Here is a 288,358-nt window from a genome sequence, read left to right as displayed (position 1 = left end):
TGGGGTTGTGTATTTGGCATTCTGTCACCCAAGGAAGAGTGGAAGAACAGAACTGTGTGGGCCTCATCTTTACAACTTGATGCCAATATTCCAATCCACTGTTATGCAAGAAATAGTTGCATCCTATGAGCAAGACATAGTTATTGAGTGAGGGATTTTATAAAGCCTCACAACAATCACATGAAAAAAATTTTTTTTTTTTTTATCATTTTGAGCTTCCGCAATTACAAAGATATTAAATAACTTTTCCAAGTTTGGACAACTTTTAATTAGTTAGATCTAGGCTTATACAAGATCCCATACACCACCAAAATACTACTACAAGAGAGAGGTTAAACTCTCTTTCCTCACTTAGTAATGTGGAATTTGATGATCAAAAGTATTAAATGAGCCTTGAAATAGCCCGAACTATACAATGGTTTACAAAAGCAGCCAGTTCAGGTAGAACCTCTTTTTATCATGAGCAGCTCTTTCATGTTATGGGTTTATAGATTACTTTTCTGAAATATGGGTTATTTCCTCAGGATTCTCAATTTCTCTCCCTTTCCTCCACTCCATCGAATACACTAGTAATCTACCTCAAAATAGTGTGATCAACTGTTAAATCATGTGTTCAACTGTTTATTATTATGTCTAACGCTACTGCACTAAATCCAAGCTATAATTTTCTTTGATTTAGAATACTACTTTAAAATGTTCCTGATTAATCTTCATGATTCTTCCTTCCTGTCTCCACCTTTCATCCAGATTTCATTACCTAGCATCGGGAATGATATTTCTGCAATGTAAACCAGACCATAGAACTTTTCTGTTCAGAATCATCCAGTGGCCTACCATGGTCTTCAATGACTGTGTATAATCTGGCACAGATAAATTCTTGCACATCACATATCATACAATTGACTCTTTTCTTACTCTCCTCTACTCATACCAACATTTGAAAAAAAAAATAACATGCTAAATATGTTCTTGTCTCAGGGACTTCTCTCTTATTTTCCCTCTCTGTAGGCTTTTCTTTCCTCAGACATCCATGGGGTTCATCCCAGCTTTTGACATCTTTGCTTAAGTATCACCTCTTCAAGCAGCATCCTCTGGCCACCCTATCTTGATCACTATACTCATCTGCCTCATCCATCATCCCCATTTTCAACCTTTACCCTGCTTTATTTCTCTTCAGAGATGATCTCCACCCAAATCAAGCTATCTATATATTTGATTTTTTTGGTATCTACATATATATGTATTTATTATATTATTTTTATAATGCCCACTGGAATGTAATATCCCATGAGAAGAGTGACTACCCCTCTCTTACTTACTCCTGCACCCTCAGGTAAATAGTACCTGATTCAATGAAAGAAGACCCTTTTTTGGAGAGAACACTGAGCAGGATCTCTAGAATAAGGAAGCTTCTTTAGTGATCATACTCATGAGATTAAAGATGTAATTAATAGAAGAGAGATAGCTAAATAGAACATAATTAGGAACAGAATAAGATCTGATTTAATTTTGCAAATCATTAAGCTGGGGCCCCAAAAGATCCCAGTATCATATAGTTGGTCAACGGCAAGGCCAAAAGCAAAACTCAAGCTTAATGTTCTCTTAACTACTTTGCAAAATATAACTAGTCTAAGACATGAGAATGAAGATGAAAACTTCCTTGGGATACTCCCCTGGTAGAAGACAAGACTATTTTTAAACATTTTTAATGAGAATGTGGAGACTGGTTCTGAGCACTAGCAGAGAGGACAAATGTGTCTGTAATCAGGAGGGGTGATCCAGTCTCAGTCTACATTTGCCACCTCCCCAGTGACTCACTCTTGGGGCACTATCTCCCTCATCCCCAATAAAGTTGGTTCCACTCTATCCTTAAAATAGTCTTTCTATATTTTCAAATAAGATGTTTACCTCTGAATCAATCCTCTGTATCCTCTATCTGATTGGCTCAGGGGTGACCATTCAAAGTAACTGTCCAACCCCTAGTGTGATTAGTCTCTTCATTGCCATACTCTCCAGCTACCAGGAACAGATTTCTTATTCCTACATTATTGATTTGCTCCTGCAAGTTCCTGTTCAGGATGAGATGGTTTGTTCATATCAAGTATCTGAGAGTTCAGGAACAGGCTTCCTGGACGATAGTCAAACTTCTTACACTGCTCTTTATCTACCTGTAATAACAAACTACCACAATTTATAGAGTCACCCTAGCTTATGAGCTCTGGGCCAACGACTACTTTCCATATATAGATTCTCAATGTCTCCCCAGCATCTGTTCAGCCCTACTGAGGGTGACAGAGAACTGGCATCCAACCCATTCCTTCCTTCCTTTCCCCAGTCACATTTCCTAATCCATCTGGATTTCCATACTAAGTTCTCTGCCATATGCCTATGGACTGAGAAAAAATACTGTGAATTAAACATGTAACAATGCCAATCCCAATTCAAAGCCATACAAGTTAGTATTTATTGGGAGTGAAGTATGTGGCAAAGTGCCTAACTCTTTATTATTATTATTATCCTATTTTCTCCAGAAAAGCTTATGATGTAAATAAAATAATCATTCCCCATTTTCAGAGGAATAATAAACCTAGAAAGATTGAGTATGTGAATAAAACCCAGGAAAATGTATTTGAAATGAATTGTTCCTTTCAATGTCAAGATCTAGAAGCGAAAGCTGATCTGTAATGTCAAGAAAAACATCTGTAAAAGCATTAGAAATTTCCTGCTAACAACAATGGTATAATGATTACAGTTACAATAAATGGACGAGATGTTTTCTCTAATATCTTTTTCTTTATGACAAAATTTTTCTTGAGGAGATCATACATGAAAGACAGTTCACATCCTAAACCACATCTTCTAGACTTGCACTCTATAACGTGTGTTTACACCAGTTTGTAATCAAACTATACCAGTTGGTATTTTTTAAAATTGTGGATAAATAGTTTTGTTCTCTCTCCAACTGAGCCCAGATGCCTTCTCAGGATTCTTTCCAGATTCTTCCAGCCAACAGCTCCAGACATTGTCTCCCAAGACTCTCCCTGCTTCAAGAAACAGATGAACCACCAAGGCTGGGGGAGATGGTTTTTGAGTGAATCTCTGATACATGAAATATTTTTAAATTATAAAACATTTGTAACACCAGTTATTCCTTTGGAAAACCAGTTTCTCCACATACCCTTTGCTCACAGAGTGGCTAGTAGGACTAAATCACAGTCCCTGGTCAAGGCCTGTGTATAAATCATGATAGTATGTCACTAAAGGTAGACGTCATGGTTTAGATGTGGTGTCCCTTAAAAGTTCATGTGTGATAGACAATGCAAGAAAGTTTTGAGGAAATGATTGGGTTATAGCCTTAACCCATTCAGTGAATTAATCCCCTGATAGGGATTAATTGATGGTAGGCTACTGCTGGGGGAGGTGGGAATTGGGTGTAGCTTTGAGGTATATGTTTGTATCTGGCAAGTGGAGACCTCTCTCTGCCTCCTGATCATCATGTGAGCTGCTTCCCTCTGCTACACTCTTCCTCCATGATGTTTTACCTCACCTCAAACACCAGGGAATAGAGCTGGCCTCTTATAGACTAAAACCTCTAAAACCATCAGCCCTCAAATAAACATTTTCTCCTATCCAATTGTTCTCATCATTTCTTTTAGTTACAGTAGCAAAAATGCTAAGACAGAAATTTGTACCAGTAGTGAGGTTGTTGCTGTGATTAACCTGTGGTTCAAAACTTTTTGGAGCTTTTTGGAATTGGTGGAGGAATTTTGAGATGTATACCAGTGCAAGCTGGAAATGCTTTAGATTATTGTAGGTAAGGTTTAATGGCCAAATCTGGTGGGAGCTTAGAAGACCAGAGTGCCCATAGGACCATGGACAGTGAAGATTGGACTCAAAATGGTTCAGAAAATGAGGACTCTATTGGAATTTGTAGTGGAACCATTCTTCTTATGTTCTGGCTGAGAAGTTGTCTGCATTTTGCCTATGTGCCCTGAGAGTTTTTATGAAGCTGATTTTAAAAGCAATGGACTTTTTAATCTGGGCATAAGATTCTTGGTTGGCATCTGTTTTTGATCAGGGCTTGAAAAATGTTGTTCCAGGTCCTTCTAGCTTTTAGGGTCTGGATTGAAAATCTGCTGATATCCATATTGGTTTCCCCATGAATGTAATTTGATTCTTTTCTCTCGCAGCCTTTAAAATTCTGTTTTTATTTTGTATTTGAGGTATTTTCATTATAATGTGCCTTGGTGTGGGTCTATAGTAATTTTCTGTATTTGGAGTCCTATATGCCTCTTGTACTTGATTTTCCATTTCATTCTTCAGTTTTGGGAAATTTTCTGATATTATGTCATTGAATAGATTGTTCATTCCTTTGGTTTGTTTCTCTAAGCCTCCCTCAATCCTGATAATTCTTAAATTTGGCCTTTTCATGATATCCCATAATTCTTATAGATTCTGTTCATGATTTCTTACCATCTTCTCTGTTTGGTCGACTTTGTTTCCAAGGTTAAATATTTTTCCTTCAATATTTGAGGTTCTGTTTTCTAGGTGTTCTATCCTATTGGTTATGCTTCCTATGGAGTTTTTAATTTAGTTTACTGTTTCCTTCATTTCAAGGATTTCTGTTTTTTTTTCAATATCTCTAACTCTTTATTGAAATGATCTTTTGCTTCCTGTATTTGCTCTTTTAACCGTCGATTGGTGCCATCATTCAATGCTTGCATTTGCTCTTTCATCTCATCATTCAATGCCTGCATTTGGTCTCCTCATTTGCTTCCCTGATTGTTTTGATTATGTACATTCTGAACTCCCTCTCTGACATTTCTTCTGCCATGCTGTTATTGGATATTATTGCTATAACATCCTGGTTTGTTTGGGACACTTTCTTCCCTTGTTTTCTCATATTGTTCAGGTATCTACCCTTCTAGTGGTGAAACTTTGGGATATTGCAGATTTCCTCTATTGACTAATATTGTCTCTGTAGATTTTCAGTAACTCACTTCTTAGCCTTCAGTAGGCTGAAGTCTTGAAGGAATTGATAATGCAGTACTCCACTAGGAAGCTGCTCCTCTAGGGGTGGTGGCCTTCAGGTGAAGTATATTCCCTGTCAGTGGGCAGAGGTGCCTCCACTTGTTGACTAATGGTCAGCCAAAGGGGGACTAGATTGCAGACTGGGGCACGTCTGATTTGGGCCTGTGTCTCTGGTTCTACTGCCCTGGTGGGAAAGCCTTGCCCAGTGGGGAATACTTACCCGGTGGGAAAGTTTTGCTGGGCAGCTCTCCTCCGAGAAGTTCCCTTCAGTCCAGAACTACCACCTGGACTGGAAAGTCCTCTTCTGTGATGTTCCCAGGGGTCCTGACCTACTCCCTGGGTTGGGGAGCCTGACCCTGAGAGGGATTCCCTAGCTGAGCCGCCCTCCTCTGCTATGTTCCCTGAGGATGGGAGCTACTGCCTAGGCCTTGGACCCTCACTGTATGTCGAAGCTTCTTGCTGTGCGGCCCTCCTCTGCAATGCTCCCGGTTGACTGGGTTCTCAGCTCCAGCAGGGGAGTCTCACTGGGCCACTCTACTCCACGAAGTTCCCTGTGTTTTGGGACTACCGTCCCATCCGGGGAGCCCAACCAGTGGGAGAGACTCACCTGGTGGCTCTGAGTTGGTCCCGAGTCTTTCAATATCTCCTCGTCTTGACTCCTGGGTCTTGTCAAAGGTCCTCTAGCCTCCTATAGGTGTCTCAGGAAGGGAGCTGCCCTTCCAATGATGATGGCCATGCCCTCAGGAATAATTCAAAATGCCTGCACCAGCCTATTAAGAGCCTCTGGGTAGCTCCACGATGCAGGTGGCTGGCTCTCTGCCTGCTTACTGGATGATGGCGACAAACCTCTGCGTGGTAGTCGGGTGGGGTCGCTCAGTGATGGTGTCTGTCTTTCGCCTGGTGGTTGGGTGGGTTGGCTGCCCTCCACCTAGCTCCTCAAGGCAGGTGGGTTGGGTGCCTGCCTGGTACCTCCACGATGCAGGCGGCCTGACTCACCCACCAGCTCGCTCTGCGACTCTGACCAGGACTTCTTATTCTGGCAGAACTGGCTAGACAGCATAGCATTCAGGTGGTGGTATGGATATTGCCGATGACTTTGAGCCAAATTGATTGTGATAACCAGGAACAGAAAGCAGAATAGAAAGATTTGAAAAACTTGGACTTGAAAGTTGGGAGCAAAACTGGGGCTAAGGAAGTTGCAGTTTTTAAAACATTACTGCCACTAAAGAAATATTAAAGACTTTGCCCAGAAACAATAAGAAAGATGTCTTGAGACTATCTCAGGAGCTGGGAAGACCACACCCATCCCAAGCTCAAGGGAGTAAAAGTGAAAATTCTCTTAAGAGACTAGTGGGCCACAATTCTTGCACAAGGGGGCCTAGGAAGTTTTTCAACATGCTCAGCTACCCAGGCACTCAGAGGCTGCTGCAGTCAGGGTCCCTGACAAATTGGCTACTGCTTGAGATGGTGGCAGACCTTGGTGTCAACCATGTGGTGCTGGTTTTACAGGAATGCAGGATACTGAAGTTGGGGCATGGACACTTCCACCAAGATTTCAAAGGAAGGCCTAGGAGGCCAAGCGAGGTGCCACAAGGTTGAAGTCTCTGAGGGTACACTCTGAGAAGTCCATGTGTGAATATTTGAGGAGGAATTCAAAGGGAGACCCCCAAGATTAAGAAATGCCAGTAATGTGGGCCTTTTCCTAGGAAAGCTGCAGGAATTGAGCACAGACAATCCAACAGTAAAACCACTTGGGCTGCAACCAACAAGACAACAGGAGCAGAGCTACACAAACACTTTGGAGAAAGTATTATGATGCCATGTGACCCAGATGCTGGGCATGAATTTACGGGACTTGTTTGCCCAGCCAGATATTGGTCTTATTTTGGTCCTATCCCTTCTTTCTGTGCCCCTAATTTTGTGAATGGAAATGTTTACTCTGTACCATTATGTACAGACATACCTGTAAATTGCTGTTAATTTTACAGGCGCTCACAATGTGAAATTGTCTTGAGCCTCAGAGAGCCTTTGGTCTTGAACTTTGAGCAATCTCAGAACTGTTGAGATCATGGAGCTACTTGTGAATGGCCTAAACAATTTTTCACTGTCAGAAGAGTGTGAGCTTTGGGAGGCCAGGGGTGAAATGTTATGGTTTAGATGTGGCTCATGTGTGTGAGAGACAATGCAAGAAGGTTTGAAGGAAAAATGATTGGGTTATAGCCTTAATCCAATCAGTGAATTAATCCCCTAATAGGGATTAATTGATGATAACTGAAGTGGTAGGGTGTGGCTTGGAGAGGTGGGAATTAGGTGTCTTTGGGGTATATATTTGTATCTGGGAAGTGGAGACCTCTCTCTCTCTTTCTCTCTCTCTTTCTCTCTCTCTCTCTCTCCTTCCTGATCATCATATGAGCTGCTTCCCTCTGCCACACTCTTCCACCATGACGTTTTGCCTCACCTTGAGTCCTGAGGAATGGGGCCAACCTCTTATGGACTGAGAACTCTGAAACTGTGAGCCTCCAAATAAACTTTTCCTTCTACAATTATTCTGGTAAGGTCCTTTTAGTCACAGAAGCAAAAACGCTGACTAAAACAGTAGACAAAGTGTGGTGTTAGAGGATGAGCTCCTTCTGAGAGGCCTGTCTCAGCTAGTTTCTGAGACAAATTGCCCATAGTTAGAAGCTTTGGGGAAATACATACTTTAAATTGTAGAACCAGTAATCACATGTGATGGAATGAATTGTGTCTCCCTACCTTTCAAATTCCTGTGTTGAAATCTTTACTCCAGTACTCAGAATGTGACTTTATTTGGAGGTGACATCTTTGAGGAGATAATTAAGTCTAAATGATGTCAGTGCTGCTGACTTCTTGATTTTGGGCTTCCAACCTCCAGAACTGTGAGAATATAACATTCTTTGGTTCAATCCACTTGGTCTGTGGTAAATTTTTATGGTATCCCCAATGAATTAATGTATCAGGTAACTTTTATGAAACTAATCTCTGTATAATATTACCTTATGAAAGTTTAAAGAAGGAATTTCTAAAGCATTGCATTGGTGAACAATAAAGAGATTCCCTCTTCTAGTCTATAAATTTTGGAATGTGAGCAATCATTTAGAAAAGAAACTAATTCTATCTTTTCCTCAGTTCTTCAAGTGAATTGTTTCTGTTTGCATGAGAAATTCAATAGTTTTCCTTAAGCCCCAGAAAAAGGGGCCACAACCATCTCTGTGGAGAAAATTATGCAGGGCACCAGTCAGGAGACCTGTAGGAGGCAGTTGGTCTGAGAACACACAGTGACTAACTGAGTCCCATTTCTGAGGCACCATCACAAAGTGAAAGCAAGAAGTCACAAACACAATCCTATCCTTTTTTGGTCCATATAGGATGCAGTGCTTGCCTTATATGTATTAATTTTAAGAAAGAAACCTTGAAAGAGGAAATGGAAGATTCTTCTATTTTTTTGGAGTTCATTCCTTTTTTAGGATTCCTTTAAATATTTGGTTTTAAAGGATTCTTATAGCTTATTGAAGAGTTCATGCATAACTGTCTTCATTCATCCTTGATTGATATTGCTATAATAAAGATGTATTTTCTGACCATTGTGAATGTCAGAACATTGAAATTAGTTTAAACATTGGTAGTTTGTTTTCCTGCAACAATATAGTATGCAATGTAGAATGATGGACAATATAATATTTTCACATGTTTAGTTTTTTCTTTGCTTTAAAACAGAGCACTGAAAATCATACAATAACAGCAATTTTTTTTTCCTGGGCTTATTAAGCACCAAGTTAACTAGTGTTTGCATTCATCAATCTCAAAACTTTTTTTTACACCTAATTTGGTATCTATGTTGCAAAGTGGTTTTATTACTTCAAAAGAAAGAAAGTTTATTACTTCAAACTGTAAACATTATCATTTGTGATCATATACCTAAAATAGTGGGTAACTCTTTTACCACCTCAAGTCTCTGAAATGATAGTAAAGATGCTTCAAAATAACATATTCATAAAAGTACTGGAACAGGTAGACTGAGAAAGGAGTGAGGGATGGCCGATTGCACCAATGATTAACAGAACTCTAGATTATGTTAAAGGTGATGAAATTATATGGAATGAAGTACAGAGTATGCACAGAGGGGAAATGGCAAAGAAGGTGTAAGAATATCAAGAGGCACAGAAAGCCAAGAGGAGGGATGGAACATTGTTTTAAAGACTATCTGTTGAGGAGCAGCATAACACTTCCCCTTCTCCACCCACATCCCCCAGCCACAGTGGAGACATCTCCAGGATGCAGTCAGGGAGATATAGTTCAAGAATTTAAACAATCCACTTGAGATGATCTAGGGTTCCAGGAGAGGGATGGCATCCCAGAGTTAAACTCTATTGAAATTTCTCATACTCTTCACTTACACATAGAAGATACATTCTACCTATTACATGGGTAGGCTAGCTGCAAAGAGCAGATAGCCTGCCACCTCTTTCAGTAGAGGAGAGTCAAGGCTAGAAGTGTTTGCCAAAAATCCATACCTGCAAATGACATTCTACTTTGATTCTCACTTAGTAACAAGTGGATAACCAAACTTAGTAGACATTTGAGATAGTTCTAATTTCAAATATGCAATCATTTGTACTGGAGGACACAAAGTTAATTTAGAAAGGAGAAAGGAATTTAAAATTAACTCTAGTGTCCTTAGAATGAGGTGATATATTATATCCATGAAAACATTCAACATTCACTAAGTATCTGTTGTGTATGGCATGCTCTGTCTCATAGTTGATTTCATTTAACTTCCAACAACTATTATCTTTGGTCATTACATATGGGACAACTGAGAAAAAGACTATATGACTTGCCCAGGTTGGTGCCTAATTAGATGTAATGGTAAAATTTTTCAACAGAACTAATGAAAAAATAATAAGAAAAATAAACTAAGATAAAAGACAGGAGTCAGAAAACCATGACCTATATTGTACTTTTGTATGACCCTAAATAAAATAATTTATTTTCTTTTTTCTTTTTTTTTTTTTTTCATTTTTAAAGTCTTGGTACAAGAAGAAGAAGGAGAACAGGTGAAAAGGAGAGATAGGAGAGAAACTTTATGTAACATCTTCTCAAGCCTACGCTATATACTAACTAGTTTTCAAAAGAAAAATTTTGCTGGTACTTAAGACAGAGTATAAATACAGGAGGGGCATCAGCTAGGTTATAGAAAATTCAATAATAAGGAAGTGAAAAATGAAGAAGAGAATATAGTCAGCAAATTTATAATAAAAAAGAATTCCTAGAACTTAAAAGGATTCACTGAGGAGTCAGCAGGATGAATAAACACACATATGCATGTGTGTGTGTGCACATGCACACACACACACACACACACACATGCACGTGCCCCCACATCCCATACATTTAAATATATTATAGTAAACTATATAGATACCTATGATACAGAGACCATGTCAAATATTAAATAAAATAAAAGAAAAAAGAAAAGATGAAAGGAAGGAGGGAGAGAGGAAGGGAAGGAAGGAAGACCTAATAATATTGGCATCAGAGTTTTCATTAGCAGGACTGTATTAGAAGTTTTGAGGTAAACACTGTATTTCCATAGTGTGGAACATTGCTTGGCACATGGTAAGTGCAAAATAAATAGTTATAGTTATTGAAAGAATTAAATAAAAACTTTCGGGTTCATTAAGAATGGTATTGGAACACCTGCTCCAAATCTCACCTACATAAATATCTGCTGAATCTATGCTAACTCTTCACCTCTCTGTGACTGCCTGGTTAGGGAAAAGAATACTATAAATTATGATTCTCAAACTTCTTTTTCATTATTTCTTTTTTTTTTCAATTTTAATGAATATCTTAGAAACAAATATTTCTGAGAAATCTTATAATTTCAGTCTCTTTTCTAGGTGTTTTTCTTATCAATGAGATGTGTACAGATGGTTGGGTGAAACATGGTGAGATACAGAAAATTGTTTTTAATTTTAATCTTATTCAAGAGTCAGAATCACTGATCTGAATGTTCTGTACTTGTTTATTTCTGCAAAGAAATCCTCCACAATACTGCTTATCTAACTATCTATCAATAAAGAGGTCAGTGTTATAGTAAATTTGTCATATAAGCACTGTTTCAGTTATTTTTCATTTTGATTCATACCTCCTTAATGATAATCTTTTGAGTGAAGTACAATATTTGAATAATACAAGATTCCTTTATTAAAAATGAATCTAAATTAATTTTTATAATTTAAAATGATTTCTTTCTTTAAATGTTAGAAGAATAAAATATTAGTTTAATAAGATTTCTTCTCATTATTCAGGTTCAGAGAAGATATATAACTTGCCTCAGCTCACTCTGCCATTAAGTGTAACTGGGATTCTCAGTACCTTGAATGAACCATGGAGTAATTTACAGTAATTAAGCAATTATATGCCAGTTATCACCCTGAGATATATAAAAAGCACTTCTTTTTATTTTTGAAGAAAGCAATAAACATATCTTATTGAAAGTTATGACCATTTTTTTTTAACTTTGAGGTTTGCAATTTTCAATGAAAGTTGAGATTGCCAGGTTTCTTAGGCTGGGGCTCTCCAATGGACAACAGTCCAAGAGAAAAAAGGAAAAAAAAGTGTTTTATTTTAAAAGTTTGTATATGTGTGTGTGTGTGTGTGTGTGTGTGTGTGTGTGTGTGTGTGCAACCAAACTGCACTAGTAAAGACAATTTCAGAAACATATGGCAAGTCAGGGTGAAACTAAGATTAGAAACTGAGAGCTACTACCTGGCTTCACTTGTGATTCATTTGCAAACCAACACCCAGGAAGTGGGATTGGCATTTCTATCATTTCCCTTCTTCCAAAATGACACCAATTATAAAACGGCAATGACAAAATAGTCTTTCAAAGCCCAGTGAAATGTGAAGTTTGGCCAGATTGCTTTTTATGTGCTATTTTACTCTTGTCTATAATTCATTATGCTGTACTTACAGATCTACTGTTATAAGTTAAGTACTACTTTGATATTATGTTTGCATTTTCTTCTGTAAAATAAAATATTCTTTGGTAAGTCTACTAAATAAAACAGACTGTATTTATTCCAGGGTAATGACACCCTGGGTTAACTTTTACAATACCTAAAAGGTTTTTGGAGTGTCTGATGATGACAGGCTGAGTGCATTTGTTTTGTAGGCATGGTGCTGCATTGATATGGGTCCACCCGACTTTAAGAAATCAGAACGGTTTCAAACTCATTATGGTGTGGAGCAATTGACAACATTTTAAGGATGGAAAACTGATGGAGATTCAAAGTAGAGAAATATGTCTACAATAAATTAAATAAAACCCATTCAATACTACCCCCTACTACTCAAAATTTCAATTGTAACTTAAGTGCCATTCTGATTATTGGAAATATATTCACAACTTTTAATAGTATCAATCCTTCCAAATCATTATTAACATAATCAACATTAAGTCTTGAAACTATTAATTTACTCTGAGTTTCATCACAGGCATAATGAGCAAACCAACCATTAACTGCTGAATTTGAGTAGATCTTTAGGGACTTAGAAGCATTGTATAAATGATGCTTGGAATTAGCACTGTTAATTAGAAAAGAGGAAACTGTACTCTCAGTCTTCAGTTGAATGTTAGCACTAGCCCATCTGGAGGTGAGTTGACAAGCTTACAACATTAAATTATTTTTATTGGTAAACTATCTTGTGTGTGTAAAAATAATACTTTTATTTTTGGTTATCAAAAATTACTAGAAGCTTAATACCAAGAAACAAGGTATGATTAACTATGAATGAATTTTCATGCAGATGAAAAACTATAATAAAAACATACTGAGATTTTTCCTTTGATGGTGCATTCACATTCTTATAAAGTAAGCACATTAAGATTTTGCATAATATGGCTTTTATTATCCACAAGATAGTCACTGATTTTCATAATTTTCTTATATTTATGCTAGTGGAAACTTTCCAGCCGTTTTGCTGAAATTTGCATTATTCAGTTTTCAGACATGGTTATTTACTTTATTAGCTTTGCTCAGGATATTTTACTTAAACTGGGAGTTTATGATATCCAAATCTTTTTAGTTATATCAAAAGATTAAAGATTTATCACTTATTGAAACTGCACATAGTAGACTGATTTTAGTTTATACCTAACATAGATCTTTGACTCATTTCTTCAGTACTTATCTCTTAATATTTTCCCTACTATTTTAATACAATAGAGAATTTAAATGTTTTGATAAGTATTCTGAGATGTATTTTTACCTGTTTTATATTAAAACAACTTATTGAAGAAGAGAATGCGGACACATCCATTTATCAATTTATACATATTCTTCATGCATTGAAATACTTGCTGGTTGATTGCATGAACAAATCAATTACTGACTGACATAATTTATTATACTTCCATTTAAAACTAACATACTTTACCCTTTGATAATTTTAATGCCAAATTTATTCATATAAAATAATTCAGAAGAGATATTCATGACAAAAACTAATGCATGTTCAGTGACATGCATTTATAGAAAGCTGTGTATGAATCATAAGGTTACTATGTACATTTAATTTATCCTAAAATATTTACTAAGATTTCTATACAAGGATAATTATATTTTTCAGTCAGTTTCTTATGCCAAAACCTGATAAACAACTTAAAATCCTATATTTTAAAAAAAATTTAAAATCCTATGTTTACTTTAAAATTACAGTTTCCATTCCACTTCTAAGGAATTAGTTCTACCAATATTACTCTCTAAGACTTTAAATATTTCTCTTATTTATTCACCTTTACATGTCCCTTCTTTAGGACATCCTCTCTTCTTATCCAGAATATTAAAACATCTTGTGCATTCTTCTCCGTTTAATCAACCTATCACCTTTCAATATACCTGAATTCCATACTACTTTCTTTTCTGAATATATCTAACCTTTATTTGCTTGCCAACATTGTTCATTCACACTCTGATACCTACAAAATGATATCTTACTTCAATAACGTAGTAGGTAAGACTTTCGTATACTTGTTTCATTTATATCCTTTCTTCCATTATTCTCTGCTTCCAATAAAATAACTTGTAGTTACCTAAGTCTTCTGTGCAATTTCATACATCATCACTTTGACCCACTCTGTAGGATAACTTTTCCCATATGTACCTGTAAATCTATTGCTTATGCTTTGAAATTCTGCTCAAGTAAGATAGCACTTCTGGAATAGGGGAAAGAGGCCCTCCCAAAGGCAAAAATAAAAGCCCCCTAATATCCCAAACCAACCATTTCAGAACCTAACTAGCCAAAGGCATTTTAAAAAACTAAAAAATATTTACAGAAAAGAAACAACTAAATCTTGATACAAACTGTGGGATGTGTGGTGTTTAATCTGCACCTGCACACTTTTTTTAAAAGGGCTCTTGTGGTCAGAAGTTCCATGTTGAAGAATTTCTCAAGGAAATTTGTAAAAAAAAAAAAAATGTGGCAAATAATTGCAGAAAGTTCTTGTCTTATCTTGGGAATGCTGTGTTCCTGGTTGGGACAAGAAGGAAAAACTTAACATGGAGATCTAAGGAATTATGCAACTGTAGGAGGCTTTGCGAAGTTTCAACATATTGTTGGTCATCTGGAAGACTGTGTGCTTGTGCAGGGCTGTACTCATGTACCAGGCTATAAACACACTCAGGAAAAAATGAAATTATTTATACCTGATGGAACATGAGACACTTTACCAAAAGAAATTGAAAGTCAAAGTAGACAAGTAAATTGCCTAAACTTTGAATGTGTGTCACAACCCACACACAGTTTCCCTCAGCAAATGATTGAAGCTTCATTGCCTCATGATAGTTAAAGAAACTTTTTGCCCAATCACTGGATGACAATTAAGCTATACTTAAGAAACTGACAGTAAAATAATTGTAATAGTCATTAATTATAAAAATCAAGCAGAGATTTCAGCACTTGGAAATGATAGGGGAGATGGTTTCTATCCATTAATCTAGGTGAGTTACTAACAATCAAGCAAAACAATAATGGGGGATATTCAGAATCCAGAGTTGCTATAGTAATTCACCTAAAATTCTGGTATTTCCTTAATTTTATAAGACACTCAGAGAAAACAGAAACTGTGACCCATGTGAATAAAAAAGTAATCAATAGAAACCATCCTTGACTTCAATTGTTACAAATATGTTCACATAACAAAAGGAAATACATTTAAAGAGTTGAACTCATGGCACCGATGACTCACCAAATACACAATAAAGAAATATAAATTATGAAAATTGAAATTTTGAGGTTTCAAAAGAACATCTAAAGATAAAAATTTCCCTAGAAACACTCAAGTGCAGAGTTGAATTGGTAGAGAATCAGTGAATGTGATGATAGCCAATTAATGATTATGGAAAGAGAATAAAATGAATAATAAAGAAAAATGAACAGATCCTGAGTCACCTATGGACCATAAATATGCTAATATATACATAATAGAGATCACAAAGAGAGTGAAGTAAAAGTGATAAAAATATTTTCTGAAGAAACAATGATCAAATCATCACAATTTTAAAAAGTCTTAAAATACATGTCTAGAAGAAGAATCCAAGTAGAATAAACATAAAGAGACCCACATGTAGACCCATAAGATTCAAATCATAGGAGCTAAAGAGAAACATACTGAATGAAGCAGAAGGAAGATGACCTGTGACATACAAGGGACTCTCAGTAAGCATGACACTTGACTTCGCATCAGAATGAATGGGGGCCAGAAGGCCAGGGGATGATAAATTCAAAGTGCTGGGAAAATTGACAGCCCACCACAATAAAGGTATTCCCAGATAGACAAATATTGAACAAATTGACTTTTCTTTTTCTGGCAGAACTAACTTATAAGTTAGTTTGCACTGAAAAAGAATTGGCTCAAATCAACCTGAAGAAATAAAGGACTGGTACATACGTAAATAACTATTCATATAATATATCCTTTTCTTTGATTACTTGATTTAAAAGGCAATTGCAGAAGCAATATTTTTAGCACCTAATTTGGGAAATTAAAAGATTAAAATGTAATTTGTGGTATAATAATACAAAAGAGGCAGGAAAGTGAGCATAGTGGAACAAAGTTTCTATATACTAATTAAATTAGGTTCACATTAATCAAAAGTAGTTTGCTTTAAGTTAGCACACATTTGAAAATTTCCAGAGCAACACAAAGAAGTGTTAAGAAACCAAGAAAATAAGAAAAAACAATGGTGCATCTAAGTACATAAACAAATACTTTCCAATATCAAGAATGAAACAGACACAATACAATAATCCTGGGTGATTCAGAATACCTCTCTTACCACTAGATAGATCATCCAGACATAAAATAAGTAAAGATTTTTTAGATCTAAAAAAAAAAATACTACTAACCAATGGACTTAACAGGCATCCATAGAATATTTCATCCATCAACAATAAAATTAACCCTCTGAACAGCACATGGAACATTTTCTGAAATAGATCATATTTTAGATCATAAAGAAAATCTTAGAAAATACCAAAAAGTAGAGATAATTTCTTGTGTCCTCTCAGATCATAGTGGAATGAAATTAGATATCAATAATAAGGAAAAACAAACTACCTGGAGTGTAAATACTATACTTTTGAATGACAAATGGATAGCAGAAGAAATCAGGTGAGAAATTAAAAATAAATCTTCTTAACAAATGAGAATAATGATACAGAATATCAAAATCTCTGGGACAGCAAGAAGGCAGTTCTAAGATGGAAGTTTATAGCATTAAATTCATACATTAAAAAATTAGAAAGATATCAAACAAATAATCTAACATTACACCCCAAGACCCCAGAAAAGAAGAACAAACTAAAACCAAAACCATTAGATCAGAGGAAATAAATAAAATCAGAGCTGAAACCAAATTGAGAGTTAAAAAAAAAACAAGGATTAATGAAAGAGAGTTGGTTTTTTGAAAAGATAAAAGATGCTGCACTTGAGGAAGTCCAGTACACACAAGATTGATAAACTCTCAGACAAATTAACCAAAATAAGGAGAAAGAAGACTCAAATAAATGAAATCTGAGATGAAAAAGGAAATGTCACCATAGATAGTACTGAAATTCAGAGGATCATCAGAAACTGTTTTGAAAATTTATACTTCAATAAGTTAGAAAATATTGAAGCTATCGACAAATTCCTAGAGACATATTACCTACCTAAATTGAACCAGGAGGATATAAAAACCTAAATAAGTCAATATCAAGTAATAAAGTTGAAGAAGTCATCAAAAGTCTTCCAACAAAAAAAGAGTCCAGGACTAGACAGATTTTCAGATGAGTCTATGAAAAAGAACTAATACCAATTCTTTTCAAATTATTTCACGAAATAGAAAAGAAGGAAACACTGCCAAATTCATTCTATGAAACCAATATCACCTTGATACCAAAACCACACAAAGATACAGTAAGGAAAGAAAACTTCAGGACAATGAATATAGATGCAAAAATCCTTAATAAAATATTGGCAAACAGCATATAAAACACATGAAAAAGTGCACCATGGTCATGTGGGGGATGCAAGGCTGGTTCAATATACACAAATCAATAAAAGTAATTCACCACATACATAGAGTTGAGGAAAAGCATCATATGATTATCTCAGTAGATGCTGCACTTGAGGATGTCCAGTACATATTCATGTTTAAAACACAAGAGAAACTAGGAATATAAGAAACTTACCTCAACAATATAAAGGCTATATATGACAAACATAAGTCTAACATCATACTGAATGGAAAAAAAACCCCGATTTCCTCTAAAAATAGGAACAAGACAACAATGCCCACTCTCACCACTCTATTCAACATAGACCACACCTCTACCCACTTGTCCCCCCAAAAAAACCTCTAGTTTGAGCAATCAGGTAAGAGAATAAAATTAAAGAAATACAAATACGAAAAGAAGAGCTCAAATTATCCCTGTCTTCTGATAACATGATTTTATACTTAGAAGACACACACACACACACACACACACACACACACACACACACACACAAAAAAAAAAAACTCTACCAGAAGACTTCTAAAGTTGATAAACAAATTTAGTAAATAGCAGGATACAAGACCAACATACATAAATCAATCACTTGTCTATACTCCAATATTGAATCTGCTGAAAAAAATTAAGAAAACTATTCCATTCATGATAACCTCAAAATAAAAATTTTGGAAATACATCTAAAGAAGTCTGTGAAGAACCTCTACAATGAAAATTATAGAATGCTTAAGAAAAAAAATTGAACAAGAACTTAGAAGGTGGAAAGACCTCTTGGAAGGTAGAATTAATATCAAAATGGCCCTACTACCAAAATTGTTATACAGGTTGAATACAATCCCCATCAAAATACCAGTGACATTCCTCACAGAATTAGAAAAAGCAATTAAAAAATTCATTTGGAAAAATAAGAGACTCAAATGACCAATGCAATCTGAAGCAAAAATAATGATAGTAGAGACATCCCAATACCAGACCTCAAACTATACTACAGAGGTAGGTAATAAAAACTGCATGGTACTGGCACCACAACAGACACAAAGACAAATGGAATATAATGGAAAACACAGAAATAAACCCACATAAATACAGTTATATGATACTAGCAAAAGGTGCCAAAAACGTACATTGGAGAAAAGATAGTCTGTGCAACAAATGGCACTTGAAAACTGGAAATCCATACCAAAAAGAATGGAATTTAACCCCTTTGTCTCACCGTACTTCAAAGTCAACTCAAAGTGGATCAAAGACAAAGGTATTAGACCAGAAACCCTGCAACTGCTAGAAAAAAAATATAGGCCCAACAGTCCAGCATGTTGGCCCAGGAACTGACTTCCTTAACAAAAAGAAAGAAAATTAAAAAATCAATAAGTAAAATAGAATCAAATTAAAAAGCTTCCGTACAACAAAGGAAAAAAGAGCATGAAGAGAGCATCTAAAGATTGCAAAAAGATCTTTCTCACCTGCTCCTCAGATATAACATTAATATTCAGAATATACAAAGAACTCAAAAAGCAACACACAAAACACACACACACACACACACACACAATTAATAAATGGGCAGAAGAAGTAAAAAGACACTTCTCAAAAGAAGAAATAGAAATGGTCAACAAATATGTGAAAAAATGTTCAACATGTGTGGCAATAAGGGAAATGCAAATCCAAACTGCATTGAGATTGCATCTCACTCCAGTAAGAATGGCAATTATCAAGAATACAAATAATAACAAATATTGATGAAGACCTGGGGACAAAGGTACACTCATACATTGGTAGGACTGCAAATTAGAGCAATCCCTCTGGAAAGCAGTAAAGACATTCCTCAAAAAACTAGGAATGGAACCACTATATGATCTAGCTCTCCTATTCTCTATTACATATACAAAATATCTAAAATCAGCATACTGTAGGGATGCAGCCATGTCAACATTTACAGCAGTACAATTCATGCTAGCCAAGTTATGGAACCCATCTAGGTGCCTTTCAACAGATGAATGGATAAATAAAATATGGTATATATACACAATGGAATATTACTCTGTCAGAAAGAAGAATGAAGTTATGGCATTTGCTGATAAATAGAAGGTATTGGAGACTATCATAGAAAGTGAAATAAACCAGACTTAGAGAGTGAAAGGTCAAATGGTTTCTGTGATATGTGGAAGCTAATTCAAAATAAGGGGGAGAGGGAAAGGGGAATCTCATCAAAATAGAATAAAGATGTTGGATAGATGAAAGGGACTGGGGGGAGGGAAAAGGTACTAGAAAAAGGAAGAACAGTGGAATGAATCTAAACTAACTTTCCTATGTACATGTATGAATATATCACAGTGAGTTTACCATCAAGTACATTCATAAGATATTAACTACAAAACAAAACCAAAAAAAAAATTAAAAATAGATAGTGGAATGATCAGTAGAGGGAAGGGAACAGAGAAAGGGAGGAGGCAAAGGTAAAGGGAAGTAAGGGGAACTGAATTAGAGCAAATCATATTCCATACCTTTATAGTCATGTCAAAACAAATTCTACCATTATGCATAACTACAAAGAATCAAAATGTACTGCAAACAATAATAATAATAATAATAAAAACAATTAAGATGGCAACACTAAAAATGTGCATGCAACACAAAAGAAGATCATGAAGGAAAGACAGAAGGACAAAAATAATCCGGGACATAGAGAAACCAAACCATCTCATTAATCGTATTAAATATAAAATGGTTAAACACTGCAATCAACAGCAGAGATTACCAGACTAGATAAAAACAGGATCCGATATATGCTATCTAATAGGAGACATACTTTGGAATGAAAAAAACACACAAATTAAAAGAATGTACAAAATCACATGCTAATAATAACCATATGAGAACTACAGTAGTCACACTAAGAAAAGGCAAAATAGACGTTAATAAAATAGTTATTAAAATCATAAAATACAGTTTTTAAATGTCCTTGTCATTCACTCATTTATTAACTTATCTTAACAACATTTATTTGGTGCCTATTATTTGCCAGACATTATCCTAAGAATTGGGAATGCAATGAAACATAAGTAACTTTAGTGTCTAATATGATAAATCTTATAATTGAGAAACAGGATAACTACATTCAAAATTAGATTGTTACAAATGATAAATTTGCCAAAGTTTTCATGGAAGACTGTGAAAAGAACACAAAATAGAGGTAGACAAGAGGTAATTGAATATAAATTAAAACTTCTCAGGGGAAACTTAAATTTAAAGAATGAGAAAAGATTAGATAAATTGGGAAATTGCAAAGTGCAGGCAGGTTTGGGAAATGAGATACATTGAGGGCTTCTGGAAGAAACATGTATGACCTGTCCTAGGAGCTGAATTCATAGAACATGCTGATCTATATTTGAGGTGATAGGAATGTTGAAGAGGGGGATACAGAAGACCTATTCTTGACAGTTTTAAAGGATATGTCAAGGAATGTGGATTTTATTGTAATGGCAAAAGGAGACTTTGGAAATTTTAAGCAGAAAAATGATGTTAGATTTGCATGCTAAAGAATTGTCCTCATTGATTTTAGGGGTCATGTGAGAGATGTGAAAAATTAAAGATAATTATGAGGTTGGTGTGGGGAATTCAAGCAATGGTATGCAGGAACTGGCTCATACTGAACTGAAGGAGGAAATGGCTAAACTTAAAAATTTCAGTTCTGGCCACATGTGGAATTCAATGGGAGATGTCCTTAGGGAAGAAGTCAGAGATACGGATTCAGGGCTTGAAAAGAGAGCTGAGGAAGACAAAGTGAATGGATGCCAACTGAAGCTGAGGGAGTGAGTGAGACAACCAAGGAGGGCGCGTAAGGTGAAAGGAGAAGAGAGTTTCTAAAGAACAACAGCATTGAATGAATTATCACATAAAGAAATTAGAAAAGCTGTGGCCAGAAAACTAGAACAAAGACAATGAAGAAGTCAAGTCACAGAAACGAAAGTTTAAAGAAGGAGCAAGAACTTTATAATATGGCTGATCTAGCTACCACAATAAAGATATTTTAAGGCATGAATTGACATAATCAATCAATTAATTAATATAAACTTAGGTTTTTAAGGAGCATGCCCCTTTGTCCTCTCTTTGAAGTTTGCTTTTGGGATACCCTCCCTCAATGCTGATAAGCCATATAACTCCATTGTAGTAGAAAACGACTACTTTGATTACATGTATATACTAGCTTGTGACAGTACTTTTAGACTAGCTTGAAAAGTGTACATTGAGTACCTTGAACAATCTGTCTCATATATGTTGAAGACACTTTATTTATCTTAATTGAAAAACATTATATATGCATATACCTATCATGTACAATATGTGGTTTTGAAATGCATACATAAGGGAATGCCTAAATCAATCACATTAACAGGCATTACCTCATGTACTTATCACTTTTGGTAATGAGAAGACTTAAAATCTATTCTGTTAGCAGTTTGGGGGAATATAGTACATTGTTATTATGGTTATCATGTTGTATAATGAATTTCTGGAACTTTCCCCTATGTAGCTGAATTTTGGAATTCTGTGACCAACATCTCTCAACCACCTCTTCCAGTCCATGGTGACCACCATTCTCTCTACTTCTATAAATTCAACATTTTAGATTCCATATATAAGTGAGATCATAGAGTATTTGACTTCTGATGCCTGACTTATTTCACTTTATGTCCTCTAGGTTCACCCATGTTATCTCAAATGGTAGAATTTCCTTTCTTTGAGGGCTGAATAGTATTCCTTTGTGTTTATGTACCATATTTTATTTATTCTTCATCAGCAGACACTTAGGTTGAATTAATTTCTTGGCTATTGTGACTAATGCTGCAACAAACAGGAGTGTAGCTACCTCTTTGACATTGATTTAATTTCCTTTAGATATAAACTCAGTAATGGGATTGCTAGATCAAATGGTAGCTCTATTTTTAATGTTTTGAGAAGCATCCATACCATTTTCCTTAATGCTGTACTAATTTGTATTTTCCACCAAAACTGTGCAAAGCATTCTTTTTCTCCATATCCTTGCCAATACTCTTAATCTTTTTTTGATAACAGTCATCTTAATATGTGTGAGATAATATCTCTTTGTGGTTTTAATTTGTGTTTCTCTGATATTGGTAATTTTTCATGTACTTTGTAAACATATCTTCTTAGTATTTTTTTTTTAAATTGGTGTGTTATAATTGTTTGAAATAGTGGACTTTGTTGTTACATAATTGTGCATGCACATAACATGATTTGGTCAATTTCATTCCCCAGTAACTCCCTTTTCCTTCCCTTCTCCCTCCCCTCGTCCTCTTCCTCTGCTCTTCTGGTCTCCCTTCTATGGATATACATTCTTTTGACAAATGTCTATTCAGATATTTTGCTCAATTTTTCAAATGGGTTATGTGTTTTATACTATGGAATCATTTGAGTACTTTATATATTTTGGATATTAAATTCCCCTCAGGGACTTGGGTGCAGCTCAGTGGTACAGTATACCTAGCATGTGTGAGGGTCTGGATTTCATCCCCAGAACTGCAACATTTTTAAAATTAAGATTGTTATCAGATGCATGGTTTGCAAATATTTTCTCCCATACTGGTTGTCTGTTTACTCTGTTGATTGTTTCCTTCACTGGGCAGAAGTTTTTTAGTTTGATATAATTTCATTTGTTTCTTTGCCTTTGTTACCCATATTTTGGGGTCATATCTAAAAAATAATTTCTCAGAAAAATGTCATGAAGCATTCCTCCTGTATTTTTATGTCACATTTTTCACATTTTGACATCACAATTTACATCTTTTATATTGCATTTCCCTTAGCATAGTATTTTGCATTCTTATGATATTTGGTATTTTTTCTTATTCATTTTAATGTGGAAATAATTTTTACCCAACCACTACAGTAATAGAATATTGTGAATTTGACCACAGACTTATTTTTAACATAAAATTTCTTACTTTCATATGTTTTCATGTTACTCTTTCACATCCCTTTCTTTCAATATGAAGGATGCCCTTGAGCATTTCTTATAAGACAAGTCTGGTGATAATGAACACCTTCAGCTTTTGTTTGTCTGGGAAAGTCTTTATCTCTCCTTCATTTCTTAAACTCTGTTTTGTCGGATGTGGTATTCCTAGTTGGAAATCGTTTTCCTTTAGTAATTTGAATGTATTACACAACTCTCTCCTGGTCTGTAAGATCTCTGCCAAGAAATCTGCTCCTAGCCTTATTGAAAATCCTTTATATGTTTTTGCTTCTTTAATCATGCTGCTGTCAGGAACCTCTCTTTGTCCTTGATTTTTGACAGTTTGATTTTAATATATCTTGGTATAGTCTTGTTTGAATTTTATCTACTTGGATTTTTTGACCTTCCTGTACCCAGGCATTTATATTTTTCTCAAATTTGGAAAGTTTTCTACTATAATTACTTGAAATAAGCTCTTTACACTTTTGTCCTTCTTTTCACCTTACAAATTCCTATATACTGGACATTTGGTCTTTTGATGTTGTCCATAAACCCTGTAATCTTTCTTCATTCCTTTTTTCTTTTTTCTTCTCTGATTGTATATTTTCGAATATCAGTCATTAAGTTTTACAGATTGTTTATTCTACTTGATCGATTCTTTTGCTGATGCTTTTGCATTTCATTCAAAGCATTTTGTAGCACTAGAATTTATTTGTTTATTAAAGAAAATAATTTTAATCCTTCTGTTAATTTTCTAATTTTGGTCACTTATTCTTTCCTGGTTTAATTGAATTGTTTCTCTGTATTTTCTTAAAGTTCTCTGAACTTCCTTAGTATAATTATTTTGAATTTTTTGTGAGGCAGTTTGTATATCTCTATTCTTTAGAGTCAAGTAGTGGAAGATTATTGTGTCCTTTTGATGGTATTATGTATCCTCTGTTTTTTAATGTTTCATGTTCTTTTATTTTGACTTCTGCTCATAGGGAAAAATAAGGAAATATTTCCATCTGTGCACAGAAATTTTCTATGGGAAATCCCTTAAGCACTTGGCTAATTCACAAATACTGGGCAGTCTGTCTGATATGGTCCAAAAGTAGACCATACTTTTGATGGAATCATTGGGCAGACTGGCTTTGTGCTTTGTTTAGCCAGTGGTCAGGCATGGTACCCTGATCTTTGGGATTTGTTCTAAACCCTGGATCCTTAGGACAAACCTGTGGTTTGGGTCTTTAGGATGGGCTTGGAATCATAGGACCTGACCTTGTGATTGGATGGACATGGAATCTGAGTACATTGGGGCTTGACTGGCACTGGAATGGACCTGGTGTCTTGGTCCACTGGGATAGGCATGGAGCTTGAGTTCATGGGGGCTGATTTAGAGCCCGAGATTGCAGGTGTAGTCTGAAAGCCATACTCCATGGGGTTCAACCTGGCATTTGGGCTTACTAGAGAAGGCCTTTATCCTGGATCTAATGAACTAGGACTGGACCTTAGAGTTCTCTGAGTTCTATGATCATGGGGTCCAACCTGGTGCTGTGACCGGCTTGGAGACTGAGTTCACAAAATAGGTCTGAAGTTTAGGAGTGTTGGATCTGGCCTGATGTCTATAGCCAATGACATTGATTAGGAGTCTGGAGACTTAGAGATCAGTCCGGAACCTATGTTCACTGATGCTGGGCTAGGGACTGGATATGCAGGTGCAGGTCTAAAAATCAAACTGAGATCAATAGAGGAAAGGTGAGAGGAGAGAAGGGAGGGGGTGTGAGGAGAGAAGGGAGGGGGAAGTATTGGGGAGTGATACCAACCAAATTACATTGTTATATTCTGTGAACATACAACTGTGTATCAAAAATTTCCATCATTATATATATTGTACACCTTATATACAACTACGATGCACTACAGTAAAAATGTAGAAACAAACAAAGACTAGACCTGTGAGATATAGGCTGAATTCTGGGGCCTCAGAAGTCAGCCTGAGTCCTTGAAGTAAGAGATGGTACTGGAGCCTGGGTTTGTGTGGTCTAATCTAGTGCTAGGGTCTACTAGAACAGGTTTGACCCTAGGTCTGTTGGAGCATGGGGTAGAAGGGACTTGTCTGGGGACATACGGGAATTGCTTGGCATTGGGCAGGTTTGAAGCCTTTATGTATAAATACCTGCATCATGTTTGAGGCGAGGGGTGCCAGCTGAGCTCTGGAGCAGCATTGAAGATTGGGATCATAGGGCCTGTTTCCATACTGAGTGAGTCTGGATACTTCATCTGTAGGAACTGGTTTGAAGACTGGAGTCATGTGGTTATGAGGACTGGGAAGGTCTGGAAACTATCATTTGGTCTGATGACTGAAGCTGCAGGAGTTGATCTGGTGTCTGCTGATTTGGTCAGTTCAAAGCTCAAGGTCATTCTGGAAACAGGCAGTCTAGAGCCTGAGGTGTTGGGGCCAGCTTGGCACTGAGGGTAGTCTAGAACTTTTAGTCACTAAGGTCAGTCGAGTGGTGGGGCTGTCTTGAGACTGGTTATGACACACAGGCCTATAGTGGGGCAGACCTGGAGGCTGAACCTGAAGACACTGGCCTGGATCCTGGGGCTGTGGGAACCTGTCTGCCACCAGGAATTACCAAGGTCAGCCCAGTTTTGAGTTGCAGATGAAAGAGATTGCTGATATAATAATATTTAGATTTACTGAAGTTTATAGTTAGAAGAGTTGAAATCCTTCAATGACTTCCAGAGTAAGGGAGTTAGTACCCTCAGTGGTAAAGAAAGAAACAACTCCTACTTGTCTTATCCTTTTAAATATTGTTTCTTAAACATCTCTTTTATAATGCACTTATATGCTAGTATAGTAATACATGAATAAAATTCATAAGTTAAAAAAAATATTTGATATCACTTCCTTTTCCTATTCCACACAGAGTTTCTCTTTCCACATACTACATTGCCCAGGAATCCATAGGGGTAATATGGGCAATAAATAGTATAAAATTATCCTTCCCACACCCTTAAGATTATTTCTAATTTAGGGTCTATAATGTATAACATGGTTATCTCTCGGAAAGGTAACTTCTTGAGTGATAGTTGTTTGAATTCATGTTTCTTCTGCGTGGGGGACAAGCCCTGGAGGGTCCTAGTCTACCACCTTACTGATATTTGTGAAGATTTTTTGAATTTTTAATTTTCAAAAAATAGTTAAATTAAAATTGCCTAACAGTTACAGCTAATTTAATATTGTTTAAATACAGAAGATATCAGTAGTTCATGTGATATCAGAGTCACGACTTCATTTTATCAAGATAGAGAAGATATATTGAAATACTATTAGTGGTCTATACCTTTATAAACTTCAGAGGACCCAGGATAAGTATGTAAAATGCTGATGTTATTAGACTCAGGTTTTGATGCAGACTGCCATAGTGTTCCATTTTATCTCCCTTGGATATACCTCAAGTGGGTCATGTGTTCGTGTCTAGGAATTATGATCCCTTTGACTTGTGATTTCCTTTAAAGCATTTGGAAACAGTTGCTAGACAGCATTGAACTTCATCTGTGACTCATATTTTATAGACTGCCACAGGCTTTCTAGTAAACACTGTTCTGTGTTTCATGGTAGACAGGATTTGGGAACTAGAGAAGGGTGCAGAATCTGAGATGGTCCCTCCTAGCAATATTTTATTTTGTGTTTATGCTGCAAAGGGCAATAGGGTTTTCTGCAAGTTAGCAAAGGTCTTGCTGTCTTTGAAACTAACTATGGCTTCCCATATTTTCAGTTTCTAAAGTCATCACCATGCTTTCACTGCATTCAGTGATGTCCTCACATACTTTCTAAATCCAGCTTTTCAACAATTCTGGAGACAAACAGATTGCCATAGCCTTCTAATAGATCAGATGGAGTCTCAAAGAAGTTAGAAGACATACCTAGAAACAATGGCATCGGAGGTAAACATTTTGCTGTAAAGTTAGACACATATGAGTTTAAATCATAGCTTTGTTTTTCGCAGGCTGTATGGTCTATCAGCAGATTATTAACATCTACTTTCATTGTTTCATTGGAAAAGTGGAATAATTTATTTTATAAGTATGTAGTGAGAGCTAAAGGAGATAACACATGTGCCCAATGCCTGTAAATAATTACTATTTTCATCACTAAACTCAGATATTTTCCTACCCACAAAGTCTGATAGTTCTCAGTTCTTACAGACTTGTTTCTCTAAGAGTTTGCAGTGAGAATGTCCAGAGGAAAAATAAGATAATGATCATTTATTTATGCATGATTCAGCCTTTATTTTAGAGTTCTTAAAACTTAAATGCAATATGATATAATATTTCCAAAAACTAAATAAATAAATACTGATACCAGTAAAATTTAGGATATTTTAAGGACTATAGGTCAATAAATGGTTTTTTCTTAACATCTTGTTTTAAATATGAAATCCAAGGAATGCAGCCAGAGAAAACTTGACTTTTAATGACGGCTGTTTTGACCTCATAATCTTTGACTTTAAGACTTGCACAAAGCAGATGTCTTCAGAGAGTTTAAAATATTAATAAAGAACAGTTTATGTGTTATTGCCCATTAATAACGACTGACAATATAAGAGTAAGGGAGTATTTTTAAATGTATAGTGACAGTCTTATAAGATCAAATCCTCTGCTTAAAATATTCAAATACTTTCAAAGAGAGTACTGTTAATTAGTAATTAAAGCCAAATAAGCCAAGTGAGGAATGTATTAAGAATGTCTAATTAATGTTATTTTCCTTTGATAATGATGAAACTACATGGTTTCATTCTTTATTAAGTGATAACTGTTTTAACATGAATTTATTTTAACCAGACTTCGTGTCAAACTGCACAAAGAGGCAATAGAGATTCCAAAGATAACATCCAGAATAATGGATGTTATCTTAGAGTATTTACAAATAAAATTTATTATTATTTGTTTTGTGTTGCTATATATGATATGAAAGTCTAAATTAATGAGACTGATTTCCTTTGGAGTCATTATTTGAATTGATCTATATTTCTATTCACTGTGAATTATTGAACTAAAGATAATGTATAGAAAACTGTTTACAAAAGTAATAAAACAATATTAATAACTTCTTTGGGCACATATATATGTTTGTAAACAGCAAAAAAAAAAACAAGAAAGAAAAGAAAAAAAAGACATGGAAATACATATAATCTAATAGGATAAGTTACCTTTGGAAATTTGAAAGAGGGAAAGCAGGATTGGATTGGCAAAAGAGGATTCAAAGGTGACTTAGATGCATTAATGTTTTAAATTTAAAAAGAAAAATGCATTCCGGCATAATTATTATTACTGGTATATTATCATTAATTTTGAATATTAAATTTATTATGGGGTTTGTTGGGTATAACTAATGTGTCCCAACTGTTGCTTCCAGTTCATCCATATAGAAAAGGGGACTAAGGCAAGCACCTTTTATTACTTTTATTAAGGCACACACTATATTTGCAGGTGATTTCCTCCTCTTAAGACACTATTAGCTTCACTCTTTTCGGTCTTCATAACAGCCCTCGATAGGTTACAGTAGGAACTTATTACTTTAAACCATTGTACAGAGGTGGAGGCTTAGAGAAAGGTTATGGGACTTGCCAGCAAAAGCTTGGTCAATACTTTCTTTAAAACATATCTGTTAACTAATGATGTCCTAAAAATAAGGAATCCTATTAATCAAGGTAACTCAGGAATGGGTAATTACAACCAGGTAAAGTGCTTTCGAGAGAGCATTCAAAAAATTTTGTAACTTAATGGAAACTGAAAGGTTAAATATCTGTGAAAATTATCATTTTTTTCCTCATTCATTAATCCATAAAAATCAAGACAAAAAATTGTGTTGTCATTATACTTTAAATAAGTATATGGAATCAAATCAGAGTCACCTTTCAGACTGTCTTGTTTTTTTAAAGGGATGACATTTATTCCTTTTCAAATGTAGAGTAAAACCAGTTGGAAGAGAATGGTTTTAGCAATTAGAAAAAAATAAAGTATAAATCTGGGGTTTGGCCATTAAAATTTATTTACAAACAATGGGAGAAAAAAAAGACAAGAAGTTGTTTCACATTACAGACCTCCCTCCTGCCCCAAAGCCTAATACTTGCTTACCAAGTCAGAAAAACACAGTTGATTCACAAGCCATAGGTTTGAACTTGAGTAAGACACTTTTAAAAAAACCTAGACGGGGTAGTGTCCTCCCCAGCCCAGGTGCCACTAGGCACAGCACAAAAGAACTAAAAACTCAACAGGGGGAAGGCTGGACACTCTGCTTTTGGGAGTACAAGCACCCACTAGACTGTCTTATTTTAGAAAAAGAAGAGTAGACAACAAAGTAAAAGACTGATTTTAACAATAATGCTAGAAGTTCCTTAATTTCAGTCAGCAGTCAACCGCTTTGTGTTTTAATTGATTCTTTTAATAATTAAACAAGAAAGTTCTACTATCTTCATTCTTGTGTTTGGGAAAATAAGATGGAAAGGAGTTTAATAAGTTATCTAAAGCTTTGACCTTTAAACAATTTAAAGCATTATTTCTTCAAAAGCTCCTGCCTTTCCTGACCTTCTTAAAGACTTCACCCTCCCAGGCCTGTCCTATGACATCACCCAATTTATTTTTATTTTAGCATTTCTCATGGCCTACTCACCTATTGCCTATTTAACATCTGTCTTCCCATTTAGCAAATGTTCATATTTTGTAGTAGAAAAGAACCTTTTCTGTTTTGTTCACCTAGAAGAATGTTTGGTAAAAGAATTACATCCAATAACTACTTAATGAATATACAAACGTAGTATGACATTTCTGTTTGATATTTTACTCATACCTTTAGGGATAAAGAACTCTGCAAGTGTCCAATTATTTTCTCCAGTGTACTTATTTACCTTGACACATAATAGATCGCCTTTATCTTACTCATACACTGTACTGTTTCAAGCACATTCATGAACGATAACAATGGGGAAATATGTTCAATGTGAGGCACATTGAGTACTTGATGCATGTTTACAGAAATGGAAGTTATGATATTTGGAAATACAGTCTTAAAAATATTTTTGTATCTTTAGTAAGCAATCAGGATCCCTCAAAATGAGTGATTTAAAGCTAATTTGTGGAAATTTTTATCAATATTTAGAAAAGACTTCAGAAATCTGAAATACATTATGCATATTCTGTTTTACCAACTTGAAGATATCACAGTATTTGTGACTGAAACTAAAGTGTCAAGTAGTTAAAATTTCTTCTCATAATATTATTTTTTTATTCTTGCTTCAAAATTTGAATGGCTTTTGCACATCATTTCAAGGGAGAAGTAGTTTTCATTTATATTCCGAGAATAACAATTATCTGACTCAAACCTTTGTAAACTCTACCCTTATCTTTTTATAACAAAATATAATATCCCATAGCAATTTATGTCCCTTCCTTATAGTTACTGGGAAAAGTCTGTATTACAGAGAGAGTCCTGACTTTTGTTTTAAAACATGAAGTATCCCCTGTGCTATTGTCAGAATGCTGCAAAGTCAACAAACTGTAATTCAGCTGTGCAGGTTTTATGAGTCCTGGCAAGGTCTTAACTCATTGCGATACATCACAAACAACAGAAGCATCTACAAGAAGCATGTTGTGTTTTTGTTGTTGCTGGTATATCTTTTTGCTATTGGAGCTGTCTGGGATACTGGTTCCACACGATTCAGCTTCTTTTGGTATAGGTATACCTTAAAAATGTCAGAAAAAGTCTGTCTATTTTAACTTTCAGGAAGCACCAGAAGGTTGTCACACAAATTATCTATATATAAGAAAATATCAGCTGTGGGTAGCATTTTTAAGACATACCATAGATTTTACCTTACCCCAACAACACCAGTAAGAACTCAGGTGCCCATTGAGGAAATCTATGAACTTGTGGTGCTGCTAAAAATAGAAAAAATGTAGGACAGATTTAATTATAAAAGGACAATTTATTGGCACTTCCTGGATAGTTCACTAATTACTGAGGTGGCATGAAGTTACTAATTGAATATGACATTTCTATAAAATACTATTAAAAATATTGCAGTGCCTATTGCCAGGTGAATTGGGTATATGTTTCCTATTATGCCAAATGATAAATTTAAAGGTAATAAAAAAAATAACTGTGTGTCACCACATTCAAAATTCTCAGGGTAAAATCATTTCTCTGACAAAAATATAGCATTTTACTCATTCAACAATTCTCTATAATCTTAAATTTAGACTAATACCTTAATATGTACTCTAATGAAAATGCTTCCTGTGAGTGAATATGAAGAAAAATACATTTAATCTGAAGGACAACAAAGTGGCTGCCTGTTCAAATGGGCATTCTTTATTACCTACTAATTTGCTAATTGATATTATTAGAGCTATTCATTTGAGTCAGGATAATGGTGCCAGATGGCAGTTGTGAAAACACTCTGTTTTTTAAAGTACATTCCTATGGTCTTACATATGAATTAGAAGAGAGGGAGGAAAAAACAAAAACAAAAAACAAAACAGGTGGGGTTGTGTATTTGGCATTCTGTCACCCAAGGAAGAGTGGAAGAACAGAACTGTGTGGGCCTCATCTTTACAACTTGATGCCAATATTCCAATCCACTGTTATGCAAGAAATAGTTGCATCCTATGAGCAAGACATAGTTATTGAGTGAGGGATTTTATAAAGCCTCACAACAATCACATGAAAAAAATTTTTTTTTTTTTATCATTTTGAGCTTCCGCAATTACAAAGATATTAAATAACTTTTCCAAGTTTGGACAACTTTTAATTAGTTAGATCTAGGCTTATACAAGATCCCATACACCACCAAAATACTACTACAAGAGAGAGGTTAAACTCTCTTTCCTCACTTAGTAATGTGGAATTTGATGATCAAAAGTATTAAATGAGCCTTGAAATAGCCCGAACTATACAATGGTTTACAAAAGCAGCCAGTTCAGGTAGAACCTCTTTTTATCATGAGCAGCTCTTTCATGTTATGGGTTTATAGATTACTTTTCTGAAATATGGGTTATTTCCTCAGGATTCTCAATTTCTCTCCCTTTCCTCCACTCCATCGAATACACTAGTAATCTACCTCAAAATAGTGTGATCAACTGTTAAATCATGTGTTCAACTGTTTATTATTATGTCTAACGCTACTGCACTAAATCCAAGCTATAATTTTCTTTGATTTAGAATACTACTTTAAAATGTTCCTGATTAATCTTCATGATTCTTCCTTCCTGTCTCCACCTTTCATCCAGATTTCATCCTAGCATCGGGAATGATATTTCTGCAATGTAAACCAGACCATAGAACTTTTCTGTTCAGAATCATCCAGTGGCCTACCATGGTCTTCAATGACTGTGTATAATCTGGCACAGATAAATTCTTGCACATCACATATCATACAATTGACTCTTTTCTTACTCTCCTCTACTCATACCAACATTGAAAAAAAAATAACATGCTAAATATGTTCTTGTCTCAGGGACTTCTCTCTTATTTTCCCTCTCTGTAGGCTTTTCTTTCCTCAGACATCCATGGGGTTCATCCCAGCTTTTGACATCTTTGCTTAAGTATCACCTCTTCAAGCAGCATCCTCTGGCCACCCTATCTTGATCACTATACTCATCTGCCTCATCCATCATCCCCATTTTCAACCTTTACCCTGCTTTATTTCTCTTCAGAGATGATCTCCACCCAAATCAAGCTATCTATATATTTGATTTTTTGGTATCTACAATATATGTATTTATTATATTATTTTTATAATGCCCACTGGAATGTAATATCCCATGAGAAGAGTGACTACCCCTCTCTTACTTACTCCTGCACCCTCAGGTAAATAGTACCTGATTCAATGAAAGAAGACCCTTTTTTGGAGAGAACACTGAGCAGGATCTCTAGAATAAGGAAGCTTCTTTAGTGATCATACTCATGAGATTAAAGATGTAATTAATAGAAGAGAGATAGCTAAATAGAACATAATTAGGAACAGAATAAGATCTGATTTAATTTTGCAAATCATTAAACTGGGGCCCCAAAAGATCCCAGTATCATATAGTTGGTCAACGGCAAGGCCAAAAGCAAAACTCAAGCTTAATGTTCTCTTAACTACTTTGCAAAATATAACTAGTCTAAGACATGAGAATGAAGATGAAAACTTCCTTGGGATACTCCCCTGGTAGAAGACAAGACTATTTTTAAACATTTTTAATGAGAATGTGGAGACTGGTTCTGAGCACTAGCAGAGAGGACAAATGTGTCTGTAATCAGGAGGGGTGATCCAGTCTCAGTCTACATTTGCCACCTCCCCAGTGACTCACTCTTGGGGCACTATCTCCCTCATCCCCAATAAAGTTGGTTCCACTCTATCCTTAAAATAGTCTTTCTATATTTTCAAATAAGATGTTTACCTCTGAATCAATCCTCTGTATCCTCTATCTGATTGGCTCAGGGGTGACCATTCAAAGTAACTGTCCAACCCCTAGTGTGATTAGTCTCTTCATTGCATACTCTCCAGCTACCAGGAACAGATTCTTATTCCTACATTATTGATTTGCTCCTGCAAGTTCCTGTTCAGGATGAGATGGTTTGTTCATATCAAGTATCTGAGAGTTCAGGAACAGGCTTCCTGGACGATAGTCAAACTTCTTACACTGCTCTTTATCTACCTGTAATAACAAACTACCACAATTTATAGAGTCACCCTAGCTTATGAGCTCTGGGCCAACGACTACTTTCCATATATAGATTCTCAATGTCTCCCCAGCATCTGTTCAGCCCTACTGAGGGTGACAGAGAACTGGCATCCAACCCATTCCTTCCTTCCTTTCCCAGTCACATTTCCTAATCCATCTGGATTTCCATACTAAGTTCTCTGCCATATGCCTATGGACTGAGAAAAAATACTGTGAATTAACATGTACAATGCCAATCCCAATTCAAGCCATACAAGTTAGTATTTATTGGGAGTGAAGTATGTGGCAAAGTGCCTAACTCTTTATTAGTATTATTATCCTATTTTCTCCAGAAAAGCTTTATGATGTAAATAAAATAATCATTCCCCATTTCAGAGGAATAATAAACCTAGAAAGATTGAGTATGTGAATAAACCCAGGAAAATGTATTTGAAATGAATTGTTCCTTTCAATGTCAAGATCTAGAAGCGAAAGCTGATCTGTAATGTCAAGAAAAACATCTGTAAAAAGCATTAGAAATTTCCTGCTAACAACAATGTATAATGATTACAGTTACAATAAATGGACGAGATGTTTTCTCTAATATCTTTTCTTTATGACAAAATTTTTTCTTGAGGAGATCATACATGAAAGACAGTTCACATCCTAAACCACATCTTCTAGACTTGCACTCTATAACGTGTGTTTACACCAGTTTGTAATCAAACTATACCAGTTGGTATTTTTTAAAATTGTGGATAAATAGGTTTTGTTCTCTCTCCAACTGAGCCCAGATGCCTTCTCAGGATTCTTTCCAGATTCTTCCAGCCAACAGCTCCAGACATTGTCTCCCAAGACTCTCCCTGCTCAAGAAACAGATGAACCACCAAGGCTGGGGAGATGGTTTTGAGTGAATCTCTGATACATGAAATATTTTTAAATTATAAAACATTTGTAACACCAGTTATTCCTTGGAAAACCAGTTTCTCTCCACATACCCTTTGCTCACAGAGTGGCTAGTAGGACTAAATCACAGTCCCTGGTCAAGGCCTGTGTATAAATCATGATAGTATGTCACTAAAGGTAGACGTCATGGTTAGATGTGGTGTCCCTTAAAAGTCATGTGTGATAGACAATGCAAGAAAGTTTTGAGGAATGATTGGGTTATAGCCTTAACCCATTCAGTGAATTAATCCCTGATAGGGATTAATTGATGGTAGGCTACTGCTGGGGGAGGTGGGAATTGGGTGTAGCTTTGAGGTATATGTTTGTATCTGGCAGTGGAGACCTCTCTCTGCCTCCTGATCATCATGTGAGCTGCTTCCCTCTGCTACACTCTTCCTCCATGATGTTTACCTCACCTCAAACACCAGGGAATAGAGCTGGCCTCTTATAGGACTAAACCTCTAAAACCATCAGCCCTCAAATAAACATTTCTCCTATCCAATTGTTCTCATCATTTCTTTTAGTTACAGTAGCAAAAATGCTAAGACAGAAATTTGTACCAGTAGTGAGGTTGTTGCTGTGATTAACCTGTGGTTCAAAACTTTTTGGAGCTTTTTGGAATTGGTGGAGGAATTTTGAGATGTATACCAGTGCAAGCTGGAAATGCTTTAGATTATTGTAGGTAAGGTTTATGGCCAAATCTGGTGGGAGCTTAGAAGACCAGAGTGCCCATAGGACCATGGACAGTGAAGAGTGGACTCAAAATGGTTCAGAAAATGAGGACTCTATTGGAATTTGTAGTGGAACCATTCTTCTTATGTTCTGGCTGAGAAGTGTCTGCATTTTGCCTATGTGCCCTGAGAGTTTTTATGAAGCTGATTTTAAAAGCAATGGACTTTTTAATCTGGGCATAAGATTCTTGGTTGGCATCTGTTTTTGATCAGGGCTTGAAAAATGTTGTTCCAGGTCCTTCTAGCTTTTAGGTCTGGATTGAAAATCTGCTGATATCCATATTGGTTTCCCCATGAATGTAATTTGATTCTTTTCTCTCGCAGCCTTTAAAATTCTGTTTTTATTTTGTATTTGAGGTATTTTCATTATAATGTGCCTTGGTGTGGGTCTATAGTAATTTTCTGTATTTGGAGTCCTATATGCCTCTTGTACTTGATTTTCCATTTCATTCTTCAGTTTTGGGAAATTTTCTGATATTATGTCATTGAATAGATTGTTCATTCCTTTGGTTTGTTTCTCTAAGCCTCCCTCAATCCTGATAATTCTTAAATTTGGCCTTTTCATGATATCCCATAATCTTATAGATTCTGTTCATGATTTCTTACCATCTTCTCTGTTTGGTCGACTTTGTTCCAAGGTTAAATATTTTCCTTCAATATTTGAGGTTCTGTTTTCTAGGTGTTCTATCCTATTGGTTATGCTTCCTATGGAGTTTTTAATTTAGTTTACTGTTTCCTTCATTTCAAGGATTTCTGTTTTTTTTTCAATATCTCTAACTCTTTATTGAAATGATCTTTTGCTTCCTGTATTTGCTCTTTTAACCGTCGATTGGTGCCATCATTCAATGCTTGCATTTGCTCTTTCATCTCATCATTCAATGCCTGCATTTGGGTCCTCCTCATTTGCTTCCCTGATTGTTTTGATTATGTACATTCTGAACTCCCTCTCTGACATTTCTTCTGCCATGCTGTTATTGGATATTATTGCTATAACATCCTGGTTTGTTTGGGACACTTTCTTCCCTTGTTTTCTCATATTGTTCAGGTATCTACCCTTCTAGTGGTGAAACTTTGGGATATTGCAGATTTCCTCTATTGACTAATATTGTCTCTGTAGATTTTCAGTAACTCACTTCTTAGCCTTCAGTAGGCTGAAGTCTTGAAGGAATTGATAATGCAGTACTCCACTAGGAAGGCTGCTCCTCTAGGGGTGGTGGCCTTCAGGTGAAGTATATTCCCTGTCAGTGGGCAGAGGTGCCTCCACTTGTTGACTAATGGTCAGCCAAAGGGGGACTAGATTGCAGACTGGGGCACGTCTGATTTGGGCCTGTGTCTCTGGTTCTACTGCCCTGGTGGGAAAGCCTTGCCCAGTGGGGAATACTTACCCGGTGGGAAAGTTTTGCTGGGCAGCTCTCCTCCGAGAAGTTCCCTTCAGTCCAGAACTACCACCTGGACTGGAAAGTCCTCTTCTGTGATGTTCCCAGGGTCCTGACCTACTCCCTGGGTTGGGGAGCCTGACCCTGAGAGGGATTCCCTAGCTGAGCCGCCCTCCTCTGCTATGTTCCCTGAGGATGGGAGCTACTGCCTAGGCCTTGGACCCTCACTGTATGTCGAAGCTTCTTGCTGTGCGGCCCTCCTCTGCAATGCTCCCGGTTGACTGGGTTCTCAGCTCCAGCAGGGGAGTCTCACTGGGCCACTCTACTCCACGAAGTTCCCTGTGTTTTGGGACTACCGTCCCATCCGGGAGCCCAACCAGTGGGAGAGACTCACCTGGTGGCTCTGAGTTGGTCCCGAGTCTTTCAATATCTCCTCGTCTTGACTCCTGGGTCTTGTCAAAGGTCCTCTAGCCTCCTATAGGTGTCTCAGGAAGGGAGCTGCCCTTCCAATGATGATGGCCATGCCCTCAGGAATAATTCAAAATGCCTGCACCAGCCTATTAAGAGCCTCTGGGTAGCTCCACGATGCAGGTGGCTGGCTCTCTGCCTGCTTACTGGATGATGGCGACAAACCTCTGCGTGGTAGTCGGGTGGGGTCGCTCAGTGATGGTGTCTGTCTTTCGCCTGGTGGTTGGGTGGGTTGGCTGCCCTCCACCTAGCTCCTCAAGGCAGGTGGGTTGGGTGCCTGCCTGGTACCTCCACGATGCAGGCGCCTGACTCACCCACCAGCTCGCTCTGCGACTCTGACCAGGACTTCTTATTCTGGCAGAACTGGCTAGACAGCATAGCATTCAGGTGGTGGTATGGATATTGCCGATGACTTTGAGCCAAATTGATTGTGATAACCAGAACAGAAAGCAGAATAGAAAGATTTGAAAACTTGGACTTGAAAGTTGGGAGCAAAACTGGGGCTAAGGAAAGTTGCAGTTTTTAAAACATTACTGCCACTAAAGAAATATTAAAGACTTTGCCCAGAAACAATAAGAAAGATGTCTTGAGACTATCTCAGGAGCTGGGAAGACCACACCCATCCAAGCTCAAGGGAGTAAAAGTGAAAATTCTCTTAAGAGACTAGTGGGCCACAATTCTTGCACAAGGGGGCCTAGGAAGTTTTTCAACATGCTCAGCTACCCAGGCACTCAGAGGCTGCTGCAGTCAGGGTCCCTGACAAATTGGCTACTGCTTGAGATGGTGGCAGACCTTGGTGTCAAACCATGTGGTGCTGGTTTTACAGGAATGCAGGATACTGAAGTTGGGGGCATGGACACTTCCACCAGATTTCAAAGGAAGGCCTAGGAGGCCAAGCGAGGTGCCACAAGGTTGAAGTCTCTGAGGGTACACTCTGAGAAGTCCATGTGTGAATATTTGAGGAGGAATTCAAAGGGAGACCCCCAAGATTAAGAAATGCCAGTAATGTGGGCCTTTTCCTAGGAAGCTGCCAGGAATTGAGCACAGACAATCCAACAGTAAAACCACTTGGGCTGCAACCAACAAGACAACAGGAGCAGAGCTACACAAACACTTTGGAGAAAGTATTATGATGCCATGTGACCCAGATGCTGGGCATGAATTTACGGGACTTGTTTGCCCAGCCAGATATTGGTCTTATTTTGGTCCTATCCCTTCTTTCTGTGCCCCTAATTTTGTGAATGGAAATGTTTACTCTGTACCATTATGTACAGACATACCTGTAAATTGCTGTTAATTTTACAGGCGCTCACAATGTGAAATTGTCTGAGCCTCAGAGAGCCTTTGGTCTTGAACTTTGAGCAATCTCAGAACTGTTGAGATCATGGAGCTACTTGTGAATGGCCTAAACAATTTTTCACTGTCAGAAGAGTGTGAGCTTTGGGAGGCCAGGGTGAAATGTTATGGTTTAGATGTGGCTCATGTGTGTGAGAGACAATGCAAGAAGGTTTGAAGGAAAAATGATTGGGTTATAGCCTTAATCCAATCAGTGAATTAATCCCCTAATAGGGATTAATTGATGATAACTGAAGTGGTAGGGTGTGGCTTGGAGAGGTGGGAATTAGGTGTCTTTGGGTATATATTTGTATCTGGGAAGTGGAGACCTCTCTCTCTCTTTCTCTCTCTCTTCTCTCTCTCTCTCTCTCCTTCCTGATCATCATATGAGCTGCTTCCCTCTGCCACACTCTTCCACCATGACGTTTTGCCTCACCTTGAGTCCTGAGGAATGGGGCCAACCTCTTATGGACTGAGAACTCTGAAACTGTGAGCCTCCAAATAAACTTTTCCTTCTACAATTATTCTGGTAAGGTCCTTTTAGTCACAGAAGCAAAAACGCTGACTAAAACAGTAGACAAAGTGTGGTGTTAGAGGATGAGCTCCTTCTGAGAGGCCTGTCTCAGCTAGTTTCTGAGACAAATTGCCCATAGTTAGAAGCTTTGGGGAAATACATACTTTAAATTGTAGAACCAGTAATCACATGTGATGGAATGAATTGTGTCTCCTACCTTTCAAATTCCTGTGTTGAAATCTTTACTCCAGTACTCAGAATGTGACTTATTTGGAGGTGACATCTTTGAGGAGATAATTAAGTCTAAATGATGTCAGTGCTGCTGACTTCTTGATTTTGGGCTTCCAACCTCCAGAACTGTGAGAATATAACATTCTTTGGTTCAATCCACTTGGTCTGTGGTAAATTTTTATGGTATCCCCAATGAATTAATGTATCAGGTAACTTTTATGAAACTAATCTCTGTATAATATTACCTTATGAAAGTTTAAAGAAGGAATTTCTAAAGCATTGCATTGGTGAACAATAAAGAGATCCCTCTTCTAGTCTATAAATTTTGGAATGTGAGCAATCATTTAGAAAAGAAACTAATTCTATCTTTTCCTCAGTTCTTCAAGTGAATTGTTTCTGTTTGCATGAGAAATTCAATAGTTTTCCTTAAGCCCCAGAAAAAGGGGCCACAACCATCTCTGTGGAGAAAATTATGCAGGGCACCAGTCAGGAGACCTGTAGGAGGCAGTTGGTCTGAGAACACACAGTGACTAACTGAGTCCCATTTCTGAGGCACCATCACAAAGTGAAAGCAAGAAGTCACAAACACAATCCTATCCTTTTTTGGTCCATATAGGATGCAGTGCTTGCCTTATATGTATTAATTTTAAGAAAGAAACCTTGAAAGAGGAAATGGAAGATTCTTCTATTTTTTTGGAGTTCATTCCTTTTTTAGGATTCCTTTAAATATTTGGTTTTAAAGGATTCTTATAGCTTATTGAAGAGTTCATGCATAACTGTCTTCATTCATCCTTGATTGATATTGCTATAATAAAGATGTATTTTCTGACCATTGTGAATGTCAGAACATTGAAATTAGTTTAAACATTGGTAGTTTGTTTTCCTGCAACAATATAGTATGCAATGTAGAATGATGGACAATATAATATTTTCACATGTTTAGTTTTTTCTTTGCTTTAAAACAGAGCACTGAAAATCATACAATAACAGCAATTTTTTTTTCCTGGGCTTATTAAGCACCAAGTTAACTAGTGTTTGCATTCATCAATCTCAAAACTTTTTTTTACACCTAATTTGGTATCTATGTTGCAAAGTGGTTTTATTACTTCAAAAGAAAGAAAGTTTATTACTTCAAACTGTAAACATTATCATTTGTGATCATATACCTAAAATAGTGGGTAACTCTTTTACCACCTCAAGTCTCTGAAATGATAGTAAAGATGCTTCAAAATAACATATTCATAAAAGTACTGGAACAGGTAGACTGAGAAAGGAGTGAGGGATGGCCGATTGCACCAATGATTAACAGAACTCTAGATTATGTTAAAGGTGATGAAATTATATGGAATGAAGTACAGAGTATGCACAGAGGGGAAATGGCAAAGAAGGTGTAAGAATATCAAGAGGCACAGAAAGCCAAGAGGAGGGATGGAACATTGTTTTAAAGACTATCTGTTGAGGAGCAGCATAACACTTCCCCTTCTCCACCCACATCCCCCAGCCACAGTGGAGACATCTCCAGGATGCAGTCAGGGAGATATAGTTCAAGAATTTAAACATCCACTTGAGATGATCTAGGGTTCCAGGAGAGGGATGGCAATCCAGAGTTAAACTCTATTGAAAATTTCTCATACTCTTCACTTACACATAGAAGATACATTCTACCTATTACATGGGTAGGCTAGCTGCAAAGAGCAGATAGCCTGCCACCCTCTTTCAGTAGAGGAGAGTCAAGGCTAGAAGTGTTTGCCAAAAAATCCATACCTGCAAATGACATTCTACTTTGATTCTCACTTAGTAACAAGTGGATAACCAAACTTAGTAGACATTTGAGATAGTTCTAATTTCAAATATGCAATCATTTGTACTGGAGGACACAAAGTTAATTTAGAAAGGAGAAAGGAATTTAAAATTAACTCTAGTGTCCTTAGAATGAGGTGATATATTATATCCATGAAAACATTCAACATTCACTAAGTATCTGTTGTGTATGGCATGCTCTGTCTCATAGTTGATTTCATTTAACTTCCAACAACTATTATCTTTGGTCCATTACATATGGGACAACTGAGAAAAACAGACTATATGACTTGCCCAGGTTGGTGCCTAATTAGATGTAATGGTAAAATTTTTCAACAGAACTAATGAAAAAATAATAAGAAAAATAAACTAAGATAAAAGACAGGAGTCAGAAAACCATGACCTATATTGTACTTTTGTATGACCCTAAATAAAATAATTTATTTTCTTTTTTCTTTTTTTTTTTTTCATTTTTAAAGTCTTGGTACAGAAGAAGAAGGAGAACAGGTGAAAAGGAGAGATAGGAGAGAAACTTTATGTAACATCTTCTCAAGCCTACGCTATATACTAACTAGTTTTCAAAAGAAAAATTTTGCTGGTACTTAAGACAGAGTATAAATACAGGAGGGGCATCAGCTAGGTTATAGAAAATTCAATAATAAGGAAGTGAAAAATGAAGAAGAGAATATAGTCAGCAAATTTATAATAAAAAAGAATTCCTAGAACTTAAAAGGATTCACTGAGGAGTCAGCAGGATGAATAAACACACATATGCATGTGTGTGTGTGCACATGCACACACACACACACACACACACATGCACGTGCCCCCACATCCCATACATTTAAATATATTATAGTAAACTATATAGATACCTATGATACAGAGACCATGTCAAATATTAAATAAATAAAAGAAAAAAAGAAAAGATGAAAGGAAGGAGGGAGAGAGGAAGGGAAGGAAGGAAGACCTAATAATATTGGCATCAGAGTTTTCATTAGCAGGACTGTATTAGAAGTTTTGAGGTAAACACTGTATTTCCATAGTGTGGAACATTGCTTGGCACATGGTAAGTGCAAAATAAATAGTTATAGTTATTGAAAGAATTAAATAAAAACTTTCGGGTTCATTAAGAATGGTATTGGAACACCTGCTCCAAATCTCACCTACATAAATATCTGCTGAATCTATGCTAACTCTTCACCTCTCTGTGACTGCCTGGTTAGGGAAAAGAATACTATAAATTATGATTCTCAAACTTCTTTTCATTATTCTTTTTTTTTTAATTTTAATGAATATCTTAGAAACAAATATTTCTGAGAAATCTTATAATTTCAGTCTCTTTTCTAGGTGTTTTTCTTATCAATGAGATGTGTACAGATGGTTGGGTGAAACATGGTGAGATACAGAAAATTGTTTTTAATTTTAATCTTATTCAAGAGTCAGAATCACTGATCTGAATGTTCTGTACTTGTTTATTTCTGCAAAGAAATCCTCCACAATACTGCTTATCTAACTATCTATCAATAAAGAGGTCAGTGTTATAGTAAATTTGTCATATAAGCACTGTTTCAGTTATTTTTCATTTTGATTCATACCTCCTTAATGATAATCTTTTGAGTGAAGTACAATATTTGAATAATACAAGATTCCTTTATTAAAAATGAATCTAAATTAATTTTTATAATTTAAAATGATTTCTTTCTTTAAATGTTAGAAGAATAAAATATTAGTTTAATAAGATTTCTTCTCATTATTCAGGTTCAGAGAAGATATATAACTTGCCTCAGCTCACTCTGCCATTAAGTGTAACTGGGATTCTCAGTACCTTGAATGAACCATGGAGTAATTTACAGTAATTAAGCAATTATATGCCAGTTATCACCCTGAGATATATAAAAAGCACTTCTTTTTATTTTTGAAGAAAGCAATAAACATATCTTATTGAAAGTTATGACCATTTTTTTTTAACTTTGAGGTTTGCAATTTTCAATGAAAGTTGAGATTGCCAGGTTTCTTAGGCTGGGGCTCTCCAATGGACAACAGTCCAAGAGAAAAAGGAAAAAAAAGTGTTTTATTTTAAAAGTTTGTATATGTGTGTGTGTGTGTGTGTGTGTGTGTGTGTGTGTGTGTGCAACCAAACTGCACTAGTAAAGACAATTTCAGAAACATATGGCAAGTCAGGGTGAAACTAAGATTAGAAACTGAGAGCTACTACCTGGCTTCACTTGTGATTCATTTGCAAACCAACACCCAGGAAGTGGGATTGGCATTTCTATCATTTCCCTTCTTCCAAATGACACCAATTATAAAACGGCAATGACAAAATAGTCTTTCAAAGCCCAGTGAAATGTGAAGTTTGGCCAGATTGCTTTTATGTGCTATTTTACTCTTGTCTATAATTCATTATGCTGTACTTACAGATCTACTGTTATAAGTTAAGTACTACTTTGATATTATGTTTGCATTTTCTTCTGTAAAATAAAATATTCTTTGGTAAGTCTACTAAATAAAACAGACTGTATTTATTCCAGGGTAATGACAGCCCTGGGTTAACTTTTACAATACCTAAAAGGTTTTTGGAGTGTCTGATGATGACAGGCTGAGTGCATTTGTTTTGTAGGCATGGTGCTGCATTGATATGGGTCCACCCGACTTTAAGAAATCAGAACGGTTTCAAACTCATTATGGTGTGGAGCAATTGACAACATTTTAAGGATGGAAAACTGATGGAGATTCAAAGTAGAGAAATATGTCTACAATAAATTAAATAAAACCCATTCAATACTACTACCCCCTACTACTCAAAATTTCAATTGTAACTTAAGTGCCATTCTGATTATTGGAAATATATTCACAACTTTAATAGTATCAATCCTTCCAAAATCATTATTAACATAATCAACATTAAGTCTTGAAACTATTAATTTACTCTGAGTTTCATCACAGGCATAAGAGCAAACCAACCATTAACTGCTGAATTTGAGTAGATCTTTAGGGACTTAGAAGCATTGTATAAATGATGCTTGGAATTAGCACTGTTAATTAGAAAAGAGGAAACTGTACTCTCAGTCTTCAGTTGAATGTTAGCACTAGCCCATCTGGAGGTGAGTTGACAAGCTTACAACATTAAATTATTTTTATTGGTAAACTATCTTGTGTGTTGTAAAAATAATACTTTTATTTTTGGTTATCAAAATTACTAGAAGCTTAATACCAAGAAACAAGGTATGATTAACTATGAATGAATTTTCATGCAGATGAAAAACTATAATAAAAACATACTGAGATTTTTCCTTTGATGGTGCATTCACATTCTTATAAAGTAAGCACATTAAGATTTTGCATAATATGGCTTTTATTATCCACAAGATAGTCACTGATTTTCATAATTTTCTTATATTTATGCTAGTGGAAACTTTCCAGCCGTTTTGCTGAAATTTGCATTATTCAGTTTTCAGACATGGTTATTTACTTTATTAGCTTTGCTCAGGATATTTTACTTAAACTGGGAGTTTATGATATCCAAATCTTTTTAGTTATATCAAAAGATTAAAGATTTATCACTTATTGAAACTGCACATAGTAGACTGATTTTAGTTTATACCTAACATAGATCTTTGACTCATTTCTTCAGTACTTATCTCTTAATATTTTCCCTACTATTTAATACAATAGAGAATTTAAATGTTTGATAAGTATTCTGAGATGTATTTTACCTGTTTTATATTAAAACAACTTATTGAAGAAGAGAATGCGGACACATCCATTTATCAATTTATACATATTCTTCATGCATTGAAATACTTGCTGGTTGATTGCATGAACAAATCAATTACTGACTGACATAATTTATTATACTTCCATTTAAAACTAACATACTTTACCCTTTGATAATTTTAATGCCAAATTTATTCATATAAAATAATTCAGAAGAGATATTCATGACAAAAACTAATGCATGTTCAGTGACATGCATTTATAGAAAGCTGTGTATGAATCATAAGGTTACTATGTACATTTAATTTATCCTAAAATATTTACTAAGATTTCTATACAAGGATAATTATATTTTTCAGTCAGTTTCTTATGCCAAAACCTGATAAACAACTTAAAATCCTATATTTTAAAAAAAATTTAAAATCCTATGTTTACTTTAAAATTACAGTTTCCATTCCACTTCTAAGGAATTAGTTCTACCAATATTACTCTCTAAGACTTTAAATATTTCTCTTATTTATTCACCTTTACATGTCCCTTCTTTAGGACATCCTCTCTTCTTATCCAGAATATTAAAACATCTTGTGCATTCTTCTCCGTTTAATCAACCTATCACCTTTCAATATACCTGAATTCCATACTACTTTCTTTTCTGAATATATCTAACCTTTATTTGCTTGCCAACATTGTTCATTCACACTCTGATACCTACAAAATGATATCTTACTTCAATAACGTAGTAGGTAAGACTTTCGTATACTTGTTTCATTTATATCCTTTCTTCCATTATTCTCTGCTTCCAATAAAATAACTTGTAGTTACCTAAGTCTTCTGTGCAATTTCATACATCATCACTTTGACCCACTCTGTAGGATAACTTTTCCCATATGTACCTGTAAATCTATTGCTTATGCTTTGAAATTCTGCTCAAGTAAGATAGCACTTCTGGAATAGGGGAAAGAGGCCCTCCCAAAGGCAAAAATAAAAGCCCCCTAATATCCCAAACCAACCATTTCAGAACCTAACTAGCCAAAGGCATTTTAAAAAAACTAAAAAATATTTACAGAAAAGAAACAACTAAATCTTGATACAAACTGTGGGATGTGTGGTGTTTAATCTGCACCTGCACACTTTTTTTAAAAGGGCTCTTGTGGTCAGAAGTTCCATGTTGAAGAATTTCTCAAGGAAATTTGTAAAAAAAAAAAAATGTGGCAAATAATGCAGAAAGTTCTTGTCTTATCTTGGGAATGCTGTGTTCCTGGTTGGGACAAGAAGGAAAAACTTAACATGGAGATCTAAGGAATTATGCAACTGTAGGAGGCTTTGCGAAGTTTCAACATATTGTTGGTCATCTGGAAGACTGTGTGCTTGTGCAGGGCTGTACTCATGTACCAGGCTATAAACACACTCAGGAAAAAATGAAATTATTTATACCTGATGGAACATGAGACACTTTACCAAAAGAAATTGAAAGTCAAAGTAGACAAGTAAATTGCCTAACTTTGAATGTGTGTCACAACCCACACACAGTTTCCCTCAGCAAATGATTGAAGCTTCATTGCCTCATGATAGTTAAAGAAACTTTTTGCCCAATCACTGGATGACAATTAAGCTATACTTAAGAAACTGACAGTAAAATAATTGTAATAGTCATTAATTATAAAAATCAAGCAGAGATTTCAGCACTTGGAAATGATAGGGGAGATGGTTTCTATCCATTAATCTAGGTGAGTTACTAACAATCAAGCAAAACAATAATGGGGGATATTCAGAATCCAGAGTTGCTATAGTAATTCACCTAAAATTCTGGTATTTCCTTAATTTTATAAGACACTCAGAGAAAACAGAAACTGTGACCCATGTGAATAAAAAGTAATCAATAGAAACCATCCTTGACTTCAATTGTTACAAATATGTTCACATAACAAAAGGAAATACATTTAAAGAGTTGAACTCATGGCACCGATGACTCACCAAATACACAATAAAGAAATATAAATTATGAAAATTGAAATTTTGAGGTTTCAAAAGAACATCTAAAGATAAAAATTTCCCTAGAAACACTCAAGTGCAGAGTTGAATTGGTAGAGAATCAGTGAATGTGATGATAGCCAATTAATGATTATGGAAAGAGAATAAAATGAATAATAAAGAAAAATGAACAGATCCTGAGTCACCTATGGACCATAAATATGCTAATATATACATAATAGAGATCACAAAGAGAGTGAAGTAAAAGTGATAAAAATATTTTCTGAAGAAACAATGATCAAATCATCACAATTTTAAAAAGTCTTAAAATACATGTCTAGAAGAAGAATCCAAGTAGAATAAACATAAAGAGACCCACATGTAGACCCATAAGATTCAAATCATAGGAGCTAAAGAGAAAACATACTGAATGAAGCAGAAGGAAGATGACCTGTGACATACAAGGGACTCTCAGTAAGCATGACACTTGACTTCGCATCAGAATGAATGGGGGCCAGAAGGCCAGGGGATGATAAATTCAAAGTGCTGGGAAAATTGACAGCCCACCACAATAAAGGTATTCCCAGATAGACAAATATTGAACAAATTGACTTTTCTTTTTCTGGCAGAACTAACTTATAAGTTAGTTTGCACTGAAAAAGAATTGGCTCAAATCAACCTGAAGAAATAAAGGACTGGTACATACGTAAATAACTATTCATATAATATATCCTTTTCTTTGATTACTTGATTTAAAAGGCAATTGCAGAAGCAATATTTTTAGCACCTAATTTGGGAAATTAAAAGATTAAAATGTAATTTGTGGTATAATAATACAAAAGAGGCAGGAAAGTGAGCATAGTGGAACAAAGTTTCTATATACTAATTAAATTAGGTTCACATTAATCAAAAGTAGTTTGCTTTAAGTTAGCACACATTTGAAAATTTCCAGAGCAACACAAAGAAGTGTTAAGAAACCAAGAAAATAAGAAAAAACAATGGTGCATCTAAGTACATAAACAAATACTTTCCAATATCAAGAATGAAACAGACACAATACAATAATCCTGGGTGATTCAGAATACCTCTCTTACCACTAGATAGATCATCCAGACATAAAATAAGTAAAGATTTTTTAGATCTAAAAAAAAAAATACTACTAACCAATGGACTTAACAGGCATCCATAGAATATTTCATCCATCAACAATAAAATTAACCCTCTGAACAGCACATGGAACATTTTCTGAAATAGATCATATTTTAGATCATAAAGAAAATCTTAGAAAATACCAAAAAGTAGAGATAATTTCTTGTGTCCTCTCAGATCATAGTGGAATGAAATTAGATATCAATAATAAGGAAAAACAAACTACCTGGAGTGTAAATACTATACTTTTGAATGACAAATGGATAGCAGAAGAAATCAGGTGAGAAATTAAAAATAAATCTTCTTAACAAATGAGAATAATGATACAGAATATCAAAATCTCTGGGACAGCAAGAAGGCAGTTCTAAGATGGAAGTTTATAGCATTAAATTCATACATTAAAAAATTAGAAAGATATCAAACAAATAATCTAACATTACACCCCAAGACCCCAGAAAAGAAGAACAAACTAAAACCAAAACCATTAGATCAGAGGAAATAAATAAAATCAGAGCTGAAACCAAATTGAGAGTTAAAAAAAAACAAGGATTAATGAAAGAGAGTTGGTTTTTTGAAAAGATAAAAGATGCTGCACTTGAGGAAGTCCAGTACACACAAGATTGATAAACTCTCAGACAAATTAACCAAAATAAGGAGAAAGAAGACTCAAATAAATGAAATCTGAGATGAAAAAGGAAATGTCACCATAGATAGTACTGAAATTCAGAGGATCATCAGAAACTGTTTTGAAAATTTATACTTCAATAAGTTAGAAAATATTGAAGCTATCGACAAATTCCTAGAGACATATTACCTACCTAAATTGAACCAGGAGGATATAAAACCTAAATAAGTCAATATCAAGTAATAAAGTTGAAGAAGTCATCAAAAGTCTTCCAACAAAAAAAGAGTCCAGGACTAGACAGATTTTCAGATGAGTCTATGAAAAAGAACTAATACCAATTCTTTTCAAATTATTTCACGAAATAGAAAAGAAGGAAACACTGCCAAATTCATTCTATGAAACCAATATCACCTTGATACCAAAACCACACAAAGATACAGTAAGGAAAGAAAACTTCAGGACAATGAATATAGATGCAAAAATCCTTAATAAAATATTGGCAAACAGCATATAAAACACATGAAAAAGTGCACCATGGTCATGTGGGGGATGCAAGGCTGGTTCAATATACACAAATCAATAAAAGTAATTCACCACATACATAGAGTTGAGGAAAAGCATCATATGATTATCTCAGTAGATGCTGCACTTGAGGATGTCCAGTACATATTCATGTTTAAAACACAAGAGAAACTAGGAATATAAGAAACTTACCTCAACAATATAAAGGCTATATATGACAAACATAAGTCTAACATCATACTGAATGGAAAAAAAACCCCGATTTCCTCTAAAAATAGGAACAAGACAACAATGCCCACTCTCACCACTCTATTCAACATAGACCACACCTCTACCCACTTGTCCCCCCAAAAAAACCTCTAGTTTGAGCAATCAGGTAAGAGAATAAAATTAAAGAAATACAAATACGAAAAGAAGAGCTCAAATTATCCCTGTCTTCTGATAACATGATTTTATACTTAGAAGACACACACACACACACACACACACACACACACACACACACAAAAAAAAAAAAAACTCTACCAGAAGACTTCTAAAGTTGATAAACAAATTTAGTAAATAGCAGGATACAAGACCAACATACATAAATCAATCACTTGTCTATACTCCAATATTGAATCTGCTGAAAAAAATTAAGAAAACTATTCCATTCATGATAACCTCAAAATAAAAATTTTGGAAATACATCTAAAGAAGTCTGTGAAGGACCTCTACAATGAAAATTATAGAATGCTTAAGAAAAAAAATTGAACAAGAACTTAGAAGGTGGAAAGACCTCTTGGAAGGTAGAATTAATATCAAAATGGCCCTACTACCAAAATTGTTATACAGGTTGAATACAATCCCCATCAAAATACCAGTGACATTCCTCACAGAATTAGAAAAAGCAATTAAAAAATTCATTTGGAAAAATAAGAGACTCAAATGACCAATGCAATCTGAAGCAAAAATAATGATAGTAGAGACATCCCAATACCAGACCTCAAACTATACTACAGAGGTAGGTAATAAAAACTGCATGGTACTGGCACCACAACAGACACAAAGACAAATGGAATATAATGGAAAACACAGAAATAAACCCACATAAATACAGTTATATGATACTAGCAAAAGGTGCCAAAACGTACATTGGAGAAAAGATAGTCTGTGCAACAAATGGCACTTGAAAACTGGAAATCCATACCAAAAAGAATGGAATTTAACCCCTTTGTCTCACCGTACTTCAAAGTCAACTCAAAGTGGATCAAAGACAAAGGTATTAGACCAGAAACCCTGCAACTGCTAGAAAAAAAATATAGGCCCAACAGTCCAGCATGTTGGCCCAGGAACTGACTTCCTTAACAAAAAGAAAGAAAATTAAAAAATCAATAAGTAAAATAGAATCAAATTAAAAAGCTTCCGTACAACAAAGGAAAAAAGAGCATGAAGAGAGCATCTAAAGATTGCAAAAAGATCTTTCTCACCTGCTCCTCAGATATAACATTAATATTCAGAATATACAAAGAACTCAAAAAACAACACACAAAACACACACACACACACACACACACACACACACACACAATTAATAAATGGGTAGAAGAAGTAAAAAGACACTTCTCAAAAGAAGAAATAGAAATGGTCAACAAATATGTGAAAAAATGTTCAACATGTGTGGCAATAAGGGAAATGCAAATCCAAACTGCATTGAGATTGCATCTCACTCCAGTAAGAATGGCAATTATCAAGAATACAAATAATAACAAATATTGATGAAGACCTGGGGACAAAGGTACACTCATACATTGGTAGGACTGCAAATTAGAGCAATCCCTCTGGAAAGCAGTAAAGACATTCCTCAAAAAACTAGGAATGGAACCACTATATGATCTAGCTCTCCTATTCTCTATTACATATACAAAATATCTAAAATCAGCATACTGTAGGGATGCAGCCATGTCAACATTTACAGCAGTACAATTCATGCTAGCCAAGTTATGGAACCCATCCAGGTGCCTTTCAACAGATGAATGGATAAATAAAATATAGTATATATACACAATGGAATATTACTCTGTCAGAAAGAAGAATGAAGTTATGGCATTTGCTGATAAATAGAAGGTATTGGAGACTATCATAGAAAGTGAAATAAACCAGACGTAGAGAGTGAAAGGTCAAATGGTTTCTGTGATATGTGGAAGCTAATTCAAAATAAGGGGAGAGGGAAAGGGGAATCTCATCAAAACAGAATAAAGATGTTGGATAGATGAAAGGGACTGGGGGGAGGGAAAAGGTACTAGAAAAAGGAAGAACAGTGGAATGAATCTAAACTAACTTTCCTATGTACATGTATGAATATATCACAGTGAGTTTACCATCAAGTACATTCATAAGATATTAACTACAAAACAAAACCAAAAAAAAAATTAAAAATAGATAGTGGAATGATCAGTAGAGGGAAGGGAACAGAGAAAGGGAGGAGGGAAAGGTAGAGGGAAGTAAGGGGAACTGAATTAGAGCAAATCATATTCCATACCTTTATAGTCATGTCAAAACAAATTCTACCATTATGCATAACTACAAAGAATCAAAATGTACTGCAAACAATAATAATAATAATAATAAAAACAATTAAGATGGTAACACTAAAAATGTGCATGCAACACAAAAGAAGATCATGAAGGAAAGACAGAAGGACAAAAATAATCCGGGACATAGAGAAACCAAACCATCTCATTAATCGTATTAAATATAAAATGGTTAAACACTGCAATCAACAGCAGAGATTACCAGACTAGATAAAAACAGGATCCGATATATGCTATCTAATAGGAGACATACTTTGGAATGAAAAAAACACACAAATTAAAAGAATGTACAAAATCACATGCTAATAATAACCATATGAGAACTACAGTAGTCACACTAAGAAAAGGCAAAATAGACGTTAATAAAATAGTTATTAAAATCATAAAATACAGTTTTTAAATGTCCTTGTCATTCACTCATTTATTAACTTATCTTAACAACATTTATTTGGTGCCTATTATTTGCCAGACATTATCCTAAGAATTGGGAATGCAATGAAACATAAGTAACTTTAGTGTCTAATATGATAAATCTTATAATTGAGAAACAGGATAACTACATTCAAAATTAGATTGTTACAAATGATAAATTTGCCAAAGTTTTCATGGAAGACTGTGAAAAGAACACAAAATAGAGGTAGACAAGAGGTAATTGAATATAAATTAAAACTTCTCAGGGGAAACTTAAATTTAAAGAATGAGAAAAGATTAGATAAATTGGGAAATTGCAAAGTGCAGGCAGGTTTGGGAAATGAGATACATTGAGGGCTTCTGGAAGAAACATGTATGACCTGTCCTAGGAGCTGAATTCATAGAACATGCTGATCTATATTTGAGGTGATAGGAATGTTGAAGAGGGGGATACAGAAGACCTATTCTTGACAGTTTTAAAGGATATGTCAAGGAATGTGGATTTTATTGTAATGGCAAAAGGAGACTTTGGAAATTTTAAGCAGAAAAATGATGTTAGATTTGCATGCTAAAGAATTGTCCTCATTGATTTTAGGGGTCATGTGAGAGATGTGAAAAATCAAAGATAATTATGAGGTTGGTGTGGGGAATTCAAGCAATGGTATGCAGGAACTGGCTCATACTGAACTGAAGGAGGAAATGGCTAAACTTAAAAATTTCAGTTCTGGCCACATGTGGAATTCAATGGGAGATGTCCTTAGGGAAGAAGTCAGAGATACGGATTCAGGGCTTGAAAAAGAGAGCTGAGGAAGACAAAGTGAATGGATGCCAACTGAAGCTGAGGGAGTGAGTGAGACAACCAAGGAGGGCGCGTAAGGTGAAAGGAGAAGAGAGTTTCTAAAGAACAACAGCATTGAATGAATTATCACATAAAGAAATTAGAAAAGCTGTGGCCAGAAAACTAGAACAAAGACAATGAAGAAGTCAAGTCACAGAAACGAAAGTTTAAAGAAGGAGCAAGAACTTTATAATATGGCTGATCTAGCTACCACAATAAAGATATTTTAAGGCATGAATTGACATAATCAATCAATTAATTAATATAAACTTAGGTTTTTAAGGAGCATGCCCCTTTGTCCTCTCTTTGAAGTTTGCTTTTGGGATACCCTCCCTCAATGCTGATAAGCCATATAACTCCATTGTAGTAGAAAACGACTACTTTGATTACATGTATATACTAGCTTGTGACAGTACTTTTAGACTAGCTTGAAAAGTGTACATTGAGTACCTTGAACAATCTGTCTCATATATGTTGAAGACACTTTATTTATCTTAATTGAAAAACATTATATATGCATATACCTATCATGTACAATATGTGGTTTTGAAATGCATACATAAGGGAATGCCTAAATCAATCACATTAACAGGCATTACCTCATGTACTTATCACTTTTGGTAATGAGAAGACTTAAAATCTATTCTGTTAGCAGTTTGGGGGAATATAGTACATTGTTATTATGGTTATCATGTTGTATAATGAATTTCTGGAACTTTCCCCTATGTAGCTGAATTTTGGAATTCTGTGACCAACATCTCTCAACCACCTCTTCCAGTCCATGGTGACCACCATTCTCTCTACTTCTATAAATTCAACATTTTAGATTCCATATATAAGTGAGATCATAGAGTATTTGCCTTCTGATGCCTGACTTATTTCACTTTATGTCCTCTAGGTTCACCCATGTTATCTCAAATGGTAGAATTTCCTTTCTTTGAGGGCTGAATAGTATTCCTTTGTGTTTATGTACCATATTTTATTTATTCTTCATCAGCAGACACTTAGGTTGAATTAATTTCTTGGCTATTGTGACTAATGCTGCAACAAACAGGAGTGTAGCTACCTCTTTGACATTGATTTAATTTCCTTTAGATATAAACTCAGTAATGGGATTGCTAGATCAAATGGTAGCTCTATTTTTAATGTTTTGAGAAGCATCCATACCATTTTCCTTAATGCTGTACTAATTTGTATTTTCCACCAAAACTGTGCAAAGCATTCTTTTTCTCCATATCCTTGCCAATACTCTTAATCTTTTTTTGATAACAGTCATCTTAATATGTGTGAGATAATATCTCTTTGTGGTTTTAATTTGTGTTTCTCTGATATTGGTAATTTTTCATGTACTTTGTAAACATATCTTCTTAGTATTTTTTTTTTAAATTGGTGTGTTATAATTGTTTGAAATAGTGGACTTTGTTGTTACATAATTGTGCATGCACATAACATGATTTGGTCAATTTCATTCCCCAGTAACTCCCTTTTCCTTCCCTTCTCCCTCCCCTCGTCCTCTTCCTCTGCTCTTCTGGTCTCCCTTCTATGGATATACATTCTTTTGACAAATGTCTATTCAGATATTTTGCTCAATTTTTCAAATGGGTTATGTGTTTTATACTATGGAATCATTTGAGTACTTTATATATTTTGGATATTAAATTCCCCTCAGGGACTTGGGTGCAGCTCAGTGGTACAGTATACCTAGCATGTGTGAGGGTCTGGATTTCATCCCCAGAACTGCAACATTTTTAAAATTAAGATTGTTATCAGATGCATGGTTTGCAAATATTTTCTCCCATACTGGTTGTCTGTTTACTCTGTTGATTGTTTCCTTCACTGGGCAGAAGTTTTTTAGTTTGATATAATTTCATTTGTTTCTTTGCCTTTGTTACCCATATTTTGGGGTCATATCTAAAAAATAATTTCTCAGAAAAATGTCATGAAGCATTCCTCCTGTATTTTTATGTCACATTTTTCACATTTTGACATCACAATTTACATCTTTTATATTGCATTTCCCTTAGCGTAGTATTTTGCATTCTTATGATATTTGGTATTTTTTCTTATTCATTTTAATGTGGAAATAATTTTTACCCAACCACTACAGTAATAGAATATTGTGAATTTGACCACAGACTTATTTTTAACATAAAATTTCTTACTTTCATATGTTTTCATGTTACTCTTTCACATCCCTTTCTTTCAATATGAAGGATGCCCTTGAGCATTTCTTATAAGACAAGTCTGGTGATAATGAACACCTTCAGCTTTTGTTTGTCTGGGAAAGTCTTTATCTCTCCTTCATTTCTTAAACTCTGTTTTGTCGGATGTGGTATTCCTAGTTGGAAATCGTTTTCCTTTAGTAATTTGAATGTATTACACAACTCTCTCCTGGTCTGTAAGATCTCTGCCAAGAAATCTGCTCCTAGCTTTATTGAAAATCCTTTATATGTTTTTGCTTCTTTAATCATGCTGCTGTCAGGAACCTCTCTTTGTCCTTGATTTTTGACAGTTTGATTTTAATATATCTTGGTATAGTCTTGTTTGAATTTTATCTACTTGGATTTTTTGACCTTCCTGTACCCAGGCATTTATATTTTTCTCAAATTTGGAAAGTTTTCTACTATAATTACTTGAAATAAGCTCTTTACACTTTTGTCCTTCTTTTCACCTTACAAATTCCTATATACTGGACATTTGGTCTTTTGATGTTGTCCATAAACCCTGTAATCTTTCTTCATTCCTTTTTTCTTTTTTCTTCTCTGATTGTATATTTTCGAATATCAGTCATTAAGTTTTACAGATTGTTTATTCTACTTGATCGATTCTTTTGCTGATGCTTTTGCATTTCATTCAAAGCATTTTGTAGCACTAGAATTTATTTGTTTATTAAAGAAAATAATTTTAATCCTTCTGTTAATTTTCTAATTTTGGTCACTTATTCTTTCCTGGTTTCATTGAATTGTTTCTCTGTATTTTCTTAAAGTTCTCTGAACTTCCTTAGTATAATTATTTTGAATTTTTTGTGAGGCAGTTTGTATATCTCTATTCTTTAGAGTCAAGTAGTGGAAGATTATTGTGTCCTTTTGATGGTATTATGTATCCTCTGTTTTTTAATGTTTCATGTTCTTTTATTTTGACTTCTGCTCATAGGGAAAAATAAGGAAATATTTCCATCTGTGCACAGAAATTTTCTATGGGAAATCCCTTAAGCACTTGGCTAATTCACAAATACTGGGCAGTCTGTCTGATATGGTCCAAAAGTAGACCATACTTTTGATGGAATCATTGGGCAGACTGGCTTTGTGCTTTGTTTAGCCAGTGGTCAGGCATGGTACCCTGATCTTTGGGATTTGTTCTAAACCCTGGATCCTTAGGACAAACCTGTGGTTTGGGTCTTTAGGATGGGCTTGGAATCATAGGACCTGACCTTGTGATTGGATGGACATGGAATCTGAGTACATTGGGGCTTGACTGGCACTGGAATGGACCTGGTGTCTTGGTCCACTGGGATAGGCATGGAGCTTGAGTTCATGGGGGCTGATTTAGAGCCCGAGATTGCAGGTGTAGTCTGAAAGCCATACTCCATGGGGTTCAACTTGGCATTTGGGCTTACTAGAGAAGGCTTTTATCCTGGATCTAATGAACTAGGACTGGACCTTAGAGTTCTCTGAGTTCTATGATCATGGGGTCCAACCTGGTGCTGTGACCGGCTTGGAGACTGAGTTCACAAAATAGGTCTGAAGTTTAGGAGTGTTGGATCTGGCCTGATGTCTATAGCCAATGACATTGATTAGGAGTCTGGAGACTTAGAGATCAGTCCGGAACCTATGTTCACTGATGCTGGGCTAGGGACTGGATATGCAGGTGCAGGTCTAAAAATCAAACTGAGATCAATAGAGGAAAGGTGAGAGGAGAGAAGGGAGGGGGTGTGAGGAGAGAAGGGAGGGGGAAGTATTGGGGAGTGATACCAACCAAATTACATTGTTATATTCTGTGAACATACAACTGTGTATCAAAAATTTCCATCATTATATATATTGTACACCTTATATACAACTACGATGCACTACAGTAAAAATGTAGAAACAAACAAAGACTAGACCTGTGAGATATAGGCTGAATTCTGGGGCCTCAGAAGTCAGCCTGAGTCCTTGAAGTAAGAGATGGTACTGGAGCCTGGGTTTGTGTGGTCTAATCTAGTGCTAGGGTCTACTAGAACAGGTTTGACCCTAGGTCTGTTGGAGCATGGGGTAGAAGGGACTTGTCTGGGGACATACGGGAATTGCTTGGCATTGGGCAGGTTTGAAGCCTTTATGTATAAATACCTGCATCATGTTTGAGGCGAGGGGTGCCAGCTGAGCTCTGGAGCAGCATTGAAGATTGGGATCATAGGGCCTGTTTCCATACTGAGTGAGTCTGGATACTTCATCTGTAGGAACTGGTTTGAAGACTGGAGTCATGTGGTTATGAGGACTGGGAAGGTCTGGAAACTATCATTTGGTCTGATGACTGAAGCTGCAGGAGTTGATCTGGTGTCTGCTGATTTGGTCAGTTCAAAGCTCAAGGTCATTCTGGAAACAGGCAGTCTAGAGCCTGAGGTGTTGGGGCCAGCTTGGCACTGAGGGTAGTCTAGAACTTTTAGTCACTAAGGTCAGTCGAGTGGTGGGGCTGTCTTGAGACTGGTTATGACACACAGGCCTATAGTGGGGCAGACCTGGAGGCTGAACCTGAAGACACTGGCCTGGATCCTGGGGCTGTGGGAACCTGTCTGCCACCAGGAATTACCAAGGTCAGCCCAGTTTTGAGTTGCAGATGAAAGAGATTGCTGATATAATAATATTTAGATTTACTGAAGTTTATAGTTAGAAGAGTTGAAATCCTTCAATGACTTCCAGAGTAAGGGAGTTAGTACCCCTCAGTGTAAAGAAAGAAACAACTCCTACTTGTCTTATCCTTTTAAATATTGTTTCTTAAACATCTCTTTTATAATGCACTTATATGCTAGTATAGTAATACATGAATAAAATTCATAAGTTAAAAAAAATATTTGATATCACTTCCTTTTCCTATTCCACACAGAGTTTCTCTTTCCACATACTACATTGCCCAGGAATCCATAGGGGTAATATGGGCAATAAATAGTATAAAATTATCCTTCCCACACCCTTAAGATTATTTCTAATTTAGGGTCTATAATGTATAAGATGGTTATCTCTCGGAAAGGTAACTTCTTGAGTGGATAGTTGTTTGAATTCATGTTTCTGCGTGGGGACAAGCCCTGGAGGGTCCTAGTCTACCACCTTACTGATATTTGTGAAGATTTTTTGAATTTTTAATTTTCAAAAAATAGTTAAATTAAAATTGCCTAACAGTTACAGCTAATTTAATATTGTTTAAATACAGAAGATATCAGTAGTTCATGTGATATCAGAGTCACAACTTCATTTTATCAAGATAGAGAAGATATATTGAAATACTATTAGTGGTCTATACCTTTATAAACTTCAGAGGACCCAGGATAAGTATGTAAAATGCTGATGTTATTAGACTCAGGTTTTGATGCAGACTGCCATAGTGTTCCATTTTATCTCCCTTGGATATACCTCAAGTGGGTCATGTGTTCGTGTCTAGGAATTATGATCCCTTTGACTTGTGATTTCCTTTAAAGCATTTGGAAACAGTTGCTAGACAGCATTGAACTTCATCTGTGACTCATATTTTATAGACTGCCACAGGCTTTCTAGTAAACACTGTTCTGTGTTTCATGGTAGACAGGATTTGGGAACTAGAGAAGGGTGCAGAATCTGAGATGGTCCCTCCTAGCAATATTTTATTTTGTGTTTATGCTGCAAAGGGCAATAGGGTTTTCTGCAAGTTAGCAAAGGTCTTGCTGTCTTTGAAACTAACTATGGCTTCCCCATATTTTCAGTTTCTAAAGTCATCACCATGCTTTCACTGCATTCAGTGAATGTCCTCACATACTTTCTAAATCCAGCTTTTCAACAATTCTGGAGACAAACAGATTGCCATAGCCTTCTAATAGATCAGATGGAGTCTCAAAGAAGTTAGAAGACATACCTAGAAACAATGGCATCGGAGGTAAACATTTTGCTGTAAAGTTAGACACATATGAGTTTAAATCATAGCTTTGTTTTTCGCAGGCTGTATGGTCTATCAGCAGATTATTAACATCTACTTTCATTGTTTCATTGGAAAAGTGGAATAATTTATTTTATAAGTATGTAGTGAGAGCTAAAGGAGATAACACATGTGCCCAATGCCTGTAAATAATTACTATTTTCATCACTAAACTCAGATATTTTCCTACCCACAAAGTCTGATAGTTCTCAGTTCTTACAGACTTGTTTCTCTAAGAGTTTGCAGTGAGAATGTCCAGAGGAAAAATAAGATAATGATCATTTATTTATGCATGATTCAGCCTTTATTTTAGAGTTCTTAAAACTTAAATGCAATATGATATAATATTTCCAAAAACTAAATAAATAAATACTGATACCAGTAAAATTTAGGATATTTTAAGGACTATAGGTCAATAAATGTGTTTTTTCTTAACATCTTGTTTTAAATATGAAATCCAAGGAATGCAGCCAGAGAAAACTTGACTTTTTAATGACGGCTGTTTTGACCTCATAATCTTTGACTTTAAGACTTGCAACAAAGCAGATGTCTTCAGAGAGTTTAAAATATTAATAAAGAACAGTTTATGTGTTATTGCCCATTAATAACGACTGACAATATAAGAGTAAGGGAGTATTTTTAAATGTATAGTGACAGTCTTATAAGATCAAATCCTCTGCTTAAAATATTCAAAATACTTTCAAAGAGAGTACTGTTAATTAGTAATTAAGCCAAATAAGCCAAGTGAGGAATGTATTAAGAATGTCTAATTAATTTTATTTTCCTTTGATAATGATGAAACTACATGGTTTCATTCTTTATTAAGTGATACTGTTTTAACATGAATTTATTTTAACCAGACTTCGTGTCAAACTGCACAAAGAGGCAATAGAGATTCCAAAGATAACATCCAGAATAATGGATGTTATCTTTAGAGTATTTACAAATAAAATTTATTATTATTTGTTTTGTGTTGCTATATATGATATGAAAGTCTAAATTAATGAGACTGATTTCCTTTTGGAGTCATTATTTGAATTGATCTATATTTCTATTCACTGTGAATTATTGAACTAAAAGATAATGTATAGAAAATGTTTACAAAATTAATAAAACAATATTAATAACTTTCTTTGGGCACATATATATGTTTGTAAACAGCAAAAAAAAAAAAGAAAGAAAAGAAAAAAAAAGACATGGAAATACATATAATCTAATAGGATAAGTTACCTTTTGGAAATTTGAAAGAGGGAAAGCAGGATTGGATTGGCAAAAGAGGATTCAAAGGTGACTTTAGATGCATTAATGTTTTAAATTTAAAAAGAAAAATGCATTCCGGCATAATTATTATTACTGGTATATTATCATTAATTTTGAATATTAAATTTATTATGGGGTTTGTTGGGTATAACTAATGTGTCCCAACTGTTGCTTCCAGTTCATCCATATAGAAAAGGGACTAAGGCAAGCACCTTTTATTACTTTTATTAAGGCACACACTATATTTGCAGGTGATTTCCTCCTCTTAAGACACTATTAGCTTCACTCTTTTCGGTCTTCATAACAGCCCTCGATAGGTTACAGTAGGAACTTATTACTTTAACCATTGTACAGAGGTGGAGGCTTAGAGAAAGGTTATGGGACTTGCCAGCAAAAGCTTGGTCAATACTTTCTTTAAAACAATATCTGTTAACTAATGATGTCCTAAAAATAAGGAATCCTATTAATCAAGGTAACTCAGGAATGGGTAAATTACAACCAGTAAAGTGCTTTCGAGAGAGCATTCAAAAAAATTTTGTAACTTAATGGAAACTGAAAGGTTAAATATCTGTGAAAATTATCATTTTTTTCCTCATTCATTAATCCATAAAAATCAAGACAAAAATATTGTGTTGTCATTATACTTTAAATAGAGTATATGGAATCAAATTCAGAGTCACCTTTCAGACTGTCTTTTTTTTTTAAAGGGATGACATTTATTCCTTTTCCAAATGTTAGAGTAAAACCAGTTGGAAGAGAATGGTTTTAGCAATTAGAAAAAAATAAAGTATAAATCTGGGGTTTGGCCATTAAAATTTATTTACAACAATGGGAGAAAAAAAAGACAAGAAGTTGTTTCACATTACAGACCTCCCTCCTGCCCCAAAGCCTAATACTTGCTTACCAAGTCAGAAAATACACAGTTGATTCACAAGCCAGAGGTTTGAACTTGAGTAAGACACTTTTAAAAACCTAGACGGGGGTAGTGTCCTCCCCAGCCCAGGTGCCACTAGGCACAGCACAAAAAACTAAAAACTCAACAGGGGGAAGGCTGGACACTCTGCTTTTGGGAGTACAAGCACCCCACTAGACTGTCTTTATTTTAGAAAAGAAGAGTAGACAACAAAAGTAAAAGACTGATTTTAACAATAATGCTAGAAGTTCCTTAATTTCAGTCAGCAGTCAACCTCTTTGTGTTTTAATTGATTCTTTTAATAATTAAACAAGAAAGTTCTACTATCTTCATTCTTGTGTTTGGGAAAATAAGATGGAAAGGAGTTTAATAAGTTATCTAAAGCTTTGACCTTTAAACAATTTAAAGCATTATTTCTTCAAAAGCTCCTGCCTTTCCTGACCTTCTTAAAGACTTCACCCTCCCAGGCCTGTCCTATGACATCACCCAATTTATTTTTATTTTAGCATTTCTCATGGCCTACTCACCTATTGCCTATTTAACATCTGTCTTCCCATTTAGCAAATGTTCATATTTTGTAGTAGAAAAGAACCTTTTCTGTTTTGTTCACCTAGAAGAATGTTTGGTAAAAGAATTACATCCAATAACTACTTAATGAATATACAAACGTAGTATGACATTTCTGTTTGATATTTTACTCATACCTTTAGGGATAAAGAACTCTGCAAGTGTCCAATTATTTTCTCCAGTGTACTTATTTACCTTGACACATAATAGATCGCCTTTATCTTACTCATACACTGTACTGTTTCAAGCACATTCATGAACGATAACAATGGGGAAATATGTTCAATGTGAGGCACATTGAGTACTTGATGCATGTTTACAGAAATGGAAGTTATGATATTTGGAAATACAGTCTTAAAAATATTTTTGTATTCTTTAGTAAGCAATCAGGATCCCTCAAAATGAGTGATTTAAAGCTAATTTGTGGAAATTTTTATCAATATTTAGAAAAGACTTCAGAAATCTGAAATACATTATGCTATATTCTGTTTTACCAACTTGAAGATATCACAGTATTTGTGACTGAAACATAAAGTGTCAAGTAGTTAAAATTTCTTCTCATAATATTATTTTTTTATTCTTGCTTCAAAATTTGAATGGCTTTTGCACATCATTTCAAGGGAGAAGTAGTTTTCATTTATATTCCGAGAATAACAATTATCTGACTCAAACCTTTGTAAACTCTACCCTTATCTTTTTTATAACAAAATATAATATCCCATAGCAATTTATGTCCCTTCCTTATAGTTACTGGGAAAAGTCTGTATTACAGAGAGAGTCCTGACTTTTGTTTTAAAACATGAAGTATCCCCTGTGCTATTGTCAGAATGCTGCAAAGTCAACAAACTGTAATTCAGCTGTGCAGGTTTTATGAGTCCTGGCAAGGTCTTAAATCATTGCGATACATCACAAACAACAGAAGCATCTACAAGAAGCATGTTGTGTTTTTTGTTGTTGCTGGTATATCTTTTTGCTATTGAGCTGTCTGGGATACTGGTTCCACACGATTCAGCTTCTTTTGGTATAGGTATACCTTAAAAATGTCAGAAAAAGTCTGTCTATTTTAACTTTCAGGAAGCACAGAAGGTTGTCACACAAATTATCTAATATATACAGAAAATATCAGCTGTGGTAGCATTTTTTAAGACATACCATAGATTTTACCTTACCCCAAACAACACCAGTAAGAACTCAGGTGCCCATTGAGGAAATCTATGAACTTGTGTGCTGCTAAAAATAGAAAAATGTAGGACAGATTTAATTATAAAAGGACAATTATTTGACCCCTTTGGGTGCTCCAGGGCTTTGCAACTAAAAGAGATCTTGAGAATTATTGTTATAGATATCAAAATTTGTGACTTGTTTAAAAGTTGGGCTACTCTCGATATTTTATTAAAAATATCTGCATGTTATATGAAAATTGTGTGTGTGCTAAAAGGTAAGAAACAGAGCATTACTCGTTATTGTTGCAGAGTTGTAAGTAACTGGCCTTCTTGACCCAAAGATACCCTGTGGCTGGGGAGCCTGTAATTTGGATCTTGCCACAATAAGAAACCATATCCTGAAATGCTATCCATTAGGGCTGGGCCTGAGATTCCCTTCCCCAACTGAGTCACTAGACAGCTGGGTATAGGGAGAATTAAAGGGAGACTCTGCCACAAAAACCACTGATCCTGGAAAGTTCTTTTTTCCTGTGGGCCTGAGACTCTTCTGGTCCACCCAGATGCTGGCAGTCTGTAGCACCACTACTGGCCTGGAAGGAGCAATGAGACAGTACTTGTCATGAACTGGATGCTTCCTCTCCCACCTAAAGGCACCAGCTGACCCAGACTGGGGAAGTTCTTTCTTATCATGAAGCAACAGGAGGGACCAATGAGAAGCCCATTGGAATAAGATCAAGCAAGAAGACCAAAATAGCAATCTAAAGACTCTGAAATTAGCTTACCATTAGAAAGCAGACCATAAAGATAGGCCAAGACCTATGTATTACAGGTAAATAGAGTAACTGCCTTCTTAACAATCAAACAAAAAATTTCAGAAGTCCTGACATATTAGCCTAAAAGTCCAGTATTAAAATAAATTCCTATTATACTAAGACCCCAGTATAATTATGGCTTACATGGGGAGAGACAATCAGACACTGACATTAGGACACTGAAATTATTTGAAAAGTGTTTTCAAGTAAATGTCACAAAATTATCCAATAAATAATTTAAAATACTCATTATTGAAATGAAAAAAATGGAAAATATCCATAAACTAGAAGTTCTAATAAATAACCCATGAAAATGATAAAAGTGAAAAATATAATAATATACATTAAGAAAAAGTTGCTAGATAGGCTTAATAGCAATAGTTGAATGACAGAAGAGAAAATAAGTAAACATGAGAAAAAAATCAAAAGTATTTAAGTTGAACCAAAACATAAATGGTCCTTGGGACAGTAACTAAAGGTCTAATATAGCATTAGAAAACTATGAATAAAAGGAGGGAATGAATAAAAGGAGGGAAGGGCTAAAAGGGTATTTAAAGAAACAATGATGACTTCCCACATTTTGCTAAAAGGTACAGACCCACAGATTCAATAAGCTGATAACACCCAAACAGAATGAGCCCCACAAATCAACTCCAAGACAGTCACAATGAAACATCTAAAAACTAAAGCCAAAGGAAGAAAGTCTTAAGAGCAGTCAAAGTGACACATTACCTCCAGGGAACACCAATTCAAAAGATAGTAGCCTCTTATCTGAAATCACAGAAGCTGGAAAGAAGTGGCACAGTGTTTTCCAAGTGCTGGGAAAAAAGGGTTCACTGCAATCTCTACGTGGAGCAAATGGAATGAACGGGAAATAAACATATACCAATAATTTATTTGACTGAAAATGGTCTAAATATTACCAAAAAAAAAAGAGCAGAGGAGGAACAAACAATAAAACTATCATGCACTTCTAATAAACTTAGTTCACATTCAATAACAAAGGTTGAAAGAAAATGGATTTAAAAATAGAACATGAGATATTCATTTTAAAAATATCAGTGGTGGCTATATTAATATCTGATGAGATAGACTTTTAAAATTTTTTTATTTCACTTTTGTTTTACTGGGGATTGAACTCAGGGGCACTCTATCATTGAACTGCATCCCCAGGTCATTTTAGTTTCTCTATATCACAAGTACTAGGATAATAGGTATGCATCATCATGCCCAGCTAAAAGTCGACTTCTGATTAAAGAAAATTACTTCAGATAGAGGGGTATTGTAAAATAATATAAAAATATGTCATACAAGAGGGGTGGGAGGGGTGGGGGGAAGGGAAAAAATAACAGAATGAATCAAACAACATTACTCTATGTAAATTTATGATTACACAAATGGTATGCCTTTACTCCATGTACAAACAGAGAAACAACATGTATCCCATTTGTTTACAATAAAAAAAAATATGTCATACAGGTAAAAAAAGTCTAAAATGTGTACAAAATGAACAACTGAGTCTCTAAATGCATGAAACAAACTGGTAACAACAAAAGTGGACAATTCTGAATTCAGAAAGTCCAACATCTCTCGTTCCAAACTGACAGAACTACTGTCCAGAAAATTAGCAGCGAGTACAGGTAATCTGAACAAAACAACAACCAACAAGATTTGCTTCATTTAATAAGCACTTATCCAACAGAACACATATGTTTTTCTTTTTTCTCCTTTTCATTTTCATTGGTTCTTTTTAGTTACACAGGCCAATAGAATCCATTTTGATATTATAATCACAAAAGCATGGAATATACTTGTTCTAATTTAGTTCCCAGGAACTTTTCTTCTCCTCCCTGCCACCTAACTCTTCTCCCTTCCCTCTACTCCACTTAATCTTTCTTCCATTTACGCAGTTAAATTTTAAATTAATTTCTTGTGTATGTTCATGATCTGAGATTTACTGTAGCATATTCATATATGTACATAGGAAAGTTCTGTCAGATTCATTCCACTATCTTTTCTTTTCCTATTTCCCCTCCCTTCCTTATATTTCCCCTTTGTCTATTCCACTGAACTTCTATTCTCTATTTCTTAATTTTATCCCCTCGCCTTTATTGTGGATTAACTTCCACATATCAGAGAAAACATTAATCCTTTGGTTTTTTTGGGATTGGTTTATTTCACTTAGCATCCATCCATTTACCAGTAAATGTCATAGAGCCATTCTTCTTTATGGCTGAGTAGTACTCCATCATGTATATATATATACCACATTTTCTTTATTAATTCATTTGTCAAAATGCATGTAGGTTGGCTCAAATAGATAATTTTTTCAAACACTTGTAAATTACCAAGTTAGGCCTATTCTTGACTATTAAAAAATTCTGAATATTTAAAAAGAATTGGCAGGAAGAGGAGTGTAGCTTGTAAGGTAGAGTGCTTAAGGTTCTGAGTTCTAATCCCATCACTGGAGGGGAAAAAAAAAACCAATTGACATAATTTAGAGCATATTTTCTTGTCATACTGAAGAAATCCAATAAAAATCTAATCACATAAAGACAAAGAGAGATCTCTACACCTGTGGAAATTAAGCAAAATACTTGTAATAATCATGAATCACAGAGGAAGCATCAAAAGAAATAAAAAATATGTAGAATTAATGAAAGAGAAAAGTCATCTATCAAAATATTCAGGCTCCAACTAAAGCAGAGTTGAGAAGAACATGTGTGGCATATATAAATTTCTTGCTTACATTAGGAAAAAGGAGAGATCTCAAATCAGTGATCTATGTTCCTAGCTCAAGGGAATCAGAACGAACAACACAAGCATAGGGAAAGGAAACCTAAAGATAACAAGTGCCTCTAAAATTGAAAATTAGAGCCATAGGTAAAATCAATGAAATGAAGAACTGATTCTTAAAAAAAAATTAGCACAATATTGTGGAATGCCATTGAAAAAATATGTTAATATATTGCATACATGTGCAAATGTGTAACAACAAATTCTACCATTGTATATATATAATGCACCAAAAAAATATGGAAAAGAATAAAATTGATGGACCTCTGGCAAGACTACAAAAATTAAGAAAATGATATAAGTTATTAATACCTGGGTAGACACAGGACTATCACTAAGAATTTCACTATGATTAAAACAGATAATAAGGGAATACTATAAATAATTCTACATGTATAAATTCAACAACTTAGACTAAATGAACCAATTACTCTCAAATCACAACCACCCAAATTACACCAGTATGAGATAGATGACCTAAAACATAAATGAAATATCCACTTGGGAAAGCATTTCTATTTCTTATAAAAAAAAAAGGAAAACATGTAAGTATCATGTAACTCAATAATCATACAGAGAGGCATTTACCCCAGATAAATTAAACCTTATATTCATACAAAATCCTATGATTAGATGTACATAGCAATTTTATGTGCAAGAGTCAAAAATGGGGATGCGTTCAGATGTCCTTCATCATTGTTAAACAAAGTGTTGTATATACAAACTATGGGATTCTCAGAAACAAAAAGGAGCAAACTATTAATACACACAAAAATTTGGATGCATCTCCAGAGGATTGGACTGAGTGAAAACACCAAATCTCAAAAGGTTTCATACTACATTAACCCACTCATATTATTATGTGTAAGACAGACTTTTAGGAATGAGGACCAAATTACTAGTTGTCAGGTAATGTTTCAAAGGTGAGGGGGACTGAAGGAAGGGAGGTGGTACATTTATAAAAGGGCAGCACAACATGTTCTTTTGGTGGTAGGAATATTTGAATATTTATTGTGTTGTTATCCTGACTCTTGTGCATCCAATGATTGAAATTAGGTGGCGAAATTCGATAAAATTTAATAGAAGTAAGAAACAATATAACTTACTAAAAATACAACTAATATATTTAGTGAAACCCAAATTATTTTTTTCATGTGCTAAACACATCTTCAGTGTTGCAAAGTGCATGGTAGAAAGTTTAATTTAGGCAAGTCCACTAAATTGCATTTAGTTTCCAAATGTTGCATTTAGTTTATTAAACCTTCAGAAGGCAGTGAGAATATATGGTGATTTGTTGTGAGACAATGAGTATTGATTGTCTTTACCAAATAAATAGAATTATTTTCTCATTCAAACAATTGTTTTGAATGTACCAGTAAGATTTTTTATTTCCAATGTGGAAGAAAATAGGCACACTAAAATTTCCTTGAGAGTCTAACCTTAGTCACTTGCTAACCTCTCAAGGTTATTCTTTTTCTTGTCAACAACTGGTTATTGACCCCTGATGCATACACAAGGAAAGCTCTGAAATCACATTTGGGTCAACTAATCTATTTTTTTTAAAGCCATGAAATCAAGAGCCTTAATCACATTAGTGATGCCTGACCATTCTGTTTCAATTCCAAGGCTGTCTAGTGAAACTAATGAACTGTCTTGGTGGCTCCAAAGCAGAGCCAGGGTCTCACAGGCCAGTTGTGAATTACGAGCACATTTCCTTTTATTGCCCATAAATCTTTTCCAGTTTTATATTCACAGTGGCTTAAAACACCTAAATTCACATCAGTGACTATGCAGCAGTACTCTGAATGTTTGGGATTAATAGTGGAGTTAAGTATATCCCCTATATTTAAAAAATGCATTTTCAGTGTAGTCCAACCTTAATTACAGTAAATCAGACCTTATTCGCTGACAAGGTTGATAAATGTCAGTGCTTTTTTTTCCAGTATGTGTCATAATAACTCTGCACACTGCATCATGAAATAGTGTTCGGGAGAGAAATGGACCTGGAGTTAAATACTATAACATCAGGTTTGAAAGGTAATATTGGTTTTGACATGAAACCAATGCATGACTGGAGCAGAGTAACTAAGATCTGGGCCAAGGGATGGGTGTGGAGAAGTTGATTTGGACGTTACGTGCATGGAAGTTATGGATGAGAGTTTGATTTCAAATGGAATTTCTCAGGGAGGTGATAAAAAAGTTTGTTTTGATATAGGGTGGGGGGAATGTCTATAAAAAGATATAAAAGAAGGAGAAACAAGCTGAAGGTCAGTAGACCTTGTGTCATAACGGAAAGAAAGGCAACAGACATGGATGTAAACGTAGATAACCAGGCGACAGTGCTGAGGGTCTTTTTCCAAGCAGTCATTTAATATGAGACAGAAATAGGAGGTGTGGACAAGGGGAGGCAGTGTTGAATTAAATGAAGGCAGGTATAAAAAGCGGAATGGCGGAAAACCATTTCTGAAGATTTAAGGGAAACCCCACAAAGGTGCTGCAAGGAGTGGAAACTTGCTTATGATCCAACCTACTGAGTGGAGAGGCAGATGGAATGAAAACCAGCTGTAATATCACATGTCCCTGAAGAGTGGCAGTGCCCAATAGAATTTGCTGGGTCTCTTGTATGTCTTTATGGAGACATTTGACTAGCTAAGGAATCTCTCACTCAATAATCTTAAAATTTCTTTTCCATAATCCTCTACCTTAAGCCACACACTGGATTCTTAGAAACATTTTGACAATTTAGTTGTCATTCATAAATTCTGGATAGTGAATATTTGACTGTCACAAGGAGGAACCCTTCTGATGCGAATTTGTCCTGTGGTAATCCCAGGAAGAAGAGGACCAGGCCAGTATAATGCAGAGGGGGTATAAGACCTGGAGTCCTACTAGAGCCCAAGTCCTCAGATTTCTCTGAAAATACAATAATATTATATTGTAACTATGATCATTATGTGATATACCAATAATAATAATAGTCCTTAATTTATGTTGAACTTGTGTTCTATGCCAGGCATATCATAGCATTTTATTTTATCCATTTTACTCTTAGCACTAACCCTATGATTTAGGCATTATTTCTCCCAGTTCACACCTGTGTGCTCTGGAGCTCAGAGAGATTAAGATATTCTCAACAGTTAGAAGAGTTGTGACTCTCATCTTTCCTGCCCAGTGCCACAGATAAACATTTTTAGATGTTTGTAATATGACTATATGTACTTATACCAGGATTAAAGACTGTCTTTATGATTATTTATTTTAGCATGGAAATATTTTTAAATGTGGGGTAATAATAAAATCGTTACCCTGTAGTTTAAGCAAATGTCTTACCTATTGATCCAATATAGTGTGAAAACTTGGGGCATTTGTAAGTGGACAATTTGCTTAAAATGTTTGGTGAGAGGGAAGAAAGGAGATAGGAAAATGGAAGCAGTTTTCTCCCTCTTCGCCTTTTTGTTTAATAGTGTCCCTGACTGGTGGTCTTTAAGATTAACTTGTTGCAACAAAATACTAGAATAAATACTGTTTCATAAAAAAAAAAAAAAAAAAAAGATTTGCACCACAGCCTCAACCTTGAGATTTTCCCAATAATATAAATATCAGTGTCCAAATCATTAGTTGTTTGCTTAATAAACTCCTAATAGTAATGATAATAACAAGAATCCTATTTTGTGTTGAAAATTTATCACATACCAGGGATTCTAATATGTATTTTTTCTTTTTTCAACCATTCTAATCCTTCAACCAATATTATGACAATACTGGCAAATATGTCCTGAAAGCATTAATCCTTCATATATTAGTGCCACAAGAAACAATATTAGCACTGCCTCTGAACTGAATTTGGAACTTTTAGAGAATGAAACTAATAGGAAGTAGTGAGTGGCAATGAGGACCTTAACTCAAAACAAGTTTGAGATTGAGACCATGGGTTAAAAGTAGCTAAGTCTTATCCAGATGTAGGACATCAATTACCTTATGTTTCCAAAATGGGTTCTAATAATTTCAATTCTATGCCGTAAGATTTCAGGTTAAATACTACAGGCACTTGAACATGGGAAGGAAGGGAGAAATAAGTCAGAACAATGCAAGTCTTTGAATAGTGGCTAGACCATTGGTTCAGTTTAGAAGCATTAAGGAGCCCGTACCATGATCATTGATGCACTTGGGGGAATAGCTATATGTCATGGTTACTACCCAGGAAGGTCAGCAATCTAATGGCCACTGACATCACACAGAGAATTGATTTCAGTATAAAATGTAAGCTTCAGAATAAGTGTACTTAATCTAGACAGAGAGAAAAGATTTCCTGAAAGAGGCATGATGCTTAAACTGAGACTTCAAACACAAGAAAGCATTCACTCATGAAGAAAACTAAGTTTTCATCTCTAGCAATACGGCAGACTAAACATTGCCCTTTCAAATGAAACAACTAAAATTTCTTTGATAAGATATTTAAGGCATATTTTCAAATGCATTGCTGACCTGATATGCAAGCAATAATTATGTAGATCTTATAAACAAAAGGAAAGGAAAAATACTGCTAGTCCTTCATATTAAAGTAGTTCTCTCCAATGAGGGCTTTGTGCTATTTTCCTGAGACTTTGAGCTTCTGGGGATTTAAGGTAAAGCAGAATGCATACTGATAATGGAGAGTCTTGTGAAAACCTTCATGGAAATTTAGGACCCCAAGGGGCTATAATATTAGTGTGACTGAATAAGAAATAAATTTTCTACTCTGAAGGAAATTGTAAACAAGACTGACCTGAGTAGACTGGAGTGAGTGAGAATTTTTAAAACCAGTCAACTCCTGGTTTATGTCTGAATTCATAATAGTTGTTTGTTCTAAAAAATAGTAAGCATATAATTTAATTTAAATTGGTCCCTGGTTGATAGGGCCTCATATCAATTGATGTAATCAACTACAGCTATTTTCCACAGACACATTTCCAATGAGAACATGCAGCTAATGACAAAATGTCACATAGCAACATTGAAACAAGATCCCAAGAATAAGACCCAGAAGAAATACCAGAAAATGCAATGAAATACACATATATTACAGACATTGGAATTATCAAGCAAGGAATATAATATGATTATGTTAAGAACATTCAATGATATGAAGGGCATCAGATAAACAAAACCAAGGAATATAATATGCAAGAATAACAAAATACAGTAAAATAACATTTGTAGAAATATTATAGGTAGTACACACACATGCATAATGTACTGTACATCTAATTGAGTGTTAAAAGTCAAGGATAAATCAAACAACTGTTTAATCCAGAACTGGAAGATGGAAAAAATTTTTAAAAATTACTCAAAATGTGTAGAAATGAAGACAGAAAAGAGTATTTAAAAGTCAGGGAAAATAAAGTGAGAAGTTGCAACACATATCTCTTTGGAGATCCTGAATGAATTGAATGTCAATGATGAGAAACAATACTGTGAGAAGTGAGTTAAAACAATCATCCCAAACCTGTGTAGCCTTCTAAGCTCAAGTGATTAATGAAAAGAAATGCAACCTAGACATGTAACCGTGAAAGTGTGCAGCACAATGGAAGAAGAGATTGTCTTAAAAGAAATCACCACCCCAGCTACCACAATTTGATGAACACCTCTTAATGGCATGAAAACTAGAATAGTGAAATATCTTTCAAACTTCAGGGGAAAATAACCGGAAAGAGCACATCACCAGCAAGCACACACATGATGGTGTTCTAAAGCAGAACTCGAGGGAGATCTCTGCTCTAGCCCCAGAGGGAAGATTTGTGGTTGATGCCAAGTGAAAACTGAACAGAAATATTGGCAAATGTGGGTCAGATTTAAAAATCATTGTATAAAACAGTAATAAAATACCTATATTTGTAATATGGAAAAGACTAAATTTAAAATGCCAAACCACAAAATCATATTACAGTGGGTGAAGTGTGGTCTTAGTTAAAATGTTTTATGATTCTTTTGTTGGAGAGGATATTGATAATCTTTAGACTTTAAGTTAAGAATGCATTTTAAATGGGAACTCAAGAAACTCTGGATGTCTATTAGCAATTTTTTAAATTGTTGAATATACATTGGTCCTATGACTGGGGAATTCCACTTAGGTATTTATCTAAAAGAAATGGAAATCTCTGTTCAAAAATATAGCTTTGAACAAGAATATCCATAGTAATTGTCTTCATAATAATCCTACACTGGATATAGCCCAGGTGACCATCAATAGGAGAATGTATTTTAATGAAACAAAACCCCAAGTCAAACTTTAGAATATATTCATGCAATTTAAAGTAAAAAAATAGTTGATATACACATTATGGGTGCATTTAAAAAACATCATGCTGAGTGAGAGAAGTCAAATACAAAAAAGTAGTATAATATTTGATTTATGTGAAGTTCTTTAACAGATAAAACTAATCTGTGCTGCTAGAAATCAGATGAATGGCTGCTTCATGGAGTTGGGGTGTGGATTGACAGAAGGGGCAGAAGAGATCTTTTTGGGTTGATGGAAACGTTCTATACATTGATGGAGTATATAAATGTAGGTACATTTCAAAATGCTTAACCAGGCACATAAGATCTGTGCTATTCAATATTTGTAACTATACCTTGATAAAAAAAATTCCTAGACCAGACATCTTACTACCATTTAAAGGAGGCAAAGAATGAGAAAATATACAAATGCTATGCTTGCCAAATAAGACAAGAACCTAGCAAAAAAAGAAAATGAAGTTTGAAAAGAGGGAAAGGTAGAACGCACAAAACAATAGGCATAAACTTACACTTAATGTATGTAGTCTAAAGTATCTAATAACAAAGCAGATTGTTACTCTAAATATACTCATAAAATGTAACTACATGGTTTTCATCTACATATGAACATATAAGTAAAGAACAAGTTGAAAATCAAAGAATAGAAAAAGATATATTAGGCAAAAAAGCAATTTAAAGGAAGATGATATGAATATATTAATATATGACAAAATGAACCATAAGGCAAAAAGCAATATCAGAAATAAAGTAGGGCTAGGTCAAATAATGAAAAGCTCAGCAGAGCAGATATGTATAAAATTCTAAATGGTGTTGCTCTCATTACAGTCACACAGTTTCAATGCATATAAAGAAAAGAAACCTTGACAATGGCATCATTATGGAGGAAGATTTCAGAAGACTGTCTTGCAGTTCACAGATAAATCATACAATGTATTATTAAAGGCAGAAGAACTTTAAACATGATATGAGTCCATGTACTTTGGATCTAAGTCGTATATTGAACTCAATAATTAGAAAATACATACTCTTCTAAAATGAATACAGATAAAAAAATTTGGTCACATTTTTAAACTTAAATTTATTCTAAAATTTTCCAGAGAATTGAAATGATGCAAACTTCTTTCTCTGCCTAAAATATGATGAAGCTAAAATTCATAGATAGTAAAATATAACTAAGAATATTTAGCATATATGCTATATGTGTGTACTCATATAATTGTACATAGAGGTACCATTAAGTTAAACCCAGTTCTTCTATATAACTAAAATAATATTAAATGCTGAGAAGTTACAGAAAGACAATTTTAAGGAAGTCGTGGAGTTTGAAGAAAAATTAAAAATTGAAATTAGATAACATTTTAAAATTAGAAGTTAAGTACTGTGTGGTATACGTCCAAGAAATATGAATCTTGTGCTGACCCACTGAAGGATTTTTATATATAGAAGTTTGGGAGACCTATCAAGCCACAGAGTGGAGAATGTATTAAGGTTATTTGGAAACACAATTAGAAAAAAAATGTGATGAAGGCTTGACAAGTTATAAAAGAAAGAAATGAGGTTTGGACAGAAAGGTTTGCAGAAAAAGTGGGCAATGATCAATGTTCAGATGAGAATCGTGGAAAGAATCTCAGGATTCCTCTGAGGATTCTGACTTTAATGTTCATGAGATGCAGATGAAGCCAAGTTTTTATTGAGTGTGTAATACAGTAGACAGGACAGGTTTGAGAGTAGAGAAAAGAGAATGGATTCTAATTAGAAGAGTTAACTTATTAATTAAAGGGCGTGAGAGCTCAAAGCTCAGGGTAAAAACACACTCTTGTGAATATTGTGAAACGTGATTAAGAGTGAGGGACATAAGGATTGGCAGCCCTGTCTGAAGCAGCAGACACAGCAGGGAGAGGGCATCTTATTGCTGACACATTGCCTGAGCTGTGGTGAGACCACTGCCAACCCTCTGGGAAGCAAGTGCAGTGAGGAGGAGCTGATGGTAGTCTTCTCTTAAAATAAGTCTGACCAGATGAGAAGAAGAGAAAAGAGGCAATTGGAGCTTTCACTGAGAATTGGGAGGTCTTTTAAAAAGTGTTTTTATTTGTGCACTATAGTTATACAGAATAGTTTGGTTTGCTTTGACATAGTCACACATGCATGGAATATAATTTTATCCATTCCAGTACCCAGTCATTTCTTTTCTCCCTTCCACTACTCTCCTTCCTGTACTCAGTTGGACTTCTGTCTAGTTTTTAATTTGTGCTTTATAAGTGTACATAAAGGTGGAATTCACTGTAGTAGACTCATATATGTACTCAGCATAATTTGGTCAAATTCATTCTGTGGTTCCTCTCTTTACTTGCTGTTCCTCCCTCTCCCTTAATCCCCTTCCTCTGATCTCCTGATCTGCCTCTATATTCTTAGGATCCCTCTTCACTTTTACTTTCTTATTTTGCTCCTGTTTTTGCATGAGAAAAAACATTTAACCTTACTTTCTAAGTCTGGCTTATTTCATTTAGGATAATGTTCTTCAGTTCCATACATTTACCAGCAAATGCCATAATTTCATTCCATTTTATGACTAAAATTTCTTTGTGTATACGTACCACATTTTCCTTACTTATTTACCCAAAAGTCCTTAGTGATGAGAATAATTTTAAGAATGGGACAATGGGACAGCATTGTGTGTGTGTATATATATATTTTTTTTTTTACACATTTTTATGTATTGATAGCTTGCCTATGTAGTCTGAGATATAACAGTTAATACAGAGGATCATGCTGAAGATGAAATAGAAAGGAAGAACTTTTACTAAAAAAAAAGATTGCAGAGAAGAATAGACGAAATCAAAGGCACTGATGAAGCACTGACCTCAAATATGACAGTTTAATTTCAACCTCTGTGACTAAAAACCACAGAGGATATAGACAATAATATCTATATTATGGATACAGATTCAGATAATTTTCTCTGTGGAGAGCTGAAACTTGAGAGCAGTTCATACATAAATCCCATTTCTTGTTACAAAAATTTTTACTTTTATCAAAAAATGATGTGTTTATCTGATTCCAGTGTCCTTTTTTAGTACGTGAATTTTCCCAAAAGAGAAAAATTATTGCAGAGTGGCAGTAATAGAGAATGAAGCTAGTCTCTATTACAGAAACTTATTGGCTTATTAGATAAAATAGTTTTAGGAGTTAGATTAAATTTCAGTCCTATTTTTGAAAATATGGGTGGAGACCTTATATTTCTATTCTTCTAAGTAGTCTGCTGCAAAAATTTTTAAGATATATACCTTTGCCAGGGAAAATATGAAGCAGATTAATCTCACTCAAAGCTTTCCATTTGCTTTGTAATCTTTGTAGTCTTCAAAATCTTTTTACTTTATATTTAAATACATTGCCACTGGTGATGTACACACTAGAAAATTTGTGTTCATTTGCTGTGGGCACACCTATAACATTTTTAGTAATAGCAGTTTTGGGTGGAAGAAAACCTTTCTCTTGTACAATGGATAGAGGGAGAGAGGTATAATATGTTGTTTTTACATAAACAGAGACCAAATAAAAATCATTCTTTGTCCTAGCAACAGAACTTCATTTAATTTGTATTTCTGTTGCTTTTGGACACTTTCCTTCACCACTTTAGGAATTTTAAAAGACAAGAAGCTTTTTGTCATTTCAAGCTATAGTTCACTCCTGAATTCCCATGAAAGTGTCTTTTAATTGCCAAAGCCAGCCCTTAGTATACATGTGTGCAGAAATATACACATCTTTGTGGGAAGAAAGTGTTGGGGTGGTTAAAAGTAATTGTGTCAATATTTTTAAAAAATGAGTTGTCAACAAAAGCCTAATATCCCCCTTTATCTGCTTGTGTCTAGAAATGATAAATACCTTTGCCAAGTTCAATTTTAAAATGAATATTGTCCTGTACCTGCTGCTATACCAAGATAAGCTCAGAATTCTTTTTAATCAATTAGGTTATTATATTTAGAGAAATTTCGTCATGCATTCACATGAAGAAACCAAATGGAGACTAGGTGTAAATGCAGAACCATGAACATCAACTTAAGGATAGACAAGAATATTTTCTCAGAAGTAGCAGAAAATGAGAACAAGATTAGATATTACTGATGTGTTATGGAAGATGCACAGTCTCTTTCTAAGTGTGTTGAGAAATCCTTTGATTAGTCACTGATCATTTGAAGGCCACTTTAAATACTTCATCTCATTCAATTTTTGAAATAATTTGATGTGGTAGGAATTATTCTGATACTACACATAAGAACACTGAAGTTTAGAATTGAAAGGACCTGCCCGAATTCACACGTCAGAGCACAGCTTTGAGAGAATCATTATATGCATTGCATGCCTTAACTTTTTATGCTCAACTTCCACCCATCTCTGATTTTGAATCAGGATCATAATGAGAATTAGTCACTTTCAGAGTGAAGTAACTTGTAGGAAATGAAGAAGAAACAGCAGAAACTTTACTCACGTGAGAGGATTAGCGTGGACTATGGAGAGGAACTGAATGGGATTGTCAGTCAGCTTTTAGTGATAGTGTTGTCATGACTTAAGGACTGTATTTCCTTAACAAAAGCTACTCTTGCCAGCAGAGATAATTTCAGAATCCCAGGGTCATGAAGATTGCTGATGGTTCTTACAAAATAGCTTGACTCAAAATCTACATCAGTTGATGTGAGGATAACCAGCAGAGATCAGAAATGATTAGGGAAAAACCAGCAGGTGCTTTCTGATTGGAGCTAGGTGAAGATGCAGGAGAAAAGGACTATTTCCTACCACAAGAATCAACCCATAGAAGTGTTGATTCTCTTACGTTAATAGAAGAATGTGTGAAAAATAATATGTTGTTCAGTTTGATTTGGAATTTTTACTATTTATAATGAATATGTAGAAAATGGGTAAAATATTCATTTAAATAAATGTGTGATCCAAATTTTTCATTTTCTTTGCCGTTTTCTCCCATGTATTCTGAATAGTTCAAGTGTCTATCATATAAGCGCAAAAGTTAGACGGTAACACTGATATGATTTATTTTTAATGGCTTCAGAGTTCCTAAGGCCCACATCTCATAGGCTTCCTATTACCTTGAATGAAATTTCACGGTTTTTATGAAAAAAATGCAGTTTGGTGTTTCTGAAGTGCATTTCTCCATAGACTTATTTTTCCACCATATTTATTAATTTTCTTGTTATCTTGTATCACTGACTCTAACAAAGCAATAGTCTACTAAAAATATTGACTCAGAAACCTGATTTTCAGAGAATGTGTCTACAAATGTATATCAATGAAGAGATGCTCTTTAAAATGTTTTATAAAAATATTATTAAATTATATAGTATATAAATCATGGAAGTAATTAGTCATATGAGTTGTGTTTACATAAGTGTACAATTACTTTAAAACATTTAAAATATTTTGGCTTTGTATTATGTTACATAAACTGCATGAGCACAAGTACTATGTGGAACTTGAATTCTTACTGAGTTCTTGATAATGGGCTAAGATCTTCAGAGTATTATCTCATTTCATCATTATAACAACCCTAGGAGATTGAGCTGTATTATCCTTATTTTACAAATGAAGAAGCTGGAACTTAGAATGTTCTGAAACATTCTCCCAAGGTCATACAGTTATAAATGGAAATGCTGTATCTCTGTGTAGTGAAATGATTTCAGTAATAATGAGCTCAGAGGAGATCATAAACTTATATGTTAAAGCTAAGAGTAGATTCCTAGCAAAATATTAGAAAGACTATCTTTGCATCTTTGAGTTAGGGAAAGAGTTCTTAGATTAAACACAGAAAACATTAATCATAAAAGAAAGATGTAATATATAGTATGTAATGTAATATATGTTATGTAATTTATATCATAATATGCCATGTATTATATAATACTATATAATACATGGTATATTATGATTATTTTACATATATATGATTGCATATTGTATATATGATTATAAATTAAGTAATATATCATACTATGCCATGTATTTTATACACACACACACACATATATACATACATATATATTCAATTTATTCTGAATAATACCATAAAGAAAATGAAAAGTCACAGACTGGTACAAACTGTGAACCCTGTGTATTGGAAAGGATTTATACATAGGCTATGTAAAGAACACTCAGATCTATATTTTTAAAAATTCAACAAATATTTTGAATATGTGATTAATATGCCATATTCAATTTTATCTTCCAATAGTCGAAAATAATATTTAGGAAATTAATTTATATGACGTACAATTGACCAACATAAATGATAAAAATATCAATAAAATCAATAAACTGCCTCAGTAAGTAGGTCTTCTGTAGCAAAACATGCATTATTGTTATGGAAAAATAAATAAGACTGATTGAAAATTATCCAATAATCTAAATAGATGGAGAGATGGATCATATTTATGGGATTTCTGTATCTTTATGTAATTGAATTTTCTAATATTTTTTATGCATTCAGACAGTACCAAGCCAATTCCAATAGAGATATGTGTGTGTGTGTTGAGGGGGTGTGACTTGATAATCTGGATCTAAAATTCTTATTGAAAAAGGATTAAAATTAGCTAATAAAATTGTAAAAAAATTACAGTTTAGAAAACCTGCTACCAAATACTCTTTTTACAAATGCAACAAAAAAGAATATGGATGAACAAATAGGACATAAGACGGCCCATACATAGAATGATGGAACCATTCATTGATCACTGGAGAAAAATAAGGTTATTCAAAAAATCATGTTGGAGGATTCACTATCCATGTGGAAAAAGTTATTTGGTTCTCTTTGTCACAACACACACACTATATACACATGTCAAACCCAAATGAAAATATAGAGATTTCACTTTCTTCTGATAGGTCTCAATTTATACTTGTAACACACCTTTCACTGTTAGATGTTTCAAGATTTGGACGTGAGGGCTGGGGAGATAGCTCAGTCGGTAGAGTGCCTCCCTTGTAAGCACAAGGCCCTGGGTTTGATCCCCAGCACTGCAAAAAAAAAAAAAAAAAAAAAAAAAAAAAAAAAAAAAAAATAATACAAATAATAAATGCTGGAGAGAATGTGGAGAAAAAGGAACACTTTACACCTTTAGTGGGACTATAAATCGTACAACCTCTATGGAAATTAATATGGAGTCTCCTCAAAAGACTAGGTATGCATGGAGCCACCATATAATCCAGCTATACCACTTCTGCGTATTTACCCTGAAAAATTAAAGCCATCTGACTATAGTGATCTATGCATACCCATGTTTATAGCAGCACAATTCACAATAGTCAAACTATGGAACTAACATTGGTGTTCATCTATGAATGAATGAGTAAAGATAATGTGATATATATATATATACACACACACACACACACACATACATACGCACAATGGCATTTTATTCAGTCATAAAGAAAAATAAAACTATGGCATCTGTAAAACAAAGGATGGGACTAGAGACCATCATGTTAAGTGAAATAAGTCAAACTCAGAAGGTTAAATGTCGTGTGTTTCCTCTCATATGTAGAAGTTAGAAAGGAAAAAGGGAAAAAGAATGACAAAGGTGGGGGCTGATGTCCTAAAAGTCAAAGGGAGCTCAGTAGAGGAAAGAGACTAAGAGGGTAGGAGGTGGTTGTGGAACACTGCTTGGGAGCCAAATTGGCCAAATTATGTTCTTATATTGTGTGCATTTATGAATATGTAACAAAAAATCCCACCCATGTTTACAAACATAATGCAACAATAAAATAATTTAAAAATTTAAAAAAGTAAATAGCAGAAGGACCAGGTAATCATATAATTCCAGTTATACGAACAGTTCAGAATAGGGAGATTTATAGAGATACTGGTGTATTAGTGGTTGCTTAGGGCTGGGGGAGAGAAGGGGGTATTGGGGAGTTATAGCTAATGGTGTAGCATTTGCATGGGGTTCTAAAGTTGAGTGTGGTGATGGATAGATGTGCAACACTGGATATACTAAAAGTCATTGAATTGTGTCCTCTAAGTAGGGGAGTTGTAAGGTACATAAATTAAACTCAAAGAAGCTGTCACAAAACACTAGACTGTAGTGATGCTTATAGTCACATAAATTTGCTAAATAAATATTTGAATTGAAAAAAAAAGGAAATAGCAGAAGAGTAGAGTAGAAGATCAGAAGAGTAGAAGGAAGGGAAAAGGGAAATACTGGGAACTGAATTAGAGCAAATTGTATTTCATGCTTTTTAAATTGTGTCGAAATGAATTCTAATCTTACTTTTTTATATTCCATGCTTTTCAAATTGTGTCAAAATGAATTCTAGTCTTATTTTAACCAAAAATAGACAATAAAAAACTGTAAAAAGAAAAATCCAGAGACATATTTATTTTCTCAGGACTGGCAAAAAATTTCTTAAATGAGAACTAAAGAACCCCACACCACCTACATTGGAAAAAGTGGTTAGCAAATTACAATTTGGATTTCTAGAAAAACACAGAGGTAGAATTTGATTTCTAATAAAAGTGTTTTGAGATTTAGGAATAAAGACAATATTCAGAGAATTTGAAAGAAGAATACATAGGAGACTTTTAGAAGAGCAGAAGGCCGTACATAAGTATTGTGAGAGCCTAGTCCCAGACTTAGACAATCTCCAACCTTTTAAATTTTCTTTTTTTTATCTCCAAAGGGTTAAAGTGTTTTTCTAGATTTATTGATTGGCATACAAAACTCTGCACATAACTGATATATACAATTGAGTGAGTTTTGACATATACATTCATTTGCATCACAGTTTCCACAGTCTAATTAATAAATCTAAGACCTCCAAAATATTCCTCAGGTCTCTTTGTTATTGTTGTGTTTTGTGATAAGAAAAATTAATATGACACGTGCCCTTTTAAATGTTTAATTGCACAATACCTTGCTATTAACTATAGGTACGATGTTGTTTAGAAGATTTCTAGAACTCACTTTGTATGACTGTAACTTTAGATGCATTGAAAAACAACTCACTGAATCCCTTCCCACTACCATCCTGTGATAATGAACCTCCTACTGTCTAATTCTTTGACCTTTGCCTACTTTATATACCTCCTAGAAGAGGAATCATGCAGAGTTTGTCCTTTCTGTGATTTATTTCACTTAGCCTAATGCCTTCCAGGACCACCTATTTTGTTACAAATGGTCAAATTTTCTCTTTTATTTAAGGTATAGTAATATTCAATTGTATGCAAAAGCCACAATTACTTTCTGGATACTGGGGTAAATAGGAATTTGTGTTAATGGACTTTTAGATTGTTTTCACATCTCAACTAGTGTGAAAAATCTTAAGAGAAACTGAGAGTGCAGATGTTGCCTTGATTTCCTGATTCCAGTTGTTTTGAGTATGTACTCAGAAATGCCATTACTAGATCACATTGTAGTTTCATTTTCAATGTTTGGAAAAGCTTTTATATTGTTGTTCACAGCAGCTGCACCGTTTTTCTACTATCAATATATAACCTTACTAACGCTTAACAGTTGTCATGTTTTTAAAAATAATAGCCATCCTAACAGGTGTGTAGTGATTTATGATTGTGGTTTTAATTTGAATTTCCCTGATGGTTATTGATGTTGAACATCTTTTCATATACATGTTGGTCATTTATATGCCTTTGGAAAAGTATCTATTCAGTCCATTTTTTTAGGCAGTTTATTAGTTTTTTGGTTGTTTGCTTTTGTTTTTGCTATTCAGCTCTAGGAATAATTGGTATATTTTGGAAATTTACCCCTTGTCCTACGTATGATTTGCCCATATTCTCTCACATTCTGTAGGTTACTTTTTCAATCGATTGTTTATTTTGCTGTTCAGAAACTTTTTAGTTCGATGAAGAACCACTTTTCAAATTTTTGCTTTTGTTGTCTGTGTTCTTTGTGTCACATCCTGAGACTAATGCCAGGAAGCTATTTCTCTATGCTTTCATCTAGGTTTTTTTTTTTTTTTTTCTGTTTGTTTTATATCTTACATTCAAGTGTTTAAACCATTTTGAATTGACTTTTTTGCTATCATTGGTGAAAGATAAGGGTTCAATTTCATCCTTTTGCATGTGGATATACAGTTTCTCCAAGACCACTTATTGAAGATATTATCCCTTATCTGACCTGTATTTTTAGCAACTTGGTGAATATCAATTAACTGTATATGCATAGGTTTATTTCTGTGCTGCTCTCTAGTCTGTCCTGTTTTTCTGTACATTTGCTTCATGTCAGTGCAGTACTGCTTTTATCACTGTATTTTGTGATATACTGGGAAATCAGGAAGTGTGTTGCCTTCAGTTTTGTTTTTCTTTCTCAAGGTTACTTTGGTTATTTGAAGTCTTTTCTGTTCCATGTAAGTTTTGGGTTTTTTTTTTTTTTTTTTCTATTTTAGTGGGAAAAAATCTTTGAGAATTTTATATGTATTGCATTGAATTGGTGAATCACTTTGAAGTGGATGAATTCTTAGAAATAGGCAACCTACCAAAATGGAATGAAGAAGAAATAGAAAGCTCAGACAGACCAATAGTAAGGGCATGAATCTGTAATCAAAAACTTACCCCCAAAAGAAGCCTCAACACTACCTTACTTCACAGGTGAATGTCACCAAATGTTTTTAAAATAATTAATATCAATCCTTCTTAAACTCTTCCAAAAAATAGAAGAAGAAATAAAGTCATTTTGTTTTATGCATTTTATGAGTTTAATATTATTTCGATACCAAAGCCAGACAAAGACCTGAAAAAGAAAAAAAGAGCCAACATTCCTTAAAGACATGATAAAAAAATGTTCAATAAAATATTATCAAAGACAATTAAACAGTACATTAAAAAAATTATACACCATAATGAAAACAATTTATCCCTGGGATGCAAAGATGTTTCAACCTTTGCAAATCAATGTGATACAACATATCAGTGTAATGAAGTGCAAAAATCACATGACTATCTTCTAGGTGCAGAAAAAGATTCAACATCCTTTCATGATAAAAAACTCTCAGCAAATTCAGTTTAGAATGAACTTGCATGAGCACAGAAAGAATATATATGAAAAGTCCACCATTAACAACACACTAAGAAGCCAAAAGCTCTTCCTTTATAATCTGAAATAAAACAAGGTGCCCACCCTCACCATATCTGATCAATAAAGTGCTGGAAATTCTAGTCAGACCCATTAGAGAAGAAGAAGAAATAGATACATTCAAGTCAAAAAAGAAAAAGTAAAATTATGTCTGTTTGTAGATGACATGATCTTATCTCTAGAAAACTATAGACTCCACAAAATGTTATCAGATATAACAAACAAATTTAACAAATATGCAACCTAAAAATTAAATATACAAAAATCAGTTGTTTTTCTACACCACCAATGAACTATGTAATAAGGAAATAATGAAATAAATCTCATTTCTAATTACACCAAAAAGAAGAAAATACTCAGCAATTAACCTGAGGAAATGAAAGACTTCTACAATGAAAACTGTAAAAAACTGAAAAAAAAGATATAAATGAATAATAAGACATTTTGTGTTCATTTATTGGTAGAATTTAATATTGTTAAAATGTCCACACTTCCCAAAGTTAGCCACAGATTCAGTGCAATCTCTTGAATTTCTAAGCATGGGTGAGGTGCTTGCTGGAAGGAGGTGAACCCTTGAGAGATGAGGACTCATAGGGATGACAGCCCCTGATGGAGGGGGTATATTATGGTTTGAATGTGTGCCCCAGGAAAGCAGATGTTGAAAACTTAATTCTCAGTGCATTAGTGTTGGGAGATGGGTATTAATCATAAATGCTTGTATCATGAGTGCTCTACTATTAATGTAATAATGCCAGTTATAAAAGTTCATGTGGCTGTGAGTTCTACCTCTTGCTTGCTCTCTTGGACATGCTCTCTGGCTCTTCCTTCTGCAATGGGAAAATGTAGCAAAATGTAGCACTTGCCAGATGTGGATCCCTCTATCTGGGACTTGCCAGTCTTCTAAACCATAAAAAAATAAATCTGTGTTCATTACAAGATGCTCAATCTTAGGTATTCCACTAAGGAACACAAAATCGACTAAGACAGGGTATATTTTAATTTTGCCTACAGAAATCTTCCATAGCCGCAACCCAGAAATATAAAACAATCACTTCAATAATTTATTTGTGATGTGTCAGATCAAATTGTCTATTTCCCAAAACTTCATGTTGGTTTTATATATGATCTTCACTGAGTAGGATTTTAAGTGAGATATTTGATCAGGATAATCTGTCATGGGATATAACACCATGTCACTATGCATGAGCTCTTTCTCAGTTAAAACTTATGTCCTTATTATTCAGAGGTTAAACATCCAGTTTTATCCAGCAGTAAAATATAGTATTAGACTCAGGAATAAAATTACTATCATTAACTAATTGAGAAATTCAGTATGTTGTAGAGTATCTCTCTTTTTGGAACTTCACTTTTCTTAACATTTTATTCTTTCATTCATTCAGCAAACTATGAGCATCTTCAGTGGGACAAGTAGTTGACTGTGTACCATAAGGCCAAAGATCAATAAGACCCAGCTACTTGTCCCTGAATTCCATATGCTAAGAAGACAGAAAGAAGACCAAGTATAGCACATATTCAAAAGTATAAATTCGAAGTACAGCCTGAGAAAATATGATGTTTAAGGATCAAGAAAAGTAAGGGAGGGGGAGGGGAGAGGCAGAGAGAGAGAGAGAGAGAGAGAGAGAGAGAGAGAGAGAGAGAGAGAGAATAACTATAAAGTGATTAGAAAATAAGTAGTGAATTAAAAGAAAGTCACAGCTCAAACTATCATCACCTTACAACAATCCCATGAAATAAAAGCAGCATTATTCATCAGCAAAATACATTATAAGAGATGTTTCTAGGAGTGGAAAAGAGATGCATTTAAAATGGCCAACCAAGGTGAGGATGTGGGGAAAAGGTACACTCATACATTGCTGGTGGGGTTGCAAATTAGTGCGGCCACTCTGGAAAGCAGTAAGGAGATTCCTCAGAAAGCTTGGAATGGAACCACCATTTGACCCAGCTATCCCACTCCTTGGCCTATACCCAAAGGACTTAAAATCAGCATACTACAGAGATACAGCCACATCAATGTTCATTGCTGCTCAATTCACCATAGCCAGATTGTGGAACCAACCTAGATGTCCTTCAATTGATGAATGGATAAAGAAACTGTGGCATATATCTATATCTATATCTATATCTATATCTATATCTATATATATATAAATATATATATATATACACAATGGAATATTACTCCACCATAAAGAATGATAAAATTATGGCATTTGCAGGCAAATGGATGAAATTGGAGAATATGATGCTAAGTGAGATAAGCCAATCTCAGAAAACCAAAGGACGAATGATCTCGCTGGTAAGAGGATGGTGACTTATGAAGGGGGGTGGGAGGGTTAGTGTTAGGGTTAGGGTTAGGTTTAGGGTTAGGGTTAAGGAGGGTGGCAAGAATGGAGGAAGGAAGGACTGTATAGAGGGAAAAGAGGGGTGGGAGGGGTGGGGGGGAAGGAAAAAATAATAGAATGAGTCAAACAACATTACCCTATGTAAATTTATGATTACACAAATGGTATACCTTTAATCCATGTACAAACAGAGAAACAGCATGTATCACATTTGTTTACAATTTAAAAAAAAGAAAAAAAAAATAAAATGGCCAACAAAGAAGAGTATTTGAAATTTACCTGATAACAATAAAATGATTTGTAAATGAACTCTAGTAAATTCCTTTCTTAAAGTAAAGTGCTATAATTTCTTTTGGCCAGAGTTTGTGGTTTGGTATGTGCTTCTGGATAATTTGTGATTATTTTCTCACATCCTTACCATATCCACACTTGCTTGTTCAACAAAAGATTTGAAGAAAATCAGTTTTTTTTTTTTTATTCTGAATTTACACTAAGGTAGAACAGAGGGTTTTGAGACCTACACTCAAGTGAGTCCTAAATGGATTTTATGTTGATGACTTCAAATTTACAGACAAAATGCAAATTCTTAAGCAGGAGGAAATACAGCCCAAATATTCTTCCTTATATTTGATTTGAAAACAAGAGCAATACCGTTTCACTGCAATGCAAACTTTGATTAGAAGATACAATTTACCTTACAGACTATCTTCTTATTTCTAGCATTCCTTTTTTCCAGCATCCCCATGATTGCCTTTTTAGCCCTAAGCAGTGTTTATTACATGGTCCAAATCTGTCATTGCTGTTTAACTCAATAGTATAAAAATCTTTAACTAAAGAACTTTCCACATCATCAGCCACAGTGGTGTTTGTTCTATTCTTTTATTGTTAAAAAAGAAAGATGGGTAGTAGAAAACATAAAGTTTTGGGGGAAATTGCTTTTATTTCCATCTACTATATAATAATTATGATTTATAATTAAAACATAAAATCATCTAGAACTTAATCTTTTAAGAAATTGACAAAAGCAATACTGATTTACATAGCATGCAACTCACAAATCTCTTCTCAAAATAAACTCATTTTTAAAAATAAATCACAAAGCCTAGTTAAGAGTGCTACCATGCACAGAAGTAGCAATTAAGGTTTAAAGCATGAAAAGCTAAAATGCCACGTTTCCAAAACTTGTACTATAAAGGACCATATGCAAAACTGCATTTTCTTGCTTTTCCTCTTCATGTGAATTTATCTAGTGGTAAGAAGAAAAAAAAAATAGTACAAAATGATCCCAACCAGAACTTCTGATTTGCATTAATGAATGCAGTTATGAACTCTTAGAACATGACATGCACTATAAAGTGTTAGACTGAGTTTTTAATGCTTCCCTGAAGAACATCATAATTACCATAATGCCAGCCATATAAGTATCTGTTACTTCAAATTTAATATTATAAAAAGGCATATTTGCAAATAGAAATTTCTAAGCTGGGGAATTATTTATTTATATACCTACCTCTATATTCTCATACATCATTTTCTAAATCTACATATATTTTTTGAATTTTCTCAATTACTCTTTTAAAAGTCTGAAATGGTAAAAAGTTTAAATAATATTTTAAATATCTGTATTTCCTAGCATACATTTTAAATAAGTTTCCAAAAAATTTATAATGTACATATCCATTTTATATTCCAGAGAATTTAGAATGTCCATACCATGTTATTTTTGATTAGGTATGGTACAGTCCTAGTCCTGGGCATAGAACGATTACTATTTTATCTACGTGCACAAGTGAAGTTTATAATTAAATGAGATCATCTTTCCTTTCATTGTAGAATAGGACCTATTTCATATCCCCTTTCACTGGTGTTTATGATTTTTGTACTCAAGATTTTATCATCTCTGCCATATACTGTTACCTGTTAGTTTTATGCTTTGCAGGTCCAAAGGGACTAATGTATATCTAAAGGTCATCAGTCTGTTTAGCCCCAAGTGGGTTGCCGGAGGAATTTTTGAGCCCACTTTACACATGACTGGTAAATGCATTAATTTTTTTATTCTGAAATTGCTTTAGCACCATGCCACTTTTCTCTCCTCATGATAAAAATAATGTGCATTTGTGTTGTGAATTTAATGTATGTCAGATCCTATGTTAAATGCTCCTGTGCATTTTCCTCAATTAGTACTTATAATAATATTGAAGGAAGGTGTTACAATTATAGAAGGGAGATTGAGAGGGCTTAAGACACTTGTTGAAATCTAACTAATTAATGAAAGACACAGATTTTGAAAAAAAAATGCTTTTTTTTAAACTTTCAAAGTGATTTTATTTTAATACATCAATATTAAAGAATAGAAATTTCTTTTTGATCACTGTTAACCATTTAAGCCACATGGAAGTTCAATAAAGAGCAGATCTGTAAAACACATACAAGGGAGATCATTTCTAATATGACAATAATATTTTCCCAATTCTGTTTATCCTTTTTATTAGTTTTGTTATTGCTTTTGTTTTTTCTTTATCTGATTTTTAAAGATGAAATAGAAGAGAGGATGGAATCAGCAAAAGAACAATCTATTTACACTTACATCTATAAAATCTTCTATTTAAATTTTAACACAATCCATAGTTGAATGATGCCAATTTTTATTTCTGCAACTTGAACCTCTGTTTTTACTTGAGATTTGTATATCCAACTCCCTTTTTAACATCTCGGCTTAGCATATCCAACACCAAATTCTTGGTTTTATTCCTAAAGTATTTTCCGTGTTTTCATATAATATTCCATTGCAGGTATTTTATTTCAGTTTTTCAGAAGAAACCCTTTGAAGGTCTTCCCAGACAGTCAGCAGAGCACAGTGACTCAGAATCCTGCAGCAGAGTCAGACTGTCTGGATTGTAATCCAGACAAAATATGCATTCTATAGTCTATGATCTGAACCATGTACTTCCTTGCAAGTTGGTCCTGCCAAGGTGTTGCTAGTAATTACAGGTTAGGCATATAAGCTGGAATATATTGATGATCCTTGCATCTTTTTCCTCATGCACAGTACTCCTATAAAAAATATAATCCAATTTTTGCACATTAAGGTGGTGAAAATTTTATGTTTTCCCTCACATATAACCCTGATTGGAAGTCTCTTTACATAAAAAAATTCTCCTTAACTTTCTCTTTCTAGTCACACCTAGTACTTGTTTCATTGACTCAGGAATGACCACTTTTCTTCTGGGAGTTAACAATCAACTTCCGTTTTTTTTTAAATTATTACTTGTTTATAAATCTTTATTTATCTTTATGTAGTGCTGAGAATAGAACCCAGTGCCTCACACAAGCTAGGCAAGTGCTCTCCCACTGAGCCACAATCCCAGCCCCAGCAATAAACTTCTTTTGGAAGAGATTAATTTTACTGATTTCCCAATATAGGATCAATTTTGAAATGGGTACATAGTTTATTCCCTAGATTTTCCAGTTAATATAAAGAAATAAATATGAAAATCTGAATACAAGAACAAATGCTTTGTGAATTGAAATTCACTCTTGATCTACATCTATGGAATCCAGGTATATTTTAAGTTTATTGAACATGGATTTGACAATGAGTTTGAATTTAATAAAAGTATGATTTCTAATAGCTCTCCAATTTGAACCTTCCCTTTTCACTTATAGGACTTGGTTAAGCATGAAAAGATCTGCAAGTCAAGCATTTGTGTACCTCAGTGGGAAAGCCATATCCACTGTAAGAGAAGAACATTTTATTTGGATTTTCAGTTGCCTAAAAATTCAAGATGATAACAATATCAGATTTTTCTATAACAATTAATAGATCCCAAATCCATGGATATATTCAAATTCAGAACAATAGATACTTGGAAAAATTTACCTCATAATTGGTGTTATTATTTACCCACATTCCCACACTAAATATGCATACATTTTATTTTTACTTTTCATTTTTATTTATTATATATAGTTGCATATTTCTTAAACTTGTACAGGTGAGACCAAATAACTCACTTTTTCCTGTTCCCCTATATGTTTTCTTGTGAGAAGCAACTAACTATGAAGTTGTTTTGATAAGTTAAAATCCAATATGAGCAAAGCCACGGAATTACCCTGAGAAATCAGTCTTTCTGAGCTGATGAAGTTGGACTCTGACTCTCTGTCCTTGGAAGGTCTAATGACTGGTTAAATAACTGAGAGTTCTTTAAAGTCATCATTGTGTTATAGTGGCATGCGCCTAATATCACTTTAATGCATACACATTTTCAAAAAATTCCTAAGAAACATTTAAAAGGAAAGCATGACTGGCTCAACACTGATCCACTTGGATGACTTAGCAGAGAATGTAAAAGAGAGAAGCCATTTAGTCTCAAGTGTGCAATCTTATGGTACTTGGAGAATGTAGCTACCCATAGAACTTGTATGAAGAGTCTTTAAAAAAATAAAATGTTGACTTGTGAAGAGCTAAGCAGTGTACATATAACAAAACCAAATTGTCTCTTTTATATCTATAAAGTTGGCAAATCCTATCCTACATGATATTAAATATTTTGAATTTTTTAAAATATTTCATCTTTATAAAATAGATCACATGGAAAACTCAATCTCAAGAAAAAATTGTGTTTAACATATCCAGATGATGATTTTTAGTATGACTGAACAGACCAAAGTCTGATTAATTCATTTTTCAAGCCTTCAGGTCTCTAGTTGCTGATAACTGATCAAATCACTACTTCATTAACACAACTAAATTAGTATAATTATCAAATTAATTGTTTCTATACTATCAAAGTCTAGGTATTTAGATCTCTTTAGCAGTATGATTTGCAAAGACATTTCTGATTAAATACACATATAACTACTTAATGTTTGATTTTTGATAAACCTTTGCATATTGGGGAATACCAATGAGATTGTATTTTAAATTTGATTTTGGGCTAATACGAATTTTATGATTATTCCTGAATGTTGAGAAGCAATTGCCCTTTTAAGCTAAAACCAATAAAGCATCATAATACCTGACCTCAAATTATGCTATAGAGGACTAGTAACAAAACCGGCATAGTATTGGGATAAAAATCAGATTCATATACTACTGGTAAAGAATAGAAGACTTGGAGAAAAACCCACACAGGTAAAGTCATCTGATTCTTGATAAAGATGCCAAAAACACATTGGAAAAAAAGACAGAATTTTTAACAAATGGTGCTTGGAAAACTGGTTACCATATGTAGAAGAATAGACTAGACCCTTATATCTACCCTGTGAAAAAGTGATCTCAAAATGGAAGAAAGACCTAGGAATTAGACACAAAATCATGCAACTCCTGAGAGAAAACATTTTCTCCTAGGAGAAAACACTCCAACATATAGGCACAGAGAATGACTTTCCAAAAGGATCTATAATGTTCAGGACATAATGTCAAGAATTAATAAATGCAATGGCATCAAATGTAGAAGATTCTTCACTGCAACAAAAACAATAATGTGACTACATAACCTACAGAAGTGGGGGAAATCTTGATAGATGCCCTTCTGATAGAGGATTAATATTCAGATTATATAAAGAACTTAAAAAACCCTTAATACCCCAAAACTAAAATAACTCAATTAATAAATGGGCAAGTGATCTAAACAGACACTTGTCAAAAGAAGAAATTCAAAAGGCCAACAAATATGTGAAGATTGTTCTACAGCATTAACAATTAGGGAAATGCAAATCAAAACTACACTGAGATTTCATGTCACTCCAGTTAAAATGGTAACCATCAAGAATATAAAAAAAGGAAAAGAAAGTTGTGGTGAGGACAGGGATCGCCTGAAAAATCAAAGGAAGATTAGTAAATTAGAGGAAAGGGACCAAGGGGAATGAGGAGAGGAGGGGTAGGGGAAGAGGTAGGGAATGATATTAATTGAATTATATTATTATATTGTGTGCATGAATTAACATGTAACAATAAATTTCACCATTATGTACAGCCATAATGAACTCATAAAAATATGTGAAGAAATAATTGCCTTGACAATAGTGCTTATTCATTATGTACAAGAAAGATTATCTGTGAGGAAAACAATGACATTCACAATAGCATGAAAACTTGGGAATAAATCTAATCAAGGAGATGAAAGAACAATGAAGTGAAAATTATGGAACGCTGAGGGAAGAAAGTTGAGAAGAACTTAATAAATGGAAAGTCTTATTCTGTTATTGGATAGGCAGAATTAATATTGTCAAAATGACCACATTATCAAAAGTGATCCACACATTCAATGCAATCCCCATCAAAATACAGAAATAGAAAAAGCAGTCCTAAAATTCAGACAGAAGAATAAGAGATTCAGATTAACCAAAGCAATATGAGTAAGAAAATTGATCCTAGAAGCATCACAATACTGAGCCTTAAATTATACTACACAGACATAATAACAAGAACAATATAGGTTTGGCATCAAAGCAGACATGAAGACCACTGGAACAGAATAGAAGACAAAGAGACAAATCCATACAATCATCTGGTCCTTGGCAAAGGTACCAAAAACATATGTTGGAAAAAAGGTATCTTTTAACAAAAGGTACCAGGAAAACTAGATGATCATGTGTGGAAGAATGAAACTAGATCCCTGTCTCTTACACAAAATCACAAAAAATGCACAAAAATCAACTCAAAGTGAATCAAAGACCTAGAAATTAGACCAGAAACACTACAACTGCTAGGTGAGAACAGTGTCAACACTCCAACATATTGGCACAGGTACCAACTTCCTTAATAAAGTTCCTAAAACTCAAGAAATAAAACCAAGACCTAGTATGTGAGATAGTATTGAATTAACCTTTGCACAGCAAAGGAAACAATGAAAGGTGAGAAGAGTCTACAAAATGGAAGAAAATCTTTGCCAGTTATTCTTCCAACAGGGAAATAATATCCAAAGTATATACAGAACTAAAAAAAAATAAAAAATACCACCAACAAAACAAATAGTCCAATAAGTAAGTAGATAAGTGATCTAAACAGACATTTCTCAAAATAAGAAATACGAATGGCCAAAAAATATTTTGTATTCAAGGAAATGGAAATCAAACCTATGCTGAGATTTCATTTCATTCCAATTAGAATGGTAATCATCAAGAAAATAAAAATAAGTGCTCTTGAAGATGTGGGAAAATGGTACACATATATATTATACATTGTTGATGAGACTGCCAAATAAGACAACCATCTTGGAATGCATTTTTGACATTTATCAAAAGGCTAGGAATGGAATCATCATATGACCTCGCTATTCCCACTCCTTGGTATTTATCCCAAAGTACTGAAATCAGCATGCTATAATGATACAGGCATACCCATGATTATAACAGCATAATTTCCAATAAGCATGCTAGGAATCAGCCTAGTGTCTCTTAACAGGTGAATGGATAAACAAAACGTGGTATATATGCACAATGGAGCTTTAGTCAGCATAAAGAATAATGAAATAATGTCACTTGCTGGCAAATGATAGAACTTGAGAACATCATGTTAAGTGAAACAAACCAGACTCAGAAAATCAAGGAACAAATGTTTTCTCTTATTTACTGAAGCTAGAGAGAAAAATAAATGACAAAAGAAAGGTAATATAATAAAAATAAAAAGGAGAATAGTGGAGTAGAGGAAAGAGATCCAAATGAAGGGAGGAGGAGTGTGTAAGGAGAGTATGTGTGGAATACATTTGACCTACTTATGCCATATGCATGTATGAAAGCATCCAGATGAAATCCACTTTTATGTGAATTTATAAGGTACCAATTAAAAAAAAACAATAACTAAGTAGAATAAAGATCAGTAGACTGGGGGAGAAAGGAGGGAGGGAAGGGGATTGAGAATGAGAGAATTATGCTTTAAGTATTTATGATTATATCAAAAAAGACCCCTTCTCTTATGTGTAACTGTAATGCCCAAACAAAACAAAACAAAAAATCTGTGAGATTATTTAAGGAGTACTAGCACAATACTGTCATGATTTTTATTATTACCTTTATTGTTATTTAGGACTGCTCTTCCTCACCTATTTAGGAAGACCACAACAGTAATATTATTGCTTTCTGTTAAATAAGTGTACTTCAATATTTAGTCATTTCTCTATGTTGTGTAAGTGTCAATAGCACAAAGCTTGGCTCCTTGGTGTGAGTGTGAGCTCTCCGGGTGTGGAGAAAGACCTCAGACTTTTTTCACAACTAAGTGTAGAATATGATCATAGATTCTAGGAAAAGAAAAATGTCGACAAATATATAGAAAGGATTTTGGAGATGAATAGATTTAATTTGTTCATCTAGTTAACATTTCATGTGACCATTATTATTGTCTTAGACATATAATTCTAGGCAAACCACAAAGGTCATGACAGTGAATACTACATTCTTCCTCTATTATAGTGCTTACCTGCAATCTAACAAGCAGACAAATAATGATAATACATATATTTCAAATGGAAAAATGAATACACATAGAAGGACTAGGGTAAAAATAAATAGTTTCTTGGCAAGGTTCAGGCATGATTTATTACAAGATCATCTGATGTCAATATGAATAAATTGAAATTAATAAATAACATTCTTCATTTTTTAAGGAAAAGTGTTATTTCCCAAGTAGTGTTCTGGTTATTTCTTCGGTCTTTTTAGAGTTCACAAAATGAAAGGCTGCTGATGTTTCTATGTGTTATTTCCTTATGATCCAGAAGCTTCTATCAGTAGGGGTTGACTTGATTGCATTTCCTTCTACCCCACGGAGAGGGGTAAACTTTTACTGGTGACATTGTGCTCTGTTATGTGTAACAAAACTCCTTGAAAGATTGTCTGTACTCCATTTTTCCTCCTCCCTCACTCTTGAAACCACTTGAATGAGGCTTTCGTCTCCATTCCTCTACAGAAACTGCTATTGTCAAAGTAAAAAATAACCTGCACATTGCTTAATACAAAAGTCCATTCCCATCCTCAGTGTATTGATCAGCACATTCTTCATCACTGTTTTCTCCTTCAAACATTTATTTTACTTGGCATTCAGGTCACCAATCTCTGTTCCCCTCTTACACAAGTGACAATTTCATTGCAAAACTCATTTCCTAATTTAGCTAGACCTCTAATATCTGAACTGAGTGTTCCAGGAATCAGACTTCTACTCCTGTGGTCAAATTCTTGGTGTTCTTATCAAGACATGAATTTAAATAGTGCTTTTATACTGATGATGCCCAAATTTATACCCTCTGTTCCTGTGGCACATGGAAAATAGTGTTTCCTTCTCTAGATGCAATTTCTTTATCTACAGTCAAAAAAAAAAAAAAAAATCCAGACTTGATCATGTGATTTATTTTGGCCAATGTAATGGTTAGAAATGTTTGTTGACGATATTTAGAAGAAGTAAGTATTGTGGCCAGTGTGAGATTCATTATGTTGTCTTTTGCTGTTGTGGAATTGGTAGTTTTAACCATAGCTTCTTTATCAGTCTAGGTCTCAGAGATGAGGCAACTTGGAGGAGAGCCTTAGCAGGCCCAAAGTAGCTAGTTAGTATGAGTGTGAATTAAAGTGTGTTCCCTGCAAGCCACTGGGATCTGGGAGTTATTTGTTTTGGCTGTCTACTGAAGTAGTTTGAAAAGAACAAACCTTTTTATCCAAGTCTCCTGTACCTGCTCTACTGAATATGCAATGTTTGATATGTTCCAAATACACTCCTCATAATTTCACTCCGAAGTGTTCCCTCCTGCAGTCTTTTTTATCTACCAAATGAAAATTTCATTACTGCTATTGATCAGTTCTGTATTTATCTTTTCTCATAGTCCCACATCAATCTATGAGCAAGTTTTTTAAACTTCAAAACATAACAGTATTTATATCCATATATATTAGCAGGTTTTGTGAATTTCAAAATATGCTATATTTGTATCTATAAATATGTGACTTCTTTTCCTCCAATACACTCAGCCTCTTCCCTCAAATCAATAAAAGCAATAACTTCTAACTGATCTCTCTACATCTACATTGGTCCTTTATATTCTATTCCTTATATTGCAGCCTGAATGACCATCTCATTCTTTAGCTCAAAAACCTCCAGTGGGAGGTGGGTTGTTGCTCGGTGGCAGATTGCTTGCCTAGAATGTGTGAAGCACTGGTTTGATCCTCAGCACCACAAAAAATAAATAAATAAAACAAAGGTATTGTGTCCATCTACAACTAAAAAAAAATTTTAAAATTTAAAAAATCCACAGTGGCTGTCCACTTCATTTATAACAAAATTAGAGATTCTTACCTTTGCCTAGCGAACCTTTATAATCTACCCCTTGACTTCATATCTCCCATTTTCTAATCTCCCTCATTCTGCTTCATGGATCTCCATGCATTTCTTCAAATGTATCAAGCATTGTCTTTCCTCAGGATTTGCACTGATGTTCCCTGTGTCTAGAAGGCTTTTCCATTGATACCATGAGGATTCTCTGTCTCACTGTCTTCAGGCATTCTTCTGAAATATCACTTAATTCACGGGGCCATCCTCATCTACCTTATATAAATAACAACTCTAACCTCCCCAGGCCTTTCCCACATTTCTCAATCACCTTTACTTAATTTAATCTTTTTCTCCAAATTACTTAACATATCACATACGTATTTGTTAATTTCTGTCATCCAGCTCCATGATTGCTGGAATTTGATCATTTCATTTCATTTCATTTGTGCAGTTGTAGCCAGATCTTGCACACAGATCACAGTGTAGCACACTGTGTGTACTCAGTAAAATGTGTAATCAATGATGTGTAAGGGATATAAAAGAAAGCTACAAGGTCCTGACTGTCTTATGCAATTCTTTTGAGGTCTTGGACAATTTACTAAATTCTGTGTCCTAGATTTTTTTTTTTTACCTACAAAGTGAGAATAATTAAGCCTATCTCATATAGATTGTACAAGAATTTTAATAGGGAAAATATAGGTATAGCACTTAGAGAATGTCTGGCACAAAGTTAGTGATCAAAAATATTAACAACAGCATAACAGGAGAGGTATGACTTAGTTGATAAACTGGGAGCATAGATACATCAGAAACACACAGTTTTAAAAGCCTGTTCAGCCATTTCAAATTAGGTCTACTTGCATAAGCATCACCCTCTCCACTTCAAAGTTCTTTTCTCTAAGTTGATGGTAATAAAAGAGCTTAAAGAATTGGAGCTAATATTTACATAATATCCATACCATGGTTTATCCACAATACATCTAAAAGGAGCTACCACTGTAATGACAGTGATTTTTTGTGATTAATTTGAGCCAGATTCAGAAAGTCAAGGACTGTATTTCTCTCATATGTGGAAGCTAAAGAGAAAAATAGGAAGATAAAGGGAACTCATGAAAACAGAAATGAGACCAGCAGGGTAGAGAAAGGGGGTGGGGGAGGGGAAGCGGAGGGCAAGTAGAGGTACAGGGGAACAAAGTTGACCAATGCATATATAATTATGGCACAATTCCACTATTATGCAGAATTATTAAGCACCCATAACATTTTTAAAAAGATCAATTTGTCCTTTGACTAATCTATAACGTACTTATTTTTTCAGCTTTTCCAAATAAAGAAATTAAGTATGGAAATATGCACCAGCAAAACTGGCTAATCGGTAGAGAATCAATGATTTGAACCCAATCCTGAGCTCTACTCTTTATGACTCTTGCTAGTTAATAAGTACAAATATTCATCTTCATAGAAGTTAAGCTCTATCTGGCAGGGAGGTGGTATTAAATCTTCCTCATGGCGAATTTGGAATTATTGCACCATGAATAGTATTAAGAGTGGGACTTCATATCAAATAGGAAACAATGAAGGAATTTTTGAAGAAGAAAATAGTTTTGGTTGTAAATTGGCATGATAAGTAAGACTCCGAAGGATTCCTGTGTGCTTTAACCAGTTGCACTTTGAGCTGTCATTCCTGAGTCTTCATCTCATCCCTCTCTCCAAGGAGATTGTCTTCCCAGGCTTCTTTTGTTACTTCTAGAAGCACAGCTGTTCTTCAGGGTTGATACTGTTATATAACTCTTCCACACAAAAGACTGACAATGCTTTTCTGAACAGATTCAATAAACCTGAAGAGAGGAGCAATTTGCTTTATTTCTAGAGCTCATGAAATGTTTAATATCTGACCTCAAAATGTATTTTCTCATAAACAGGTAAAGAAGGGTAAGAGCATTGGGGCTATCTTTTATGTTTTATATTACCTCATTAACTTATTTCTAGAAAATTATTTAAGACAAATAATATCATCCCTACTTTGTAGATGACAGAATTAATATTTAGAGAGAAAAAGTAACATGTTCAAAGTTTTCAGCTTTTGTGGGATCTTGGATCCAGGGGTGTCATCCTCTCAACAGTCTTTCTTTCCATATCACATCTTAATCCTACTCAACAATCAAAGGAGGTCAGAGAAGTACAACAAAAAATTGAGTAAAGCCTTCAATTTTCAGCTCTGAAATTTTGGCTGCCATTTTAATTCAACTATTTAAAATCTATGTTAGCTCTAAAACCTGAAACTTTGTTGAAAAAGAAAAAAAAACATTATATATATCATCATTTTGGAAAATACATGGGGAAAATATGAACAATTTAAGAAGAATTAAAAAGCAGTATAATTTATAGACAGCTATACATTTATTTATACTCATGTACACTTGCATTGTATATATGATATACTTAAGTCTCTAAATCTATGTCCATATATATATACATAGATATACACACACATATATGCACAGCCATATCAGTTAACTCATTGATCAACCTATTGATCTATTTCTATTAGCTGAGTCCTCCAATGGATCACTATACTTTTCTTTCTATGTTGAAATAAATTACCATGTACTTGTCAATATATCTTCAGGAGATAGATGTTGTGATCCAAATATGCTGAATTACTTTTCCTAAAGTTTAGAATCCTTTATACTGGGCAGGACTAGAGGTAAAATGATGCTCAAAAAAGGCATCAGAAAACTAGCTACATACAATCTTGTAGTTGCAGGTGGCAATTATTGTTGCTATCTTTCCTAATAATACTTGAAAAAATGTTTTGAGAGTGGTTTCCTGAGCTCTTTGGGTAAGGGATTTGTCTAACCATTGAAAAAGAGATGATGAAGGAAAGGAGATACCAAGCTAGGAAGAGAGAAAGGATACAGAAGTCTATCTCAGCAGTGAAACTGAGCAGTCTATACTTTTGCTATGTAGGAAACAATGAAGCCATATTTGATGTGGGTACTTTGATCTCTTTTTCTTCTGAGGGTTTCAGAGAGAAATCTCTCCTAACTACAGAGACATACCATGGTATCAAGTTGGTGCAAAAGACATTTGTCAGGTTGCTCACAGCAATGTGAATCTGCTTGTTATCCTCACTGTTGATTTAAATCCTTTTCCAAAAGAGCAACCTCATCCTTTCCTGCCAGGAGCAAGACTGGCCTTTCTGCCACTGTTATCTCCTAGTATGACTAAAAAGTCACATACATGAAATGCTGTTTTGATCCTGATAGATGTTTTCTGTTTTAACTCAATCTTTACACTTCTGTTCCTATTTTTTTCCCCATTATGTGTTAAAATACTAAGTGTGCCCCAGTCCACATCAGGTCACATTCTTTTTAAAGATTCTTCTTGGTAACCTTGTGCTTGATTTTATGTAACATACTGACAGATTTTTCAAAGAAATAAGTTAAGTGAAATGCTGGCTTAGGATAGTTTGAAGCAGGCCCAAAGTCTAGAGCAAATCACACTGTGTATAAGTAAAGTAAGAATAAAAAGCATCCTTTTTTTTTTTTCTTTTTCCTTTCTCTCTTCTGTAATGCTATATGAAATGTGGTTCTGATCAAGTCACTTTTCCACTCTTTTTAATAGAGGCCGCACATTTCCTACTAAGTAAAGAAGAAGTACAATGTCCTATGAGCCAATGACATGTTAGGGACTTTACAACTTATTTAATCCTCAAGTACCTGCTATTCCATTTTACCAATAGAATGGAGGTAGTAATTTGAGCTATAAGTACATGAGCTACAAGCTTGGTATACATGGCTTTCAAAGAATCAATGTTATATTCTTCTGTGACTTCATAAACTCCATAAGTTCCAGCTGAAATAATCCACTATCATTCCTAAATTTTTTTCACAGCATCAGGCTTTCTCTTATGTGGCTCTTCTCTAGAACTCCTCCAAGCAGTTCATTTCAGATCAATTACTTTTATTCACATTCAGATCCCAAATCTAGCATTCCTTTGTCTAAGAAGCTTCCTTTAATCCCTCTGCCATCCTCATCCTGTGTGCCAAGCATATTCTGATCTCTTTCTCTGAATAGCCATCAAGATGTATACCAAATTCTTAAGCACACTTTCTGCTTGTTCCATCTTTTGACCTGTGCATATTGACTTCTTTCTATAAGAACCTAAGATCCTGTGAAAATTGCATTTTTAATTGTATTCCAACCCAACCATTATTAAAATGATTTATAGGACAAGGGATCTAGCATACACATTTAAAAAATGTGACTATTAAAAAGGCAAAAATTTACTCTATACTGATTTTCAATATAATTCATATCTCTATGCTTTGAGTATTTATTTATATTACTTAACATGGATTAGCTCATAAAGCAGTGGAGTGGAACTTCAGTGTTAAAAAAGAGCAAAGAAATAAATGATGAAGGCAAAGGGCAAACAGGGGAGATAAAATAGGGCATTTTGAGCATAGAGTGATATTACAGAAACATTACTGTACAGTCTTATTAATATGTATCCTATGCATAGAGGAAAAGTAATGGAGCGATTTTCAAAACGTTAGCAGAAACACTTGGAAAAAGTGAAATATTTGCACTACAATTACAAGTGAATATCTACATATATCGTCTCATGTAGATGTATGATACAAGACTAGTTTCAACTTTTTATACATGAAAAAGTGAGGCCAAGATAAGGTATTTATCTGCTTACTATCACAGGACATCTAAAAGACAAAGCCAGGATGAAAAATCTGCCTCATTTGCTTCAATTGTCATGCTACAGAGTGTGGTTTCATGGGTTCCTGTGTACCTGGGAGGAAAAGCAAATGTCAGGGGAGTCCATTTGATTTGCACCAACCAACCACCGCTCTGGTTTGTACATTGGCTGCCTTCAGCACACCTTTGCCTTTCTGTCCCCCCGGACAGTGCTCCCTTGCTTCCTTGAACACCTCTGCAAGACCCGTCACACCAAGTTCACATCCAGCTATTGAGGAGCAGAAATATGCTTCCCAAGCAGGTTTTATCTTTAAGAAAAAGAGAACACATGGTTAGACCTATGGTAAACATATACACATTTGATTAATCAATTAAAGATGATAACTTAAGAAATGATACAATAAATATTAGCAATGGCTAAGTCATTTCATAAAATAGGGGGAATTCCTGGGATAGTTTAGCATAGGAAATATGTACAATGCATACAAAACAAGACACACTTAAGGTTATTCAGTCACTGTCTTGGATGAAGAATAGGCACATTATTTAATACACACTACATGTTCAATTCTACATGAGTGTCTCCTCTTTGACTTGAGGTGTTTAAAAAAAAATGTTTGGAAGACTGACAAATTGCTAAAAGTTGTCATATCGTCACAAGACACAGTTTAAGTATAACATGTACTCAGCAAGGTGAACTTGCATGTGTGTTGCTTAGATTCCAAAACAAGAGAGATGCTGTCTCCCTTTGCTCATGGGATGAATTACTGCAGTCTTTTACTTGTTCAGATTTTAAAGGGACCATGCAAATATCTTGTAAGAAATTAACTTCCATTTACCCTATTGCTCATATTTGGAAGTTTGGGTAGCACAGTTCATGCTATGAAAGACAAGATTCTATTGTTGCTATCTCTCTGGTTATTAAATAGATATTTCTGCAAAAAAAAAACACTTTGAAATTAGTGTGAAGACTGGGGCAAGATAAATGTCAGAGAAAATGTCAGTTTAGAAAAAAAGGTGAGATCTTATATCTTACATGTGAGAAGAGTTGATTATCAGGTTATTGTTTGTTTATGGTACTAATTATGGTCAATGGCATTTTTAACATTTGTCTGTCCACACTAACAAGCTAAATTCACTCATTAAACATGCATATTTGTTTTTATTTCCCATCTCAGTCTGTTTTTTCTTTTATATAGCTGCTATATTTTAAGGTATTGATAGAAGGGATGCTGCAAAACCAACAAATAGACTTGGCTCATTCCTTGGTTAAAAATACATGAGACATGTTACTGCACACAAATTTGTGCATTCAAACAATATTCAAGCACTTGTTATTTAAAAATAATGGTCATAAATGGTGAGGACCCCAAATCCTTATTTTATCAAATTTCAAATGCCATCTATTTCAACATGCTACACTATTTTAATTATGATTTAAAAGAAATAGATGTTACTGCCATTGATTCTAAGATACATCATGATTTCAAGGATGTGATACTGTGAAAAAATGTTTATTTTAAATTCAATGAAAATTTATATATCCTTGTTCCCTAAGGGGATGAATTCTGTGTATAGTTAATGGGACATCTCTCTGAAAGGGACCTTTGAAAATTTTTAAAAGAGATAATAATGAGATGAAAATAGTGTTAAATGTAAGGAGATTAGATATGGCTAATTTTGGAGCAATTAATACTATTGAAGTGTAGTCAGTTAAAATCAGAGGCATACTTTCAAGAAACCTGGTCTGGGGACAATGTAAGAAAAAAATTGAAGATATAGAACTTCAGAGTCAGAAATTTAAAGGGAACCCACAGAAATGAAGTAACTAGGTCCATATCATAGGTAAAACCAAAAAACTAAACAGACACTTTCCTATGAATAAATTAATAAATAAATTAATAGATACAGCTAAATGAAAAAGGAAATGAAATTAGAACTTCCTAGTACATAAGTATTTGTAGCTAAAATGTGGAGTTTGAATAACAGGGAGTTAGCCAATATACAACTTGTGACTATGTAGAGGGTTGAGAGTGAGAAAGAGATTTGGTTTTAGATGTTGCATTCAAGGTGTGGTTGGGGCTACTGATAGAGCTCAGGGTTATTTTGGAAATGTATAGTACAGCCCAGTGGAAAAGTCAAGGCTTATGTTACAAATTTAAGAATCAGAAGATCATGAACTTAAACTACCTATCTACTCTCCCCAAGGAAAATGCATTGTTCATCCCACATTTTGGCCACATATGAACCAGACACTTGAAGTCACCATCTTTTTTTTTTACTTGATTAGTTCTCGCTTTCTCTCTCATTAGTTTTCTTTCTCTTTCTCTCTGTCATATATATGTATATATACATATATAGAGACACACACACACACATATATATATATAGATAATATTATTTTATGAAGCAAAAAAGAAAAGAGATATATTTAGTTCTCAGATCTGAATGTTCACGTACAAAGTACTGGAATAGGCTTGACTCTGTTGAGGATCTCATGGTGACTGCATTACATGGTGGAAGCAAGTGCAAGAGAACGTTGCAAGAAGAACAGATCAGATAGAAAAAACAGGAAGCCAGAGTGTGATTCAGATTCCTTCTTGTAACAGTTTCTTCACAAATTTATAAATATATATATATACATATATATGTATATATATATATTGAAGTATCAACTTTGGGAAATAAACTGCTAAACCATGACAGGTGTGTCTCCAGGTTGTTAATATTTTAATATGCCAAGTTGATATATGCAATATGCAATACTATACAGGGAACTAGAATCACTAAAATTCTACCTATACAATATATATATGTTTTGTTCTATCTATCGATCAATCCATCTAACTATCTACTTATGTGTTTATTTATATAAATTGACACTGTAGTGCTAGGGAGGTATCTTAATGCTAGAGTGCTTGCTTAGTATGTTGAAGGCCTTGGGTATAATCCCCAACATGACAAACAAACAATAAATTGACACCGTGCTTCATACAAATTTTGTGATTCATTTTTAAAATTTAATCCTTTCAGTAATATTATTGATGTTTGAGTTTAGAAGAAATTTATAAGAACAATATTATTTTATTTATTTATGTTTTCTATGGTACTGGCCATTAAACCCAGGACTTGCTCATGCTGAACACATGTTTTATCACATGCCATTATAACAACTATTTTCAAAGTGTTATTTGAAATATTTCAATACTTTCATATATTAAACTTTTGTATCAATGACTCAAAGTTTCAATTTTAAATTTAAAAGGTCATAAATTTTCTCTTAATGGTTTATTGATATGTTTATCAGCCCTTGCATTAATAAAAACATATCTCAATCTGAGGATATTTTGTGGTTGTGCTATTACTATATGCACATGATTGTGTGTGCATGTTTGGGTGTGTGTGTGATTCTGGGTTTTGAACACAGGGCCTTGCAAATGCTTGGTAATTTTTCTTCCACTAAGCTGTATCCACAGTCCCATGCTTTTTAAAAATTGTTTTCTATAATGAATCAAAATATCAAAATGTACCCAAGTAAAAGTTTTGTTTGTTTGTTTACTATTTATATTGCCTGACACCATAAGTATATACAAACTGTAAGCTGAAGATTTTCTTTTGGCTTGCACAATTTGCCTAAGTTATACTAGACACAGAATAGCCTTAAAAATAATAATGGATTGTTTTTTGAACTATTATTTCTGTTTTCTTATACAGAAATTTCAATTACTTGAGGCTATATAATAAAATAAAATTCAGAAGTAATGTCCCATAGCTGATGCTTTCTTACATTTTTGAGAACAGGTAGAAATTTTTTATTTTCTGTATTTCTCAAAGTCAATTGCTTCTTTTAGTCTTTAGGCAATATTTCCTTTCTTCTGAGCTATGGCATTTCCTTATCATTGCACATTTATAACAATACAAAACATATTGAGTTGATTTTTAACCATTCCACTAAACTTTCACGTGCTTTTAGAATTTCCCTTGCACATTTAAAACTGGAGAGCAATATAATGTGCTCAATTCCTTGTTCTGCCTCAAAGTCCTAGTTGGCATTTATCTAACTGCTTTTTCCTGAGCTAAATGCTTCTTTTCTTCTACATGCCCCCACCCCCACACAAAGTTTCTAATTATGAACAGAACTCTGCAATGCCACCTGTGGTCTTCTGAGTTATGTGCTTTGCATGAAAATCATAAGTACTACATGTAATGTGAAAAAGACTTTATATTTCCTATTATGTCTTTTCTTTCAAATTATAACCATTCAATAGATTTGGAAAGACAGGTAATGAGGGTGGTAGGTTGAGGAGGAGGGAAGTTTTGCAGTAATGTTAGATGTTCTTCTGGATTTTCTAATTGAAATAGAATTCTGTCCTTCAATCCAAGGCTATAGAATGGGGCAGGCAGGTCTCTCTGTCAGTATTCTTTTGTGTCACTAAAAGGAGCGTTTACTTTAGGATTTAGTTTCTTAATCTGTCTCTACATTATTGGAGAGTAAGTCCAAATTTTTATAAATGTTTAATTATTTTCATTACCGTTATACTCTTTTGTCTTTTTCATGTTTCTTTTGGGAGAAACTAATTGAAGAAAGTTTGCTTGGTATCATCTATACTTGAATTTCTACCCTATGTGGAACAAGCAATATGAGCCAAGTCAGAAATGTGATATAAGAAAGTTGTTTTTCTGGGAAATGGCTAGATCCCTGGAGTTATACAAATTTATTTTGGGTTGTTAAATGGGGAGCTATTTTTTTTTTTTACCAGAAATTTGGCATTTTGACATGTATTTAATGAACATTCATCTAGCCACAAGGAATAGATTAATTCAATGAGACTGATATTTAGATAGTATATTGCTATGGTTCAAGCTAGAGGAGATTCAGGGCAGTTTTAGACTGAGACATATAGCATAAATGGTTTAAGAAGGAAAATTATAAAATGGTCCGATGTCTGAATCAGTCTGCTTATTACTAATTCACTACAACGCCTCTTAATATCCATGTGATTTTGGTTAGGAATATCATTTTATATCGCTGTGCCTTAGACATCTCAGAATTGGAGATGCTTATCAGATGTTCATAATTTCATCATTATTATTATTATTCACATATTAGTGTCTTTTCAGAAATTAGATCACATCCAAAAGGAATTTCAAAAGTAGAGTGACCTACCTGAATACTGAAAGTTCTACTCAAAGAGTGTGGTAAGCATATCTTTATATCTTGCCTGCCTAGCTGACGAGGTGTGGTGGGAATTGTTCCTTAAACTGGTGTAGTGTGCTCAGGACTCAATTTAGTCCTCCACAAATCTGAAAATAATTTTAAGTATTTTCACCCGATTTCTGGTCTGATTAAATAAAATGGGATTTGAGATAGATACATTGACTGTTTTCTTTACCACTCTTAAATACTTTGTCTATTTTAAATGTATTTGACTTTACTTGTAAACTTTATTTTTCCTGATTTTTTTTTTTAATTTGAGCGTTTTGATATTTCTGTTAAGCTCATGAAAATGTTTCCACTGTGTGTTCTCATTGATTTATGAAGGTGAGAAGACTAAGATAGTATTAGTATAGTACATATTTGTGGAGAGCCGTGATTTGAATCATGGTCTGACTCTCTCTTGGCTGCATTTGCATTGGGAACTGTCTGTGCAAAGATGTAGGTCAAGATGGTCTAGATGATATGGTGCCCTGACAGAGGGCTACAGGTGAAGGCATGTAGCTCTATCAGTGGGAACTTTGAGTTCAGTCACCAACTCCCAGGAATAGAGAATTCTGAGCAAAACAAGGTGACCCTAACTTCTCACCGGTCCTGCATTCTTCGGATTGCCTCCTTTGCTAAAACCTTACCATAAATAACCTTTTGATGAAATCTGTATAATAAATGTGCTGAGCTACATCTGGGTCATTCATTCCTCATCAGGGGATGATGAACCATCTGGCCCCACCTTTTTCTCTCTCTGTGTCTATTTGTCTTTTCTTCATCCCCCATAGGCCCTCTGGTTTCTGAATTAATGGTCATCTTGGACAAGGCACATATTAGTTTATTTGTAATAAGCAAATAAAGGTATGCAAATGAATGTGGTTGTCTTATTAGAGGCATCTGGTAAGTTTTTTTTTCTGTTAAAATTAAATGTCTTCTTGCGAAAACAGCCAAAACATAATCTTGGAATTTCTTTCAATATTTTATTAGTGGGAGAAAGAGCAGTAAATGGTACTGATTAGAGATGTCAACGGTTTCTTTTATTTGTTCGAATTGTCATACCTTATTCCAGCAATTACAGATATTTATTCATTTCAACGCATTAAAAGAACTGCTTCTTTCAATTTAAAACGAAAGCATCTAATTCGTTGCTATAAGAAATAAAGCTGTTAATGCAAAAATATCTGCATGTCAAGAGTCTTCAGAGTAGAGGGCAGATCTGTGAAAGGTACAATAACTTTCAGGGAAGAGACTTGCAGGCAGCTGATACTAACAATATTAATATTAAAAGAGCCAACATTAATTAACTGGTCATCATTAGGTATTATTTTCTTCATTTTACAAAGGAAAATATTCAAAGTCTAGCCCAGTCCTTAAAGACAGCAAATGGAGTATTTGAACTGAAACTTTTAAAATTCAGATTGAAGCACAAAACACTACACAATACTTCTTGACTACAAAAGGGACTCCATGAAAGTGACAGAATATGGAAATAGATTATCACCTCTGTGGACAAAAGACATTCAAAAGATGCCAAAGTAGGGAAAACAACCATCTTAACCAGAAGACAGTAGGAACAAAAATTAAAATGCTATTTTATATCAATAAAATACTGATTCTGAGATTAGAATAGTAATAGTTTATCTTATGAGCAAAAGTGACCACAACCAATGGCAATTGTTTAACCAATTTGTAAAAAGTAAACGTTATGAGCCCTAATTTCAATGCAATGATATTTACCAATTGTCAAAACTGATGACGAGAGAATATATATATGTACATATATACATATACGTATATAAAATATATACCAGATATAGTATATTTCTACTAGCTCGAAAATTTAGTATCTTTTTTTCACTTTATCATCTCCAATAATTTCTCTCCACTGGCAACCACATATGCTATATCTCTGTACAGATTTTCTTTTATGTAGCATTTTATATAAATAGAATTATAGTATTTTAGTTCTTTGTTTCTGACTCCTTTCACTTGTCATACAGTTTTGAATATTTGTGTCATTGTATGCATCAGTAATTTGTTTCTTTTTATTGCTGAATAATATTTCATGATAAAATATGCCTTAATTTAGTCAATCACAAGTTCATAGACATTCAAGAAGTTTTCACAACTTGGCTATTATTAATAAAGTTGCTTTGAATTTTTGGGGGGGACACATACCAGGGATTGCACTCAGGGGTACTCAACCACTGAGCCACATCCCCAGCTCTACTTTGTATTTTATTTAGAGATAGGGTCTTACTGAATTGTTTAGCACCTCGCTTTTGCTGAGTCTGGCTATGAACTTGCAGTCCTCCTGCCTCAGCCTACAGAGCTACTGGAATTACAGGTGTATACCACTGAACCCAGTTGCTTTGAATATTTGGGTACATGTTTTCTGTGAACATAGATTTTTATTTTATTATAAAAACATATAGGAGTGAAATTATTAGTGACATGGGAAATTCTATTAAGCTTTATAAGAAATTGCCAAATATCTTACCAAGAGGATACATACCAAGCAGTGATATATGAGTTTCTCTAACATTTGTAGATGTATGAAAATTAAATTTTGCCATATTAGGTATGTAGGAATTTCTCATTGTGACTTCAATTTTATTTTCCTAAGCATTAATGACATTGAGCATATTTTGCACCCTTAGTTGTCATTTGTAGATTTTTTTATTAACATATTTTTGAGACATGATTTATATACCATAAAAGGTAGTCATTGAAATCATATAATTCAGTAGATTTGGATTTTTTATACAGTTGTATAGTTATTACCATAATCTAATTTTACAACATTGTCATCATCCTCAATGATTAGGCAAAGACTAATCCACTTTTTGTCTCTCTACATTTGTCTATTTTGGACATTTCATATGAATGGAATGGTATATGTAATCTTTTCTACTCAGCTTAATGCTTTTTATATTCATTGATGTTGTAGTATATATCAGCACTTCATTTCTAAAATTCAAATATTCTGCTTGTTTTGCTGAAATTAGCCTTTGTTTACACTGTTGAGTTTTAAGATTTTATAATGTATTCTGAATACAAGTCCTTTATCAGCTATATATTTGCAAATATTTCCTCAAAGTATATGTCACACATTTTTATTATCTTAATGGTGAGTTTTGGATAAAAGTTGTTTTAAATTTTGGTGAAATGCAATTTATCACTTTTCCTTTGATGTTTTCTCCTTCCTATGTTTAAGAAACCATCCTTAAGCCAAGTTCACAAGTATTTTCTTTATTTTCTGTGAGAAGGCTTATACTTTATTTAATATATTTAGAACTACTGTCTATTATGAATTTTTTTATATGACATGAGATATGGCTCAAGGTTTATTTTCTGTTGCACATGCATATCCAAGTGTAACATAAACAATGAAAAAGAAAAACACTACTAATACCTAAGTGCTTTGCATTTTTATTTGCTAAGGTAAATGATATCTGTTTTTTAATTTTATTTTATTTCTTCATTGGTTAAATACAGAGACATTTTAATTTTGTATATGGACCTTATATGTTGTACCACTGTTAAAACTCCTTTCTTTATGGTTTTATGTTTATGTTTGGATATTTTTCATAAATAATCATGTAATCTGTAATTAAAAAACATTTTTTCTCTGATTTGTATTTTCTTTTAATTTCCTTTGCTTGCCTTATTGCATTGACTCTATCTTCTATTTCATTTTGAAATGAAGACAGTATGTGTGGACAAAATGTTTTCAGTCTTTGGGGGAAAGCATTCATTATTTAAATATAATTATCTCATTAGCTGGAGGTTTTCCACAGATGCCTTGTATTAGGTGGAATTCTCTTCTACTTCTAGTTTTCTAAAAGCTTGTTTCTCTTGATCTTATTAATTATGAATGAAGGCATTTTTTGTGAGATATTTCCTTACATCTGTTGAGATACTAACATGTTTTGTTTTCTTAATGTATTAATATGTGAATGCACAGCTAACTTTTCAAATGTTCAATCAATGATGTGTCACACTTGGCAATGATTCTTATTTTTTATATATTGAAAGATTCCATTTTCCAAAATTTGTTAAGAACGTTTGCATATACATAACTGAAGACTATTGGTCACCTATTTTATTTCTGTGTAATGCTTTTGTTTAGATTTTGCATCAGGATATGTCCAACTTCATAAGATTAAATAGAAAGACCACGTTCTGAATAATTTATGTGAAATGAATCTCATTTGTTCTATAAATGCGTGTTTGAATTTACAGTGAATTCATCTCAGCCTGAAGTTTTCACTGGGGCCATATTTTAAACCTACCTTCAATTTGTCTTAAAAATAAAAGAATATTCTGATTATGTTTTTCTTTTATGTAAGCATTGGAAGTTTGTGTCTTGCAAATAATTATTTTTGGTGTCATATAAAATTGTTCTTAAAAAGTTCATGTGTCTTTTCATCTTTTTTTTTACTTATTTTATTTTTACAGACTGCATTTTGATTCATTGTACACAAATGGGTTACATCTCTTCATTTCTATGGTTGTGCACAAGGTAGATTCATACCTTTCGTGTAATCATACATGTACATAGGGTGATGATGTCTCTCTCATTCCACCATTTTTATACCCCTTCCCTCTCATTTCCTTCTACATAATTTAAAGTTCCCCCATTCTTCTATCCCACCCCACCCCCATTATGTATCATTCTCCACTTATCAGGGAAAACATTCAGCGTTTGTTTTTGGGGGATTGTCTTATTTCACTTAGAATGATATTCTCCAATTCCTTCCATTTACCTGCAAATGCCATAATATTCTTCTTTTTATGGTTGAATAATATTCCATTATGTAAATATACCACAGTTTCTTTATCCATTTATCTTTTGAAGAGCATCTAGGTTGGTTCCACAATCTAGCTATTGTGAACTAAGCCGCGATAAACATTGATGTGGCTGTGTTACTGTAGCATGCTGATTTTGAGTCCTTTGGGTTTAAACTGAGGAGTGGGATAACTGGGTCAAAAGGTGAGTCCACTCCAAGTTTTCTGAGGAATCTCCAAACTGCTTTCCAGAGTGGCTGCACCAATTTGCAACACCACCAGCAATGTAAAAGTGTGACTTTTCCCCCACAACCACGCCAACAACTATTATTTTGTTCTTTTTTTTTATTGTAAACAAATCAGCGAGATCATTCGTCCTTTGGTTTTCTGAGATTGGCTTATCTCACTTAGCATGATATTCTCCAATTTCATCCATTTGCCTGCAAATGCCATAATTTTATCATTCTTTATGGCAGAGTAATATTCCATTGTATATATATACCACAGTTTCTTTATCCATTCATCAATTGAAGGACATCTAGGTTGGTTCCACAATCTGGCTATGGTGAATTGAGCAGCTATGAACATTGATGTGGCTGTATCTCTGTAGTATGTTGATTTTAAGTCCTTTGGGTATAGGCCAAGGAGTGGGATAGCTGGGTCAAATGGTGGTTGCATTCCAAGCTTTCTAAGAAATCTCCATACTGCTTTCCAGAGTGGCTGCACTAATTTGCAACCCCACCAGCAATGTATGAGTGTACCTTTTTCCCCACATCCTCACCAACACCTATTGTTGCTTGTGTTCTTGATAATTGCCATTCTAATTGGGATGAGATAGAATCTTACGGTAGTTTTTATTTGCATTTCTCTTATTACTAGAGATGTTGAACATTTTTTCATATATCGGTTTATTGCTTACACATCTTCTGTGACGTGTCTGTTCATTTCCTTAGCCCATTTGTTGATTGGGTTATTTGTATTCTTGGTGTAGAGTTTTTTGAGTTCTTTATATATTCTGGAAATTAGCGCTCTATCTGAAGTATGAGTGGCAAAGATATTCTCCCACTCTGTAGGCTCTCTCTTCCCATTGCTGATAGTTTCCTTTGCTGAGAGAAAGCTATTTAGTTTGAATCTATCCCAGTTATTGATTCTTGCTTTTATTTTGTGTGCTATGGGAGTCCTGTTAAGGAAGTCTGATCCTAAGCCAACAAGTTGAAGATTTGGACCTACTTTTTCTTCTATAAGATGCAGGGTCTCTGGTCTGATTCCGAGGTCCTTGATCCATTTTGAGTTGAGTTTTGTGCAGGGTGAGAGATATGGGTTTAATTTCATTCTGTTGCATATGGTTTTCCAGTTTTCCCAGCACCATTTGTTGAAGAGGCTATCTTTTCTCCATTGCATATTTTTGGTGCCTTTGTCGAGTATGAGAACATTGTATTCATTTGGGTTTGTGTCCACGCCCTCTATTCTGTACCATTGATCTACCTGTCTATTTTGGTACCAATACCATGCCATTTTTGTTACTATTGCTTTGTACTAGAGTTGAAGATCTGGTATTGCTATACCCCCTGCTTCGCTCTTGCTGCTGAGGATTGCTTTAGCTATTCTGGGTTTCTTATTCTTCCAGATGAATTTCATAATTGCTTGCTCTATTTCTGTAAGGTACATCATTGGGATTTTAATTGGAATTGCATTGAATTTGTATAGCACTTTAGGTAGTATGGCCATTTTGACAATATTAATTCTGCCTATCCAAGAACAGGGGAGATCTTTCCATTTTCTAAGGTTTTCTTTAATTTCTTTCTTTAGTGTTCTGTAGTTCTCATTGTAGAGGTCTTTCACCTCTTTTGTGAGATTAATTCCCAAGTATTTTATTTTTTTCAGTGCTATTGTGAATGGAGTAGTTTTCCTAACTTCTCTTTCTGAAGATTCATCACTTATGTATAAGAATGCATTGGATTTATGAGCATTGATTTTCTAAGCTGCAACTTTACTGAATTCACTTATGAGTTCTAAAAGTTTTCTGGTGGAATTTCCAGGTTCCTGTAAATATATAATCATGTCATCAGCTAACAGGGATAGTTTGAGTTCTTCTTTTCCTATTTGGATCCCTTTAATTTCTTTGGTTTGTCTAATTGATCTGGCTACAGTCTTAAGAATGATGTTGAATAGAAGTGGTGAAAGAGGGAAACCATGCCTTGTTCCAGATTTTAGGGGGAATGCTTTCAGTTTTTCACCATTTAGAATGATATTGGCCATGGGCTTAGCGTAGATGACCTTTACAATGTTAAGGAATGTTTGCACTTCCCCAAGTTTTCCTAGTGTTTTGAGCATGAAGGGATGCTGCATTTTATCAAATGTTTTTCTACATCTATCGAAATAATCATGTGATTCTTAACTTTAAGACTGTTGATATGGTGAATGACATTTATTGATTTCCGGATGTTGAACCAACCTTATATCCCTGGGATAAAACCCACTTGATCGTGGTGCACTATCTTTTTAATATTTTTTTGTATGCGATTTGCTAAAATTTTGTTGAGAATTTTTGCCTCGATGTTCATTAAGGGTATTGCTCTGAAATTTTCTTTCCTCTATGTGTCTCTGTCTGGTTTAGGTATCAGGGTGATATAGGCTTCATAGAATGAGTTTGGGAGAGTTAACTCCTCTTCTATTTCATGGACTACTTTGAGGAGTATGGGAATGAGCTCTTCTTTAAAGGTTATGTAGAACTCTGCTGAGAACCCATCTGGTACCAGACTTTCCTTTGTTGGTAGGCTTTTGATGACCTCTTCTATTTCATTGATTGAAATTGATTTATTTAAGTTGTGTATATCATCCTCATTCAGTTTAGGTAATTCATACGTCTCTAGAAACTTGTTGATGTCTTCGAGGTTTTCTGTTTTGTTGGAGTATAGATTTTAAAAATAGCTTCTAATTATGTTTTGTATTTCACTCGTTTCTGTTGTGATATTTCCTTATTCATTCCGAATTTTAGTAATTTGAGTTTTCTCTTTGTTAGTGTGGCTAAGAGTTTATCAATTTTGTTTATTTTTTCAAAGAACCAACTATTTATTTTGTTAATTTTTCCATTTGTTTCTTTTGTTTCAATTTCTTTGATTTTGGCTCTGATTTTAACTATTTCCTGTCTTCTATTACTTTTGGTGTTGGTCTCTCTTCTTTTTCTAGGGCTTTGAACTGTAGTGTTAAGTCATTTATTTGTTGATTTCTACTTCTTTTGTTGAATGTGCCCCATGAAATAAATCTTCCTCTCAGTACTGCTTTCATAGTGTCCCAGAGATTTTAATATGATGTGTTTTTGTTCTGGTTTACTTCTAAGAATTTTTTAATTTTCCTCCTGATGTCTTCTGTTATCCATTCATCATACAATAACCTATTGTTTAATCTCTAGGTGTTGGAATAGTTTCTGTTTTTTACTCTTTCATTTATTTCTAATTTCAATCCATTATGATCTGATAGAATACAAGGTAGTATCTCTATCTTCTTGCATTTGCTAACAGTAGCTTTGTGGCATAAAATATGGTCTATTTTAGAGAAGGATCCATGTGCTGCTGAGAAGAAAGTGTATTTGTTCTTTGTTGGATGGTATATTCTATATAAGTCAGTTAAGTCTAAATTGTTGATTGTGTTATTGAGATCTATGGTTTCTTTATTCAATTTTTGTTTGGATCATCTATCCAATGGTGAGACAGGTGTGTTAAAATAACCTAGTATTATTGTGTTGTGGTCTATTTGATTTCTGGAATTGAGAAGGATTTGTTTGACGTACATGGATGAGCCACTGTTTGGGGCATAGATATTAATGATGTTATGTCTTGCTGATTTATGCTTCCCTTAAGCAGTATGTAATGTCCTTCTTTATCCCTTCTGACTAGTTTTGGCTTGAAATCCACATTATCTGAAATGAGGATGGATACTCCAGCTTTTTTGCTGTGTCCATGTGCATGGTATGTTTTTTCCCATCCTTTCAACTCTAGTCTATGGGTATCTCTTTCTATGAGATGAGTCTCTTGCAGGCAGCATATTGTTGGATTTTTCTTTTTAATCCAATCTGCCAGTCTATGTCTTTTGATTGATGAGTTCAGGCCATTAACATTCAGGGTTATCATTGTGATATGATTTGTAATTCCCAGTTGTTTAACTCATTTTTGTTTTTTGACACGATTTGGTTTCTCCTTTATTTGGCTATTCCTTCAGGCTAGTTCCTCCCGTTGATGATTTGCATCATTGTTTTTCATTTCTTCCTCATGGAATATGAGAATGTTCTGTAATGCCGGCTTTCTTTTTGTAAATTCCTTTAGCGTTTGTTTATCATGGAAGGATCTTATTTCGTCATCAAATCTGAAAGTAAGTTTTGCGGGGTATAAAATTCTTGGTTGGCATCCATTTTCTTTCAGTTCTTGGTAAATGTTGTTTCAGGCCCCTCTAGCTTTTAGGGTCTGGATTGAAAAATCTGCTAATATTCTTATTGGTTTCCCCCTGAATGTAATTTGATTCTTTTCTCTTGCGACCTTTAAAATTTTGTCTTTATTTTGTATGTTAGGTATTTTCATAATCATGTGCCTTGGTGTGGGTCTGTTGTCATTTTGTATATTTGGAGTCCTATAAGCCTCTTGTACTTGGTTTTCCATTTCATTCTTCAGATTTGGGAAATTTCCTGATATTATTTCATTGAATAGATTATTCATTCCTTTGGTTTCTTTCTCTAAGCCTTCCTCAATCCCAAAAAGTCTCAAATTTGTCCTTTTCATGATATCCCATAATTCATGTAGATTCTGTTCATGATTTCTTACCATGTTCTCTGTTTGGTCAACTTTGTTTTCAAGATTAAATATTTTGTCTTCAATGTCTGAGGTTCTGTCTTCCAGGTGTTCTATCCTATTGGTTATGCTTTCTATGGAGTTTTTAACTTGGTTCATTGTTTCCTTCATTTCAAGGATTTATGTTTGTTTTTTTTTCAGTATGTCTAACTCTTTATTGAAATGATCTTTGACTTCCAGTATTTGCTCTTTTAACTGTTGATTGGTGTGATCATTTAATGCCTGCATTTGCTCTTTCATCTCCTCCTTCAATGCCTGCATTTGCTCTTTCATCTCCTCGTTTGCTTCCCTGATTGTTTTAATTATGTACTTTCTGAACTCCCTTTCGGACATTTCTTTTGCTGTGCTGTCATTGGGTTTTATTGATATAGTATCTAGGTTTGTTTGGGACATTTTCTTCCCTTGTTTTCTCATATTGGTCAGATATCAATGGGACTCTGAGATATTGCAGATTTCCTCTATTGGCTTATAGTTTCCCTGTAGATTTCCAATATATCACCTCCCAGCCTTCAGTAGCCTGAAGTCTTGGAAGAACTTGATAATTCAGTGCTTCCAGAGAAAGCTGCCCCTAGCTCGCTACTGGTTCCAGGGCTTGGAGCTGGCTCTGTGCGGAAAGGCTCTCACTGGGTGGCCTGCTCTGAGAAGCTGGCCGTGGAAGGAGCCTGCCTCTGGAGGGAGCAGGGCTGCTTGGGGAAGTCCCTGGCTGCCGTGCTTTTGTCCCTGAATCTGCCTGTGGGCCTGGGCCCACCGTTGGGTCTGGGACTTGGAGCTGGCTCTGTGCGGAAAGGCTGCGAGATGGTGGCCTTGGATGGAGCCTGCCGCCAGAGGGAGCAGGGCTGCTTGGAGAAGTCTCTGGCTGCCCTGCCCTGGTCCCAGAAGCTGCCTGCCAGCTGGAGCTCACTGCTGGGTCTGGGACTTGGAGCTGGTTCTGTGCAGAAAGGCTTTCACTGGGCAGTCTGCTCCGAGAAGCTGGCTGTGGAAGGAGCCTGCCGTCAGAGGGAGCAGCACTGCCTGGGGAAGACTCTAGCTGCCCTGCCCTGCTCTGAGAAGCCACCCCTATCCGGCCTGCCACCTGGGCCGAGCTTCACCTGGTGGGGGAGACTCACCCCACGGCTCTATGTTAGTCCGAGTCTCTCAATGCCTCCCCTTCTTGAATCCTGGATTCTGGAGTGACAGGAGATGCAGTCACCCTCTAGTCCGCCATCTTGGATCCTCTCTTTTTTGTTCTTGATAATAGTCATTCTAATTGAAGTAAGATGAAATCTTAGAGTTGTTTTAATTTGCATTTCCCTAATTACTAGAGATGTTGAATACCTTTTCATATATATATTAATCACCTGTACATCTTCTTCTGCAAACTGTCTGTCCAGTTCCTTGGCCCATTTATTGATTGGGTTCTCTGTATGTTTGGTGTAAAGTTTTGTAAGTTCTTTATAAGTTTTGGAGATAAGTGCTCTATCTGAAGTGCATGTGGAAAAGATGTTCTCCCACTCTGTATGTTCTCTTTTCACATTATTGATTTTATCCTTTGCTGAGAAAAAGCTTTTTAGTTTGAGTCCATTCCATTTATTGATTCTTGTTTTGATTGCTTTTGCTTTGAAAGTCTTGTTAAGGAAGTCTGATCCTAAGCCAAGATGATGAAGATTTGGGCCTACTTTCTATTTGGTGCAGGGTCTCTGGTCTAATTCCTAAGTCCTTGATACATTTTGAGTTGAGTTTTGTGCAGGGTGAGAGTTAGAGATTTAAGTTCATTTTAATATATATGGATTTCCAGTTTTCCCAGCACCATTTGTTGAAAAGGCTATCTATTCTGCATTGTATGTTTCCGGTTCCTTTGTCTAGTATGAGGTAACTGTATTTATGTGGATTCTTCTGTGTCTCCTATTCTGTACCATTGGTCTGTGTGTCTATTTTGGTGCCAATACCATGCCGTTTTTGTTACTATTGGTCTATAGTATAGTTTAAAGTCTGGTATTGTGATACCTCCTGCTTCACTTCTCCTGCTCAGGATTGTTTTGACTATTTAAGGTCATTTGTTCTTCTAAATCAAGTTCATGATTGCTTTCTCTATTTCCTTGAGGAATGTCATTGGGATTTTAATTGGAATTGCATTAAATCTGTATAGCACTTTTGGTATTATGGCCATTTTGACAATATCAATTCTGCCTATCCAAGAACATGGGAGATCTTTCCATCTTCTAAGGTTCTCTTCAATTTCTTTCTTTAGTGTTCCATAGTTTTCATTGTAGAGGCCTTTCCCCTCTTTTTAGTAGATTGCTTCCCAAATATTTTTTTGAGACTATTGTTAATAGAGTGGTTTTACTAATTTTTCTTTCAAAGGATTCATCACTTATGAATAGAAATATACTAGAGTTATGCATATTGACTTTATATCCTTCTACTTTGCTGAATACATTTATTAGTTCTAGTGTTTTTCTACTGAAGCATTTAGGAGACTCTAAATATAGAATCATATCATCAGCAAATAGTGTCAACTTGAATTCTTCTTTACCATTCTTATCTCTTTAATTTCTTTGGTCTGTCTAAATGCTCTGGCTAGTGTTTCAAGGACAATGTTGAATTGAAGTGGTGAAAGAGGGCATCCCTGCCTTTTCCAGTTTTTATAGGGAATGCTTTTAGTTTTTCTCCAAATACAATGACGTTGGCCATGACTTTGCATAGATAGCCTTTACAATGTTGAGGTATGTTCAATATCCCTATTTTCTTTAGTGTTTGAAGCATGAAAGGTGCTGTATTTTATCAAATGCTTTCTCAGCTTCTATTGAAATAATCATATGATTCTTACCTGGAAGTGATGAATTACATTTCTTGATTTCTAGATGTTGAACCAAACTTGCTTCCCTGGGATAAAACCAACTTGATCATGTTGCACTATTTTTTAAACATGTTTTTTGTATGTGAATTTCCAGAATTTTCTTAAGGATTTTTCCATCTATGTTCAACAAGGATACTGGTCTAGAGTTTTCTTTCCTTGATGAATCTCTGTTTTTTTTTTTCTCATTGGATCTATTTATTTATTTATTTTTATTGTAAACAGATGGGGTACATCTTGTTACTCTGTAAATGAAGTAGAGGCATACCATTTGAGTAATCAACATTTACATAGGGTAATGGTGTTTGATTCATTCTTTTATTTTCCTTCCCCACACCTACCACCCCTCTTTTCCCTCTATACAGTCCCTCCTTCCTCCCTTCTTGCCCCCATTCCACCCCCCCCACTATGTTTCATTATCTGCTTATCAGTGAGATCTTCTTCCTTTGGTTTTTTGAGATTGGCTTATCTCACTTAGTATGATATTCTCCAATTTCATCCATTTGCCTGCAAATGCCATAATTTTACTCTTCTTTATGGCTGAGTAATATTCCATTGTGTGTGTATATATATATATATATATATATATATCACAGTTTCTTTATCAATTCATCAATTGAAGGGCATCTAGATTGGTTCCACAATCTGGCTATTGTGAATTGAGCAGCTATGAACATTGATGTGGCTGCATCTCTGTATTATGCTAATTTTAAGTCCTTTGGACTTAAAGGAGTGGGATAGCTGGGTCAAATGGTAGTTCCATTCCAAGTTTTCTAATAAATGTCCATACTGCTTTCCAGAGTGGCTGCACTAATTTGCAACCCCACCAGCAATGTATGGGTGTACCTTTCTCCCCACATCCTTGCCAACACCTGTTGTTGCTTGTATTCTTGAAAATCGCCATTCTAATTGGGGTGAGATGGAATCTTAGGGTAGTTTTGATTTGCATTCCTCTTATTACTAGAGATGTTGAACATTTTTTCATACATTTGTTGATTGATTGCACATCTTCTGTGAAGTGTCTGTTCATTTTCTTAGCCCATTTGTTGATTGGATTATTTGTATTCTTGTAGAGTTTTTTTGAGTTCTTTATAGATTCTGGAAATTAGTGCTCTATCTGAAGTATGAGTGGCAAAGGTATTCTCCCACTTTATAGACTCTCTCTTCACATTGCTGATAGTTTCCTTGGCTGAGAGAAAACTTTTTAGTTTGAATCTATCCCAGTTATTGATTCTTGCTTTTATTTCTTGTGCTATTGGAATCCTGTTAAGGAAGTCTGGTCCTAAGCTGACATGTTGAAGATTTGGACCTACCCTTTCTTCTATAAGATGAAGGGTCCCTGGTCTGATTCTAAGGTCCTCGATCCATTTTGAGTCGAGTTTTGTGCAGGGTGAGAAGTAGGGGTTTCATTTCATTCTGTTACATATAGTTTTCCAGTTTTCCCAGCACCATTTGTTGAAGAGGCTATCTTTTCTCCATTGCATATTTTTGGCACCTTTGTCGAATATGAAATTAAGTAAGAATTGTTTGAGGTACATGGATGAGTCACTGTTTGGGGCATAGGTATTTATGATTGTTATGTCTTGCTGATTTATGCTTCCCTTAAGCAGTATGTAATGTCCTTCTTTATCCCTTCTGACTAACTTTGGCTCAAAGTCCACATTATCTGATATGAAGAAGGATACTCCAGCTGTTTTGCTGAGTCCATGTGCATGGTATGTTTTTCCCCATCCTTTTACCTTTAGTCTGTGGGTATCTCTTTCTATGAGATGAGTCTCTTGCAGGCAGCATATTGTTGGATCTTTCTTTTTAATCCAATCTGCCAGTCTGTGTCTTTTAATTGATGAGTTCAGGCCATCATCAGATACATTCAGATATATTATTCATCATTAACATTCATCATAATATCATCATTAACATTCAGATATATTATTGGGATATGATTTGCATTCCTGGTCATTTGACTCATTTTTGTTTTTTGACACGACTTGGTTTCTCCTTTATTTGGCTATTCTTTTAGGGTAGTTCATCCTTTTGCTGATTTGCATCATTGTTTTTCATCTCTTCCTCATGGAATATTTTGCTGAGTATGTTCTGTAATGCCAGCTTTGTTTTTGTAAATTCTTTTAGCTTTTGTTTATCATGGAAGGATTTTATTTCATCGTCAAATCTGAAGGTAAGTTTTTCTGGGCATAAGATTCTTGGTTGGCACCCATTTTCTTTGAGGGCTTGCAAAATGTTGTTCCAGGCCCATCTAGCTTTTATGGTCTGGATTGAAAAATCTGCTGATATCCATATTGGTTTCCCCCAAATGTAATTTGTTTCTTTTCTCTTGCAGCTTTTAAAATTCTGTCTTTATTTTGTATGTTTGTTATTTTCATTATAATATGCCTTGGTGTGGGTCTGTTGTAATTTTGTACATTTGGAGTCCTACAAGCCTCTTGTACTTGATTTTCCATTTCATTCTTCCGATTTGGGAAATTTTCTGTTATTATTTTATTGAATTGATTGTTCACTTTTTTGGTTCGTATTTCTGTGCCTTCCTCAATCCCAATAATTCTCAAATTTGGCCTTTTCATGATATCCCATAATTCTTGTAGAGTCTGTTCATGATTTCTTACCATCTTTTCTGTTTGGTCAACTTTGTTTTCAAGATTTTGCCTTCAAGGTCTGTCTTCCAGGTGTTCTATCTTATTGGTTATGCTTTCTATGGAGTTTTAAATTTGGTTTATTGTTTCCTTCATTTCAAGGATTTCTGTCTTTTTTTTTCAGTATGTCTAACTATTGAAATGATCTTTTGCTTCCTGTATTTGCTCTTTTAACTGTCGATTGGTGCGATCATTTAATGCCTGCATTTGCTCTTTCATCTCATCGTTTGCTTCTCTGATCATTTTAATTATGTACATTCTGAACTCCCTTCTGACATTTCTTTTGCCATGCTGTTATTGGATTTTATTGATGTAGCATCTAGGTTTTTTGGGGGAATTTTCTTCCCTTGTTTTCTCATATTTGTCAGCTATCAGTGGAATGCTGAGATACTGCAGATTTCCTCTATTGGCTTATAGTGTGCTTGTAGATTTCCGATGTGTCACCTGCTAGCCTTCAGTAGCCTGAAGTCTTGGAGGAACTTGATAATGCAGTGCTCCAAAAGAAAGCTGCTCCTTTGGGGGTGGTAGCCTTCAGGTGGGGTATATTCCCTTCTGGTGGGCAGAGGTGCATCCACTTGTTGACTGATGGTCAGCTAAAGGGGAACTAGACTGAGGGCTGAGGCATGGCTGGTCTGGGCCTGTGTCTCCGGTTCTACTGCCCTGGTGGGAAAGCCTCTCTCAGTGGAGAAAACTCACCCGGTGAGGACGTCTCACTGGTCAGCTCCCCTCCTAGAAGTTCCCCTCGATCCAGAACTACTACCTGGACTGGGCAGCCCTCCTCTGCAATGTTCCCAGGGGCCTGGAACTACCTCCATGGCCACAGAGCCTCACCCTGTGCCAAAGTGTTTCGCTGGGCAGCCCCTCCTCCAAGAAGCTGCCCCTGGTCCTGGGACCTTTGCTTCACCCCTAAACGTCTCTCTGTGGGGCTCCTCCTCTGAGAAGCCAAGTAGGGTCCTGGGGCCTTCGCTCCATGTCCAAGTGTCTCACTGAGTGGCTCCTCCTTCAAGAAGCTGCTGACAGTCTGGGGCTTTTGCTCTGTGCCCAAGAGTCTTCTCTGTGTGGTTTTGGTATCAGAGTGCTATTAGCTTATAGAATGAGTTTGGAATGGTTCCCTCCTTTTCTATTCCCTGAATACTTTGAGGAGGACTGGTATTATTTCTTCTTTAAAGGTCTTGTGGAATTTGACTGAGAATCCATCTGGTCCTGGGCTTTTCTTGGTTGGTAAGCTTTTGATGGCTTCTTACTTTTTGGTGCTTCAAATTGATCTCTTTAAATTGTGTAAGCCTTCCTGATTCAGTTTGGGAGGATCATATGTCTCTAAAAATGTGTCAACATCTTTGGTGTTTTCTATTTTGTTTGAGTATATTTACAAAGTTGCTTCTGGTTATGTTATGTATTTCAATGGTGTCTGTCATGATCCTTTTTCATCACAAACCTTCTTAATTTTAAGTATCAGATAAATCAAAGCACACTAATAGTGGATTACTTTAACACACTGCTCTCACTACTGGATAGATTCCCCCCAGCCAAAACTCAATAAGGAAACTATAGAACTGAATAATACAATCAATGATATAGACTTTTTTTTTTTTTTTTGGTTCCTGAAGGACAGCCCCAAATCTGTCTGATTGCTTTTTTTTTTTTAATTTTTAATTTTAATTAAAAATCATAAATTTACATAGGGCAATGTTGTTTGATTCATTTTGTTATTTTTTCCCCTTCCCCCCTCCCCTCCCACCCCTCTTTTCCCTCTATACATTCCTTTCTTCCTCATTCTTACCACCCTCCTTATCCCTAACCCTAAACCTAACCCTAACCCTAACACTAACCCCTCCTACCCCCCACCCCCGTATGTCCTCATCCGCTTATCAGCGAGATCATTCCTCCTTTAGTTTTTTAAGATTGGCTTATCTCACTTAGCATGATACCCTCCAATTTCATCCATTTGCCTGCGAATGCCATAATTTTGTCATTCCTCATGGTGGAGTAATATTCCATTGTATATATATGCCACAGTTTCTTTATCCATTCATCAACTGAAGGGCATCTGGATTGGTTCCACAATCTGGCTATAGTGAATTGAGTAGCTATGAACATTGATGTGGCTGTATCTCTATACTATGCTGATTTTAAGTCCTTTGGGTATAGGCCAAGGAGTGGGATAGCTGGGTCAAATGGTGATTCCATTCCAAGCTTTCTGAGGAATCTCCATACTGCTTTCCAGAGCGGCTGCACTAGTTTGCAACCCCACCAGCAATGTATGAGTGTACCTTTTTCCCCACATCCTCGCCAACACCTATTGTTGCTTATGTTCTTGATAATCGCCATTCTAATTGGGGTGAGATGAAATCTTAGGATAGTTTTGATTTGCATTTCTCTTATTACTAGAGATGTTGAACATTTTTTCATATATCTGTTGATTGCTTGTACATCTTCTTCTGTGAAGTGTCTGTTCATTTCCTTAGCCCATTTGTTGATTGGATTATTTGTATTCTTGGTGTAGAGTTTTTTGAGTTCTTTATAGATTCGGGATATTAGCGCTCTATCTGAAGTATGATTGGCAAAGATATTCTCCCACTCTGTAGGCTCTCTCTTCACATTACTGATTGTTTCCATTGCTGAGAGAAAGCTTTTTAGTTTGAATCTATCCCAGTTGTTGATTCTTGCTTTCATTTCTTGGGCTATGGGAGTCCTGTTAAGGAAGTCTGTTCCTAAGCCAACAAGTTGAAGGTTTGGGCCTACTTTTTCTTCTATAAGATGCAGGGTCTCTGGTCTGATTCCGAGGTCCTTTATCCATTTTGAGTTGAGTTTTGTGCAGGGTGAGAGATAAGGGTTTAATTTCATTCTGTTGCATATGGTTTTCCAGTTTTCCCAGCACCATTTGTTGAAGAGGCTATCTTTTCTCCATTGCACATTGATGGCCCCTATGTCTAGTATGAGAAAATTGTATTTATTTGGGTTTGTGTCCGTGTCCTCTATTCTGTACCATTGATCTACCTGTCTATTTTGGTACCAATACCATGCCATTTTTGTTACTATTGCTTTGTACTAGAGTTGAAGATCTGGTATTGCGATACCACCTGCTTCGCTCTTTCTACTGAGGATTGCTTTAGCTATTCTGGGTTTCTTTTTCTTCCAGATGAATTTCATAATTGCTTGCTCTATTTCTGTAAGGTACATCATTGGGATTTTAATTGGAATTGCATTGAATCTATATAGCACTTTTGGTAGTATGGCCATTTTGACAATATTAATTCTGCCTATCCATGAACATGGGAGATCTTTCCATCTTCTGAGGTTTTCTTTAATTTTCTTCTTTAGTGTTCTGTAGTTCTCATTGTAGAGGTCTTTCAACTCTTTTGTGAGATTGATTCCCAAGTATTTTATTTTTTTTTGATGCTATTGTGAATGGGGTAGTTTTCCTAATTGCTCTTTCTGAAGATTCATCACTTATGTATAAAAATGCATTGGATTTATGAACATTGATCTTGTAACCTGCTACTTTACTGAATTCACTTATGAGTTCTAAAAGTTTTCTGGTGGAATTTCCAGGTTCCTGTAAATATATAATCATGTCATCAGCGAACAGGGATAGTTTGAGTTCCTCTTTTCCAATTCATATCCCTTTAATTTCTTTGGTTTGTCTAATTGCTCTGGTTAGAGTCTCAAGAACAATGTTGAATAGAAGTGGTGAAAGAGGGCATCTCTGCCTTGTTCCAGTTTTTAGGGGGAATGCTTTCAGTTTTTCACCATTTAGAATGATATTAGCCATGGGCTTAGCATAGATGGCCTTCACAATGTTAAGGAATGATCCCACTACCCCAATTTTCTCTAGTGTTTTGAGCATGAAGGGATGCTGTATTTTATCGAATGCTTTTTCTGCATCTATTGAAATAATCATGTGATTCTTAACTTTTAGTCTGTTGATATGGTGAATGACATTTATTCATTTCCAGATGTTGAACCAACCTTGCATCCCTGGGATAAAACCCACTTGATCGTGGTGCGCTATCTTTTTAATATATTTTTGTATGCGATTTGCTAAAATTTTGTTGAGAATTTTTGCGTCGATGTTCATTAAGGGTATTGGTCTGAAATTTTCTTTCCTCGATGTATCTCTGTCTGGTTTAGGTATCAGGGTGATATAGGCTTCATAGAATGAGTTTGGGAGGGTTCCCTCCTCTTCTATTTTATGGAATACTTTGAGAAGTATTGGAATGAGCTCTTCTTTAAAGGTTTTGTAGAACTCGGCTGAGAACCCATCTGGTCCCGGAATTTTCTGTGTTGGTAGGCTTTTGATGATCTCTTCTATTTCATTGCTTGAAATTGATTTATTTAAGTTGTGTATGTCTTCCTCGTTCAGTTTAGGTAATTCATATGTCTCTAGAAACTTGTTGATGTCTTCGAGGTTTTCTGTTTTGTTGGAGTATAGATTTTAAAAATAGCTTCTAATTATGTTTTGTATTTCACTCGTGTCTGTTGTGATATTTCCTTGTTCATTCCAAATTTTAGTAATTTGAGTTTTCTCCCTTTTTCTCTTTGTTAGCGTGGCTAAGGGTTTATCAATTTTGTTTATTTTTTCAAAGAACCAATTATTTATTTTGTTAATTTTTCCGATTGTTTCTTTTGTTTCAATTTCGTTGATTTCAGCTCTGATTTTAACTATTTCCTGTCTTCTACTACTTTTGGTGTTGGTCTGCTCTTCTTTTTCTAGGGCTTTGAGCTGTAGTGTTAAGTCGTTTATTTGTTGATTTCTACTTCTTTTGTTGAATGCGCCCCATGAAATAAATCTTCCTCTCAGTACTGCTTTCATAGTGTCCCAGAGATTTTGATATGATGTGTCTTTGTTCTCATTTACTTCTAAGAATTTTTTAATTTCCCTCCTGATGTCTTTTGTTATCCATTCATCGTATAATAGTGTATTATTTAATCTCCAAGTATTGGAGAAGTTTCTGTTTTCTATTCTGTCATTTATTTCTAATTTCAGTCCATTATGATCTGATAGAATACAAGGTAGTATCTCTATCTTATTGTATTTGCTAACAGTAGCTTTGTGGCATAAAACATGGTCTATTTTAGAGAAGGATCCATGTGCTGCTGAGAAGAAAGTGTATTTGTTCTTTGTTGGATGGTATATTCTATATAAGTTGGTTAAGTCTAAATTGTTGATTGTGTTATTGAGATCTATGGTTTCTTTATTCAATTTTTGTTTGGACGATCTATCCAGCGGTGAGAGAGGTATGTTTAAATCGCCTGGTATTATTGTTTTGTGGTCTATTTGATTTCTGGATTTGAGAAGGATTAGTTTGACATACATGGATGAGCCAATATTCGGGGCATAGATATTTATGATTGTTAAGTCTTGCTGATTTATGCTTCCCTTAAGCAGTATGTAATGTCCTTCTTTATCCCTTCTGACTAGTTTTGGCTTGAAATCCACATTATCTGAAATGAGGATGGATACTCCAGCTTTTTTGCTGTGTCCATGTGCATGGTATGTTTTTTCCCATCCTTTCACCTTCAGTCTATGGGTATCTCTTTCTATGAGATGGGTCTCTTGCAGGCAGCATATTGTTGGATTTTTCTTTTTAATCCAATCTGCCAGTCTATGTCTTTTGATTGATGAGTTCAGACCGTTAACATTCAGGGTTATTATTGTGATATGATTTGTATTCCTAGTCATTGGACTCATTTTTGTTTTTTGACATGATTTGGTTTCTCCTTTATTTGGCTATTCCTTTAGGCTAGTTCCTCCCGTTGCTGATTTACATCGTTGTTTTTCATCTCTTCCTCATGGAATATTTTGCTGAGAATGTTCTGTAATGCCGGCTTTCTTTTAGCAAATTCCTTTAGCTTTTGTTTATTGTGGAAGGATTTTATCTCATCGTCAAATTTGAAAGTAAGTTTTGCTGAATATAAAATTCTTGGTTGGCATCCATTTTCTTTCAGGGCTTGGTAAATGTTGTTCCAGGCCCTTCTAGCTTTTAGGGTCTGGACTGAAAAATCTGCTGATATTCTTATTGGTTTCCCCCTGAATGTAATCTGATTCTTTTCTCTCGTGACCTTTAAAATTCTGTCTTTATTTTGAATGTTAGGTATTTTCATAATAATGTGTCTTGGTGTAGGTGTGTTGTAATTTTGCATATTTGGAGTCCTATAAGCCTCTTGTACTTGGTTTTCCATTTCATTCTTGAGATTTGGGAAATTTTCTGATATTATTTCATTGAATAGATTGTTCATTCCTTTGGTTTGTTTCTCTAAGCCTTCCTGAATCCCAATTATTCTTAAATTTGGCCTCTTCATGATATCCCATAATTCTTGTAGCTTCTGTTCATGATTTCTTACCATCTTCTCTGTTTGGTCAACCTTGTTTTCAAGATTAAATATTTTGTCTTCAATATCTGAAGTTCTGTCTTCCAGGTGATCTATCCTATTGTTTATGCTTTCTATGGCGTTTTTAACTTGGTTTATTGTTTCCTTCTTTTCAAGGATTTCCGTTTGTTTTTTTTTCAGTATCTCTAACTCTTTATTGAAATGCTCTTTTGCCTCCGTTATTTGCTCTTTTAACTGTTGATTAGTGCGTTCATTTAATGCCTGCATTTGTTCTTTCATCTCCTCGTTTGCTTCCCTGATTGTTTTAATTATGTACATTCTGAACTCCCTTTCGGACATTTTTTCTGCTGTGCTGTCATTGGACTTTATTGATATAGTATCTAGGTTTGTTTGGGACATTTTCTTCCCTTGTTTTCTCATATTGGTCAGATGTCAATGGGACTCTGTGATATTGTAGATTTCCTCTATTGGCTTATAGTGACCCTGTAGATTTCCAGTATATCACCTACCAGCCTTCAGTAGCCAGAAGTCTTGGATTAATTTGATAATACAGTGCTTCCGAAGAACACTGCCCCTAGCCTGCTACCGGTTCCAGGGAGTGAGACCTGGAGAGGTCTCTTGTTGCACAGCCCTGGTTCCAGAGGCTGGTTGTAGGTTGGAGGTCTCCACTGGCTTGGGGACTTGTGGCTGGCTCTGTGTAGACAGGCTCTCACTGGGTGATTTGCCCCGAGAAGCTAGCCTAGAGAGGCTCTTCCCACTGGAGGGGGGCTGGGCTGCTTGGGGAAGTCCCTGGCGCCCTGTGCTGGTCACTGAAGCAACCTGCGGGCGGGCTGTAGCTGTCAGTAGGGCAGGTTGGAGCTGGCTGGGGAGGGCCGGAGCTGGCCGCGCTGCTTCTGTGCAGAAGGGCTCTCACTGGGGGGCCTGTTCCGAGAGGCTGGAGGATATGTCCCTGTGGGCGGAACCCACCGCCAGACTGCACCGAGCTGCCTGGGGGAGACGCTATCTGCCCTGTCCCACTCTAATAAGCCACTAGAATCGGGCCTGCCGCCCAGCTGAGCTTCGCTGGGTGGGGGAGACTTACCCCGTGGTTCTATTTTAGTCCGAGACTCTCAATGCCTCCCCTTCTTGAATCCTGGGTTCTGGGGCAACTGGAGATGCAGTCACCCTCTAGTCCGCCATCTTGGATCACCCCGTGGAAAAAGCCTGCAGCTGGCGGGGGACAATGCTGCCTGGAGAGGTCTCTGGCTGCCCAGTCCTGGTCCCAGAAGCTGCTTGCGTGTGGAATATCTCCACTAGCTTGGGAACTTGTGGCTGGCTCTGCGTGGAGAGGCTCTCACTGGGCGGTCTGCCCTGGGAAGCTAGCCTAAAGAGGCACTTCCCGCCGGAGGGGGCTGGGCTGCTTCAATGATATAGACTTAATAGACATATACAGAGTATTTTGTCCATCATCAAGCGAATATACATTCTTCTCAGAAGCTCATGTATCCCTCTCCAAAATAGACCATATGCTATGCCACAATGAAACCATTAGTAAATACAAAAAAATAGAGATACTACCTTGAATTATATCAGACCACAATGGAATGTAATTAGAAATGAATGATAAAATAAAAAAATAAATACTACTCCTACACTTGGAGACTAAACAATATGATATTGAATGATGCAATGAAAACAGAAGATACCAGGGAAGACATAAAAAAATTCTTAGAAGTAAACTAGAACAATGATGCAACATATCAAAAATTCTGGGACACTCTGAAAGCAGTACTAAGAAGAAAGTTCACTGTATTGAGCTCATACATTAAAACAATAAAAATTCAATAAATAAAAAACTCAACAAATAATAAACTCAACATCTCAAAGCTCTAGAAAAAGGACGTATCAACACCAAAAGTAGTGTAAGACAGGAAATAATTAAAATCAGAGTTGAAATCAATGAAACTGAAACAAGAGAAACAGTTCAAAAAATTGATAAAACAAAAAGTCCTTTGAAAGAGTAAAGAAAATTGATAAACCCTTAGCAAATGATTTGTTAATTCATCTTTATCATGAATTTATTGGCATAAATGATTTATAATATTGCATATTAACTTTTGATGCTTTGGGGACATGTATCAATGTTGTAGTGTCTTCAATTCATGTCTCCTCTCTATTCCAGTTAATATGATTAAACTTTATAAATGTTAATTACCTTTGCAAAGAACCAGTTTATGGTTTCAATGATTTTCTGTGTTTCTACTAATATTTCATCATTTGGGGTTTATTATTTCCTTCTTTCTGCTTACTTAGGGCTTAATTTTATTTTATTTTTCTAGTTTCTTAACATAGGCAATAAGACCATCAATATGAGAATTTTCTTCTTTTCTAATATAAGCATTTAAAAGTATAATTTAATCTGTAAGCACTGCTCACTACATACAACAGGTGTCAATATGTCATGTTTTGACTTTCATGTGATTTACAACATTTTTTAGTTTTGATTGTAACTTCTTTCTTTAATCTGTGGAATATTTAAAATATGTTGACTATTTTTCATATATTTATGTATTTTTTAAATTTCATATTTTAAATTTCTTGTATAATTTCTTTTCAACAGGAAATGTACTATGTGTAGGTTGTATCCACTTCAATTTTTGAGACACATTTTGTGGTTAAAAGTATAATAAAAATAAACAAATGAATAAATAAAAATACAACCCTAAATGATCATCATTGGAATTCAGAGAAAATGGATCATTCACACATTATTGTTGCATGTAAACTATTACAGCCTCTCTGGAAAATAGTTTTGGTACTTTCCTATAAATAAAAACCATGTTCTACCATAGAACTCTCCACAAAATATGTTCTGTCTTGGAAAATATTGCATATTACTTTAAAGGAATGTAATTTAATGTAGTTTTTGAAGGTAGTATTCTATAATGATATGCATGTTGTTTGACAGCATTATTCAGGTATTCTATATCTTTGTTGATTCTTCAAATGTTTGTTTAAAGATTATTAAGAGAAAAGTATTGAAATCTCCAATGATAATTATAGCCATGAAACATTCATAGGATTTTGTAATATCCTTCCTTAACATTCCACAACCTACAATATTATATTCTATATAATATATTCAAATGTTGTTTTAACACTTCATATGTAACACAGGCATCTTACCATAGTGTATTTACCATTCTACATTACATATGGGCATAAAACTTTGCTTCTGCCATGTAAGAATCTTTAAAATACACTGCCCTTACATTTGTATTAACTGATAGCCAAGTTAAGAGATGTTTAAAACAAGTTTGTATTTGTGCTTTTATTTACCATTTTCAGCACTCCTAATTTCTTTGTGCAAAAGCAAATTTCCTGTCATCATTTTTCTCCTTTCAAAAAAACTTGCTTTTCCAAAATTTCAGTGCAGATTTGTTGATGATAAACTCAATGCCATGTATCAGGATTTGTGTATATTGTGCTTCATTTTTGAAATCAACTTCACATTAAATTTTAAATAAGTTTAGCAAAAAGACATATTTAAAATACATCATGTCCTGATCATAAATCTCAGTATGTATATTTATCTAATAATATATGTTTGTAGATTTTTAAAATATACATCTCTTATCTCCTGTCAGGTTTATTCTTATGTCTGTTATGTTTATGCAACTGCTATGAATGCATTTATTTTTAAAACTGTCCTTTAACAGGTTATTGTTGGTTCTAAGAGAGCTAACTTTTTAACATTTTTCATTTGACTATGTTTCTCTTAGGATACAAGTAAGTCAAAATTTCACCCATTGATATGTGTTGATAGGAATAGGAAAGTTGAATCTTTTTGAAACAAACCTGTGCATTGATGGGACAAAATCTTCCATTTCTGATTGGCATGAATCTTAGATATCTGAGACACGATATAACAGAGAAATTGCTCTGATTTGTGTCTTAAAGTATGCTTGTATTCCCAAATATTCCTTTATTCAATTGTATGGATTATTTTAACAAGGTGTTTTAGAATTTGCCAAATTCTTTCCCAGAAGATATTTTCTTCTCCTCAGTCTTCATGGATATTTCAGTGAAAATTTCCATCAAGATAATTTTAGTGCTTTTTTGTCGTTAAAGTATTTTTGTTTAAGCATCATTGAGCCAAAAAAAAAAATTAACACTAGTGTGTTCATTCAAGTCACATTTTTAGGCGTTGTACATTTTATTGTGTGTAACATCTGTGCTGAACTTTCAAATGTTCATAGATTTTCATTAGCATGACTTTATGGCTTAGTTTTCCAGAGAGCACTTCTCTAAGCACTCATCTAAAGAAATTTCCACAGTTATTGCACCACCTAGTTTAGCTTTCATTATTACATTTATTCTTTTTAAACTAATCTTGTACATTATGTGTCTGCTCATATTTACGTCTTCCCTGACTAGAATATAGTCTCCATCTAAAGAAGATCTTGTGTGTCTTACTCAGTTTTCTACTGTTAGTGCCTAAAATAGTATCTGGCATATTAGTAGGCATTCAATAAATGGTTTTGGATGAAAAAGCTTATAACGAGTGAGCTTAATATCAATGTTGTATGTTCAATTATGAAACATAGAAAATACATTAATTGTTCCAGGAATGTAAGGGTGGAGGGAATGTACTAAAAGACTTACACAGAAATCTCTTTGAGCTGGAACATGGAGAATAGTAGTGACTTACGAAGTGAAAATGAGTGGGAATGGTGGTTATTTCAGGTCGGGTTCCCTGGAAAGGAAAAGATTCAGGTATGTATAATTTATTAAAGGGGTGCTCCTTGGGGGAAAAAAAACCTATAAATGAGTAAAGGAAGCAGAATAGGAAAGGGAAAGGGGTTCTTCAGGGATGTGGTCCCATGTGAAGTCTAGCTCTGCGAGCTCTGGAGTATAAAATAACCAGGAGGCTCTTATTAGCCAAGACAATTCTCTGGAGAAAGTCCCAGGTGAGAGGCATGAATTGCAGTTCTAACAGCAGCTGAGGACATCTGTACCAACTGGAAAAGGGATTCAGAGTGGATGTACCAGGCACCTACTACAGTATACCTGTTGAAGGATTACCAGCAGAGGCATAGAGATACAAAAATTTAGGTTATGTTAGAAAAGAGGCAATAATCAAATATGATAATATGTGAATTTGCAATACAGTCTGAGGTAAACAAAAATTGAAAGTATACCTTGTCCTTGAATGCCTTTCCCTAGTTAGCAATTAATTCATTTCCCCTAAAATATTACTACGATGGATAATTACTCAAATATGTAACCCTGCAAGTTATCACATGCATTAAATAGTTAACTATATAAAAATTCAAAACATATAAAAATACATAATAAAACAATATTTGTATAAAACTGTTTTCATTCCTGGTCTATTTTGGAAACATTGACCATTTGTGCAGAGTTTTAGGTATTTTATATAGCACAGCAGTTTCTCTTTTCTGTTTCCATTCTAATTGAATGATTTTCAATAGCTTCTCCAAAGGCAGAAATCTTTTGAGTGTCACCAAACATGTCTCTGATCATAACAAATGCTACTCCAAGTTAAAATGGAATAATTTTAAAATTATAATTGAAACGTTTCCATAAGGTACCTTTTTTAAAATTAAAATGCCTCTCATATCCTCAGACTTGAAGATATTAAATTTTGAGATTTGAAAATTACTTTATAACAATAAAATCCAAAAAATAAAATAAAATCTTAATATTTATAGAATATGTTTTCAGAAATTGCTCTGGTCTACTTCTTAGGATAGGTTGAGGCAAAATGGTAGGTCTTCATATAAAGGGAAGAAACAAAATTTCATTTTTTTTTAAACAAGAGTAAATGAACATTCTTGAGCCAGGCCTTCTTCAAAGAAATTGTCTGCCTTATGAGTCCACCAGATTTCAGAACAAAGATAAACTGTTATTGTGTCATTGCTAAAGACATTGCTATCTGATTAGACTGAATGCAGAGACAATGGTTTCTCATTCAAGAAACCATTATCTCTTAATACATTTTATTTTAAATCCAAATTCTCTTTGTAAGATTATACTTATCTTTGGTGGGCCTAATATCTACACTGTTTTCATTAAATAGGAATTTAAAATTGAAGCAGTGGAGATGAAAAGATGTGAAATCCTGATTATACTTCCAAATCTAAAACTGTTTAGATTTTCGGTTCTACATGTGTAAAGCAGTGTCTGATATCCATGAAAGTAGACCAGAGACCAGAAAGGGTCATCTAACAAGGGATTCAACCATAAGGATCTTCATTCTTTCTTTCTTTCTCTTAGTCTTATACTAAAAACTTTATCATTAGGCTCTATTTAGGCAAAGATTCTTAATCACCAGTAAAGTGTAGCATGATTAACTGCACAAACTATGAAGGCTGACTGTCCACATCACAGCTCTGCCACTTACTGGCTGATCCACATCACAGCTCTGTCACTTACTGACTGTGAGATGTTGGGAAAGTTACTTATGGGTTGAACACTGCCACTCCTGGCTCTTAAAATAGAGCAAATAGTTGAACTACTCTTGAGTGTCCTGTGTGTGTGTGTGTGTGTGTGTGTGTGTGTGTGTGTGTCTATGAGTCTGTCTGTGCATGTGTTCTTAATAATTAAATGAATGAAGATTTGTGAAGTACAAAAGGGAAATTTCTTACACCAGAATTGTAATTGACCCATCTCCAACTACTGGAATTGTAATTTCCATTTCATTGATTGTCTATATTTGTCATTGTTAAATGTGTTAGATCCTAAGTAGATGCTCAGCAAATATTTAATAAAGGAATGGAGAAGCAAACTTCCCAAGCCCACTTGTTTTTGATCTATGTGAACTGATCAGATTATTTTTCACTCACAAATGATTTCACAGTAGCATGAGATTTTATAGCCATGGTCAATTCACAACTTCTTGATGGTGCTTGAATGGGAAGGAAATGATTAGCAGATCTGCAATTCATTTTTTCCATTTCTGTGGAGGAGGGTATACTGCTATCCCAAGGAAGGAAGAAAGGAATTAAAGAAGGCAGCAGAGAAAGAGGGAGGGGACAGAGGTGGAAGAGATGTGAGGAGGGAGAGGAACACTTTCTCTGTCAGACTGAACCCATGTCTTGGCTTCCTGTCCCTATATCTCTTTATTCTCACACTCTGTAGACTGTCAGTCAACTTGCAGGAAGCTTGCTCGCTGATCCTTGCTTTGCCAATAGACCTGGTTAAACATTCCTGAAAGGACCCTTGACATTATGTCCACTCTGCTCACTTAGATAGCTTTTAAATCAATGGAGTGTTATTCAAACCAAAATCTCTACCGTTAGCCCCAGCAATTACCTCATTAAGTATGGGTTATGGTGAGCCAAAATATTAATTTACAGATATCTGTCTTTATCTTTTGATATCCCTTTTGCTTCTCAGGTAATATCTGAGGCCTGTTGTTTCACCCTGAGAAGGCTAAGAGTTTTTCACTTGGGCAGATCTGGAACCAATATTAAAAATACTGTGTTTCTTTGTTGAACATGCTTTCACATTACCCCATGTGTGATTGGCTTGTTCATCTATTAGAACATAAGATTACAGCCTGGAAACATGGAAGATAGTTTTGCTGACTTTGCTTTAGAGGTTTGTTTAAAAAAAAAAATAGCAAAGGAAAAAGAAATTAACATATAGAAGATTTTGTGGCCAAATCACCAGGCAATATAAAAGTTGACTTGACTGTTTTCAGTTACTTCCTAGACTTATCTCTTCTGAAAACCTGACAGTTTAAGAGTATTGGTTGGGTCATGATCGAATTTAAATATGCTTGTTTTGCTGTAAAAAAATCCCACTATCAAATAACACTTTATGTAATTTCAACTCAAGGTATTTCTAACAAACGTAGCTTCATAGAATTCCTTGAATACGGGAATAGGTATGTCTTAATGCCTCTTCTTGTAAAGTAGTCCTGAAATTGGATTGATAGTGTAAGTGTTCCATTGAACTCTCCATCAGTCTAAACTCAAGAACTACAGGAAAACATGGCCAAAGAAAGAAAACAACCTTCCTGGACTGAACAACAGAAAGATTCATTAAATATAGCCTAACTACAGTGAATTGCTTCTTCCCATGCTAAGAGAAAGAATGCAGCAGAGAGCAGGGAATATGCCTCATCCTCAAACCTCGGCAAGTGGTTAATATTTTAATACCCCTCCATGCCAGGAAACTAGAAACAGATATGTCAAACCTAATTTACTCCTGAATTATGATTAGACAGGGACATATTTTGTTACATTAGTAGGAAAAAAAATCCAACTATGGATTTGGAATGATTAAAAACCAGATCAAAAAGAGTCCCCACTGTATTTCCCTGGTATTAATAGAGCAGATTTCCTCATAAATCTCCCATGCTTCTATTTGGCTTCTGTAGACAGGATACATCCCCTGGTTTTCATCTCAATGAAGGTATAATTTGTCTCATTTCCACCTCTGTGGGAGAATTGCTGATGGTTGTCTAGATTATCTAACACATCTACTTAAGAATGATAGCCCAAATTTTCATTTGACACTTAAATTGCCTCTATGTAAAGGAATCAGTGGGAAATTTTTAATTGCCCATAATGTAAATTTGATCTTTGAGCACTCTGAAGTTTTACATAAATTACTGAAGACTAAAACATCGATAACTAAGATTTCAATGTAAAGGAAATCCTCAAAACGTGATAAGCAGGTATGCATCACAGATGAAAAATTTGTACATAAAAATGGAAAGCAAAGTGTTTAATCAATCCAAGAATGTTCTTATTGTGAAAAAGAAGCAACTGGATAATCTTTATTTCCCTGCAGCCTATGAATTGTTGTACTTAATGAGAACTCTCTCACATATACACACATGCATGCCATTTCATAAACTGGAGCAGAACTGATTTTCACTTACAAGTTCTCTCCTAGAAAGCCCCGAGATTTGGAGGTGAATTCCTATAGGTTAATGTGAAAGCAATTTGCAGTGACATTGAAGAACTCTCCAAGGAGAAAATAAAATAAACACACATAGGTAAACATATAGGAAGACAATTGTGTGATATTGTACATTGTACTCATTCTATCAATTATTTACACAGAATTTAGTTTTTTTTCCATAGGTGAAAGTCAAACACAGTAAAATATGTTTTCTGAAATACTTTAAATGTTTTATTAGCCATCTTATTTCACTTTCACTGTAATTATTTATAACTCTTTTTGCATTAAATATCACAAATGTATCATTAATGCACAGTACCTGAGATGCTCAGGATACCATTATCTCATAAATAAAATGCTGTGGGCTATATAGATTGTATTGTACAGTAATAAATTTCATGATAACATAAGAAAAAAAAGACAAACACCAACACTAATTTGAATTCGCAAAAATTATCTCTATAGTTGACTTAGTTTGTCAGCTTGAACATCACCTTTAACTTGATGTTGGAGGGAAATGATTGACTGTCTAAAAGCACAGTAGGCAGAATCTGAGATGGTTCAAATGTGGGCATGTCATAATTAATGATTGATTTCATAATGCATGAAAATGTGCAGTTTTACACGATCTTAATATCTCTTGCTGTTTTGATTAACCAAACATGAGTAAAACATAAGGGGCTTAAAGTCACATTGCTTGCATCAATTCTAAGACTTCATTGCCTTCTTTTTTGTCTGCTGGTGAGTTTGAAAAAGTCCTAGTCTAGAAATTCAGGCACTCTAGATTGCATTTCTTTCTTTCCTTCCCTCCTTCCTCTCCCCTCCTTTTCCCTCTTCTCTCCTCCCCTCTCCTCCCCTTCCCTTCCCTTCTCTTCTCTTCCCTTCCTTTCTTTTTCAAATCTAGAATCTGGAATGGAGCATTAGAAGAAAATGATGTTAAAACACTAACATTTAATTTTGTATATTTCTCTATGTTCCTTTGCATGATAATATTTAAATTATTAAGTTAAAACAATTATGAACACATCAAGTGCTACCAATTATGTTTCATACTGACACTTTCAGACTTGAGGAAAAATGGATGAACATATGTAGATAGGTTAGAGATTTAACTTTTTTTTTTTTTTTTTTTGGTACCAGGAATTGAACTCAGGGGCACTTGACCACTGAGTCTCACCCCCAGCTTTATTTTGTATTTTATTTAGAGACAGGGTCTCACTGAGTTGCTTGGTGTCTCTTGTTTTTACTGAGACTGGCTTTGGTCTCAAGATCCTCCTGCCTCAGCCTCCTGAGCCACTGGCATTATAGGCATGCACCACCACACCCAGTAGAAATTTAACTTTTATTTTAATATTTAATATATTTGTATCTATATAATCATACAATTGACCTTATGATAGTAGATAGAATTGACTTTAAAATAACTTTATGCTTATGTTTAGTAGACAGTGTATTTTTGCCTCATAAATGATTTTTCCTTTGTCTTACAGATTTGAGAATCAGATATTCTTTCTGGCCTCTCTGACAGTTTGTAATATGTGCCCTAATGCAAGACTACTGCAGACTCACTTCCATACAATTGCCTTTCACAGTCTTCACCTCATCTACTTCAACACCAAATAACTCACATGGTGATGTGATTCATGATTTCATTATTCTTTGATATTGCAACCTCCAAAGGGAGAATCTTATTCTTTTTATATTAATATCCAATTATTTTCAAATACATCTTGTCTATAAGAATTGAAAATATGAAATGATTGTTATGCTTAGTGTGTAGGTCAGATTTAAAGTGAGAATTTTTTCTTCTCCCAAATTTGTTACACCCATCCTTAGAAAAGTCACCATTGAGACCATATGAATGATGTCAATGCCAACAAACTAGTTCGTTACTATTGGTTATTGGCCTGCAGAAAACAGTATTAGCTTTTTAAATGTACTGTTATCAGCCAACCACTCTTTTTTAGGAAAAGATGAAGTAGTGACACTATTTAATATAGGATGAATAAGTTAATGAAAACAAAGATTTTACAATTAATATTTACAGAGGAATTTATTAATGTTGGAATTCTAAAGAATGCTTAGACTTATTGAACTGGTGTTCTATTTTTAGCAGGTGTGTGATGATGTTAAGCTCTAGTAAGTGTCCTCTGAGGGTAGTTACTAAGTGAAAAGTGGGAAGTGTTTATAATACTCTACACTGACTTCTGGAAGGCAGTTTTGTCTTCAGAAAGCGTATATAAGGCACACTCCTGATTTACTCATCTGCTTTGTTGAGCCTTAAATCTGCATGGAATGCATGATCAGTGTTCTGAATGTCTGCTGACAGATTCCTATAAGAAAAGGAAAGTCACTCAGCAGGCTGTCTGAACTCTCACACTGTATTAACATTGTCATGCCGTATTTCCTTCCCAGCCCATCAGGGTGATATTTAAAGTTGTCCTTTTCTGCTCCCATATATTCACACTCTGTATTTGAAAGTTCCCCTGAGTATAGGAAGCTGCATTGCAGGCAAAAGTATGAGGGAGCTGTGCCTACATTTGAAATATGGTCTTTGGATGGTGTCTTATGGTGAGAGATTGAATGCTATGTACCTTGTAGTACTACTTAAAACTTAAAAGTTAAGAATTATGCTTGATCTATTAAACAAATCACAGGTTATTTTTCTATAAAAATCCATTTAAAGAAATGGGAAAAAAGTTGTTTTAAAATGAAATCAAAGTTCTTGACAACTGCCTAAATTGGACTTACCCATTTTTCCTGGAAGAAGCGAATTATAAATGAACACTGCTTTATACAAAACCACTTTGCGTGTTGTAAGGTATGAATTCTTTGAGATTATTAGATATATGACATACTAGAAACTTGAAAAATGCAAACCAAATAGATTCAGTAAGGGGTGGATTATTTCTCATGAAATTTCACAATTTATTGTTTCTATTAGGAGAGATTATGACTTTTTTCATATTATAATTATTTATATGCATACCACTGGACTCTAAATGATAGAAGGAAGAATCTATTCCCATTTTGGTTCAGATTCTATAGCAGCTAGTGGAACTCATCAGAGCTTCATAAAGAATGGGGGCAAATGTTGATAATATTGGTAGTTCAGATGACTAGTATTACATTGTGTATATATATATATATATAATTGTGTATTGTATATACATTGTATTATATATTGAATTATATTGTATAATATATATATTATTGTATTATATTGTATAATATATATATATATTTATATATTCTAAAGCAATGGTCTTTGAATTCTTTTGAAAACCTAATTTGGTGAGGTGGTTGTTACATCTTGTTTCTTAAACATCTCTCAGAGGTTCATATAAGAGCTTTTGGTCAGCCTTTGATGCTATGGGGAAGTGGTAGAACCTCCAGAATGTGGGTTGGTGGAAGGAATGTAGGTCATGTTCCCCTGGAACCTTTTTCTTTGCTTCATTGTGAGGTGAGCAAGTTTGCTCCACCACACATGCTTTGCCATGATGTTCTGCTCATTACTGGCCCCAAAACAACAGAGTCGACTGACCATGGAGTGAAACCTCTAAAACCATGAGTCAAAATAAACTTTTTCTTCCTTTAAGTTATTTATTCCAGGTATTTTGTCACAGAAACAGAAAAACTGAAAAACTCAGGTGCATATTTTCAGGAATTACACACACTATACAAACAATAAAGAATTTTTCTTCTTTCTATGAATATTTAAGCTATTACAGATTCCTTTTCTTGATTTTTATTAATTCTGTTTTTATGAGTTTTGACAAATGTCTATATCTAATTGACACTACAATCTAGACATGAAATACATTTCATCTCTCCAAAACTGTTCATTTTAAGTTAATTGTACTCCTCTCTAAACATTAGATTTGCTGCTATGATGGGGTTAGTTTTACCTGTCCTGAACTTTGCATAAATTGATTATACAGTATATTATTTGCATCTAGCTTCTTTTGCTCAATACGTTTTTGAGAGTCAGCTGTGTTGTTTCCTGTGTCTGTTGTTTGTTCCTTTTTTATTTCTTATTAGTATTCTATTATATAAATTTGCCATGCTTTGTTCATCCAGTCACCTGTTAATGGAGAGTGTGTTTATTTGCAATTCTTGATTATTAGGAAAAAGGCTTCTGTGGGCATTCTTGTGCAAGTCATTTCATGGATACATGCTTTCATTTCTCTTGGGTGAGTGCAGGAGAGAGATATTAATGGGTCCTATGGAAAGTGGATATTTAACTACAAAGTAACTACATATGTGCATTTCAACTAAGGATGCATTAGAGTTCCAGTTACTGTGCATCTTTCCCTGTCCTCAGCATTCTCATTGGTTTTTAAATTTAAGAATTTCAATTTTTATCTTTTAAGTTACCTTTACATTTCAACTAAATTGTTGAATTCATTGGTATAAAATCTTTATAATATCCCTTATCATTTTAATATTCAAAATATTTATAATGATGTTATCTCATTCCTGTTGTTGAGAGTTTATTCCTTTTATCATTTTTTCTTATCAGTCTGGTAAGTGGTGTTTCAATTTTATTTTACTTTTTGTTAATGAACTAGTTTGGGGTTCACTTACGTAGTTGTTTTCTAATTCATTACTTTCCACTCTATTTTTTTATTATTATTTTTCTTCCCTCTACTTTGTTTGGATTTCATTTGCTCTTATGTTGCTGGCTGTTTAAGGTGGAAATTGAGGTCATTAACTGAAGACCTGTCTCCTAATATAGATTTTTAGTACTGTAATTATCCCCTTAATCACTACTGCAGTACTAAATGCCTGGTATCTTCATGATGTGTTTTATAGATAACCTTCATCTTTAACTGGACCAGAGTTCCAAAAGTTTTGGTACTATTTCACTTCTGTGCTCTCTTCCTTGAAAGCTTTGGGTCATCTCATTCAAGGACTCAGCACACTCCCTCACTTGGATTTCTGTCACTCTTTCCCATCAGTGTATCTCCCTACTCTCTAATAACTTTCTGTTTACTGCTGTTTCAACTGCTCTGAACTCTTTGCCTCCAGAATTTCACTTGACTTCCATGCTCTGCTTGATCTCCATCTCACTAGACTATATTCTGGAGACAATTCCAAGGCAAAGTACTGAAATATTCCCAGGACTCACATCTGGAAACTTCTTTCTTCCAAGAATTACTGTCTTGTGTTGATCACATATAATGATGAAAAACAATTACCTTACACATTTTTCTAAGTTTATGTAAAGGGAGAAGAAGATAGAGAATGAAAACTAATATCTTTAGTTAGTGACATCTAATCACCTCAGGCAGACTACCATCTTAGAATGCCTAAACTTTCTGATTCTGCGTGAAAAAGTTCTGCCAAATTTGAATTTTGTATTAATTTTGCCAGTTCATCAGGAAAATATCTTTATTAACTTCTGGTTATGTTTTCTTTTGTTTTCTTTCTTTCTTTCTTTCTTTCTTTCTTTCTTTCTTTCTTTCTTCTTTTTTTTCGTATTGGAGATTAAATCTAGGGGTGCTTAACCATGTGCCACGTCCCCAATCCTTTTTTATATTTTATTAGTGACAGGGTCTCACTGAGTTGCTTAGGGCCTCACTAAGTTGCTGAGGTTGGCTTTGAACTCATGATCTTCCTGTCTCAGCCTCCCAAGTTGCTAGGATTACAAGTGTGTACTACCATGTGTGGCTCATGTTTTCATTTTTGAGACCAAATTTTTTGGGTGGGTACCAGAGATTGAATCCAGGGGCACTTACCCATTGAGCCACATCCCCAGTCTTTTTTTTATGCTTTATTTAGAGACAGAGTCTCACTGAGCTGCTTTTTAGAACTTGCTAAATTGCTGAGGCTGGCTTTGAACTCTTGATCCTCCTGCCCCAGCATCTGTAGTTGATGGGATTACAGTCATGTGCCACCATGTCCAGTCCTGGGACCAACTTTTTCTTATGTTTAATTTCCTATGCATTATAAGTTTAGCCCTTTGGAAAATGCAATGTGTCAATAAAATCTCATTGACAAATTGGCATAATTACTTATACAATTCCAAGAAATTATTTCAGAAAAAATCATTCCATTACTCTTTTTTATAATCTTCCTCTTCTGTTTTAAATGTGAAACCTCATGATCATTTTCATATGTGTTCGACAAATGCAAGTGGTAGACTTGATTGTTTATTTTTCCAGTATTAGGAATTCAACCTAGTGCCTCATGCATGGTAGGCAAGCACTCTGCCATTGAAATGGAGTCCCATCCTGTAGGATTGATTACAAAGTCAAACAGAAAAGAAGAAAAGAAAAAGAAACTATACTCTACCTCCATAAAGACAAAACAATGCTCCAATTTCCTTACAAGAACAGAATAAAATGGAAACGGTATTTGTAGTTGAAAGAAAAACAGTGGGAATTGAGGGTCAAATCAAATGAAAGTTGAGGATAATCTATGTTAAGAGAGCTAGTGTAATTAAATTGGGAGTAGAGGCTATAAAATGAGTCTAAAGGTATAGATTAAGCAATTTAGAAAGAAGATCGTAGCCTGTGATATGAGATTACTAATGAAAACAAAATCAATATTTATTTAGGATCAATGCTACTTCAGATCAAGTACAAAGAACTACGAAAAGAACGAGTTTTACTTAACTTGGCTTCTATAGGTAATAAAGATAAACCATGTGTAGTTCCTCAAAATAATTAAGGCCTGGTGTGCTTAATTTTATGATCATATAATTTTTAAAAAGTAGATGGAACTTCACTAGGAACATACCTCTGGGATAGTAAAGGACATGCATTTGAATCCTAGTTCTTGCATTTATCCTTAGTGCTACCTTAGGAAAATTTCTTTTTAAGCTTTAATGTCTGGAGCAGGGGATGGGTTACTGGAGTATACAGATTTGTGTTAAAATTAGATGAGACAATTTACATATTGTTGACATGGCATCTGGCACATAAAAATCATCAGAATATATTATTATTATAGGAATACATTATTATTATTTATAATTAATATCATTATCATTAGTATTGCTTAGCAAGAACTCTCTCTTTATAGTTGGTTACTTCTGTGATCGTTTAACAAGATAAAGGTACCTAGTGATACAGAGTTAAGCTGGCTCCCCAGTGGGTGACCCAGAAAAAACCTAACCCCTATAGTGGGAAAGATGGGGAACTAGACAGGAGAGGTGAGAAACCTGTGGCACTGACAGTAAATAGGAAACCTTGAGCACTGAACAAGGCCAGAGCAGTAATACAATATCATTGCTGTATTCATCTTTATAAAGGTCAGTTACATTTTGCTTAAGTTTCAGATAGGTAAATTTAAAAGTAATTATGCCATACTTCTCTTGGTGTGAATACAGAATGTCATATTTGAAAAGATTATGAAAGAATAGCTTATAACTCAAGTGTAAAAAGCACTTTATAAAAACACATCAGTAAGATAGTCAATACATTTCTGAAATTAAAATCAAATCGAAGCCTGAATAAAAAGATGCAGCACTTTTGGAAAGCAAATTGGCACTGTGTACAATGAGCCTTAAACTCCGTGCCATGTGACTTATTAAGACTATTTCTGGGAAGTCATTGTAAAAAAGTAATCCAATATCTGTGGGAATCCATATGCACTAATGTTTTTATCTCAGTATTACTTGTAACATGAAGCTTCCAATTCTTAAATATGCAGCAATAAGAAAGTGAACAATAAATTATTTATAAAACATTTAACATCATTAAAACATGTAGTAATATAGAAATAAAACTTTTATATAATAATTCAAAATGTACTGTTTTAAAGAGTTTTAACAATTTGAAATGAATATAAAATCAGGAAACACTAACATGTTAGCATATAGTACGTTGCAAAAGTAGAGTGATCAAAAGAATTTTTTTCTATTATAATTGTTTTGTCTAAAATTTTAAAATAATAGACTAATTCCCCTTTGAAAAATACATATTTTCTCTTATGAAAAAACAAATGACTTAATTTTTAAAATAAGGAAACATACATAAGCTTTAAGTACATCGTGAAGTCTGGCTTAGGTGAATTCATAAAATTTATATTCTAAACTGATGCTTATTTCTCCTACAATCTTATTGTATCTTGCTTTACAGATGAACTTTCAGCTTCAGCACATCTCATGAAACTCATCTTCTCTGTCTTTTTAGTCCATCTTTTAAGTGCTGAAATTATTTTCCTATTGATTCAGTTTCCCTATAGGTTACACTCATACCTTTGAGGTCTAATCCCTCTTTCATCTGGCAGTCTTCCAAGCACAAAGACACTAATCATGCATAAACAAATAAACAACAACATACACAGATTATTCCTCCCCTCTCAGTATTTTGGTCACATTATCTTATTGCATTAGCAATTTTTCTTTAGTCTTTCTTTAAGTGTATCACACAGATTTGAACACATTTCTGTAGTTTTCATCTCATTATCCTAGAGAGGAAAGAGGCCATCATCTTTTTTCCTTTTCATTAATGAAGCTTGGAACCCAGTTAGATCCTTTTGACTCCTTAGAGGAGCATTATTACAGGGGAATGGTTTAAAAACAGAGAATACCTTTGAGTTTTAAATTTGATCATAACTGACTTTGTAACAAAAAAATCAAAATCATTTCTGTGCTTCCCACCCTCTCAGATTTCAGGGAATCAATAAGACTACCAAAAACACCTTGCAAAACACGCACCCACTCAATGAGGTGTTAGTGAATCAATACGAGCTAAGAAAAATTATTTTATGGGAGCAGCAATTTATACTCTATTAAATTTAACTACTTAATCGTACTGTGCAGTACATTTTAAATATGTCTTGACAGAAAGGGAATCAGCTTCAAGGTTTTTCTTTGCTTTGCCTTTATATATTTCTTATGGCTAAATGTATGAAAATACCCAGAACACACTTTTTGTTCTTGACTCAAGATATATTATTTATTGATTAAGACATATGATGTTTTCCAACCTATTCCATACTTCCTTAGATGCTCCCTTGAGTTATAGTTGGCTTAAATTGATTTAAGTGAGTACTTCAAGAACTGACTCTTTTCAATTCTCTTTAATATCTCATTGGTGACTTTTTCTTGGGTGGAATCTCTAAGATGAATATACCACCTGCACTGTATAACTATCCTCAGCACACATCAATAATTTAAAACAATATACTATGCTTACTGAAGTCAAGTTTTCTAAGAATTCTTTTTTTTTTTAATTAAGCCACTTTCATTTTAGAGACAAGTCACCATTGTATTCTTTGGTTTAAAACTTGTTTTTATCCATAGAATTGCTTTTCTACATTAAAGATAAATCTGCAAGTATGTGCTATATTTCTTTTACATCCTTGTACATCATACTCTCAGCTGAGCTATTAGGTATGCAAAAAGACAATGTGACACAGTGACCTGTGTCTTTTCAGAGTTTATCAATAGGTAGTGGGGCTATAGAACTGTGAGGGGCTCAGAACCACAACTTCAAACTATAGACTAAAATTGAACAATTAATGCTTGAATTCTCTATCTAGAGCTTTAAATATAGGGTGCTTAAGAAAATAAGTGAGATTAAAAGACATTTTTGAGAGGAAGCATATTATATTGTAAAAAACAAAATATATTATTCAACATTTGAAGCACTCACTCTGCAGTGGGCAGGTACATTGCATAAACAGATTAGATACTGACCTGTTGTCTCTCTCAGTCGTAAACAATAGGTTACATTTACACATCCTGAGATAATACCACTGTCCAGAGGTTGTTAACTGAAAAACACTGTAGGGCATTTTGCCCCAGTACTTTGTTCTGTTGCTCAAATTTGTATGATTACATGAGAATGCAGTCCATTTTTAGGCGATGATGGAACATTTGGCTAGGAGCAAGTTTATTTATGTCTCAGTTCTTTTGGTCTTGGACAAAGGCTTCTCCCTTGTTAAACACATTTGACATAATAGATTTTACTGTGATTAAAAATTAATTATAGGTTGGAACACTTAGTACTTTCTGAAAATTAGGATAATCTTCAATAATATTACCTACCACACAGGCACTCACACACACCGCATTGTATTTCTTGAACTTATGAACCGAAATTATAAATTTTAACTCACTTATTTCTGTCTCTCAAGATAGAGTATAATGTAAAGTGTACTCTATTTGTTTTTCTGTTGAAGCCAGTGTCAAGTTTGGTGCCTGGATTGTTGTAGGTACTCTGTTATTGATCAGCATTAAAACAATGACATAATGTACAAATGTGTATTTATTGATTAAATGATTAAATAACGGCATGTGTAACTGTGTGAAAAAATTAGCAATGGTGATAGTAGAACTCTTACCTTCACTTAATAACATGGGAAGAAAAAATAGGACTATTTAAAAATTGAAATAGGAAATTATGAAGAAAGCATCAGTTTCATTAAGTCTAGATTTCCTAGTATGTTTATATCATTGATTAAGGTTGTAACTTTTAAAATGACCATTGTTTTTCCAGCATTGATTTCCTAACAGTGAATATGAAATAGCAGCAGAAAATATGAAAGGAAATGTCTTTAAGAATAGGAGATGTGATTTCAATGAAAACTAACATGTCAAAGATGAAGAAAATGGTTATAATTTATACAGAAGTAGTATTAGAAATTATTTGATCATCTACATTCACTGTGTAAACCAAAAATAGAATTCTTTGATGTTCATATGAATACATTTAATAGAGAATACTTGAAGTTTCTCACAGTTTTCTTGGCTGTTGTGCCCAGTGACAGACTCTTCAACAGGCCTTCTCCTAGTGGATTCAGTCTTCAATCTGGATTTCTGTTTAGAATTTACTTTTGGGGTTTCCATTTCAAGCTACTGCTAGGTACATATGTGAATATAATTATATATATATGTACACACACACACACACACACACACATATATACACACACAGATATAAATATGTATTAATCATTTATGTATTCTATACTCCCCCAAGTCCCATGTTGACCTGCAAAAATGTGTCAGAATCATATTAATATTTCCATATGCCACCTTAATTTTAGGAGTTGATTCAATAATACTTTCATTTAACAAATATGTAATGAGTACCTTCTGTGGGAAAGGTGCTTTAAATCCTACTTGCTTATCACTTAACAAAGATACAGATCTTAGATCTAATGGAACTTATGTTCTTCAGAGTAACATGCAATAGCAAATATAGGCAGTAAATATCACAGTTCAGTAGAGCTGATAAGAGATAATAAGAGATAACAGGAAAGAAAAAGGAAACCAACTTATGGGGGATCAGGAGCATAGAAAGGTAGTATCAACAATGATTTTAAATAGTTTGTCAGAGCAGGGAATATTAAGAAGACAGGATGTGAGTATGGGTATAAAGAAACTGCAGATTTAGCCTTGCAATAAATTGCAATATATGTAAGCTCTCTTGGAGACTGAAGTGTCTAAGGCAGAGGGACCAGTAAGGAGAAAATTATGATTGTACATTTTAATGAGCACAAGGTAGTGGATTATTCAGAAACATTTTATATTAGGGGTACTTAATGGGATATAGCTTAAGAATTTGGAATTCAAGTAGAGCTGTTTTTAGAAAAATTTGGAACAACGTATTTTCTTTTCTCCATCTGACCACCCTGTTTGAGGCATCCCTTTACATTTTGGGGTAGTTTTTGTTTCTGTTTTTGTTGTTGTTGTTGTTTGTTTTAATCCAAAAATAAAAAGATGTCAGGTAAATATTTTCCTAGTTTTCCTTTGGGTAAAGTTCAGATCTGTGATCAAGGCTTTACAGATGAAATCTATCTACACAAATTTTTTAAAAGACTGAAAATAAGTAAGTAAATAAATATAAAAAGCTAATAAGTGAAGAACCACGATGGTATAGACTCTTGTGTTTTAGGGGACAGTCAAATGCCCCTACATGTTTTTAGAGGCAGAAACACAAACAATTAATGATGGTGGAACAGTGGCCACTCTCTGTATCTGGTGGTGTTTTTATAAGGACCATTTATGAGGCACAATAGGGAGAGTTGCTCTTGGCTCTTACCCTCAATGCCAAACTCTACAGCACTTCCAAAGGCTCTATGTTTAACAAAATGATCCTATAAAATAGTGATGACATGCCATAGACATGTTAAATATTTGTGGAGGAACCTATGGGCAATGATAAAATTCTTTTAATTACTTAGAACTTAAATTGATTAAATACTTGGGCTTACATAGTTTTCACTAAGTTAACCTTTAATTATATAATGAGAATTGAAAATGAAAATTATTCCTACTAAGTTTCCATCTCACAAGCAACAAATGCAATGCTGACCTGTCCATTAGAAGGATATTACATTCAGAAAATTAGCAAATTAAATGAAAATATCAGTCTCATCTTTCTAGATTGGGAGAGTATTTCTACTCAACCATCTTCTGGTTCAAATCAATTATATGAAATTATATAGGATTAACATGACAGTATATTTAGTATTCGATCCCATTTTGGAAACAGAACAAGAAAATGTAGTTACTAGCTTTTAAGTACTAACTTAAAATGCAACATATTTTGCTATTATTACAGATTGTTTGAATTAGTTTCATAATCAGCTTTGCCAATCAAGTTATTATGACTGAAATCATTTAGTGCTTAATTAAAAGAGCACAAAATATACTTAGTAACAAAATATTTTATATATGATTATGAACAAACCTAAGTAAATAAAAAGATGAATAGTATTCAATAAAGATAAATGCATAGAAAACACCATATTAGTGTGATTATTTATCAGTTCTGTGATCAAGTCCTGTGCCTCAGCTATGCTAGGCATGTTCTCTACCATAGAGATACATCTCCGACCCAATTCAACATTTATAAAAGAACCAGATTATGGATCCCACATGTAGTCACACATAATGGTATACATTGTTGAATCTCTAACAGGATATTGTATACTGAAAAAAATAATAATTTGTGTTTACTAAATATTGTTTTAAAATTTGATGTATAAAGAACAAATACACATGTGGGATGAAAGTAAATTAATAATAGGAATAATTCCTATGTGGGATGGAGAATTTAAACTGATATTATTGATCATTTGAATAATGAATATAAAGAATGAATGACTTTTTAAAAAAATAATTAGAAAAGATCTGATTTCTGGGATGGCAGCACATACCTATAAACCCTCTTGACAGGAAATGTACAAAGCTGTAAGAATAAAAAAAAATAAAGAAATCTTTAAAGTACTGGAAATCGTCCCAGAGTAAACATCAGTCTGCAGCCCCGCCCCACTCAGACGTGACACACTTTCTTCTTGCCTTCTCTTTAGTTCTTCTCCTCCTACCTCCACATTTTTATATAGCCTATGATCTGGGTGGAATGGAGCAAGAAAACAGGACTTCCTCTCCCCTCAGTTGTTAAGTAAGTGACATGCTATCTTACCAGGTGGGACAGCTTGCCAACATTTCTCACCATCTCAGCTCCAAGTTTCAGAGGCTGAATAGCCAGCATTTGAAGTTTGGGAGTCAGGGGCCTCTTTTCTTCATTCAGCCCCCATAGTGGAGATTCCACTCTAGTTTTGGCAGGTCAAGACTATATCAGCTCTTCTCCAGCTGGCTCGTAGGTTGGAAAACCTTCAAATGCTTTTGCCAGGAAGAGAGGCAGATCATAAAAACAGAGAGCTCAGAAGGTATTCCTAATGGAACTGACTTAATTTGAAACTGACAGTGGGGAAGTTCAAGCTGAAAGTTGCTCAAAAATGAAGATTTTGGTAGTAAGCAATTAAGGGCAATAAGGTAAAATGTAGGCCAGTAACTTTACAAGAGTACCAAGTAATGAGGCAGCTAATGAGACAGCTACTGTAGTGAGAACAGACCTCAAACACACCTCAAACACTAGCTCTGCAAATGGGGCCTGGATTTAAATGGATCAGACTGTGGGACCAATTTATACTTCAGGGCCTCATTGAAAACAGTAGAATAATCAGCCGGCAATCAGTGAAGATGAATAGCTTAGTGTGATACCAGCAGAGGCAGGCAGGTTAACAGAGCAGGAAGAGAGAGTCAAATAGAATCCTGCTACAAATATTGTCTTTCCAATGAGATCATCCATATCATCTGCTTTTACACATTGGCCCTGCTATTGCTTTATAGAACTACATGAATAAAAACAAAAACAAAAACAAAGACTATTCTCTTCAAACCTTGTTTGAATAGCATTTTCATGTTATAGATTCAATGAAGTTCCCCTAAATTCATAAGTTGAATCCCTGACTCTCAATGTCAGTATCTTTGGGTATAGGGCCTTTGAGGACCTAGGAAGCTAGTTAAGTCTCTGAAGATTAAATGAAGTCAGAAGGCCCTAATCCAACAGGATTGATATCCTTATACACAAATAAAGAGGCTCTAGGAGAGTATGTGCATAGAAATAAGGTGAAGGCACAGCAAGAAGGTGGCTGCTTATGAACCAAGGGGATGTGCTTTACCAGAAATTAACCAGCTAATACTTTGAGCTCAGATGACTGACTTTCAGGACTGTGAGAAAATAGATTCCTGTTTCTTAAACCCACCCAATCTGTAGTATTTTGTTACTGCAGTCCTAGCTGACTAACATTTTATTCCTCCCACTTTGGCTATGAATTTTAAATAGTTCCTTAAATTGCATGAGTTTAAAATTTTGTCCACTTGTTTATATAGAATCTCAAATATAATGGTGCTCAAAAGAAAGCAGGTACATATCACTATTATTATGTGCTATCTTCTCAATTAATTCTCCAGCTCAAACACCCAGTTTACCAAATTCTCCTTTCAACTTCTTTATGTCAGCCTTCTGTGTATGCCATTCATGAGTTCCTAATTTCTCCTGTCATTTTTTTTTGTAATTTCTAGAAATTATTTTATGCTTGAAACACTCATACCCATATTCTTTAATTTCTTTTTCACAATGATGGTAACTTCATATATTACTTTCAACATACTAAATATAATTATGTTTCATGTTGTATATGATTATTCCGAAAGGCATTATATTTGTGAATTTGATTCTGTGATCCGAATGTTTGTATATTCATGTGAGTTGATATTTTTTGGAGTTATCTGTGCAAAATTATTTGAATTTTATATGTGGTTATGTTTCTCCAGGGAGGTTTTTTTGTTCATCTCTGCCATGTGCTACCTGCATTGGCAACACATAATCATTTGGAACTTAATATTGGTCTTTGATTTCTCTGGTCAAAATAAGTAGTATAAATTCTTGACTGAACTCATTCCACATTTGAGAAAATTTTTAGTTAAGAATTATCAGGTGAGATTATTTTATCTTTTTAATCAAAAGAGGAATACAAGTAATAGCTTTCTTTCTTTTTTGGAGTCCAATATCCCCTCTCCAAGGATGTCACATATTAGAAGTCCTGGTTTTCTGTGGAAATCTTCAACTTCAATGGATGTACAAATATTTGATAAGCTTCTTAAAACTCATCCTCTGAGTCAAAAGGTATGTGAGATTCTTGAAGAGTGAATGGTGGCTTTAACACTTCATACTCTGGATTTATGCTTTTTTGATTATTTCTTTCCCTTGGTGATCCTTCACATGTGGGAAATTTAAGCATTTAAGAATAGTTTTGAAAATATATTTTATCCATAACTCAGTAATTAGAACAAAGAGAAATTCCTTAAACTTCTATCACCTAGAGTGCTCCAATAGCATGCCAGGGGTCTTTTTAGGTTGAAATTATGCTTATGTTAAAGTTGGTCTACCCTGTTCCATATATTTTCTAACTTTATTTAACAAAAACATGTGGTTGCTTAATTATTCCTATTAAAGTTAATACTGTTGAGCCTATCCAAGTAGATGGTAAAGATAATTTTTTTCTTAGCTGCAAGTACTGGAACAATTATGTGTTTTTACTCATTATATGACTACAGTAGACCATGAATATATCCAATCTCTTGGATCCAAATTCACATGAATCATACCAATGGTCTCAGGTTGACAAACATTCTAAAATGGAGCTGAAATTAATTCTGTATTCTGGAGTTGTTATTTTGGGGAGAACATTTTTTTAAAAACACTGCCTTTCCAAGGCTATTGGATTAGACATCATCATTTAATTGACAGCGAATTTTCTTAAGAATTTTTTTAATCATTTGGAATGCTGTTATTGCCTAATTAAAAACATAGAATTAAAATCTAATCTATAGTGAAATCACAAGTTTACATTTTAGATTCACCTTCACTCTAAAACAGGAAATTATCAAAAATATTTTGAAAATTCTTGAACCACTCAAATACCTGTTAGACATCACTACAGAAGACATACAAAATAGGAAACTCCCATTAAGAAAGATCTAGAGTCATTGAAATGCTGATCTCTAGGAAGGGAAAGGAAGAGGTATCTGGTTATTAAATCTTCAAGGGAAATTGAAACTGGATCACTTCATAAACTGTAGAATGCTCAGAACACAAGCTACGAAAACCAATCAGGCTACAATCTTTATTGAAAGGAGACAAGATTAATCTGAGATAACAAAGTAACCAGGACTTAGACTGAAACATCAATGCACTTGAACTGCCAATATGTGAGCTTCTGCTGAACTACAGTTGCAGGGGTCAGGGATAAGTCATCTAAATCCATCAGTCTGAGAAGAATGAGGGAAAGATACAATAAAAGGGGAGAAAATGGAAACCAAAGTTCTCTCTAAAGTGTCTTCTTTTAATTCCAAAACAGTGCAAGTATTAAAAAAATGAAAAATTTAAGAAACCCCACTCACAAAACAAACAGGATTTTGTTATTTTAGATCTTCACATAATTAGGAAATCCACTGTAAATGGAAAAGTGACTTTAAAAAGCATAAAGAATGCAGTCAGGGATGAGGGGAAGAATACCATTCATAAAATTGAATAACATGTTATAAATACAAAGAGGGAAACAATGAACATGTGGAGATTAATATAATGATAGAAAAAGCTAAATAATATTAAAATAAGGGAAAAGTAAAGGTGCGATAAATTTTGGAATTTGCTCTGAGGAAAAAAAAATTATTTTAAGACTAAATTCTTGGAATCATCCATAATTTATCACACTGCAACATGGAGATTGACAAGATGCATAAATCCAAAACATTGAATTGAATATATAAAGATAATGTATTAACTGACAGACACAAAATAAAACTATAAGGAAGCATGGTAGAGACAAAAGTCTTTCAAAATGACAGAACTTTCCTAAAACAAGGAACAAAAAGAATCCTCATAGAAGGAGTAAACCTAAAATTGACAAAAAGAGAAAGTAAAACTGTACACAATACTTTGTGAAAATAGAGTAAAACCATGGGATATTAAATAAACAAAACGTTAAAACAACTAACCTAAAAATGACAAATTATTCACAATGCAATGTTAATTCTTAATAGTAGTAGTATCTCACTGGCTATAGTAATAGACTAAAAACTTATGATATAGTAATATATGTTTCAGCTCCTAGTTCCCAACACAAAGCTCCTAAAACCCTTGTAATTTCCTGAGTAATAGGGGAGATGGGGGCATCTTTTAAAAATAATAATTAGATCTCCTTTGAAGATCCTTGGAATCTTCAGAGGAATGAATTCTCTTTGGTCGCTAATGAGATGACTGATAGCTGGAGTACCTAGAAAGTTCAAGAATGAGTATTTGTCACAAGAAAGATTAAGGCATGGATTCTATAATCATGTAAATTTATGCCACTTTCCTCAGCCTCCAGGTAGGAGAGAAGGGCTGGAGACTGAGTTAAGCAGCAATGGCTAGTGAATTGATCACTGCTACATAATGAAGCCTCCATAAAAACCCTAAACCAAAGGGTTAGAGGATTTCCAGGGTGGTGGACACATCCATGCCAGGAAGGTGGCTCACCCCAACTTCATAGGAACAGAAGCTCCTGTATTAAGGATTCTTCTGGACTGCACTCTATCTATGTAACTCTTGATCTTGCTGTTTGTCTATATCCTTTATAATTTCTTTGTAATAAACCAGTAAAAGTAAAGAAAGTATTTACCTGTGTTCTTCAAGCTATTATAGCAAGTGATGGAATCTGAGGAGGCAGTTATGGGAAACCAACCGAGATAAAATGTAAGTAACCTAGGGACCCACCACTTGCAATTGGCATCTAAAGTAGGGACAATCTCACAGGACTGAGCCCTTAACATGAGAGTCTATACCAAATAAATAAAACTATAAACAAAGAGTCAACATTAGCTAATTATGCCATGTAAGTTATAGATATAAATAAAAGTAAAGTTCTGATTTTATCTTGTATGATACAAATACTGAGGAATTTTAGACTTAAAGTATAAATTCAGTGAGCTTAGTATATTCAAAAAAATGTGTACAAACAACCACAAACTCCAGAATATTTTCATCATCCTGGAGAAATCCAGTACCCATTAGCAGGTGCTTGACATTTATTCTGCATATAAAACTCTAACAGATAAATGATTTGCATTGTTTCCAATTCCATAAATGTGTTTTGACTTTCCTGATGCCCTTTGAGTGTACATAATTTTTTAATTTGGATGAAGTCCAATTTATTGATCATTCTTTTACTTTTACATGCTTTTGTGTTATATCTGACAATTCATCATCAAATTCAAGATGGTGAAATTTTACTTCCTGTTTTCTTTTAATATTTTTATTGTTCATTTAATTTGTGGATTTGTTTACAGACAGTTTTTGTATTTGATGTAGGAGATACACCTTGCTCCTCTGCATATAGAAATTCAGTTGTTACAGCATTATGTGTTGAAGAGACTGTACACTCCCTCTTTGCATGGACTAATTGCCCTTGTTGAAAATAAATTGTCCATAAATGCTAAGGTTTACTTCTGGGCTCCATTGGATTCCCTTAGGCTGTAGATCTATCACTACACCCCTTTTGGTTATTACAGCTTTGTAGTGAGCTTTAAAATAATGATCTTTTTTTTTTTTTTTTTTCCTTTTTCAAATTGTTTTGACTATTAGGGCCCCTTGCAATTCCATATGAGTTTGAAGATCAGTTTTTTTTCAACTTTATGCAAAGTAGGCTTTTGTAATGTCCATGGAGAAGTTGTATTTGCTGGAGTGCCAGATTGATGGCAACATCTTACTGGGCTGGGGGAAGTTTCTTCTGGACGCTGTAGACCAGCATCCTCTATATGGTGCTGTTTCTCCCTTAGATTATTTTAGGCAATAGTAACATCTTAACAATCTTAAGAATTCCTTAAGATATCCCATCAACAAGGGGTATCTTAATATCAATTTACATAAATGAATAAAATAATAAAATCCATTTTTTATCTTTCTATAATTGTTATTACTGTTATTATTTTTGAGTGCTGAGGATCAAGCCCAAGCCCTTGTGTGTGCCAAGCAAACACTTCTACTGAGCTACACGCCCAGCCCTTTCCTTTATTTCTATTATCAATTATTTATGGTTTTGAGAGTTTTTCCTTCCAGCTCCTTGGTTAATTTTTTTTTCCTTTGAGTTGTATTATTTTAGATCCTTTTGTAAATGGAATTACTAACCTGATTTCCTTTTGAGGTTGCTCATTGTAGTTGTATAGAATCAAAGCTAAATTTTGTGCATTAATCGTAGGTCCTGCAGCATTGTTAAATACATTTATAGATCTAGATGCTTTATTGTGGATTCTTTAGGATTTTCTTAACTAGAGTAATGTTGCCTGCTAATAAAGGTAGTTTTCTTTCTAACTTCTTAATTTAGTCATCTTTTATTTTGTTTCTTGTGTAATTGCTCTGGCTAGAATTTCGGTAAAATAATGAAGAGCTGAAGTGAAAGCAGACATCTTGTGTTTTTCCTAGTGTTAGAAAACTTTCAGTCTTTCATCATTGAGTGTAATAACTGTGTGAGTAAAGAGGCTGCCTTGCATTCAGAGACTGGTTCATTCTAGTCGCTTTTATTTTAAAAACCCTCCTCTAAGGATGTCACTCCTCAGTGAGAGTTCACATGGAATGCAGGTATCTTCATGTTTTCTTTGCCCATTCATAGAAGTGAGAGTTCTATCCTCTTTTCCAAGTTTCCTTGTCTAATTTTTCAATCATGTCCATCCCAAATCCCTGACCCATCAACCACAACATTGCCTGCAGCCCATGAATTGACATAAACTTTCACATCTGGCCATTTCTCCTTCCAAACAAAATGAACAATTACTACAGGAATTTGTTTTCTGTATGTGTAAAGAGTTTATTTCCATTAAGACCTAGAGGTCTTAATTATAGTATTATAGTAGTTTGTGGCTAGTTGATTCTTTTGTAATGACACACTTTAACTCCCTTCTCATTTCCTTTCATGTACTTTTTAAGCTTTGTGGTTACTGCTAGAGTTATATTTAGCATTCTAAATTTCTAAAATTTGTTTCAAATTGATATAAACTTCAGTGTTATTCAAAAATTCTGCTCCTTTGTACCTATTCCTCATTATATTGTCACAAATTATATCTTCATGTATTATGTGTCCAATAACATAGATTTATAAATATTTCTAGGTATGTATTGTTTAAATCCCATGGGAAATAAAAAGTGACATTATAAATCAAAAATGCAATTATAGTTGCTTTTGTGTTGGGTCATGTATTTACCCATCCTGGAGATATTTATTTAGTCATAAAAGTTTGAGTTATAGCCTATTGTCTTTTTATTTTGTTGTGTAGGATTTTTTTAGTGATTGTTGTAAGTCATGTCTAGTGGTAATGAGTACTGTCATGTTTTCTTTACCTGGGTACTGTGGTTTGAATGTCACCCAGAATTCATGTGTGAAAACTTAATCCCCCCAAATTCTAGGCTAATGATAATTGGTTGTGGGATCTTTCTGAGGTGATTGTGTCATGAGGGCATGGATTAATGGTATTATCTATAATAAAATTGAAATTTTTAGAGCATGATTTCTGTCTCACCATGTTATGCCCTGGACCAATTCAGAAAACTTCAGAGGATCCCCTCCAGCAAGAAAGTCCTCATCAAATGCAGCTATTAGACTTTGGACTTGCCAGCCTCAGAATCATAAGAAACAAGCTTTTATTTTTTACAGATTTTCCAGTCTCTCGTATTATAAAAACAGGAAATGGACCAAGACTTTAGGAATGTCTGAATTTATACTTCTTTTTGGAAAGATAGTTTTAATGGACATGGAATGATTGTTTGATGGTTTTTGTTTCTGAACTTTGAATATGTCATTCTTTTGCCTCCTGACATCCACGATTTCTAACAAGAAATTCACTGTTGACCACACTATGGATCCCTTGTGCATGATTATTTATTTCGCTTTTGCTGCTTTCTCACTCTTTGCCTTGGGTCCCTTACAGTTTTATTATAATTTGTCTTTCTTGTTGGTCCCCCTTGAGTTTTCTATTTGGAATTTATTGAACTTCTTAGATTTATAAATTCATGTCTTTAATAAACATTGAGATATTTTCAGCTGATATTTTCTCTTCTACTGTTTTTCAATAATATATATTTGATGTCTTGAGAATATTCCATAAATCCCTTGAGCTCTACCAACTTTTTTTCCATTTTTTCTTTCTGCTCTTCAGATTTAATAACTTGAATTGTCATTTCTACAATTTTGCAAATTTTTTCTTCTTATTCAAATCTGCTGGTGAATCACTTAGTGAATTTTTTCATAAAAGTTATTGCATTGTTCAGTTTCAGAATTTCTATTTTGTTTTATTAAAATTATTTCTCAGTTGATATTTTCACTTTTATGTATTACTTTCCTTATTTCTTTTAGTTCTTTGTCCATGTTTCCTTTAGCTTTTTGACATTATTTAAGATTATCATTTTAAAGACTTTGACTACAAAGTCTGAGGTCTGAACTTCATCAGAGAAGATATTTGTCAATTCAGTTTTTACTTTGGCCATGCTCTCCTGTTTCTTAGTATGTCTTGTGATTTTATTATTGTTGTTGTTGACAACTGGAAACACGAATATTTTAATATGGCAATTCTTTTTTTTTTTATATACAGTATTGGATTTCCTCAAAAAAATTAAAAGTAAAATCACCTTATGATCTAGCAGTCTGACATCTGGGCATATCCCCAAAAGAACATGAAAGAAGGTCTTGAGTTAGTTGCATACTCATGCTCATGCAACAATATTCACATTATTTAAGAGGTGGAAGAAACCCAAGTGTCCCTCAACAGGTGAATGGATAGAGAAAATCTGTTATGTATATACAGTAGAATATTATTTAGTCTTTATAAAGAAGGAACTGTTGACAATTGCTGCAACATGATAGAGGACATCATGCTTACTGGAATAAATTAGTCACAAAGAGAGAAGTACTGCAGCATTCCACCAATATGAGGTATCCGAAGAAGTCAAGCTCTTAGAAACAGAAAGTGGAATCTTGATTACAGGGGGAAGAAAAAAGAAAGAAATTAAAAAATGGGTAATGGCAATTCTATATCACATTCTACTATTTGGATATTTTGTTTGTTTGTATTTTTTAAATTATTTTTTAAATTATTGAAGCCTATGTTTATCTACTCTTTAATGGTTTTCTCAAACTATTTATTTTAAAATTTGTATTTCTTTTTAGGTGTGAATATTTAGGTGGAAGTTTGTGTCCAGCTAGTGTTTAGACAGTAATTTCCTTGAACTCCAAAGACCACAAACAAAAAAGAAAGAGAAAGAGAAAGGTAGATTTCTGCTTGTCTTCATGGATGGTCTCAGTGTCAGGACACTCATTTGATGCTTTTCCAGAGTCTGGGCATGAACCTAGGTGAAAGCTGAGGGTCTTCTCCAGTTTTTGCTTAGCTCCCTTCTTGCCTTGGATGCAAACATGTCGTTTCAAGTCTCCATTGACATTGTCTATGGGGTATTAATTTGGCTCTGAGAGTTTTCAAACAATGCCCATTTTCTAGCCTGAGTCCTGAGTAAGGCAAAATAGTTAAACTTTGTAAATACTACACACATATTTATTTTATGAATAAATTCCCCTTGCCTCTGTCATTGCTATACCTCCAACAAATAAAATGATATGATAAAACCAATATCTTTACACACCAAAACTATGTATTTTCCCAGACCTTCAAGCAGAAATCCATAGAGGAGGGAAGTAAATATGGCAAGAGAAAAGAGAGAATTAATTATTTAGGAAAAAATGAAGGCTAATGTGATTTCGTCTCATTATAAAAGGAAAATAAATGCTTTTTTAACTAAAAAAAATATATTAGGATGGCATTGTGAATAAAAAATGAATAATCAAAATGGATAGGAATGCTTTATGCTGTGAAGATGACATTTCTTCCTATGTTAACTTATAGATTCAAAGCTATTCCATTCAAAATCCCAACAGGGTTCTCTGGGGAAATTGATAGGCTGAAAAGAAATTTATGTGAAAGATGGAAGAAGAAAAAATAGCCCAGGATTTTGAAACAGGAGGAGATGGGGAAGAAAGAGAACTGACTTGCTGTACGTAAATACCAAGATTTGCTCTGAAATGAGAAATGGTTTGTTTATTGACTTGTTTTGCAAATCGGTTGTAGAGAAAACTAAGTTTTGGTAAACTTGCCAAGGATCACTCTACTGTGAGGTATTTGCAGATTACTGCTGCTTCTTGCTCGGGTTGCTTCAAGTGGCTCGCCGCCGCTTCTTGCTCTTTCGGCCCGACCAGCGGGACAAAAGACATGTACTCTTCAGAAGTTCATGAAGCAGCTTCCGTTTATTCAGATAACATCCTCAATATATAAGCAGTCTCATGCATAAGCAATTGTAACCAGATATGTCCATCCAATCCTGTTAAAGGTCAAGTGATCACTAGCTCAAGCATACATGTAAAGTATATTTGTCCACATGCTAGGCGTCTGAACTGATTATCATACAGCCAATTGTAAACACTTCCTGCCTTTCTCCAGGCATAATCAGGACACCGTTTGCTCTCTGCCAGTAGCCATCTTTAGATGCACGTGGTGTAACCCTGGGCCCCGGGTCTCGCCTGCCACAGTATTAATCTGTGAGTTTGCTGTTTTGGAGCTCGGATTTGAAGACTATGAGCTAGAGCCAGAAGTGGGAAGGAAGCACGAACCCGGAAAGAAGGTGCTCCTCGTTGAACTCCAGCTGATTCCTCTAGCTGTGAGGTCTCTGGGTAATAGCTCAACTTCTCTGAATCTCAATATCTTAATCTGTAAAATTCAGTTAAATAAAAATTATAATTTTTTAAAAAATGAATAACCAAAGGAAGTGCTATTATTTTCAAGAGAAGATGTGAAGAATTAAGTCAAGAGAAATAAATGTTTCAGTTGATTCCCTACAGGCCACCTGACAGCTGTTTAATAGTTTCTGTTCATTCATTCAATGATATGTGTCAAAAATAGCAATAGTAAGTCCAAGCATGATCACTTTTCTAATTCCTCAGCAACCCAAAAGCCACTGACTAGATGCATATAAATGCATGCTGAATGTTTTCTGCCTAGGAACTCTTCTCCAATACACAGAGGAGTGTGCAAACATTGTCTTTGCTTTCGGCACAGCATGAAACCATTATGAAAGTTTCCATCCAAAGTAAAAGTGACACTGAAAAAGACTTGACACAGGTATATGATACCTTGTGTAAACTGTCGTCTGCAGGACAATTGAACATTATGGTTTTATAAAACACTATGTGGAAGTCTTTGATAATTTTTCAGTTGACTCCCTAGTCCCTACTTACTAGGATGTTTGAAACTAAGTGGAATATTTGTTTATTTTCTTGAGTCCGTTATACCAAAAAAAGTTTTCACAGTGTCAGTTCTAATCACATTCAGTGGTCTTACTCCTAAAGCTAATTTAATCTCCATCTTTCTCTGTATTATTTAGGGACTGTACAAAGTCCATATAGTGTTTTAATTTCCAAGTGAAATGTACACTAGAAAATGAAATGAAAGTGAATAATATTGGATTAATTAAACAAGATCATGAAACAACAGCTTCCCTCATACTGGAAATATTAGAGCCATGGTGATTAGTTCTCAAAGATGTTTTTGTTGATACTCTTCCCTAAGTAGAAATCTAGACTAGTTGGCAGTTAACATCTGATAGCACCATTTAATGCAGCCCACTAGAGATGTCACTTGATTTTTATGCTCAAGTTTTGGATCCTTTCCCTGATTATAATTATCTTTACATATTCTAGAAGCATTCAGTAAGATTACTTAAACATTTGTTAAGCACACTTTAGGTTCCTATGTCACTATGACAAGTGACACTGTGTCACTAACTCAATACCATTGATATGGTTCTTTGGTCAGTACAAAATGAAGGAATAAAGGGAAAAAGATGAGTGCAGTAAGAGTGTGACTGAGGTTTGTCAGGCAACTTACTGAAATGTGTTCTTCAATGGTTAAAGCAGAGATCTTAGGACGAAGGAGACGTTTGAACCGTGCCAGAAGATGTCAGATGTAATGTAAGCACCTTTAGAGGAGTGCTTGAAATCATGGGTTCAAGTTGCCTGAGGGAAGTACCTGTTGCATGATATTAGCAACATGGTGATTTCAGATATTTTGATCCATATCACTAGCTAATAGGTCCATTAGTAAGAAGGGGCACACGGGAAGATTTCTTCAGAACATCAGAGGGGCACAATCCTTTCATATATGGTTCCTATAACTTCCTTCATGTGAAAAGCTTCCAAACACATTTCTAAGCACACCTAGATTGTGTCTTGGGCTGAAAGACAGCAAGATTGGGGGGAGCATACTTGGTATGAAATGGTAAATAGCTGGGTGTGGTGGCACAGGCCTATAGTCCCAGCTACTGGGAGACTGAGGTGGGATGGTTGCTTGAGCCCAGGAGGTACAGACCAGCTTAGGCAACACAGTGAGGTCCTGTCTTGAAGAAGGAGAAGAAGAAGGAGGAGGAGGAGGAGGAGGAGGAGGACAGAGTGAGGGTAAGAAGAAGGAGAAACATTATATAAGGCACACCAGTCTTTTACAAAATAAACTTTTTCAATCATTCTCTAATTCAAGAATTTCTTGAAGATTTGTAAGTATTTGTGTGTAAAATGAATAACATGTTCTTTATAGTTATACTTGACAGTAGAGTATATTTTAACCTGTTTATACAAACATGGAGTACATCTGTAATGATTAATTTGAATTGTCAACTTGATTGGATCAAGAGATGCCTATGATTAAGAGGTTTCTGGATGTCTCAATGAAGGTGTGTCTAGGAATGTGGGATAGTGAACTGTGGTGGAGACTCTCCCTAAGTGTGGGCAGCACTGCCCAATAGGATGGTGGTTTGGATGGAATAAAAGTTGGAAGAGCAAGGAAGCAGATGCAGAGGTAAGCTCAACTCTTTTTGAATGGGTTCTTGATTGCTGCTTCAATTGTCTGAGGATATCTGACTCTCACTTCTTCATTCTTCCAAAGAGGACTCTGCCAGAGATTTTCCAGGTAGTTTCCAGAAGCCTTGTCTCAGACTAGGGTAGCACTGTTGATCCTTCTTTTTCTGGGACTTTTGCCTCTTGGATTGTGCATCTGCTGGTTCTTCCAGCTCTCCAGCTGCAGACAGCCATTGTGGACTACCCAGTTTCTGCTCATGTAAGCCAATCTAATAAATCCCCTTTTTATAATCATACTTCCTATTGATTCTGTTCTTCTAGAGAACCCTAATGCAACATCTCATTCTAATTAGGATCCCAGGCTTGTGGTTGTACCTGATGTGGAGATTCACTGTGATATGCTCATACATGTACATAGGAAAGTTATGTCAGATTCATTCTACTTTCTATTTTCTTTACTATTCCCTTTGTTTTGTTTTGTTTTGTTTTGTTTTGTTTTGTTTTGTTTTGTTTTTGGTACTAGGGATTGAACCCAGGGACACTTAACCACTGAGTCACATCCCTAGCCCTTTTAAAATATTTTATTTAGAGATAGGACCTCATGAAGTTGCTTAGGGCCTTGCTAAATTGTTAGGCTGATTTTGAATTCTCCATCTTCCTGCCTCAGTCTCCCAGGCCACAGGGATTACAGAAGTGCACATCATGCCTGGCTATCTTTCCTATCCCTGTCCCCCTCCATTCCCTTCATTTCCCTTTGTCTAATCCACTGAACTTCTATTTTTCCCTCCCCATCTTCCTTGTTGTATGTTAGCATTCACATATCAGAGAGAATTTTTGACCCTTGGTTTTTTGGGGTTGGCTTATTTTGCTTAACATAATAGTCTTCAAATCCATCCATTTACTGGCAAAAGTCATATAGTCATACTTTTTTTTATGGATGAGTAATAGTCTATTATGTATATATATACCACATTTTCTTTATCCATTCATCTGTTGAAGGACACCTATGTTGGCTCCATAGTTTAGCAATTGTGCATTGAGCTGCTATAAACATTGATGTGGTTAGATTACTGTAGTATGCTGATTTTAAGTCCTTTGGGTATAGACCAAGGAATGAGATAACTGGGTCAAATGGTAGGTGCATTCCAAGTTTTCTAAGGAATCTTCATACTGCTTTCCATAGAGGTTGCACCAATTTGCAGTCCCAGTAGCAATGTATAAGTGAAACTTTTCCCCCACATCCTCCACAACATTTATTGTTATTTGTTTTATTGATAATTATCATTTTGACTGGATTGAGATGGAATCTCAGTGGAGTTTTAATTTGCATTTCTCTAATTTCTAGAGTTGTTGAACATTTTTTTTTCATATATTTGTTGACAATACGTACTTCTTTTGTAAAGTCCCTGTTTATAAAGTTATTTGCCCATTTATTGATTATGTTAATTGTTCATTTGTTGTTAAGTTTTTTTGAGTTCTTTATATATCCAGGAGATTAATGCTCTATCTGAGGTGCAGGTGGCAAAGATTTTTCTCCCACTTGCACTGTAGAAAAGGTAGTCTCTTCAACAAATGGTGCTGGGAAAATTGGTAATTCATATGTAACGGAATGAAATTTAACCCCTATTTCTCATTCTACACAAACCTCAATTCAAAGTGGATCAAAGACATACAAATTAGACCAGAAACCCCACACATAAGAGAAGAAAATGTAGGCCCAACACTCCATCATGTCAGCTTAGGAACTGACTTCCTCAACAATGCTTCTAAAGCACAAGAAGTAAAATCAAGAATCAATAACTGGGATGGTTCCAAACTAAGATGCTTCTTCACAACAAAGGAAACAATTAAAATCATGAAGAGAAAGCTTACAGAATGGGAGGAAATCTCTGCCACCTGTGCTTCAGATAGAGCATTAAATTCTAGGATATATAAAAAACTTGGAAAAGTTAGCAAAGGAGTACAGTTTTGTGCATGGTTTCTCTTCAATGTTTCAGATTTTCTAAGCAGGAAAATTCCTAATAAGAAGGTCTTTATTCACTCTCTTGAACTATGTGAATTGTCTATTTCATGTCTTCGGTCTCAAATTAAACTTCCTGGTGATTACATTGCTAATGGGAGATAATTGTGATTTGGAACCTGATTATAATATTTTGTTTTGCTGATTCACAAAATTTATTTCCTTGGTGACCTATGTATACGGGGATCCCTGACAGATATGCTGCTTTGTGGAAGAGAACTCTGAAAGGTGTGAACAATAGTTCTGGCAGCATGGCCCTCTTATCTTATCTTACTTTATCCTGTGCTTTTACAACAACCAGGGCCTTTCAGGTGGGCATATTGGATGCTGAGGAACAGAATATGTTGTCTTTGTTCCACTGACTTACCTGAGGTCCTCCAATATTACTTCCAATTTTTAAGTGGGATTATCACCCCCAGATTCTCTTTTAAAATTTGTCATTGATTGTGTTCATCTTTGGAAATAAAAGAACAAATAACAGTATTTTGAACTTATACTCTTATGCTTCCCTTTATTTAATGTGTGTGTGTGTGTGTGTGTGTGTGTGTATGTGTGTCAGTCTCAACCATTATTCAAGAAAATGTGAGATAGCATCATTATTTAACTGAATTTCAAACAAATCCTAATAAGAATACATGTGGTGGCTTCTAATTTATATAATTGCACACTACAATTATTCAACTTTTACTGTATAATTACTCCCTCTGTGAATAGAGAAGAAAAACTTTAAAATGTTCATGTCTCTAATGAATATTAAATATTATGCTCTGATGGTTCAAAATGAGTCCTCTCATAATAGCTTTGTTTTCTCCATAGGCAGATGTTACTGTCACCTAGGTATAATTTACAACAACAGATTGTGGTGAAGTCCAAAGTTCATTTCTCTATTATTTTACAATGAAGTATAACATTGGCTTATATTCATATCGCTAAAGAATTTATTTTCCCCAAAGCTGATGAGATTTTATCTTATCACATTTAGATATAAAAATACTGCTTCACAAATAAAAGGCAGTGTACTCAAATATGCATTTAATGCAGGAATTTCTGATCTAAATAATATAAATGGAATCAAGTTTTTACTATAGTCCTTCCAAATTACCTGCTAACTCTAATGATTACAATATTTTATTTTATTTTTATTTTCATCCAGACTAAAAAATTTCCAATTTATCAAATAGATTCTTTTATGATGACTTTGGTAGTGGTGAAGAAGTAAACATCTCTTCCAAACCTTAAAGTGCTTTCGACAATACAAGTGAAACAAACAAAAATATTATCTAATTTGGTTAAATAAGGTAAAAATGGAGAAAATAATTTTAGTCTTTATAATGTTATTCAGTAAAAAATAAATTTTTAAAGAATAATTTTAGATTTACAGAAATATATTTGAATTTTACACCATTCCTATGACCCCACATCTAGACTCCTCCATTATTAATATCTTGTATTTGTATGGTACATGTGTCACAATTAATGAATCATTATTGATAAGTTATTACTAACTAAAGTCCACATTCATTCAGTTTTCTTTAGTGCAGTAGGCAGATTAATGGTCCCTACATCTGTCTCTTCAATATATGACAAAATGCATAGACTGATGGCTTAAAGCTGAGAAATGCATCTTATCATGCTGAAGGGTGCTAGCTGAGAACACACTTTGGTGAGAACTCACTTCCTGGCTTTGGATGGCCACCTTGCTGATCCTACCATGGACTTTACTTGCTGTATGAACATGAGTACATATATTGAGAAAACAAGAGTGATCTCAATGTTGTAAGTTTTCTTTTAAGGTTACTATTCTGTTGGGCACGGTGATACATAACTCTAATTCCACTGATTTAGTAAGCTGAGGCAGGAGGATCAAAAGTTAGAGGCCAACTTCAGCAACTTAGTGAGGCCCTAAGCAATTTAACAAGAACCTGTCTCAAAATTAAACTATTAATAATAATAATAAAATAAATAAAAGAAATGGCAGGAGGTATAGTTCAGTGGTAAAGTACCCCTGGGTACAAGCTCCACTATTTGTGCCTCCCCCCACACACACACACAAAATGAATCTCATTGTATCAGGTACCCACCTTTATGACCTCATTTAAATTTAAGTACTTCCCCAGAGTTCTCATCTTCAAACAACACTAGAAATTGGGATTTCAACATACAAATTTTATTTTGGTGGGGCAAAACCATTCAGTACATAATAGCTTCCAAAGAATTCTACACATTAATATCTTGAATCTATAATCATGCTAAATTATTTGGCAAAGGGAATTCAGATTACAGAAGGAAATGAGATTGCTAATCAGCTGACCTTAAAATAGAGCACGGTGGTGCATGCCTATAATACTAGCGAGTCAGGAGGCTGAGGCAAGAGGATTGCAAGTTCAAAGTCAGCCTCAGTAAAAGCAATGCACTAAGCAACCCTGTCTCTAAATAAAATACAAAATAGGATTGGGGATGTGGCTCAGAGGATGATTGACCCTGAGTTCAATGCCTGGTTACCCACTCCCTCAAATGGAAAGGGTCCTCTGAATTCTTAGTGAAACAAATTAATCATGAGGTCTATTAAATATGTAGAAGTTAGTGATGCAGTATGAGAACTCAACCCACTGCTGCTGGCTTTGAAAATAAAAAGAGGATCACAAATCATGGGGAGTTGGTCATCTCTAAAACCTAGAAAGGGCAAAGAAAGGGATTTGCTCTAAGCATCTTCAGAAAAGAATGCGACCCTGCCACCATCTTAATTTCAGCTCAGTGAGACCCATTTTGGATTTTTGAACAATAGAATTATAAGAAAATAAATGTGTGTTATTTTAAGACATGAAAACAGCTTATTACAGCTACCAAAGAAAATTCACAAACTTAATTTTTAACTCTAAAGTTCTGTTTTACTGTTCAAGAATATATCACTTTTAGCAGTCACAACTCTCAGCCTTTATGCCTTTCATATTTTTTCACAAAGTCAGATTTTTTCCCCTCATTTTCCTTTGTAGGGCTTCTTCCCAAAATTCATCTCACATGTAGAATCCCATCTTGGTGGCTGCTCTGTGGAGGACAAGAACTAACCCAGGCACCCACCCCACACTACACCATCCTCCCATGACTGTCACAACACAGCCAATGTCTACCTGATGGAAGTCCCCTGTGTCTCAGAGTGGCGCAACTGATGCTCTAGATTCAAGCTGAGGCCACATACTTACCCCTTTTCCTGCTGTCATATCGTCTTCATTCTCTTCCTTAGGAGAGCACTCTCCCAATAAGCTGCACACACTTAAAACCCTGTCACTGATGCCACATCAAAGGAATCTTACCTAAGGTGAGCTCCAGCTCCCTTTGAGCAGATAACATGCTCTCTGTTTTCAAAAATCATAGACTCCTATACAAGATAAAAAGATCAGATCATTTTAAGATATAAAATGATGAACTCGAGCCCATTTGTATAGTCGACTGTACTTCTTGGTGGCAGTCTTCTAGAAAGCGAAGTTTGCTATTTCTAAACTTTGGTATTACCAACTGTTGGGTAAGGAAATTTTTTAACTTGCAAAGGAGAGACGGACAATGATGGGGCTATTGAATTTGTTAATCCAAATCATTACGGTGGTCCTACATAGATGCAGACTTAGTGCAGAACTCAACATAATCCAGAGGAAAACTCGGTAGACCTAATCAAAAACAGTATAATGGGAACTGTCTGGGAAAAGAAGAACCAATACTATTAAAGAAAGATTATGATAGAGAATAATGTCAGATAGTGGACTAGGATATTACTCTCAGAGAAGCATAAAAAATAACTACAGATTGAGTTACTGGTTTCCGGAGCTCTTATTAAGCTTTCTTTATTTTATTTAAAGATCTACAGCAGTTGAGTTAATGTCTAATTTTCAAGAAAACAAGCAAACAAAAAACATATATGTGTTTAAAATGGTAGGAAATTTTGTGGTACTTTTACTCACCCTACCTGGCACGGAGCAGCTGTGGATATGAAGAGGTCTTATTCCAAGTGCTCTTCCTCTTGCCAGAAAGGGCAGAGTAGAACTTATGTATGACATTCTGTTTCCTCTATGGACTGCCTGAGGGACTGATTTTTGTCTTTCTGACTTGGAGCTTAGATGGGAAATGATAGCATACTTTGGATCTCAGATTGGCAAAACTCTAGAAAGCCTTGGGAGACACTGTCCACAAAGACTGCAGGGAACTGTGTGTACCTGGGGAAAAGAGTTCAAGAGCAGAATAAAATAGAACATTGAAGACCCTGAGTAGAAGCTGGGTGGTACTCTGGGAAATTAAGATGCTAAAAACAGCTATGTGTATAAGAGCATTAAAAAAAATAAACAAATAATAAACAATATTAAAAGCCTGCACAGGCCCAAACAGGACACATGGCCAAAAACACCTGGTAAGGCCTAAGCCTTTGTTCTGAACTGATATCAAGACTTAGAGGCCCAGTAATCATCGAAGCTCTCCACTCCAGTCTGCAAACACTGGCAAGATGGTTGCTTTTTCAAATGCCTGGGGAAACATCATCTATTCCAGGTAATGAAATAAATATCCTGAAACTGTCCCTGAAGAAATATACATATCAGATATCCTAGATAACAACTTTAAAGTAGCTATCTTTCACTCCCTTAGCACAGCAATTAAACAACAAGGAGAAACTAGTACTTGTTGGTAGAATGTGGAGAATGTGCACTGCTAATGAGGATGCAAAATAATGAAAAGGGATGGGGCTAAAGGATAGTGCAGATAACCAATGACTGGGTGAGAAAGATGGGGCTGATTCAAAGGAAAATAAAATGCTAGTGCTCCATAGCACTTGCCCTTCCCTCACTGTTGCCAAGGTCACCTGCTCCAGAGAAGTACTTAACTACTCCCAGCAAGGAGCAGTTAAGGCTACCCACTGGACCATCTCGTCCTGCTTCTTTGATCACCAGGTAGGCAGGGTGGGAGGAGGGGATGTGAGAAGAAAGGAAACCTAAAATCTATAAAAGGGGCAAGACATTGCCATTCTCTCAGGGCATTAGATCTAGACTCCCTCTTCTCTGGACAACTCTCTCTCTCTCTCTCTTTCTCTCTCTTTCTCTCTCTCTCTCTCTCTCTCTCTCTCTCTCTCTCTCTCTCTCTCTCTCTTTCTCTCTCTCTCTTTCTCTCTCTCTCTCTCTCTCACTCTTTGTTTTATCTTTAAATAAAACATTTTGCTCTTGCCTCCCTGTTTCTCTGGTGTTCAACCTTCAACACCAGGTGAATGAGGACCCCATCCTGATTTTCAAGACCGGTTTCAAAATCATTATAAAAAAACAACATAAGCGTTCCTCAAAAAATTAATAGAATTACCATACAATCTAGAGCTTCTACTTCTGGATACAGGCACAAAAGAATCTTACAGAATTTTATGGGTCATGTTATTCATAATAGCCAAGAGGTGGAATCTACACAAGTATCCACTGATAGAAAAACTAAATACAATATAAACAGCAGAATATTGTTCAGTCTAAAGAAGAGAGGATATTCTGACATATTTTAACATGGAGCACATTATGCTAACTGAAGTAAGACAGTGATGAAATTGAAACACTGTATGACTACTCTTATAGAAGAACTCTAGAGTAGTAAAATTCATAAAAATTGCAGAAGGTTTGTTGCCAGGGGTTGGGATGAAGAAGGAATGGGGAATTAGTGTTTGATTGGTACAGAACTTTTTTGAAGAAGATAACAAGGTTATGGAGATGAATGGTAGTGTCATTGCACAAGGTGAGTGTACTTAATACCACTGAATTACATGTTCAAACATTGTTAAAATTATAAATACTATGTTAGGTGTATGTTATCAAAATGAAAAATTGAAAAGTAAAGGCAGCGCAATGCAGCATACAGAGAGCAGAGTGGAAGGAAAGAGATGTTTTAGGGGAAAAGATGGCAGAAGAAAAAAGAAACAGCACACTGAAAAAGAATGCCAAATAAAAAAAAAGAGAAATTCATGCAGAAGTTGAAGTGTCAGTAATTGTTAAATACTGTTAGGATATGCAAACATCCAGAAGAGAATGAGAAGGAAGACAACAGATACCACTGCCCTTAAAATTGACCAGGCCAAGAAGTACACACACAATCTCTGTACATGAGAAGAGAGGGACACTGAGAGATGAGATTTCAGAAGCTTAGTGTGCTACAATATGCAAATTTAGTGATATTTTAGAATTCAGTTAATTTATCCATTGATATGTACTAAGTCCTGGTATTAGATATCATCAAGTTACCCAAAGAGGCATTCAGTGTCAACCACTGAGTTACAATGGCGTCAAAGGCCTCCTTTCCTGTTGCTCTTGCAAAAAAAGAAAAAAGAAAAACAAAATCCCTTTCTAATGTGTCTTTAACTTAACAGTCATACTTTAGTAGTATTTCTTAATGGTCAAAACTCTTTTGACAGCTTTTTCTGAATCTATAATTAATGAAAATGATCATTGAAGATTAAGGTTTATAATCCTATTCCATTTGAAAGATAGGCAAAACTAAAGATTTATTATAAACTAATTCTTATGATGATATGGAAGCTTCATATTTAGCCTATGTTCACATTCTAGTATCTGATCATAAATTAATAATGGATGATGACATATTTGTGAGGCAAAAACAGTTTTAAAAGTTTTCCAGGAATACAAAAATCTACTGATTAAATTCATTTTGAATTAATGGTGGATATAATTATGTTTTCATTTTAATTGTTAAGTCTTCAATACAACTAATGCTGATTACTCACTCTAGATGGGATTGTGCCAGACACTATGGGAGAAATAAAGATAAATGAGAGGTAATTCCTCTAATGAAAGGACATGCAATATATTGAGGTGACAGATGTTCAGGTTTTTGAAGCATTATAACAGAATCAAAGAAAATAGTTATTGATGACAGGGAAGAGAGAAATTAATTCTAATAGTATATGAAGTCCCCTTTCTGTCTTTGGGTGAGTTCAATTTTTTCTCTTAATTAATTTCTATTCTTCTTTTAATATCCTATAACTCAGCTGAGATATAAACTTACATATCATGTGGGGAGTGTAGTGCTGATCTTTGCTGTTGACACACTGAACACTCAGCAGAAATAAGTATGTGTGTATATATGTATGTATGAATTTATGTATATATTCTTAACATGTTTTATCTGATGATAAAATGAATAATGAAGGTAAACAATGTTTGATACATAAATATTCATATCAAAATATCAAAAACATAATCATATTGGTAGTCCTCATTCTGTAGTTAGTCACATGACAGTAGCTATTTTTATAATCATCTTCCCCACAACACATTTCATATCCTCTAACACTGAGCAGGCCCCTCAGTTGTGATTCTTTACCTGGTAAAGTGACCCAAACCTTTATTTCTGAAGGTCCTGAATCAGTAACAATCATGCCTGAATTATTTAGATTTGTTTCATTTTGTGTTATTTAGTTTTTCATTGACCTTAGTCACAGAAAATGACATAACAGAGATATGTTAAAAGATCTCCTACATTTCAACATATTCTTTCTTACTCCTATTGTATAATATAAAGAACTTAATTTTAATTTAATAAGACCAATTATCCCTGCTTAGTTTGATGGCTTAGTGGCGGGAGGAGCTCAAAGTTATTGGGTGACAGTATCAACTTCCAGAAGAAGCAAAATTTTTGCTCAAGGATCAATAGTAGTAATATGAAAACGTATTATTCAATATTCCACACTTCAATTCTTAGATTTTGGAATCCTGGCTATGGAAGTAACAATTCAGAACCTATATCAGATCCTTGAATCAGGGTGTCTGTCATGTGTCTGTCATCATATCTGAGTCTTCAAATGGCTGTTTCACAGTTCTGTGGTACAGGTGCTTCAAGATGATGAGAGTCATGATAAGACCAGTAAATTCTCTGACCATGGTTCAACTTAATTTGCTGTGAAATAAGTTCCTTGATCAGCAGTAACACTGTGTGTAATACAATGCCAATGGATAAAGAATTTTGTAATTTCCAAGATTTTATTTTTATAGAGGCACTGGAGTTCAGTAATCCAAATATACATCCAGAGTAGAAGTCTTTTCCTGTAAGAATGAAGCACTCTTCCTGTTTGATGGAAATAGACTAGATAATCAACTTGCTACTAGGCAACTGGCTGTCCCAACTTGGGAGTGGTGCCATTATAGAAGCTCAGTACTTAATCTATGCTATTATCATATTGGGCACTCAATAGAAGTTGTAGTGAGCTCAGCTGGCATGTTTGGTGAAAGTTCCTGATGTTGAGCCCATGCATATGTTTTTATTCCTGTGGCCATGGTCACTTTGCTTTGATAAGCCAATTAAACAGTGACAGAGTTGGCTGAAGAAAGAGACTGAGTGATCCACCTTATTTTTATAGTACTGTTCTACCAAGGTCACCTTTTAGTTGAGTATTTTCATGAAATGTAACTATCATCACATCCTTTGCCCATTCAAAGATATCTATTTATAGACTTTTCCAGAGTCCTTGTCATCAATTTTCTAATCTTATTTTTCCAAGTCTTTGATCAGCTAGTCAAATTTTTAAGAGCTCATGAATTAATGCAGTTCTCCAAACCTGGTTATCTGTCCTTCCAAGCAAAATGAGCAAACAGGTGTGCTTCTAGAAGTTCTACCACTGAGAAGATTTCTCTTTTTTATGGTTTTTGAGAGCCATTTAAGAATAGGGTTGTAGTCTCAGAGCCACCCAAATTTGAGTAGTGACTGCTTCTAAAACAGGATCATCTGTAAACTAAGACCATGTTTCTTCTTCTTATAAATGGTTATAGGGAACTCCTCAATAGCCACTAAGTGCAAACAGAAAGGGACAAACAACGAAAGACCAGGAGAGACGCCATGGTCACCTGAGCCATTTCCTGATGGAACTTACATCTGCCTTCAGGGCCTTCTTGACCTTGTACCATATATACTATTTCTATTTGATGATGAACATGGCTAACCATTTCTAATTTTATGGCTTGGTAATCCACACAACACTCAATTTTTCAAAGATAACTCAGAATATATGATAACTGAGAAAGAATACAATTGATTGAAGCAGTATATGCCCCCTCAAAAGAAATAAAGCATGGCATACTGAGTTTAAGGAAAGGATTTAGTTCTATATTAAGGCAAAGGTACTTTTTTACTTGATAACTAGAGAGAATATCCTCAGTGTAGGCTTATATTATTCAGTTTTGGAACAAGAAAGATGAGGGAATTTCACTTTGTCAGTTTCTATTTTTTTCAATGAATTTGAAGCCTATTCATGTCAAAAATTAAAAAAAAAATGTTCTTCTTAAAGTTATGAACTCAGATGTACAACTTCACCAATAAACCAGTACTGTCTCCCTGTTCTGGTAATGGGGAATATTTTGTTGATTTCAGGGAAGCCTATCTTTGCCTCTGTTATAACTTGGACCAGATTATAATGTAACACTTTTCTCTTTTTCCTTGTATACATGACATCTATTGAGGCAAAAACTATGATTTTGTTTTTTTGTTTGTTTCCAGCACTTCCCATAATGTAGCACAGTTGTTCTTGTTTGCTGAATGACCAAATTAATAGAAAATATAGATCAAGCATTATGCAGGGTATTAAGGATTATGACACACTAAATTCACAACATCCATAGGCTCTTTAACTCTGTCTTCAGATAATTGACACTTGTTTATTTGATCAGAGAATTATTCTGTGAATTTTGAAAAATCATGCAGCTTTCTGAAAAGACCAGATATCAGCAAAAATTGGTCTACTTCTTAATGTCCTTTATAAAATTAACATGCATGTCTAATAAACAAAAAAAGTAAAGATTTAGTAGGCAGAAAGAATAATCTGGGTATCTAAAACTAATCAGCTTTAAACTAACAAACATCATCATGTCTTGTATCCCCTTAATTAATCTTTTGTTGTTTTAATCCACAAATTTGCTTTAGTAAGCTTTTACTGAAATTCCTAGAATTGAGATTCTATTTCCATTTCTGTAGGATTCATTAAAGGAAAACACTTTTTATATACTCTTCACTATGGATGTTGGCAATGTTGAAATGGAAATCTCATTTTTATAATTTGTTGTGACATGGGTAGTAATGAGATGCTAATTCATATATTGGTCTATTTTTATTTATGCTTTGGGAACCATCTCATGTAAAGTATTTATATACACATTAATTCCAAAGTATTTTCCTTGAAATTTCACATAAATGTTTTTGTCCACAGAAGCAAAATGTTTTAAAATTTATTATATGTGGAATAAAATGCCAATCAACTGATTATTTAATCTGATATATAGCCTGAGAAAAATTAATTTTACATACATACATATATTTTTCAACACAGATTTATTTTACACTTATATTAAAAAGTTCACATATGAAAATAAGCTATATAATTTTGAAAATTATGCATAATTATATGTGCTCAAAATTTAATATTTAAAGGTAGTAAACATTGTTAACTGATCTCATTAAACCGGTTTTAAATGTATTGCTGAGAACTAAAAGTGGTCACATGCTGTTAATTCTTTTGTGGCATACTGAGTATTTTATGGTATTGTTGAGAACATATTTATATCTTTATTCTTACACAAGTTCACTTTCAAGTATATAATACTAGAGTTAATAATAGTTCTTTAGTTCTTTTCTTTATTCCTTTTTTTTTTTGGTACCCAGGTGTGCTTTGCCACTGAGCTCTATCCCCAGCCCTTTTTACTTTAAGACAGGGCCTCATTAAGTTGCTGAGGTTGGCTTTGAACTTGCAGTTCCTTCTGCCTCAGTCTTCCAAGTCTCTGGGATTACAGGCATGTGCCTGCAAAATTGTTCATTTTAAAATATGGATTTATAGGAACAGTATAAAATAATTATTTTAATATCTTTAGCATATAACCTCAACTCGGAGTTCCATAAAGATCAAGAAAAGAAAAAAATGGACAGAAACTCAATTCATTATCAATTAGATAAATATATTTTTTAAACGGGTGTTTCTTAGAAAATAATACATATCAATATAATAATAATTTGTATATCAATACCCTACCATAGATTAGCCTTCATGAAATGTCAAACCGTGACAGTAATAGTAAATTTCACATAATTCACTTAGGATAGAAAAACATACATCATGCATTAGCACTGTGCCTGGGGAAAGCAAGAAGTCATTGTAAGTTAGCCACTTCATTATCCACCCAGGAAAGGGAAGCTCTATGGTGGCCATCGTTCCTCCTGTTATCATACATAGGGCACATGAATAGTTAGCAGACTTTTTTTCTCTTTTTGTGTTGTAGATGCTATATGTCTGGAAAGGTGCTATGGTTAGAAATTTTCTAGCTGTGGGTGAAGAAAATTCATTTAGAAAATAATTCGCTAGTCAAATTGCCATGCTTGGTAGTTTTTGTGATCATGGCTATACATGGTAGATAATGAAGTGATTTCTGACTGTATAGAAAATTGAACAACTTACAATTGGAATGAATATTCTGAAATCTTCATCTTTTAAGCATTGTAGTAAGCACAATTCTCAGGTATAAGCAGAGATAATTGATCTTTGTGATTCTTATATAATTTCCTTCTTTTTAGGTTCAGGTAGGAATCATCAAATCAGGTCATCCTTTTTAAAAAAGGGTGTAGAGATCAGAGACTGAAGATATCAGAGAGTTTCGAAGTGTAAGAGAGCAGCTTATGGAGGAGCTATGAATTGAGCACCTGGGAGCAGTCTCTGAGAGCTAAGCATAGTCCTGGCCCACAAAGCAAGAATATGGGAACCTCAGTCATCCAACCACAGGAAATTGAATTTTCCAACAATTTAAAGAAAATGAAAGAGGAATTTCCTTTTAATTGGGTTTCCAGATAAGAATGTACTCAATCAGTCAGCATCATGATTTCAATATTATGACTTAGTAGAAGCCACAGGTAAATCATGGATTCTTTATCCATGGAAACTATGAGATAATAAATTTGCGTTGTTTTAGGCTAACTTTTTAAAATTTGTTATCCAACTATATAAAACAAATACTAGGACGTGGGAGTGATTCTTTCAATTTGCCATATAATCTCAGGATATCTAGTATCTCTTAGTGTTTTCAACAGCTTTTCACTGATGTGACTAAAAGATTCAACGAGAATAACTTTAGAGAAGGAAAGGTGTTTTTTGAGGGCTCACGGTTTCAGAGGCCTTAGTCCATAGAAGGCAGGGTCTATTCCTCAGGGCTTGAGTGAGGCAGAACACCATGGGGGGAGAGGATGGTAGAGGGAAGCAGGTCACATCTTGATCAGAAAGTGGAGTGAGAGGGAGGGGGGGAGAGAGAGAGAGAGAGAGGGAGAGAGGGAGAGAGAGAGAGAGAGAGAGAGAGAGAGAGAGAGAGAGAGAGAGAGAGACCAACTCCACTCTCCAGATACAAAATATGTACCCCATAGCCACACCCCCAATAAACTACTTCTTCCTGTCACACCCCACCTGCCTCCAGTAACCACTCCACTCCATCAGGGCTTAGTTTACTGATTAGATTAAGGTTACAGCCCAATCTTTTCTCCTCCAAACCTTCTTGTATGATCTCACCCATGAGCTTTTGGGACACATCTCATCTAAACCATAAAAGTTAGGCAATCCCATCTGCACAAAGGGGAAGAAGACATTGTATTTTATCATTGTATTTTATTAAACAGTGAATTCAGTGAGTCTGGTATAAAATGACATGGTGGAAAATATGTGATAAAAGAGTGATGGGGGAGATTTGGGAAGCCTGCACATTCTCAGACTACTTTCCCAGGATTAGATAGCAAGGAAGAGGGGCCCATTCTAAGACGAGATCAAGGAAAGGTGTTTACTCTTGATCGATATTTAGTCAGACAGCAATTGTGAACTGAATACAACCAATAGCTTTGCTTTTGTCTCAAAATCTGGAATGCATTACAATGTTCTTTAATCCCATACTGTAGTACTTTTCAAAGGGTGATCATAATCTGCATACTCAGCCCTGTTTCATGTACTAGAAAAGAAGCAGAGTAATTAATTGAGTAGAAACTGTGTAGAGAGTCAGTGATCCTCTGAGAAATTACAAAGAGAGAGAAAGTTATCCATATTAATAGCAGCAGTTGGCAACACTAACAACAGCAGGGTGAGTTTTGCTGGATACTGTTGTGGCATTGGTTCTTTAAATAACATGGGAAAGCATCCACTGAAGAGTCTGATAATAACAAAATTTCCCAGAGCCCCACACCAAACCTACGGAATTGAAATCTTGGGAAGTAGAGCCTGGTGAATACATTGTTATTAATAACATTGTTATTGTTATTAGATGATACTTTACCACTTTAAGTTACAGAAAGAATGCTATAGCATTATCTTGCAAATTCCATTCTGTTCCTGTTAATGTGGATAACTTTCTTGATCTTCATTATTTTGGGGGACAGCTACATGATATTCACTCAGCTAGGTTCTCTGCTTCCTCTCTAGCAGGAGATAGATTTCTTAAACTCCTGCTTTCAATAGGACCTGACTTAGACATCCGGTGACTGTTTCCATCAGATGCCATTGAGTCAGATCAAAATTACTTTGTTCTAAGGAAGGACCACTGCATACCTATCAATCTGTATGTTTAGTTTGATAGAAAAAACTTGTTAATTCATGTCACAAGACAATAAAACATGAGTGCAGATTTCAGGGAAATAAATATGAGTATATTAACAAAGGATTTAGCTCTAAAAGAAAAAAACTGTGCTATATAGTTCAGATCCAAAGAAGTCAAAGCATAAAAGGAGAAACAGTGGGGCTGATAGCAAAAGGCAGAGCGTTGATTACCTGTTATTTCTGTTTTTCTTCATGGAGAGCATTATTGAGTATAACTTTTACTTTTGTTTCAAGAACAATCTCCCCTAAGGGAGAAGCTTTGTTCAGTTTTTCCTTGTAATTGGACCCAGGTCCAATCACTTTTGCCCACAGTATCTCAGAAGCAATGCTGTGGTTTTCCGTTGTACCTTATCAAGTGCTAAATAATGCTGATTTACCACAGTAGTAAAAACTTTATTTTCATCACTCAAGTGAGATGAAATTTGCTATATTTCTTCACTGTAATGCAACACGTTTTCCCTTAGTAATTACTTATTACCGTCTTTTATGAGGAGATACTTTGAAGCTGTATAAAATCCCATTCCTCATCCCACTTCCCATTGATGTTTGGTTTTGTCTAATTTTTTACTATCATAGTTGCCAAAAAAAGTGATTGTCTGATGCCACTACTTTTTTCTACCTTTATTAGTTCATATTTTACTGTCAGAAATAAATATCCTCATCTACTTATTTATTTAGTTACTCATTCCTAAGTTATTCAATAAGTTATAATTTGTTTTTGTTACATATTTTCCACTCAAATTGTTTTGAATTTATCTGTCTTTGCCTCTTTAACACTTTTTGTTGTTGTTGTTGTTTTGGTGTTGTTTCTGTCATGTCTTTACCATTTTGGAATGTTGTCTTACTCTGGGCATTAAATATACTCTGAATTAATTCCACAGTTTTCCTGCTCCAGAACTAGATAGGCCATGTATCAAGAAGCTCTGGATTTTTTTAGTGAAGAATATAATTAGCAATCAAAATCTGTGTTCTAGGTATTCTAATTTCTAATGGTAGATTGCTTTTTAAAAGTCTTCACAAAGTACAGAATTAGAATATATATATGTATAATAATAAATATTGACATCCATCTCTCTCTATCTGTATTTATCTCTCTATGCATACATTCAGTCTCATGAGATGACAACTCCAAGTCCAGTATCCATTCTGGATTTGCTTCTTTCATATTTTCCCTTCCCTTCTCTGATGGTAAGAAACCTGGATCCCAACATATTCAATATAATTTCTTACTTGCTTAACTCCTTCACAAAGCCACCAATAGGTTTTGTGGGGATCCCAGAAAAATATTTTTTGTGACTTTTATCTACATTGATAATTGAATTAAAAATGAATTAGAAAATTAATAAGTTCATGGAACATACAGAGATATATCAATAGAAATTTAGAAAATTGGATAGAGACATATACATATTTTTTGATTGTCAGATAAGTGTGTGTGTATATTCTTACGATGTTTAAACATTATTTTTTTCTGTTCAGGTCCAGAAACCAACATTCCCTGTTCCTTATTGCCAAATGTACCATTCTTTGTTGATTTCCTATCTTCCAGGAAAATAGAGCAATGGTATAATTTCTTACAATGTCATGGTTCTTCTACGTCTGTCTGCACTGAAACCATAGAGATGATCTTGCTTCTGAAGTTCCCCAATAGCATTTATCTAATGCTAATCACATTACTTTTCCTATGCCTGCCTCATCCATTCTCATTGCTCATGAATATTGGCTTCCATGAACTCTAAAAGTCTGTTACTATGTACTGTTGATAGTAACCATGAATGCAAGTATTGCCCAAGTATGCATCAAAAATATGAATGATCATTCTTTTTCTGATCATTTTGAATTTACCACAAAGAATGTTATAGTAAAGATGTAAAGCAAGATATCCTCCTGCCCTGAGTCCTCTTGAACTCTATAGGATGTATTGAACTCTATATGAATGTATTCATTGCAATCATAGAATACAAGCTCTTTCATTGTTAACTACATTATCTGGTTTCCTACCCTTGGAATAATGCCAGCAACAGGGAGAAAGGTGAATTATTTCCTTACTTTATATTCTTGGAAATGTAACTTCTTGATCAAATTATGAATTATAAAGACTTAAGTAATTAGGACTTACAATGAAAACAGATTTTTCTCTGCGGTTTAACTAAAAGCACTACTTCAAAAACATTCTCATGTGCTGTATATAATTCTTATTTCTTCCACTGTTATTCAAGAAAATAGTATTTCCTTTATTTTTTTATACTTGCTTATATTCAGTTTATTCATTTTCAATGAATTTGTACAAGCATTTGATTTTTTAGAATTATTAATACTACGACTAGAGTGTGATATTAAATTCTATAGGAAGGACCAAACCAAGGTCATATGAGCTACTGAATCTTAGTCAAAATGGCTTTGTACTCAGTTCTAATAAGATTTTGAAATTCACAAGTGATCATACTGATGATAATCTCAAAATTATGATGGAAAAATTAGTCTCAATAAAAATTACTTTGTGAAAATCCAACATCTTAGAATCCTACAGAGTACACTGTTACATTTGAATATTTAAAGACAAGATGTCTATGTGTAGGAGTACTCTTATACATATGTGGGTGTAATAAGCATGTCAATTTAAAATACTTTTTAAACCTAAAATTCATGTTATATTTTGAAATCACAAATGTTATACTGAAATCTATGCCTTTTAAAAATTTGATTGGTTTATCCAATTATCTAATTTATCAAAATCAAATTACTGGACTGTAGCTGTAGGCTATAGAGTAGTTTACTATTGGTTGTCAGAAACATACCATGTTTTTGTCACTGGACAAAATTTATCAAGCCTTTTATCCTTTTTATTTTTCTTGATCTTTTATTGCCTGAAATACTTTCTTTCTAGTCTATTCCTTTTAATAACTGATTCCATTCATAATTAACCTACTATCAATTACATTGTTTTTGTATAAGTTTGGAATCTATTTGGTTTCTGAGTTTTAGTTCATATTTCTCCAGTTTGTTTTTAGAAATAATGAACATCATTTTATTAATGTATTAAATGTCAATTTATTTTCAACAGTTAATCTTGCACTTCAGCATGAGATTATTTGAGTTTCAAAAATTAAATTATTTCCAGATCATTAACATTTGTTCAATCCTTTTCTTTCTTGATTTACATTTATGATTTCTCACTGAATTTTATTTCCTCTTATTCTTAATTAATATTGGAAAGGAAGCATAGTTCATGAATCACACATGAACCAATCAGATGCAGTTCTATGCTTATATACTGTTTAGTCATTAGGTTTTGGGTCACTAGTATTATTTTGGAATATTTTAGAATGGTGTTGCTCTGAGATTGTTTGCTTTCACTTATGACCCACGTAAGCTGACACTTTACATTTGTAAACATTAAATAATATATCAATACATGGCAATATAAATAAAGATTTCTGACTTTTAAAATATCACCAGAGAAATAAATTCCAAACTCTAAGTATGATATACTAGCAAAATGGAATTTAGGGGTGGATATCAACACTGAGTTAAATTTGAAGGAAATTAAAGTGAGGAGTCTGAAAAGAAAAGGGAACTTCTAGTACTGTAGATGCTGTATTATATGGGAGAAAGTATGTGTTTAGATACACAGGAAAGGGTTTTAAAGACTAGTAACTTGCACTTTAACATATACACAAGGGCAGAGGTAACTTTCTTATGTACATATGTGAATATAACACAATGAATTTCACCATCATGTACATTCACAATAAATTAATTAAAAAATAACTATGGGTAAATGGCAGAAAGATCTCTAGGGGAAAGGGAGCAGGGGGTGGGTGGAGGGAAGGGGAAAGAGAGGTACTGGGGACCAAATTAGAATAAGATATATTTCATGCTTTTATAATTATGTCAAAATGGATTCTACTGTCATATATGACTAAAAAGGACCACCACCACCAACAACAAGAGTACTCAGATAAGAAAAATAATAAATCAGAAACCTGAAGAAAGCGTGGAAGCTTTAAGACGCAAAGGAAAAACCAGATCAGGGAAACAGTGAATTTTTCTCCAATTATTCTGGGCGTCAGATAAATTCTTCTGACACTAGCAAGCAAAGCTTTTTCTGTGTCCTAGAAAAATGACCTGTGGTTAACTTTTCACTAAATTAAAAGAAGCAGGAAAAATGGAGCCAATAAAAACGAATAATCCCAGCAATTTTGGAAGTTGAAAGGAGAGGATTGCAAGTTCAAAGTCAGCCTCAGCAACTTAAAGGCCTTGTCTCAAAACAAAAAAAAAATTATGAAAGAAAGAATGGGTGTGATGTGATGACAATATGGACAACATAGCCTAAAGAGAAGAAAGCCCCACCAAGATCTGCCAAACAGAAGTCAGACACACGTATGCATCTCGGAATCCACAGGCAATTGAGTCAAGAGCTCCTTTGTTAAACTTGCTTGTAGAATAATAATTAGGATCAGATTTAGAAAACAGTGAACTTTGGTGGATATATTTAAATCTTGCTGTGAATCCCAATGGATGAAATGTCTGCTTTTGGCCACCAAAAAAAAAAAAAAAAAAAAAAAAAAAGCATACTAGTTGTACCTTTCTCATTAAAATCACAAAAACAAAGCATATGAAGTAATGTTTTTCACCAAAATATTGAGATCATATGGAGAAGGTGATGGTTTTCGAGATATGGAAAACAACTGAGGCAAGATTCAGCTTACTGCATTGAGTATCTAGGCTGTAGTACAGGGAGGGAAGATCTGGCCAGAGCTTGGAGAATTTCCTGAGTGCAGAATGTGGAGCTAGAGTCTGAGAAGACTAAAACTGTTATGGTTTGCAGGACAGAGCCTCAGAGAGGAGAGAACTCCACAGAAACAGAACCTTGGAGATCTGTAGAGGGTGCCCCTTGAGTGTTGGGCTATGTAATAAACATCACATGTGCATGCAGAAAAACTACCTGATGCTCAGAAAACAGACACTTAAAAGGAGTAGAGAGAAGAATACATGGCACTCACATAGGCTGGAATAGTGCCTGTTCCCACTTGTCATCCTTGGGAACCTCATGATTCAGAGCATCATTCCAAGTAGGCAGTGGGTCTTTTTTCTGCAGTGTGGAATAATTAGCCCAATATTAAGCATTGCTATGGTTTCTTTTTACAAATTTTGAAAGTATGACCTCAAAAGACCAAATTATCTCCAAGTAAATTAACTGCATCATAGAATGCAGCTCAGGATAATCTTAAAGTAAAATGAACCCCAAAGGAGACACACACACATGCCCATTCACACCGACATGCACACAGATATTTGAACTCTATTCTATGATTAAAAATATTTTAGTACAAAATAATTAATATGAAAATATCCAGAACCAAGTAAGGTAAAATCCACAATGTCTGAGAACAACAAAATTATCTGCTTTGCAAAAAAGTAGGATGATATAATGCACAGGAGGACAAAAATCAATCAAAACCAGAACTGAATTGACACTGATGTTAGATTAAGACATAGAATCAAGTTGGACATGGTGGCACATGCCTGTAATCCCAGTGGCTCAGGAGGCTGAGGCAGGAAGACTACATTCAAAGCCAGCCTCAGCAAAAACAAAGTGCTAAGCAACTTGGTGATACCTGTCTCTAAATAAAAATACAAAATAGAGCTGGGGTTGTGGCTCAGTGGTTGAGTGCCCTTGAGTTCAATTCCTGGTATCAAAAAACAAACAACCAAACAAACAAACAACAAAACAAAGAAAAGGAAACACAGCTGGTGACTGTGTTGTATATGTTCAAAAAATTGAGACATGAAACAGAATAGCCTAAAATGGATTTCTGTGAAAACTATACCTATGTTTATAAAATTTAAAAAAAAATTCTAAGGATGGTATAACACCAGAAGAGACTTTGCTGAAGAAAGGATTCCTAAACTTGACGGCATAGAAATAGAAAAAAAGAGGACAAAAAAATTAGGAAAAATAAAGCACAAGAGAACTGTCAACTCTTGTGTATGTTTAATTGGAGTCTGTGAAACAGAAAGAAGGGCAGAAACGTGAACCAATAATGGCTAAAATTATTACAAATTTGTTAATTAGACAGACAAAAACCAAAACCAAAACAAAGCAAAAACCTGTAACTCCATAGATCTTAATGAAACAGAATTTAATGAAACCTATAAGGGACCTAAAGAAACATAAAGAGAATGGTATCAAGTTGTATCATAATTCATTTTCAAAGAAAGCAATAAAAATCCAATCTTAAAAGTTTCCAAAGGAAACAAAAAAAAGTTACATATAGAAAAAAGTTATAATAACAGATTTCCTGAAGAAAATAATGCAAGAGAAAAGATAGTAAAATCACATTTTAATAGCAATGGGGGAAAAGATTGATCTTTTACAATAATGAAGAAATAGTTTTCAAAAGCATAGATTAAAAAAGCTTTCAAACACCCAATATTTATAGAATTTAGAAACACCAGAGGTACACTATAAGAGTCATTTAAAACATTTTTTTTTCTAGAAGAGCAGAAATGATGCCAAATTGAAGAAAATATGGGCTTACAGATCAGAAGAGAAGGCACTAGAAATTACCCCAAGTTCCACTTTTTCCTCCTAAAATGCCTTGCAATTGCCAAAGTTCTGTTTGTCCCTCCAGTTCTTCAACCACATTGTTGAGAAAAGTGGAGTTGACAATTAGCCTTCTGTCTGCACTTCATCTCCCCTCAGGTTTTTACCTCTCCAAGTCTTTGCCACCTGGTTGTTACCAAAATGCCTTCATGCCTTTTTTCCACTACCAGCTTTGTTAAGGCTTCATTGACAAATAAAGTGTGTGTTTAATTAGGGTGTAAAATGTGAAGTGTTGAAATACATGTGCACTGTGAAATAACTCCCACTACTGTGTTAAATAATATGTCCAACACCTCACATAGTAACCTTCTACGTGATAAGAACACTTAATATACATTCTCTTAACACTTCTCAAGATTATGTTCTTATTAACAATAGTCACCTTGATGTGCATCAGGTCTCCAGGACTGATGCATGTTGCAACTGTAAGTTTGTACCCTGTAAGTACATTTCCCCACCAGACTAGTCCCTGGTCAGCACCCTCCAAATCTCTGTTCAGTTGAGTTGGCTTTTTCAGAGTACACATATGAATGAGATCATGGTATTTTTCTTTCTGTGTCTGGCTTACTTTACTTAACATAATGTCCTTGTATTCACTCATGTTATAAAACAAATGACAGAATTTTTTTTTTATAAGGCTGAAAATATAACTCTCTCTGTATTTTTTGGGGGGGTACCAGTGATTGAGCTCAGGGACACTTAATCACTGAGCTCCATCCGCAACCCTATTTAATATTTTATTTAGAGACAGGGTCTCACTGAGTTGCTTAGCGCCTCACTTTTGCTGAGGTTGGCTTTGAACTTGAGATACTCCTGCCTTGGAGCCACTGGGATTACAGGCATGCACCACCAACCCCAGATGTGTGTGTTCATTTTTAGAATTTTTTGATCTGTTTGAACAAATAATACCTAGAACCAACTATTCTATAAAATCTGACAAAATGGCCATACTACCAAAAGTGCTATATAGATTCAATGCAATTTCAATTAAAATCCCAATGATGTACCTTACAGAAATAGAGCAAGCAATTATGAAATTCATCTGGAAGAATAAGAAACCCAGAATAGCTAAAGCAATCCTCAGCAGAAAGAGCGAAGCAGGGGGTATCGCAATACCAGATCTTCAACTCTATTACAAAGCAATAGTAACAAAAACGGCATGGTATTGGTACCAAAATAGACAGGTAGATCAATGGTACAGAATAGAGGACACGGACACAAACACAAATAAATACAATTTTCTCATACTAGACAAAGGGGCCAAAAATATGCAATGGAGAAAAGATAGCCTCTTCAACAAATAGTGCTGGGAAAACTGAAAAACCATATGCAACAAAATGAAATTAAACCCCTATCTCTCACCCTGCACAAAACTCAACTCACAATGGATCAAGTACCTCGGAATCAGACCAGAGACCCTGCATCTTATAGAAGAAAAAGTAGGCCCAAACCTTCAACTTGTTGGCTTAGGAGCAGACTTCCTTAACAGGACTCCCATAGCTCAAGAAATAAAAGCAAGAATCAACAACTGGGATAGATTCAAACTAAAAAGCTTTCTCTCAGCAAAGGAAACTATCAGTAATGTGAAGAGAGAGCCTACAGAGTGGGAGAATATCTTTGCCAATCATACTTCAGATAGAGCGCTAATTTCCAGAATATATAAAGAACTCAAAAAACTCTACACCAAGAATACAAATAATCCAATCAACAAATGGGCTAAGGAAATGAACAGACACTTCACAGAAGAAGATGTACAAGCAATGAACAGATATATGAAAAAATGTTCAACATCTCTAGTAATAAGAGAAATGCAAATCAAAACCACCCTAAGATTTTATCTCACCCCAATTAGAATGGCGATTATCAAGAACATAAGCAACAATAGGTGTTGGCGAGGATGTGGGGAAAAAGGTACAGTCATACATTGCTGGTGGGGTTGCAAACTAGTGCAGCCACTCTGGAAAGCAGTATGGAGATTCCTCAGAAAGCTTGGAATGGAACCACCATTTGACCCAGCTATCCCACTCCTTGGCCTATACCCAAAGGACTTCAAATCAGCATACTACAGAGATACAGCCACATCAATGTTCATAGCTGCTCAATTCACTATAGCCAGATTGTGGAACCAACCCAGATGCCCTTCAGTTGATGAATGGATAAAGAAACTGTGGCATATATATACAATGGAATATTACTCCGCCATGAGGAATGACAAAATTATGGCATTTGCAGGCAAATGGATGAAATTGGAGGATATCATGCTAAATGAGATAAGCCAATCTCAAAAAACTAAAGGACGAATGATCTCGCTGATAAGCGGATGAGGACATACGGGGGTGGGTAGGAGGGGTTAGTGTTAGGGTTAGGGTTAGGTTTAGGGTTAGGGATAAGGAGGGTGGTAAGAATGAGGAAGAAAGGAATGTATAGAGGGAAAAGAGGGGTTGGAGGGGAGGGGGGAAGGGAAAAAAATAACAAAATGAATCAAACAGCATTGCCCTATGTAAATTTATGATTTTTAATTAAAATTAAAAAAAATATTTAAAAAAATCTGACATATAGAAAAATCTAAGTCCCAATATGGACTGTTATTTACAGTTCTTTGCATACTAATGTTATACATACATATTTTATAAAATGCATGATTGTATGTGAATTCACATATTTCTTTAAAGACTATTTCATGTTTTTATAGTCTTAAAATAAAAAAAATCCTCTAAACTGTTTTACAAAGTTATTTGCTAGGCAAAAATATGCAGTGATTGTAATTATGAATTACAAAAACCACAAGGAAACAAAGATATATTTAGAATACTACATTAGGAATGGCATGTTTAAAAGTGTAAATTTTTGATAAAGTCAACAAAAAATTTTTATATATCAAACTTTTAATAATTATTTTATTTCTGTAGAAAAAGATTTTGTAGAATCTTTTATGATAAACACCTGAGATGTCCTACTTTTGATTTTATTAAAACACAAAGATTTGCAACTTCATTAGTCATGACAGAGTAAGATGTCAGAAATGATTTTTTTAGTGGTATCTTTATGCACAATTGTCAAAAATGGGTAGCAAAAAGGATATACTTCAATAGGTGAAAACAGGTATAGAAAGGGTTTTGAACCAGAAAAACATGACCAAAATTTGATTCTAAGCCTTTCTAGTATTCAGTCCTTTTGCCAATAAAAAAAAGGAATACATAACACTTAATTTGCATATTTGTGGTAAGAATTTCAAGGAATTTGGGTAAAGTACCTGGCATATGATGGGCACTCAGTTAATCAACATAAGCTAGGGATAACTAGAAAGCACAGTCACATCTGTGTAGATGGTCAAGAAAATTTAGCAATTCTGAACATCAAAGCATAAGTGAATTGTGTGATCAACTTATGAGTTCATTTTGAATACTTACTGTTGCCCTTGTTCCATTTCCTGGGCTGTAATATTCCCTGTGTCTGAAATGGTCCTCCCAGGTATTCACATGCCTATTTTTCTTTACTGTCCTTAAATTGCTGCATCCCATTATTTTCCTGTCCTCTTGCACTGTCACTGTTTGATACTTTATTGTTTATAATATTTGCTCTATTATTTATAAGCATTGCACCTCTGTAATGATTTCACCATGCAAAAGTAAGCTTTCCTGAGTCTCTTTAGTTTGCTTTATGGCCATCTAACCACTTGAATTGTGTCAAGCAGATTACATATGTTCCTAAATATTTTTAAATGAATGTATTAATAGACTCTTCTCACATTAGAAAATATTTTTATATCAAACATTAAATGTAAAATGTTGTTTCTTGTTTTATGGGTACATGATAGCTTATTTTCTCATTTTTGTTTAAATATTTTGACATCTTAATGCTAAAATAAACATTCTTGCACATAAATGTCATTGCCAGAACTTCTTATGTTTTTAGGATTTTAAAAAATCTCTATTATGGTGTCATTTACCACTTTTAAAACAACAGATTCTTTGGGGAAAATGCTCATTTTTTGAGTATTCTCAAAGATGTTAACAACACAGACATTCTAGCTCACTTCTGTATTATTTCCAGCCACCCCTGGTGCCAGGCATGCAGATGGCAATCAATTAATATAACTTTTTTATTTTTCAAGATCATGGGGATTTTTTTGGCATAAGTGACATCTGAGTCAAACAAAACACCAGCTGTTTGATCTGGAGTAATTTCTTAATCTATAAAATGAAAATTTAGGTTATTTTAGTGATTAAATATTTTTAATACATAAAATAACCAAAGAATAGTAGTTACAATTATTACTGAAAAGGTTAAATCATTGAAAAATGTAACAAGTTCCAAAGTTTCTGCTTTCTTCATTTTATAAATATTATGATTTAAAACTGTGCACACACACACATACAAACACACAAATAGACTCAAGATGGTATATTAGAGAAAAATATGGAAAATTTCCATTCTGAGTATATGCGAGTATGAAATATGAAAGCAATTATTTATGGTGCCCATTTAATATTTATAATTTAAAATTATGTAAATGATATGTCTTTAGCAACTGTGCTGGACTTTTAAGTTAACACTTAATGAAGCTACTTCTCTACAGAAATAGCTATTAAGAACTGTAATAGCCTGGCACAGTGGCACATGCCTGTAATCCCAGCTGCTCAGGAGCCTGAGGTTGGAGGATTCTAAGTTCAAAGTCAGCCTCAGCAACTGAGACCCTCAGCCTCATCCAGGTCCTAAGCAACTTATCCAGACCCTGTCTCAAATTAAAAAGTAAAAACAGGCTGGGGATGTGGCTCAGTGGTTAAGGACCTCTGGATTCAATCCCTGGTACCAAAAAAAGAAAAAGAAAAAAAAGAACTATAATAATTCAAAACATATATGTATTCCAAATGTTCATAAGTACTATAACTTCCTTAATAACAATGCTATTCTTTATTATTGATCTTGAAATTTAACTCTCAAAATTTACTTATGAGGTAAGCTGGTAACAAGGATGAGAAGCAGAGAATTACTTGTTAGAACAAATCCTCTCATGTTCTTTCTTTAATGAAATCTCAATTGTAAAGAGGAAAGCAGTCATTATGATTGTGTAGAATTGTTCCGTGTACTGGTAAGTGGTTAATTATAATAAAACTGTCATTGCCTTTTCCAACAACAAACACATAAGGACAAATAATATGGCAGCACTGTATTCAGACATCAGTTAACACAAGAGATGGGACAATGGGCTTATGTGGCCTATGTCCTGAGAGCATATTAAAAGACAAACAACCAAACCAAAAAGATGAAGTATGGTAGGACTGGGAATTGGAAAAATAAGTCTTAAGATTGACTTTCTCCTAAGAGTAGTGAAACCTTCAAGAAATGTCTTCACTTTGGTGTGTCTTAATTTCCTCATCTGTGAAATATGCAGCAGGTTTAAATAGATGGCATATAAAGTCCATTTGACTGTTGACGCAGAATGAAATATTTTGGACAAATCACACAAAAGCTTATATTCTATGATTTCTTTAGGTTCTTAAAGAATTAGTGAAGGGAAATTGATAAATATTTTAATTAGAAAATAAAGATCATCCAAGTGGAAGCAATCCATTTATTAAATAGCTAATTAACTAAAGATATTCTACCTGCTAGAATCTCAGGGAAGTCTGAAAGCTTGGTGCGCTGATGCTGCACCACATATACTAGGCTAGCCTTCCTCTGTGAGACTTAAAGGATGGAGACAACACATCTGTGATAAAGCTGAGACCAAGACCTGGGTGTTTCTGGATTTATTTCATACTTAGTCTAACTAATGCTGTTCTTTAAATGACTGTATTTTGTGCTATGAACTTGACAATATGTGTATTTAGGCAGATTGTTCATTACTTATACATGGAGTAAAGGTTTCTCAGGAGTTCTGCAAAAAGGTCAGAGGAGAAATGGGGTTAATAGAGCTTAAGTGTTTGAAGGAGACAGGTAGTGAACTCTTTCTGAGCAGGGTGGAAAAATGGAACAGGGGTGAGCTGGGTAACATGGACAAAGGGATGCTAAGCAGGACTCAGGATCTTTAAGAGAAGCAGGGTGAGGAAAAAGGTTAACAGGAGACAAGAGAAGGAGGGGAAAAAAGTCCATCTTCAACATTTTGAAGGCAGCATTCAGAAGCTGGTGTTTGATCTGTGGCCATAGGAGAATCACTGAAATAGATGACAGCTTCAAGAGACTAGGACAGAAAATCGTTTAGCAATAGTGTGCTACAAACTTAGATGGAGAAGGAAGCAGAATCTATAAGACCAACAAAGAACAAATTATTGTGCTAAATATTAAGTAAGTAGAAATTTTACCAAAAAAGATTTTCTAGTCTAGAAAGAAAAGAATACAGAATTTGAAATCATTTCTTAAAGAATAAAGGTCTTAGACTTTCCAGCAGTAGGAGTGATGGTCCAAGTTTAGAATTAGAATGAACGTCAGAGTTTATCCCTTAGTTTACGAAAAACGGAAACACGAAGAAGCTTTTGGAAGTATTGAATTATTTAGCCATATATTCACAAATTTTTCATCCTCAAATTTTATTTTATTTTTGCTGTTTATTGATACTGTTCTTAGAAATTTAATATTGTTAAAGCGCTCAGATAAATAAGGGGAAGGAAAACTATCATAGACCTTTCAATGGTGGTGTAGAAATAGAAAATGGGGAAACAATTGGGGGCAGGAATTTTTGTGTTTGTCCAATAGAATTGGAGATGGCAGAAAGAATTTCACCTACAATTAATCACCTCTGATACTTGCTGACCTCATGGATTATGCTGACAGCTGGGGTTATAAATGTAGGAAGGACTTTGTTCTTGATCTCAAGACATCCATTGACCAGTGGTGCAGACAACTGTGAAAAATAATGTGAATGAAAGGCCTTAAGTTCAGTGACAGAATTGTGCTCAAAGGCAAAGAAGAAAGGGCAAACTAATGTAGATTTGCTTAGAATAGCTTTTTTGGAGGAGAAAAATATTTTGATAATGAAGGGCAGTGAAGATCAGCCCAGGAGAGAGGGGAAAGGTATTCTTTAAGGTAAAGACAGCCCTGGAATGAACATATACCATGGGGGTGAATTACAGGTTCTATAGGATTGGATGTGGGGGATAGGGTTTGAGAGTGGAAGCTGTGTAAAATGCAAGGATCAGATCATGAAGAGCTCCATGAAAGATGCTTTGATTTTGCAATTCATATATCCAGCACATGACAAGGTAATAAAGGGTGGGAAGAAAGGGAGTGCTGATCAGACCCATGTTTTTCAATACTCGCTGTAGTAATAAGGTAGAAAATTGTTTAGATCTGGGAAACTAGGTAAGAAGCTCTTTTAAGACTATAAAAGAAAACCAGGAGAACTTTAGAGGAACTGTGGAGATCAAAGTATAAGATAGGAGAAACTAAATATATCTTTAGGACACTTGGATCGTTTCCACACTTTGTTAATATGAACGAAACTGATGTGAATATTGACGTACAGCTATTGCTTAATTATATTTTCCATTGTGGTATCTAGGAGTTGAATTTCCAACTTGCTTGCACTCATACATGTTTAACTTTGTAAGAGATTGACAAAGAGTTACAGAGTGCATCGCCCTCAGCAAAGTGGGGACATTGCCAGTGGTCCACTCTTCACCAGCATTTGCCAGTCTCGTCTTTTCTAGTCTTTTCAATTTAGCCAACACAGCAGCATAGAGAGGAATCTCACTGTGGTTTAATGAACTTCCCCATGACTCACGATATTGAATGTCTTACACGTGTAACTTTCCATAATTTATGTACATGTGTGTTGGATCTGTTCAAAACTTTCTGCCCATTTTTTGTGAATTCTTTGTCTTTTACTAAAGGTTGAATAACAGGTATGATTGATTATCATTGAGTTTTCTCTAAGAACTATTAGAATTGAGTTCTATATGAAGCTTCTCTGGATATAAGATCTCTGTGGTGACTTTGCAAACAATTTCACAGTCTCTAGTTTGTCTTTTCGTTTTACTAAAGGTATGGTTCTAAGAACAAGTGTTTTAATTTTGTTGAAGTTCAATTTATTATTTTAAAAAACTGTAGACAATGTACTTTTTCCCTAAGAAATCTTTGCCTAAAGTTTCACAGACTTTTTCCCAGGTTTATTTGTATAAATGCTGTTTTGCCTTATATTTTGGACATAGTTCATTTCAAGTTCAATTTTGTAGTTAGTGTGAGGTTAGGATAAAGTGGTTGTTATTATTTTTGGGTATATATCAAAGTGTTCTGGCACTATTTTTTTGGAAAAGGAGAATTCTATTGAATTTCTTTGGAACCATTGGGGGGAAAATGAGTTAATCAAATGTGCATGGATCTATTTTTTGTTTCTCTTTTCCATTGATCTATATATTTATCCTTATGTTGATACCACATTTGTTTTGATTACTATGTCTTTAAATAATTATGAAATTAAGGAATGTGAGTTTTCTAACTTGGATCTTTGAGTTCTTTTTCCCATACAATCTTGTATTCACTTGAAAAATCTCTGCTCTTTAATTGCATTGTATCAGATATGAGCACTATGTCAATATTAGCACATTTTATAGACATTTTTGCCTTGTATCATTTTAAATAGGTGAATAGTATAAATTAATAAGAAAAATAAAGGAACTACATTGTGAATTCCAGTTCTCAATCTACCATCTTGAATCATTATTCCATTCATTATTTATGAATAATGATAATATACATTGACTACATTTTTATTTATTTTGTGGAACTACTATTTGTTTGGTATAGCATTCATAATTCTACTCTTAATCAACTTTCAAAGAACCTTTAAAAATAGTTATTGATTAGATTTAAAAAGAAACTGAAATGGCAAGTATCCTATGATCAGCTAGAGTTGGGACTGATGCAGGTTTTCAAAAGAGGGATTATGTAAGTGAAAGAGAAACTTACCATTTGATTAGGCTTTACAGTGAAAACTTTTTTTTTATTTTCCAAAAAGCTACATTTGAGATAAATGTAGGATTGAAAATGTAAGATATTTCTTATCCATGAGTAGTTGCTCTACTCTAAGTAGGGAAAATTAATATGTCTGTTAAGAAACTGCCAGATAAGAGATTTAGGCAATAAACTACTTTAAATGGGTAAAAACATTTTTCTGTTCATCTTAGGACTAAATTAAGATCCCAAAGTACTTCTAGGTTTGAATGAATGTTCTCTATGAAATAAATGTGGGTAAACATTTTTAAACCTGTAACATTTTCCTGATGAATAGGCAATTTCTCTCAAGTGTCAATTTAACATATATTTCACTTCTTTTACATTTATTTCATTTCCTGAGAAACTGCTGAAATAGGAAGGGTTTCATTATACATTTATTTTGGACAAAATATATGTAGTGCATTTTTCTGACTGAAAATGACTAAGAAAATTAGTTGATTTAAATGGACACTATTCTTTCTCATTCAATTTCAAGAGAAATGCGAGCTACTTGTTCTACCTGAAAGTGATTAGGAACTTTACCCACCTTAGTAGTTAAAGATATCTTTTTAATTTTTAAATGGATAGGATCTGTTATAGCCAATATTGTAATTGTATCTCTTATTTGCAAATCATAAGCCACATATCTCACAGGTTGTTGGCTTGATCTAACACTTATAACACTTCTACTTTCTTGAGAATTTTCTGTGATTTAATCTTTTACAAACTCTCACTCTATTGTATGCCTGTCTCTTTCCCTACACACACACTCTGATGGAGAGAGAGAGAGAGAGAGAGAGAGAGAGAGAGAGAGAGAGAGAGAGAGAGAGAGAGAGAGTGAAGAAAGAAGATAGAGTTAACATAGTTGTTACTGTTTCCTGGCACTGTATCTCCATCAACGGGCAAGCAGGCAAATGTGGCTTTCTGAGACCTGTTTAGCTGTATTCTTCATTTCCCTCTCAGGCTTTAAAATTGAAAATCATAATATGTGACCAAATTGAGTAGTTAGGCAAAAGCAGAAACAGTCTACTATAAGTTAATTTTCAGTAAGTGAAAAATGATTGGGGGAAACTTAAATTCATACAGACAATAAATGCCTAGTAAACCACTTCAGTGGGTTTGATTTCATTTTAAATCTAAGCATTTAAAATATTATTACTAATGGTATTTTAAACATATCACTGTATAGTTAATACTAGGATATAAATATCAGAAATTGTAAGTGCATGCTAGACAATATACTAGGCATTTTGCATCCATTGCTTTATATAATCCTAATAACAAACCTTCAAGATAGGGTGGCCATAAGGAAGATGATGCTCAGATCATCTTGACAGGGTCAGAGGCAAGGATCTATATCAAAGTCAGCTTAGCTCCAAGATCCTTGGTCTTTCTTCTATTCTGTAATAAAGTGGTAACATTGGAATGCCTATTTGCATTGTTTTCTCTCATTTATTCACTCAAAAAATATTGAATTTATCCAATGAAGCACTTTCCTGGGCATTCAGGATGAAAAATACAGGTGATGAAGAAAAACTCAATCCCTAATCTCATGGACAGTTCAGTTAAGTGAAGCTATACAGAACACAAATGATTATCCAAATAAACAAGTGATTATAACATGTTTTAGGTATTACTGAGGTAAAACAGGATGTGATGAGCCTATCACAAATGGACCTTGTTTATACTTGGGACCAGTGTTATCAAGGGAAGGCTTTATTAGACACTGTTGAAGGTAAGTCCCATGTGATGAGTTCACAGATGAAGGATGTGGAACAGCATTCTGGGCAGGAGCAATCTGGGTCTGTTCTGAGGTCAGGTTGTGGCTGAACCTCAATGTGAGGAGAACAGCAAGAGCTCTACAACATTCTGGGTTTTGTTATGAACTTTAATTATTATCTCTCTTCATTTGTTCCCGCAAATTCTATCTATCTTTTCTGACCCTGATGATGTCTATTTCACTCCAAGGAACAGTTATGCACCCTCATGCTGATTTCTCCCTTCTCTGATTTCTTGTGATCATATCATCATGTACTGCTAGCATGTGTGAAACAATAATTCCTTAAGAGCAGAAATAAGGATGTATACTCCTTATCATATAGAGAATGTGAGTAAATATTCTCTGATTTAAAATCTGAACTTTAATTTTGTCATATGGCTTCCTTGAGGAAGGAATTAAATACAATTAGTAGTCATGCTTTTTACTAAAACCCCAAAAATACGAAATTAGTAACTGACTCCATTAGTATACATAAATCCTAAAGTAAGAATATGTGAAATAAATAATGTTTTTTTTTTTATTGTAAACAAATGGGATACATGTTGTTTCTCTGTTTGTACATGGCGTAAAGGCATACCATTTGTGTAATCATAAATTTACATAGAGCAATGTTGTTTGATTCATTCTGTTATTTTTTCCCTTCCCCCCACCCCTCCCACCCCTCTTTACCCTCTATACAGTAGTTCCTTCCTCCATACTTGCCCCCCTCCCTAACCCTAACTCTAACCCTTCCCTCCCCCCCATTATGTGTCAACCTCCACTTATTAGCGATATCATTCGTCCTTTGGCTTTTTGAGATTGGCTTATCTCACTTAGCATGATATTCTCCAATTTCATCCATTTGCCTGCAAATGTCATAATTTTATCATTCTTTATGGCTGAGTAATATTCCATAGTATATATATACCACAGTTTCTTTATCCATTCATCAATTGAAGGGCATCTAGGTTGGTTCCACAGTCTGGCTATTGTGAATTGAGCAGCTATGAACATTGATGTGGCTGTATTTCTGTAGTATGCAGATTTTAAGTCCTTTGGGTATAGGCCAAGGAGTGGGATAGCTGGGTCAAATGGTGGTTCCATTCCAAGTTTTCTAAGGAATCTCCACACTGCTTTCCATAGTGGCTGCACTAATTTGCAGCCCCACCAGCAGTGTATGAGTGTACCTTTCTCCCCACATCCTCGCCAACACCTGTTGTTGCTCGTATTCTTGATAATCGCCATTCTAATTGGAGTGAGATGGAATCTTAGGGTGGTTTTGATTTGCATTTCTCTTATTACTAGAGATGTTGAACATTTTTCCATATGTTTGTTGATTGCTTGTAGATCTTCTTCTGTGAAGTGTCTATTCATTTCCTTAGCCCATTTGTTGACTGGACTGTTTGAATTCTTGGAGTAGAGTTTTTTGAGTTCTTTATAGATTCTGGAGATTAGTGCTCTATCTGAAGTATGATTGGCAAAGATATTCTCCCACTCTGTAGGCTCTTTCTTCACATTGCTGATAGTTTCCTTTGCTGAGAGAAAGCGTTTTAGTTTGAATCTATCCCACTGGTTGATTCTAGCTTTTATTTCTTGTGCTATGGGAGTCCTGTTAAGGAAGTCTGGTCCTAGACCAACAAGGTGAAGATTTGGACCTACTTTTTCTTCTATAAGATGCAGGGTCTCTGGTCTGATTCCGAGGTCCTTAATCCATTTTGAGTTTAGTTTCGTGCATGGTGAGAGATATGGGTTTAGTTTCATTCTGTTGCATATGGATTTCCAATTCTCCCAGCACCATTTGTTGAAGAGGCTATCTTTTCTCCATTGCATATTTTTGGCCCCTTTGTCTAGTATGAGAAAATTGTATTTATTTGGGTTTGTGTCCGTGTCCTCTATTCTGTACCATTGATCTACCTTTCTATTTTGGTACCAATACCATGCCGTTTTTGTTACTATTGCTTTGTAGTAGAGTTGAAGATCTGGTATTGCAATACCCCCTGTTTCACTCTTCCTGCTAAGGATTGCTTTAGCTATTCTGGGTTTCTTATTCTTCCAGATGAATTTCATAATTGCCTGCTCTATTTCTGTAAGGTACGTCATTGGGATTTTAATTGGAATTGCATTGAATTTGTATAGCACTTTAGGTAGTATGGCCATTTTGACAATATTAATTCTTCCTATCCAAGAACATGGAAGATCTTTCCATCTTCTAAGGTGTTCTTTAATTTCTTTCTTTAGTGTTGTATAGTTCTCATTGTAGAGGTCTTTCACCTCTTTTGTGAGATTGATTCCCAAGTATTTTATTTTTTTCGAGGCTATTGTGAATGGGGTAGTTTTCCTAATTTCTCTTTCTGAAGATTCATCACTTATGTATAAAAATGCGTTGGATTTATGGGCATTGATCTTGTAACCTGCTACTTTACTGAAATCACTTATGAGTTCTAAGAGTTTTCTGGTGGAATTTCCAGGTTCCTCTAAATATATAATCATGTCATCAGCGAACAGGGATAGTTTGAGTTCTTCTTTTCCAATTCGTATCCCTTTAATTTCTTTGGTTTGTCTAATTGCTCTGGCCAGAGTCTCAAGAACGATGTTGAATAGAAGTGGTGAAAGAGGGCATCCCTGCCTTGTTCCAGTTTTTAGGGGGAATGCTTTCAGTTTTTCACCATTTAGAATGATATTAGCCATGGGCTTAGCATAAATGGCCTTTACAATATTAAGGAATGTTCCCACTATCCCTATTTTTTCTAGTGTTTTGAGTATGAAGGGGTGCTGTATTTTATCAAATGCTTTTTCTGCATCTATTGAAATAATCATGTGATTCTTGACTTTAAGTCTATTAATATGGTGAATTACGTTTATTGATTTCCTGATGTTGAACCAACCTTGCATCCCTGGGATGAAACCCACTTGATCATGGTGCACTATCTTTTTAATATGTTTTTGTATGCGATTTGCTAAAATTTTGTTGAGAATTTTTGCGTCGATGTTCATTAAGGATATTGGTCTGAAATTTTCTTTCCTTGATGAGTCTCTGTCTGGTTTAGGTATCAGTGTGATATTGGCTTCATAGAATGAGTTTGGGAGGGTTCCCTCCTCTTCTATTTTATGGAATACTTTGAGAAGTATTGGAATGAGCTCTTCCTTAAAGGTTTTGTAGAACTCGGCTGAGAACCCATCTGGTCCCGGACTTTTCTTTGTTGGTAGGCTTTTGATGACTTCTTCTATTTCAGTACTTGAAATTGGTCTATTTAAATTGTTTATGTCCTCCTCATTCAGTTTAGGCAATTCATATGTCTCTAGAAACCTGTTGATGTCTTCGAAATTTTCTATTTTGTTGGAGTATAGATTTTCAAAATAGCTTCTAATTATGTTTTGTATTTCCATCCTGTCTGTTGTGATATTTCCTTGTTCATTCCGAATTTTAGTGATTTGGGTTTTCTCTCGTCTTCTCTTTGTTAGTGTGGCTAAAGGTTTATCAATTTTGTTTATTTTTTCAAAGAACCAACTATTTATTTTGTCAATTTTTTGTATTGTTTCTTTTGTTTCAATTTCATTGATTTCAGCTCTGAGTTTAACTATTTCCTGTCTTCTACTACTTTTGGTGCTGTTCTGTTCTTCTTTTTCTAAGGCTTTGAGCTGTAGTGTTAGGTTGTTTATTTGTTGAGTTTTACTTCTTTTATTAAATGCGCTCCATGAAATAAATTTCCCTCTAAGTACTGCTTTCATAGTGTCCCAGAGATTTTGATATGATGTTTCTTTGTTCTCATTTACCTCTAAGAATTTTTTAATTTCCTTCCTAATATCTTCTGTTATCCATTCATCATATAATAGCATATTGTTTAATCTCCAGATGTTGGAATAGTTTCTGTGTTTTACTCTTTCATTTATTTCTAACTTCAATCCATTATGATCTGATAGAATACATGCTAGTGTCTCTATCTTCTTGTATTTGCTAACATTAGCTTTGTGGCATAATATATGGTCTATTTTAGAGAAGGATCCATGTGCTGCTGAGAAGAAAGTGTATTCACTCTTGGTTGGATGGAATATTCTATAAATGTCCGTTAAGTCTAAATTATTGATTGTGTTGTTGAGATCTATGGTTTCTTTGCTCAATTTTTGTCTGGAAGATCTGTCCAGTGGTGAGAGCGGCGTGTTAAAATCACCTAGTATTATTGTGTTGTGGTCTATTTGGTTTCTGAAATTGAGAAGGATTTGTTTGACATACATAGATGAGCCACTGTTTGGGGCATAGATGTTTATGATTGTTATATCTTGCTGATTTATGCTTCCCTTAAGCAGTATGAAATGACCTTCTTTATCCCTTCTGACTAACTTTGGCTTGAAGTCCACATTATCGGAAATGAGGATGGATACTCCAGCTTTTTTGCTGAGTCCATGTGCATGGTATAAATAATGTTGAAATGTCATATAAATGTGAGATGTTATACTAAAGAAAAAGCTAAAGCTACATTTTTATGGAGCATGGAGAGCTAGTAAAAGACCTTAGCATCATATTCTTTTGGAGTTGATGAGAAAATAGGATATGCTTCAATGAGACCAAATACATGCTCTAAAGACTGAGAAATATATAGAATTTTGGATGTTCCTTGTCATGAGTACAGCTCTCAAAAGAGTAAAGATGCAAATTCATTAACTTGAGTCAAACTTGGAAGACCCGTTTTCATGAAAATGATTTCTAGTACTTAAACAAGATTGTGGTTATAAGAGTTTTTCACTGAGAGGGAAACAACAGAAAATTAAATTCTCAGATGTTTTATTTCTTGGTCAAATTTGTTTGATGGCAGGCAAGATGACCAAGAAAAATCCTCCTAAAATATAATATATACCAAAACTATCAATGGAGATTTTAGTAGTGTTTTGTTCCAATAAATTATTCTAGCTATTTCATATTTCTTAGTTTCACTGACAATCAACTCACTGGAGGCACTTTGAAAATTACCTCCCATATTTTTGCTCCTGTATTTATGAATCCTTAAATAAGAACTCTCCTTTAGCCCTTTTTTAAGAAGACATAACTTCAGCTGGCTTGTAAAAGCTTATTTAATAACTTGAACATTGCATTTACTGGCAATTATGCAGTCACTGTAATTCTAAGCTTGTGATTTTTTGGTTCATTTAATAAATGTATAAATATATTATAAGAAGTATTATGATGCAAAGTTACAATTTACAACCAGCCAAAAGATTCTGTCAAACTAGATGTAATAATTTGCCACCCTCCTTTCCACTCCCAAAACAGTTCAGCAGGATAATTTAACAGTTGGTCTTATTTTCTAATACTTATTCTTGAGGGTCTTCTGAAGTTGAAAGGCATGAATTGAAAAAGTTTTTGCTTTTTATCATGTCAATATTGGGTTATAGTAATTGGTTTAATTTCAAACTTCTCCATTAATGTGAAAAGAGAAAGACATTGTCTGTTACTTCAAATTAAATGCACTCTTGATGAGAAGTGATTTTATGGCAGGTGCCATTCCCCAAAGCTAGAGAGAGAGTGGACAAAATTTCTCCTCACAGGCTTCTATAATCATTTCATCACAAACTAGACTCATCTGTGCTAATGCTGACTGCAAACTTATTTCATTCCATATTTCAATGGCAAAGTATTTTTCTGGTCTTCTGAATTAAGCAAAGTGGCTGAAATTGAGTACTCATTACTACTTGACTGCTTCTTTGTTGTCCACCAATATCAGACTTCTGTCACACTTGATTAAAAGTGTATGACATTCTTTTAACATCATAGATTGAGCACCTTCTGTGGACAGGGCACTGCATTAATCAGTGCAGGAAAAACAAGACTTCTCCATCATAAACCTTAGAACTTATCAGGGAACAGAGAGAGGTACACCCAAGTTTGCAGGACAGTGGCAGATGCTATGCAGGAGGCAGGTATGATGAGGGCAGAGGAAGGGGCATTTAAATTAAACTGGAATAGCCAGAAAAACTTCTCTGAGGTAATGATTGAGTTTTATCATATCTTAAACATATAATTTGGTTGGATGAGGGCATGGTGAGAGTTTTCCACTTGAGATAAAATATGCAGTTTTGTTTCTTATTAGCATAACCAATTAAGAGCTGATGATGGATTGAATGCATTTTGAATATATTTGAATTCATGTGCTAAGAAAATCTTTTATAACCTTCTCCATTGAATATTTTAAATTATCAAGTCTAAATGAATATTTAGCTGGAGATTACATGGTCAACTGTCTGCGAGTTGAAGTGGGACAGTAGCTGAGACATTTGATATTGTACTTGTGTTATGGTTTGGATGAGGTGTCCCCCACTAGCTACTATTAATGCAGAAATATTCAGCAGTAAAAAGATTAGTTTATGAGAGGTGTAGCTTAACCAGTCTATTCTACTTTGTGTGGACTAGATGGTAACTGTAGGTCAGTGGGGCATGACTGGTAGAGATGGGTAACTGGGATCTGCCCTGGAAGTGTAAAACTTCTCAGTGGCCCCTTCCAGCCTGTCTTCTTCTTGAATCCTGCTCTGAACCCTGTCATGAACTGAGAAGCTTTCCTCCTCTGGGCTCTTGCCCAATGATGTGCTGCCTCATCTTGGGTACAGAATAATGAAGTTAACTGTCTCTGGACTGAGACTTCTAAAACCATGAGCTCTAAATGCATTCTTCATCCTCTGAGTTGTTCGTTTCAGATATGTTGGTCACAGGGACGAACACTAAAACAACCTGAGTCTATTTTAGTTCCCTAATTATTAGGAACTCAGTACTCAATGTGAATTGTCATGGAATTTGAAATATAAGCATTGAAGTGCTATAAATTTTCCTTATCCTTCCCAGACATAGCCATTGTTCTTCTGTAGAATCTGGTCTTTTTCTGTAGGCTGTTTTTGGAAGATGACCCGGAAAGACCAATTGACTGAGGTGGATAGGCATGAGGAGAGATACAAGGAAAATTCTGATTAAAATCAGGCTTAAATATTTATGCAGAAATTGCCTCTCCTTTTGCTTCATAAAATGTAAATACCATTCATTTATCTATACATTTAATGCATTCACTCATCAAACTGCTATTGAGCATCTAATATGATCTCTTCCTTCCTGGATCTCATGGTTTAGCAGAGGAACCTATACATAAATGGGTGCAATAAAGTGGAATTGGACTATTGTTTAATGACTGTATTGGTCAGATGAAGAGGAAAGAAGAAAAGAGACAGGAAGGCTTCTGGCAGGAAGGAATAAACCAACTGCTTCTTGAAAGTCAGGAAGCGAGTGAGTGTTTAATGGATTGATGAGGGTTTTTAGGCAGTGGCAAAGCATGAGCAAAGGCACAGAAGTATGTGGCAGTCTTGGTCATTGGGTACATATAAGAATTTGTGGTGGTGGGGTTTGTTGCACAAAAATGGAAGTGGCAAGAGAAGAGTCTAGAAAGGCAGCAGAACCTGAACACCACCAAACACCACAGAGCGAGAAGAGCCTGATGCTAGTGTAGAAGGAGGCTTTTCTACTTTAACAACTTGTTCAACAAAAGCTTTGTAATGACTATCCATGTCAGTGATATTCACAATAACCCAGGGGTGAGAACAACCTGAATGTCCACCAACTGATTAATTATAGATATAATGGAATATTTCTCAACCATAAAAACATGGATGAAGAATGAAATCATTAGGACTAAGTGAAAGAAGCCAGACTGAAAGGATATACATTGTATAATTTCACTTATATTAAAGATGTCAAAAATATACAAATCTATGGAGACAGAAACTGGAATCAAGGAAAGGGGCAGGAAGTGACTTCTTGGTGAGCATGTGGTTTATTCCTGCGGTGATGACAGTATTCTGAAAGTAAATAGTGATGAGTGCACACCGTTTAAATGTATTAAATGTCGTTAAATGTCACATTTTCAAGTGATCAAAATGGTAAGTTTTATGTTAGAGGTATTTTATCAAAATATAAAAATAAGTAAGAATTTTAATAACTCATAACTGAGGGAGGTTGCAGGGATAGAGGTGCCATGAACAATCATTTTGTTACATACATCATATAGTTATCTATGCAAGATTCTGGAAACAATTGCTGCTACACAGGACAGACCAGCAAAATGCTACTAATCTGATGTCTGCCAGCACATGGAGGTCATGTCACATCTCCTTTATATTTATCGTCCATTGCTAGTAGAATTGCTAAGATATCTCTTTGATCTTAGGGTCTATCCCCATTACTCTGCCACAAAGAAGTAATGCTAGACTCTCAGCAGTTATTAAAGAAAGTGACTGCATGATTATTTCAAAATTGGGTTCTAGAGTTTAGATTGTCTTAAAACATATACACTTTAAATCTAAACCCCCAAAAGGTTGATTTCCTTAAGTGGTTCTTCCACATTCTCTTAAGAGGCAATTCTTAATTTTTCAGTTAAAATAGGTCTACTTTTCTTTTCACATTATTGAACAGTATACCTTTATTTGCTTTTCCTTCAAGGACAGTAATTTATGATGCAATTTCTCATGTCATGTCATCTATTCCAATTCCAGATTTTGTAAGTACTGTTTGCATCATGCAGACCTAATGTGATTATTATATATCATATCAATCCAATGAGTTGATCAAACACACGTTATCTTTAGTTTTTCAAATGAGAAAATAAACTCTCAGGGTAATTAGACAGCATAGTATAAAAAATAGAGGGCAGAAACTGCACTAGGGCCCAGGTCTTCACTTTCAAGATGTCACTAGAAGGCACTTAGCTCCAACCCAGCACTGAAACTAATATGGGGTTCTTCACCTCTGTAGGGTGAGATGGCTCAGTCAGGGGTAGGCCCCATCTTGTAGAATGGCTTTAAATTTCATGTATCTCTTCCTTTTGTTATGTTTCTCTTGACTTTATTGCTAAAATTTTAAGCAGAAATTTAGTCCACCTTTTCTTTATTCCTCAGAAGACTTATTACCCTGTGTGTGAACATACTAAGTATTCAGAGTAAAGGGATATTTTGAAGTCATCTTATGTAGAACTCATGGGATTTGAAAGCATATCTATGACCCTGGATGGGTTGTGCTGTTTTTCATGACAACAGAACATGGAGCTTCATGAAATACTTTATTTTTTAATTATTTTTTAAATTTTTACAGACTACATTTTGATTCACTGTACACAGAGTACATCATTTCATTTCTATGGTTGTGCACAATGTAGATTCATACCATTCGGGTAGTCATACATGTACATAGGGTAATGATGTCTGTCTCATTCCACCATTTTTCATACACCCCTCCTCCCTCTCATTTCCCTCTACATAATCTAAAGTTCCTCCATTCTTCTCTCATCCCTCACCTCCCACCCCCATTATATATCATCATCCACTTATCAGGGAAAACATTTGACCTTTGGTTTTTTGGGTCTGGCTTATTTCACTTAGTTTGATATTCTCCAATTCCATCCATTTATCTGAAAATGCCATAATATTATTCTTATTTTAGATGTATTAAATTTAAATAATGTTGTCATATTTTAATATGATCTGAAGAAGGAAAATAATGAGAATTCAAAGTGTCAGCTGAATGTGATCCTGTGCTATGTGACAAATACCTTCTTGTTATAGTTAATCACATAGTTCAAAAAATAGATAGATAGATAGATAGATAGATAGATAGATAGATAGATAGATAGATAGATTACATATTTCTGGTAGAATATGCCACATTACACCCTGTTAAGTATTTAGACAAGTTGAGAGATTAAGTAAACTTTTAGATGGTAATACAAATTATTATTATTTCTTATTATTATTTTAGTTGTATATTTATGGAGTACAGTAGAATAATTTAATACTATATGCGATGCATAATGACCAAGTCAGGAGAAATCATATTGAATGGCACAGAAAACAATTGTACCAGTGGTGGTATGTGACAAGTGGTCACCAAACTATTTATTATGGTTTCAAATATAATTAAATCAAATTCATTATTTAGTGTCATAATAATCATAAATTTTGACCAATCTATATTCAATTGTATCATTTTTTTCAATTCTGTCCTACAATGGAAATTCTACTTCTATAGCTTTAATAGCAGCAACTAAATGTGTATGCATGCATTTACAAATATATGCTTAGTATAAACTACTGTTTTTTAAATTTTTTTGCTGGGCTGAGGATTGAACCCAGGGCCTTGTGCATGCAAGGCAATCACTCTACCAACCAAGCTATATCCCCAGCCCTGAAACTATTGTTACATACGTTATTTTATTAAATCTTTGAAGCAATGCTATGAGGTTGGTATTATGCCTTTGTGTCTGTGTGTGGTACCAAGGATTGAACCCAGGGGAGCTTAACCACTGATCCACATGACCAACCCTTTTTAAAAATATTTTATTTTGAAACAGGGTTTCGATAAATTGCTCAGGGCCTAGCTAAATTACTTATGCTGTCTTTGAATTCATGATCCTCCTGCCCAACCTCTTAAACCACTGGGGTTATAGGTGTGAATCACTGTGCCCGGAAGTATTTTGCCATTTTTGATAGGGGGTCAAAGACTATTAGAAAGGTTACCAAGTTAATAAGTGAAAAATTAGAACTGGAACCTAGACCCTTTTGATTCCAAAGTCGATTATCTTCCCTGTTATTCCATATACTTATAATTATATTCCATATTCCACATAAGTATATTCCATATTCCTCTTAAGTATATAATAATATTAACCAATGTCATAGGATATTGTTTCAACCCTGATTGATGGAGTCTTTCTGTATTGCTTGATAATTCCTGTATTTCTAATGTTGTTTATCTTTGACTGTGTCTCATACCAAGAGGCAAATAAAGCTTCTCTTCTGTTTAGCTGGTGAGAGATGACACTTTTCTTTTTTGTGCACATATGATTTGAATGTAAGCACAGATTTAGATCTCAAACAATAAATTAGAGCAAATGCAGAAATTCAGAACTCCTCTACAAAGTACAGAGCAGTGGGAAAAATACTTCAGTAAAACGAGGGCCCATAGCCCATCCATCCTCTCCACCAGACTCCCTCAAGGCTGATGAACTCTCCAGCAGTCAGTGAGTCTAATGGATAAGACTTGGAGGGTGGCCTTGTTCTCACCTCTGGGAGAAGTCCTGTGGCCTGAAATGTGACTATTCAGTGTCCCCACAGCTGCAGATACAGCTGCCCTTGGCCTGTTCTTGTCTCCTTCAGTGGCAGCTTTCTTCCCACTGGGAGAGTCTCCAAATCTCAACTTTCTCATTACAGTGTTTCTCTAACCCCCATGAGGAGGCGAGTGAGAATCAGCATGGGCTTTGTGTGTGTGCCTGCGATGCTCTGCTGAGCCTGACTCTCATCTCTGAGTCGTTCTTCACAGCATTGCCCCAAATGATAGCTAGGGATGTCCCCTTTGGAAATTCCTCACACAAGGACCACTGCCCTCTGTCCACGAAAGTGACTAAGTGACCTTAAGTGTTGAGTTATCGCTGACTCACTCTTCATTTTCATTTATAATGTTTTGAACTAATCAAACCAATATATTGCTGAGCTAAAACATCCTGGCAAAAGGTCAAGAACATTAAGGCAAGGACATATATAGACACACATATTTAAATCCTCCCTGAAGGAGATTAGGGATTCCCTATACTTTACCCAATGGATTCATGAGAATGAAATATTCTTACTACCAGTTTAATAGTTTTTAAAAGTTTTCTTCTTCATGCTTTTCTGCACTTTTCATATCTGATTTTAGAAATATTGTTTTTATACTTTTAAATAATTATTTGTAAAACATTAACACATTGGTCCAATTTCATTCTCTTTAGTTTTAAATTTAAAAAATCTGTAGGGAATATTTATTATTTTTTGAAGGAAATTATACACAAAACTAGGAATATTTTGTCATTTGTACTTACTGATCTGGATTTTTCATTTTCTGATAGAGGATCTCAGAGGATTAGATCAAAGTATACTATAAAATCTTTCTAAGATGAGTTCCATTGTTTTTTAGTTACAAAACATGTGCACTTCGTGATCTCTTTATCATCCTCTGGACTCTTTTCTAGAATTTCTCACTTTGTCTCTGAGTCATTTGCTCAGACAAAAATCAGGAAATACTATTATCTATGTAGAGGATAATTTTTCAAACATTAGTTGTATTTTCAAAAAGATGATTTTGGCTCATTCGCTAGCCTGAGTAATAATAAGGTAGAAAAGTTCATATGAATCATCTTGTCTGAATCCTAGTTTCTAGGTCTAGTGTTTAAATAATTGTTATACATTGTAATGTCGGAGGACTAAATGGAAACACAGAAATGAGCTAAGTGTCTATCTTTCAAACTTTGCAACTATGATTAACAATAAGAAATTATATCCCATGCCGTGTGATTATGTCAAAATGAATCCCACTATTATGTATAGCTATAATGCACTAATAAAATATAAAAAATATATTTTATATTGCAACCTAGTACATGAATGAATTTATATCAAATTTGAAATTAGAGCTTAGTGAAACACCAGGTGCCTTTTTTCAAGAGCAATTAACTGATATTTATTCTATTCTATTTTTTACACTATTCACAACCACATAAATTAATTTCATAGTCTACTAATTAGAACTTATAATTTGAGTAACACTATTGTAGTACCATTCTCTTTTCTTTCAAATGAAAATGATTAAAGGTATAAATAAATTTTTTTTAATTAACTCAAACACCTACTGTTAGAATTGGTATCTGAAACTAGATCTTTTGATTTTTAGATTACTGATCCTATTTATTATTCAATTATAATATTTTTAGCAACTACAATGATGTTTCAGGATAGTGTAAGGGGTGCAGGATTTTCACATTTTCATATAAAATGTCTTTCTCTGTTGAATTTAAACAAAAGGCTAAGATCTTATTTTTATTAAAAATAATGCCTACAGAATTAGAAAAAATAAGTAAAAGAATTAGTACATTTTTTCTCTATAGAATGCTTATTCTTAGCTTTGTATTTCTATGTATTTTAATGACATTTTCACTTATAGTTTTATTGATGTATAACTGACAATTGACTACCATATTTAAAGTGCACAATTTGATAAGTTTTACATTATGCATACTCCTGTGAAATTATCTCCACTATCAAAGTGATTAACATCTCCATGTCTGTCACCCCAAATATTTTCTCCTCTCACTTTGTTACTTTCCCTGAAGGTTTAGCTACCCAATCCCCTCCAGTGACTCCTATGTAACTGCTCATTTACCTGGAATAACTATATTTTGGCTGCATTTCCTAGAATTTCATATATTGCAGATTATGCAGCATCTCCTTTTTGGTTCAGCTTCTTTCATTTAGCTTCTTTGTTTTGAGATTCATCCACGTTTTTACATGTTTCAATATTTTATTATTTTTATTGTTATGTTGTATTTTATTATAAGTTTCCTTCACAATGTTTATCATGCTGATAGACATAGGAGCTGCTTTATTTTTGTGAATGATAGAAATACATCTGCAATAAGCATTTGTTTAGAAGTTGTTAAGGAATTTGTGTAATTAAGTTACAAGAGGTATAGGATTAAACTTCTTTATAGAATAGATATAGATGTAAATATTCAATTTTTGAACACTGCTCAAAAGACTAACCTTTTTCAGCTGAATTGCCCTTTCTTCTTTTTTGAAAAAAATTCCATTTATTTATGGATCTATTTCTGGGCTCTCTATTCTGTCACTTTGAATATTTATCTATCCTGATGACAAGACTACATTGTCTTGAAAATGTTAGCTTCTAGTATACCTTAATACAGTGTTGGTCTTTGAACAGTTATTTTTCATATTGGTTTTGGCTGTTTGAGATCCTTTGTATTTCCTGATGAATTTTAAATATTTTTCAGTTTCTAAAAAAATCCTGCTGTGATTGTATATGGAATTATCTTGATTATACAGTTCATTTTAGAGAGAATTGACAACATTTATTGATCTAGTCTTTCAGTATGAATAATTCTCCATTAAGGACTCATTATATTTTTCTCAGCAAGTTCTTTTAGATTTCAGTGTGCAGGTCTTTTACAGCTTTACCAGATTTTTCCCAGAATATTTTGCATATTTCAATGCTATTGGAAATGGTATTGCTTTTGGAAATTTATTTTCAGATTGCTCAATGGTAAAATGTTGAAATATCATTGATTTTTGCTGTTATATTGACATTATATCTTGCAAGCTTGGTAAATTTACTTAACAATGCTAGTAGTTTTCCATATAGATGTCATACACAACAAGCAAATTAATATAATTTCACTTTATCTTTTCTAAGCTGGATGCTCTATCCCCCTTTCTGTATTTACCTGTCTAGAACATCCAGTAAAATTTAATAACAGCGATGAGAAGGTATTCTTGCATTTTTATTGATATTAGGGAGAGAGAATTCCATATATTTTCATTAAGCATCATGCCTATTAACAGGTGGAGTAAGTTCTCTTATTGCTAGTTTGTGAGAGTATTCATCCCTAATGGCTACCGAATTTTGGCAATTTTGTGTGTTTCTGTTGGGATAATCATGTTTTCCATTTGAGTTTGTTAATATGGTTAATAACATTACTTGATTTTCAAAAGTTTAAGCAATCTTGAATTGATAAATGCCACTTGGTCACCATGTATATACCTTCTAACATACAGATAGATATTGCTGGATTTAATTTGCTAAAGTAATTCATAGAATTATCAAGTTTGATTTTAATATGGATTTCCACCTGGTTTCTAAAACTAAAAATGTTAAGTACTTATTTGCCTTCTCTGCATTTTTCTGGTGAAAATATTTTGTCCATTTTCAACTGTCTTAACATTTTTCTTATCAAGTATGGTAATTTTTATATTTTTGGAATGCAAGTTCTGTCTTGAAGATATACTTTGCAAATATGCCTACATTTCCCCAGCATGCTTCTGTATTTCTGTTTTTATTCTTTTGGAGTGTCTTTCATATGGAAAAATTTTAATTTTGATGAAGCTCAGTTTATAATTTTTATGTGGTCTTATCATATTTACTATTGCTTTTTGTTTAGTACCTTTGATATCATTTTTGTTGGATTTGTGTGTGTGTGTGTGTGTGTGTGTGTGTGGTGTTGGCAAGAAGAAGAGCAAATTCATTCTCATATTCCACTCTGTCATATTGGTTAAAAAAGAAATCTGGATATATACTGACTTTTAAAATGATGATATAAATCTTTTATTTAAAGGAAATTGAATCATGTTTTAAGAAACAAATGGAAAAAATTTCACTCATTTTCATGGAAATATAATTTTTAATCATAATTACATTTCTAGAAAGGAGGGTTTGTAGATATTCTTTCAAATTTGATTTTAATTTCTGTTGAAATGAGGAATCTACTAGATTGTACACATTTGTTAAATAACTATGAATTTCTTTTTCACACTCTTCTCAATACACAGTATAACACTAAGTCATTTTCATTAGATTATTGAAAAAAATTAAAATTTATCTCAATTTTTGAAGCCCTTTAATGATAGTCTTACCTAAAAGTGTGCAATTAAAAAGAAGAAAAACAGATTAGACCATCTGGGGAATGAAACATGATTTTTTTAAACAATATTTTATAATTAGATAAGGTTTAGTCACTTCCTACACTTTTCTTAACTTGGACCTATAATAAAATATCTCTGACACATAAAATGAGAAGCTAATCCAAAATAAGAAAAAGGGGGGGAAATAAAATAAATGGAGGAGGGAATCTCATCAAAACTGGAAAAAGATGAGTGGAGTAGGGAAAGGGGATTGAGTAGGAGAGAGGAGGGAAGGATGGGATAAGGGAAGAAGAGTGGAATGAATCTTACCTGACTTTCCTGCGTACCTATGTGAATATACCACGGTGAACCTCACCATCTTGTATATCCACAAGGCACTGATAAAAGCAAAACAAAAACAAGAAAAACAACTAAAACAACTGTAAGTAAAGAGCAGAAAGATCAGTAGAGAAGAGGGAAGGAAACTGGGGTAGGGAGGAGGGAAGAGAAAGGGGAAGTACTGGGGAGTGAAATAGAACAAATTATATGGCATGATTTTTTAATTATGCCAAATGAATCCTAAAGTTATGTATAACTAAAAAGCACCAATACAAAATTTCAAAAAAGGAAAATCTTCAAAATAAATGAAAGAACACTTAGCACTGCCTCTTTAGCTTTTTAGTATTACTCTTTGTTGTGCTTATATAACTTGATGACAGGTGGTAAACTGAAGAGAAATGCAGAGTTTTGTAATCTCAGAGATGCTGTACAGAGCTGTTGACTTAACATTCCAAGTCCAGAGGAACTGGGGAAAGGGGTGTGTTGTTACATGAGTGCCCTGATGATTCTGATAACATTACACCACAAAACAACAACAACAACAACAAAATGATAATGGGAAAAACAAAAACAAACATACATAGTTTACACCAGTCTTCACATAATTGTAGATACCTCTTATACTGGGAGTTCTTTTTCAACTCCGTCGCTCTATGGATTGTAGAGTGTATGTTGCCTGTTTAGAGACAACATCTGCAATCATTTTTCATCAGGTCAGGTGACTGTGCTTCCCACCCTAGAGACAGTATGTGGCCCACTTTATTAGTTCTGCTTGACACATCCTGATTGCTCTCAGAATCTTCATGGTGCTAAGATAAATTTCTTATATACCAAATTAAATTAGCTCATTTAATATAGACTTCAGTAAGTGACATAGAACAAATACTGAATGGCAGAGATTTAAAAAAAAAATCATGTCTTTTGTTATGCTAATAAAACAGTAAATCAGGAAAACAAAAAGGTAACTATTATAATTTCACAATAAATTAGAAATTAATAAGAAATAAATAAGAAAATTAATAATATCAAGTATTTTTTCCTTTCAAATAATCCTTTAATTAAAGGAATTAATGACAGGAATTTACAAACTAGCTCATGACAAAATACTACATGCTGTACAAAAGCTACAAATTTTATGTATTTTTTTAAATCCTTTAGGTAGATGATATTGGCCAAATGGAAAAGACTTCAGAGAGTTTTTCATGTCAGTTTATTTAGAAACAATTTTATATGCTTCTGTTTAAAAAGCTATCCTACAAAACAGGATATTAATCTACTTTTCCTTCCCCAAATTCACGAAATCATTCTCAGTAACTTCTTAGTATTTTCTCATATTTCAATATGTCTATTTCTAATATATTTTGAATGACTTTGAGTAACAACATCAAAGGCAGATAAATCTGAATAACTAGAAGAAAATTAATCATCTCATATCTGCAAAAAACAAAGGTATTAAAGAAGAAAACAGGCGAATAAGTAAAAATCTTATCTATACTTGCTGGAGGCAAGAGCAAAATCTGAAATGCTTCAAAATAAACCAACCATTATATTACCCAGAGAATAATACGTTGCTTGAACTTTAAATGTGTTTAGGCTATTTTATTGTTTGTTTTTGCCTAATAAAATAGTATCAGTGTCCTGACAAACATAGGACCTATTCCAGCAAAGAAGAGATTTCAGAAATTACAACCTATCTCACATATGTCATTGATATGGTTCCAGAGACGTCTGTGCTATCAGAGTCTGAATTAAGTAGAATTTCTACTTCTTCAGAACTTCACGAAAGTCCTGGTAGATTTTCCCTTTTTTGCACTTTAGTTTGATAGATATTTCAAATATTAAAATGATCCCTTAATTTAAAATGACATCATTAGTCTTTATGAGTACATCATTAATTTAAAAAATTGTAATATGAATTATAATAAAATTGTAAATATGAAGAACTTTCAAAGTGAAAGTTTAACAGACTATAACTGAGTATATAAAGAGAACATAGAAGAGATATTGACACAAGTGGGTCAGATTTACAGGTTTATCCTTGGGCTATTTTTCTCCACATAAATGAAGCTTTGATGGATCAAAGGTACATGGCAGGGGCAGGGGGTACAGCTCAGTGGTAGAGCACCTGCTTAGCAAGTGGGAGCCCTAAGTCCAATCTCAATCAGCAAAAATAAATAAGTACATAAAGTAAAAAGGTATAAGACAAAAAAATGCATGTCTTAAATATTAACTAAATTTTAAAAGACACAAGATGAAGATTCTACAAGTAGTCAGTAGTACTTTCAAAATTGTTGGCATAATGAATACACATGCAGGATGTTAAGCATACAAATCTTTATATGTATATTTTCCTTATATTTATGTTTCCATAAAAGTAATTCTAAATCTGATTCTGAAATACCTTACAGTGTGTCATATGATACACCCATGCACACAAATGTGTGTGTGTGATGGACATTCGATAGAAAGATGAGAAAATGAAAAGGGTGAGGAGCATACCAAAATAAAAGAAATTTATGAAAGTGCCTCAGTTTTCAAAACATTCACTTGCAAAACTTGCTTGATAGCACTTGACTCTTGCAGTAGTCTCAAGAGATACTGCTGGAAAATAACTGTTTGGAATGATCCAAATTATCACTGAGAACCTGTGGCAAATCACATTTAGATAAAACTCCTTCTATTTCCAGGTCTATGCACATGGACCTATGACATTTATTTCATATGAAATCAAGTTAAATTAAATGAAAATATAAAACTACATGATAAAATGTGATGGGATTTCCCTGGATCTGGGATAGAAATCTGTATTTGCCTGGGTGAAATTGTTGAGGGTTGAATTACGATTATATGTCTTTAACTCTCAGGTTTCTCATTGTTTTCATTGCAGTTAACTCATTCCCTCTAAAAGTACTTACCTAGAAATAATATTGCCAAATTCTATCATTATGTTCACTATGTTGCTAAATATATTATTCTCCAAAAGGTGTTTGCTGAATCCTAATATAATGAAAAAATATTTATTGTGTTGACAAAAGTTGTTAGCAAATTAAAAAGTAATATATATATATTCACTTATCTATTAATCTATAGTTGTACAATTGAATATATTATATACATATAAAATAATAGTGGGATTAAAGAATCAAAGAAGTAAAGAATTGCTAAATCTTGTAATTATAATTTAATGCAGTGGACAACACATATATTTCTCACCAAGATATTAATTCATGCACTAAGATATTTGTTTGGGATCAAAAGGAAGTAACTGTAGTTTGAATGACTCTAGTTTAAACAAATATGGGGGAAATAAAAAGGAGAACATAATGTACAGCTGCTGTAAGTTAAGACAAGCAATGTGAGGTCAAATGTTTGGAAATGCCTAGATTTAATTCACAGTTTGTCTTTGTTTTACAATAAGATTTGTTATAATCTCTGCCTTTCATTATCCTGATTAATATGATTCTAATTTTAATAGAAGATGTGTGGACTTGGTGTTCATGTTCACTCCTGTGGCATACTTTGTGAGATAACTCTTTTTTAGAGTGAAATGACAATTTTTTAAATTCACTTATTAATTCTGTAGGTCATGAGTTCAGAGAGGGCATGTGGCGGTGGTTCATCTTTGCCACATGGTTTCTGGCCTTTGCCTGCTAAGATGTGAATGCTGAGGGAGACTTGAACAACAGAGCTAGAGTCACCTGGAGGCTTCTTTCAGTGTCTAGAACCTGGTGGGGCTGAGCTGAGACTGTGGATTGGAGAACCTCTCCATGTGTTCTGGGCTTCTCATAGCACAGTGGCTGAATTACAGAGTGGGTATTGAAAGGACAGTCTAGAGAGCAAGGGTTCCAAGAGGATCAGTTTCAAGCTGCATGACCTTTTATGTACTAATCTCAGAAATCACAAGGGTATCTCTTTCATGGTGTTCTCTTGGTAGAAGTCACAAGTCCAGTTTGTGTCAAACAGTGAGGTCACAGCCTCTATCTCTTGACAGGAGTGACAAAGCCACCTTCGGAAGACTGGAGTGGAGTTTTTCTTGCAATCATCTTTGAAAGATGCAGCCTGCTACCTAGTAAGGTGCTGTACCACAGAAGCTGAGGCTGTGAAAGCTGAGAAGCTTCCTTTCCTCATCAGACAAGTTCTGCCTGTGGTGATGACCTAGGCTTTTGGAAATTTAAAGGGTCTTGTTTTTCCAGCCTTCCACAAAATTTCATTCCTCAGTCTCTTAATTTTTATTTTTTCCACATTTTATTGGTGCATTGCATTTGTACATAATGATGTGATGTTATTACATATTCATACATGCACACAATATAACAATCTAATTTGGCCAATATCACTCCCCAGTACTTCCCCCCTTCATCCTTCCCCTTAGGCCATTTCCCCTACTTATCTCCTTGTGATTTTCATGAGATCTGCCCCCACTTTTCTTTTCCTTTTGCCTCTCTAGAGTCTGCCTGTGAAAGAAAAAATATGACCCTTGACCTTCTGAATTTATTTCACTTAACATAATGGTCTCTAGTTCTACCCATTTTTCTGCAAATGACATAATTTCTCTTAGTGGATGAATAAAATTCCATTGTGTATATATGACACATTTTCTTTACCAATCTTCCTTTCACAGACATCTAGTCTGCTTCCAAAGTTTGGCTCTTGTGAATTGTTCTGCTATAAACATGGGTATGTATGCATGTATCATTGTATTATGATGAATTTAATTCTTCAGGATAAATACTGAGGGGTGGTATAATTACAACTGGCAAGTAAGATGACTTTTTAAAATGTCTGGTGTTGTAATATACTGTAAAATGTTGGTGAGTAGTAGACCCTCTGCTTACCTATCAGGAAGTTAGGATTTTGGGGTCCTGCTCTACTGTTATTTTGTTTTCCTAAAGAAATTTCTCAGTGATTTATAAAATAAGCCCTCTCCTATATTTTCTCTGATCTCTGTTCTTGATTTCTGTCCTTGCTAAACTATCCAGTTGTCCATGCTAAATAGGCAAGCATTGTATCCTTCACAATGGTTTTATCTTCTATTTCCTCCCATATTTTTGCTCTTTCTTAACCTCTCCTGAAAACACTCAGGTTAGGTGAAGAAGAGTAAAAACTTAAATTGTACAGAATGCTCAATAATAGTTTACCTCATATGTAGTATTATCTCAAGGGCTGGTTGAAAATATGGTTATCTTCAGGTTTGTATTTGGGGAAATGATTTAATCAAAGTCAAGGGATAGAGCATCTGCCAAAAGCTCAGTCTTCTCATGAATGTTTGCACAATGTGTCCTCTATATTAAATACTATAGGATGACTGTGTGAGGGCAACTGAATGTCATTGTGATAATGAAGGCGCAGAAGTACTTCAGAATTTACATATCTAGAAATGAACCAGATTATTTTAGCAAGTAATTCTCAAGCCTAATGGACCTAAAAACTTGAGACAGCCTGCAAAGTTATATTAATTCTTAACATTTTCCAAGTAGCACCAGGTGACTTTTCTAACCATCTTCAATTTCTTTCCCTTTCCTCTGGAGGTAAAATCATTGACATATGCCTCCTAGAAAAAATAAAATAACCTTGACTAATGATTAATGAAACCCTCCTTGAATACTGGAGAGGTAGGGGAAAAGGAAAACAGAAGTTTACTGATATAATAGACCAACACAGATTTCTAGAAGTTTAGTGTCACTTGCAATTTCAAAGTTCTGAAATTATGAATGATACTTTATTAAAGTAATAATAGACATTCACTTATTGAAAATTTCCTATGTGTTAAGCATGAACCTAAACTTGTAAGCATGCTATATTTCTTACAAACATCCTAAGGTTGTACTTGATCTTTATTTTATAGGATAAAAATGTGAAACACAGAGTTTATCTGCTGAATATCACCTTGAAAAATAATTGGATTATTAAAGCATATTTTAACATGTGGGACCTATATTTTTTTTAAATATTAACAGACATTGTTCTCTATTATAGCAGTATCACCTCAAAGTTTTTTTCTCTCTCTCCATATACATCTCACAAAGAAAAAGTTCTGTAAATAAACATTATTTGGGATCATTTATATGTGATTGGAAGGTAGTATTTCATAACCAAAAATTTCATTAGCTTAATCATTATTGAATTTCAAATGAATTCAAGTTGTTTTATCATTTAAAGCTGTCTGTAACTTATGCATTTTGGAGATCATCAAACTTGAGTCTCTATTTAAAAATAGAAAACTTTCTGGTTAGGTTAAATGCAGAAATTTCTGTTCAATGTTAGAGAATAATCTCTTACATGTGAAGGTACAAATTTTCATTGAAAACAGAAATTTCATTTAGGACTGATTCAATGTGTCTACAAAAGTGCTCCATAACTCATTTGCAGTTCACTACACAGTAAACGTTTCTCTTCTTGTGTCCTCAATATCCATCTAATTATTTAGCATCAGTTATTTGACAAATATCTATTGTCAGTAAACTATGTTCTGGGGTCTGGTTTCAGCAAATTAACATAACTTGGTTTCTACCCTAGGGTTGCTTACAATATGTCTTTCAACATTTTATAATGAGCCCATGTAGTGTGTGAAGTTTGTAGAGTATGAATATTTCCACTCTGAAGAAATGGTCTGAAATCCATTCAAAATGTCAATTTGCTTGACTTGCCTTTAAAGTTTGTTGGGAAAATGACATGTATTCAGTAATGAATGCACCATTTCCACATTCACAAAGTAATTTTCTGGAGAATTCACTCCTAAACAGGGGTCTGGTACACCTGCCTGGAAGACTGCCCATTTCCCCAACTTCCTGGAGATAAACTAATGGGAGAGAGTTAGAAAAGATTTCATGGAAGGATAGAGCTGATATGCCAGAAAACATTGTACATTTGCTTCAGCCTTTAACCCCTTTCCAACATTTTATTTTTCCCATTCTGAAGCTCAAGGAATGGTTTGTGGAGCTGACATATACTTCTTTAATATCAGCTGGAAGCCACAAAAGATAATTCTCCATGTTAGAGTTGGAAGGGGCAAAAGAGTGAGATACAGAGGTTTAAAAAAAATCATAGCTAAGGTATAGTCATTTGGCTATCACTCTACCATCATTAACTAAGGTGGACATAAATAAGATTTAAAAAAATCTTTTAAAGATAAAACAAAACAAGGAAAACAACTTGAATCATGGTGTTGTGGTTCCTTGAAGAGAAACCACAGATGGATTGATTGCAGGTTTGCAAATAGCAGGCATCCAGACCACTTTTGGGAACTTGGTACCTACAAATGTCCCTGATTGGGTTTGATGGAGCTCAGCACTGAGGTCAACTAACCCCTTACTCCAGATAAAAGAACCCCTTGCCCCAACTTTGTTCCTAGGCAGTAGATTCATCCTGCCTCAAAGGCTGCAGAATTCTGATAGGGAAATGGGACCAGCAAGACCAGGCCACTAGAGTAGAAGAACACCATCTCTCTCTGTACAGAAGGCATGATTTCAAGAAAGGCATAATTTCATAATTGATGACAGCAGCAGCAAACACAAATTGAAGAGATTTTATGATTTCCTGCACTGACTTTAGGATAAATTTGTACTCTTCAAAGTCTCTAGTATGATCCCATTATCTGTCACCAACTCAGTTACTTCATAATTATTCCATACAGATGAGAAACAGGTCTTGCTTTTGGTTAGATCTTGATTGAAATCTGGATCCAAACAGGCCTACCACTTACCAGGTCTCAACAAACTATTTAACTTCTATAAGACATGGTTACCTCAAACACAAAGTGCTAACAATTATAATTACATATAACATTTATGGATAAATATCACCATTATTATTTACCATGTAACTTTCTGGTGGTAGGCCTGGTGTTTGGTGTGGAAGATATCCAAGCAAAGAGAAAATGATAAACTAAGTTGTTGAATAATTTTGAAAATATGAACAGTTTTCCTGAGATAGGGTGTGATTGGCTTTGGCTACAAGAAGTATAGATACCATCATCAGAATCACAAAATCATAGAGGGCCTAAAGATCATCTTACTGAACTATTCAGTAAGAGACAAAATCATCTCCACGATTTCCTTGATTGAAGTTTGAATCCTAACTTAAGCCCTGAAACACAAAGATATTTCAAAAGTAACTTGGAAAATGTATGAACTTTAGATCCAAAAAATTACATTCTGTTTTTGTCCTGGCTCATTTCTAATTTTAAGATCTAAGTCCCATGGTTGAATCTCAGCCTTAGGATTTTCACCTATGAAAGGTGAGATAATTAATAAAAATATCTTTCCTACTTTATTCACTGGGTTGTCATGAACCTCAAAGAAGATAATACATGCAAAATTCCTCTGCAAATGTTAAAACTCTATGCAAATACTAGTGAATGCTTTTGTTTTACTATTAGCATCAGAAAGAGACCACTGTTTCAGAGAGGATGATTTATTCACTATTCTCTTTAAAATAATGTGCATTTTTATCTCTGTCCTTCTTCACTCATCCCTTTTCACTGGCTGAAATTATTCTTACCCCTTATATCTGGCAGTTCAAATCCTTCTATTCTTATTTCACCTTGAGCTCCAATTTCTTCATGAGGTCTAAAAATTCTACTGCAATTAAAAGAATTAGAGAACTGAATTTCAATACCAGGTATGACTTAAGTTTTGTAATCTTTCTTCAACTTGATTTCTTTTCTTATTAAGTAAGAAAATTAATTTCTCTTATCTTTAAAAGGGTTCAAATAAACACTAACATATATAAATCCCTGACATGTGAACAAGCATACAGTGTGCCCTTTCTTCTAAACCTTCATCTACATCAAGATTTTTCTCTGTCCTGTGACTTTCTAGAACATTGATTTTTAATTACCTTTAGACCTTTGGTTTGAGTTAATTTAAGCATATATGTAATATATATAACCTTCATGGAGACACAAAGTATGTCTGATTCTTGCTTTTAATCTTTAGCTGTTCTAAGCAGCTTGAATTTCCATAACCCCCCAATTCATGTGTTGAAACCCTATCTCCCAATATGTAGGTATCAGGACGTAGAGCATTTGGGAGCAAATTATGTCACAAGGGTGGTGCCCCCATTATGGAATCGCTGCCCTTATCAGAAGAAGAGTTAACCGTCTATCTCTCTCAGCTAAGTAAGGATACAATGAGAAGATGACCATCTGTAAACAATAAAGAAGGCTTCCACCAAAACCCAACCATGATGGCACACTGCTCTTGGACTTGGAGATATCAGAACTATGAGAAATAAATGTTTGATTTTCAAGTCAGTCAATTTGAGGTACTCTGTCATAGTATCCTGAACTAAGAACTGAGCAAAATTTAGAGTTCATAAGAAAATGTTCAGTAAACCACTGATTTAGTATGATTCATAATGCATTCTGGTTGCTGACTTCTGACATTACTAAAATTAAGGGCATACCACCAGCTTTATTCCCATAGTAAACTTGGGTTCTCCTGGCAAGACCATTGGATTGTTTATCCTGAGTTCACAGGAGCGTTGGGATGAAAGAACGGAGTGACAGCTGAAAGTGGGCAGAGCGGGCAAAAGTGTGTAGAGCAAAATTAAACTTCCATTGCTGCGACTTGGCATTCAGCAGTGAGATATAAATGCAATAATGGCTTACTCTTCTGCAGAGTAACCAAATCAACTAAGTTTACCCCATCCTTAAAAGGCACTTAACTTTAAACTGTGTATGAGGTGAAAACCTTTCTCATCAATGAATCACTTACTATCTCAATGACTGTGTCCTTCTGCCCCTATTTATCCATGGTGGTGCAATCTGTCTTAAATATAAGAGCGTGAAGGGCAGAGACCAGCTCTCTGTAATTCTATTTGATTATGTATACCTAGCAAGGGCTTTGCGTCATTAAATGCAGCTTCAGTGCTGAAAGTTGAGTATCCAAAGTGAACGCTGATTTTAAACAAAGGACAAAAAAGACTATTTCTCACTACTATAATAGCACTAGTAAAGAGAAATTCTGGTGGAACATTTCTTGCAGATAATTTCCAGTGACAAGAAACAGATCAAAGATAGAAGGAATGTCTTTCTGTGTTCTCCAGAGAGATGCTGAAGTGATTGTGCAGCACTTAGATCTGCTGGAAACAGATTAGAAAGTTAAAGGGCTTGGTACCAAACCTGATTTCATTAAAAAGCCTGTGCTTTATTAATCTTGTTGTCCATTATTGTTTAAGTTGGGAGCCATACAATGGAAGGGTGAGAGAGAGCAGTGAAATGGAAGGGACTTTTAAACTCTGTCCAGAGTCACCAAAGAAGCCCCAGTCTTGGCTAATCTGATAGCCTAAGTGTTCATATGCATAAGCTGCTGTTCCTATTGCACTTGCCCCCCACAAATTCATCCAAAATATCCCTGAATTACATAACTCATATTCTAACTCACACAATGCAAGTATGTAATAGGAACAAAATTATTTCCTTGAAATAATGGATAATTGCACAAATATATAATGACGTGACTTTGCCTCTGTAGTTAGTATCTTATCAGTCTTTCATGCATCAACTTTATTAAATAAATAATGACAGACACTTGGATTCCATAATGATCAATAAGAAAAAGAAGAAATTCTCCCACTGGACCATTTGACCTACTCACTATGAATGCTTCTCTAAGGGTTTCAATCTATAAATGGAAAGAAACAACCCAAAATAACACTTCCTTATTATTTTAAATACTTGCAGGTAATGTTGTAATTCTTAACCAGGGTATCAAAAAGATGACCTAGGGATGTTTTCAAAGCACACCAGCCTGTATTTCTCTGTGATTCAGTTAGTTTGGCTAGGATGAGCTATAATTGCTTGCTTTGAAACATTCTCCCAAGTGATTGTAATTTATACAAAAATAAGGAATAATAGAATAGAAAGTTGTGCTATGCATTGGAAACAAATGTTTACCTTTTCTCAGTATCAATGTTGTATGTATCTTGTATTGTCATTATTCAGTTTTAAATGTTAGGCTCTTCAGTTCAACAAAGTTCTCTTAGTATGTTTTTTAACTCTGTCATTTTTGTGAATTATGAAAATAACAAAGATATAACCATTCAACTATCAAATTACATCATATCTGAGTCACAAGATAGCAACTTTATATATTTTACATAAAAATTAGGTGTGTTCTAAGACTTAACATACTAAATGTACTTTCTCATACTTTAAGTTGATCATTTAACAATGTCAGAATAGGCTTGACCTATGGCATGGTCATTTATCTTTGGCAAGTTATTTGTGGGACTCAACTCTATCATGTTCTCTGTCTGAAAAGTTGCCACTGAGATCAAGTTCCTGCTATTACAGATTCAGTCATTATGTAAATATATAAATTTATGTCAAGAAATTGGCTTGCCCAATTATGGTTATTGGCAAGTAAGAGATTTATAGGGCAGGCCTGTAAGGTAAAACTTTCACAGGCAAGCATTGATGCTCAGTGTTGAGACTGAACTTCCCTTCTGGGAAACCTCAAGTTTTGCTTTAGAACTCTGTATCTGTCACTTGTTTCCAATAATTATCAACTCAAAAAGGATCTTATTGCATTTATAACCCCAGTTCATTTTTTTATGACCAATTATTTAGTTTGAATTAAATTCAAGGCATACTCCTATTTTACTCTAAACAATATTTATATTCAAAAGCTAATGGCTCTTCAAAATTATATAACTAAAGCATAATTTTTACACCTAAAAATTGAACTGTTAATTACTCCTCAATGCAATAAAATGTTGAAGAACTATGTATATTTCATAGAGGAAAGAATGAGAGATAATGTGGAGATAGAGACAAAGCTCAGAAACAGAGTTGCTGGGATTTAACAAATTAACAGAAGCACCTTAAAATTAAGAGACAGAGTGATCTGTGATTAAGAAACAGAAGCTTGAAACAAAAAGGATTTGACGGGAGTATTTTCCAAACTGATTAAGTTTATTATTTCAATATAAGCTGACTTGGCTACACATATGACATTTTAAGAGCCCAGGAAAACTTTCTATGACATACTTACCTTTTATTATTAATATTGTAAAAAAAATCAAAGATGGAAATTTTTATCTTTTGTTAAAAAAAATATATCAAAACTGTGTAAAGAGCCCAGTTAATATTGAAACCCTGTGGAGGAGTAGATGAGGAATTTGTTCACCTCTGAGAAACATGCCTAACACAGTCTTGGCATATGACAGGAGGTCAATAAGGACTTGCTTTCAACATCAAAATATGAGAGAGCTTAGATTGAGGAAGTTTCATTTAGGGAGGTACTTTATTCCATATTGAAGGTAAATGAGCTTTGGTACTTTTCCAGGATAGTGATCTATCAGAAGCCAGTCTGGGAGGAGGAGGGGAGGGAAGGTGGGGATCTCAGAATCCCTAGTGAGGACTGAAGAACACACACTGGCTCTGTCCTCACCTGAGTTCATGGGTCAGAATTTCCATAGTGAAGAAGTTCAATTGCGTTTTGAAGATAAATATAACAAGTAATTTCAGTAAACTCCTTCTTAGGAAGGAAAAGTACAGTCTGGCCTATCAGACATGACTATAAAAACAGAAACTTCCTGTGTGCAGGACCTTTCCCCTTTCTGGATTCCATTATGGTATTAGTCTCCAATCACAACTATCAGGGGACCAGGGAAGAAGTACATTGTGTTTACTTTCTTTTTTTGCTTAATGTGTTTCCTAGCCTGTCCCCCCAAAATACATATTTGTTACCTGTGGGAAGAAACCATTTAATATTGTCCCAGTTATTGAGAAAGGTGGTTCTTAATATGCTTGTGTTTCATTTGGATATTGCAAATATTGGAGTTACTCCTAAATTCCTAAATTAAAGGATATGCAACTTGCTTGGTATAACATTGCAGATTACATTAATATAGTGAATATCAAGAAAACTTACATTCTTATAAATATCTCTAATCATGATTCAGCTCCAAAGAAAATGGGAAATCTGTTATACCCTCTAAAAAGAATGATTTTACATTTTCTTTGAAATAGTACTATGTCAACTTTTTATTATTAATGGAATGATATATGCATGGTGCAGGAAAGGGTTAATTTTTAATGTTTTTAAAATGATTTTTCTACATTGATAACAGAGGTCTATATATGTGCTTTTCCTTTTGCACATTAAGTTTAATAATCATTTCTTTATGCATAAATGAGGAAGAAGGGTGATTTGAAAGGGAAAAATAAAACACCCAAAAGAAAATGATATTTTGTTTGCTTGCAGGAAAATTTTCTAGTTAGTTTTGACACAAACTCTTTCTAAATTATGAAGCAGAATATATGACTCTGATCATCATGCAGAGCAGAGATACACAGGACAAACAGGACCTGAAAATTAGGTGAAGCCATAGTTCCCATAAAATCCATGAAACAGGACTCCATCTCAAACCCTGTTGGGATAGAGGCAGAGCTTAATATATCAGTAGTTGTCACCATGTGCCAGGAATTATTGGCACTTCAGAAGTTTCAATTACCTTTAAAAAAAAAAAACATACATAATGTTGGGGTTCATTTTGAAATAATCATACGTGTGGAATATAATTTACTCCAATTCAGTTCCCAGAACTTCCGTTCCCTCTGCATCTCCCTCCTCCAATTAATTTCTTTTGCACTATTCTACTGATCTATTTTCTCCTGTAGTTCTTTCTTTTTCTTTTTCTAAGTGCTTCTTAGATATACATAAAGATGAAATTCATTGTGGTATATTCATATATGGACATAGGGTGATTTAGTCAATTTCATTGTACCAGTCCTCCCTTTTTGAGTTCCCTCCTTCCCCCCCCATCCTTCCCCCACCCCTACTCCACTGATTCATTACCTTTAAGGAAACCAGTCCTTGAGGCTGAAAGTGAGGGAGTGACCAGCTAAAGGCATCTAGGGCACAGAAGGGAGGAGCACAGGCAGAAGAAAACTCTCAGCATCAGGTACCAAGAGGAGAAGGGGGCGTCTCATCCTTCCAGCTCGGAGACAGGATAAGATACACACGCAAAATGAATAAAAAAAATAAACCAGAGCCAATATGAGAACCGAATTTAAGAAGAGTGTGTAAATTTTTGCATTTTAGATAATAGCCTTGAATAACAATGAGGTTGGGAAGACCCTGTGGTCAGGAATAAAGTTGCTAAGACCATGAGGAACCTTGGAACATCACAGTACAAACATAAAGAAAGAACATCTAGATATTATTGAACACATAAAATACACTAAGAATTGTACCATCTTTTTCTCACAAAAATCTCCTACTAGGAAAATTTCCCCTGATTTCAAGTAAGGAAATTGGGGAACAGAAATTAAGAACAGGGTTAGGAATGAGGCTTGAATTGCTTCAGACTAAGGCTATATTATTTAACATAAATAATACACATTCATTGGACTCGGAAGTTATATGAAAAGCACACATAAAAGACTGGAATGAAATCTCCTTTAGGATGAGGGCCAAGGTAGCTTCACTCACCGTTCCAGGACCTCTGGATCATATTAGGTGTTCAATAACTGTTGTTGTGTGGATGTATTCTACATATTTTTTCAACTCTTTCTAAGACATGCATATTATGTTTCATAGTTTTGTTTGGCTTTTCTCAAAACTTTTGCATTTCTAAACTCTTAATTAAAACATGTTTTGTTTTGTTTTTTAAACAAGGGGAATAGCCTTACAATTCAGAAATGATCTGAAGCAGCTCATATTTTAACTTGTTAGTCTAATAATGTAAATAGACATCAATATAAAGCACCAAAGACGGAGAGTCAGAAAATCAGGGTATGAAATTCACTCTGGCTACTTACTTGTGAGTAAATCACTTAACCATTCTAGCACTAGATTTTCTTTACTACAGAAAAGCAAAGCATGCTCCACTGATTCCAGGAATAGATGCAATCAAAAGAGTATTTATATAAAAGAAACTGCAGACTCCAAATACTATATAAATGCACAGCAAAAATATGACTTCATAGTAACCTCGGCTTGGACTTTGTTGCTCTTGGTAGTCCTGCGGACACTTCTTTAAACCACTGTTCAAAGCCCTGGTCATCTAGGGCTCTCCTTTCCCTACAGCTATTTGAGGTCACTCAGAATTGATGATAGATAAGTTCATCCTTTAGCTCATGTGTCTTGCACTGAATTTTAATGAAGGGACACATCCTGCTTTAGGACAAAAGCTTTCACTTATAAACTCTCCCTTCTGATGCAATTTGAAAATTTTACACCCATTTTGCCTTCAGGGCATGTTAAAAGGTGATGAGTGAGATTCCACACTTCCCCAGTTCATGATTTCTTCCAGATCTTTGTCAAGTGAGCAGAATGGAAGTGACAATATGCTACATGAGGGAATGATTTAATATTTTCATTGACTTGATTATAGTAGGAAAGAGTAAAGTCCACAAACAATAGATCAGTAGAAAGTAGACTCTATTTTGTACCTAGATGGAAATAATCATCATTAAAATATTTTTTGACAAGCAGTTTCTACCTCACACTGCCTGATCTATCCCCTAAGCTCGTGCCCACTGGGCTACACATGTGACTGTTTCTCTTACTACAATTTCCTTCTTTTAACTTTTTAGGTTATGGCATTCCTACTTTTTTCCTTTTTTGACCCTTCCTTATTATAATGCCATTGCCAATTACAATAAGGCCAGATTTTTTTGTTAACACAGAGAGTATAACCAATGTTTGACGATTGTTAAATTATAGAATATTTTCGCTTTAATTCTTGTGGTTTAAAAACTGCAAACCCTTCACAATTCTGCCTGTGTTCTCTACTTGTTTTCTCTCTTGGTCTCTGGCTTAACCGAACTTTTCAGCTATTCACGACTAGCTTAATATCTCATGTTCTGCCAGCTAATGTTGGTGTCTTTTCTGCTTTCTGTATAGCAGAATACTCTGCCTTCTGATCAATATTTTTTAGTCAACCTACTTTTTTACTGTCATCTTCCTAAAAGATCAGTTATAGGCAATTTTAGCCATTAAGTCATCTTTTTCTATCTTACTAACCCTCTCTAGCTAGTAAGAAATTATATCTAGAACATTTGAATATAACAACTGTTTTGTTTCCACCCTGTAAAGATAGAAGAATTTTTATACTTAGCAAGTGTGTGACTTCATTAATTTTTTTCTTTATCTTAAGAATAAATAAGTGGAATGACAACAAATTAAAAAACTTCTGTATGAAAAAGGAAACAAGAGTGTGAAGAAAGAATGTACAGAATGAGAGATATCTTTGCCAGCTATTCTACTAACAGAGGATTAATATCTTTTATACATAAGTAATTCAAAAAATTTAACCTTATCAATAAATGAGCAAGTGAACTAAATAGAAATTTCTCAAAAGAATAAATTCAACTGCCAACAAATATAGTAAAAATATATTCAACATCTTTAGCAATCAGGGAAATGCATATTAAAACTTCATGGAGATTTCATTTCACTCCAGTTAGAATAGGAATCACCAAGAATATAAGTAATAGTAACTGCTGGTGAGGATGTAGGGGAAAGAAACACTTTTGCACTGTCAGTGGGCTTGTAAATTAGTGCAGAAACTATGGAAATCTGTATGAAGGTTCCTCCAAAAACTAGGCACGGAACCACCATGTAACCCAACAATACCACTCCTCGGTATTTATCTAAAGATTTAAAATAATCATACTGTAGTGATACATGTACTCCCATGTTTACAGCAGCACAATTCACAATAGACGAACTATGGAACCAACTTAGGTGTCAGTCAACAGATTGATGGATTTTAAAAATGTGTTATATATACACAATGGAATTTTTATTCAGCCACAAAGAAGAATGAAATTATGATATTTTCAGAAAAATGGACAGAACTATAGAGCATCATATTAAGCAAATTAAACGAGACTCAGAAAGACAGGGGTCATATGTTTGCTCTTATATGTGGAAGCTAGAGAGGAAAAAAAAGTAGAAAAAAATGAAATGAAAAAAATCACATCATGAAAATAGAAGGGAGTCTAGTCCAACAGAGAAGGAAGGTGATGCAGAGCATGGGTGAGGTGGGGGAAAGGAGAGAAACTTTGGTAATTCATCAAATTATGTTGTGTGCAGGTATGAATACCTCTTAATGAATTCCATTATTATGCATAAACATAATGGACATTTTTAAAAAGTCTAAAACTTGAAAGGACAAATATATGTAATCTTGAACTACAGATTTATGCTTGAAATGTTAACTAAGTCAATAAAATGACCTATTTAAGCCTGCTCTTGTGCTTGTAATGAGGCCAATACAGAGAAACGATGATACAGGCAGCCTCTAAAAGTGAGATTTGGGCACACAGGCTTGGTAGTACAACATTGCTTTCTCCTTCTTTCCTTGATGTCCTTCTGTCTCTCTTTTTCTCTCAACCTTTGTGGCTGCCCTGTGTCCCCAGTTCCACCTCCTAAAAACAGAGAAAATGTGGTTTCCTTGTTTTTTAAGCTTTTGCAGTCTCTTAGGTATTATTTACAGGCTTTGTAACTGCATGTTCTGTTCTAGATAACCACTGCAGGGCCACTGGGGATTTCTCACTGCCTTCCTCCACTGCATCAATGTCCTACCACACCTGTTCTAGATTCTTGAGTGGAAATGTAACAAGAGTATACTTTACAAACCCCATTTAGACATGAGGAAATTGAGGCAGAAAGACATTAAATAATTTGCCTAATGTAGAATAATATTTTAGAAAACACAATTTTGAGACTCACTTCGGCAGAATCTAACACCATTATTCCATATTTAGTTGCAACACTTCTAAGAATAGAGATTCAGGAAATTATTTCCATCAAATTCATCAACTATAATACATGTTGTTTTTACTCTCAGCAAACTTTCCCTCCTCATGCTGTCAATCATTTGTTGACTATGAACTATCTGCACTGGTTTTAATCTCATATCACTAATGCTGTTTTCTGTTGCTTCTTTAGAATTCCTACTTGTGCTCTGCCATGGTTGATGTGTAGCTTTCTCATCGAAAGAGTTTATCTCCAGTTTTTTTTTTACTATTATTAGTTTTGTTATTTTATTTTCCTACAGTTAAACTTATACCTGGTCTTTTAAATTCATTATCAGTAATGGCCACAGTCTATAAAACAGAAGGTATTATACATTAGAAAGAATTGATATTATAGATTATGGTGAGATAATTTTTAAAGTAATATTATAAGGTATATTTTATATATTGAGCACAGTTCCTCATCCTTTCATTGAACACAGACTATGTGTAAAAGACTATCTCAAAAATTAGCACACTCATTTTAATTAACATGACCAAGTTGAGCTAAGTGGATCCTGGGCATTTCTCTCTCTCTCTCTCTATATATATATATATATTTTTTTTTTTTCATAATACTATGTCCTGAGTCTAACAGAATGTCTATAAAATCTGAAGACTTAATAAATGTTCTAAATAAAGGATTGACAAAGTTTGGATTACTTTATTTCTGATCAGAAATTCTTGAGAGGAAAAACTTGGTTTTCCAAGTTAACTTAAAATCACCCTATATTCATTTAGTGGCTGTATCTAAGAGACTAGATGATAAGAACATGGGACAGCAAATTGTAAGCAAGCACTTAAAAGGAACTGTCCATTTATCAGCAAAATACAGTTCACAATCATTTTGACATAAAACATAGCCAGCAGAGGCAGAATTATTATTATTTTTTTCGTACTGAGGATTGAACACAGGGGCACTCTACCACTGAGCTACATTCCCAGCCCTTACTTATTTTTTATTTTGAGACAAGGTCTGGCTATGTTGCTGAGGTGGTCATGATCCTCCTGCCTCAGTTTCTTGAGTAATGGGGATTGTAGGTGTATGATACCTCAATTGGCAGAAACCTAACTTTAAAGACCCTTCACTTACCAGACTTTTCATTCAAGATTTTGTGTTCTGTTTTTAAAGAAGACTCACTTTCTTGTATGTGATTCAGTACCCCCCAAACCTGGATCATATCCAACTCTACCTGTGGCAGTGACTGAGCATGGCAGTCACTGAGGTACTAATACGCTAGTACTTCAGAGTTCAGTCTTAGTGAAATTCTAGCCCACTTGATACAATTGCCAAACTGATCTTTCATCTTGTCCTATCCCTCAAAAATCTATCTTACCTGTTCCTGCTAGATAAGACTTCCTATTTTTCTTTTCTTCTTCCATAACTTTGTTTCTCAGGAACATTCAATATCTTCCCTAGTAGTAAATAAAGTCCTCAACCTGACTTTCAATGCCACCCACCCCACAAGATTCCCACCTGTGTTTTCATGCTATCCATTTTAGGAACCTACCAACTTTTCACAGAATGTGGTGCATGTATTCATAAATCAGTTCTTTCCTTGTCCTTTCATTGTCTTCATGTACTTCCTAGGGTGACTGTAGATGAAGTAAGCTGTATTCCAGGTAGCCCAATAATGATGAGATGGTGATGGGAGGGTGTGAAATCCACTGCAGCAGGATTCAGCACTTCTAAGTGCTCCTGAGTATCCCTGTGGCAGCCTGCCCTGTGTTTACCTAGAATGCTTCCTTTTGCTCTTGGTTGGCATGCTCACCTCAGATGTATTGATACTGGCTATGAGACAAAGAATCAACACTTGCACTTCTAATAAAGCCTGAATTCTTGTTTATAGACAGATGCTCATAAAATGCAAATAATTCCAAGAGAATGACACAGATTTTTCTTCCTCAAAAAATTAAGTTTGAGTTGAAGAGAGATTAAGTTGATTGGCCTCTAGGGATTATTATTCTGTTGTGTGAAAAAGAGCCTACAACTAGACTGCTACTGGGAAAAGATCATGAACATTGACTGGAGAAGGGATTTCCTGTGGATATGTTCGTTTGGATAAATGTGAAATACAAGGTAACACACCATGTTTTTATAGGAAGATCTGGATTCCCAGGGATGGCCAAATGTCAATTTCATTAAGTCTTTCTTTTTCTTGCTTTAGGATGTTCTAGGATTTCAAAACAAAACCTGTGAAAATCGAATCCTTATATCAGTTGCAATGTTCTCCATTCCCCAAGTCTGCCTTTAAAATCCTTCCCATACCTCTATGTTCAGCTCAGTTTTTGTAGATGCCCAAGTCCCCACTTACATGCTTACCTCATCTTTTCTTTCTTTTTATGGGTATGGTGGGGTACCAGGGATTGAACTCAGGGCACTCAGCCACTGAGCCACATCCCCAGACCTGTTTTGTATTTTATTTAGAGACAGGGTCTCACTGAGTTGCTTAGGGCCTTGCCTTTGCTGTGACTGGCTTTGACCTCACCATCTTCCTGCCTCAGCTTCCTGAGCTGCTGGGATTACAGGTTCATCTTTTCTTTTGTATCCTAATCTGTTATCTGAAATTCTCTTGAGTTTTATTTTTTCTAAATGATTCACCATCATATCAGCTTACAACATCTTCAAAAACACTACTCTGAAGATAGTATTCTGTTTTACAGTGTATACTCTCAGGTTCTTCTAGGTTCAGAGTGAACAAGTACACATATATCTACCATGTTTTGCCTTAGAGCAGCCCATGTTGAGGTTATCCTCCCCTCAATATCTTCTTTTCACTCATTTTGTTGTATTGTTTTAGAGCTGTTAAGAGTCCTCACTTTTCAAGTCTTCACATTCTTCAGAGAAGAATACATTTCTTATCCTCCATGTTACAGGCAGTTAATTCCTCTGATTACCTTTCATATTATCAATGCCTAAAATGCAATGACTTCCTTGATGTGTTTCTCAGAGTAGGGAATTCAGGTGCATGGACTTTGTCAAGAGGAACTCTAGAATTTGAAATGGCTTTTGCTTTTGTGTATTACTAAAATTTGGCATTGTTACTTTCTGCATATCTAACTCTTTCCAATTTGTGCACTTGCTCTTTTCCTTGTCTGAAACTAAGTGCTTTCTCTCACTTTAACTGTCTACCAATATTTCTAAGCTCTTCTGTCTCCCTGTTGTGACTTCACAGTCAACAGCAGTGTCAGGGAGACTGTTTCCAATCTGTTACCATCTGTGAATATGGTTAATGTGGTGCTATTCATACCCTTGTTTAGCTCACAAATGAAGATAATGGATAGATGGAGCCATGCCTTGGTTGTCTAGAGACAACCTGTTTTATGTTGCCACTTTTCATTATCATTCATTTTTGGTCCTTGAACTATGAAATGTGACTGTTTTTTTTTTTTTAACCTGCTTGTGTTAATTTAAGAAGCAAATGTTCTTGAGGAGGATATAATCATTAATTCATTCCATGTATGATATAAATTTTATAAAAATTGTCATAGGTATTCAACAGATTTTTTTTCATGATTCAGTGATCATTTTTTTGAGAAGATATCTATCAACATTCAAATGTTTTCCTGACTTCATTGGGTTTGTTGACTCAGAATAAAAATTTTATGAGTGGGACAAACACAGACAAAATTTCACTGTGTCCCTACCCACAAGTCGAATGGCAGTGTGCACAAAAGCCATTGCTCTTTTAAAGCTCTCTACCTTCACCGTTTCATTCTTTTCAATTCATCTGGACCTCTTTCCTCTGCACTTGCCAAATTCCTTTCCACTGAGCACTCATATCACTTCCTCATTCTCCCCAGATAATTATTGATTCTCTCTGTATTCTAATTTCTGTGGTATTCCAATTATAACTCTATTACCACAATTGTCATGTAATAGGCTACCTCTTTTATTTACATATCTCTCATCACTCTGGGCTGTGAATATCCGGAGGGCAGAAATCATGTCATATTTGTCTTTATTCCTTGGTGTTCATCATAAAGAAGGCACTCAGTAAATGTTTGCTGACGAAATGAGTGAATTAATGGCCAGTTTACAGGGCCATCAATGGAGACCTTAATTTGAATAAATCAACTTTTAATAATCAATTAATATCAGAATGGTCCTCCTCCAATTTTGTTCTATTTATTAATACTTTATCAAAAAACTCCAAGTTATTGTTGCTTCTCTAAATAGTTTAAGTTCTTTGAATTATTCATAAAATTAAAAATAATGCATAATTGATTATTCTTGTCATTTTAACCATAAAGACTCTTAGGTATCTATAGTTTGTCTTTTTGGAATAAAAAACAAATGTCGAAAAAAAAATAAGCTATATCAGTATCTTTTATAAAAATTTCATAGTATGTATCTGTTATCATTTGAATCTGAAGTGTCCCCTGGAAAGATTATGTTTTGAAACAAAAATGCAGCAAGATTCAAAGATGGGACTTTTAGATAATGATTAGGGCTCTGACTTCATCAGTGGCTTAATTCACTGGTAGCTGAAGGGACAACTGGATGGTAACTATAGGCAGGTGGGAAGTGACTGGAAGAAGTGGGTCATTGGGGGATGGCCTGAACTATATCTGTCTCTGGTCCCTTCACCACTCTTTCTTTCTGCTTTGCCACTGCAATGCTCTAAACAGACTTCCTCTGACAGACCCATACAGCACGAAGTCCTGTCTCATCTTGGACCCAGAACAATGGAGTCAGTTGACCATGAACTGAGACCTCTGAAACCATGAGCCCAAATAAACATTTCCTTCTCTAAGTTGTTCTTGACATTTATTTGGTCACAGTGATAGAAAGCTGACAAACACAGTTCTGATTTCAGTGAAATTTAAGGATAATGTCCACTACAGTCTGAATCTTTATGTATTGTACTGCTGTTAAGTCAATGACTTGCTTGTTTTTTTTTTTCATCTTGAGTTTTGCAGTATAAATTGATTTATATTTAGTAGATAAAACTTGTTAGTATGTATTAATGGAGTTGAGAAATTGCTTAAACCACAAAGATAAAAAAGAATGATTTTTCTTAATTTAACTAGAAATGAATTAGATTTTTCTAACAGTGTAGATACTTACATGTTTTGCTTACTTTACTCTCCAGACAGATATAATTTTATATTCTGGGAGCATTCCTGTAAGACAGAAAATAGGAAATACTGGATTAGCATTATTCTTTTTTTGTGAAATATATTTTATTTTTTATTGTGAAATATATAAAAACAAAAAGAACATGTACTCATACATATTTACAGGTGTGTATATAAATATGTAAGGGTGTATACATACATATGTATATGTGTATATATATATATATATGCAAACTAAAATAAGAAATAAATGAAAATCTGTATGTCATTACTCAGGTTAAGAAATAATACAGTGTCAATCTATCTACTTAGTTTAAGAAATAATACAGTATCAACCTCTCTATCTGATCACAGAATGCATAATTCCTTCAGAAGCTGCACTTCTGATTTTTGTATTATTAACATACCATCTGATCTCTTTATACCTACAAATATATGTGTTACCATAAACAATATTTTTTAAAGTTTTGCCTGATGGATGGTTGATTTCACATTAATGGACAAGTACAATATTTTTCCAATTTGCTTTTATTTGCTCATAAAATAAATATTTATAATTTTTATTATTTTATTTATTTATTTATTTTTATTTTTGTTCTTTTTTGTTATACATGACAGTAGTGTATAGTTTGACTTATTTATACAAACATGGAGTACATTTTATTCTAATTAGGATTCCAGATGTAGAGAGTCACTGTAGTGCATTCATATATGTACATAGGAAATTTATGTCAGAATCATTCCACTGTCTTTCATTATTCTTAGAAATTATACATCTTGAAGATTCTTTATGGTTGGTGATTTGAATAATCTTGGCTTGAATTCAGAATTTTAATTCCCATGGAAAATCTCAATATTTGTCACTCAGATTAACTTTACTGAAGAGTTCAAGGACTCTGAGGAAATAATAGCATATTGAAGACTCCTTAAAAATGGTCACATTCCTTAAATTGTATCCTTAAATTGTATTCCCCCAGCCAACATTAAGACTCCTAAAATTTAAAAATCTATTTAACATAGTTTCAGCTATGAAAACTCATCTTCATGTCAAGGGTACCAGCCTCCCCTTCCCACCGGATTAACTTCTTGGATACTAGCAACACAATGAAAGGCATAATGTATATCCTTCCCTTTCATGGCGGGCTTTATTTTTCTCTCATCTCCTCGCTAATTAAAACAGCAATAATCTTAACTCTTTTTCTTTGGAGAGTACCTGGGATTTAATCAGGTATAGCAAGACACACAGACCCAGAAATGGTAGCCATGAAGAAGAATTTTTTAAATATATTCATATCTCTCTAGTATCATCTCAGTGGTGGTCAGGAGGCAGAGATGATGAGGTAGAACATAAGCAAGAGCCTTAATAGTGTTTTCCTTGGGAAGGACATAATGAGGCAGGATAAGCAGGCTTAGGATTGGCTGGTTAGAGGTCTCTGGTCATAGGGCATATACCTACTTGTCTGATTTCTGGCTCTGTGGGAGGTAAGGCAAGTGAATACGTAGATAGGGGCTGGGAGTATAAGAGCCTATAAGACCTTGATAAAGCAAGTGGTTGGGGACATAGACTCTGGATTGATAGCTTTGATGTGGTAGATGCACTTGCAGGCCAGTTCTTTGCTATCTCTGGCAATGAGCTAACTCTGAGAGGGGTTTTTGCAAGATCAGAAGGGCCCTAAAATATTGAAGCATTAAATACGGTAATTCAGAAATGTGGTTATGTCATTTTTCCTTGTTTAGTATTCAGTTGAGCAAACTAATCAGACCTTCTATTAGAAGCATTTAAAAGTAGTATTTTTTAAAAAGAACATACAACTATTCTTTTGTGAAAGTAAGCTGAATTTCCTTCTCAGGAGGGAAGAAAAAGTTTAAGAAAAAAGACCCAGCAGGCATATTTTATTACTTTTCTTTGCTACACTCTGTTTAATAAATAAATTGGCCATTTGTTGACATATTGCTAGTTTTATTTGTATATATCAGGGCATTTATGAACATAAAATGGTTCACAGAGTTAAGCTGTTCCCATGTAAAACTTAGAAGAAAAAAAATTCTCTTAACATAATTTAAAAATTAAATATATATAATAAATATAAACATGAGTATTAGCATTAAATTATTAGACATGAATGATAGTGTTTTTGGTGTTGTTCTACATGTTGAAGAGACCATGATGAATAAGTTAAAAAATGCCCTGTCAGGCTACATCCTGAATTAGAGGAAGACAAAGGATAAGAGAACAATAATTTAACAAGAGCATCGTTGTTTTGTGATAAAAGTTATGAAGCAAATAGTCAGGACAAGCTGATCAGCATGCTGGAAATTGGCAGTTGTGATGTAATACTTGACAAATGCTCTTAGGGAAGGTGTCACTGAGAAGGCGACCTTGGAGCTGTAAGGAGAGATGATAAAGGGATCAACCATGCGACATGCTGGAAAAGAGCCTTCCAAGTAGATGGAACATGAAGTGCAAGGAATTTGAGGTGGGAAGAATTGAAGTTTTTGATAAGCAGAAAGGAAATGAATTCACATAGAATTGATCGAGCAAGGGAAGGGTACCAGGTATGTTTGAAGTGGTAAGTAAGGACCAGATTCCAAAATATATCACTAAAATGTATCAAGACCCTGTGTATGAATTTAGTGCCCATGCCATACAAAATTACTTCTGGTCTAGTCATTCATAAAGCTAATGGTGAATTTCACATTTTCCATTAAGTGAAATTATCTTGTGAACAATTATCTTGTTCTTCCTGCAAATGTTTGCTTCATATTTACCATGTGCTGACACTATTCTAGGTTCCAGGAATAGAGCAATAATCTAGAGAGACAGAAACCCATCCTCTTGGAACTTGCCTTTTTCTCTTATTTTTTTGTTTATAGTCTTTGGAGCGCCGAAAGATGACAGCTTCTAGGTTTCTCACTTGCAGCTCTGTCTTGGCACTTGTTATAATTTTGCTGACAAAAGTCTTAGGTGTGTTTCACTAGTCCAAAAAATTAGCAGTTGCTCTTCTTTCATTTCAGAGGGAAAAAAGGTAAATTTTCTTCCGATGAAATCAAATTTTGACCTTACAATAATACTGTTACTCATTCCCTTATAGATAACAGAAAATAATGATAGATTATGAAGTTATTAACTGGTTTTACATCTGAAATGCTGTTACTTATGATTACTATTCTCCAAAGTGGAGTGTGCGAATTCTATTTCCCTTCAGGAGGGATGGCCTTCCATTAGTCCTGTGGGATTATTTAATATAAATGCTTAATATGATATGTAATAAGACTGTCTCAGCCTTCTTAAATAACATTTTCTACCTTCTAAATTACTTGCAGTAAGATGGGAGAGAATCATTGTTAAATACAGACATGACAGTTTCTTTACCACTTTAGATCCAACTGGATGGATTTTTCAAAAGATGACAGTTTTACCTCCATCATTGATATGAACACTGCTTGAAGTCTCAATTCTATCTCATCATTTTGACAATATTTCAATTGTGAGAATGGGTTGACCAGCAGGTGTGTTATGAAGAATGAGGACTACGAATTCAAAGTTTATTTCTGAGAGCTCTCTATGCACTCACAGAACTAAAACCCTATGGAGATGCATGAAAATGACTTGAGACACAGTAACAACAGGACAACAGTTAACAATTTAAATTACTACAAATGAATAAATAAATAAGGACAAAATCAAATGCCTAATGGACTTCATGGAATATTGTGTTCTGATCCTTATGTAGGCAGAGCAAAACCTTACTTGCTGAGGTTGTCCCCAATGCACATCAGAGTTTAAATGAGGTCTGTTCTCTTTATTATGTTCTTGTTTCTAGATGTAGAGTAAAATAACTTTGATTTTTGAGAGTTAGTACTGACAGAATTTTAATAGCTGTGGAACTTAATTTGGAAAAAGTCATCAAATATGACACACTAAATGACTCTAAGGGTCACTCATAGGAAGTGCTTCTTAAATACCTTGAAGTATGATTTATAACTACCATATACTGTTTAATAATGTTTCTTACTTTATTTCTGTTTCTTCATTTGTTGTGTTTATATAGGCAGAATATGAGGTTACAATGGGGTTAAGAGTTTTGTAGATGATTTGATTTTTAACTAAGCAACTTTTAATACTGGGAAAATAAACAGAAGGTGAAATCATAGTAAGTATATTCAAAATTAAAGTGATAGCTCTACAAGTTGACTTCAGAAATACATCTTAGGATATTGAATTAGACTCCTTGAGTTTGAATAGCACCTGTTACATGAAGCTATACTTTATCAATGCCCTAGTTTTCAAACCCCACCTCTGTTATCTCATAGGATCCTGAGAATTGCCCCATATGCATACTTATGATGAATTATGATATAACAACTCCTGGAAAACAGTTTTGAGGCATCATTATGTCCTAGTGCTGGTTGAAGTAATGTACCACTGAGTATTATTAAATCCCTAAATAAAGAGACCTGTTGATTAGATTTTACTATCTTCATTATATACATAAGAAAACAGTCTTTGAGAAGCTAAGGATTTTGTGCAACATCACATGGCTTGGAAACAGATTAAAAACCCATGTTTGCCTGTCTTGTTCCAAAGTCCATTACTTCTGCTTATTTTTCTTTCTGTTTTATTGTGAATTTTTATGAGGTCAATAGGTTTAGACTTACATCACAGGATGCTCAACAAAAGCCACCATCCCTGTAACATGCAAAAAAACAAAAAGTGTTATAAGTTTCACTCTTCCAATGCAGTGCTGAAAATAAGTTCCATACATGGAAAATATGGCATAAATCATCATTGAAATACTTCCCATTGATGTTTGGCAGTGCTAATGTGAAGGTCTTTAGCCTTGGGCATATTTGCAACTAGTATTTAAAAAGATGAAACTTCACAATTTATATTCTGTTATAGTGATCCTTAACCCTGACAATACTACTGAATAACTTGCATAAGTTTAAAAAAATATGGATGTCTGGGCTCTACCCAAAATCAATTAAATCAGCATTTCTAAGTGCGAGTCCATTCATCAGTAATTTACCCTCATGATTTTACAGTTGAAAACCTCTCTTAAAAATTTTGGTTCTTCTTCACAGTTTATATCCAATGAACTTAATTTCCCATATTTATCTGAAATTTAAAGACAGTAATATGGCACATTTGGCCACAAGATAAAAATATTAAAGACTCCATAATGAGTGTCCATGCTTCACCAGGAATAAAGATAATTAGAGTCTAACTAACAAATGTTATAGTATTTCCTGTAATTTAAGTCTAGATGCTTTCTTTTGGCTTTGTGAGAAACCAACAGAAATAGCTATCTACATAGCCAGGTGGTAGAAGGCACTGATTCATAAACTACAGTTCGTTGGTCCTTTACCCTGTCTTTCCAATTAGGTGCCTCTTGGGTTACACCATTTTCCACAGATCATAGAAGTGAAACTTATATAAGAAATAGTTGCTCTCTAACAATTGGGCTTGGTATCCACTTGAACTGCATCCATCCAGGATGTGTGTGACATTTATCTGTGAAAACTTCAGCAAATTACTCAATGTTCCATGTTTTACTTTCTTGATCTACTAAGTGGAGACAGGGTCATAAATACAAAATTTTCTTTTTAGCAGTTTACAAGAATTATGTAAACCACCAACAAACACTGTTAGATAGCTACTTGTTATTATTTTCATTCCACAGATAGACAAACTGAGGCACAATGACTTTTATCCATCCATAATGAAATATAAAATTTTGTCATTTGCAGGAAAATGGATGGAAATTGAGTTCATTATATTAAGCAAAATAAGCCAAATCCGAAAAGTTAAGGGACTGTTTTCTGTCATATGTGGAAAACTGGAAGGGAAAAAGGAAAAGAAAAGTGGGCAGGTGATCTCATAAAAAGCAAAGGGAGATCAATAGAAGAAAGGCGCCAGTGGGTGAGAAGGACTTGCAGGGGAGAGTGCTGAAGAGTGATATGAATATATTGCTATATTGTGTGCCTGTTTGAATATGTAACAAAAAATCCCATCACTATGTATAACTATAAGGCACCAATAAAAATGTGGAAAGACAAAAGAAAAAAAAAGAATAAAAAATTTATAACTGGGGGGAGGGGTAGTTGGGCAGGCCCAAGATGGCTATAGTTAGGCTCCTTCACTATGGCTTCCAGCAGGCTATGAGCTTAGTATGTAGCCAAAGTCATGAACACACTGATTCAGTATATGTATTCAAGGTCATAGACCTTTGCTTGTGAGCATGCACCCACTTATGTAATTTGTTGGCAATGTACCTTCTTTGTTGTTCTGCATATAAAAAAAAGGCCTGTAGGAATGGTGGGGCTGCTAAATGCAACTGGGGTGGGGTCAAAAGGAACTGGCTGGGGACTGGAGCTGGGGGACAGGGCATAGCTAGAGGCTGCTGCCACCACTGAATAAAGAAAGTCTGCTATCCCAACTGCACCTTGTATTTTCTTCCACCTGCACAGATTCCTGAATATATTTCCTAGGTCTGAGCCTCCACCCCACAGGGGGGAAGAAGTGTTCAATGTTATAGAGCATATGAACAAGGGAACTTGGAAATAATGCCAATTTACCAACCAGGCATGCCTAACCACCCCAGTCAACCACCATAACCACACAGTTTCAAAGGACTTCCTAGAGGATTCTGTGAGATAAAATAGTGGTTTCCAAAGGAATTCTGATGTCTATATCCCATCCCTGGGCATTCTCTTCCACTGTGGTGTTGCACAACTCAGGGTTAGGGATTATTTAAAGATCCCAAGTGATTTCATATTTAGAGTTTGGAAATCAATGACTTCAGAAAAGAATGTCACTTATAATGGAGGGGCAATAAATATTATCTCTATGAATACTTCCACTTTATTAATAACATTATTAGAGTCTGAGGGCCAAACAGGTGGATGTTTTTAAATGACAAGAAGCAGGGCAAGAACAAACAGAAGAGCAAATTGCATGGTAAATGTCTGAAATTATTCCCTGTTAGAAAACAATTTAAATTTTTTTAATAAAAACAAACAGCAAAGTGGAACAAAGAAATCAAATGATATAGAGCCAATACTTTGTTTTCCATTGATACTCACTGTACTCTGTTATTTGAGTGAGGCAGTCCTCACTGGTATGTCATAGGTAGTCATCCTCACATGGGGAAAAGCCTGAAGTTGTTATCAAGGATACAACTATATATACTCATTGTTCATATTTTTCATGAGCGTTTGAAATTTTCTATAATGATTACTGACTCAATAATGACTTGACAAAAAAAAAAATTGTCAATGAAGGAAACTAGACATTTTTCAGCAATTCCCTAAACTTTCTACAATGTTTCCAAATTGTCCCAACTAGAGGTAGGAAAATGGAATTTTTGCAACTCAGTAAGGTGTGTTTCTATCTCATGATTTTGTTGGTAAGCCTATGTAGTAATAAAACATAATATTTATGGCTAATACACAACTAATGAAGTGATAGGCATAATTTCAACCTAGAGTGGTCCTCCCCCTGTTTTTAGCTTTCCATCCTTCAGCAGCAGCTTGCTTTAGGCAAAGGACATGTGATTGCTAATTTTAGTATGTCATTAGTGGAATTTCCTAAGGCCAGCCAGTTTTGGTGACTAGGACGAATTGGATCTCTATGTGACTTTATGAGTCAGAAAAAAAGAGACTATGTTAATGACAATCTCCAGTCTTTATTTACTTGTTCGGGGGATGATTTAGAAAATATTTTCATGTAATCTATTAGTTTTAACTTATGTTTACATGAGATATTTTGAACTCTGTATGTGAAGTGAAAAAGATCAACAATTTTGATTCTGGGGAAAAAAGTGAAAATATTAATATATTTTGCATTTTTGTCTCTGTATGATAACTGAGGGCTGTATCTAGTCTATTATTAAAGCAACCAAACTTATAATTTTCCAAATATTTTAATATCATCAAAGTATATGCAACAATCTAAGTATAATTGTATTATCATAATTAGCATGATTGATATTTCTGCCCTCAAAAATGTGCCCAAAATGTATTAGGACAAATATTTAATTCCTCATGTAATTTTTTTCATGAACAATATATGATCTAAAAATAGGATTTCTTCAATTGGTGACAGTAAATGAATCTGAGCACTTCAGAATTTTCAGAGTATGAATATAATCAATTTGAGCCTAGTTATTATGGTTTAGCAAAGTAAATTCATATGTAGTAGAATGAAATTGAACTTTTATCTCTCACCCTGCACAAAACTTAACTCAAAGTGGATCAATAATCTAGGCATAAGACCAAAGACTCTGTGCCTAGAGATGAAAAATTAGGCCCAACTCTCCATCTTGTTGAGATTCCTCAACAGGACTCCTAAAGTGCAAGAAATAAAATCAAGAATCAATAAACAGGATTGTATCAAACTAAAAAGCTCTTCACAGCAAAGGAAGCAATCAAGTACATGAATAGAGAACCTACAGGATGAGAAAAAATCTTTACCACCATGCAGCTCAGATAGAATATTAATCTCCAGGATATACAAAGAACTCCAAAAACTTAACACCAAATAACCCAATCAATAGATGGGCAAAGGAACTGAACAGGCACTTCATGGAAGAAGAAATCTGATCAAAAATATATGAAAAAATTGTTCAAAATCTCTGGCAATTAGAGAAATGCAAATTAAAACTACACTGAGATTCTATCTCACTCTAGTCAGAATGGCAATTATGAAGAATACAAGTAACAATAAATGTTGACAAGGTTGTAGAGACAAAGGTACACTCATATATGTCTGGTGGGACTGCAAATTGGTGAAACCACTCTGGAAATAAGTATGGAGATTTTTTAGAAAACTTAGAATGGAACCATCTTTTGACCCAGTTATCCCATTCCTTGGTCTATACTCAAAAGACTTAAAATCAGCATCCTAGAGTAATGAGCTACATCAATTATAGCAGCTCAATTCACAACCAAGCTATGGCACCAACCTAGGTGCCCCTGCCCTTCAACAGATAAAAGGATAAAGAAAATGTGGGATGTATGCACAATGGAATATTACTCAGTCATAAAGAAGAATGAAATATGGCACCTGCATGTAAATGGATGGAACTGGAGACTATTGTGCTAGGTGAAATAAGCCAGTCCCCCAAAATCCAAAGGTCAAATGTTCTCTCTGATATATGGATGCTAACCCACAAAAAGGGAGGGTATGGAGGGAAAGAATAGAAGTTTATTGTTTTAGGAAAATGGGAATGAAAGGAAGGGAGAGGGATGGGAATAGGAAAGATAGTAGAATGAATTGGACAGAACATTCCTATCCTTACATATGAATGTACAACCAGTGTGGTTCCACATGATGTAAAACCACAAGAATAGGATCCTAATTAGAATAAATTATATCCCACGTATGCGTAATATGTCAAAATACACTCTACTGTGATGTACATCCAAAAAGAACATCATATTTAAATGTCAGCTCACTTATGTCGAGTTATTTAGACATTTCTTAATAAGAATATTTGGTTGTTTAGACAGCATCACAATAGATGTGTATATTGCCTGGAAAATACATTTATCATATCTGATTCTATACACAATTGTATAGAGTCAAATATAAAATCTGATAATTTGTAATTTTCCAAACACAGAAAAATTACATCAGCAAAAAGATGCTTTTTGAATTTTTTGTACATGGTAAAAAAAAATAATAACTCCCTTTTTTAATTTGTTGCTAAGATTTTCAACAGTTCCAATTAGTGTCAGTTGAGAGAGGGGCCATCTTTCTCTAGTTAGAATTCAATGTAAATTAGCCTACAAAACACAAATTTATATATAAGTTTTAATTACTGGTTTTTTCACCAGGTTGGACTCATTTAAAAATGTTAAATGACTTCCTTGTCATTAACATTTTTGAGTGTGATCTAAAATATTAAAAAATAAATAATGAATAAGTGAGCAATAAATTAATGTTATCATTTTTTCTTGTGAACATGACATTTAACCACAAAGTATACTCTTTTAATTCACAATGAATGATACATATTTATATTATAATGGTTTACCTCCCTACTAAAGGAAATATAGATGAATAATCTCATAAGATTCTGAATATCATGAAATGACTTTTAGTTTTTATTTAAAACCAATTTGCTAATTTTCCTCGGAAAAGAATCAATAAGTCTGGTTCTCACATTCTAGAAGTACACATAGCTTCCCATCTGTCTTCATGTTCTTCCCTGATTCAAAGCACCTGGAGTTCATTCCTGAGAGCTGTCTGCCTGTCTTAATTTCTTTTGTGTGTAGCTGTGTAACCATGTAGCTAACCCCAGGCCATGCAAGGATAATCACTGCTATGCTTGCTGACCTCTATGCTGAAAATCTGCCAGGATCACTTTCCACTCTAAAAAGTTCTCATTGTTTTCTCAGTTGTTCTGGTATCATCTATGTCAGTGCATTGACTCCTTCAGAAACATGCTTAGGAACCACTAATTAGGGAGAGACATTTCAGGAGATACACAAAGATGGAGAGTGCTAAAGATTAAATAGCAATACTGCATCAAACACTCAAACCTTCTATTATCGAAATCAGATAATTAATTAGAAACTGTGGAAAATTGGTATAGTCTTGGGATGTTCAGAGAAGAAAACTAAGGATCATAGACAGACCTTGTCTAAGGTAGGATGTGCCTTGTAGGGGAGTAAATTTAGTTTGAGTAGTTTCTTTGGCATCTCTTTGGGGTACTTGGGAATGACCATGTACTCTGGCATTTGCTGATTTGTTGAATCTCCTACCTGTCCATTGTTGGTTCTGTGGGAAGGTCTTCTTTTTCAATATCCCCTTTGCTAAAATAGACTTGAAGTTCATCATAGGAGACCACGTGCCTGGTGACCATGACAGTTCCTCACCACACAGAAGTCCAGCGGCCGTCTAGTATGCTGAAACTGTGACAGCACACTTCCAGTCACTGTTCTATTGTAATCATTCTTGCTAATGTGGCTTATGATGTGGATTAAAGCCTTTGCGGTACTTTTCTTCCTAGAAATTCCCGGGAGAAATTTTGAAAGCAGTTAAGGTAGTCATAAGTGGTGACTTTGAAGACAGCAGCAGGGCCTGATACTCTGTGAGTACAATAGATAATCTAATAAGAGTTGGGAGCCAAGAAAAGATGTGGAGTTCACAAGTCTGTTTGAGGCTAGGGATGAGTCAAAGTATAGATGTCTATTTTTTACCATTCTTATTGATTTGTTTAAAGTAAGATATAATGTGAATATTGAAGAGTGCAAAACTTAACCATTATTAGTGTAGTCACAAAATTGTGCAACCACCAATGTTTAGTCAGCTTTTTCACCACTGTGACTAAGAGACCTGACCAGAACAATTGTAGAGAAGGAAATGTTTATTTAAGGGCTCAGGTTTCAGAGGTCTTAGTCCATAGAAGGCCAGCTCCATTCTTCAGGCTTGAGGTGAGGCTGAACATTATGGTGGGAGACTGTGGTGGATGGAAGCAACTCAGATGAGGATCAGAAAGCAGAGAGAGAGAAACTCCACTCTCCAGATACAAAATATATGCCCCATAGCCACACCCCCAATGAACCACTTCCTCCAGCCACACCCTACCTGCCTCTGGTTACCACTCAGTTAATCCCATCAGGGATCAATTCACTGATTAGGTTAAGGCTATAACCCAATCATTCCTCCTCCAAACCTCTTGCATTGTCTCACATGTGTTCTTTAAGGTGACACCGCATCTAAACCATAATACACCATCACTACCTAATTTTGCATTATTTTCAAAATCCTCCAAAGAAACCTCATAGGCACTATAGTTACCCATTATTCCCTCACTCCAGCTTCTGTTAACTACAAATTTATTTTCTGTCTCAATGAATTTACCTATATCAACATTTCATATAGCTAAAATCAAATAATAGGTGCCCTGTTGTATCTGACTTCTTTCCCTTAACATAATGCTTTCAAAATTTGACCATGTTTTAGCATGTATCAGTACATCTTTTCTTTTAATAGACAAATCATATTCCATTGTAGGAATATACTCATCTTGTTTATTCATTTAAACTATTAATGGACATTTGATTTGTTTCTAATTTTTGGCCAATATGAATAAACCTTCATAAATAAAACCTCCATATTTTTGCTAATATGAATAAAAATCATATTCATAATTTAGTGGAACACATGTTTTACATATTGAATGGTAGAATTTAATCATCTGATTACTTTTTGGGTTTTTTTTTGTGGATTTGTCAAAGTATATTCTAAATTGGTTGTACCACATAACATTTCCATGAGCAAAGTATGAGAATTATAATTTTTCCATATTTTTTAAAGACATTATTTTCTTTCTTATTTTAGCCATTCTGATTCATGGGAAATAGTATCACATCACGGTTGTGATTTTGAGGTTCCTAATGATGAATATTGTTGGGCATTCTTTTAATGTGCTATTGGCTATTTATCTTCTTTGGAGAACTATCTTAAGCTTTTGACAGTTTTTAATTGAGTTGTCTTTTGCTATAGAGTTCTAAGCATTCTTTATATATTCTGGGTGCTACATAGGTATAAGATATATGATTTAAAGGTATTTTCTCCCATTATGTGGATTGTCTTTCCATTTTACTATTAGTGTCTTTGGAAACAAAAAGGCCTTAATTTTGATGAAGTTCAATTAACCTAATTTTCCTTTTGTTGGCATATTAAAAATCATGAAGACTTAAACTTATATATTCTTCCAAGAATTTTGCTGTTGCAGCTTTTAAAATTTAAATTTCATGTCTATTTTTAGTTCATTTTTCTGTATGATGTGAGGTTGGGGCACATATTATTATTATTTTTTTCATGTTGATATCTTGTTGCCTTAGCATCAATTTGTTAAAAAGACTAATCTTCCTTCTTTGAACTGTTTTGGTACACTTGAAATTCAATTTACCACAGATATGTAGGTTTATTTCTGGACTCTTAATTCTTTTTCATGGATCTGTGTTTTTATTCTTCTGTCAAAACTGCAGTCTTGGCTATTTTAGACATAGAGTAAATTTTGAAATCAGAAAGTGGTAGTCTTTCAACTTTGTTCTTCCTTTAAAAAATGCTTTCACTCCTGTATTCATTACATTTTTTGTGTGTATTTTAGAATCAGGTTTTCAATTTCTGAAAAAAATAAGCTGAAGAAGCCTTGATACATTATGTTTAAACTGCAAATAAACTTGGAAATTATTGTCATTTTTTAAAATATTTAAGCCTTTAATCCATGAACATGCTTTTCATTTATTTAAATTTTCTTTAATATCTTTCAACAGTATTATAGTTTGCAATGTGTTGTCTCCATTCTTTTTGTTAAATTTTCTAAAGCATCTTTTTTCTTTTTGCTACTATTGAAAGTTGAATTGCTTTATTAATTTCATCTTCAAATAGTTCATTGCTACATCATAGAAAAATAATTGATTTTATATATTGATAAACTTTCCTGTAACAACCTTGAACCCATTTATTAAAACTACTGTTTGTGTATGTATGTGTGTTTGTATGTGTGTGTGATTCTTAGTGAATTTAAAATGCAAGACCATATCACCTGTAAACATAAATTATTTTACTTATTTTCCATATGAGGACCTTTTATTTCATGTTCTTGTTTAATTGCCTTGTGTAGACCTCCATGGTAATGTAGAAAAGAAATGGTTACAGTCAACACCCTTGTTGTTTAGTTGGTTTTTTTTTTTTTTTATTATAAACAAATGGGATACATGTTGTTTCTCTGTACATGGCGTAAAGGCATACCATTTGTGTAATCATAAATTTACATAGAGTAATGTTGTTTGATTCATTCTGTTATTTTTTATTTTGTTTTTTTTTTTCTGGTCTTAGGAAACTAGTCTTTTACAATAGTAGAGTATTTTATGTTCATATATCCTCTTTATCAGATTGAGTCTTTCTTTCTATTCCTAATTTGTTGTTTTCAACATGAAATGGGTGTTGTGTTTTGCCAAAAGCCTTCTCTGTGTCTATTAAAATAATCATGTGGCTTTGAATTTTTTAAATTAATTTTAAGTGTAATATTAATAGATTCTCATATGCTGAACCGATCTTGAATTAGTGGCATAAATTCCACTTGATCCTAGTGTTTAATTCTTTTCATATGTTGATATATCTATTTTGCAAGTACTTTGTTGAAGAATTTTAAATCTACAAATTATTTTAGCCTGTAGTTTTCTGTTCATGCAGTATCTTTGAAATACTGGCTTTATAGAGGGAGCTGCAAAACCACTCATTTTCTTATGCTTTTGTAAGATTTGGTGAAGTATTGCTGTTAGCTTTCCTTTAAACATTTGGTTAAACTCACTAATTAAGCCATCTAATTTTGAATTTTTCCCTTGCCATATATTTTTAAACTATCAACTCATTGTCCTCATTTCTTATAGTTCTGTGAATATTTTCTATTTTGTTTGAGGCAATTTTCTTAGTTTGTGTCTTCCTAGAAATTTGATAATTTTACCTAGATTATCTAATTTGTGGGCATAAAAGTTATCAGTGTTCCCTTATAATCCTCTTATTTTGGTATATTCATTAATTTTGGATTCTCTTTATTTATTGATTTTAATATTTTTTAAAATTCCCGATTACTCTTGTTAAAGATTTGTCAATTTTGTTAATGTTTTGAAAGAATTATTTTGTTCCTTTTCATCTATCTGTATTGTTTTACTAGTCTCTATGTTATTCATTTCTGCTCTAATCTTCATTTATTTATATATTTTAAAAATATTTTTATTAATGCATTATAGTTATACATAATAGTGGAGTTCATTTTGGCATAATCATGCATGCACAGGATATAATGTGCTCCACTTCTGTCCCCTGTACTTCTCCTTCCCCTCACCTCTTCTCTCCCCCTTCTTCTAATCTACTGGTCTTGCTTCTCTTTACTTATAATTCCTTTCCTTTGATTTGGTGTGGACTTGATTTCTTCTATTTTTGATTAGAGTGTTATGTTATTGATTTGAGATATTTCTTCTTTTTTAATATAGGCATTCTCAGCTATGCTTTTGTCTTAATCATGACTACCACTGCTTTCCATTGATTTTGTTACATTGCATTCTTTTTTGCAAACATATCTCAAAATAGTTTACAAATTACTTTTTGATTTTTTTTTTGCTTTTAAAGAATGTATTATTGATTTTCAAATATCTGAGAATTATCCAAATTTCTTTCTATTATTGATTTATAGGTTTATTTACTGTGGTTAAAGAATATACTTTGTTGACTTTAATATTTTAAATTTATTAAGACTTATTTTATAGCCTAACGTGATCATTTGGAGAAAGTACATACAACACTTGAGAGAAAGATATATTCAGCTGTTGGTATAATTCTTCAATGACTGGAACAAAATCTGTAAACTAAAATTTCAAACACTATCCTATAGTTTACAAAGATCTATGTGCTCTGCATTCCACCTGTGTCTGAATTCTCCCTACATCTATGCCTAATCATAGAGAATTCTTTCCCATTTTCACTGATGTCTAAAGATACCAGTGTCTTATCTCTGTTCCTTAAAAACCCAAATTCCTACCTCAAGTTCTTTATGCATACTGTTTTTTCTGCTTACAACATTGAAACATAGTCAATAATGTTCTTGTACTACTTATTTTGATGATAGTTTCAGTTTTATTTAAGCACTAATATTTTCTAATCTTCACTTTACAAATAAGAAATTGAGGCCTAAAGGGGTTAGGATGTCCAAGGTCACATGACTAAAATAATTCTAGGGCAAACTGAAGAATTAACTATTTTTATTTTTAATAAGGCTCATCTATCTTATAGACTATATCAGAGTCAGGATTCAAACTATATATGTCTGACTCTGGATTTCAAACATTTACCATTGCCCTATTTTGGCACATTAGCATTCATATCAAAAGAAATAATATATGCAATCCATACTTATACAATTTGAAGTCTCTTTGAATATTCGAAGCAAGGTGTTGTAATAGGCAGTGATGAATGGGTAGGTAGTGAAGGATATTTTTTCTGTAATTCTCAACCTCTGTCTAAATTGTTTTTTTGGGGGGTCTATGACAATCAGGAAACTTTATTAACCTCAAAAAAATAAAATCCCCAGAAATCTTTCATAACTTCCTCTGTTCATTTGTCTCCCAAACTATACATTAATTGAAGCATCACATTTTCTACAGCACTTGAGGGAACAGATCCTGGGCAGCACCTATCTTATTATTTTAAACTAATATTCAGGGGTGTTTTTGTTCTCCAGTGGACAGAAAATGTCCTGAAGTTCACATGGTACAAATGAGCACAACCAGAGGCTCTTCTGTGTCCATTCCTAAGGTGAGTGGCACTTCAGATCATAATAAACTCACATAATAGTACAAAAAGCCTCTTTGGAAATCATTTTTATTGGCTTTCATTTGATGCTACTTATGCCCCCCCCGACATATGCATGTGGTTCTCTCTGCTTACCTCCTTTGCACAACTTTTTTCATCCTCTCAATGCCATTATCAAAATGAGGGAAATCAATATGCACTATTCGAGTCGCAGCTCAAACTTCTTGGTGAAGCAGACAGAATTTTACAGATGTAAAACATCCTTCACTGACATTCTCATTATGCACTGTACCTCTCTCAATCAAAGTATTGCAATGTAGTTGATTGATTCAAAACAGACTCTGTGAGTTGAGTTCAGATTCAAATTCAGTTGCTTATTAACTGTGTGCCCTTGAACAATATCTCAGTACTTCAGAGTAATCACCTACAAAATGTGAGTAGTGATAGCACAGATCTCCTTCACTTATAATTGATATGGTGCTTATAAAGTACTTACAGCAGTTCCTGTTAATTGGAAAATAGTGATATGAACTCTCTTCGATTATGCTTATTAGACCACATAGGTAAATTAATAAATATAAATTTTTGTTATTGTAGCTATTTACATGTAAGTATTACTTCCCTATTTTATTTATTTATTGAAGTCAAGAATACAGTTTTACTTTTAAAGTAATAGATCTTCTCTTGTTTCAGACATGCAATTTATGAAATGTTAAATAAAAATTATGTGTATCTGATTCTGTTATCAGTTATGCAAAATTAGGCAAATGGCAGATTTCCAATTTGTGAAAGGATTATTTAGAATAAAAGTGATTTTTAATCTCTTTACCTCCTAGACATTGTGTAACTTGAAAACGTTTCTGGGACATCTGAGAAAAATGCACATTTGTTGGTGTGTGTGTGTGTGCGTGTGTGTGTGTGTGTGCACGTGAATGAGCACACCTGCATTCTCATTTACTGGTTTAGGATTTTCCAAACATGTATACATAATATTTGAATATAATACTTGAAATATGTGTGTATAAGTATATACATAATATATCATGTGTAATTCAAATATGTGTGTGCATATACGTCTACACACATATTTGAATTACTAGTTTTATGTTAAAAAACGTATCATATTCCTCCTCTTTCCCTCCCTCTCTTTTCCCTTTCTGTGTAGGGTTGTGATAAATCAATTTGAATAAGGCTATGAACTACATTTTTCAAAATCCCCTTCACTGTGTTCTTAGGAGATGCAATAAAGTGAGTCAAATAGCATTCATTAACCTCTGGAGGCCACTGTGGTCAGATACAATGATGGACAGATACACAAGGTCTGTACAAGTATCAGGTAATGACTCTCCTTTGTTCTGCCCCAGCTTGTCTTCCCAGCTACTGTCCCTGATAACCAACAATGATCTCAGGTCACTGTACTAGACCCTGCGCTGTGGGCTCAAAGATGTAGCACCTAACCTGAGAAAACAATTTCCCTCTATCTTGCCATTTTTTCCCCTTGATAATCCTACTTTATCACTCTACGAGTTTGGTTTTTTTGCATTACATGCAAACTCTCACTTTACCACATGCATCAATTCTTCTGGCTGACAGAATAGGTACTCCATTTTCCCCTTCTTAGTCTTTCTATAGCAAACCACTAATTCACTTAATACTCATTGTGCTCTGCTTCTCCAAAGAAACTCTAATTCATCCCCCAAACTTCTTGTATTTCATGATTGCATTGTCTCTGAAATTTTCTCATTTATTTTTATGTGGTGAGGCCTTGAAAAGATTTGACTCAAAAAGTTGTTTATGGTTCTCTTAAATAAAATGGTTCTATATCAGTGAAAATGGCATATAGAAGGCAGATGGCAGGAAAGGAAACAGGCAATTTCCACCAAATAATATAATTTTATGGCGGCCTATAATTGAGGGAAACTGTAATGTTCCCTTTTTTCTTTCTGTTGAATTTTGCATGTGCTTTAAAGGCTATTTCAAATATTATCTCCTTTAATTTTTGGAATGCTTATTTCAGTTTGCAAGCAAAAACGTCTTACAGATATTAGCTAGTAATGGGCTCATCTTGACCTTAGCTGTAATTTAAAAATTGGCCTCATAATAAAGTCTCACATTCAACTGTTGCTAAAATCTTAAGAGTATGTTCCTTAAAATTAATAGAAGGATTGTTTTTTCTAAATGAGTCATTTGATTGCATTAGCAAGAACTAAATATTGCTATTTTTTCACATGAAATCAGGTCCATTTTACTTTTTTTCCAATTTGCTTGTTGATGAATTCTGAAAGCATTTTCCTTTTATCTATTTGCTTCTAAGATCCTGTTCTTTTTTGACTCTTGTTCTCTCTCGATTCACCTTTGATTTCTGGTTTATTTATACTTATCACTGCTCCTTTCAAAGGTGCTCTAATCATAAACCTTGAACATAATATTGAAATGATATGAATATTATATATTACTAGTGTGATAGAAAGCTGGTTGATAAAAAAAGTCTTATATATTCTTGCAATATAAAAAAAAGTTTATTATTACATGATAACCCAAGTTCAATGTTTATGATTTAAATAAAATATTACTTGAATTTGAGACATGCAAAATAAAAACTTTTTTAATAATATCTAGGATATCATGGCAGTAAAATGAAATAACAAATGTGGAGTTTTTCAAATTCTCTCTTATTAACTTTCTAAAAACTAACAAAAGCTTTCAGTGGCAAGATTTTTCTTCAGCTGTCTCACAGTTTTCCAAGTGATACAACTCAAGCCTTTATTTTCAATATTGGTAATTTTAGAATAAAAAATATTAATTGACCATCTTAGAAAAAAGGCATTCTGATGCTGATTAGTTGTCATTCAGTTTCTATTCTCTTTATTATTATATATGTTACATATATTGTATGACTAATAAATATTTATTTCCAAGATAAAATGCCTGCAGGGAACTTACCATGTTTCCTCCATTTATTGTATAAAATACTATCTTTCTGTGCATATCAATAGTGAAAATTTTTCAATCATTAAATTTGCTCCTATACATAAAAAATTAGAGACATATAGATATATAAAAATTTATATTGAAAATTTGTGAAATAACTTAATAAGTCTACAACATAATCTGCTACTTGAAAGATTTTTGTAAAGTTATTTTCTGTGTTATATTTGAAGAAGTGGTACACAGAATCCTGATTTATCTTCATAAATTACAATTAATACTTTATCAGTAGGAAATTTAGATTGTGGGAAGTAAAAAAGATTCTAAGGAAAGATAATAGTGCTTGGAGTTTGTTTTACTCAGTGTTTCTGTTGCTGTGACCAAAAGATCTGACAAGAACAATTAGAAGAGGAAAAGTTCATTTGGGAGTGACTGGTATCAGAGGTTTCAATCTATAAATGGCCAACTCCATTCTTTGGGCCTCTAGGTGAATCAGAGCATCATAGCAGAAGAGTGTGGCAGAGAGAAGTAGTTCAGAACATGGTCATTAGGAAGCAGAGAGAGAGAGAGAGAGAGAGAGAGAGAGAGAGAGGTTAAGCTCAGCTCACAAAATATATACCCCAAAGACAGGGCCCCAGTGACCCACCTCTTCCAGCCACAACCTACCTGCCTATGGTTTTCACCCAGTTAATCCCTGTCAGAGGATTAATGCACTGATCAGGTTAAGTCTCTCATAACCCAATCATTTCACACCTAAACTTTCTGGCATTGACTCACACATGAGCTTTTAGGGGACAATTCATATCTACACCATAACAGAGTCTGACATCAAAACAAAGTATGCATCCAAATTCTGATACTTGTACCTAGTTATGTGAGTTTAGAAAATTAGTTAATCTTCTTTAGTCTCTCATTTTCTCCAAAAAAAAAAAAAAATGGAAAATATAAATAAATTAATTAAAAAAAAAACATGTTTTGTTAGAGTGTCCATTTCAAAATACAACAAAACGAGTCTCTTATACAATAGCAATTTATTTTCACACAATTTGGAAGTTAGAAATCCAAGATCAAGGTGTTGATAGGTTTGTTTCCCCTCTTTGTCTGAATGAATCCTTGGTGCCTCTCTGTTTAAATTTCCTCTTCTTATAAGGACATAGCCAGATTGGATTAGGGCCCACATTAATAGCCTCATTTAATTTAATAACCTCTTTAAAGTCTGTTTCTCCAAATACAGTTTCATTCTGAGGTACTGTGGGTTGGGTCTTTAGCATATAAATCTTAGGAAGAAAAAATGCAGCCCATAATTATACCTAAACTATTGGTTTTTGAATCTTGAACTGTTATGGTTTAGATATAAGATGACCCTCAAAAGTTCATGATGAAACAATGCAAGAAAGTTCAGAGTTGAAATGATTGACCTTAACCTAATCAGTGCATTAAACCATTTGAATGGACTAACTCGGTGGTAACAACAAGGTGGTAGCATGTGGCTTGAAGAGGTAGGTCACTGTGGGTATGCCTTTGAAGTATATATTTTGTCTCGGTGAGTGGAGTGCCCTCTCTCTCTCTCTGACTCTCCCACCCGCCCCTCTCTGTTTCCTGGTGACCATGTTCGGGGCTGTCTTTCTCTGCCACATCCTTCTGCCATGAGATTCTACCCCATCTTAGGTATAGAGCAATGCAGTTGGCCATCTATGGACTGAGATCTTGGAAACTGTGAGAACTACATAAACTTTTCCTCCTCTAAAATTGTTCTTGTCAGGTCTTTTGGTTGCAGCCGTGAAAAAAAAGCTGATTAATACATGTCTTGAGAAGATTAGTGTACAAACACACAGATCCATACTTTCAATCAGACCCATTAAATCAGAATCTTTATAATCAGGGTTTGATTACTTCATGGCACATGATAAGCATATATATGTATCAGCAATGAAATTATTAATATTTTGAAGTAATATTAGTTTTTATTGTACTAGCTGTTTTAGGAAGCAATATTCATATTAGTGATGATGGTAGACATAACTTTGGAGGTTTAATTTGGAGGTGTAATTAAAGGAACAGACTCTTGGGGACTTATATACATAAAGGAGAGTTCCATGATAGTTACAGATACTGATTCTATTTACTAATATTGCTGTAACATGTTACCACACATTTAGCACCTTAAAATGGTACCCATTTAATATCTCACAGTCACATGGGGGTAGAAGTGGAGGTGGACCAGACTGAATTCATATTCTCACAAAATTCTCACAAATTCATGGAACCTGGAGACATGAAAGAATTTGTTTCCAAGCTCATTAAGGTTATTTTCATAATCCAACAACTTGTGGCAGCAGATATGTCCCAGCCATCATCTGAGAGTCACTTTCTGCTGCTGGAGGCCATTTTCCTCATTCCTTCTCATGTGCCTGCCTCCACATCCAAGCCAGTAGAAATGCATTAAGTCCTTACTCTTCTAACCTCTTTGCCTTCTTCTGTCACCAATTACAGAATACTTTCTGCTTTTATAGAGACACATATGATTAGATCAGGCTCATCTAGATGCTCTCCCCATATGAAGGTCAATGGTGTCATGTTACATATCAAGAGAGATATTTTCTCATAGACCTGGGTTTTTAGGGCTAAGGTAAAGCATCCTGGGGGTCATTTTTAGAATTTCTGTCTACCACACCAACTTTTACGGAAAGCACTTTGGGTCTAATTTTCAAATTCTTGCAGAATTGCTTAATATTTTGTGACAGTGAGTTTTCCCTTTCACATCATGGGATTCTTCATCTATAAATATTCACCTATAATAATAGTATTTACCTCATGGGATTGGATTAAATGATATGATGCCGGCATATTATTGTTTAAATAATACCTCTTAACCTGTGCTAAATAAATGTCAAAGCTGCCACAACTGTTATGGTTATCATATCCACAACAACAACATCAGTATTGTTAAGAACCCCCTAACAATTTGGTAATTTTTCTTCCAACAAAATATTAAAAGTAATAACATCAAATCTCTGTTTAAAAGGGTGATACAGGACTCAGGGAATAGCTCAATGGGAGAGGTCATGCTTACCATGAAAAGGACCCTGGGTTTGGAACCCCAACACAAGAAAAATAAATAAGTAAATGCTAAACGTCTCAGAGCACATCTATGAAAAGAATATGATACAAAAAGGAAAGTTAGAAGCATTTAACTAAATGCAACTTTAAACATATACCTGGTCATGTTACATGGCATATTCTTTGTTTTAGTAAAGATGAAGTCTAATCTACTTTATTACACTAAAATATCTCAGAATGAGATGCAAACAAATGTTTCTTTAACAGAGGTTGATTCTGAGTAGTCTTATTGAAGCAATAAATCTGAGAAATGTTTTATTTCTATAGCAGGGACAATGGATATTTATTGTATTGATTTCTTAGAATAAGTATTTGAGTTTAATACATCCCTAAAAGAAATGTCACAGCAGATTGGTGGCATTTCAAATATACTGTTGACTTTCTTATTAAAACTAACTAATTTATATCAAACTGGATTTTAAAATGACTCTAATCAGTTGTGCGAGTAAATTATTTGCTTTCTTCCTCTGAAAAAAAGCAAATACTTTATCCATATTAAAGAATTTTATCCATCTTTTGTATAACAGAAAAACTTCTCTTTCTAATGACATTAGAAAAATTATAGAAAGTTGATATATTATTTCAGACCAGTTTCAATTTTTCAGACAAAAATGCCTGAAAAAGGGGTGAAAATCTATAGGTGACAACATACAAATCAGAGGTCCTAGGACTGCTCAGGAGTTGATGTCTGTTTTCCTGGAGGTAAACAAAGCTTTGGAAGTCAAATCTGCATGTTCTACATGGCTTATAGATGAGTGTTATGGTTTGGATGTGAGGTGTCCCCCAAGAGCTCACATGTGAGACAATGCAGGAAGGTTCAGAGGAGAAATGATTGAGTTGTGAGAGTCTTAGCCCAATCAGTGAATTAATCTGTGATGGGATTAATTGAAGTGGTGGGGTGTGGCTGGAGGAGGTGGGAAATGGGGTGTGGCTATGGGGTATATATTTGGTATGTAGAGAGAGTAGCGTCTCTCTCCCTCTCCCTCTCTGTCTCTCTCTCTCTCTCCCTCTCCCTCTCTCTCTCTTCCTATCCCTCTCCCTCTCTCCCTCTCCCTCTCCCTCTCTCTCTCTCTCTCTCTCCCTCTCCCTCTCCCTCTCTCTCTCTTTCCCTCTCCCTCTCCCTCTCTCTCTCTCTCTCTCTCTCTCTCTCTCTCCCTCTCTCTCTCTCTCTGCTTCCTGATGGTGTGAGCTGCTTCCCTCTGCCATGCTCTTCCACCATGATGTTCTTCCTCACCTCGAACCCTGAGGAATGGAGCCAGCCTTCTATGGACTAAGACCTCTGAAACTGTGAGCCCTCAAATAAACCTTTCCTCTGCTATAATTGTGCTGGTCAGATCCTTTTAGTCACAGCAGTGAAAAAACTGACTAAAACAATGAGAATGATGAGGGACCCTAGTATAATAAAACACAGTGTTCTGTGGATGTAAAATCAAGCTGTTGGTTCAGAGGTATAGGCAAATGTCTTCATATCTCCCTAAAATCTTATGCCACTTAGTTCTTTGGGTGTGATTGGGTACTGTTAACAGAGTTGCCCACCTTGGAGGTAAGGACTTGAGCAGTCAGAGAGATGTAAATTCAAATTCTTCTCAATTTTCTTCTCCTGCTTAAATGTTTCCCAAAGTCTTTGCGTTAAACATGCTTCAGTATTTAGGAGCTATGACTAAGCAGAGAGGTCATGCTATAAGCTGCTCATGTTTATTGCAGTTGATATTAGTGTTTCCATATTTATTAAAAAGTTAGTGATTAGATAACTGTATTGTGTGGGTTTGTCTCTGTGTCTTCTATTCTGTACCATTGTCTACATGTCTGTTTCAGTGCCAATACCATGCTGTTTTTGCTACTAAAGCTCTGTTGTTTAAGGTATGGTATTATTATGCCTCCTGTTTCACTTTTCTTGCTACGGATTGCTTTGGTATTCTGTGTCTCTTATTTTTCCAAATGAATTTCATGATTGCTTTTACTAGTTCTATGTAGAATGAAAAGCCATGTGTAATAAAATGAAATTAAACCCTTATCTCTCACCCTGCACAAAACTCAACTCAAAATAGATCAAAGACTTAGAGACTAGAACAGAGACCCTGCACCTATTAGAAGGAAACATTGGTACAAATCTTTACCATATTGGCCTAGAATATGACTTCCTTAAAAAGACCCGTAAAGTGCAAGAAGTAAAATAAAATTCAATAAATGGGATGAATTCAAACTAAAAATCTTCTTCCCAGCAAAAGAAACAATCAATAATGTGAAGAGAGAGTATACAGATTAGGAGAAAATTTTTGCCACATGCACCTCAGATAAAACATTAATCTACAGGATATACAAATAACTCAAAAAACTTAACACCAAATAAACAAATAACCCAATCAATAAATGGTTTAAGGAATTGAACAGACACTTCACAGAAGAAGAAATACAAAGATCAACAAATACATGAAAAAATGTTCACCAGCTCTAGCAATTAGAGAAATGCAAATCAAAACTGCTCTAAGATTTCATCTCACTGCAGTCAGAATGCAATAATCAAGAATACAAGTAACAATAAGTGTTGGTGAGAATGAGGGGAAAAATGTACACTCATACATGCTGGTAGGACTGCAAATTAGTGCAATAACTCTGGAGAGCAGCATGGAGATTCCTCAGAAAACTTGGAATGGAACCACCATTTGACCCAGCTAGACCTTTCCTCAGTTTATATCCAAAGAACTTAAAATCAGCATACTACAGTGATGTGGTCATGTCTAGTTTATAGCAGCTCAATTCACAAGAGCTAGATTGTGGAACCAATCTAGGTGCCCTTGAATAGATGAATGGAAAAAGAAACTGTGGTATATATACACAATGGGATATTATTCAGCCATAAAGAAGATTAAAATTATGGCATTTGTAGGTAAATGGATGGAGTTGGAGAATATCATGCTAAACTAACTAAGCCAATCCCAAGAAACCAAAGTCCAAATGTTTTCTCTGATATGCAGATGCTAATTTACAATAAGGGGCTGGTGTACTTGGGAAGAATAGAGCTACTTTAGATTAGGTAGAGGGGAGTGATGGAATGGGAGGGGATATGGGGATAGGAAAGAGTAGAATGAAACAGACATTATTACCTTATACACATAGATGAATGCATGACCAATGTGATTCTACAATATACATGTACAATCAGAAAAAGGAAAAATTGTACCCCATTTATGTATGATATATCAAAGTGCATAAATGCATTCTACTATCATGTACAACTAATTAGAACAATAAAAAAATTAAAAAAAAAGAAAAAAAAATGTAGTGATGGAATGTTGCCTAAAAATCACCACTCCAGGAACTATGCTTAGTTTGTCTATCTGTATTTTATCCTTGATGTCATAAATCTGTGATGTAGGGATTATTGTATAGAAAATACATCTGAAATTAAGAAACTTTCCACATTTACACAACTATTGAGTGGCAGTGTTTAGATTTGAACTAAGATCTGTGAAACTCTTAAAGTTTTAAAGTTTTTTGTTACCTATAAATACAAGCTATTATGAAAGCATAGAAGAAGTATAGGATTTAAAGTCTTGGTGGTCATGGACATCTTCTTAGAGGAAGAAATATTTACATTCAGACACATTGCACCTTAGCAGTTAAGACAACAGAGAAAATGGAAGTAAAACACACAGAGAAACAGCACATGCTAAATCCAAAGGTGAGCAAAGTCATGGGGATTTATCAGAATTGCAAGTACTTCCTTATGCTCTGGTGATACAGGTGAGCTGAGCAGCAGGCAGATCACAAACAGCTGTTGCAGAGTAGAGTGTTGTTTGTGAAAGGATCAGGGACCAGTTCATAGTTTAAGTCAGCAATATTAGAACCAAAGCCCAATCTTGGTGCCCATAGAAGGGTAAAGAACTGAAACCCTACAAAAATTGCTTGAGTTTTATGAAAGTCCAGGGAAGAAGCAGAGTTATTGAGACATCATTGTTTGTTATATGGCAAAGGCCTGTTGACTATAATGTCAATGACTAGAGTAGTCAGCATTAGTTCAGAAGGAAGAGTAGGCCTTTCCAGATGCCTCACAGTTGAGAAACAGCAGCCGAAAGCAGGTAAAGATGACTCTTAAGAGACAACTCACATCTGGGACTGGCAGGGAAGCAATAGCAACACAAAGGTAGTAGCTCCAGGCTGTTTAAGGAACTGATGGGTATTGTGCTCAGCAGGTATTCAAGTTTACTGCATACAGACATGAACTAACTCTAGTCAATCACTTGGAAATGTACTGTCAAGGACTGGATTGGCATATTTTATTATAGTATTTCAAATGAATATAAAGTTATCCCTCACTTTATTTTTTCCTATAGTTTCTGAAAAATTAGACACCCAAGGAAAAGGAATAAAGACAGGTCTCTTAGTGATTTACGCGACACGATCCGATCCTTTTCATCATACTTGGCTCAACAGATTCAACCACGGATCTACAAAAGACATCCTTGGCAAGATTAGAAGCTTGGAGACAGAGAAGATTCTGAGCCAGGGGCTTGGTCAGAGGGAGAGGAAAATATGAATGCTTTACTATTTTCACAACTGAATTTCAGAAGTCAGGTAGCAGTGGCACCATTAATCATGCGAACTTTAACAGGCATGGAAATCAGGCATAATTTATGTGCGTCACTGACTGGCACAAAGAATATTTCCTTGACACAAGCCCATTCAGCTGTCATTTCTTTCCCTTTTCCATCAACTCCTAGCAAATGTACAGCAGAGTCTTGCCACTTAATCCCTGATTTACACTGACAGCATCCTTCTCACTTCAAGTTTCCCCTCTCTAATCCATAGGACAAACACTTATCTTTGTATTTCACCACTTATCATTGTATTTCACCAAATTGGACCTACCACTCTGCTATTTATTTACTCCTCCCAATGTAAAAGATAAAGTTCAAACACTTCAGCATGTCTTAAACAGGCTATGACCACGACCTCGACTTACTTCTTGAAATTTACTTCCTTCACTCTTTCAAGGGAAAACAGCTCTAGCAAAACCAGTTCACAAGTTGCTTCTCCACATGCACATTAATGAAGCAGTCAACGCTCTTAGTACCTGATACACCCACAACTTCTGAGCTATGTCCTCTTCTGAAAAGTATCCAAAAGAAATGATTGATACTCTGTTTGCCGTGGTTTGCCCCATCTACAAAACAGTATATCATAGTGCTTCAGACATAAGCACACACAGCAGGTTCAAACTCTGTCTCTTTCCCTGCCTAGCAACATGAACTAGAAAAAATTCTGAAAGTGGGTTGCAATTTTATTAAACTGGAACATGATTTTCATGGTACTTACTGCATGGTAAGGTTCAAATGATTTGCTCTTTGTGAAGAATATGGCCTATAATAACCAAATAATGAACATTAGTCATTATTTCTATTACATAGTACAATTCCTAAGTCCTACATACTTCTCAAAGTGTCAGAGATGCAAAGGACGATTTCTGAGTAAGTTGAAATAACACAATTTCACCTAAAAACCAAAGTCAATCTCCTTAAAGAGTTATTTTAAGTCCTGAACAAACCTGAGCCTGGGACATTGCTAGGTATTATGGAGGGCCCTCAGGAAAAAAATAGGAGATTGGATTATTTTAAGTCGTTTAACAGGTTTGGTTCTCTTTGAAGAGAAATATGAGGCAAAATATTTACCCTCTTCTCTCATCCAAGCAAAGTATTTTTTTTTTATTTTTACAGACTGCATTTTGATTCATTGTACACAAATGGGATACAGATTTTTGTTTCTATGGTTGTGCACAATGTAGATTTATACCATTCGTGTAATTATACATGTACATAGGGTAATGATGTCTGTCTCATTCTAGCACTGGGACTCTTGGGCTCTTGTCTGATCTCTTGGTACCCTATTTGTGTGAATGAGAAATAACCAAACATTTACAGGGCTCTGTTTCATGGTGCAATACTTATTCAAAGATTTGATTTTACTCCAAACACTATAATGTTTATGATGCTAATTAAAATTATAACAGTTATTTCCTCCAGATATTTTTTTTTCCATTTTCCCCACTTTTCTCTTCTTCTCCTTCTCTCTTACTTCCTTTTTAGTTCTCCCTCTCTCTCCCTCTTTTTCTCCTTGCCTCTCTTTACAGAAAACACTGGTGTGTAGTAGAACACTGAAGACTTTCAAACACAGGACTACATTTTAGGGACAAATAAGTGGTGCTAACCCAGGCTGTTCAAAGAACTGATGGGTGTTGTGTTTAACAGATTAGTTATTATGATTAACATTGTTTATAAGAATTTTATTAAAAAACTAGATGATTATAAACACATTACTAACGAAGTCACACTTCATTGTTATTCAGTGTCGCTGTCTCCTTGGCAGCCCATTTGTGCCAGGGCAGTGGGATAGGTTGCAGACAGGCTAAAGAGAAGTGCCTGGAGACAGCATGGGAGACATGTGACTTACTGGGGGAAAGTTTACAAGAAATCAAGACAGCTCTAAGAAGTGCTGGTTGGCAACAGACTGACAGATAGCACCTCTGTCCCTCAAGGTGGTTTGCCAAGCAGAATCTCCTCTCCCTGGTGGTGTGTTATCCAGTGACAGCTGGCTGGAGAGTGACACGCATCCTTTGCACAGGGACCTCAGTTCCATCTTTCTCCACTCAGAGAGGGATTTTATATGTTAGACTGCAGAAGCAGTGACATCACCAGCCTTAATTTGCTTTTATGACCAGAATCCCAGGGAACAAGTGTCTTGGCATATGTGCAAGAAATTAACTTTCTACATGTAACACCACATGCCCTAGACCCCCTTGTGCTCTATAGTGTTTAGAGACAGTGTTTTTCAAGGTAACATGTACCTGGACCTCCTGGCTCAGGCTTGCCCTTGTTCCATTAACTTGTCTAGGTTTGTGGGAACAGAAAAGGGGCATTCAGAGACATGATTGTACTGTCCCCTTTGCTTTAGGGACAACAGAGCTGCCCTCTGAGAAAGTGGATTCATGCTTCCCTCTTTTCTGCTCCCCTTTACATTTTTCTCTGAGGGCGGTTCTGGAGCACAGACGTCACAGCACCATCTAGAATTCTCCCATTGATTGATTGAGGTCAGAGGTAGTAATGTGGTCAGCCTCTGGAGCTCGGCTCCCCTCACCAGGAGGAACGTGCATAAGCCTATGACAAAAGTCGAAAGTGACACCACTAATGTTTCCTTCCTCTTTAGTTCACTCCTGCATATGGACACAACTCAACATTCTTGTGTGTACTGGAAATTGAACCCATCGGTGCTCTAACCCCAGAGTTACAGCCTAGTTTTTATTACTTTACTTTGAGGCAGGGTCTTACTAAATTGCTGAGGCTGCCTTCCAATCGGAGATCCTCCTGTCTCCACCTTCCAAGTATCTGGGATCACAGGTATGCACTCCCACACCCAGCTTCAAGTATTGTATTTTTAATCTCATTTTATCCTTAACATTTCACTTAGAGTTTGTGTGACCTTGTTCTACATAGAGTCACTTCTAATTCACAAACAGAATGTGTTTTGTGTGAGTGTGTTTAAGGAAACCTTTTGAAGGTTATCTATCAGTCTCCTTGGTAGAGAGTTAACCACTTAAATCAAATGAGCTAAAGTGCACAAAACTGACCCTTCACTGATTTTAGAACTGTCTGCTGTACAGAACTCCTCACTTATGACTTATTCTAAGTGACTTCTGCTTCACCTTCCACTGAGGTACTTATTACATAGACACTGTGCTGTCAGCTGAGCTATTATGGGGATAACACTTTGAAACTTTAATAATTTCTAGTTTTCATTTTCAAAATAACTACACCGGTTAACAACATGTTAGCCTTTTTCTCTGAAATATAACTTCTCATTTTAAAAATTCCTTCAGTTTATCTTAGTATTCATTCTTCAGTTCCTATACACCCCTCTAGGCACATTATTTCACAGTTCCTATAAATAGAGGTAGATTATAACTCTTTATTGCATGTTAAAAACACATATTTTATGTTTGTATGTATACAAAGAGATGAGTGCTATTTGTCTGAGAGAAATCTAGTTGTGATAGGATATGATGTTCTAGAAGTCTCTAAAGGTTTGAAATAATTTAGAGAAAAGCCCATTTACCAAGTGTTGAAATTAAGGAATGTCTATCAATAGTGAAAGACTTCATAGCATAATGCAAAATGGAACCATTCAAGCAGCACCATTTAAAAAGACATTTATATGATCCATCGTACACTTTGGGCTACCCATTCTGCTGTGGTTCCCCTTTCTGCTCAGCTAGACTTTGCCTCCCTTGTGTCCTGTTCTCAGTTTCTGAGTTTCTTAGCTTACATTCTTGACTCTAAATCTTCCCGGAACTCCTCCCCAACTACTTTTCAGTTCAGCAAACCCTACCTCATACATAACACATTACATTCTCCTGAGTACCATCGAGAACATAAATAAGTTATGAACCTGTTCTTGAAATATGTCTAGTCTCCTAGTGGAGGTAAGGTTTAATCAAATCAACCAATTAGAAAAGTGCTAAATGTAATAGAATCAAGAGACAACATTCTTAGACTATCAATAAAATAGGCAATAAAGAATCAAGTCCATGTCATTGCTGTTTGACCGTTTGCAAGAAGCTTCTCACAGTTACAGACTCCTCACTGAAAAGACGAATCTAGGGTGTGTCACAAACTTCCAATCACCTCCGTGTTCATGACCAATTATTTAATATGTTATATTAAAAATATGCATATTAATCAGGATGAGGGAAGAGCCTGATGTGTGTTTGGAGGCCCTGGTCACTGTGAGGAATCCCACAAAATAAGGTCAGATCAGCTTTCACAAAAGCTTTTCTGTGGACCACTAGTCTGAAACCCTGTCATAATACATACCCCTTAAAAAGTCACTTGCTTATTAACAAATATGTTAAAAGGGTTAGAGGCCTTAAGTAAATTAAGCTATTAACTTTTGTTCAAACCATTCTTTCACATACTCATTTAATGTCAGGCCATAATGATCATAAGACCATTGGCAAGAGCAAAGGAAGAAGGGAAATCATGGGGGTCAGGGGATGAAGCAGTGAAATGATACATCACACATAAATGGAGTAGAACTTCTCATTCTTCTGGTCATATATGGTGTAGAATCACACCAGTCATGTATCATATACACATAGGGTGATAGTGTCTGGTTCATTCTACTATCATTCTAAATTCCTCCCCTCCTTTCACTGCCCTCTGCCTAATCCAAAGTACCTCTATTCTTCCCTAGCCCCCTCCCCTCATTGTGAATTAGCATCTGCATATCATAGAAAACATTTGGCCTTTTGTTTTCTGGAATTGGCTTATTTCACTTAGCATGATATTCTCCAGCCCTATCTATTTACCGGCAAATGCCATAATTTCATTCTTCTTTAAGGCTGAGTAATATTTCATTGTGTCTATATACCACATTTTCTTTATCCGTTCATCTGTTGAAGGGCATCTAGGTTGATTCCATAGTTTAGCTACTGTGAATTGAGCTTCTATAAACATGATGTGTCTGTGTCACTGTAGTATGCCAATTTTAAGACCTTTGGGTATAAGCTGAGGAGTAGGATAGCTGAGTCAAATGGTGTTTCTATTCATGTTTCCTGAAGAACTGGAGCAATGAAATGAAGCAAACACCCCTGGAGTCCTGTCCTGGTATATACATTAGAAATCCAGTGGAAATAATTATGGTCAGAAACAGATGGAGAACATATTCAGACCATAAGAATGCCATAGCTCTGAACGGTTTATATTTCTGTTTCTCTTTATATTTCTGTATGTATCCAAGAAATTTTATTATTTTACAGTACATGCTGTATAATCCTCTAAGAAGGTTAAGTGATTAAAATAATAATTTCAAGAAAAAAAGTTCTCTAAAAATGTTTTATTGTTTGTCTTACTATTGTATTATGTCAGAATTTTCTCAGGTTTAAAATTTAAATTTATGATCAGGAACCCAAGAATTTACCACTTAATTACAACTGCTGTTGATTTTTAAGCACATCAAATTCAAGAACAGCTGTAAGATCAGCAAAGCTAGCATGCATGAAAATTCTTGTTACTCCTACAGCAGCTGACAGAATGTGTCTGGCTGGCCCCCACAGGTGGGGGCACCAGTGAGCAAAGGTCTAGTGGAAGCTGAGCTCTGGTATCAGTCTTGTCTTGGTGTTAAGGCCTCACCAAACCCGGCTGCTCCTAGCCAGTAGTTGCCACTCCAGTGATACTAAGTCAGGCATGTTCTCAAAAACTCAGCTGCTCGGAGGGTTAACCAAGGCTGGAAGGTTTGACCAAATCTTCCTTAGAGCTTCCATCTGCCCTGATCTCTCCCTCCCTCACTCTTGAAGGAGATGTAGCTCATCTCGCATTGAAGTCTGTTGGCGCTCCCAGTTTTCTGAACCTCTGCCTATGGTCCTCCTGTATGTTCCCCAGTAGAGCCCTGGCATATTCAATTCATACTAGGTGTCTGTTTCTTGGAAGACGAGGGCTAACGCACTTTTTAAGAAAGTGAATAAACTATGATGGACATAGTTGCCCTGTTTGCTGATGACACTTGGAATTTGTTCTCATAATACAATTAGATTGCTTCAGTTCATCCATTCAGGATAAACAGTCTACTTTTCTCATAATAATACAACTTAATTGAGCACTTATGATGGGTCAGGTCACATGCTGGGTGGTTTACATCTGCATTATTATTAGTAGTGGGCTGGTAAGAAAGGCTTTAAAAATGAAAGCCTTCAACAACATTCGCCAATTTTTGATGTGTAAATATTTCCACCGTGAGTTTATGTTATTAACAATCTTAAATTGGCAACATTTTTGAAAATTTTGCATTTGGCTCCTAAAGGTTGGTTGGATACTTTAGCACACAAGATAGTCTATAATCTTCTTTAGAATTATTAAGGCAGATCTTTAGTTCCAGTTTTACTTTTGAAGATGCTCAAAAGATTAGAAAGGGCAATTTTCCCAAATCACAGGTTGGGGAATTACATCTAGCCTGAAAGGTTATTGATTGAACTACTTCCTAGTTTTACCTGGGACTCTTGATTGCAAACCATAGCTGTTTTAAGCCAAACAAAAGAGAAGTGCAGGGCTTAGAGGGAAAAAAAAAAAAAAAGAACCAAAATAAATAATTAGATAGATAGATAAATAAATAAATAAATAAATAAATCCAAAAAACCTAGAATTCAGAAAGTTACCGAGATCAGGGACTTAGGAAACCATCTGGATTCGCCTGAGTGCTCCTGTCTGTTCCTGCCAGATTCCTCTGTGGCATTGCTTCTATAGTTCACTTGGAAGGTGCAAAGGGCTCCTGAATTAATGAGCTCATCTTTTACATATAAAAACACCCAGAAAAGCTTGCTTTATATCCATTCCAGGTTCGGATTCTCTAGGAATGTACTGTGAGTGGTCCAGCTTAGGTCAGCTGTCCGCTACAGTTCAATTGACTGCACTGACCCTGTGTGTTACAGGGGAAATGAAAGAAGAAAGTTTGTACATGGGACAGATGCTTCTACTGGAGTCTGCAGAATTGTTTTACATGACAAAGAAGAATATTACTATATCTGTAATACAGGATTATATATTAACATGTTTTAAAAGTAGTATAATACTATACATTTGTAAATACAAACACCTAGGCACAGTAATATCACTGGAAAATTAATTCTTAATACATTGCTCTTAGGTTACGCTTGGGCTTTAATACTCTTGATATAATCAACGACACTGTTTCCTTTGCTATTTGTTAAGTTTTGAGGGTAGGTGGGGCACCTAAGCTACCATAGACTTCAAATTCCCTAGGGCAAAGATGTATGCTGCAATATATTTAATTAAGAACTTCCATTTATACTTACCTTCGGTCTCATGGTAGAAACAAACTACTCATAAAGGATCAAACAAATAGCTCTTTATTTACTGCCCATAAGTGGAAAGGGGAGAAGGAGGTCTGACCACAGAATAGGAAATGGGCTGCTCTGAGTTCCTTCTTACCTGTTTTTTTCCTATGTCTTTATGCTTGATTTCCTGTGCTAACAAGCATATATTTAATCCTACATGTAATAATTTGTCTTTTCCATACAGGGAAGGAGGGAAGTAAATGCACAAATAGAGAATAATAAAACTTTAAAATAAACTAGGAGTGGTGGCATATTCCTATAATCCATGGACTCAAGAGTCTGAGGCAGGAGGATCACAAGTTTGAGGATATCCTGGGCAACTTAGTGAGACCCTACCTCAAAATAAAAATCAAAAAAGGGCTGCAGATGTGATGCAGTAATACAGCATCCTTGGGTTCGATGCCTTGCACTGCAGAAAAAAATGAACAAACAAAACTCAAATCAAAACAAAATGACAACAGCAACAAAACCAACCATAAAAGATTTGATATGATTTCTACACAAAGGACATACAGGGACACATATAAAAGAAAACCTAAACTGAAGACGTCACTAGGCTGAAGGTAATGAACATTACCTTTTAATGGAGTGTGTCAAAAATTTCAAGAATCGGAGAAAGTCAGTATGGAGTGCAACGTGAAAAGCAATCCTGTAAAAAAGTCTTCTTTTTAGACTATCTGGCTAATGATGAGGGAGTATCTCTCCCACATATTTAAATTAATAATAAAGATACAATAATAAAAGCAGCATGCTACCAGCCAGGAATAGATTAATGGCCAATGGAACAGAATCAAATGTCCAGAAATAGATCCAGAACCATACAGAGATTGAGCATATGATGAAATTGGCACTTAACATCTGCGGGGGAAAAGATAGATGATTCAATAAATCATTTTGTGACAATTAGCCATCTCAAAAGGAAAATAAAGCCGAATCCCTATTCTTGTTTTAAGATAAAAATAAACTACAGATGTAAAAACACTAAGACAGTAGAGAAATGAGACCGAAACTACTGGCTAAAAAAAATTTCAGTTTACAGGGTTTGTTTGTTTGTTTGTTTGTTTATGATCATTTTGGAAGGAGACAAATGCTTCCTTAAAATAGGAAACAAATTTCAGAAGATCCAAAGTTTAGAAACATGACTTTAATTTTTTTTTTTTTTAATCTCCATTTTACAAAAAATCAACAGCAACAACAAAAAAGTAAAATCAACAGTAACAACAAAAAGTAAAGAGATGGAGCGGACTGTTTCATTTGGTTCCTCTTTTAAATTTCAAACATTCCTGTGCGTGATGCTGTGGTAAGAGCACAGGGCGCCCGTGAGCACCAGCCACACTTGGGATTCTTGCGTCCCACAGCAGAGGCCATCTGGAAGCTCTTCTCTCTGGGGAGACCTGACCTTGGGAAGACCTCAGACTCAAGAATTAAGAAGCGGTGAACTGGAACTTCTCACCTGGAACTGGCTCTCTCACCCTGACTCTTTAGACTGGGAGAAAAGTTTAGGCTGTAAGGGGAAGGGATGAAAGAATTTGACTCACCTTTAAAATATGTTCCCCTATCATTCTCTTTTCTTTTCTTTTCTTTTCTTTTCTTTTCTTTTCTTTTCTTTTCTTTTCTTTTCTTTTCTTTTCTTTTCTTTTCTTTTCTTTTCTTTTTTTCTTTTTTTCCTCTCCCAGTGCTGGGGATTGAACCCAGGGACACTCTACCACTGAGCTATATCCCCAGCTCTTTTTAATTTTTATTTTGAGACAGGGTCTTACTAAGTTGCTTAGGGTCTCCCTATGTGCTGAGGCTGACCTTGAATTTGTGATCCTCCTGCCTTAGCTTTCTGAGATCACAGGTGTGTACCACTACCAGGCTTCCTATCATTCTTATTTTAATCACCCTCCAAATTATTCCTTCCTCTCATTTAACGGACACCTCTATGCATCCAGTCTCAGCAGAAGAAAGCACTGAACATTTCCCTGGGGAAAACAAGAGTAGTCAACATGTATAGTCCTTCAGGAGTGGAAACCAGACATGGACTCTGGATTTATTCCAAATAACCTACAGCAAGTGGATTTCCTGATAGTCCCTTGTCATCAGGTCTCCTCCTCCCTTATGTGAAATTTTGTTGTATAAACTTGATATTTTAGGCAAATTTCTTTTCTTTCACGCTCTAATATTCCTCCCTGCTTCCTTCTGAACATGTGCTTGGATCAATAGCTTATTCTCTTCTATCAATATCTTAGTAAATTATAGAAGTGGATGGTTATATGATTCTGTAAGAAATAGATTTATAATTCTCATACTTAATAAGTCATGTTCATGTTTATACGTGATATATTTACAGATATTTTAAATGAAGTGGAAATTATAACGATTTGCTTTAAATAGACCAAGTTAGGGGTTTCAGTAGGAGAATTGATAATTTAACACTAAGTACTTTCTAACTTACAAAAGGCAGTCTTGCTTTAGTTTTCTTCTATGAATACATATGATAGACCCTTAAAATTTAATTGATGTTATGAGTATCAAATAAGATAATGTAAATTAGATACTTAGCCCAGTGTTTAGTTTCAAAGATTGTTAGATATTACTTTCTTCCTTATGCACATTCAGGCAAAATTACACCATTAATCACCAAATATATATTAGTATAATATATTAACATCTAGGAAAGAGGTGCTATTGTGAGATCCAATCTATAGAAAAATTGTTTTTAAATACTTTGTCACTACACAGTTGGGTGATAGTTTTCTGCTTTACTTTTTAGATCAATATTTAATTATCAGTGTTTTTAATGATTAGTTTAATCATCAATATTTTTATCAGGTTGAAACAGGTTGTCTTTACGTAGAAGGATCTGAACACAATGTGACTTCCAAATAGACAGTGTCTTGATATATGGCACCATTATGCAATTTGTCTTAAAAATGCAGTAAGTTCTTTCTTGTCTTGATATCATTAAATAATTTCATTAAATTAAAATGGTTTGACTCATACTCTTCAAGTTTAGATAACCATTAACTTGCTATGGCTGTTGAAAAGCATAACAACATACACAGTCACTTCTGCACAGTGTCTCTCATTTCCCATGTTACGTTTTTGTCAATTACTTCTTCAATTTCTCAATCTTCATGATTCAGCCTGAGAGTCAGGAAGTTCTCTTGCATTTTATATTTATATTTATATTTATTTTATTTTACATTCATAAAACAGAAATAGCAGAACAAACTCCATAATTTGTCCACATTCCTTACTAGAATCTTGAGAGGTCAGTCTCAGGTTGAGGATCATGAACTTCTGCTGACATCTGATGCCAAAGTGTAAAGTCCTGAGTATTAGTCTGCATACTGTAGATGTTTAAAAGTATTTCAATGGGTAGATAACTATAAGAATGAATGGCTTGGTGAAATTTTAAAGTAAATAAAATCTGATTTGGTTTAGACTATATTATTTCTAATTATGGAAGAAAAGGTTTTAAATGACTTTAAATGACATAAAATTGGTAGCAAATGAATTTGTGGTGCGTGGAGTGCTTCTAGTGTGTTGAAAATATTGTATGAAGTCTGCATCTTCATCAGAATGGATCCTAGGTGGGAAAAACAGAGCTACAGTGTATTGATTATGCTTCCAGAACCATGTGCCCTACTAGTCACTTAGTAAGCATTATCTCCATCAATTTTCACAAAAATCCTTTAAAATATGTATAATGACCTCATTTTCAGGATGAAACTATAGGTGACTCATATTAAGTGTCTTTTCCAAAGTTACACAAATACTAAGGGATGACATTTGGACTGAAACTGATTCAGTGCCTAAGACATATTCCACAAACTCCAATATGCTTCACAATATCTCATTATTATCTGATTGTGTTCAGAAAGAAGTTTTCTTAATCCATATAATACATTCTACTCTTTCAATCTCTCTTTTTTCCTCTTCTACTTAATATCTAATAAGTGTATACAGATGAAGACATCATTAATTAGATAGTAACTTACTACTGGATCTTGACCCAATTGAAAACAGGCCACCTGGAGATCTCTGGATCAGGAGGGAATGCCTTCTCTTACTCTTTCCCTAAACAATTCTTGTTTTTTTTTTCCCCAGCCCAATTCAAGTCCTCTCCTGAAACTTCTCATAAAGTCACCCTTAGAGGTCTCTCTTTTTCTTTGACTCATAAGTTAGACTTAAATGCAGCAATCACATGGCCCTTCTTTAATTCATTTATTCACAAATACTCTTTGAGTGCTTATCATGGGCCAAATACTGTTCCTATGGAGCTTCTATTTCAGAATGCATAATGAACTATTGCTTTTTCCCATGTTATCTAATTGCTTTGTTTAATATTTGACATGAAAAGCTTTACTTTTCTAAACTTCAAAGTTCCATGGAATAGTGAAAATGCTATAATTAAATTTATTTTTCATTTTTTGATGAAGATATATTAATTGTACATGTTACTGGGGTTCAGTGTGATATTTCCACACATGTATACAGAATGCACTTTTCATATCCAGTCTCTCTTTATCAGCCTTTGTCCCCTACCCTTCTCAACTTTTTCCAGTCTTTTTCTTTCTTTTTGGATAAAACTCAACACAAAGTGGATCAAAGACATAAGTATAAGACCTGGAACTCTTGAACTATTAGAAGAAAACATAGGGAAAATGTTTTAAAACACTGGTACAGTTAATGATTTTCTAGATAGAACCCCCCAAACACAGGAAACAATAAAAAATTTACTAATGGCATATAATGATATAATGCTTTGAATCAGTATTGGGTTAGAGTGCTAACCAGTTAGTACACATAAATTTGAAAACTGTATCTTTGTTAACAAAAAGTGACCAGATTTTAGTGGTGAAGGCTAACTGTAGAGAGGTTTTATTAGCATAATAATAAATAGTAGCAGTAGGTCTTTTTCATGGTCAAAAGAATTAAAATTTTAAGCCCCTTGCTTTGTGCCATGCACATTGGATGTGTACTTACTGAATTACTACAACAGTCCAGAATACACACTCCTTAGCAAGACAGTGTAATTACTATCCAGCTAGGAAATGATCCATTTGACTAGGACAGGAGCAAAAGACAGTGTATATCTCATTTATTTGCTAGTTAGCCAAGTGTCCTAAAAGGGCTCATTTTTATTGGTAAATTTAGGAAAGCTAGAACAATTTAATGTTGCTCACACTGGATCTTGGGGAATCCTAAATTAGCCAGAGAGTTGGATGTACATATACATATAACCATAAAACAGTGAGAAGCCTCCTTACATTACCTATTCTGTGTCTTTTAAATGCTGTTGATAAACCTGTAGGCTCCCAGTATGGTGGCTTATATATCACAGATGCAGCTTAAATGAAGTGATCCATACCTATGCATTGTCACATTTGTGATGTTTCTGCATGTTGGAAAATTAAAAGGTTGGGGTCTAAAGCTGGAAGGAAATTTATGCTTTCATGGAGAGAGGCAGTGTGATGTTTGAAAACACTTAAGCCTAGAGCGTTAGAGCTACGTAGGTTAAAATATAAACTCTGCCACATCTAACTGAATGACTGGTTGGGTAGCAAAACTTCTCTGAAACTAGAACTCTGGCTAATAAATGTAAATAGTAATCGTGATTTTAATAATATTAGAAATCATTTGTGAGAAGTACCCAGCACATAGTAGTTCTTTACAAATGTTCCAACTCCCTTAATTCTGTCTAGACATCTGCTCATTCTTCTGATTGCTTACCTTGTTTTCATTCTTCATAGCCCAGTGACAGTGTCCAAACCCTTTGAATATCAGACCCAACCACTTAGGGGGAATTAGCTGCTCCATGTCTGTGCCCTAATAACACCTTTTGCCTGCCTGGTAATAGCATGCACCACCACCTTGGCCAAGGGAACTTACCTTCCCATCAGCCTCACTCAGCTGCTTGTTTTTAGGGCAAAAACTGTCTGAACGACATTGCTGTTTACAGCACATAAGGCGCTAAAATGATCTCTCTGGAATGCATAAAAACATGAGAAACCTGAAATATAAAGACAGCAGATAGGTTCAAAAGTTATTCAGAAATAGCAGGAAAAAAAAAAGTCCATCTCTTATGTCCTAATTTCGTTGCCGTATTCACTTTCGGGGATCATCTTTGATAAATATGCAAAGAACTAATTTATAATCAGAAAACAAGATAAAAATAAAATTTGTGGGTTTTTTTGAGGACTATTTAACTTCTGGCTTTGAGTTACAAAACTTTGGGGTATAATCAACACTTTTAGTGTTAGCTAGTGTTAGTTTTAGCTAGGAGCCAAGTGTCAGGTTATTGTTCAAAAGCTGCCACTAGATACCCAAAGCTCCTACTCGCGAATAAGTGTAGTGCCAGTGGTTGATCCCACACCCTGACAGTCAGGCAACAGACTAAGTCCTGGAAGAGTTCTGGTGACTCTGATCCTATGTGACAAAAGAGGTTGCAACAAGTATTTTCCTGAATTTTAACTGAAACAAAGTAATACAATCTCTTAAATTCTGAAATGTTATAGGATCATAGAACTAGGAAGAAGCTTAAAATCATCTAGGCATATCATCATTTCATAGCTGAGAAAACTGCACTGAGCTGCTTAATTCCATACCTAATGTGTTAGATACCCATGCAAGATCCAGTTTATAGTGAGAACAAGTCACAGTGGCAATTATTCTCAAAAGAATTATTCACTTTATTAACTAAAGCCCATTATCTTCCCTGTGGCTAATGCTTACTACCTATAGCATTTACCTTGACTTTTTTGATGACCCTCAAGTGTGGGGTTGCATTTTGGTTCACACTACAGTTAAAGAAAGAAAAAATGTTCAGAGAGGCTGCCTTTTTTTACGCTGTACCAGAGAAGTTTATAGGAGGAGGCCATTCAAGCAGCCTGAACCTCATTATTTGAATAGGATTCTTTCATCACATTTTTCTTCCCCAGTCAAACTATCCAAAAGAAATAAAACTTCCATTATTTTTTTTAATTATTTTTAATTTGTAACTATTTAGAGAAGTTTTAAGTCCTCATGTCTCCCCTCCCTAAGTAGGCACAGACTTCCCCCCATTGACCTCCTCAGCACAATGGCATGTGTTAAAATTGATAACCCTTCATTGACAGAACAGTATCATCCAAAGTCCATAATTTACACTTGAGTTCCTTCTTGTTGGTGTACATGATTTGGGTTTGGATATATTTGTCTTGACCTACACCACTGTTGTTGTCCATGAAGAGTATGTTCTCTGCTCAAAAAATCCTCTGTACACTGCTTATTGCCCCACTCCAACCCCTGGCAAACACTAATCCTTTTGGTGTTTCTCTAGCATTGCATTTTTCAGAATGTCATATAGTTGGAATCATGTGGTATTTGAAATTTTTCAATTTGGATTCTTTTACTTAATAATGTGAATTTAAGTTTTCCCCATGCCATTTCAGGGCCTGAGAACATACTTCCTTTTTACTGTCTAATGAAACTCTATTATCTAGATATGCCACAAATGTTTGCTCTACTTACCTGCGGAAGTCTTCTTGATTGCTTTCGAGTTTTGGCAATTGTGATTCATGCTTCAGTATCCATTCAGGTTGAGGTTTTCATGTGGACACAGGTTTTCAAATCATTTGCATAAGCACCAAGGAGTAAAATTTCTGGATCATATGTTAAGAACATGCTTATTTTATGAGAAATTGTCCAACAGTCCTTCAAAGTTGCTACATCAAGGAAGTCTCATTCATTGTTCCTATTTTCCACATCCTCATTAGTATTGGGTGTTGTCAGTGTTTTGGATTTTGATCATTCTAGTTGGCACACAGGGGACACTTCACTGTTGTTTTAATTTGTAGTCCCTATGTTAGGGACTGAATATTTGTATTCTACCAGAAATTTGTATGAGGAAGTACTAACTCCCAATGTGAAGGTATCTAAAGGAAAGGCCTTTAAGTGGCAATTAAGTCATGAGACTGGAGTGCTCATGAATGGAATTTGAATTGTTACAAGACAGGAGAAAGATATTTTTTTCTCTAAGTCATGTGAGATTCAAAGAGAAAACAAACACTTGAAATTCAGGAAAGGTGCCCTTACCAGATGTCAAACCTGCTGGCATCTTGATCTTGGGCTTCCCAGCCTCTAGAAATGTGATGAATAACTTTTTGTTTTTTAAATCACCCTCTCTATAGTATTAGGTTATAGCATCCTGATACTGAATATCATTTCACCTGTTTATTGGGAATCTGTGTATCTTTTTTGGATTTTTTGTTTGTTTTTTAAATCAGGTTATTCACTTTCTTTTTTTTATTATTATTATTATTTTTATTTAGCTTTTAATATTTCATAAACTGCATTTTGATTCATTGTACACAAATGGTATACATCATTTTGTTTCTATGGTTGTACATGATGTAGATTCATACCATTCATGTAATCATACATGTACATAGGGTAATGATGTCTGTCTCATTCCACCATTTTTCCTACCCCTCTCCCTCTCATTTCCTTCTACATATTCTAAAGTTCCCCCAGGTTGTTCACTTTCTTATTGTTCAGTTTTAAGATTTTTATTTTACATTTGGGTCCATGGTCCATTCTGGTTTTTGTGAAGGGGTGAAATCTGTGTCTAGATCCATGCTTTTGTTTGTGGCTGTCCATTCACTCCAGCAGCACTGGTTGAGCAGACTGCTGCATTGCACAGCCTTTGTTCAGTCAACTCCATTTATGGGAGGTTTACTTCTGGATTCTCGTATTCTATTCCGCTGATCTTACTCCTTCACTACACTGCACATCTTGAATACTTGAATACCCTTATAGTAAGTCTTAACATGGGTAGTGTTAAATCCTCCAACATTTCCCTCTCCTTTAATATTGAGTTGGCTATTCTGAATCTTTTGCTCCCCATATAATCTTTAGAGTGACTTTATCAATATCCACAAATCACTTGCTGGGATTTTGGTTAGAACTACATTATATCTACAGATAAATTGGGAACAATATTTTTTAAACAAATTTTAGTAAAATTAATTACAATTCCATTTTTGAATATGTGATATTTCTGACACATTGGTATTTCTGAACAATTACGTAGGAGAGAGTTTAAAGACCTTTAAAAAGGAAGATGTTCTCTTTAGTGCATTTGAGAATAAAATTGCATTGTAGAAACCCTCACATGATAAATTGATTCTAGTTCATCAGGCTGAAAAAGAAACAAGGCTGCAGGCATTCTATGTAAAAGAAATAAATTTATGAGTATTTATGCTATTAATAATTGCCTACTCCCCTGTGGCTCATGGCTTCTGCCAAGTCTCATTCATAACACTAACTCATACTACCCAGAGTTTGTAAAGGGGACTAAATTAAGGATAAAAGAAAGCCTTTAGGTGATAATTAGTATCGATGATGATTTGGCTTAAAAACAAGTGCCTTTGCTAGAGATTTGATTCCAACTCTGGTGCCTATTTTACATTTATGTTGTTTCTGTTCCTTAAAAGATAGCAGATAAGTTGTGAAAAATTCTTAGCAAAGATATTCTTATATCAGTTTCCCAAAATCCTTTAGGCAGTACTTGCCAGGAAATGTGGTTTTTATATAAGGCATATTTCAAAAAAGTAAGTGTTCTTTTTGTGCCTAGCAGTCTCCTAGATAAACATCTGGCTGATATATCTCTGATGAGAGTAGGTTCATGTTTCAACTCTAGATCACAGTAGTCCTCAGTTTTTTTAAAAACAATTTTGAATACCTATCAAGAAGGATTTTATAAAAGTCTGCAATATGTGTGTATATATATATATATATCATTTATATATATACCCCACTATTTTAAGTAAAAATTAAAATGAAAAGTACAAAATTATATATATATAAAATTGTATATATATATATATATATATATGTACACACACACACACACACAGAAATCTGGAGTTAAATTTCAAGAGAAATAGCTAGAAGAATGAAGAATGATTGTTTTGCACATAACAACTTGATCATGGAGAGGAAATCAAGTTTACTGATATTTTCGTTAAAATTCTCAGTACTGATTTACTTTTTATATAACTTGTATTATTGTACTCATGAAAGGTATATTTAAAATTTTAATCTATTTTTATTGTGCTATAATAGTGTATCTTAAACCCCTTCTTATATTCAAGCTTCTCACTCTGAACACCACTGGTCCAAACTTCTTTACTATTTTTTTCCATTTAGTTAAAGAATTTTAAATTGTATTTTTTATTCTTATGTAGCATTTGCCAACTAAAAGACAAAGAAAGTATGGATAAACAATCAAATATTTTGAGATTTTTTCCATTTTTATTTGTTTTTATATCATTAAAACATATACTTTATTTAATATCTGTCAGGGTCTTAAGCCCCCTTTCCCTTCTTGACCAGCGACAAGGGAAGGGGACACTCCCCAACAAGGTCAGACCAGGATAGGTAGGGCCAACTGAGGGCCCGCTCCCAGCCCTCCGGGCGGAGGACAATCAGATGTGTCAGGGAGACCAGTCACAGCAAGAACTCATTTATTGAGGAAGTCACACAGCTTTTATGTAGGGTGGGGGCTAGGTGGGAACCAATCAGCCTAAAGGTCAGTAAGGCATGGGAGGTTCACGCAGGCGAGAGTTCCATAGGACTATATGGCAAGCACGAGCTGATCACGTTTGCAAAACTGTTGTTAACCAATCCCTGAAGGTGGTCCAATTCATCATCACCAACCCTTGAAACCACCTTTGAGCCTTGATTTTGCTCACTCGCTAGGGAATAAGGAGTCAGCCTGAGTTAGTTAATGTGTCATTAGTCCCAACAAATATCCATATAAGTGAATTTTCGGCAAGATGCTGGAAATTCAGAAATCAATTTTGAGTGGGGCTGAGAGTGGAAAGATTTGATTCTTCCTTCTGAATGTGCTGTTGAAATATGTTGTAGCATTAGTTAAATTGCTTAGTCTTGAGTTTCCAAGTATGTAAAAATCAGCATAATGGTGCTGCCATCTTCACAGAATTGCTTTGAAGATTGTTAAAGGTAGGTTTCAAGCTGGGTGTGGTGGTGAACTCCTGTAATTCCAGCTACTACCAAGACTGAGGCAAGAGGATCACAAGTTCAAAGCCAGTCTCAGCAATTTAGTAAGACCCTAAGCAACTTAGTGAGACCCTGTCTCCAGATAAAAAACTCAAAAAGGGCTAGGGATGTAGCTCAATGGTTAAGGGCCCCTGGGTTCAATCTCCAATGCTCCCCCACCCCCCGAAAATGTTGGTGTTTCAGTTTTTGAGGCAGCTTTGAGATTAACTAGATCCAGTATTTGCTTTGAGATATGAGGAAAGGGTCCATATTGGAAGATGGTGGTAGTTTAATAGATTGATGGAAGATATAGTGAAAGTGGTAACATGGATATGAGAAAAATGGGGCAGTAAAAACAAGAAATACTATGGTAAGACAAAAGGTAAACAAGGTATTGGTGAAATGTTATGGGATAACTCATCATGTCTAAGGGGAGTAATTATGTACAGTATGACACAGAGACACTAGCATCAGCTATCCAATTGTCAACAACATGCCTCATGCCATAGAGTTATTTGATGATAGTCATTTAAAATTTGTATTTTATGCTCTTTTCAGTGTCCAATCAACAGTTAATATTTTTAAAGCTGACATTACAGGTACTCACCTTTGGACATAATCATGAAGAAGAATCCTGATTATGTGGTTGCTGTGGTTTGAGAATTGCTTCTTTGCCATGAAGCTTGACTTCCACAAAACATATCAAATAAGTAAACTTTCTTTCTATATACTTCATAGCCTAAGGAAATAATACCTCTACTATATGGAAGGAACATTGGGTGGATTGGGAGAATTGGCAGTGTAGAAGGAACAAGAGCTTAGAATTTGGTGTCCAACTTTCCAGTATTATTTGGAAAAATGTTTTTAACCTATATAAATAAAATGTACTATTAGTATTGGACTCCAAGGTCAGGAAGGTAACAGTAATAACTTCAAAATAGAACTTGGCTGGATCTCCTCTTTCATTCTAAAACTTTTTGCCATGCCATTAAACATTCTGTATCATTGTATTTATCCAGTTGCACAACCAATCAATAGCATATGAAGCTTTCCACCCACTTTAATATTGCTTACATCGACTTTTATTGAACAGTGGTAGAACTTCAAAATAAACAATTTGGGGGCTTGTTTTATGTGGATATGAGAATCTAAGAGATAATCAAAAGTTAACTCAAACTCTGAGAAGGAAGTAAAAATGTATCTTAGGGTTATTAAATTGACTCAGTTCAACAAGTAAATTTGAATACCTACTCTGTGCTTGACACTGTCATTGTTGTTTTAAGGGATGCAGGGATACATATACAATTCAAAATGATTCAGCAAATGATTACCTACTTTCCCCCAGGTACTCACTTAGATATGTGAGATGCAGAGGTAAGTAAGAAATAATTCTTATATTCAAGAAGATTGCAGTTTATTTGCAATGAATGCATGTATACGGTAGTTGTTTTGACAAGTCGAAAAATACCTATACCAAAGTTAAGTGGCATTGGAGAATGAAAATCAAGCGTAAATAATTATAAAAGAAGGACAATTAAATTTAGTCAGGCAAGCATTATATTTAACAATTTTGCAGACAAAGATTAGTTGTGGGTAAGAGTGAGGGTGAGATACACATTTTTTACAAGTGCACAGCTTACTTAAGAACGAGAAACATTTACAGATGTGTTAGTCAGTGTTATCTGAGAAACAGACTGAACCAAAAGGAGGATGGACAAATTTGATAGAAAGATGATGAATAGACAGATAGACAGGGTTATTTTAGGGAATTTTCCCATGTGATTATGAGAGCTAAGTCCCATGAATCACCATCTTCAAGCTGGAGATCCAGAAAAAACGGTGATGTTGTTCTCATCCAAATGTAAAGGCCTAAGAACCGGAAACCCAATGTATAAATTCCAGTCTGAATTCAGGAGATTAATGTTACAGGTAAGCAGAGTAAACAGATTATCTGTTTCCCCGGCTTTTGTCTTATTCAGACCTTTTACAATCTAGATGAGGTTCACCCACATTGGGTACAACAATTTGCTGTATTTAGGCTACCCATTCAAACACTATTTATTGGCTACTCAACACTTTCACTACTGGGTTTCTTAACATGGCAGCCTTGGTGACAAGGTAGAAACTATGCATAGTTTAATATCACAGTTTTCCTCTAAACAAAGTGGTAGTAGCTACAGCCATTACTGAATGTTCCAAGTGTTCCATAAAATTACCTTGAGTTCTGGAGACTACACCATTTGCTGAAATATTCATTAGTGGTAAGTTGATTATTTTCACTATTTTCACATTGGCAGGAGGAATTCATTCCAATGGTTTGTCTTCATTGGAAAGACTTATACATGGGGATTAATGCCTTGGACTTACATTGGTATCCTGGCCTGCGTTCTCACATAATATCTGAACTGTTGTCATGGGATCTCACATAAGATGTTTTATACACACTTAGAGAAAAGGAGGTGGGACATACCTCTACCATATACTATAGAACACAGTTCTTTCAAGCATCGAAAAAAAAATTGAAGGCCATAAAGGCACTTCTAGTACCATTGGTAATCTTGCCAGGTGGAACTGGAATGAAATAATTAATAATAATAATAATAATAATAATCTCCCTTTATTAGAGTACACTGAAGAAATCCAGGGAAAGAACTTGAAGAGACTTCTCTTACCATCATTCTTAGTAACCTACTTGGAAACTTATGTTTCTCCTTTCTATTCCACAATTTTAGGTTCCATTGAACTAGAATTTCTGGTTCCTCTATAAGTAGACACAACAGAGTTCAATTAAACCCAAGTCTTTGACTACCACTTGATTACTGTATGTTGTTTAAGCTAGGAAGCAAAGAAGTCAGTTAATATGCTGACAGGGCTAATTGACTCTAACGACCACGTGGCATGTAACAAAGTGCCAACAAGACCTCAAGAATTTTCAAGAGTCTCTCTTGGTTCTTCCATGGTCAGTGATAAATTTGATTTGAAGCAAGCAAATATGAAAGATGGTAAAGATGAGTGTATTGCAAACCCAGTGTTGTTTTAAACTGTAAGGGTTTTTTGTTTTGTTTTAGAAATTGTGATAGTCCAATCTCTTGAAAAATCAGTTACAGGTCAGAGTGAAAATAATATGGGGCAATAGTGGGTCATGCAAGGAATGAGTTGTATAATTGTTCAAAGGTCATTTGTGCCCAGGCTACATACCACAACCCTTGGGCTGTTGCCTTTATTTGCTTAAAGATGTTTATTGCAATTTTCTTCCTGGAAGATATTTTTATTTGGGGGCGATGAAAGCATGTTTCTCCCCAACTCATTATAGTCTTGGTGAAACTGTCTATTCCATAGTTAGTGATCACTTAACCACAAGATTGATAATAAAAGGAGTGTACTATCCCCCAGACAGAGAGACTGATTGGGGGACAATTCAAGACATAAAGTAAGATGTATTCTCCTCAATGTGTGATATATAAACCCTAGTAGAAAGGAAATAACAAGATGAGAGAGAAAAAAGAGAGAGGGAGACATAACTGAGTCTGTATGCTTTGATAATTTGAAATTATATATATGCAGAAAATCATAACATTTCTTCCCAATTTATCTCTTTACATATTATATTAAAATGTTAGGTAAGTTTAAATGTCACGATCATTTTTCAATCACTCCAACTGTCTAATATATTTGTCTGTAGTACTCTTTAAGAGACTTTCTTAATTTTAGTAAGCAAAACCAATTAATTTTACTTTATGTAGGGGTTGATTTTAGTTTTTTAAGGTGTGATTTCTCACAAATACAAGAATATTATTCTAGATTTTTAAATTAATGTCTTAGATTTATCTTTCACAATTAGGGTTTTAATTCATCCAGAATTTATCATTGTATGCAAAGTGAATTGGACCCTGCTTAAAGTTTCCCCAGCATTATCTAGTTAGATAAATAATTTATTTTCCTCAATGAATTGTAATACTATTATCATTAAAATTTGCTTAATTACAGGAGGATACTTTTCTCAACAGACTACATATACCAGGTAGTTCCATAAGTTCATAATGTAGACTAGGTATATATTTATTTTTGTGTATATGTACACTATGATGCTCACACAGTGAGGAAATTGCCTAATTACACACTTCTCAGAACAAGTCTGCATTGAGAAGTGATGCATATTTATAGAATTTTGTTCTCATATATAAATTTAAGAATCCCTTTGTTTGAGAAGTTATATATTTTCCTTATTGAATTTGACCTACAGGGTAGCAGATGTGAGTAATGGATAGGTGTTTTAGCCAACTATTTCACTGCTGTGACTAAAGGACCCAACCAGAACAACTGTCGAAGAGGAAGTATTTATTTGAGGGCTCACAGTTTCAGAGGTCTCAACCCATTGACAGCTGGCTGCATTCTTCAGGGCTCCAGGTGAGACAGGAATAACATGGCAGAAGAGTGTGGCAGAGGGAAGTGTGACTTACGTAGGAAGCAGAGAGAGAAAGATTCCACTTGCCAGATACAAATATATCCCAAAGCCATGCCCCAATTTCCACCTCCTCTAGCCATAACCTACCACTCCAGTTACCACTCAATTACTCCCTATCAGGGGATTAAATCACAGATTGGGTTAAGACTCTTACAACCCAATCTTTCTCCTCTTGAATCTTCTTGAATTGTCTCACATGTGAGCTTTTGCGGGACACCTCACATCCAAACTGTAAGTTTGAGGGTGAGGGTGAGGGTGGGTGGCCAAACAAAAGTCGTACCAAAGCAGCCGAAGCAAGTTTTATTGGAATTTGTGTCTCGGGGAAATTCTCAGCCCTACCCCTCCCCACAGGTCAGGGTGGAGAGCTGGAGAAAATCGCACATGGCCCTGGCTGCCCAGGGTCTTTATAGGCAGGATTAGGTGGGGGAAGGCTTGAGGGTTTAATGTGTCCCTGGGGTTGGCTGGGGACTCTGTTGATTGACGGTGGGTTGCAAGACGCCACTAAGTTTTATCTCTGGCGTCTGATTGGTTGTTCTTTGGTGCTATGGGGATGCCTGATGCCCCCCTCCCCCTCCAGCTTGTAGTGGTTTGCTAGTAGTCCTGCTCTCCCCCATGAAGCTGCTTAAAACCCACCTGACAAAAACCATAACAATAGGAACTAAGCGTACCATGTAGAGAAGTAGAAAATTCTCGTGAACATTAGAGAAAATGATTATTTTTTACTGATATATGCATTTCAGTGTTTTAGAACTGGAAATAGGAATAGACTCATGGCAAAATTCACCTTCATTTTTATTATAGTACAGGTTATGTTAGTCATAGAAAACCTTATCTTACATAAACAGGAAAATAAGAATGGTTGAGATATTTTTAATGATTTTCTGTGAAAAGGCATTGGAATAAAAAATATGCATAACAAATCGGCTTGTACTTTTTACTGCTAAAATATCCTAATCAATTAAACTAAATCTAGGAAGCATTTTTCCATTTACTATGGGAGGAAAAGCCAATAAAATGACTAAACTCTTACAAGCACTATTTGAATTAAACATTTAATCAATTTTATTTTATTAAAAATACCATCTGTGTTGGTCCATTGTATTAGTTTGGTGGCACTCCAAAATTGATAATGGTAGTATATTGCTACACCAACTTGAAAAATAGACACTTTTTTGATTAGAGTTGAAATGGTTATTTAAAAATGGGCAACAATGAGACCCAATCTTTTGTAAAATTGTCTCAAAGTTTCTGTGTACATTAAATCTGCAATATTATTGGTTTCAATTGCTCATCTCAACAGATCTAAATAGGAACTCCAGAGAGGAAATCAGGGACACTTTTGACTTATGGTCTCCATTTTTCCAAGATAAAGCTAATGCAATCATCCCAACACATACACACAGCACTACAAGATGATAAGTCTCAAGTATGGACTATATTAAAAACATATATTATTATCTCTCACCAGTTTTGCACAAAATGATTCCTTTGGTGGCAAAATTTACCAGCTTTGCTTTTGGGTTGGAAAAATAATATTAAAAACTGAAACTAACATTGAATTCTAATGTGTTAATGCATTTTATCAGATTTAATAAAAGTGTGCTGTCAGTGATCATTCAAGAGATTAACCAACTTAAATTATAAATGAAAATTTAGAATGTAAAATGAATAATATATCAAATACATTTAAAAACATTGGCATCAGGAATATAACTTTTAGTTATTTACATTTTTTAACACTCATTTATGAATTTATCAACTGGTCATATTTTCATTCAATCCTCACCATTCTCTTAGGAATCCGTAATGATAATGTCTTGACCAAACGAGAAGTAGTAAATATGATTCAAAGGCATATAAGAAATTATCATATCAGATATTATTGGTAGTATATATTTTAGAACAAAATTTAATAATATATTAATTGCTCCCATTTATGGATTTATGATTCCACTCCACTATTTTCAATCACCATCTTCTTATGTAATCAGAACTAATCATTATCTTCTCTATTCAGTTCTCCTCACCTTTCAGGTATGAAAGAGCTATACTTTCCTAGTTCCCTTGTTGCTAGACAGATAATTAATTGTACCAATGGATTGTGAGTGGAAGTGGAATGTTCCAGAAACGTTTAATCCCACCCTTCTCTTCGTCTCCATGCAAATAATGAAATTGTTTACTAAAATGGAAGTAGCAGGAGAACAAAGCCTCATAGATTGTTGAGACTCTGCTTAGATGGACTCTTTCTCCAGTGGCAACTGAGAGAAATTTCAGCATTAATTTTCTGTTGTGTTAAGTACTGAAATTTTGGTATATGCTACCACATCAGAGCTTTGCAATCCAGATTGATCCCCCAATTTTTTGCCTCTTTCTTTTTTTTAACTTTGCATGAACGGAGAATTCAAGTAATCATTCAATAAAGTTACAAGTATTCTCCAAACACAAGAACCCAATTAGAAACTGTACATAGAACTAATATGTTTGAGAACTATTCAAGACTGTTCTTTGGGGGAGAAAAGAAGGAATTGGTAACCATATTTGTTATTTATTTATTTATTTATTTATAGTGGTGCTGGGGATTTGTACCCAGGGCCTTGTGCTTGTGAGGCAAGCACTTTACCGACTGAGCTACATCCCCAGCCCTGCCATATTTGTTTTTTAATGATACACAAACTACCTTCTACATTCTAGAATCATTCAGAATAGTGGAATAGGTTTTTGTTTAAATAGTCAATATTATTTATGTTAACTAAGAAATGGAGGACAACCTTGAGAAAAGTGTGACAACCTTGTCACCTATGCCTGATTTTGGAACAAATACAAAAATGCTTCTTCCTCTAAACATATGAGATCTCATTCTTATAAGATATTGGAATAGTTTTGGGTGGTGCATATATATGGAGAGTAGACATTGCTTTAACACTGAAACTAGGTTGTAAGTGCTCCTTTTATCACTGATAGAAGCTTTTATTGTATTGGTTTTACTTGGAATAAGTGGATTGGAAGGCTGGACAAAATTCAGAATAATCCAGAGTAAAAGATATAGAACTTCCCTTTGTGCCAACTTCAGGTAAGGCAAGTAGGGCAGATCAAAGAACTGCTTTAATGATTCACTGAAGCTGAAATTCAAATAAAACCACAGCAGGAGCCAAAAAAAAAAAAAAAAAAAAAAAAAAAACTGGAAATGCAACAATTGCTAATGAGGCAAAAGAGAAAGTGTAGGAAGAATATGAATGTGAGACAGAGATTACCCAACAGCACCACGTCAGCCAATAATGACTGAAAAGAACCAAAGCCAGGTGGAGTTTTAAGCAAATACTTTGGTCATCGAGGAGCCAGAGTAGACTTTCATTC

The sequence above is a fragment of the Sciurus vulgaris genome, assembly GCF_902686455.1.
Source record: "Sciurus vulgaris genome assembly, chromosome: 11".
Lineage (NCBI taxonomy): Eukaryota > Metazoa > Chordata > Mammalia > Rodentia > Sciuridae > Sciurus > Sciurus vulgaris.
The sequence above is the reverse complement of the archived record's forward strand: the minus strand, read 5'-3'. Positions refer to the sequence as shown.